The 288358-nt window shown below is 43.5% G+C and overlaps 6 protein-coding genes across 10 annotated transcripts in view; 4 read left to right on the top strand and 2 right to left on the bottom strand.

Moving 5' to 3' along the window:
* Nucleotides 1-9506, bottom strand: part of NOTCH4 (notch receptor 4) — a 20355-nt gene extending 10849 nt beyond the window's left edge. For all 4 annotated transcript variants that reach the window (XR_009245505.1, XM_004598759.2, XM_058665069.1 and 1 more), the window contains exons 1-17: nt 9306-9506; nt 8480-8561; nt 8018-8313; nt 7090-7437; nt 6856-6978; nt 6518-6754; nt 6261-6416; nt 5729-5923; nt 4502-4615; nt 3989-4102; nt 3778-3900; nt 2779-2935; nt 1896-2041; nt 1494-1646; nt 1186-1303; nt 854-941; nt 358-511 (exon numbers count right to left, since the gene is read on the bottom strand). Coding sequence is in view for 3 of the 4 variants with exons in the window: in XM_004598759.2 (XP_004598816.2) it covers nt 358-511; nt 854-941; nt 1186-1303; nt 1494-1646; nt 1896-2041; nt 2779-2935; nt 3778-3900; nt 3989-4102; nt 4502-4615; nt 5729-5923; nt 6261-6416; nt 6518-6754; nt 6856-6978; nt 7090-7437; nt 8018-8313; nt 8480-8561; nt 9306-9384 (2683 nt within the window). In the remaining variant the exon portion in view is untranslated. The remainder of the gene's footprint in view (nt 1-357; nt 512-853; nt 942-1185; nt 1304-1493; nt 1647-1895; nt 2042-2778; nt 2936-3777; nt 3901-3988; nt 4103-4501; nt 4616-5728; nt 5924-6260; nt 6417-6517; nt 6755-6855; nt 6979-7089; nt 7438-8017; nt 8314-8479; nt 8562-9305) is intronic.
* Nucleotides 9507-29947: 20441 nt separating this feature from the next.
* LOC101535164 (butyrophilin-like protein 1) lies at nt 29948-51842 on the top strand. The gene is made up of 11 exons (XM_058669845.1): nt 29948-30086; nt 30341-30688; nt 34586-34867; nt 34974-35174; nt 35449-35469; nt 35560-35586; nt 37333-37359; nt 50860-50886; nt 51132-51351; nt 51457-51635; nt 51832-51842. The coding sequence occupies exons 1-11, from the start codon at nt 30002-30004 to the stop codon at nt 51840-51842; spliced, it is 1428 nt and encodes a 475-aa protein (XP_058525828.1). The 5' UTR covers nt 29948-30001.
* Nucleotides 51843-91908: 40066 nt separating this feature from the next.
* Nucleotides 91909-96746, top strand: LOC131480399 (butyrophilin subfamily 2 member A1-like). The gene is made up of 4 exons (XM_058665058.1): nt 91909-92030; nt 92281-92628; nt 96227-96508; nt 96615-96746. Exons 1-3 carry the CDS (start codon nt 91946-91948, stop codon nt 96265-96267), a joined length of 474 nt encoding a protein of 157 aa, XP_058521041.1. The 5' UTR covers nt 91909-91945; the 3' UTR covers nt 96268-96508; nt 96615-96746.
* A 40425-nt stretch (nt 96747-137171) lies between these two features.
* LOC101534920 (butyrophilin-like protein 1) lies at nt 137172-159657 on the top strand. Of its 2 annotated transcripts, XM_058665029.1 has the most exons (10): nt 137172-137449; nt 138969-139139; nt 144571-144918; nt 149309-149590; nt 149700-149900; nt 150162-150182; nt 150273-150299; nt 152004-152030; nt 158311-158337; nt 158679-159657. In XM_058665029.1, exons 2-10 carry the CDS (start codon nt 138989-138991, stop codon nt 159326-159328), a joined length of 1734 nt encoding a protein of 577 aa, XP_058521012.1. In that variant the 5' UTR covers nt 137172-137449; nt 138969-138988; the 3' UTR covers nt 159329-159657. The 2 variants fall into 2 exon arrangements, with proteins under 2 accessions (XP_058521012.1, XP_058521022.1); XM_058665039.1 differs by lacking the exon at nt 138969-139139.
* Nucleotides 159658-164999: 5342 nt separating this feature from the next.
* Nucleotides 165000-179720, top strand: LOC101534433 (butyrophilin-like protein 1). Its single transcript, XM_058665046.1, has 10 exons — nt 165000-165366; nt 166674-166801; nt 168757-169104; nt 170844-171125; nt 171230-171430; nt 172292-172312; nt 172401-172427; nt 173712-173738; nt 178590-178616; nt 178953-179720. Exons 2-10 carry the CDS (start codon nt 166717-166719, stop codon nt 179597-179599), a joined length of 1665 nt encoding a protein of 554 aa, XP_058521029.1. The 5' UTR covers nt 165000-165366; nt 166674-166716; the 3' UTR covers nt 179600-179720.
* A 20120-nt stretch (nt 179721-199840) lies between these two features.
* TSBP1 (testis expressed basic protein 1) lies at nt 199841-255249 on the bottom strand. The gene is made up of 20 exons (XM_058669835.1): nt 255024-255249; nt 253832-253918; nt 252723-252755; nt 251884-251916; nt 250532-250564; nt 250408-250437; nt 250294-250314; nt 247434-247451; nt 246918-246938; nt 226274-226294; nt 225643-225666; nt 222706-222726; nt 221020-221034; nt 218659-218679; nt 217439-217459; nt 213928-213945; nt 212027-212047; nt 210890-210910; nt 210175-210189; nt 199841-201175 (listed from the first exon to the last, which is right to left on the bottom strand). The coding sequence occupies exons 1-20, from the start codon at nt 255034-255036 to the stop codon at nt 199971-199973; spliced, it is 1692 nt and encodes a 563-aa protein (XP_058525818.1). The 5' UTR covers nt 255037-255249; the 3' UTR covers nt 199841-199970.
* Between the last annotated feature and the right edge of the window lie 33109 nt (nt 255250-288358).

Genomic DNA, 288358 nt, shown 5'->3' with positions numbered 1-288358 from the left:
AATCTGTGGTTGGACTATTCTGTCTCTTTCTGTAACTTTGCCTTTCAAATAACTAAAAAAAAAAAAAAAAACCTCATTTGCAAAAAGTGAGGTAGAGTGCATAGCTGTGATGATCATGACTCAACTGGGTTGTTTCACAGTGAGTCCCTGGCGGTTGTGTAGACCGGAGCCTGCTCACTGGCTGGTTGGGGTTGCTGACCTTGTGTTCAGCATGTGACAGTGGCTCAGCCGTGCCAGGCTTCCTTGGGTGCTGAACCGTGGAATCAGTAACTGTGACTGGTCAGTGTGGTTTTTGCCTCTCAGCTGGTGGACACCTTTTGTCCTCCTCTGCCCCCTAGTTGTCTCTTGGGCTGGTACCTTGGCTCAGCGCAGCCTTCTGGCAGGGGGTCAGTGGCAGGTTGCAGAGAGGCCCAGTCCATCCCTGGAGGCACAGGCAGTGAAAGGAGGGCCCAGCCTGGAGGCAGTGGGAGTTGAGTGGACATGGCTTCTGGGCACAGAGATCCACCAGTGTCTGGGGGTTGGGAGGGAACACAAGGCAGGATAGTACATCAGATCTGAGAGCCCGGAGGTGGTCCCCTGCCAACTACGCCTCCTCCTGTCCTAACTCCTGCAGCTCTCTCCCAAATGGCCTGGGGTTAGGTGACCCTCTCTGGTTTCCTTTGATACTCCCAGCTCAGAGCAGTCCCTGGAGTTAGATGTTTTCAGTCCTTCCCTCTCCATGCAAACCTCATCCTGCACCCCTGCTCAGAGATCCCTACACCTTTCTCTCCCAAGCTTCCCAATGCCCATGTTCTATTCCCCAAACCGCGCTGACTGGAGCTCTCCCCACTCTCCCCGTCCCTTCTCAGCTCACCTGGCAGCTGCCTCCCGTGTAGCCAGGTGGGCAGAGGCAGCGGGGACCCTGAGGGCTGTCTTGGCAGGTTGCCCGGTTACTACAGGGACTGGACAAGACAGGGACAGGGTGCAGTAGGAAGAAGGTCTGGGGATCACGCAGGAGGGAGTATGATGCGTTGGGAACCAGCCACTGTGGAGATGGCCAAGTGGGGTGAAGGGGCAGCAGGAGTAAAGGGGTGGACCTGGAGGTAGCCTGGAGTCCAAGGGGAGAGGGAGAGGAGGGATGGGGAGACTGAGGGGTGGGGGTTGAGACCCCCTTCCTTCATCCTGGGGTCTCTGTGCTCTGCTCACCTATCTGCACAGCTGGGGCGAGTCCTTCCCTCACAGTGTGGGCCCTGGAAGCCCAGTGCGCAGATGCAGAAGGAGGTGTCTGGCATGCTCACACAGGAGCCTCCATTGAGGCATGGTGCTGGAGAGAGGTGATGGTTGTGTTGTTTGCCTGTGACCTCACACTGCACACAGGACACTCACCCCCATCCCTCACCAGAGAGCAACAGCTCACACCATCCAATTAGTTCGTTAAGAAGATGGCTCTAGCACACCCTGCCCAGTTCCTCCATCCCATGGGACACAGAGCCCCGGGACACAGTGACACTTACCTGACACACAGTGGTCTGTGTTGGTTTGGCACTGAGGTCCCGTGTGGCTTGGAGGGCAGGTGCAGGAGTAGCCCCCAGGGCTGGGGCTACAGGCACCACCGTTAAGACAGGGTTCTGAGTGACAAGCTGTTACCTCCTCACTACAGGTGGGCCCTGAGAAAAACAGGTGGGTCTTTCCCTCTTCCTTTCCACCCTACCATTCTCCCATACCAAATTTCTTCTATTCCTCCCTCCCTCACAGATGTACCACCACCACCCTGCATGTCACCTGTGCCCCCCTGCAGCCCATGCCCAGTTCTCTTTGGTAGAGACCTAGAACCTTTGGACACATGCCTTGCCTTTGACTGGGTCGGGGGGAGGGGTGACTGGCTCATAGTGTCTGTGGCTTAGGGAGGGCCTCACCTGTGTAGCCTGCGGGGCAGGTGCAGTTATAGCCGGAGGACTGGGGGTGGCAGGTGCCCCCGTGGGCACAGGGTGCAGAGACACAGCCTGCCAGCTCCACCTCACACTCAGGCCCTGTCCAGCCCACGTCACATACACACGAGGATCTGGTCATAGAAAGAGAAAGGGTTTCTCCTCTTAAGTGAATCCTCGCTTTTTACTAAGGGTTGGACACCTTTGCCCTCGACGTTTGCTGGCCACAGCCTTCAGTGACATTGCTGTCAGCATCACGTTTTCCTCTTCACAACCTCCTCCTGCTCACTTTCTCTTGTGTGTGTATGTATATGCACACACATTTATGTGTATATGTTTATATGCATGCATGTATATGGTTTTGTTTATACATGCACATGCATGTATGTGTACATGTATGTCAGTGTGGGTATATATGTATGTGCATGCATTGTTCATCCACATGCAGGCATATGTATGCATATATGTAAATATGCTTGTGTATATGTACGTGTATGCATATGTGTGTGTGCATCCTCTAATTTGCTGCTTATGTGCTTACCGTTTGCCACTGGAGTGGAAGCTCCCTGTGGCCTGCCTCCTGTCTCTGTTGCTCTGTGCCTGGAACAGTGTCCACGCCAAGCAGAGCTCAGTGGCACTGAGTGAACGATGAGCTGGCCCTGGCACTTGGAGCTCTTCTCTCTGCTCCGTTTCCCCCATGAAGTCTGAGCTCCTCCTTGAACACGGCCTGGCTGAGTCTCCACCCCAGCATGTCCTGAAAGCTTGGCTGTTTCCTTCCTGTTCTTACTGCTTGTTTCCCTAGACCCGCCCTGCCCCACCTGAGTTGAGGAGGGCTGAGGGGAAGGGACTGAGAGGGAGAAGGGGGCGTCACCTCTCACAGCGCCCATGGTGGCAGGTGCAGTTGTCAGCAGGGGCACAGCCGGGGCTCCCATCTGGGCAGAGGCAGTGGGCCTTGTCTTCCTGATCCCGGCAGCTCTTCTCGGGCTGACACAGGTTGGGGGCACACAGGGGAGCCTCACAGAGCTGGCCTGGGGTAGGGAGGCGGGTCAGAGAGGAAGCAGAACCCTCCATGTCCTCCTCTTCAGCATGACTCGTGCACTTCCCATGAACCCGCTCTCTAGTGGCTCCCTGCTGCCTCCTGGACAGCATCTAACTTCCTCAGAGTGTCACCCTGGAGTCACTGTGGCAAGGCCCTTGACAATGGTTCGCTTTCTCTCTTAACCCCATTGCACCCGAGCTCTGCCTCTCTTGCAGTCCCTTCAGTGGGCTATGTTTTCCTCCCCTCCATGCCTTTGACCACAGGGTTATCTCCGACTAAAACCTGCTGCCTCGCTTCTGTCTTGATAAACTCCTGATCAGTTTTCAACATGGCTTAACCATTACCTCCTTCATGAAGCCTTCCTGTCTCTTTAGCCTGGGTTGTTTGGGTCTCAGGGCTCGGATAGAATCTGATACATTCCCCTCTCAGGACACCTGTCTGAGCCCACAATCAACAGGGAAAGTGCTGGTCTCTGTATTTGATTTAAAGCCGCTGAGGACAGCAGTTCTGTTGTTGAACTTTGCGTCTGGTGCAGCCAGCGCCTCACAGCTGCTTGCTAGGTGAGCAGGTGCATGGCTGCCCTTTAAGCCCATCCACTGTCCCTGAGCCCTCCTCAGACCATTCAGGTTTGGTCCACTGTGGGCCTAACAGTGACCCATGCCCTTGTCCCCATGGCTGCATGGTTGTGTGGTTTTTGTATTGAATTAACTTTAAAGGATAGCATTGGCATTCTGTTCTCATGTCCTGACACCCCCTAAGGACTTGTGCTCTACCCCTAATGGACTCCAGTATCCTTCAAGGCCTTTCTGCTGCACCCTTCCTCATGCTGACCTGTGAAGCCAGTGGGGCAGAGGCAGAAGAAGGCTCCTGGGAGATCAACACAGCTGGCTCCGGGGGGGCAGGGCCCACTCAGGCACTCGTCCACCTCCGTCTCACAACGCGGCCCCTCAAAGCCTGGGGCACAGCAGTGGGAGACTCAGTGACCTGCACAGATATCTGCCCTACCCCGTTCCCCACATCCAGCATCTGAATCCCAGCATACCTGGGAGACACTTGCAGTGGAAAGCTCCGGGCTGGTCCTGGCACTGCCCACCATTGGCACAGGGAGAGCTTCTACACTCATCCATGTCCTCCTCACAGCGGGTGCCTGTGAATCCTGGGGGGCAGGGAGTGGGTGGGGAGAGAAGGATGAGGTATATACAGGTGAACCTGTAGGGCTTCCCAGAGGAGACACTTAGGGCAGGTGAGCATGGGGTGACAGGAGGGAGATATGGAAAAGGTAGCTGCGTGATGTGGGGCAAGCTCCCCAGCCTTTCTGGGCTCCAGCCTTCTTGTTAAAGGGGAATAGTAATGGAACCCATCTTGGGGTACCAGTGGAAGAACCCAATCATGTTAGGCCTGGGAAGGACACTTGGCAGGACAGGGATGAGGTGGATGGGGGGACAGAAACAACGACTCCCAGGCCAGACTACAGAAAGCCTGACTCAAGGGGCCTAAGGCCATTGCTGGGCTGAATTGGGAGGTCTGGAGCCCTGGGTCAGGTGTGGCAGCTCACCGGGCAGGCAGACGCACAGAAAGCCGTTAAGCAGGTCGTGGCAGTCAGCATGGTTCAGGCAAGGAGCTGAGGCACATTCATCAATCTCCACCTCGCACAGCCGCCCCTCTAGGCCTGAGGCCAGATGTTGGAGAGGAGAGGCTCAGCCGGGTGGGCCCTGCCTCAGCTGCTCCCTCGGCCCATGACACCAGTGTTCTAGAACTAAACCTGCCCAATGGGCCACTGTCATCTGCTTGGGGGCCCAACTCCATGACCCTGGGTTCCTGTTCTCCTCTGGCCTGTACTTTGCCTCCTTCAGGGATGAAAGGTCAGGAAGTAGGGGACTTGCTGGGGACAGGGAGGAGGGCTGGGGAAGGTGCCTCTGGGGACAGTGCTATGTGCACAGAGCCAGGCTCTCCTTGGAGGACACCCAGGGTACACAGGAGCCAGGTGGACAGGGGATAGGGAGTGAGTCCCTCCTGCTCCTTCCTGGTCAGGTCTTCTAGGCTGGAGGGTCCACAGTGGGGGTACTGGAAGGACACGGGGAAGGTGTGTGGCTCCTGTATTTGCTCTGTTGCTTTGGCCTCACTGGCTCTCCTAGACTTCACCCTGAATCAAGGGAGTTTGCCCTGAAGGTCTTTGCTATCTACAACATTGTGCCTTGGGTTTCTGGACAGTTCTACTCTTCTGGTCTTGTCTGTGGGTGGCCTGAGCCGTCATCCTTGGGTGTTGCTTCACTCCTAGAGGCCAGGCAGCCAAGAGGTTCTAACTATGAGTCCCCAGCCTGGATCTTGGCAATGCCACCTGCTAGCTGGGTGATGTTGGACAGGTCATTTCATTTCTCTGTGCAATGGGTGTAGTGACAAGATAGACTCATAGCTTGTTGAAAAGAGAAGGCATGGAAGAGTTTCACACTGTACTTGGTGCAAAGCAAGCTAGTCTGGTTCTGTGATGCCTGAGCAGAGGAATTTTAACTGCCCTTCCACCTGCCACGGGCTGCGCACTCCATGATGAAATGAAAGGAAAGACAGCCCCCTAGAGTCGAGTGAGCCATGTGCAACCTCACTTCCATCTGTGCTAGCCTTCCTAGGGGTTCAGGGTGTCTCCGTGTTTTCATCTGGGCGTGAGGGAGCAGAAACTGACCCCTACTGGCTCAAGGCTGTTCTTGCTGTGAGGAGCAATGTCCCTTGGGCTCATGTCAATATCCTGCCTTCCTCCCTGCCCACCGAGACCCCATCCTGCTGGCACCTGGTGGGCAGAGGCAGTGGAAGGTGGCAAGTAGGTCCAAGCAGGTGCTGCCTGGCTGGCAGGGCTGGGACAGGCACTCGTTGTGATCGGCCTCGCAGCGGGAGCCGGTGTAGCCAGGTGGACAGAGGCAGTGGAAGGAGCCAGGGGTATTGAGGCAGGAGCCACCGTGTTCACAGGGACTGGGGCCTTGCTGTGCTGGGAGGAGAGAAGAGCTGGGAGTCAAGAGGTGGGGCTGGAGGATGCAGAGGCCAGGCTGTGGGAAGGGGGTCAGGGTGGAGGCATGAGCCTGGGTGCCGGGAGATAAGACAGCCCTGGGGCAGGAACTTGTATCTCTAAGTTGGGGTAAGACAAAAGGGGGTACGTCTGAGAGAGCCAGGTGGGGTTGAGGCACCCAAACCAGATAGATCCTAGGAAAAATGAGGGACTCAGTTCTTAATTTGAAAACCAGTGTGCTCTCGTCTAATTTCAACGCAGAGGTTCCCTTAAACTGGGCCAGGACCTCAGGGTGTGGTGCGGTACGGGGACACCTCACCCATCTGACATTCATCCAGGTCCTGGTGGCAGGTTGGCCCTGAGTAGCCAGGTTGACAGAGGCAGAGCGTGGAGCCTGTCAGGGGGTTGGTGCTGCACTGGGCTTCGCTGTGGCATGGCTGGCTCAGACACCTGTCTTCCAGGTGGCACAGGAGGCCTGCAGGGGTAGGGCTGGTGAGGCTCTCGGAGGCCACCTAGTGGAAGCCCTCAGTGCTCCCCTCGGAACCTTCCTGCCTGCTGGCTCCACTGTCCCCACACCTGTGCGTCCAGGCGGGCAGAGGCAGGAGAAGGAGCCCACACGGTCAACGCAGGTGGAGCCTGGGGCACAAGTGGCCGCAGCACAGTCGTCCAGGTTTTCTTCGCAGTTGGCGCTCCCCCAGCCACTCACACACACGCAGTGGAAGCCGCCTGCTGAGTTCTGGCAGGTGCCCCCGTTTCTGCAGCGTATGGGGGCTTGTGTTTCACACTCATCCACGTCTGTTGAGCAGTCCCAGCCTGTGGGGGGCAGGAGGATGGGCAGGGGACCAGGGCCAGACCAGGGAGCTCGTGAGGTCATGGGCTGACCCTCTGTACCCCTGGTGACTTAAACAACTTACCTGTCCAGGTTTCCGGGCAGAGGCAGGTGTAGGTGCCTACCCCGTCTTGGCAGGTTCCCCCATTCTGACACTGGTGCCCAACACAGTCATCTGGGTTCACCTCACACTCCGTGCCTGTGAAACCTGGCAGGGTCAAGGGGTCAGCTTGTGGGGGAGAAGAGGAGGGCGAGGCCAAGAGAGACCACCCTCCCTGCTCAGAGAGATGAGCTGTGAGAAAACCCTGAGAGCACATACCTGGTGGGCAGAGGCACAGGTGAAAGGTGGAGTCTGCCCCCGGCAGCAGCTGGCAGGTACCACCATTCAGACAGCCCCTGTGGGGGCAGGGTCCCGCCCAAAACTCGCAGCGTGGACCCCCTCGTCCTGCGGGGCAGAGGCACTGGAACGAGCCCAGGGTGTTGTGGCAGGAGGCGCCTTTGGGGCAGGGGCTGGGGTCGCGGAAACACTCGTTGATGTCATGCTCACAGGTGTGGCCCTCAAAGCCCGGTGGGCAGCGGCACTGGATCTGGGGGTACGTGGCCAGACACACACCTCCATTGACACAGGGGTTGGCAGAGCAGAAGTCTCGAAGCTGGCATTGCTCACCTGAGGCAGAGGGCGGAAGGAGCTCTCTCCAGCTTGGGTTCTAGCCCATCTAAGGTTACAGCTCTCTCTGGACTATTTCTATTTTTGCACTTCTTTTTGTTCTGTTCTAGCTTCCCTTGCCTCAGTTTCCCCATGCCCTGGGAGGATATATCAGGAACAAACATAAACCCCAAATAGTACTTGTACCTAATGGTGGAGTACTGCCAATGGGCCCTGCCTGGGAAAACTGGGAACAAGGGGTTCCTTCAGTGGTCGCCTCCTTGGGGCAGTGGGTGCCACTCAGCGTCTGAAGGCTTGGGCTGGCACCTTGCACTGCCACAGCTGACTCTGATCCTCAGGTGCATCATTATGGCTCCCTGACACTGATGTCCTGATCTTTAGGTGAGTGTAACCACCTGGATAGCACTAAGGAAACTCACTTCACAGCCGTGGGCACCGTGGTAAGGACAGCAGAGTTGAGTCTCACGGCCTTTGTCCTCAGAGGTGCCAACATCCCAGGCTCCGGTTTTGCCTCTGCTACCTCACAGCTTAGCCCACTGCTCCGGCCTTCCTCCTCCTCACTGCCCCTGACAGCACTTACCTGTCCAGCCAGGCAGGCAGGAACATCGTGGGTGGCCGGAGGCCTGCATGTGGCAGCTGCCCCTTTCAGAACAGAAGGAGGGAGGACAGGGGTCTTCGAGCTGGGACTGGCACTTCTCGCCACTGAAGCCAGGGGGACAGATGCAGGAGAAGCCGGGGGCCGACAGAGAGGGAGGACTGGGGGAGCCTGGCGTGGCAGGCAGCAGGGCTTGGCAGCTGCCCCCATTCTGGCAGAGCTGGGTGTCCTGGCAGGGGTCAGGAAACTGGCATGTCTCCCCCAGGAAGCCTGGAGCACACCTGGGCAGGGGTGAGAGGGGAGAGCTCACTCCACCTGTCCCTCTCCTCCTCCCTCCCAGGCCTTCATGTGTTGCCACCTCTCACCCATTCCTCTTTCTTTCCCACCTGCGCCTCCCCCACCCTGCCTCCTCCTTTTCCTCCAGTCTCTCTCATAAGGTGCACTCACTGGCAGGTCGCTTTTTCCTGAGACAGGCTCAGGCAGGTGCCTCCGTTGGCACAGGGGTCTGGGAAACTCCCGCACAGCAGCCCTAGGGGTGGACAGGGAGAGAAGATGGAGTGAGGTGCTGCCTCTGGGTTCCTCTCCAAGCTGTCCCAGGGAGGCCTGCCCAGAGCAGCCTTCACACCTGCCCTGACTAGGGGTCCTTCACGCTCCTGTGTCCTGTGCCCACGTGTTCCCCATGCCTCAGCCCTGGATGGCTCAGGCCTCAGTTACTAAACCCCACCCCGCTCCCCTTCCTGTTTGTTCTCTGGCCACCTCAGGCTCCTCCCTCGGAAGCGGGACAACAGAGAGCAGGAGGGGGGTGGAGAGGGAGGTGAATGGCTGGGACGTGGAAGGGATTTCCTCCCGGAAGGGCCTAACACAGAGCCATCTGGGGGGTGGGGACAACTGGGCTGGGAAAGGGCTGGGCCCTTGACCTTCCGTGTCTCCATCTCTAACTCCCCACTCATCTCCCTCCCTAGGAGGTGGTCAGAGTATTGCCCCCTTCCCACCATAAGGCTGCAAGATCCTGCTGCCTCTTGTCTCCAGGGCTGACTGGGGTGTGCACCCCTCCCTGCCCCCGTGAGCAGTCCCCATGCCTGGCTCCAGGCCAAAGCCGCTGTGCACTTCCAGTGCCAGGGTCGCCTCTCCCTGCAAGCTGTTTCTATGGGAAGGCTGAGAAGTTCCTTCAGGCAGGGCCCTGGGGGGCCTGGGGTTACAGCCCTTTCCCCCACCCTCCCTGACAGTCTCCACAGGGAGCTGGGTCCCTCTGCACTCCCACCCCCTGCCTCACCTCTGGTCATGACAGTTGGGAAACCCAGCAGTAGCAGCAGTAGCGGCAGCAGCAGCAGTAGCAGAGGAGGTGGCTGCATTCCAGGGCCTGTGCCTCCAGCCCAGTCTGGACCCTCTTCGGGCAGGGACCCTCAGAGCCCTCACCGAGCCAGGGCCACCTCCTCTGCTCCCACTGGCCCTTCCTCCTCCTGCTTGGCCTGCTGCAAACCTCAGTCTGAGCTGTTTCCTGAGTCGCACAATGTCCTGGACACCCTAGTGATGGTGGAGGGGGGGCGAGTGGAGGGACATTGGGGGGGTGAGGGAGGGGCCTTTGTGTCCCTGACAACCCCTGGGGAAGTGGAGGTGGGGGGAGTTGGGCTGTGTGGCTGGAGGGCAGGCAATAGCAAGGGGCCCCCTGGGGGGCAGTTCCAGCTTTTCTCATTGTGGATGTGGGTTCTCTTTTTCTAGAAATGGGAGTGGCAAGGTGGCTGTCCCTGTGCCTGAGGCGCAGGGCCTGGCACGGAGGAGTGGGTTCGTCTTCTCAGGGGACAATGCTTCTCAGAGGAGCTGAGAGTTGTCCTGGTTGGAACTGCTCTCCCTGGGAGGTTGGGGGAGGTCCCTGGGGACTTTTGGTCCTTAGGGTGATCCTTGCAGAGGTTGCTTTTTATCCCTCTGTGGAATGGTTTGGGGGAAGTCTTGGCTGTCCTTTGGAAGGGAACATATGAAACTGAATACACTCTGCTGTAAATATCGCAGTCTGGATTATCTGCAGCAAACACTGCATTTAGGAAGCTTTTGCACCCCCATCTTTGCTTTCCTCCACTGCAGAGGTCTGTGGGAGGCAGTCAGGGCATGATATCCAAGGGACCGGTGTTGTAACGCAGTGGGTCAGGCAGCTGCCTGTGACGCGTGAGGGCTGATTTGATTTCTGACTGTTCCACTTTTTTTTTTTTTTTGAAGATTTTATTATTATTATTGGAAAGCCGGATATACAGAGAGGAGGAGAGACAGAGAGGAAGATCTTCCATCCGATGATTCACTCCCCAAGTGAGCCGCAACGGGCCGGTGTGTGCCGATCCGATGCCGGGAACCAGGAACCTCCTCCAGGTCTCCCACGCGGGTGCAGGGTCCCAAAGCTCTGGGCCGTCCTCAACTGCTTTCCCAGGCCACAAGCAGGGAGCTGGATGGGAAGTGGAGCAGCTGGGATTAGAACCGGCGCCCATATGGGATCCTGGGGCGTTCAAGGCGAGGACTTTAGCCGCTAGGCCACGCCGCCGGGCCCGACTGTTCCACTTTTGATCCAGCTCCCTGCTAACGCACCTGGGGGAGCAGCAGACGATGGCCCAAGTTCCTGGATCCATGTGGGAGTCCCAAAAGAGGCTCCTGGCTCCTGTCTTTACCTGACCCAGCTTAGCTGTTGTGGACATCTGGGGCAGTGTACCAGCAGAAGAAAGGTCTTTCTCTTTCTCTGTGTATCTCTCTCTGCCTCTGTAAATAAACATAAGAACTTTCAAAATACAAAACTCAAGTAAATAAAATCCCAAACGGGAATTCCTGGTCCAGAAAAGGCCATTCTGTCTTGTTGAGTTAGCTGACTGAATTGGGGTCAGCCATTCACCGAGTTCCTCCAGTGGTTCAGAGGACTGAGGGCCTGGGGTGGCAGGAAGTATCAGCAGGAGCCGTGTGTCCCCCAGTGTGCAGGTGCTCACAGCTGCCGCCCCGGCGCCTGAGCACCGCCCTGTGAGAATGTGTTCCACCAGCACACAGCGGTCCCTTCAGCACAGGTCTATCAGGGAGAATTTCCTAAGAAAGAATGCTTCCTTGTTGTTTTTTTCCCCCTGATGTGGCACATCAAAAATCAGAAAGCTCAGACTGAAATAATACTATAATCAAATCTAGGATCCTGCGTTATTTTTAGCTGTCAAATCTTTGGTTTAATATGGATACAATTCTTTAGATTTACCTTGCCTATTATTATTATTATTTAAAGTTTCATTTACTTTTATTGAAAAGGAACATTTACAGAGAGAAGGAGAGACAGAGAGAAAGATCTTAGGTTGGCTGGCTCACTCCTCAAATGGCCACAATGTCTAGAACTGCTCCGATCCAAAGCTAGGAGTCAAGAGCCTCCTCTAGGTCTCCCACACGGGTGCAGGGTTCCCAGGCTTTGGGCTGTCTTTGACTGCTTTCCCAGGCCACAAACAGGGAACTAGATAGGAAGTGGAGCAGCCAGGACACGAACTGGTGCCCATGTGGGATCCCGGCACATGCAAGATGAGGATTTAGCCACTGAGCCATTGCAGTAGGCCCACCTTCTATTATTTTGACATTTAACATATAATTTGATATATTTGAAAGGGAGAGAGCTTCCATCTGCTGGTTCACTCCCCAAATGGTTGCAATGACGGGGCTGAGACAGGCCAAAGCCTGGAACCTGGAGCTCAGGCGGGTAGCAGTGACTCAAGCACTTGGACCATCTTTCACTGCTTTTCCAGCCACATCAGTGGAGAGTTGGATTGGACCGGAGTGGCTGGGACTCGAATCACCATGGCAGGCAGCAGTTTAACCTGTTGCTCCACAATGATGGCCTTAATATAATCACCCCACTTTTTAAAAAAGAGTTATTTTTATTACAAAGTCAGATATACAGAGAGGAGGAAAGACAGAGAGGAAGATCTTTCGTCCATTGATTCACTCCCCAAGTGACTGTAACGGCCAGTGCTTTGGGCCAGTGCTTTGGGCCCAAGGCTTTGGGTCATCTTTGACTGTTTTCTCAGGCCACAAGCAGGGAGCTGGATGGGAAGTGGAGCTGCCTGCATTAGAACTGGTGCCCACATGGGATCCTGGCGTGTTCAAGGTGAGGACATTAACCACTATGTTATTGCGCCATGCCCCCTCTTTTTTCTTTTTAAAAAATATATTTGAAAGGCAAAGTTACAGAGAAAAAAAAAGAGATAGACAGACAAAAAAATCTTCCGTTTGCTGGTTTACTCCCCAAATAACAGCAATGATCAGAGCAGAGCTGATTCAAAGTCAGATTTCTTCTGGGTCCCCCCAGGGGCTCAGGGACTCAAGCAATTGAACCATCTTCTGCTGCTTTCCCAGACCTTAAGAAGGGACCTTCTGGATTGAAAATGAAATAGCCAAGAGTAGAACTGGCACCATATGAAAGTTAGCCTGTTGTGCCATAGTGCCAGTCCTATTCACGTTTCTTATATGAGCTTTCTGCCTGTGCTTTTGTCCTGTTGTCCTGTTGGTGTCATTGTCTCTTTCCTGTCACCTTCATTAGCTGAGGAGGTGTCTGTGGGTACCAAAAAATGAGGAAGAGAAAGGCTGGTGTGAAGTCCCTTCTTTTGGGCTCTCTGGTTTGCTAACTGAAGGAGTTGGTGTCGTTGAGTAGTGAACGGAAATTCAGGGGAAGCCCTGGGATTCTGGAACAACCAAGAAGTCTGGGTGGAAAGGACTGAAGGTGTCACTTCAGTCCTGCTGCTGACTCTCGCAGTTTGTGGAAGAGGAGGCCAGGCACCCAGGCTGGAGCTTGGAATATACAAGCAATGGCAGCAGTGACAGAGAAGTGGTCAGGTAGAGGGGGAGTCTGGAGTGTGATGGGGTGGCATTAAGGACAATGTCAAGAAGGTGTGTAGTCCACTCCAGTCTGATCTTGCCTTAGGCAGGGCTCTGTGTTCCTACTTAGATGTGCAGAGCTATACACTCTCCCTGAGCCAAAAGATGCTGATACTATGTCCAGATGCACACAGGGGACATGACAGCTTGCTCATCCACAACAGCAGAGGATGTTGAGTGCCTCATCAGAGGAAGGGAACAGAACAGATTGGACAATTCTCCTGACCAAGCTTTGCAGTAGGTGTCTAGGTCTGTAGACGCACTAAGGTGGACTTTGTCAACCAACAGAATTTGGAAAGATTCTTTCATTCTTGGTGCAATGAAGCTGACAATGTCTCAGAATTATCAAAACCACTGCCATTTCCACATCGATGTGGCTGGGCGCAGTTGGCCTGGGGGGGTGAGGGCTTGAAGGGGGCTAGGGGAATAGAACTGACAGGAACCTGAGGGTTCATATCCAGGTAGGCAGAGAACCTGGGGATTTCCCCCATGGGCTTGGTCATGGGCAAAGTTGGGGGAGGAGATGGGAGAGCCCAGGTTACCATGCTGGCCAGTTATGCTGGTGGATCAGACCTGGGAGCCTTAAACAGGCCTGGCTCTTGGATGTGTGGAGGGGTAAGGTCCCAGGACAGCATGCGTACCAGGGGCTTGGCACCCTGGTGAGCAGGCAGAGCTTCAGATTAGCACACTACCCACTGGGCTTCAGAAAGCTGGGCTGGAGAACCCATGCACTCCTGGGTGCTGGGACTGTGGTTTGATTAGGGCAAGGGACAGGGGGATATGGGGGAGGGAGGACTGCTGAGGCAGTATGTTGCAGGTGAGGAATAACTTCTGAGGGACTCCCAATGACAAGGCCACTGTATTTGCAAGTAAGCAAAGTGTCTGAGATCAGGTAGTTTGGAGGGGAGAGATTGGAGGACCTTTATGGGTCAGACCGATGCACCAGCCCATGTGGGAGACTGAGCTGGGCTAATTAGCACGGAACACCACTGACCACCACAATCAGCCCACACAAAAGCTAGGGCTGGGGCCTGCATGGCAGGGCTAGATCACATTACCCCCACCAGTGAGTGTTGGAATAGCGCACAGGTAACACTAGGCTGGGCCATGACACTAACCAGCGTGCAAGAGAACCAGGTCGGGGGTAGATTGTGTGGGGGATTTGTGGGCCCAACCCTGTAGGACTGCAATTCCCATTGATAGCTTAAGAGCTGAGGGTAGTGATGGGCTGAGCTAAGCATGGCCACGGAACCCTCTGATGCTCACGTGTGCTGGGGTTGGGATGAGGTTGGGAAGGTTCAGGCTGCAGCATCTGCAGGTGTATCTGAGAATAGGGTGTGAGATGGGGCAGGCTGCAACTCCACCAGCTCATATGAAGACTGGGATGGAGGAGGCAGGCTATGTTGGGTCTGGGAGTGGGCCTGGTTGGGGAACTTGGGAAACTCATCTGGTAGGTTGTAGTTCTCATTGGTGAGCATGTGGTTCAGGCCTGTGTGTTGGTCAGGCTGGGCAAGATAGCTCCACCCATTGGCAAGTGTGTAGGTTGGTTCTGGAGGGGGGCAGACCAGGCAGGGCCAAGCCAACCTGAGCCCACAGCAGGTGCCGAGGCCAGGCTGGAATGCAGGTCATGCTGGGTTAGGCTATAATACCTACCAGTTTGCATGAGCCAGGGATGGAAGCAGACTGAGCAGAGCCAGGTTGCAGTACCACTAGTAAGAGTTGGACTTGGGGTGGACTGGGACAGGTCAGGCAGCAGTATCTGATGGCAAAGGACAAGACAGGGGATGGGCTATGCCAAGTTGGGTCAGAGCAACCACTGGCATGTGCAATATCTGTGGCTGGGAGCAGGCCCGGTTGGGGCGCTAAGGGGACACTCTGGTTGGGTTGTGGTTCCCACTAGTGAGAACAAGAGCAGGAATGGAAGCAGTGAACTGGGCTGTTCATGACTGCAGTGTCCTTGGCATGGGTGTGGACTGGGGCTGGGGTGTACCCCATGGCTCATGACAGCCAGGGTGGGTGTAGGATGGGCTGGCTAGATCTTTGCCCTTGCTGAATCACATGAGAGCTGTGTCTGGGTGTGGACCAGATGTGGTATCCAACCATAAGCACCGGATTGGGTATAGGCCAGTTGAGTAAGGCCATTGTCCCTGCCAGGACAGGAGGTGGACTAAACGAGGCTGGGCCAAGGACCCACAGGTGTGCATAAGATCTGTCACTGGGAGGTGACCTGACAGAGGAGATTGGAGAACTCTGTCAGCATGCAGTCCCTGCAGTGAACACAGGAACCAAGGCTGGGATCAGCCCAGACCAGGCCAGGTTACAGATCCATTGGTGTACATGTGGGTCAGTTCTGGGGGTGAGTCAGGCTGGACCAGTCATAGCACCCACTGGCAGATGTAAGAACCAGGATGGAGTGCAGGACAAGCTAGGCTGGGCCGAAACACCAGTCAGTTCACATAAGGGCTGGTACTGGAGGTTGGCTGGGCTGGGCTAGGCTGGGCTAGGCTGTAGCATCCACCAGCCTGAGCTGGGTGTAGACTGGGCTTGGCTAGCTTATAGCACCTGCTGGAAAATACCAAGGTGAGACAGGCCATGCCAGGTTGGGCAGCAGTACCCACTAGCATATATGAGACCTGGGGAGAGGGGTGCAAACCCATTAGGAGGGCTGCAGGGGGCGCTCCTGATGAGCTACTGCTGCCACTGGCGAGCGTGAAAGCTGGGATGAACGGCAGACTAGGCGGGGCAGGGCTGCAACACCTGTTTGGCTCCATGTGAACTGGGTTAGAGGGAGAGCCAGACTTAGCTAACCCCGACTGTGTCCACTGGTGCATGAATAAGCCAGAGTGGGTGCAGGCTGATTGGGCTTTGCTGCAGCATCAGCTGGCAAGTGCTGGGACTGGGTGGGGGTGGGGAAATCCTGTCAAGTTAGACTGCAGAACAGCCTAGAGAGTTCAAGATCCGAGAGTGCAGGATCCTATTGGGAGTGGGCCCAATAGGGAAACTGTGGGGATTTCTCTGACAGGTTGCAACTCCCATTAGTGAGCATGAGAACCAGGGCTTTGGGTGGGCCTGGCTAGATAGGAGGTGGCACCTACTGGCACATAGCGGGGTCAGTTGAATTGAGCGAGACTTTAATGCTCATTAACATGTATGAAAGCTGAATGGTATGTGGGACAGACTGGATCAGTCTGTTGCATGTACTGGCAAGCACAGCAAGCAGGGCTGGGGGTGAACCGAGTGCGGATTATTGAGGGTCGCCCTGATGAGGCTGCATCTCCGGTTGGTGTATGTGAGGGCTGAGTGTATGGAGTGTAGGGTAATGCTGGGCTGCAGTACCCATTGGTTTGTGTGGGAGACAGGGTTAGAGACAGAACTGACCCAGCAATTGCAACTACCAGAGTATTTGTAGGCTGATATGGGTGACTGAAAGAACTGGACCCCATACTGGCAAGCACACACAAGAATCAGGTCTGGGATCACCTTAGACGAGGTTTCTTTGGGGATTCCCCTCAACTGAACCGCTGGACTCAAAACTCCAACCATCGGATGAATTGTAGGATCTGTGGTCTGACTATGGAGTCCATGTGTCAGAGCTGGGCCTCCTCAGTAGCTTAGATGGAGCAGTGGATGGCATATCCAGGTGCACATGGAGGATATGGGAGTACATTGGCACCTGCAGAGGACATCTGGTGCCATAACAGAGGAAGGGAGGCAGAACAAATTGGTCAACTATCCCAGCCAAGAATTGGCAGTAAATATCTGGGTGAATGAAAACTCTAAGGTGGACAACGCAGTCAGTGGACTTTGAATGGATTTCACTGTCCTTTGAGTGGTGAGATTTACAGTACTTCAGAATTATCAAATAATTGAAGCCACTTGAACTGGACCCTTGGAGAAGGCCCCACATCAGGGACCTTGGGACCACAATCAGGTGACCCCACATCAGGGACCACATCAGGTGGTTGTTTCCCATCACCTGGTACTGGGACGGTTGGAAATCTGGGTGTGGTTCCTCCCCTTATCTCTCGCTCCCCCAGATACAGAAAGAAGAAAGAAAATGTGGAAACAATGATATCACCAAATTCCCCCTAACCCTTGACCCTTCTCACCCTAATCAACTATGTAAACATCAGCAAAAATAAAATAAAAAAATTCTAGTAACACTCTTGGGACATTCTTCCCCACATCACGGTCTCTAAAGCATCGTCAAAGGACTGTCCCCTTCCTCGGGTGCTGACACAGCTTGACAGCAAGGAGTGGCCCCTCCCCATTTCCCTCAGAGGACACACACAGGAGAAAAAAGAACAGAACTGAAACATTTGTCTCTTCCATCTTCCCCCAGACCTCACTCTTCCCACCCTAATCATGGGCGTGCATCCCTCTCAACTATGTAAACAATATTAAAAATAAACTAAAAATTTAAAAAATCAATAGGGTGGCATAGCACCCTAATCCTCAGCCTGCAGTGTCAAATCCTGTGCAGGTTCATGTCGTGCTGCTCCACTTTCAATCTTTTTTTTTAAGATTTATTTATTTTTATTGCAAAGTCAGATATACAAAGAGGAGGAGAGACAGAGAGGAAGATTTTCCATTTGTTGATTCACTCCCCAAGTGACCATAACGGCCGGTGCTGTGCTGATCCGAAGCCAGGAGCCAGGAGCCAGGAACTTCCTCCGGGTCTCCCACATGGGTGCAGGGTCCCAAGGCTTTGGGCTGACCTTGACTGCTTTCCCAGGCCACAAGCAGGGAGCTGGATGGGAAGTGGAGCTGCCGGGATTAGAACCGGCGCCCATATGGGATTCCAGCACGTTCAAGGAAAGGACTTTAGCTGCCAGGCTACCATGCCAGGCCCTGCTCCACTTTTAATCTTGTTCCCAGTTTGTGGCCTGGGAAAGCAGTGGAGGATGGTCCCAAGCTTTGGGACCCTGCACTTGTATGGGAGACCCAGAGGAAGTTCCTGGCTCCTAGTTCTGGTTTGGCTTAGCTCTGATTGTTGCGGCCAGAGCTGGGGAGAGGACCTCTCTCCGTGTCTCCTTTTCTCTGTAAACTCTGCCTTTCAAATAAAACTAAGTAAGTCTTTAAAAAAAAAAATCGATGCTTTCCTCAGCTTGTTTCTTCCTCCCGTTGGCTGATGGGTGGGTTCTGATGAGGGTGGTGCCATCCGCCTTGCGGTGAGCTGCCTGGGACGTGAGTTTTGTTTAGTGTCAAGGGGCTCTTTCTTTATAACATCCCATCAAATAGGGGTTTGCTTTGCCTACCTGACTTTTCTTTCACTGCCTGTCTTCCGAGAGGATGAACTTGTCAGTCACACAAGGTGAATCTGGGGCAGCTGTGACCTTAGAAGGACTGAGCTTCGGTCTGTTCCTGGTCATGTGGCCACACAGAGTAAGAACAGCTCACGGTAGACACTGAAGTAAGCCTGTGCGGGCCCTCCTGAGAAGCCCAACTTGCTTGTAAGTAGAAGTTCAGGAGTCGGGCAGCCCTGTGTCCTCCCAGGTCCCTCTCTGCTGGTCACTCCTGGTCACCCCAGCTCCTTACCCACGGAGCCTCAACACCCGGACCTGTCCTGTTCTTTCTCTTCTGTCAGGTGATCTCATCTGCTCTCAAAGCTCCCCAAATTTATTTATTTATTAAGATTTATTTTCTTGGGCCTGGTGCGGTAGCCTAGTGGCTAAAGTCCTCATCTCATAAGCACCAGGATCCCATATGGGCACCGGTTTTAATTCCATAATTTTTTTTAATGTAACATTATTTTTTTAAGATTTATTTTTATTGGAAAGGGAGATTTACAGAGAGAGAAGGAGAGACAAAGAGATCTTCTATCTGTTAGTTTACTCCCTAAATGGCCCCAGACCAGAGCTGAGCTGGCACAGTGGCAAAGCAGCTGTGGCATTGGTATCCCATATGGGCGCTGGTTCTGTGTCCTGGCTGCTCCACTTCCCATCCTGATCTCTGCTTGTGGCCTGGAAAAGCGGTGGAGGATGACCTAAAGCCTTGGGACCCTGCACCCAGCTTGGCCCGGCTCCAGCCATTGCAGCTATAGGTATGTGAGTGAACCTCAGAAGGAAGGTCTCTCTCTCTCTCTCTCTCTCTCTCTCTCTCTCTCTCTCTCTCCCCTTCTCTCTGTAACTTTGACTTTCAAAATAAATTAAAAATCAATCATTTTAAAGATTTACTTATTTTTATCATAAAGTCAGATATACACAGAGGAGGAGAGACAGAGAGGAAGATCTTCCGTCCGATGATTCACTCCCCAAGTGGCCACAACGGCTGGTGCTGAGCTGATCTGAAGTCAGGAACCAGGTCTCCCACGCGGATGCAGGGTCCCAAGGCTTTGGGCCGTCCTCAACTGCTTTCCCAGGTCACAAGCAGGGAGCTGGATGGGAAGTGAAGCAGTCAGAATATGAACCGGTGCTCATATGGGATCCTGGCAGATGCAAGGCGAGGACTTTAGCCACTACGCTATCGCTCTGGGACCTATACTGTAGTTTTGATGATCTGTGGTTACTTTAAAATTACTGAATGCAAATGAAATGGTCATTTTGTCTACGGCCATACCACCTTGAACACGCCCGATCTTGTCTGAAATGGTCATTTTTCTGTTTAGTTGTTTATAGCCATTATCGGTATTTCCATTAACCTTTTTTTTTTCTTTTAAAAAAAGAAACAGCGTACACAATGGGGACAAGAAAAAGGCTTACAGCGTACACAATGGGGACAAGAAAAAGGCTTACTGTTGGAGCACCTTGCGGGCTTGGGGAGTCACCTTCTGTTTAATCCCTAGCAGATAGGGAGAGAACAGTTTTACTTGGTTTTAGGCTTGACCATGCCCCCCGAGTGCAAAGCAGGACTTCAGCTGACCTGCAAGCCTTCATTTAAAATACCTCTAGAGGGGGAGATCCCACCTCCGCTCACAGTGAGATGTGACACCCACAGGAGTTTGGTTCCGTATGGACTCTGTTTGGAGTCTCAGGTGCTCCATTTCTGATCCAGCTCCCTGCTAATGTGTCTGGGAAAGCAGCAGAGGATGCTTCAAGTACTTGGGTCGTTGTCGCCTACCTGGGAGACTGGGAAGAAGCTCCAGACTTTGGCCTGGCCCAGCCTCTCCTGTGCGATCTGGGGAGCCAACCAGTGGATGGAAGATTTCTCTCTGTAATTCTGTCTTCCAAACAAACGAACAAATTTAATATAATTTCTGTCCTTTAGCAACATAGGTACAGCGCGTGCTGCTGAGAAATAGGATAGTACCAGGGTTTCAGATGTGAGACAGACAGTAGCAGCCAACATAGCGGCAAAGTTGAATGAAGTGATTGCAGGGACAGCAGGTGGGCTTCTCAGAAAGGACCCGAGAGTCCACTTGCTCCTAGATGGGGATCTCCACAAATGTAGGGTGCAGGTTTTCCCCGCTGCCCTTTCCCCTCTGGGACACTACAGCACGGAGGGCCTCCTGGGCGTGGACTCCCTCTCAGAACTTCATCATGTCCCCATGGCCAAGGGCAGATGAGATCCCCCTGAGTTGCCCCAGGGAAAGGGCTGGTACCCACCCCAGAGGGTCATCCAACCTACAGGAAAGATGCTCCTATCCCACACCATAGTCCTGGCTTTGATTTTCTGCGCCAGCTCCCGACTCCAGCATCCTGTTTATGCACACCGGGGAGGGAGTGATGATGGCTCACGTGTTTGGGTCCCTGCCACCCACGTGAGACACCTGGACTGAGTTCCAAGCTCCCAGCTCCAGGCTGGCCCCTCCCAGGCCAAGTGGGCATTTGGGGAATGAACTGGTGGTCAGGTGTGTTCCCTCCATCTCCTTCTCTCTTTAACTCTCAAAAATGAAAGAGGGGTCCAGCGCGATGGCTCAGTGGCTAAATGCTTACCTTGCAAGCTCCTGGATCCCATATGGGAGCTAGTTTGTGTGCCTGCTGCTCCACTTCCCATTCAGCTCCCTGCTTGTGGCCTGGGAACGCAGTTGAGGGTGGCTCAAAGCCCTGGGTTCCGGCACCTGCATGGGAGACATGGATGAAGCTCGGGCTCCTGACTTTGGATCAGCTCAGCTCTGGCCATTGAGGGTATATGAGGAGTGAACCAGCAGGTGGATCTTTCTGTCTCTCCCCTCTGTTAATCTGATCTGCCTTTCCAATAAAAATAAATAAGCCTTAGAAACCCCCCCCCAAAAAAACAATATCCTCTGTTACTTTGCCTTTTAAGTAAAAATAAATAAATCTTAAAAAACAAAAAGGAAAGAGGACACCGATCGAGGTGGTATAATAGGCCGGCTGCCACCTGTGATGCTGGAGCCCCCTACGGGGACCAGTTCATGTCCCAGCTGCTCCACTTTGGATCCTGCCAACAGCCTGGGAATGCAGTGGAACATGGCCCAAGTCCTGGGGCTCCTGCCACCTCCCTGGGAAATCTGGATGAAGCTGCAGAATGCTGGCTTTGGCCTGACCCAGCCTGGCTGGGTCTTCAGCGGTACGGAGCACACTGGAATGTCCCACACAGTAGGCAGGTGTCCCCAGTCACTGTCAGCAACAGACTGCCTATTTCCATATGGGGAATGAGTCAGAGGATGGGAGATTTCTATCTCTTCCCCTTTCTCTGTGACACTGACTTGCAAATATAAATAAAATGAATCTTAAAAGACAAAAGGAAGGAAGGAAGGAAGAAGAAAAAGAATTATAATTATTTTTAACTCTGGAGAAAAATAATTTTTTTTTTGTGTGTGTGTACACAGCCTTGGGAAAGCCATTGCTTTGGAGTGTGGCACTGGGTTCACGTCCTGCCTTCACCACCACATACCCACGTGTGCTGTAATCAGCCCGGCCCAAACCCTCCTCTGTGCAGACCAGCTGCTGTGGAGGAACCTGTGAGAACTGCACAAGACACGTACCAGCACATGGCGCCTAAAAAATGCCGGGGAAGCACAGCCTTCACACGGCTGGGCTGGGCTTTGTTCTTCCCTCCTAGGGGGTGACTGCTGCAGGCCCACCTGCATCTCCCCGCTCCTGAGCAGCTTTCCTGGGGTGTGGTGAGTTGGCCTGGCTGCCTTTTCTGGCTTGTGGAGTCACTGTGCAGCCCCCTTCTCTACATCCTTGCCCCTCTTTCTCTTGGTCCCTGACCTCTCCCCAACAGGCAACCACCCTGGTCAGCAGGAGCTTGTCACATGGGCTGACCCGGGACTGTCCTCCTGGGTGTGACTGCTCTTGGCTTCAGCATCTGCCTGGAGGATGCAGTTTGGGTCCTGGGGCTTTGGCACAGTGGCCTGAGGCTGCCCCAAGGGCGCTGGTCCCCATGAGAGTCACTGACCACTGATAGCCTCACTTCCTGGCCTCTGTCACCTGAGGCTTGTTCCAGGAGTGACCTCAGGCCTCCTGAGAAAGCTCAGAGCTGTCTGCTGGAAATGTCTGGGTTAGTTCTATCCAACACCCACACGCATGCCAGGGTCCGGCCGCCCTTCCTTAAAGCATTTCCTCCAAACGACTGTGGTGCTCTGAGGTCCCGCTGTGCGGATCCCAGTGTGCTGGGAAGGAAAAGCTGCACAGGGCGTTCCTAGGGAGATGTCAGGGAAATTTTTTTTTAAAGATTTGCTTATTCTGGAGTAAGAACCATTGCCCTCCACCTATGGGCACCGGTATGGGTCCCGGCTACTCCACTTCCCTTCCTGCTCTCTGCTTGTGGTCTGGGAAAGCAGTGGAGGATGGCCCAAAGCTTTCTGACCCTGAACCTACGAGGGAGACCTTGAAGAAATTCTTGCCTTCAGCTCTGCCTAGATCTGGCAGTTATGGTCATGTGGGGGAGTGAATCATTGGGGGGATGGAAGACCTTTTTCTCTGTCTCTTCTCTCCATAAATCTGCCTATCCAATGTAAATAAATAAATAGATCTAAAAAGGATATACCAAGAAAAACTTGCAAATTAGTGATTAGTGGTTTTTCATCTCTAAGATCTGCATTAGCTCAGTGTTATTTGCTCAGTCCACCTGAGCCCCTCCAGGTCGGTAGTTTCCCCTTTATAGACCCCGCTGTTCTGTGGGGGAATTGAGAGGTCTTAGGGCATGAGCCACCCTCTTTATCGCTAGCAAAAAAGGACTTCCGAATCTCCATCAGTGCGTGGTCTATATATTTTTCCACTCCCTGAGTTTGGAAGCCTGTGGGCGGGGCCTTTCCTGTCAGGTTCCCAGTGTTCACGCCTACTTTCCAAGGTTTCTGGAAGAGGGTGCTCTGACTCCTCCCTCAGTGTCTTCCTTTGGGGGAGTGTTCGGCCTGCTCTGTGCTGGCCACAAGAGGGCAGCAGAGCCCTAGGTAAACCTGACCACCTTGGGGTGGCCTTCGGGTAGGCCCCTTCTAGGTCTTCTCTGATACCTGCAGCTGTGGAGATTTCTAGAGCTGAGGCTTGGAGCAAAGATCTCCGCATTCCTTTGGACACGCAATCGTTTAAATGTTAAAAAGTTTATGCAAAAGCAGAATGAAAAAGGTACGTTGTGTTGTGCTGTGCAACTTTTTTTTAAAACCCAGAACTGTGTTTTCAGGAACTTCTGGAAGCATCCTCCCATGTTCTTTGCTTCCCCCTCGCGCTCCGCAGATTCCTGGAGCACCCCAGAGCCGCTGCTCCAACATAACGGCCTCACTGGGCACTCAAGGGAACTTTGGGGCAGGCGTGGCTCCTGTCGGGGTTTGACCTGGGCATGTTTCGTCCTGTTGCTAACCCTGTCTCAGCCATGAGGTGAGAACAGCAGAAGCACCTGACTGTGGAGTGAAGCAGGAAAGATGCCACACTCAGATTAACAGAAGCCCAGGATGTGTTGGTGGCCCACAACTCTGCCTGGGAGAGGTGCAGGGCTGCACCCCCATGCCATCAGGATCATCTCCTGGGTAGGACTGGGTCCTCAGGATTCTGCTGCCTCAGGCCTTTCCCCCACACTCTCTCTGCTTCTCCCCCTTTCTCTGGGGAAAGGTCAACTTACCAAGAATTGTTTTTACCTATCAGGACCTGGAGCTGTGTGTGTGTGTGTGTGTGTGTGTGTGTGTGTGTGTGTGTGTGACTGTGTGAGAGTGGATTCCTCTGTGGTCACCTACTGGACTGCCCATCTGGGCAGGATAGGTGCTGGCCTTCTGGGACTCAGCCACTGGCAGGTGGTGCCTGGGGAGTGTGTGTTTTCTGGGGCTCTCCACCCAGGTATGTCGAGACTATTTTTCTTCTTCTCCTCCCTGCCTTCCTCTTTTTCCTTCCTTTACACTCTTTATTTTCTCATTTCTCTTTTTGTCTGCTTTCTTTTCTTTCTAAAATTATTTTACTTATTTATTAGGCTAATACAATTTATTAAATTTTCTCTACGAATATCTTTTCCTGTCAGACCTAATTTTTTCCTGTGTTTTAGGACACTTCCATAACTTGTGAGAAATGCATACTCTGAAATTAGATTACAACCCCAGGCAAAGGATGACAGAACGTATCTGGGCGAATGGAGACTCCGGCCAACTATGTCAGCAAATGGACATTGATAGGGGTCCCTCATCCCGGGATTGGCAAGATTGACAATATTCCAGAACTATCAAAGCAAGCTGGGAAGAACCCTTGAAGTATGTGCTGCATTGCAACCCTGGCTTGATATTTGGTGGGCATTCTCAATCCCTGGGTACTGGAGCAGTCAGGAGGCTGGATATGGCTTCTCCCTTTGTCCCCCTCTCAACCTCTGCCCCTTAAAGCAAGAAAAACAGAAATATGGAAACAATGATCACATCCACTTTTCCCTAACCCTTGATCCATCCCACTCTGATCGGCTGTTAACATGATCTAAAAAAAAAATCTAAAATAAAAGGAAATTAGATTACAACATTTTTGCACCAAAGTCAGCTCATCTTCTGATTCTATTTCCACGAATGTTCTGACGCCCCTTGTGCATCTCAGGGGCTGGAGGAGAGTGAGACCTCCTCACCTCCTCTGGACTCAGGCTTGGCAGTGGGTGGGGGTCCATTCAGAGCAAGGCTGGGCAGCAGGGGTCCTAGGCCAGAAGGACTGTGTGGCTGACCTCTGGGTGGGGCTGGACAGACCCTGGTCCTTGGAAGGGAGTGGGGCAGAAGATTGATTCTGAGCCTGGGTTGTATCGTTATAGTGATGGCAGCCTGGCCTGGGAGGGCTCTTCCCCATGAGGTGCAGACTGACAGGCCCAGAAGGAGGAATTGTCCCCTGGGGCTCTGCTCAGTAGGTCAGGCCACAGCTCTGCCCACCAGCCAGGTTCATGACAGATGGAAGGAAAAATGTTATAAAATAGAAAAAATAATACCACCATGTGTTTGTGTACGTGTGCTTACACTTGAGTATGTGTCTTTTTTAAAAAAGATTTATTTATTTATTTTTATTGGAAAGGCGGATATACATAGAGGAGGAGAGACAGAGAGGAAGATCTTCCATTCTTTGATTCACTCCCCAAGTGATTGAACAACTGGAGCTGAGCTGATCTGAAGCCAGGAGTCAGGAGCCTCCTCCAGGTCTCCCATGTGGGTGCAGGGTCCAATCCTTTGGGCCGTCCTCAACTCCTTTCCCAGGCCACAGCAGGAAGTTGGATGGGAAGTGGGGCTGCTGGTATTAGAACCGGTGCCCATATGGGATCCCTGCGAGTGCTCCGTGAGCTGCTAGGCCATTGTGCCCGGCCTGAGCATGTGCCTTTTATTTTTTTTTTTGTTTCCAGAAAGTGAGCAACCAGAAAACAGTTTTTTTTAAAGATTTATTTATTTTTACTGGACAGATTTACAGAGAGGAGAAACAGAGAGAAAGATCTCCCATCAGCTGGTTCACTCTACAAATGGTTGCAATGGCCAGAGCTGAGGAGACCAAAGCCAGGAGCCAAGAATTTCCTCCAGGTCTCCAGTGCAGGTTTTCTCATGCTTTCTCAAGCTGGGAGCTGGAACAGAATTGGGACAGCTGGGACTTAGATAAGTGCCTTTGTTGTGCCGGATTTGAAATCCCCAGAAAATCAAGTCTGAAGTCAGTGCTAAGGCATAAAGGTGTTTTATTCAGGTAGTCTAGGTCTCCCAGTCACCTCCCCCAGTCCAGCAGGGCTGGAGGGGTGGGCGGCGCTGCAGCCCAGGCTGCTGCAGGATCAGCAGGGAGGACAAAAGAGAAAGAGAGAGAGTGATAGCCCCTAGGTTGAACAGCCCAGGGTTCTTATACATTTTAGGCTATTAATTATACAGTCATGATTTAGCAGGCTTCTATTGGTGGGTTTGAGGCAAGCAACTTCCGAAAGGTACAAATTGATGAGCTATAGGGTAGTGGGTCTTATCAAACACCGGGTACCTCCTTCCTGAGGAGTGGTCTGCCTATGTGACCTGCCAGGTGTCCTGCCGGGTGTCACGTAGACTGTCAGGCCTGGAGTTCACACAGCCCCCAGCCAAGCAAGTAAGGCAGAATCACAAAAGCAGAAAACACCTAGGTTCTTCACCTTGATGGGAATGAAGGTGTCTCGGGCTGCAGCTTAATCCAGTATGTCACAGCAGCAGCCCCAACTGTCATATTTTAAAATAGTAACACATTTAATATACTTTGTGTTGTCTGTCATTTTATGGCTGAAACTCTTATTCAAAATTAAGTTGAAAGTACTAGAATGAACTAAACTTTAATACCCATTGACATGTATGAGAGCAGAAGGGTTGTGGGACAGACTGGACTAGTCTGCCACACACTACTGGCAAACCAGGGTAGGAGGCGAGCCTGGTGGGGGTTATTGTGGGTTGCTCTGACTAGGCTGTAGCTCCCACTGGTTTATGTGAGGGCCAAGTATGTGCTGGGCAGAATCAGGCTGGACTGCAACACCCAATGGTTCCAGTGGAAGTCAGGGCTGAAAACAGAACCAACCCAGCAATTGCAACCACCAGCTGATCATGGTGATGGACTGTGCTGGGTCCTGTGCTTGCTAGAACATACAAGAATCTGGTCTGGGAATACCTCAAAGTTTCTTTGGGAATCTCCCCAATCGGACTGCTGGACTCAGAACCCTAGCCAAGAAAAGACAGAAGAAAGAACAAGTCAATCAACCACCTCAGTTATATGTTGGCAGCGAAATACTGGGCAAATGGAGACTCTATGATGGACTGTGTCAATCAGTGGATTCCTCAATGACCTCATCGTGCTTGGAGTGGCAAGATTGGCAGGGATTCATAACTGGTGAACTACCGAAACCACTTGAGCAAGAACCTCAGAGCATGTCCCATATCCGGGACTTGGGGTGGGTGGGAAACTGGGTGGGGCTTCTCCCTCAATATCCCCCTTTACCCTAGATACATGAAGGAAACAATATGGACATAATAGTCTTACCCACTTCTTTATAGCCCTTGAACCTTTTTACCGCAATTAACTATGTAAAGATTGTCAAAAATCTAATTAAATAAAAAAAAAAAGAAAGTACTAGAACTACTAAGAGGTATGACCTGCCTGCTAACACAGAAGTACAATGTTAATGCTAAAACTATTAGGATCATTTATATTTGAGGGAGAAAGCCTTGGTGGCTCAAAAACACAGTCATGTTACAGCTGCTGGGCCAGGGTCCTGGGGAACTGGGAGGGGGGATTGCTTCTTACTGCTCTCCTGCCCCAGTTCACAGGGCCCTGTGGGTGTTTCTTGAATAAATTGCTCTGGGCTGGACACTCCCTCCTCTGCAGGGCAAACGTCTGGGATGCAGGGGAGAGAAGCTTCCAGGTAAAGTTTCAAGTGGAGGCCCTGGGAATCTGTGTCCCTTTGGCAGCTCTGCCTCACTTTGAGTCGTTTGGAACGTTTGGAACAGGCTGAACTGGGCTGGGAGGGAGAGCTGGGGAAGCTGGAGGGTGCAGTGTCCCTGCAGCTCTACCTTCCTGTTTCCTCTGGGAAGTTCCTAGATCTGGATTAGATCCTGACAGCTAATCCACACAGAGTAAAATTTAACTATTTCTTTAGCATTTCTAGGCCTTGGGAAATGCCCCTGATGGGCAGGGCAGGTGGTGACTGAGAGGAGGGGCTGAGGAGTGGCTGGAGCTGTGGGGGCTGTGCTGCTGCCACTCCCCGGGCAGCTATAGGACTGTCTTTGTTCATGCTGAGAACAGGGAGCAAGGTCCACAAGGTGGGTACTTCCTGCTAGGGCAGCTTTCACTTTAGATGGTGGCAGGAGCCAGAGAGGCTGGTGCTTGTGGCTGGGAGGGCATGGTGGTCCTGGGGTCAGGGATCTGCAGGGGCTGCTGCAGCTGTGCCCACTCTGCTGTTCTGGTCTCCTGGGAGCCCAATGTCTCCCGGGAGTAGCTGCCCTGGGCCCAGAAGTGGACCTGGCAGAGGACTCAGTGGCTCTGAGGGCAGCCCAGGGCAGGTGCAAGCATGGAGGGTTGGACTGCTGGGGTCTCTGTCTGAATTTGTTGTTTAGAGACCCTGCAGGAAGTCACAGCTGTTCATACTGGGGACAAAGAGGAGCAGGTAAGCTGGCTTGAGGACACCTGTTGGGGAAGAAAGGGAAAGGGAAAGGAGGAAGGCAGGGGGCAACAGGCTGGGAGGAAGCTGAGAATGTGGAGAGGCAGAGGGTGGCAGGAGGGGGTGGCTGGATAATTCTCATTCCATGAAGACCAGGACAGCGTTGCTGATCATAGTGCCTTGTTTCATTACTTTTAATTGTATTTCTCAGTTATGAGGACAAGGTCAGGTTCTAACCTCTTGTAGTGACTGTACTGATGCAAAGTCATGCAGCTCTCACTGCATTGTGTGTGAGGCTGCTACCTCCTCTTTAGCAGATGGAGGAACTAAGTCCTGGAATGCCAAGGAGTGTAGCTGAAGTGACAACACTGAGTGGTTGAACTGTAGGGAACTCAGCAGAGGAGCCCTTGAATCTGTCCTCCGAGGACCAAGGCTGCCCTCTCTCCCTTTCTCCTACAAACAGTAGGTGGCATCTTGTTCTGACCAAGGCTCCTGTCCTTGTCTCTGTGGCCTCACCACAGGGTCCTTAGATGCTCATGGAGAAATCTCCCTGTGTAGAGTGAGGATTCTCCTGTCAGTGGGAACTGCCTGGGCACCTGTTCAATGCAGGACATATCCTGAGGAAATGAGGAAGGAGCCCGGATGGGATTCCATTTGAAGTGACATCAAAAGCCTACAAATCAGGTTGCTTGTGCACTTGTGATGGGCACACCGGCTCCATGAGGATGGGGACTATCTCTGATGCTCCTCTGTTGTCAAGGTCCTGTGGGCCCCACATGGCTGGCATGAGGATCCTGTAAGGGGATGTTTTTTTTTTTTTTTAACATATATTTTTATTGCATTTCCTTTTTTTTTAAAAACTAATTACATTGCATTATGTGATACATTTTTTTTTTTTTTTTGCACTGGGATTCCCCCCGCCCCTCCCAAAACCCTCCCCCCACGGTGGATTGCTCCACCTTGTTGCATTTCCATAGTTCAGATTCAGTTGACATTCTTTCATTGGAGGTATTTACCAAGCATAAAGTCCAGCATCTTATTGTCCTGGTAAGTTCAGTGGTTTCCCAGTGAGGTCATCTCTGGTCTGAAGGTAGAGCTGGCAGAGTATCATTCCAATCAATTAAAAGTCCCAACATAATATTTCCAACCATTTACAACATTATGGCATTAACTGATATGGTATTGATTAACCAATATGTTAATAGGAAAATGCAGGTTCTCAACCTCAACCTGTGACTTTTTCATAGACATTTCAATTTTGGTTTACATTCAACTGTATTCTATACACCTTAAAATGGCTTAGATTGCTATTCAGCTGTCTTATGCCTATTTTAATTTTAGTCTTTAGCAGTTTATAGCATTGAAGCATGATTTCGCTGAACCTGGCTGTTTTTCGGGTGGTCTAACTCTATAATTCTAACAGGATATATGTCAACAGTTTAGGTGAGCATGTTTAGGAGGGGTGTGCAGAGAAATCTTCCATACCCCAGTTAGGAGTAACTAATCTTTGTGTCCCACCCAGTGAGGTATAAGTGCATCGTAAGGGGATGTTTTAATCTGTGTGAGCTGACAGGGTGACCCTGGCCCTAAGTCCCCATCTAGGAGCTTCCCTCTGCTGGACCTGCCTCCTTCCTGTCCAGAGTTCCTCCTTGCCTGTCCTCTGATGACATGGAATGTGGCAGCCTCGCCTCTCTGCTCTGCAGTCTCCCCTCCCTGCTTCTCCTGGTGCAGCTGCCCAGGTGGGGCTCTGCAGGTGAGTGTGTTCCCATCTCTCCTCCTGGTCTCCCTGGGGTGGGAGGAGCCCCTGGTGCTGTCTGCCAGGATGGGGTGAGGTGTGTGGCTCAAGTCTGGGAAGAGGAAGATGCTCCCCAACCCTGATTGTCCCTTCTCATTTAAGAAGAGTCACTGACCATCAGGGGAGCATGAGGGATGTATTCAAGTGTCCAAGGATCTTTATGGGCTTGTCCTGTGTGTTCCCTGTTCTCAGTCCTGTGTCTGTGTCCACAGATGTGTTCCAGGTGATTGGCCCCAATGACCCCATAGTGGCGGTGTTGGGTGGTGATGCCATTCTGCCCTGCTCCCTGTGGCCGGTCATGAATGTAGAGGACATGGAGCTGCGGTGGTTCCGTTCTAAGTTCTTGGAAGCAGCACTCGTCTATCAGAACGGCCAGGAGCTTGACGAGGAGCAGCTGCCCCAGTATGCAGGGCGGACCTCGCTGGTGAGGGATTTCCTCTCTCAGGGTGAGGCTGCTGTGCACATCCAGAACATACAGGTTTCAGACAATGGCAAGTACACTTGCCTCTTCAGACAAGGAAGACAATATGATGAGGCCATTTTAGACCTTCAGGTGGCAGGTTGGTAATTGATCTGTATTCTAAAAGCTTTGGAAATACTGCATTTGGGAGGAAACTCATGTAATTCAGTGTTTCATTTCACATATGAGGGAAAGGCAGCTCATTCATTCATCAATCCACTTTTTTTTAAAAAAGATTTATTTATTTCAATTACAAAGTTAGATATACAGAGAAGAGAGACAGAGAGAAAGATCTTCCATCTGATGATTCACTCCCCAAGTGAGCCGCAACGGGCCAATGCGCGCCGATCCGAAGCTGGGTACCAGGAACCTCTTCCGGGTCTCCTACATGGGTACAGGGTCCCAAATCTTTGGGCTGTCCTCGACTGCTTTTCCAGGCCACAAGCAGGGAGCTGGATGGAGAGTAGAGCTGCCGGGATTAGAACCGGCACCCATATGGGAGGACTTTAGCCGCTAGGCCACTGCGCCGGGCCCCATCCACTTTTTCAATATAAACCTTGTATGAGAAAAGCCTAAGTTGTTTGGGTAACAGAGACCCTGTGGAGTGTATGATCCAGAGGGTGAGACAGAAACAAGGAAAATAAACAAGTAGTTTGATGATGTTAGAAGGTAAAAGGGGCTAAAGATAAAATAAAAGAGGGTCCAGAGCAACAAGTGGAGGGAATCCTGCCTGCTGTAGGCAGTAGAGCGAGGGCAGTTTGTGGGTTCAGATGAGCCCTCAGTGTTGGTCTCAGCATGGCCCAAAGGAAGTGACGATACCCTAATCGGATATTTGGGTTGGGGGAGCAGAACAAGCTTCAAAGTATGGAGGCATTCAGTGTGAAACCTTTGGTACAGGAGATATCTGGCGTGCTCTGGGCATACAGGGAGGCCAGTGTGTTGTGTGGGTAGACGTAATGGCGGAGGATGGCAATGTGACAATGTGTAGTGATGATACCACAACAAAGAGCTAGATATTCCTGGAGTAGCAGTGCCCACTGACCAGGAAAAAAGATCATTTGGCATAGGCACTTGTGTTGACACACAAGTAGTGCAGTCAAAATCCCTGGATCCTCTATGGATTGAATGTGAGAAGGCAGGCAATTATAATAAACATGACCATAGCCCTCCATTTAATCCAAAAAGTCTTTAGGACTGGGTGTGTGGGTCCTGTGGAACAGATTGTGGAGTCAGAGAGAGAGGCAGAGGGAAGGGGTTTTGAGTGGGAGGCAGATGTCAATCGACTGCAGGCTGTGTGTGCTGTGCTGGGAGTGTGGATGAAGAACAGGGAAATTTGAATAAAGTAGTGGTGGGAGGATTCTCTGATGGGTGTGAGGATGTGGAATGGAAAGTGAGTGAGGGGGGCATGGAGGACAGTCTGGGGTGGAGAGGACCAGTGTGTGACCTCAGGCAGCAGCATGGGCTGGGAGAGCAGGGTCAGCCATGGGGGATGTTTAGTATCCTGACCTACTTCATGAGTTCATTTGGACACAGATTTCAGAGGTGGAGCTGGGGCCTGCAGGGACTGTCAAGGTTTGCCTTGGCTGCTTGTTGTTAGTGGTGGGAACATTGGTCATTATGTGTCAAGGATGCTTCCTATGATAATACTGTGTAAGGAACAGCCAGGAAATCTCAGTGGTATATTACAGAATTCAATATAGGCACCAAGGGATTTAAACTAACCTGAGTTGGGTTTGGCTAAATTCATTTGTGTAGCTCACACATTGTTGGTCTGGTTGTGGAAGTGATATCAAAACCATGGTTGTTTCCAAGAAATATCCTGCCAGCCAAGGTACTAGAGGAAGACAACACTTTGCTGAGAATCAAACGTGAACACATTGCACAGTACAGGAACTCCATCAAGGCTTGTGAAGACAGAAAGAAAGCTTTCTTTTTTGTGTGTAGACAAGCAGGTACAATATGCATTCCATACATTAATACAAGTTTTATCTGGCTTTCTCCAGCTGGTCCTTTGATTGACACAATGGCACCCAAGGACAATTTGGACGTGAGAGGGAAGAAGTAGATATGTTCAGGGAATAGAGAGACCCTGGAGTTTACCAGCCCGTCCATCAAGGGCCCAACTCTGTTTATTCTCTTGTGACCTTGGTCTTCTTCTCCTTGTCTGCCTCATTTGGGCCTGGAGGGCCCTGGGCTGCAGTCTGTCAGTGTCCAGGTCCAGCCAGCACTCTGTGATCACTCTGTGATCTTCTCTACGTATGTGTCCTTGGTGGGTGGTGGTGTGGACCTCTGCATGGTCCAGGATGGAACAACCTGACAGCCATTGTGCAGATGCTCAGCTGCCTCTCCCTCTACACCAGGTCTCTCTGGATTTGGCCCTTTACCTCCTGTGGGTGAATGTGCTGGGTCCCTGGTTCATGGCTGGCAGAGATACCCTAGCATTAACAATCAACGAAACCCTGCAGTGCCAACAGGAACTGTGGCAGATGAAGGGATTGCAGCTATTGATGTGGGCAGAGGCTGCTGGGCCCTTGGTGGGTTTCATCAGGCTACCTTGCCTCTGTTTCTGAAGCAATGAGGGCCTCATGCAATGGTCCAGAGTAGTCAGAAGTATTGATATTGAATAAATGGCTTAGAATGTGCTCATCAGGAGGAAGCTGGATTGGAAGCAGAGGGAAGTTGAACCCAGCACTCAGATATGGATGTGACCATCCCCAGCATTACCTGCTGCACCAAACAACCTCATACAGAGTTTTAAAAAAAGTTTTTTAAAAGAGTTTTTCAACTTATCATCCCATTAAAGACTTGAGTCTCCTATTTCACTTGTAATTCACTTGAAATTTACCTGGTAATTGTAATGGATAATTGCTTTTACATGAAGGAAATCTCAACTACTTCCATTCTATATTAGAGGGTGGTTTTTCAATTTAGTGAGGCTCTGATGCTTAGACAGAAAGAGGGAGAGGGGAGCTGAATCCTTTGATGGCGCCATTTCAGCATGCTGTATTCTGATAGTGAAAGACATTCCTGGGTCATTTAGCCATCGAAAGGCCTGTCTAGTTTGCTAAATGATACCTTCATATTTCATACAAGGAGAGTTACTTACAGTCCCAGTAATCTAAAGTGAATAGTTACAATAGGGAGACTGAAATCTTACTCTAATTGCTGTTTGTCCTATCCATCAGCTGAAGAGGTCACTGGGCGACCATAGACTGGGTATGCTCACATTTCTGTTGGTCAGATGCCTGTTGGCTCTCCTAGGGCATCTCCAACCAGAGCGCCTGGGTGACCAGTGACATCCCAACAGTCTTGTCCTCCAGGGCCTACCCCAGGCACTTTGTTCTTGTGGAAATGACTGAGAGCAAACCAATAACACAAGAACATTTCTAGCCTCTGCTTAAGCCACATTATCTAGTTTTTCATTGGCCAAACTGAGTGACATGATGAATTTCTGAGTGTTAATGAGTTGCAAAGCATATAGTGAAGCACTAGCTCAGCATAAAGAAGGATAATGTTTAAGAGGCACTTTATAATCAGTTGATCTCTAAGATGTCAAAACTGAATTCAGTGCTCAAGATTGAGTTTCAAAAGTTTGTAAGGCAATCTGGTTGAGATAACACACAGATACATGGATATAAGGAAGGGAGCTGGGGAGACAGAGTGTTGATTGGTGTAGTTTTGCAAGCAATTTCCAAGAGGCAGTGTGTGTAGAAGCAGATGCTCAGCAGAGAGTGTGGGGTGAGCAGAGTAGAGAATCAAGGAAGAGTCCTGGGACTGAATACCTTCTGTTATCTAGGATCCTGAGTCATAAATGCCCCCTCAGCCTGTGCTTCCTAAAGGTCCCAGGGCTCTTGGCTTCCTTCAGGGCATGCCCTTCCCATGGGGTCTCCAGAGTGCAATATGCATGGCTCCCCCTGAAGGTGGGCAGCACTAGAACCTTGATGAAACCATGGGTTCCCTATGGTTCTCCAAGACCTCCACAGCTCCCCTCTTGCAGGCCTGGGCTCTGCCCCACAAGTGCACATTGAAGGACCAGAGAAGGACGGAGTTCGTGTGGTGTGCAAGGCCTCAGGGTGGTTCCCGAAGCCCCAGGTGCAGTGGAGAGACGTCCGTGGAGAGAAGTTACTGGAGTTCTCTGAGGTGCACACCCAAGACGCAGCAGGGCTGTTCAGCGTGGCGACTGCTGTGGTGGTGAGAGACAGCTCTGCAGGGGACGTGACCTGCTCCATCCTCAATCCCATCCTGGGCCAGGAGAAGGTCATGGCCATTCCGATCCCAGGTCAGTGCTGTCTGTCCTTCCCAGGAGGGTTGGAGAGGGTGGAGTCCCTGTTGTGCTGCTGGTGGGGCTTGGGTTCTCCCCTCACTGTCTCTTCCACTGGGCACAGAGCCCTTCTTCCCTCAGGGCTCTCCCTGGAAGGCAGCTTTTGCTGTGAACCTGACTGTGCTAGGACTCCTACTTGTTGGAGCTGGCTGGGTCACCAAGAGAGAGCATTCTGCAAAGGTGTGGGAAAGGCAGAGACGGAAGGATCTGTGCCGGGCTAAGAAGGAAGACCAGCAGGCAAAGGAGGAGGCACTGAAGTCCGGAGGTAGGGAGGAAGAATTCAGAAGGGCAGGGGCGGCAGTTGGTGCATAGAGGGGACAGCCTGACATGACTGGAGTCCATGAGTGCAGCTCTCAGAGGACATCCAGCCCAGAGCAGGTGGTTGTGGAGACTCAGAGCACAGCGAGGGGTGTGGAGGTGTGTTGGGTCTGGAATCAGAGCTGTGGATAGCACAGAGCAGAGGACTTTCCTGTGGGGATTCAGCACATGGTCTTTCCTCTTCCTGGTGTGGAGTTCACAGTGTTTCCACTCTCTTTCAGATGAGCTCCAGGCAGAACTTGGTAAGCTCTGCTCTCCCTCCTGAGTTCTGTGTTTGCTGGAGAGAATCCTGTGGCTCTCAGCTCACCTGTTCCCTGTGTGGTGCTTTTCAGGTTGGAGGAAGGCAGCATTCCAGGCTGGTGAGTGACTCTGCAGATGTTCTGTGGTTTCCTGTCCCAGCCCTGTCCGGTTGTCCCCTCTCCTTGTTTCTGTCCTGGCACAGAGATATGGACCCCTTCCTGGGGGCAGTAGGGGCAGTGGTGGGTGGCTAATCCTGGATCAGTGTGCTGTTTCCCATCTCTCTTTAAGCCCAGGGTGCAAACCTAGGCCAAGGATTTTGTCCTGCCACCTGGGTTTTATTCCAACTTTGATCTCTCCCTCACATGAGTATTGTTACTGTCTTATCCTGCAATGCACCATGTCCCGTCCAGCAGGACAGTCAATGGGGTCGCAGTCACCTAGGAGAGAATGAAGGGACAAGAGACACGAAGAATGGACAGCAAGACAGTAGGTCTGATCAAACTGTCAGTTTATTGATTTCAACTGAGGGTTTTTATATTATTCGGTAACTAAGGCTCAGGGAAGGAGAAACTGGGACGCAGGCCATGGTCTCAAGACCGATTGTTCTTGAGCAGCCACCATATCAACAATAGTAACCAACATATCAACAATAGCATAGGTAATCAGTAACAAGATGTAGGTAAGTACAGCATCAATCACATTCTGAAACAGTTGCTAGGAACAATTGAAGCAAGCGTGTGATTAGTTTCATAACTTCTTTCCCAAGCATCTAGCCAACCGGGGGTTTTCCACTGTCCCATAGGTCTATATTCAAAATGGCTTCAGTGTGGCTATAGTGCACGGCTCCTGACAGCACCAAGCTCGTGTCTGCATCAGGAAGGCAAGAACAGATGTTCTAGGTTTTATGGGAGGTGGGATATGAGTAAATGGCACACTGGGCTTGGGAATGTGACCTGCTTCCTTCTCAACATACCAGCAGGGGGAGGCGATTTGTCCTGTTCTGACAGGTGCAGGTGCAGGTGCAGGTGTGAATGGATAGGCAGAGGACTGGCTGCTGACCAGGTGCAGCGGGTTATGGGAGGAAAGGATACTTTGTGAGAGTAGTGGTGCTTCTCTCTCTCTGTCTCTCTCTCTTTTCATATTTATGTTTATAAAAGTTAAGATTTACTTCACATTTTTGAAAGTTATACTTGGGGATGTGAAGTTCAGAGACAGATGTCTTCCATCTATTAGTTCATTTCCCAGATGGCCACAATAGCCAGGTCTGGTTGATACTAAAGCCAGGGACCAGGAGCTTCTTCCTGATCTCCTATGTGGTTGCAGGGACCCAAGCACCTTGGACTTCCTTTTCTGCCTTCCAAGGTGAAGCAGCAGGGGTCTGGATCAGAAGTGGCTCTGCTGAGATTTGAATTTGCACCCATATTGGAATGCCGTGCTGTAGTTGATGGCTTAGCCTGATATATCACACTGGAAGCACATGTTCTCTGTGTTTTAATTTTTCCAAATTTTACTTTCTGGAAATGATACATAATAACTAATTGTCATACATACAGAGTCAATTATAATTTTTCACCAAATATTTGGTGATACACTGTTTTATCTGAAAAGCAACACAGAGGGACACATGACACAGGAGTCTGTGTCCTGAGGCTCTGGGCAGTGAGTTGATAGTTAAACGTCACATAGCAGTGTGTCAGAGCAGACTTCCTGATCTGTGCCCAGGAACCTCCCACAGTCCTGTCTGACACCGCAGGAGGCCTCTCCTCTGCAGCCTCCCTCCTCCTGCTGTCTCTCCCCTCAGCACAGAGGGCAGGTGGGGGCTGAGCAGGTGGTGGCTGTGATCTCACAGGTGTGTTTCTTTTCAGCCTGGAGGAAGGCGCATCTGTATGCTGGTAAGTGAGCTGAGGGTTCCGCTGCCTCGTCTCCCTCTTCCCTGCCCCTCCTCTGTGTGTGGACTTCCCCCAGCATGGGAGGGACATCCCTGCTCTCTCTGTCCCTGTTGTGGCCTCCAAGCAGGGACTCCTCCTCGGGAGCACAGCTCTAGTTTCATTCTGGGCTCTCCCTCTACTGAAGGTCACTGTTAGGGACACCCTCTACAGGACCTTGTTCAGCTGGTATTTCTCACTGGGGTGGTGACCATGGGGAGAGAGTAGCAGGGTGACAGCTATTCAGATCAAGAATTGCAGGTCTCTGAAGATGCTGGAAACCACACCCAGCTGTTTTGATCTCAGATCTCACTAAGAGGGTTGTTAGTTCTATGACCTTCTTATCCCCAAATACCTACACTGTAAGTACCACATTTGTTTTCCCATGTCTTCCTGGTCCTCTGGGATGCTGCTCTCTTTGTTTTGTGCTCTGACCACTGTCCAAGCTGCGTGTCTTCCTCTACACATCCTTGGTTGCTGAGGAATGAGTTACTCTGAGTACATGTTCTTAATCCTGGAAACCGTCCAGGATATTTGTGGATGGATTTCTGAGTTGGTGTGTATGAAACATCTGAAATTATTGCATCATTCTGAGTATTGCTACATAGGGAGACAGGGAGTGTGAGAATGAGAGGCAAGGAAGAGAAAGACGAGAGAGATTCCATGGCTAGTTTTCTCCCCATCTACCATCAACAGCCAGTGCGTGGCCAGATCAAAGGTGCTAGTTGGGCACTCCTTCAGGTCTCCCATGTGATGTCAGCATCTCCCCTGTTCAGTGCTGCCTCTCAAGAGTGTCTTTAGTTGAAAGAAGTAGGAGACAGTTGTTGGAGTTGGAAATTGAACCAAACATTTCAATGGCAGTAGTGAGTGTCTTAATCATTAGGCTGAGTAGTGGACCCTGTGAAAGAAAATAATGTTTGTTTGAGAGGAAGAGAAAGTGAGAAGGGACACACAGTCTTATTTATTTAATGTTCCATTCCTTGAATGTTTGCAGTGGCCAGGGTAGTTTCTGGACTGTGCTGGGATCAAATCCACGAACGTGCAACTCATTCTTGGTCTCCAATATGGGTGTCAGGGATCCATTCGGCTGATCTCTAACTTGAGCTTCCCATGGTGTTCACTGACAAAAAGGGAGGTGGAGTTGGATCTGGTCATCAAACCCAAGCACTCAGATTTGGAATGTGGTCTGTTACCCAGTGACTTTATTGTGAGCTATGAAGGCAAGTACCTGTCCCTAATAGGTGCTTTTTAAAAAAAACAAGAGCAAAATTTTAGCGTATGATTTTTTGCATCACTTTGTCATACTTTTGGAGAATTCTGTTTGTCTAAGGATTCATGCGTTTCTTCAGTTTTGTTTATGGGTAATATAGGAAATTGGAAAAAGATAAAGCTAGAAGACTTAAATTAGTTACTTGTGAAAGAGTAGTAAAAAAAAAACAAAACACTCCGGAGGAACAGGTTCTGTGGGGAGGCGAGGAGGAGATGAGTTAGCCAGCAAAGAAGCACCTGGGAGTGATGCTATGCAGAGGTTCTGGGTGGTTCAGAGGGACTGATGTGGGCTGAGGGTCACAGCCATGGTTTTATAATCTAGGAAGGGAACAGAGGTCTCAGGGAGTAGGTTGGGAATATGATTGTCTCCATGACATCTCCTTGACAAAATTGGTAAAAACCTGAAATTAATATAAAAGTAATTTTTTTTTTGGAACAGAGGGAGAGTGGTATATTCAGAAACACTCTGAAATTTTATTTATTGGACAGAGGGAAGTGCTTTATTCCCTGTTTGACTCCTTCAATTTTTGTGATTTTGAGTGGGGGACAAAGCCAGGATTGAAACTCAGTCTAGGTGCCCGGCGCCGTGGCCTAGTGGCTAAAATCCTTGCCTTGAAAGCATCGGGATCCCACATGGGTGCTGATTCTAATCCCTGCAGTCCCCCTTCCCATCCAGCTCCCTGCTTGTGGCCTGGGAAAGCAGTCGAGGACGGCCCAAAGCCTTGGAAACCTGCACCCGCATGGTAGGCCTTGAGGAAGTTCCTGGCTCCTGGCTTCAGATCGGCACAGCACCGGCTGTTGTGGTCACTTGGGGAGTGAATCATCGGGCAGAAGATCATCTTCTCTGTTTCTCCTCTTCTTTATTTATATCTGACTTTGCAATAAAAAAATCTTAAAAAAAAAAAAGGAATGCATTCTAGGCATCCTATGTGAATGGCAGAAATCCAATTACGTGAACCATCATTGCTGCCTCCCAGGATCTTTAACAGAAGGAAGTTAGAGTCAGAGCTGACACTGGGAACTGAACCAGGTACCATTAGGTGGATGTAAGTATCTCAGTAGCTGGAGTAAATGCCAGCTCCTAAATCTGATCTTAAAAAGCAAGTTTGAAGTAAATACACAATTACATTTTTCTTGATAGTAAGACCATGTCTGCCTATCAGGAGCAGTCAGGGAAGGGACTTGGGCAGGGGGACAATGAACAGGGTCATCCAGAAGATCCTGCACCAGGCGCTGACCTGTCCTCCCTGGACCTGTGTGACAGGCCCTTCCTTGCTCCGGTGTTTTTGTTCATGATCAGGGACACAGACTATGAGCAACAGAGAGGCTGGGGCTGAGTCAGGGCTCCTCTGAGGGGCAGGAAACCTGGACACCAGGTGAATGCGAAGCTCGCCTTATAGTCTCAGTCTCCAGGACCTATATTATTTACAAAGGCTGATAATGTTTCCGTCTGTCTGTCTCTTTCTGTTTCACTATATGCTGTTCACTGCAGAGTTTATCTTTTAACATCCATATTCATTCAGGGTCTTGTACCCATTGCAAGAACAGACAGCATCATTATGTTAAAAACAAGATTTTCCTGTGGTGAGTTCATAGTTGGACAAATCTGTGATCTCTACTTTTGACATTGAAACAATTCCTAACTTACATTTGTCTTGTGAAAATGAAGTGAATTGTACATTGATCTTTAAAAAATATTTTAGCATTATTTTTGTTTGAAAAGCAGAGTTACAGATGGACAAAGACACCACACACACACACACACACACACACACACAGAATGGGAGAGAGAGATATCTTTCATCTGCTGGTTCGTTCCCCAAATGACTGTAACAGCTGGAGCTGAGCCAATCTGAAGCCAGGAGCTTCTTTGGGCTCTCTGTCATGATGCAGGAGCCCAAGGATTTTAGTCACTCCCTGCTGCCTTCAGAGGCAGGGTGCTGGATGGGAAGTGAACCTGCAGGGACTCAAATTTATACCCATATAGGATGATCATGCTACAGCTGGAGGATTAGTTGTTAAGCCACAGTGCCAGCACCTGTACACTGATATTTATTAAGTAGTACTAGACATGTTTTTTATTCTCACAGATTAATCCTGGTTCTATTTTCTCCTCATTTTCTTCTCTTTCCTCTTTCTCTTCCTTATTGTTATATGTGACAGGGCACAGAAATTTATCTTATTTGACAATTAATGTATTGATTTAAAAAAATGGAACATTTTTCTTTTCCTTTGCTCTTTTTAAAAAATTTTCATTTTTCCATGATACAGTTCCCTAGGCTCAGGGATTTCCCATTCACCCTCCCCCCCACTGTTTTCCCCTATATTATTACAATTGTATAGTCCTGAAGCAACAGTCACAAGTCCAGCACTCTGCTATTTCAGTGTCTCACGACATTGTAGGTATAGACAATGGTAGAGAGTACAGTATCCTACTGTCAAGATAGATTTGACAATTTCATTGGGAATCCATCTTTTATTTGAGGAGTAGAGATGCATACTGCACTGTAGGTTAACTTCTCGGTATGCTTGTGTCTACTATACAGTTCTTCTAGATGAATACATGTATATATATGTTTACCTATACATCTATTGGTTTTTATATTGCATAAAGGTTGGCACATATCAGAGAAAAATGCAATATTTCTCCATTTTAGGATTGGCTTATTTCACTAAACATTAGCATTCTTTAGTTGAGAACATTTTGTTGCAAATGATTGAATGTTATTCTTTTTAATGGCTGTGTAGTATCCCATTGAGTAGATGTATCAGTGTTTTTATCCACTCCTCTTTTGATGGGCATCTGGGTTGTTTCCATGGCTTTGCTATTGTAGATTGTGCTGCTGTAAATAAAGGATTACAGATCCCTTTCTCATATGCAGATTTCATTTCCTCTGGATATATTCCCAGAAGTGGCATAGCTGCATCACGTGATAGATCAATTTTCATTTTTCTTAGCACTCTCCATGCTGACTTCCATAGTGACTGTACCAGCTATGTTCCCATCAACAGTGAGGTAGGATACCTTTCTCTTCACATTCACAGCAGCAGCACTGGCAGGTGTTGCATGTAGATTTCTGAATGTAGGCCATTCTCACTGGGGTTAGGTGAAATCTCAAGGTCATTTTTATTTGTATTTTCCTGATACCTAGGGAGCCTGAGCATTGTACCAAATATAAACCATTTGAATTTATTCTTTTTGTTTAAAGATTGATTTATTTTTTGTTGGAAAGTCAGCTATACAGAGAGTAGGAGAGATAGAGAAGAAGATCTTCCAACTGCTGAGTCACTCCCCAAGTGGCCACAATGGCTGGAGCTAAACTGACCTGCGGCCAGGAACCAGGAGATCTTCTGAATCTCCCATGTAGGTGCAGGTTCCCAAGGCTTTTGGCCGTCCTTGACTGCTTTCCCAGGCTACAAGCAGGGAGCTGAATGGGAAGTGGGGCTACTGGGAAATGACCTGGTGCCCATTTGGGATCCCGGCAGGTGCAAGATGAGGACTTTAGTCACTAGGCTACCACACCGGGTGTGTAGTTGTTCTTTTGAAAAATGCCTGCTAATTTCCCTTGCCCATTTCTTCATAGGGTTGCTTGTTTTGCTGTCATTGAGTTTCTGAAGTTCCTTTCATGTAAATCCTAGATATTAGTCCCATATCAGTTGTGTAGTATGCAGAGGTTTTCTCTCATTCTGTTGGTTGCTTCTTCACTTTATTGATTATTTCCTTTGCTGTGCAGAAGCTTCTTAGTTTGAGGTAGACCCAACTGTTTATTTTGGTTTTGAGTACCTATGATTTGGTTACTTTTCTGAGGAGTTGTTACAAATGTTTATATGTTGCTGAGTGTTTCCTGTCATAACTCCAATAGTTTGATGGTTTCTCAGTGCAGATTGAGGTCCTTGATCCATTTAGAGATGATTTTTATATAAGGTGACACATGGGAGTCTTGCGTCTTACTTTTGTAGGCTGCTATCCAACTGTCCCAACAGCACTTGGTGAAGAGACCAATCTTTTTTTCCCCTGGATTATGTTCAGTTCTCTTGTTGAAGATTAGCTTACTGCGTATATGTAGGCGCAGCTCTGGGATTTTGATTCTGTTCTTCTGTTCTGTTTGGTACTGGTGCCAGATGGTTTTGATGACCATTGCCTTTATGTTACTATATCTTGAGGTCTGGAATTGTGATTCTTCTCACTTTATTTTTCTTCTTCAGGATAGCTTTGGCTGTTTGTGTTCTCTTGTGTTTCCAGATGAATTTTTGTCATCTTTTCCAGCTCTGAAAATAATGTTGAGATTTTGATTGGGATTGCATTGAATCACTAAGTTACTTTTTGTAACATGTTAACTTGGTAACATGATGTTGATCCTGCCTATCAAGGAACATGGTAAATTTCTCCATCTTTTAAAGTTTTCTTCTATTTCATTTTTCAATATTTCACAATTTTCATCATAGAGGCCTTTCATGTTTTTTTTTTGTTAGGTTAATTCCAATGTATTTAAGTTTCCTTTCTGCTATTTTTTTTTAAGATTTATTTATTTATTTTTGGAAGTCAGATATACAGAAAGAAGATTTTCCATTCACTGAAGTTCCATTCACAAGTTGCTTCAATGGCTGGAGTTGAGCTGATCCTTAGTCAGGAGCCAGGAGCTTCTTCTGGGTCTCCCGCATGGGTTCCAGGGTCCCAAGGCTTTGGATGATGTTTTACTGCTCTCCCAGACCACAAGTAGGGAGTTGGATGGGAAAGGGATCAGCCTGAATTAGAACTGGTGCCCATATGGGATCACAGCATTTGCAATCAGGCTACCACGCAGGCCTCTCTCTGCTGTTTTATAGGAGACTCTACTTACAAGTTCTTTCTCTGTCATGGAGTTATTTGTGTATACTAAGGCAATTGATTTATGTTCATTGATTTTGTATCCTTGTACCTTGCCAAACTATTTATGATTTCCAATAGTCTCTCAATTGAGTCTTTTGGTCCTCTTGTGTATAGAATCATGTCATCTGTGAGCAGATAGCTTTAATTCCTCAGTTCCAATTTGTGTTCCTTTAGTTTCTTTTTGCCTATTAGCTCTAGCCAGGATTTCCAATACTATGTTTAATAGCAATGGTGAAAGTGAAAGTGGACATCCTTGTCTAGTTGTAGCTCTTAGTGGAAAAGCTTCCTTTCTTTCCCCATTCAGTGTGATATTTTTTGGATATTGCACTGATTCTGTTCTAGAATGTTCCTTCTATACCTATTTTGCATGGGGTTTTTAGTATGGAGGAGTGTTATATTTTATCACAAGCCTTTTTTGTATCTTTTTAGATGATCCCATGATTCTTATTCTTTAATTTGCTGATGTGGTATATCACATTGATTGATTTGCATATGTTAAACCATCCCTGCATACCAGTGATAAATCCCACCTGGTCTGAGTGAGTGATCTGTCTGATGTACTGTTGGATTCTGTTGTATTTTATTGAGGATTTTGGCATTTATGTTCATCAGAGTTATTGGACTGTAATTCTCTTTCTCTGTTGTGTCTCTATCTGGTTTTGGTGTTAAGGTAATACTGGCTTCATAGAAAGACTTTGGAAGGACTGCCTCCCTTTCTATTGTTTGGAGTAACTTGTGGAGAATTGGTGTTGGTTCTTTGTGAAACATTTGGTAGAATTCAGTAACGAAGCCATCTGTTCTTGGGATTTTCTTTATTGGTAGGGATTTAATTGTGAATTCAATCTTGGTCCTTGTTATATGTCTATTTAGATTATTAATTGCTTCATCATTCAATTCTTTTAAAAAATTTTGCTTCTTTTTATTGTTATCATTTTATGATACAGTTTCATAGGCCCTGGGATATCCTTTATACCCTCCCCAATTCCCTCTCCCCTCACTAAGTTCCCCTAAATCCTTACTATTGTATAGTTCTTCATACACAGCCATATGTCCATCATTGCAGGCATGAGCAATGGCAGAGAGTCCAGTATCCTACTGTCAAAATATAGTAAACAGTTTCATTGGGAGTTCATCTTTGGAAGTAGAGATGCATACTGCATTGTATCCTCACATCTGGATATGATAGTCTCCATTTTACAGTTACTATACATCCCCTTAAATGAAAAGCCACAATACAAAATCAACAACAGGAAAAAAATAGAAATTTACAATGCCATGTAGTTAAATAGCATGCTGCCAGATATAATAGTCTCCATTATACAGTTACTCTACATCCCCTTAAATGACAAAGCACAAAAGAAAATCAACAGTAGAAAGAAAAAAAGGAAATTAACACCATGAAGTTAAATAACATGCTACTGAGTGACTAATGTTGCTAAAGAAATGAAAAAGAAAATCAAGAACCTTCTTGAAGAAAATGATGCTATTGTATGATCTATTAGTTATTGAAGAATTTAATGAGAAGAAAGTGTTTTGAAGAGATGAAGCTAACAAAAAAGTCAAAATCCATGAGATACAGTTTCTGCTGATCTTTGCTGGTGAAATGTGTCTCCTGTGGGCAATAAATAGATGGGTTTCATTTTTTTTTAAAGATTTTATTGTTATTGGAAAGCTGGATATACAGAGAGGAGGAGAGACAGAGAGAAAGATCTTCCATCCGATGTTTCACTCCCCAAGTGAGCCGCAACGGGCCGGTACGCGCCAATCCGATGCCGGGACCAGGAACTTCTTCCGGGTCTCCCACGCGGGTGCAGGGTCCCAAAGCTTTGGGCTGTCCTCGACTGCTTTCCCAGGCCACAAGCAGGGAGCTGGATGGGAAGTGGAGCTACCGGGATTAGAACCGGCTCCCATATGGGATCCTGGGGCTTTCAAGGCGAGGACTTTAGCCTCTAGGCCATGGTGCCGCCGGGCCCAGATGGGTTTCATTTTTAAATCCAGTCTACTAATGTATAATGTTTGCTGAGTTTAATGCATTTACATTCAGGTTAATATGAATGGTGGTAATTTGTTCCTGTCATTTTAGCAATGGGTTGTTCATTGATTTAGTCTTCTGTTGTTATTTTCTTGGGATGACTTTGCATTTGTCTTTGGTTTTGTTGGGTGCTTTTCCTTTTCTCTGTCAAGAGAACATCTTGAAATCATCTCTAAGGTGTATTACCTACAGGTCTACAAGTTGATTTTTTATGTTCAATCAGTGCCCTGGATTTGGGAAACACAGCTGTCCTGAATAATTGCTTTGTCCGCAGCACTGGTTTTGTAGGCAGCACTGAGCTTGTCGCCCCCTGCTGGCCGATAAGTCTGAGTACCTCCTGGGGTTATTTTGGGTGGAGTTGGTGGTGTGCCTTGTCGGGCTGTTTTTTCTGTGGAGCCGTGCAGTGCTGTAAGATGGTGGTGATTTTGTTCCCAGGCCATTTCTTGGGCAGCTCAGCTGTCCTCCCTTCAGTGTAACAGTGTCTGGTCCTGTGATGCTGTTATCTGAGAGCTGCTGAAGTAGCGCATGTGTAGTTTGCCACTCCTCTTCTTGCAGTTTATCAATGTTTGGAGCACTTGCCTCAGTGTCCAAGATGGTGCCCACGGGGGCACCAGCAAAGATCAGGGGCTGTTGGCAGTCAGCTCCAGGGACCACACAGACCCTACAGGCTGCAAGGCTGTTGCTGTGGGCTCAGCTCAGTGCAATTAGCTAGTAACAAACCCACTCTGGACCTTCACTTGGGGTCCTTCACTTGCTGCCCTGCTGCCCGAGATGGTGCCAGGCGGGACGCTGCTGGAGAAATGCTGCTGCTGGTTTTCAGCTCAGGGACCACACCGACCCCGCAGGGAGCGAAGCTGGTGCTACCCTCCCCCCTTGGATTAGTTCCCTGTGATCAGCCAGAAACAAGCCTCCTCTGTGCCTCTCCATCAACTCTGCGTTCCACTTCTCCACGCAAGGTGGCGCCCTGAGTCTCTTATTCTCTCCGCCTGTGGCTGATCCCAGTCACCCAGCTTGATTGTCAGGTCCCAGACTGCACTGGTCTTCCTAGCTCCCCACGTGGACCCAGGCTATCACCTGGCAGTCACAACATCTGTGTGGAGGCCACTGCTGGATGGCTGGCTGGTGCTGGAAATGGATCACCAGAGCCTGGATCACCAGAGCCTGGTTTGCCGGGGTCTGAATTGCTGCTCACTGACTGCTGATGGGTTTTTGGTCCACTACAACACTGCTGTCCCGTTGTCGCAGCTTCCCTGTGTCCAGGGGGTGTACAGGTACCCCCTGCTTACTGCCTGAGCCCTATTTTTCCCTGTAATCTACTTATTGTACTTAACTAAAGATTCTCTGTCTTACCAAATTTGTGTCTATCCTATGCTGCGATCTTGCTGTCTTCATGTTTGCCTTGGATTTTGCCTTTTTGTCAGTAGGACATCTTTAAGTAACACTTATAGGACAGTTCTGGTAGAGGTAAAATGTTTAATATTTTTATTAAAATCCAAAGCCAGGAGGCAGGAGCCTCCTCCAGGTCTCCCACATGGGTGCAGGGTCCCAATGCTTTGGGCTATCCTCGACTGCTTTCCCAGACCACAAGCAGGGATTTAGATGGAAAGCAGAGCCGCTGGGATTAAAACCAGCACCCATATGGGATCCTGGCATGTTCAAGGCGAGGACTTTAGCCACTAGGCCATGGTGCCAGGCCACAAGCTCACTTTTAAGCTGTGTTGTTCATAGATGTGTAGTGAACTTACTGGTCCTGCTCAGTTTGCCGTCACTCATACCACCCCTTCCAGTGAGTTTCAGTCCCAGGCTCTCATGATGTGCTTCCACCATTGTCTCTCTAGCCCTGGCTCCTGGCTCATCACTCTCCACCCATTGTGATCCCATGCTGCTGTTGGTTTCAGCAGTACCTGTGATTACGGAGACATCCCCTGTCCTGGATCACAGGGTTGTCAGTGTCGCCATTGCACAGACTTTTCCTTCCTTCTTATTGTTAGAACATGCAGGTGATTAGGTCTATGGGGCAAGCTGGACCTATTTTAGATGGAACCCATGGCATGCCGAGTTGGAATTGTTTTCCCAGTGGGACCAGTGGGACTCATTGAGGCAGAAGTGAGTTCTCTTCTGGCTTAGCACATGCACATTTCATTGCTGTTCCTTCCACTCACCACAGGCTTGGCCTCAGAACACAGAATGGCACCTGATGTGTCTTTGGTGGGGGTGTGAGCCATGAAATCCACCCTGTTCCTGCACCTGACTTCTTGGGCTCTGCCGCTCTGCTTTTGCTCACAGTCAGATGAAACATATCAGCGGGACAGGCAGTTCTATGGCTGTTTCCACCTCCTGAGTTCCTGGTGAAAATTTGCTATGAAGGCCCGGCGGCGTGGCCTAGCGGCTAAAGTCCTCGCCTTGAACACCCCAGGATCCCATATGGGTGCCGGTTCTAATCCCAGCAGCTCCACTTCCCATCCAGCTCCCTGCTTGTGGCCTGGGAAAGCAGTCGAGGACGGCCCAAAGCTTTGGGACCCTGCACCCACGTGGGAGACCTGGAAGAGGTTCCTGGTTCCCGGCTTCGGATCGGCGCAGCACCGGCCGTTGTGGCTCACTTGGGGAGTGAATCATCGGACGGACGATCTTCCTCTCTGTCTCTCCTCCTCTCTGTATATCTGACTTTGTAATAAAATAAAATAAATCTTTTAAAAAAATTTGCTCTGAAAATTAAATGAAATGTATTATGATGTTTATCAAACACTAATTCACATTTTGTGCTTTTAAAAGGTAAATCCTGATTCTATTTCATGCTCCTTTTCTTTCTTCTCTTCCTCTTATTTTAGTCAGATGTGACAGTCATGGCACAGAATTTCCCATTCAGCTGATAATGAATGCAAATGAAACATTTATTTTTCTTCCAGAGATCACATGACCCAGGCCCCACATTACATGTGATTTTGTTCCAATCAAGCAAATGAACGATCATAAAAATCTTAATTTCTCTGAATAAATGTATATGAGTGTTTGTACAATTTATAATCTTACCCATGGCTTGTCCAGCAGAAAGACAAGTTTACTTTTTACTCCAAAGCTCTAATCTTGTTGCTGTGCTTACCTCACAGCCTGCCTTCCCCTGGGCTGGGCAGATAATACTGTCTCACTGTAGACTCCTTAGTCTTTGAGTGTGAGTGGAGCCTTTGGCTTGTTCAGTAGCTGCCCTTCTCCTCTCTAAGGAGGAGCCTGGGGGGAAGAGATGCAGTGGCTTTGGGAAGTATGGGAGAGTCTTCCTGTGTTCTCCTTTTATCCTTCAGTTGCTCATGCTGGAGATTGGGGCTTAGCTGGTTTTTAAGCAGCTATCCTGTTGTCATCTGGATAAGGGGAAGGACAGTTCTGGTCATTTATGGTCACCGTTGGTGACTATGCTCCGTGACTTTGGAGTTTATGGTGTGGATGACTTGGCTTTGAGTGTGAAATTGATGCTCTTGCCCCACATCCGGGACTTGGGGTGGGTGGGAAACTGGGTGGGGCTTCTTCGTCAATATCCCCCTTTACCTCAGATACATGATGGGAACAATATGGACATAATACTATTACCCACTTCCCTATACCCCCTGAACCTTTTTTTTTTTTTTTTAACCGTAATTAACTATGTAAAGAATGTCAACAAAAATACAATTAAAAAAAAAAAAAAAGAAATTGATGCTCTATGTTGAGTTTTTCTTTCTCTCTCTCAGACCTTCCCTTGCCCACTGATTCCCTGGACAACTCTCAAACCCTCTGTCTTCGGCCACAGTGTATGGGAACTTTTGTGTCCTCATTTTGTCTTGTGTTCTCTCCAGACACCTTCTCCTGGTCGCTCTCCTTCTACATGTTGTGTAACATCCAACTGCATATGCTTGTAGAGGGTTTCCATTTGCTGCCACAAAAAATGAGCTTGGTCTTGGTGGCTTAATCCAACACACATTTGTTGACTGAAGCTCTGTAGGTTAGAGGTTTGAACAGGTCTCAGTGGGATAACTGCATGCAGGTCTCCACTCCTTTCTGGTGTCTCCTGCCTCTTCCAGCCTCTAGAGGTGACTTGCTTGGCTTGACTCAAAGCCCCAGTATTATGTGTGCAAACCCAGCATTGCTTACATCTTCCTGACCCCGTTTCTATCACAGTTTAGCTTTCTCAGCAACAGAGACCGATAACGATTTCAGGATTCATTTGATTAGATTTGGCACATAGGATAATCCTGTAAACTCTCAAAACATCAAGTTCTTTTTTTAAAGTGTATTGTTTTATTTATTTTTTGGCATTTTTTTTTATTGCATTTCATTTTATTACATCGTTTCATAGGCTCTGATGTTCCCTAATGCCCTCCCCGCACCCTCCCCCCATGGTGGATTGCTCCACCTTATTGCAGTATTACAGTTCAAATCCAGTCTTGTTTCTTTCATTGCAAGCATGTGACATGCAGAGAGTCCAGTATCTTATTGTCCAGCTCAATTCAGCAGTTTCTTGGGGAGACCAACTCTGGTCTGAAGGCATAGCTGGCAGAATATCATTCTGACCAATTAAAAGTCACAACATAACATCAACAACAGTTTTCCACTTTTTGGGGTTAATTGACATTGTATTGAGTGATTGATATGTTAGAAAATGCAGGTTCTTAACCACATCCTGTGATTACTTCATTAACATTTCAATTATGGTTTGTATACAACTGGCATCTATCTACCTTTAAATGGCTATAGGATACCATTTAGCTATCTCATGTCTATTTTCATTTTAGTATTTAGCAGTTTATTGTGTTGAAGCATAATTTTTACTGAACTTGGCAGATTTTAAGATAGTCTAAACTGGCTTATAGCTTTAACAAGGCATATGACACCAGTTGAGGCACAGAACACCATAATGTGTTAGAAGCAACCTGGAAGTTCAGCTTAAACAGTGCTCTGCAAGTGAATGAAGGGCTTGGAATTTTAATATCCCCAATTTATTCAAGGGAAATCTAGCTTTCAGGATGTTTTTGTGGCTAGGAAATTGGTTAGCACCTGTTGATAGTGAAATTTCTATAATGGCTTTCATGTTGAGGTGAGAGTTCAGTTTCTCAATTCTGGATGTTAGCTTTATGTTTGGCCTTTACAGGAAGGCTGCTGCATGCTGTGTGTGAGTGTGTGTGTATGTGTGAGTGTGTAAAAAGCTTTTCATGAAGTGAATGTATCCGAGCACCTTTCTCCTTCACTCCTCACATCATTGTTTGAGAGGAGCAGGTGCTGATCTGACATGTACAGTCTGTGCAGACCATGATATAAATGTCTCTTATAGATTGGCGGAAAGAAGAGTTCCAGGCCTGTGAGTTCCTTCATGTTTTTCCTGGGTGCTCCTCCTGTGGTGCCCATGGCCCTGGCTTCTCCTTCAGTTGTCTGTGGTGATGTGGATGCTGGCAGCATCAGCAGTGGTGGGATGGAGAGTATGTGGAAGAAAGCTTGGTCTGCTTCTTAGGTCTCTGGTACACATCTGACTCTCAGAGCATTGTGGTTCCTCCTCCTGGTTTTGGGGCTGGGAATGCCTTGCCTGATTGAGAATTCTCTCTGCAGGGTCTGTCACTCTGGATCCAGGCTCTGCCAATGACAACCTTCTTGTTTCTCCTGAAAGGACCTCTGTGACCTGGAGGGACAAAAAGTTTGGTGATTTGAAGCACTCCAGTGTGTTGGGCCTTAAGGGCATCACATCAGGAAGATGTTACTGGGAGGTGGAGATCAAGGATGACATGAGAAGCCTGTGGGCTCTGGGGGTTTATCAGAAGCATGACACACAGTCAGTCGGTATTAGCGGACCACCACAGAAGAGATTTTGGGTTTTGGAGCGTGGTCACTTTGGATATTATGCCTATTCTGATGAATTAAGCTCTCTGTTCCTTAGACAGGATCCCTGCAGGGTTGGGGTCTTCCTGGACTACAGTGAGGGTGATATCTCCTTCTATAACATGGCAGATGGGTCCCACATGTTCTCCTTCCCCCCAGCTTTGTTCTCTGGACCCCTCTACCCATACTTCTGCCTTAATTCAGGAGATGTGACCCTGAGCATCTGCTCTCCGTTGGGTGGGTCTGAGGGGCTCCCTGGGGCCCTGAGCAATTCTCCTTCTTTGGAGGAGACTGTGAGGCCCCGAGGGGAGCATCTCAGCTCAGGCTCTGGTGCTGAGGGTGCTCCCCCAGGGGCTGAGTCTCCATTACTTCCCTGTCCCCCATCGGGTCCTTTCTGTTCTGACTCCTCAGTGTGACCCTCCTGGGGCTTCAGGCTTCCTGTGACTAAAGACCTTCAGATGAATCCCTGATGGTCCTGGGACTTTGTGCTCCTGTGGCTGTGAGGGTTGGTGTGTCAGACAGAGGAAGATGAATGTTGACTCTTGTTTGAACTGGTTTAGGATAGGCCATCTTACAATATGAAACACTTATTTTTGGTATGAAAAGTAGTCCACATATTTAATAGGTTTAAGATTTACTTTGGATATGAAGGGAGCTGAGATATTAATTTTTTCTTAAGATTTATTTTTATTGCAAAGTCAGATATACAGAGGAAGGGAGACAGAAAGGAAAATCTGCTGATTTACTCCCCAAGTGGCTGCAATGGTTGGAGCTGAGGCCATTCTAAGCCTGGAGCCAGGAGCCTCTTCCTGGTTTCCCACACGGGTACAGGGTCCCAAGGTTTTGGGCTGTCCTTGAGTGATTTCCCAGACCACAAGCAGAGTGATGGATGGGAAGCTAGATGGGAAGCAGGGCTGCCTGGATTAGAACCGGCTGCTTTTCTACTCCTTAGTATATTCCTATGACCCATGAGCACATGTTGGTGTGTTAATTCAGGGATCTAAGGATGAAGGTTTGGATTCCTCCTTTGTGTCAACAGTGTAACTGAGGGAAGAAGAGAACTGTTATCAGAATAGGCAGTGAATAGTGCTCAGATGAAAAGGAAGGGAGTTTTCAATCGCAAGTTCTAGTGCTGAAAGTTTGATCATGATGATGGTCAAAGGCATCACCTCCTAGTACTTCCAAATCCCACTGTTACAATGACAGGATCACCATAGCCAACCCAAAGCAGCAGGAGTGTGAAGGACTTTGATTTCTTAAGCATGGAGATGTGATTGCTTCATGACATGAAGAGCTCTGATCAGAAGAGGGCACGTGGTTCAGGGTTTGGATCCTGATTCCACTTGTGATTCTAGCTTCCTGCAAATTCACAACGTGGAAGTGTTTCAGCTGAGATGTGAATCCATGGAATTTGTTCTATTGATGATGAAGCATGAAGAGGATTAACAGCAAGAAGGCAATTTTGTCATAGTGTTGCTGGAATAGTAAATCTTAGACATTCCAGATACTCAGGAGCAGAACATTTTACTTCGGGATTATATATACATAAAACATCATATAAATTTTCTGTAGAATAAAAAAAGTACTTTGGGATTATATATACATAAAACATCATATAAATTTTCTGTAGAATAAAAAAAGTACTTTATCTTAGGTCTTTTCAGGAGGTCTGCTTGTCTATATCACATTGTCAGATCTGGTCTTGAATATACAGTGATCATTACTGACCAGTGGCCACTTGTATCAAGCTTAGCATGAGACCTTGTTTTCCTAATTGATGAAATTCCACACATCATATCATATTATTAGGTTCATTTCCCCAAGCCATATTTCCTTGTTCAGGCTGATATCCCAGTGAGGTTGAGAACATTTTTCACATTCTTGGTGGACCTTGATTTCTTTCTTAATTTCTAGCAGTTCCCACTCAGACTGATGCCTGTTAAAGTGTGGAATCCGGTCACATAATGGTGTCACTTTGGCTCATGCCTGCACACGTTTGTTAACCTGCTGTTTATGCTTCTGTATAAAATGTTTTGCTTGCTTCCTGCTTTTTGGGCCAAAGTCTAAGTTTCAACACACCCTGTCAGTGCCCTTGTGTCGAGGAACAGATATTGTATGTTTTTCCACATCCTGGTTCCCTTGGCTGCTTAACTACCCTGATTCCCATGTCTCCGAACTCACCTATTCTATAAAGACCCTTGTAAACCGCTTCCTGGGTCACTTTCTGAAGGAGAGCACAGCTGACCTTTGCCAGTTTGTGTGTTTACCTGCCTCCTCAATAAATGTTGCTGCTTTGCAGAGTTGTCTGAGCTGTATTTCCTGGGAAAAGACTCAGGCTGGATGCAATTAAAGCACAATGGCTTAAATTGGTTCCTGTTTCCCATGTGCGAGACCTGGACTGAGTTCCCAGTCCCAGTCTTCAGCCTTGTTCAGGTGCTGCTGTTGCATTATGCACGTGGAGAGTGAACCAGTGGGTGAGAGAGCTCTGTCTTCATACCAAATAAAAAGTGAAAAATGATCTCTGAAGTATTGTCATTCTGGCTGAAGATGAGAAGGTATGATTGGGAGTGGGAGAATAAATCATAGTATTGATTCTGACCTTGTGAGCAGTTAGAGTGAGTGGCTGCCATAGTTTCAAAATTTGTGCTTCCAAAGGCAGACATTCAGTCCCCCAAATGTTCGCATTAATGTACAATGGTGGTTGAAAGTTAATCAAAGCATTGTGTTGTAAGTGAGGCCATTGTGAAGTGTCTTCATACAGGCAGACTGTGAGTGTGTGCTGCGGCTAAGCCCAAACAACGCCCCATGATTGAGTCTTGGCAGATTCACGAGGAGAGTGGGACATGGGAGCTGCTCCTGCGGAACAGAGTGGGCCCTTGTGAACGTGCTGTTTGAAAATCCAAAGCCATGAACCAGAATTGGCCTCTTGTCCCTGTGAAGTCATTCATTTCATTATTTTTATTAAAATTTATTTTTTATGTCTTTACATAGTTGATTAGGGTTAAGGGCTAGAAAGTGGGCAAGACCAGTTTTCTCTTTTTTCTTTTTTAAATTTTTAAATTTTTATTTTTTATTATATTTTTGACAATCTTTACATAGTTAATTGCGGTAAAAAGGTTCAAGGGCTATAGGGAAGTGGGTAAGATCATTATTTCCATATTGTTTCCTTCATGTGTCTGAGGTAAAGGGGGATATTGAGGAAGAAGCCCCACCCAGTTTCCCACCACCTCAAGTCCCGGATGTGGGGCATGCTCCTAGGTTCTTGCTCAAGTGGTTTTGATAGTTCACCAGTTATGAATCACTGCCAGTCTTGCCACTCCAAGCATGATGAGGTCGTTGAAGAATCCACTGATTGACATAGTCCATCATAGAGTCTCCATTTGCCCCGTGTTTCGCTGCCAACATATAGCTGAGGTGGTTGATTGACTTGTTCTTTCTTCTGTCTTTTCTTGGCTAGGGTTCTGAGTCTGCCATTTCGATTGGGGAGATCCCCAAAGAAACTCTGAGGTATTCCCAGGCCAGATTCTTGTATGTTCTAGCAAGCACAGGGCCCGGCACAGTCCATCACCATGATCAGCTGGTGGTTGCAATTGCTGGGTTGGTTCTGTTTTCAGCCCCGACTTGCACTGGAACCAATGGGTGTTGCAGTCCAGCCTGGTTCTGCCCAGCACATACTTGGCTCTCACATAAACCAGTGGGAGCTGCAGCCTACCCTGGTTTGCCAGTATGTGTGGCAGACTAGTCCAGTCTGTCCCACGTCCCATTTGGCTTTCGTACATGTCAATGGGTATTAAAGCTTAGTTCCATCTAACCAGCTCAACTATCCAGCCCTCACGGATGTTGTTGAGTGCCTCTCTGTCTAGCCACCCCAGCTCCCGTCCTAGTTTTCATGCTCTCCCACGGGATAGTAACCCAAGAGGGAGGAGCCCACTATTTCCCTCCCATGCACTCTGAGGTAGTTCTGTGGTTTGACTTGACACAATTAGCCCCCAGTGCCAGCTTCTGCCAGCTGATGCTGCGGCTAAGCCCAAACAATGCTCACCCACTCTAATTTATGCTTATACCAGTAGGAATAATCTGCCCAGCCTGGCTTTTCCCTGATCTAGTCCACATGAGGCGCACAGGTGTTGTAGCCCTGCTTAGTCTGGTCTGTCCCCATTCCAACTCACGCTCTCCAGTGGGAGTAGCTGTCCGGCGAGGGGACCAGCTCCTTAATCCCCTGCCGGCTCTGCCCCTCCCTTCCTGGATCTCATGCGTGCTGGTTGGGTGCTGCAGTCACATCCAGTACAGGCAACCTCACCCTGGCATTCCATATTGTGCACTGGTTTTTGTCGCAACCGAACCTGGCTCGACCCACACTCTGTTCTGGTGTTTGGATTTGCCAGTGGATGACGTAAACTGATTCAGCCTGGTCTGCCCCTGACCCATGCCAAATGTATGCCAGTGGGAAACTTTCCATGGCCTATTCTGGGCTGTTTCTTATGCTTCTTGCACTTACCTGCAGGGACTGTGTCCTGCCAGAGGAGTTGCCCAGGCTCCTTCGTCAGAACCCCTCCCCGTGCCAGATTTTGCGCATGCCAGTGGGTCCATGAGCCAGCCCTGGTCAGTTCACCTCCTGTTCTAGCAGGAACAGTGGCTTTTCCTGCTGGCTTTCAACCCATTCTGGTTCTTGTTGTTGGATGTTTCAGCCCAGCCATGGCTCATCCATACCCACATATGGCTCACATATGATATGGCTCAGTAGGAGTTGAGACCTAGCCTAGTCCATCCCACATCTACCCTGGTCCTCCAGGACACCAGACGGTGTTGGGGTCTGGCCTGGCTTGGTGCATCCAGTCCCAGTCCGCACTTGTGCCAAGGGAGACTACGACTGTTTCTGGGTTAGAACGCAGCCCCCATTCCAGCACACATGCTCCTTGGTGGGAACCTCAACCCAACCAGAGTGTCCCCTTAGCTCCCCAACCAGGCCTGCTCCCAGCCATAGATCACGTGCATGCCAGTGGTTGCTCTGACTCAGCTTTGGCTCAGTCCCTCACTTGTCCTGGCCTCTGCCTTAGACATTGTGGGTTAGCGTCCTTGACTCATGTAGACCAGTAGGTGCAAGAGCCTAGCTCGGCATGACCTGTGCTCCATGCTGGTTTCTAGTTCCACTTGTAGGTTAAGGTTTGCTCAGTCCTGCCCAGTACATCCTGTTCCATTACCAATTTACACATTAGCCAACTGTTGGAGCTACTTTGCTCAGCTTGTCCGACCCCCAGGTCTGGACCAAATATTCACCAGCAGGAGCTATGACTTGCCAGGGGAGTTTCCCAAGTTCTTCCACTTGATCCCCTCCCAGACCCAGTTCTCATACATGCGAATGGGTTTTAGGCCAGTGCCCGGCATAGTCTGGCCTTCTATTTGGCTGTGTATGAGCTGGTGAACTTTGCAGCCTGGCCCACCCCATACCCTATTCAGGATGCACATTTGAGTGCTGCTGCTTTGACCAGTCCAGACTGTTGCAGGTCCCTTTGCCTGTGATTGATGGCAGACTCCTTGGTCACACCTCGCTTAGTCCATCAGTACCCAAACTCTTGAGCTAACCAGTGGGGCTAGACCTTCTACAGGGTGTGGCCCACACATCCCCCACAGAATCTGCCCCCAGATATGGTTCTTGAGTGCTGGTTAATGTTATGGCCCTGCCTAATGTGACCCGTCTCCTGACCCATCATCATGTCAGGTAATAGGATACCCTGCTGGACAAGCCCCAACCCTTAGCTTTTGCATGAACTGGTGTTCGGTGCTCAGCATTGTTCAGTGATTACAAGTTCTTCAAAGGAAGAGTTACTGCCATTGGGAATCTTTAGGATTGAATCACATCCCAGAAGCACAGTGGGATCAACCTGGAGCTACCTAAGCAGCGATTCAAAGAGCCAAAGCCCCAGAGCTCCCCGACTGGGCGGCCAGCAGGCAGAGCCTGGAGCACTGGCTGCCTGAGGACAGCTCACCACGTGCACATGGTGGCTGGAGTCCGGATCTGAGCAAGACACCCCATCCTGAGGCCCACCAGCAGCCAGGAAGCTGCTGGAAGTTTAAACCCACAGGCCCAAGGTTGCGCCCCTCCCTAATCCCATTCACTGCCCAATGACGGCGGGGTGGTGGGTGGGCCCCGGACCAGTTTTTTCACATTCTTATTTTTCCTTTCTCTTTCTTGGGAAAGGGGAGAGATGAGGAAAAGCCACACCCATCCTCCCAACCATCCCTTGGTTCCCAGTTTGGTGCCTGCTCCAAGGGCATTGATCAAGTGCTTTTGAGAGTTCAACAGTTCTGTATTGCTGCTGAGCTCGCCACTCCAAGCAGGATGAAGTCTCTCCAGAATCCACTAGCTGACATAGTCTACCTTGGAGTCTCAGTTTGCCTACATTTTCACTGCCAGCACTTGGATGGAGTAGTTGATCAATTTGTTCTGACCTCTGTTTTTTTACCAGGTGTCTTCTGTAGGTTCTAATGTATTGCTATATCTTCCATGTGCAACAGGCCATGTTGTGCACTGTTTCATCTAAGCTGCTGAGGAGGTCCAGCTCTGACACAAACACTCCACAGTTAGACCATGGACTGTAGTTTTCCTCCTGATTAAAGCTCTGAATCCAGAGGTTTAGTTGGGGGATCCCCAAAGAAACCTCATCTGAGGTGATCCCATGTTGTGGGCTAAGGAGTTAATAAGCACCCGTTAAGATGAGCAGTAACAAGAAATGGGCTTGCGCCTAAAAGCACCTGGTGTAATCAGACTCATTGGCATCCTATTGTTTGGTTAAAAGGCTTGGGAGAAAGAGTATAAAAGGAGTAATAAAGGGAGGCTTCAGACAGACTTCTACCATCGCTGGTCTCCTGTTGGTGCTTCATCCCCAGACCCTCTCCATGTTCATGTTACTGGCTCTGCTGGCCGGAGCAATCCCAGACCTGACTCTGTGCTTGCCAATATTGGGTCCGGCACAGTCTGTCACCCCAATCAGCTTACAAGCACAGTGGTGATTGCAATTGGTGGGTTAGTTTTCTCTCTTGCCCACTCCTCTATGTAAACCCAATGGGTGTTATAGCCCAGCACGGTCCTGCATACCACACACTTGACCATGTAAACTAGTGGGAGCTGAAGCCTAGTTGGGGTGACACTTAATAACCTCTACCAGGCAGCCCCTGCTCTGGTTCCTGTGCTTGCCAATATGTACTGCAGACCAGTCCAGTCTGTCCCACATCCCATTCAGCTCTCATGTATGTCAATGGACATTGAAGCCTAGTTCCACCAACCAGCCTCACCATCCAGCATACCTGCCAGAGGTTGCTGTTCTGTATAGCCATGCCTGTCCCAGTCCTGGTTCTCATTCTCTCCAGTTGGAGTGGCAACCCAAAAGGGATGTGCCCACTATTTTCCTACTGGGCCCCTCTTGCTCCTGGGTCTTGCACTCTCCAGGTGGTTCTGCAGTTCAACTTGACAGCATCAACATTTGCCAGCTGATGCTTTGGCAAAGCCTAGCCAATCCACATCAATTTTGCTTGTTCATGGACCATTAGGAACAGTCAGCCTAGCCTGACTTTCCCCTGATTCAGCTCACATGAATGAGACCAACAGGTGTTGTAGTCCTGCTCAGCCTGGTCTGCCCTCAATTCCAGCTCTCATGCTTAATAGTTGAAGTAGTGGTTCAACATGGGAGCCCCACACAGTGCCTGTAGCGCGCCCCTGGCCAGCAGGGAATAAAACGCAGACACCGAAGTTCTTCTCTGATCACACTTTATTGGAGCGCTGCTTGGTTGAGGGTAAGATGGCGGTGAGGGGCGCCGGGAGAGCAAAGCGGATGGCTTATATACATCTCTATGAAAGGCGTGTCTGTGGCTCAGTGACCGGTCGTGATAGGACAGCGAATGCTTACTTGTCAGATTGGGATAGGTCGCTGCTGTTGCCGGGCAAACTAGGGCAGGAAGCTACGTCAGGGCAGAGTTGTTTACTCTGTGCCTGTCGCCATCTTGTAATGGCGGCTGACTGCGCTCTGCAATTCCCCCTTTTATTTTTTCTATGACACAGTAAAGGTATGGCTCAGTGACTGTGCCTGTCTTAGGTCATCCGACCTCTCGTCAGGTCCTTACCCGTCATGGGAAGCTTAGGCAGATGACAAGGCCTAACTCCTGTCTTAGGTTGGTACCTGACTGGGTCAGAGGTTGCCCGTCTTTGACTACCAGCCCTGGCTACTGCATAGGTGAGAACCAGAATTGAGGGACTTGAGACTACTGATCCCTATCGGGTGCAATGGCTCAAAAGCCTCCGAGTGCAAGGGCATCAGGTAGGGTCTCATCATTCTCCTCTGAGCAAACTGATCCAGACCTGGGGGGAAGCGCCTGCCTCCATAGCTGCCAAGGCTCGAACGATGGCGACCTTGTCCCGCCTGACACTTCGCCGAATCCTACAGACCAAGAACAGAGCCAAGACTATGCCTCCAAGGCAAAATATTGCAAACATTCCTACTCCAACCCATTCTTTAAAATAGGAAAAGGTATTCCAAATCCAATCGGTAAAATCTTGAAGGGTCACCACCTCGGCTCGGGTGGCATTCAGGCTTACAATTTTTTCCCAAGCGGACAGTGTATAAATTATCAAACAGAACATTCCAAGTCCCATACAAATAAACCAAAAAGTTTCTCCATAAATTAGCTGCAAGTTGGAAACTGAGAGTTCCTCAGATAACATGTCCACCTGTTCTTAGATCAAGTTCACTCATAAGTTCATAATTAGCAAGCCAGTCCAAACATGTTGGTTAAACTGCTCCTGTGTCTGAAGAACCACAGAGGGCTGCGTAGTCATAGTCGCCAATACAGCAGTCACTAGGGCCACAAAGGCCATGGCGTCAGTAGCGGCAGCTGTAGCTATTGCTGTCACAGTGGCAGCGGTAACCCCGAAGTCGTGCTCTGGTCACAGGAGGACTGACAGGTCTTCTTTAACCGCCATTGGTCTGGAAAAATAGGTGGGCACGCACATCACTACAGCCAGCGGGTGCTCGGTTGTATTCCAATTTTCTGAAAAAGAGCAATCTGTTCCACAAGTTAAGTGAATCCCTACCTAACCAGCATTGTTAACAAGAAAGATAAAACTCCATGGTGCTTTTATTACCATGATCAAAAACCAAGCGGGACATTCTGAAGGCTTTTAAACTGGAAATAAACTATGGCAGCGGGGTAAGATCAGCAATTGAGCTATCCTGTCCCCAGGGGAAGAGGCCGTTGGTTATTGGCTCTCTTTACGTCTTCTCCCAAGTGTTCCCACTGTGGCACGTTAAGGAGGCCCTCTTCTAAGGTGGTCAGAGAGATTTTCACCAGGCCTTGCCACACAGGGGAGCTGTTTTCTTCACACCTTTGTGTCATCCACACCTACTGCATGGACCCCAGCATCTCCCCTTTTTATATTATTGAGTAGAAGGATGCACAGTTCTCTGCGAGTGGCTCGAATCATGGAGCTCAAACGTCAGAAGATGACTGGTTTTGTAGCAACATGAGTTTGCCATGGTTGTTCAGATGGTTTACAAGTATAAATAGAGGAAAATACAAAATGGATTATGATTAAGATCTTACCAAGATGACAAGGGAATATCTCAGTCATGTACATCTGCTTTTTCAAATAATATTTCTGTAACAAAAACTTCAAAAATCAAATAAAAGTATAGCATTTCCTAACCGGTAAACACAAACAAAACAGCAAACACACACACACACACACACACACACACACCTTTTTACATACTATAGAGGACCATAAATAAAATTTCAACCAATTTTGACAAAAGACGTACAGAAAGACAGACATAGGTGGCCACCACACTCACTCAATTTTAAAAATCTAATGGGCCATAAGGATGTCTTATATGGACCCTGACTCAAGAAGTCATATTATATCCAACCCTCTTGAGTCCCAGATGAGTACTCAAAACAAGCAAATTTGGATGATGAGATACCTGTTTATTGGCAGAGGTCAGTGTAGATCCTGTGAGCCAGGAAGCCAGGACTGGCAGTGGGGCCGTGTTAATCATCACGGTGGCCTCCCCAGACTACCGAACCAGGCTCTAAAACACAGGATGGCCACTATCCTCTGACTGAGGCCTCCAAAATGTTATAACGTGCATGAGAGATCATGTCAGATAAATTTAAGATTTATTAAGGAGTCTTTCCAAACCAAGCTTGGTGATAGCAATACTCATTAATATTTAGTAAATAAAAACTCTACAACGATAATTCAGTCTGAATAGAAACCGTGCAAGAAAAATTTGGTCATTACTGAAGATCCTAATTCAATTATTCTAGCAATATAAATTAGCTTAAAAGATATGCAGTTAACAACCTGGACATATTTACAAAACTATGAAAATTTGCCTTTTTTTTTTTTGCTTTTTGGCCTTCTTTACATTGTTGTGAAGCATTCCCTGTCCTAGAACTTTTGGAAATACAGAAATTTGAATTAAACTTCTGTGAAAAAATTTTTTCTGTAATAGTATTTTGATATGATAAAATTTTGCTCTACTTGGCATCTGACAGCATCTTTAATACAATCCAAAAGCCTACTCAGTTATTGCATCTATGAAATGAAATTTCTGAATTATTTAGATGCCAAGGCTTATAATATCTAGTTAAAATAAGATCTCTTTATATAACACAATATAAATTAGGTTTAATTATTGGCATTAAGTGATCACTTAAGTACCTATAAAATAAATACGCAACTTTTATCAATATTAAGCAATATGAACATACTATAAGGCAGAAAATATAAATATCACCTTGATACCTCAATATAGGATCTTCTCATATTCTGAGACACCTCAGCAAAGTCAGGTCTGGAATTCGCTGGAGCTAACTAGAAAAATTTAATCATTAGGTAGATAAAAATATTTAAGAGAAGATGTTATAATACCATGTGATTTTAAAACTTTGTTGCTATAACAGATGATCAGATTCCATGCATCAAGGATGAATATTCTAGAAAATGCTGCAAACAGTGTGTAGAGAATATGATTAATTATATTGAATATAAATCATACAGGATGTATTCCTTGCACAACCTTCATGGCTATCCTATCCCTTCTTCAACAAACTTTATCCTGTCAATATTTTGTTCTCTCCAGTGCTGCAATCTAACATAGCCATTCTCCTATAGGACAGAATATTTTACAAGCCATGCCCTTTTTCTTTTATCCAAGAACTTTCCTCTACAACCCTTTTCATCAAGAACACATTGATAAAAGTACATGGTGCATCTCATACCTGGAAAAATTTTAACAGTGAATTAGATGTTACTTTTATACCAGTTCATATTGGGGTAAATGTTACACTTTTAAAGCAATGCCTCAAATAATACCTTGAGAGTTATATTTGTAAAATTTGAAAATTCAAGATAAAAATTTAACAGAGTTAAAAAAAAGGTGTTAATTTTGCATAGATATTGTTTATGAAGTACAAGAGGTTAAGTATTCTTCTATGGGCCCAATTTAGTTTAATCTCCTATACCCGCAAGGGCTAATAGTGCTATTTGTCTTATTTCATCCTTGGATATTAAATAAGTAAGCTGTTTAAAGCTATGAGGGAAAATTATTATTTACATCCTTACCAAAAAAGCTGTTTATTGCTACGAAATCTTTTTATAATTAAAATGGAGAACAAAGCACAATAAGAAGTAATAACTTTTTATTCATGGAAGAAGATGTAGCCACTCTAAAGGCCCTTGTTGTCACAAGCATCCAGTTGGGGTATGAACAATAGGTAATATAATTCATTGCCAAGGAAGATACCAACTTTTAATTATCAGTATCAGGTTTTAAGTCTGTTACTCTTCTATAGGCATAGCTTGGATTGGATGTTGGTGCTTTGCAAACCTCTGATTGTTCAGGCACCGGGATTAGCCCCGCCAGGAGTTTCCTGACCACAGGCGCTGGCCATCACAATCAATTTTAGATTTACATTTACATACTTTTGCCCAATGTATGGCTCTGTGACATTTAGGACACATTTTAGGGCAGTGATCCTTAGCAATATCATTGCCATATTTTCTAGCTAAAAGAGATGCTTGGCATTGCTTTTGAAGGTATTTGAGTTTATCAGAATTAAAACATTTAGTATTCATTCGCTTTTGGATAGCAAAGGTTTCAAGCCCTGCCAGGTGGGCAGAATGTTTCAAAGTCCTTATGTTGTGGCAGGCCTTTAGATAACCCATAACTTGTTTACCAGATTTTTGGGTATTTTCTTTCTTACAATCTTTCCACATATGTCCCAATTTGCCACAATTATAACATTTATACCTATTTTGCTTTAACTCAGTGCTTAAAGTAGCAGCCATCAATTTAGTTTTGTATACTTTAGAGCTGATATTCATACATGTCTTCTTATTTTGGGGACCTGGGACTGTGCCTGCCTCCCATTTCCCTGCTTCTGACCCTGTGCAGGCTGATTACTCAATTTACGTTGACTTCGAGGCAATAGAACTGTCCCATTCTTGTGGAATTTAGACTGACAAGCCTTTTGCCAATGAAATCCCTTCTCACACCGCGGACAGACGGTGCGAGGAGTATTTAAATTGGGTTTAGAAGTGTCCACACAAATTTTTTCCTGTCTGAAATTTTGAGACAAATTTTCAGTGGGACAGCTGTGGCTGAAATGTCCTACTTCACCACAGCAATAACAATTGTTTCTTTTTTTATTGCCTTGATTACCTCTTATGTTCTTTAAAATCTGAGTAGCAGTTTGACCTTGAAGAGCTGCAGCAATAGTTAACCCTTGCATGTAAGATAGAGTTACCTCAGCACAAGCTCGAACATAGTCTGACAAGCCTCCTGTCCTTCTCACTGGCTGAATTAAGATTTGGCAAGTTGGAGTAGCATTTTCAAAAGCTAGCTGTTTAACTATGAGATCTGTAGCTGTATTGTTAATTACTGTCCGGCTCACTGCTGCGGTGAGTCGAGCTACAAAATCTTCAAAAGGCTCCTCAGGCTTCTGCTTAACATTTACAAAACCCGAGGACTTCTGATCTGGAGACGGCAGGCGTTTCCATGCTCCCAATGCCAGGGAGGAGATAAGCTGTAATGTCTCCTTAGGCAGATTAAGTTGTTCTGAAACACCAAGATGAGTACCCTGTCCTAGAAGCATGTCTGCAGTCCAGTGAGGATGCTGATTTTGAGCATTAGTTCTGGCCTGGGCATGAGCCGCATCCGCGACTATAGATTTAAAATCTAAGTATTGTCCAATGGAAAGACAGGCTCGAGCTATTTCAAACCAATCGGCTGGGGTATTAGCCTGTTGAGTTATTCTTCCCAGCAGGGTGAGCGTGTAGCTGGCATTTGCTCCATATGTCTTAGATGCTTCCACCAAATCTTTCAACTGTTTATAGGTAATAGGTTCATGATATCTGTCCCCATTTTCCGGATTCTGATAAACCGGAAATGCAGAGTAGAGGCGACTTAGCGCCTTCCGGGGAATGAAGTGCCATCCTCCACCAGCTGGGTACGGAGGAGGTCGGTATTCTTTCTCCCCAGGAGACGCGGAGGCCTCATGTACACTATGATCCTTTTCTTCTAATACTGATAACTCATCGTCAGACGAGTCCTCTTGTGTAGCTACCTCTAAATTTCTAAACTCATCTACTTTTAAATTTCTAAACTTATCTAACATTGGATACAGCGGCTGTTTATTATTCTTTTCTTTAACTTCTTCTTTTTATTCTTTTCTTTATCTCCCAGGGGTCCCTCAGATTGTCCCTCGTGCCCAGAATAGGGAGAGGGTCTGGGGATGAAATCAACTATGCCCCTATAACATTTGTGTTTATTATTCTTTTCTTTATCTTCTTCTTTTAAGCATGCTTCCTTTTTTCTTTTAGGCCTATTCCCCCTCTCATCAATTGATTCTGCTTCCGAGAGGCTCTTCCCCCTCTCATCAATTGATTCTGCTTCCGAGAGGCTCTCTTGAAACTTAATGAGCTGCTCTCGACCCTGTCTAACATGCTCCATGTTCCGTCCTTCTTTTAAGCAGGATCGGACCAACTTCCAAAGTGGGAGGGATCCGGGTCCTAGCCTTCCTTCCTCTTTTGCCTTTTCCAAGTCTTTGCCTAGTTTGTCCCAACAGCTCAAGGTCAGATCTCCGGAGACTGCGAACCACGGCGCAGCTGCGTCGTAATCATTTATTATCTTCTGCACTGACCTTGCTGAAATTTTTAAACCTCGCTGTTTAAGGAGTCCCAATATGGGGTCAGCGAACTCGCTGCTGGCTGATATTCGGCCTTGATTATTACCCATTTTCTTAGATCTCGTGAAAGGCCGCTTTATCTACAGCGGAGTTACTTTCACTTTGTCCGGGTTCGCAGCAACAAAGACACTCACGACCAGGCTGATGGAGGCGCAGGAAAAAACAACACAGCAGTCCCACTATTACCGTACCAAAACAATGAGAGCAACAAGAACAGGGTTTATCATACCTGAGAGGCTACCTACCGGTAGTCCGCTCTGTGTGTAGAGTTCTGAACTTCAACCCCTCACTGGTGTCCGCTGGATTCGAAGTTTCCCGGGTTTCGGCACCAGCTGTAGCGCGCCCCTGGCCAGCAGGGAATAAAACGCAGACACCGAAGTTCTTCTCTGATCACACTTTATTGGAGCGCTGCTTGGTTGAGGGTAAGATGGCGGTGAGGGGCGCCGGGAGAGCAAAGCGGATGGCTTATATACATCTCTATGAAAGGCGTGTCTGTGGCTCAGTGACCGGTCGTGATAGGACAGCGAATGCTTACTTGTCAGATTGGGATAGGTCGCTGCTGTTGCCGGGCAAACTAGGGCAGGAAGCTACGTCAGGGCAGAGTTGTTTACTCTGTGCCTGTCGCCATCTTGTAATGGCGGCTGACTGTGCTCTGCAAGTGCCCTTTCTGTTTTTGTTCCCTACCCATTGATTCTCACGTGTGCTGGTTGAGTGCTGCTGCCCATTCTGGCATGGCCTGCCTCACCTCAGCATTTGCCAGTGGCTGCTGTATTCTGACTGGGCCTGATGCCTCCCCAAATTCCAGCTCACACTGGTGGGAACTATAGCCTGTCCTAGCCCAGCCCAGGCAGCCCCCAGTCCTGGCCCTAATGTAAAGCTGGCTGGTATTACAGTCCAACTGGCCTGACCAATATTGTCATTCTGGTTCTTGGATTTGCCAGTGGGTGATTTGAACTGGCTTTGCCTGGCTAGCTCCAGATCTGATCCAAATGTATGCTGGTGGGTTACCATTCCCTGGCCTGGTCTGGGCTGCTCCCTTTGTTGGTTCTTTCACCTACCTGCATGTACTGTGTCCAGATAGAGGAGTTGCCAAGCTCCTCCATCAGAACCTCTACCAGTGGCAAATCTCACGCACACTGGTGGTTCCTTGGGCCAACCCTACTTAGTCTACCTTCCATTCGAGCATGAATAGTGGCCTTTCCTGATCGGCCCTTATGCTTTCCTGGTTTTTAGTGTTGGGTGCTATATCCCAGCCAAGCCTGGTCCACACCCAGACACAGCTCACGTATGGCTCAGTAAGGACTGAGACCTATCTGGGCCCATCCTACATCCGTCCTGAATCTCATGAGCCCCAGTGGGTGCTGGATTCTATCCCAGTCTGGCACACACCAGACCCAGTTGAGGGAGACTGCAGCCATGTCCAGACTAGACCGCAGCTCCCATCTGGCCCTTGTGCTCACCAGTGGAAACCATAACCCAGCCAGAGCATTCCCTTAGCTCCCCAACCAGGCCTGTTCCTAGCCACAGATCTTGCATGTGCCAGTGGTTGCTCTGACCCAGCATGGGATAACCCCTCACCCATCTTGGCCTTTGCCTTAGATGCTGTAGGCTGCCCTGCCCCCAGTCCCAACTCTGGCTGGTGGGTGCTGCAACCTCGACCTACTCAATCTGCTCCCATCCCTGGCTCTTGCAAACTGGCAACAGTGATAGCCTAGCCCAGAATGTTCTACACTCCCTCCTGCTTTCTGCACTTGCCAGTGGGCTAAGATCTGTTTGGCCATGCCTGGTCTGCCACCTTCCAAAACCAGCCCGCATACTTGCCAACAGATGAAGCTTCCAAGCCCATCCTGCCCAATTCATAGGCCTGGAACATGTGCTCCAAGCAGAAGCTATGACCTAACAGGGGAGTTACCCAGGTTCCCCCAATTGGCTCACTCTCAGACCCAGATCTCATACATGCCAGTGGGTGCCAGGCCCCTACCTGGCATGGCCTGCTTCCTCTGTCCCAGCCTTTGTATGAGCTGGTAGATGATGCAATCCAGCCTGCCCTACACCCTGGCAGGGGTGCACTTGCAGGTGCTGTGGTCTGGACCTTCTAGCCTTTTCCCAGCCTAGGTACCTGTGAATGTTGGCAGACTCCATGGTTGTGCTTAGTTCAGCCCCTACCTCCCCAACTCTTAAGCTACCCAGTGGGACTTGTATTTCCACAGGGTTACACCCACATATCCCCTACAGAGTCTACCCCTGGACCTGGTTTTCCTGTATGCTGGTTGTTGTCATGGCCCAGCATAATGTGACACATCCACTGTTCTGACACTCATTCTTTTGTACTGGGATCTAGCCCTGCCAGACAGGCCCTCAGCCCTAGCTTTCATATGGCCTGTGTGTGGTGGTCATCATTGTTCCATGCTAACAAGTCCAGCTCAGAACTCATTATGGGCTGAAGTATCGGTCTGACCTATAAAGGTCTTCTGATCTTTCCTGTTCAAGCCATCAGGTCTCAACCTCCTCGTGTACCTGCAAGAACACTGGGGGTTGTTGTTTGGAGTTCTTCTGGAGTCATTCCTCACCTTCATTTACGGTGCTTTTTTCCAGGGATGTCTCTCAGAAGTAATTTCTCACCTGGGCATGAATTTACAGGTCATTGTTCTCCCTCGCCTGTGCGATTCCCCAATTTCCCTGCAAATGCTGAAGCACAAATTCCTGGAGCACGCTGCCTGGGCAGTCCTAGGGTTGCACCCAGTGCCGTTGGTACCTGTGCCACCCAGCCTAGAGCCAGCACTGCCACTACCATCTGGGTGGGAGCAAAAAAACCCCCTTAGCTGGACCAGTGAGGCTGCTTGTGGCTCTTGTGGAGCATGTGGGGTCTAGGTGCCCCCAGACTGGCCCAGCCCAGAGCCAGCCCTGCTGCCGCCAACTGGACAAAAGGATGCATTTTATTCTTGGGTTCAACATTTGGTTAATACAATGGTTTTGAGTATTTTACCTTTGCCTGTCTTACATATGTCTGCATTAATCATTTTCTTTCTGTCTCCTTACTTATGCGATGTTGCACGTAAGTTGTTAAAGATTGAGTTTATATTACACTCCTTTAAAATGCATGTATTTATTTGTTCTCATTGTCCTTTTTCAATTTAAAATGGAGTGATAAATCGAGAGAGAGAGGGAGAGATTTCAGTCTGCTAGGTCATTCCTCAATGACTGCAGCGTGTGGGGCTAGGTCAGAGCTGGAGCCAGCAGTGATTTACTCCATTTTGGCCTCCCATTGGATGGCAGGGAGCTGAGCACTTGAGCCATCATGTGTTGTCTATCATTTGTACCTGCTTGAAGCTGGTTCAGAACAGAGTAGCCAGTTACTGAGCCAGACACTGGTAAAGATTGGTGTTGTCCCAGTGGTGGCTTAATCTGATAGACATAATATAACTCCTCTGTATTAGTTAGTTTTTTTTCCTCTTTTAATAACTAGCACATTTTCCTTGTACAATTTTCCCTGCTGAATTGACTGAAGTGGTTTCTGTCTTCCGACTAGACTCTGACTGATGCAATCCTCTAAGCTATAGTGTAGCCAAGAGGTGGCTTTGAGCTGCCCACACTGCGTGGGAAAGGACAACCAAGCCATTTACACATTTACTAAAATGTCTCACCCAACAATAATGCTATACAATACTCTTCAGGGTCCTTGCTTGGGTTTTAAGTATTCTCTCCATGTTTATGTATTAGCTGTCATACTATGCAGCATTCCCTTTTATCTATCTTGGTAACACTATATTACTTATGGACTATTGTGGACGTTCCTGATATAATGTAGAGGGAAGGCATGCAGATGATGTGATTTTTTAAACCTCAAACAGAGTTATCCCTTCAGCTAAGAGCACCGACTGCCTCAATATCTCCCCAAACAAGGATTAAAGCATCATTATTGTAGTACTCTGTCAGATGGTTGTAAGTTACATTTCTTCAATGGGTTTATTCTGGGAGTTATATTGGTCGTGTGCAAAGTGTTTTCAGAGCATTCCAAAGCCCAATGTTTTATCATCCCATAAGATGTTAACCACATTTCCCCTCTTACTCAGTGTATTTATTTTCAACTGTCTTTCCTGATGAGGAATGACTATCCTATACTGTCAAATGTACTCTGGGACAGTTCTACAGCATCAGTGACTCATGATGTATTTTCGTCTTTGTGAGGGAGTCCATTGTGACTTTATGAAAATTAAACCAAATTTTCTTACATTTAATAAGTACATGTGATGAGCCAGTGGTTGGGTGTGGCAGGTAAAGCTGCTGCCTGTGGCACCATGTTTGGGTGCCAGTTTGAGTCCTGGATGCTCCTCCAGCTCTCTGCTTATGACCTGGGAAAGCAGTGGAAGATGGCCCAAGTGCTAGGGCCTTTGTACCCATGTGGGAGTCCTGGAGGAAGCTCCTGGCTCCTGCTTTGGACTGGCCTAGCTCTGGCTGTTGCGGGTGTTTAAACAGCGAATGGAAGATTCTCTCTCTCTCTCTCTCTCTCTCTCTCTCTCGTCTCTCTGCAACTCTGCCTTTAAAAAACAAACATTTAAAAAACAAAATAAAATGAATAGATGAGGAAGAGGGAAATGAGTGTGTGAGGAGCGTGATGATGGAGGCAGGATGATAGAAATAGGAGGTTGAATAGAAACAGGAGAAACTGTGTCAAGAGAGGGACAAAGGGAGGCACTGAGGGGACATGGATGTGGGGGAGCATTGAGGGAGGCAGAGTGAAGGGACACTCGGGAGACTGGGGAAGGACAACACCCAATGGAGGTGAGCAGAGCTGGAAGTTCTTTCCACTGGATAGAGACCTCAGTGTGCAAAGGGATTCCCTGAAGGGTGAACATCAGGCAAGAGTTTTCACAGAACTTGTTCCAGGTAATGAATTTTACTATTCTCCTGTCTTCCATCCCTTCTTAAAAATTTACCTTGTATGGCAGGTTTCACAAGATTAACTTAAAGCATGCCCATTCTTTTTGTTGCTGTTTTAATATATTGCTTTACTTAAATGAAAGGCAGAGATTCAGAGAGAGAGAGAGAGAGAGAGAGAGACAGAGAGACAGAGATTGATTCAGAGAAAGAGAAAGAGAGAGATCTTCTGTCATAGCATGTCCCAATTCACTTATTTTTTTTAAGGTTTATTTATTTTTATTTTGGAAAGGCAGATTTATACAGAGAAGGAAATACAGAGAGAAAGATATTCCATCTGCTGGTTCACTCCCCTAGCAGCCACAATGGCTGGAGCTGAGCCAATCTGTAGCCAGGTGCCAGAAGCCAGGAGCCAGGAGCCAGGGACTTTTTTCAGGTCTCCCACACAGGTGCAGGGTCCCAAGATTTGAGCCATCCTCAATTGCTTTCCCAGACTAGAGGCAGGGAGATGGATGGGAAGTAGAGTGATTGTGATTAGAACCAGTGCTCATGTGTGATCCTGGTGCATGCAAGGTGGGAAACTTACCCACTAGACTACTGTGCTGGGTCCCCTGATTCACCTCTTCTTAAAAAAATTCTTTTATTTTAATAATCTTTACATATTTTATTAGGACACAAAAGTTCAAGGCCTACAGGAAAGCGAGTAAGACCATTGTTTTCACATTAATATTATTTTTCCTGTATCTAGGGTAAGGGGAGAGATAAAGGGAGAAACCCCACCCAGCTTCTACTCATCCCAGGCCCCGATATGAGGCATGTTCCATAAGTTCTGCTAGAGCAGTTTTGATAGTTCAACAGTTCGAATTGCTGCCAATCTCGCCATTCCAAGCACGAGGAAATCTCTTCAGAATCCACTGGCTGACATAATCTCTTCATGGTTGGGGTTCTGAGATCAGCAGTTCGGCTGGAGGGATCCCCAAAGAGATTTCATCTGGAGTGAGCCCATGTTGGGGTCTGTCCAGTGGGTGTGGAGGACATGAAGGTGTGAAGAGAACTGTTCCATTGCAGGCAAGGCCAGAAGGAATTTCCCACTGTGTGGCAGGGCCTGCGAATGTCTCTGCAACCACCTGCTTTTGCATGAACACTGGACCAACCCCCACAGGTTTCTGTAAATCTATTGAGGCATTATTTGCCATGGAGTTGGTTTTTACTAACCATGTGAGCTTGGAAGTTGATGTTACTGCTAGTGCCTTGCAAAAGGGCCTTTTACTTTGAATTGACAAAGGTTTTGTATTTGTTTGAAAGATATTTGAGTGAGGGGATTGTGGACAAGATGGCCGACTGCAGAAGGCTGAAGTCACTGAGGGGTGGAAAGAAGGGGATGGGATTCAGCAGAGGAGAGGGCAGGAAGAGGAGAATCATGGGGAAGTCTATGAGAAATGCCCGGGTGTAGGCAGGACTGAGGCAGGCGGCACACAACTGTGAAACAGACACGAAAGGCTGTGAACTGCAATTGCAACCCGAGAGGGTAAAGACGGGCTCCACGCAGGGCAACCAGAGACTGGAGAAAAATTTGGTGAGTCTCTGACACTGGGAAAACCCCAAGGGCTCCTGCCCACAGCAGGGGGAGAAAGGCAAGAGCACCCTTGGGGTAAAACACAGGCGAAGGGAGGCTGAACTAAGCAGGGTGCTGCATGCGCGGAGCTGGGCGACCCTCCTGGAGGAGGGACTGCCATTGAGGAGAGGGCACCCAGAGTGAAACAAAGGAGCTGGGAGAATCTAGGGACGAGATTGAAACCCTCCAGCAGCCGAATGATCTCACACTACTCTGTAGGCCACAGGAACAACATGAAAGGGAGACCCAATATCTCCTGGGAGAGAGGTTTCCCTGGCTCCCGGATTGCAGGAGTGAGGAACAGGGGGAGTGAGTGGTCTCTGGCACTGCACTCCACCGGCTGGAGGGATGGGGCACACAACCCATGGCAGGCTGAAGTTACAAAACCTCCTCAGATCCTCCTAGATTTGGGAAGGTATTAGAACATAGGGAGAGCAGTAACTCCTGGCAACCACAAGGTGGCAGCAGCGGACAAGTAGTTAGAGAGATAGAGAGAGAGAGAGAGAGAGAAATATTTCTAGGACCTGGTGCAGTGGCCTAGCGGCTAAAGTCTTTGCCTTGAGCGCTCCACGATCATGTGTGGACGCCGGTTCTGGTGCCGTCAGCCCCGTTTGCCATTCAGTTCCCTGCTTGTGGCCTGGGAAGGCAGTCTAAGACGACCCAAGCCTTTGGGACCCTGCATCCCTGTGGGAGACCTGGAGGAAGTTCCTTTGGATCAGCGCAACACTGACTGTTGCATTCCCTTGGAGAATGAACCAGCAGAAGAAGATCTTCCTCAATGTCTCTCCTGCTCTTTGTTTATCTGACTCTTCAATTAAAAATACAATAAATATTTTTTTTTTTTAAAAAGAAAGATTTTCTCTGACTCTTTCCTCTTAAAAAAAGAAAGAGGGCCCGGAGGTGTGGCTTAGTGGCGAAAGTCCTGGCCTTGAACGCACTGGGATCCCATATGGGCTCCAGTTCTAATCCCAGCAGCTCCACTTCCCATCCAGCTCCCTGCTTGTGGCCTGGGAAAGCAGTAGAGAACATCCCAAAGCTTTGGGACCCTGTACCCGTGTGGGAGACCCAGAAGAGGTTCCTGGTTCCCCGGCTTCGGATCAGCGCAGCCCTGGCTGTTGCGGCTCACTTGGGGAGTGAATCATCAGACGGAAGATCTTCCTCTTTGTCTCGTCTCCTCTTTGTATATCTGACTTTGCAATAAAATAAATAAATCTTAAAAAAGAAAAAAAGAAATACATTTTCCCATGCTACAACTGACACCTAAATTTGAAAAAATAATCAATCAATAAATAAAAATAAAAATAAAAAACTCTCACGTACACCGACTAAGAGGGTCACAGCATGAGTAACTCTACTCTAGCAACTCCCTGGTCATTGATTAGCCACAAGTGACCCTGAAAACCCCAAGAACGCATCAGAGACCAATACCACAAGGGAACAGTACAACACACAGGCATGGGGAGAGGCAACAGGAAAAGCATTGACTCAGATGAAGGAGTCAGTGCTTCCCCCCAAAATGACAAAAGACCAGGACAATCTCAGAGATGCAAGATGAAGAGATAGATAAACTACCAGACAGGGAATAAAAAAAAATTATGAAACTATTCCAAGACAATGAAGAACAATGGGAGGAGCTTAAGAAATTCAAAAATTACATCATCACAGAAATAAAATAAGTTCAAAATGAAATCCTTGGCTTACAACACAAAGTTCAAAGCCTGACCCAAAGAATGAATGAATGCTGCAGAAGACAAAAATTCAGAAAAGAAGACAACCAAAATGAAAGCACACAATTCATTAAGCAGCTGGAAGAAAACCTGAACAGAGCCAAGAAAACTATACAAGAAATGACCGATGTCATCAGAAAGTTGAATATCAGAATTATAGGTCTTCTGGAAGGAGTGGAAAGAGAGACAGGATTGCACTAGGCACTCAATGAAATTATACAGGAGAACTTCCAAAATACTGGCATCATAAGACCAACCCAAATCCAGAAAGGAAAGACAGAGAACTCCAGGCAGATATTATTACCAGAAAAGCCCTGAGGGTTCTTTCCTCAGCTTAGTATAGCAATAGAAAGGCGGGAATCTGTTGCAGACAGAAAAGAGCAGGAAAGGGAGAGGGAAGGGGAAAGCACCTCTGGAGAGAGAGCCAGGAGGTGGGGTGCCTCTAAAAGGTGAGAAAAAGAGACATCAAAGGTTTGAGGAAGGGTCTTGGTATTTTAAGCATTCCCTGACCCTTGCTTCTTGGGTGGGAACCTAAGATGTTCCCCATTGGTGGTCTCTTAATCAGTGAAGAAATGGGTGGGCAATGCTGGTCCCGCCCACTGAAAGTGTGGCCAAGACCTCAGCACGCCTGGATGGTCTCACATGTGACCCAGAGGTCCTCACCCAGACATGTTGTTCTCAAGCTCTGCTCCAATGAGTACAAGGAAAGAATACAAGCACAAAGAAAATACAAGATTACATTTAGAGAAAAAGCAATCTGAATCACTGCTGACTTCTCAGAAGACACCCTCCAAGCAAGGAGAGAATGGAGGAAATCTTTTTTTTTTAATATTTAGTTTCATCTCTTCAAAACACTTTATTAATTTTTATATTATTTTTTATTGATTACATTGGATTATGTGACACTGTCTCATAGGTTCTGGGATTCCCCCAACCCCTCCCCATACCCTTCCCCCCCATGGTGGATTCCTCCACCTTGTTGCAGTATTACAGTTCAAATTCAATTAAGATTCTTCCATTGCAAGCATAGAGTCCAGCATCTTATTGTCCAGATAAATTCAGTCGTTTCTTGGGGAGACCATCTCTGGCCTGAAAGCAGAGTTGGCAGAATATCATCCTGATCAATTAAAAGCCACAACATAACATCAACATCAATTTACAACATTATGGAATTAATTGACATGGTATTGAGTAACCAATATGTTAAAAAATGTAAGTTCTTAACCACATCTTGTGACTACTTCATTGACATTTCAATTTTAGTTTCTACATAGAACTGGCTTCTATACACTTTAAAATGGCTACAGGGTACTATTCAGCTGTGTCGTGATTATTTTCATTTTAGCATTCAGCAGCTTATAGTGTTGAAGCTTAATTTTGCTGAACTTGGCAGATTTCGGGATAGTCTAAACTGGCTTATAACTCTAACAAAGCATATGTCAACAGTTTAGGTGGACCGTTTTAGGAGGGTGTGTGGAGAAATCTTTAATACCCCAGTGAGGAGTAACTAATCTTTGTGTCCCACCCAGTGAGTCATAAGTGCATCCCCGGTGACCGTTTCCTGTCTGTTTCTAAGCTTTCATTTTTGTTCTCTATCTATTCTAGTTTTTTTGTTTATTTGTTTATTTGTTTTGAGGGGTTTCTGGAGCGATCCTGATGGTCATTAAGAGAGAGGGTGGGGACCCAAAGTCGGAACCAGGCAAGGACCAGAGAAAGCTCCTCTCCCTAGTCCCGAAGGAAGCTTACTGTGCTGATGACCTTGGATCCTGCAAAGAAGGGTTTGGGCTTCTTCCATCCCATGTGGTAGATCCAAATGGGGGTGGATGACCTCAGAGTTCTTGGCCTCTGAAGGCATTCCAGTTCCCCATGGTCTCCTTGGCAGTTGGGATGTAGTCCTTGGTGCCTATACTGATAGTCCTTGGTGAGGATCCGGGAGTCCCCAGGGTTGGGATATAAGCCTCCTCCTGTCCACCTGCTCCACCCTGGGGTCCTCCCCTTCTTTGTGCATATGGCCTCCTGTTAAGAGGTTGTCAGGATTGCTCTTGTTTACACCTGTATATCTTGGTAGTTTTACTCTTGTCTAATGCTGATTTGAGTCTGTTATCCATAAGTTATCTGTTATGTTCCTGATAGGTTATATGTCACGTGAGAATGGAAGAAATCTTTCAGACCCTGCAACAAAACAAATGTCAACCAAGCATAATGTACCCAGCGAAGATCTCAATTTTATTCAAGAATGAAGTTAAATACTTCCATAGCAAAGACAAAGTAGAAGAATATGCCAAGACCAAACCAGTTCTAAAAATTCTCCTAAGAAAAGTGCTAAAGCCAGAAAGGATGCAAATCACAATCAAAGATGGCAAATTAAAGATGAGACAAAAAAATTTGTGGAAGCCAAGGAAAACTCGAATACAACATACCAAAACTTGTGGGACACTGCCAAGGCAGTGCTACATGATAAGTTCATTGCGATTGGTGCTTATGTCAAGGATAAAGAAAGACACCAAATGAATGAAGTAAGCATACACTGCAGAAATTGGAAAAGGAGCAGCAATAGCAAAGAAGAAATCATCAAAATAAGGGAAGAGATAAACCAAATAGGGATGGAAAAAAACCCACAAATTGAATGATTCAAACAGTTGGTTCTTTGAGAATATAAGCAAAATAGACACTCCACTGGCACGACTGATAAAGAAAAAGTAGGAGAAAGCAAGACTTAACAGCATCAAAGATAAAAAAGGCAACATAACAACAGATACTGCAGCCAAAAAGAGAATAATTAGAAATTACTACAAACAACTGAACTCCAACAAATCAGAAGACCTCCAGGAAATGGAAAGATTCCTGGACTCCCACCACCTACCAAAACATATTCACAAGGCAACAGAACACCCCAATAAACCTATAATTGAGGCAGAGATTGAATCAATGATTAAAGTTCTCCCAACAAAGAAAAGCCCAGGCCCAGTTGGTTTCACTGCTGAGTTCTACAAAGCATTCCAAGCAGAGCTGACCCCAATCCTCTACTGACTCTTCAAAACAATAGAAAAGGAAGCAAGCCTTCTGAACTCATTCCATGAAGCCAACATCACCTTAACCCAAAAACGGATAGAGAATTAAGAGAAGGAAAATTACAGACCCAGTTCCCTGATGAGCATAGATGCTAAGGCCCTCAACAAAATCCTAGCCAATAGAATTCAAAAATACATCAGACAGATCATTCATCTGGATTAAGGAGGATTCATCAAGGCAGGCAGGGATGGTTCAACATTCATAAATCCATAAATATAATACACCATATCCAAAACTCAAGAACAAAAATCATGATAGTCTCAATAGACACAGAAAAAGCTTTCAACAAAACCCAAAATCACTTCATGCTAAAAATGTTAAATAAGGTAGTCATAGAAGGAACAATCCAGAACATAATCAAAGCAATATATGAAAAACCCAATGCCAGCATCACACTGAATGGAGAAAAATTGGAAGTCTTCCTGCTGAGATCTGGAACAAAACAAGGATGTCCACTATCACCTCTGCTGTTCAACACAGCCCTGGAAGTGCTCACAAAAGCTATGAGACAAGAAGAAGAAATCAAAGGAATTCAAAAGGGAAATGAAGTCAAGCTTTCACTATTCACAGACGACATGATCCTATACATAGAGGAACCAAGAGACTCAATAAAGAGACTGCTAGAATGTACATGAGAGTTTTGTAGAGTGGCAGGGTACAAAATAAATGAACAAAAATCAACAGCCATAGTGTGTGCAAACGGCCCCAAGATGGAACAAGAACTAACCAGCATGGTACTGTTCAAAATTGCAGAGAAGAAAATGAAATATCTGGGAATAAACCTAACTGAAAATGTAGAAGACCTCCATGAAGAAAACTACAAAAACTACAAACAAACAAACAAATAAACAACAACAAAAAAAAAGAAATAGAAGACTTCAAAAAGTGGAGAAATAAACCATGTTTCTGGATAGGTAAAAATCAATATCATCAAAATGTCATATTAGCAAAAGCAATATATACATTCAATGTGATCCCAATCAAATTCCCCTAAACATTCTTCATAGAGCTGGAAAAAATGATACAAGGGTTCTTCTGGAAACACACACACACACCACGAATAACCAGAACCATCCTGAATGATAGGAATCTAGCGGGGGATCACAATCACAGACCTTTGGACATGGTATAGGGTGGTGGTTATTAGAACAGCCTGATATTGGCACAGAGAGGAAGATCATTGGAGTAAAATAGAAGCTGCAGAGGGGAACCCATACAGGTACAGCTAAATAATCTTTGACAAGAAAACTGATGACAATCCAGGGAAAATGGAAAGTCTCTTCAATAAATGCTGCTGGGACAATTGGTTGATAGCCGGTAGAAATAAGAAACTAGACCCACACCTTTCATCCTATACAAAGATCAAACTAAATGGATAAAAGACCTAAATCTCTTTCCACCACCTGCGCAGGTACATGGGGTGCGAGGCTCTCGGGCAGCTTTCCAATTTGCCGGGGTCCTGGTCTGATGGCCTCCTTTTGGGGCGGGAAGGTTGTCCTAGGACCCTGAGAAGCGGATTGGGAATGCCTCTGAGCCGCCATGCCAGGGGCTGGAGTGGGGGAGGAGCTAGCACGATCCAGGCGGGGGCCCAAGCAGCTTGGCCCCGGGCCGCCATGCGGCCCGGGTGCGAGGGTCCCTGCCACGATTCCAGCCTAACGCAGCCAAGCTTTCCACCACCTGCGCAGGTACATGGGGTGCGAGGCTCTCGGGCGGCCAGTGCGCCATTTGGCGCCAGGCTTCGCCTGCTGGCCACCCGGCCAGGAAGTTCTGGAATTTGCTTTCTCTGATGCTGCATGAGATGCTCCGTGCTGAACCCACAGTACTGTGAGAATATGTATTAGTCCTTAAGCTTTTCAAAGGCATTTAATCTTCCTCTGAAGAACCTATAGTCACTTTATAGTGCCGATCGCCAACATCAGCTCACTTAAAAGGCAAAATTCCGGGCTTGTCCAGCAGGATGCCCCATTACCTGATAGGATGAGGGATCAGCAGAGGGGTCACAGAAGGCATTACTATGACACTGACTGGCATTCAAGATCTATACTCGGGGCTAGAATGTGTGAGGCATGCGTGGACCAATCCCCTGACACTCTGACCCCATTGGACGGTTTAGAAGGGCCGGTGGAGTCTATGCAGGAGGCATGACAGTCTATAGGACGCTCTGGGCTGACCAGAGCAACCTCTGGCATAGTTAACAGTGGCTGGCAACAGGCCTGGTTGGAGAGCGTGGTGGAGGCCTTGGCTGCGTGGAGCCTACCACTAAGGGGCACAGGAACTGGAGGGAGGCTGAGTTCTGGTCGGGTCACAGTTGTAATCCCTTGGCACAAATAGCAATTCGGCTTTGACGCACCATGCCGGATTAGACCACAGCACAGTTTGGTGCTCCGGAGGACCAGGATAGACGTTGGACGGGCTCGGCTAGGCCTCAACCCCATCTGAGCCATATATGAGATACGCGTGGGTATGGACGAGCCGTGGCTGGGCTGAAACTCTCAACAGCAGGAACCAGAATGGATTGAAGAGCGGAGCTGGCCGAAGGACCTGCTGGAATGCGTGAAACCCGACACCATGAAGGAGTCGGAGGGAGGAACCTGAACAGTTCCTCTGACAGGACACTGACTCTACAAATAAACGCAAGAAGCATGGAGGTAAATAACCCAGAAGAGGCTTTGGAATGTGACCCACTGGAATACACTTGGCTCGGGTTGGGGCAGACCAGGCTGAGTCGGTTTACGTCATCCACTGGCAAGCCCAAGTGCTGAAACTGTGTGGGGGCCTGGCCGGGTTTGGTTGCGATAAAAAAAAAAAAAAAAGTGCAAAACACAAAATGCCAAGGTGAAATGGCCTGTGCTAGTAGGGAATGCAACACCAGACCAGCACTCCTCCCACTGGTTTAGGAGAGGGACGAGAGTGTGAAGGGCAGAACCGGGGAGAGATGCGATACTCATTGGTTCCAATAGAGGTCGGGGCTCAGAAGAGAACCAACCCAGGGGTTAAAACCATCAGCTGATCGGAGTGATGGACGGTGGCGGGCACTGTGCTTACTAGTAGTACATGTAGGAGCCTGGACTGGGAATGCCTCAAAGTTTTTTTTAGGGGGATTCCCCTGAACAAAATGGAGGAATCAAAGCATTAATCAAAAAAAGATGGAAAATGGAGTAGATGAATCAACCACCTCAGCTTTATGCTTGCAGCGAAAAACTGGACAAGGGGAAACCCTAAGACGGACTATGTCAATCAGTGGACTCTGCACCAGCCTCATCATACCTGGACTGTTGCTGACGATATGTTGGAGCTTCTAATTGATCAAGGTGACGCTCTGCTGGCTCTGGCTACAAACCTGAGAGGGCCTCCCTAAGAGGCCGTTGAACTTGAACTGGACAAGTGGGATGCTGGACTCTGTATGGTGTAAACTTTTAATTAGGGAATCTCAACGAAACTTGAGCTGTGGTTATGCATCAAGGTGAAGGAATTCATGATGGGGGAAGGGTTTGGGGTGAAGGGGGGGGAATCCCAGTACCTATGAAATTGTGTCATGTAATGCAATGTAATTAATGAATAAATGAATATTAAAGAAAAAAAAATATAGAAACTGAAAGACCCCCGAAGGGTACTTTCCTTCTGGGGAGGCCCCTCCCAAGGAACAGCGAGACCACTTGAGCGGATGCAAACAGCAAGAGGTTTATTCAGATACACAGGTACCTGGGGCGACAAAGTCTCTTGGAAGACTTGCGCGCCCTAGGTTGGGGTCTAGGGGTTTTTATAGGGTCCTGGAGCAAAAAGCGCGGTTACAGAAGTGAGAAGCATAGTTACAGGATCCTGATTGGTGGATTTACATGCGGCCAGGGTCATGGTGAAGGCAACTTTATTTTAATACCGGGAATTTCCAACAATGACTGAATTAGCCTTGAGTTGGTTCCCTATCTTTGATAACAGCTGAGTTGGCGCTGAGTTAGCTCTCTTTCCTAATATTTCTGCCTTATTTGGGGGCCAGATGTTTGACCACAGATATGAGGCAAGCTTGTCCTGTCCTTGTCCGCTTCCTTCCTAGAGATCCTGCTATTCTTAGTTCTAAGCCTTGCAAAATGGCGTTTCCGCTGCTAAAGCTCATGGTTTTTGGTGAGGGTCTTTCAGAAACTACAAAAAAAAAAAAAAAAAGACCTAAATCTACATCCAGAAACCTTCAAACTTTTGGAAGAAAATGTTGGAAGATTTGCAAGATTTAGGTGTAGGCTATGACTTTCTAAAAAAAAAAAAATAACCAAAAGCAATAGCAACCAAGAGCAAAACAAACAAATGGGACTACATCAAACTAAGAAGCTTTTGTACAGCAAAAGAAACAATCAACAAAGTAAAAAAGCAACCCACAGAATGGGAGAGGATCTTTGCATACTACACTGGAGACAAGGGGTTAATATACATATTAATATAGAATATATAAAAATCTCCAGAACAACCAAAACACCAAAGTAAACCAGTCAAGAAATGGGCACAGGAAGTGGGCAGATACTTTACAAAGGAACAAATCCAAATGGCAAACAAACACATGAAAAAATGCTCAAGCTCCTTGGTAATAAGGGAAATCCAAATAAAAACATCACTGAGGTCCCATCTAACGTCAGTAAGAATGACTCATATGGAAAAACACCACCAACATTTGTTGGTGAGCACATGGGATAAAGGGAACCCTACTCTACTGCTGATGAGATGCAGGCTGGTGCAGCCTCTATGGAAATCAGTATGGAGAACACTCAAGCAACTGAAAATCTGCATATCATATGACCCAGCAATAGCACTTCTAGGAATATATCCCAAACACCTGTTACACGAGAAACTAACATGCACCCCTGTGTTCATAGTAGCACAATCAATAATTGCAAAAACTTGGAAGCAATTGAAATGCCCATCACAAGAAGATTGGATAAGGCAACTGTGGTTCATCTACTCTATGGAATACTACTCAGCTACTGGAAAAAATGAAATGAATTTCTTTGTGGCCAAATGGGCCCAAAGGAGAGTATTATGCTAAAGGAAATGAGCCAATCCCAAAAGGTTCAGATATCACATGTTTGCCTTAATATAAGATAAAATGATATCAAATATAATAATAGTACCTGTAAATAGTAATACTGTTATACCCTTAAACTGTCTGTACTACATGCAATAAATATTGTGATATAACCTATGAATCAATAATCAATGAGGGATTGATTGCACATGATAACACCATTAAAATTTGCCTTTTAACACTTAAGTTTTAAAATTAGCCTCAAGGAGACTTTAATACTCCTGCTGATAAACACTTTTCTGCATTCTAGGAGGGGACCTTACAAACTCCCGTGTAGATAATATAGCTAAATCCTGACCTTCAAGGAGATCACAGGAATTTGAGTGCCCTTATAGGCCAAGAAGTCTGAGGTCAGCCAGTTGCTATATGATCTCCCACATGGGATTGAAGTAGCCCAGAACCCTCCTCATAGGGTCTGGTGGCACTGAAACAACAGCCAGGAGCCCCACGTGGTCCTCAGAGATAGAAGAATTGTAAATTTCCTCCTGGACTCAGGAGAGCAGCTTTCTCTGGTCCTTACTTAGTCCCAGCTTTGGCTCCCCATCCTCTCTTGCACTGAATATGAAGGTCACTAAGGAGCTCCAAAATTAGCTCATATAGACAGAGCAAGACTAACATAGAGAGATTTTCGGGCTCGGCAGCGTGATCTAGTGGCTAAGGTCCTTGCCTTGATCCCATATGGCTGCTGGTTCTAATCCCGGCAGCTCCACTTCCTCTCTCTATCTCTCCTCCTCTCAGTATATCTGACTTTGTAATAAAAATAAAATAAAATCTAAAAAAAAAAACATAGATTTGTACAGACAGGAGAAAGTCAGCTGGCCTATAATTGCTCAGCCTGTACCTTACTGGTCAGCTCCTGACTTGGCTTTTCCTAGAACTCACTAGGTAGGATGCAGAATTCAGTTATTCCTCATTTGCTAAGGTATTGGAGATTTCTCTGAGCACCCGCCTAAGACTGTTCTACTCTTCGATTGTTAATATGTGGCTTGTTAGAGTTGTAAGTCTGCTTTGATTATCCTAAAGTGCATGAAGTTCTGTAAAATCTCGCTTGAATACTATATACTGATCAATATAATAAAAAAAAAAAAAGAAGAAAAACAGCTGAGCCTCTCCAGAGGCTGACAGAGTAGTGGACAGCATATCCAGGTGCACATGGATGATATGACAGTCCATTGGAACCTGCAGAGGATACCTAGTACCACAACAGAGGATGGAGGACAGAACAAATCAACCATCTACCCCAGCCATGTGTTGGCAGTGAAAATCTGGGCAAACAGAGACTCTAAAGTGAACTATGTCAGCCAGTGGATTCTGGAGAGATTTCATCGTGCTTGGAATGGAGAGATGGTCAGCAATTCAGAACTGTTGAACTCTCAAGAGCACTTGAGCAGCAATTTCGGAGCATGTCCCACATCAGGGACCCTGGGATGGGTGGGAGATTGGGTGGGACTTTTCCCTTTATCTCTTCCCTTAACCTGGACACAGAAAAAAAAACAGTATTACTGTGGAGACAATGGTCTTACCCACTTTCCTGTAGCCCTTGACCCTTTGTGCCCTAATCAACTATGCAAAGATTATCAAAATAAAATAATGATTAAGAAAAAGTATAACACATTGTGTTCTTTATCAATGATGCCTTCTGTGTGATGCTCTGTTACAGCAGCACTAAGTGGGTTAGACAGGAGAGACATCTGGGAACTCCTCTTTGTCCTGTTCTTAACAGCCAATCACTGTCAAGGCATTAACTTGGCTTCTGAGATAAGCCCCCAGTGGCCCGTTTGGCTCCCACCTGGAACACGCCAGCTGCAGGTGTGAGCAGTGGCCCCAGACAGGAGTCAGGAGCTCTGGCCCTTCCTCAGGGTCTCCTGGGATCTCTAATTGCCTTCCTGCTTGTTTCCCTGCTTCCATCCTTCTGAGTCATCTTCTCAGACGTCTGGACCCGTGGCACTGGAATGGCAGCACTGTTGCTGTTTCTTGAGGTGTGAACTGTGGTCACAGGCACGTTTTTGGGAAGACGGTCAGATGCCTGGCTTCCCTTCTGTGGGAGGGGAAGTTGAGCTGGGATACGGGTATATGGGCATGCATTCATCATGCTCTTTGTCCACTTCTGCAAATGCTTAAAATATTATTATGAGTACTTTCAAAGAAAAAGCACAGGGCCTGGCGAAGTGACCTAGTGGCTGAAGTCCTTGCCTTGAATGCACCAGGATCCCATATGCGCATTGGTTCTAATCCCGGCAGCCCTGCTTCCCATTCAACTCCTTGATTGTGGCCTGGAAAAGCAGTCTAGGATGGCTCAAACCTGTGAGATCCTGCACACTTGCGTGGGAAACCCGGAGAATGTTCCTGGTTCCTTGCTTTGAATCGGCACAGCCCCGGCTGCTGTGGTCACTTGGGGAATGAGTCATCGGACGAGAGATCTTTCTCTTTCTGTCCTCCTGACATTTTTCTTTATTGCTAAGTATATCTGACTTTGCAATAAAAATAAAAATTAAAACACAAAAATCTTTTGCCATGAAGCTAAAGCAAAACAAATCCACACAATGATAGAAATCTGATCAAGTCACACTTCTGCTTATTATTATTTTTTTTTAATATGTTACTGAATAGTCAGAGAGATACAGAGATAGAGCGATCTGGTTCACTCCCCAAATGACCATAATGGCTGGAGCTGAGCCGATCCAAGCTAGTAGACTGGATTTGGGGAAGTGGGAGATGAGAAACCGACTGTGGTGCTCTGAGGTCCCGCTGTGCGGATCCCAGTGTGCCGGGAAGGAGAAGCTGCACAGGGCGTTCCTAGGGAGATGTCAGGGAGTTTTTTTTTTTTTTTTTTTTTAAGATTTGCTTACTCTGGAGTAAGAGCAGTTGGCCTCCACCTATGGGCACCGGTTTATGTCCCGTCTACTCCACTTCCCTTCCTGCTCCCTGCTTGTGGCCTGGGAAAGCAGTGGAGGATGGCCCAAAGCTTTCTGACCCTGAACCTACAGGACAGACCTGGAAGAAATTCCTGGTTTCACTGTTCCTGCTTGGACAGGAGGTGAACCGAGAAGAACTGGCTCAAAAAACCCCCTGGTATGTGCATAAGTTGGCAATGGGAGAGGCTCAGAGGGAAGTGCCTGGGCAACTCCTCTGGCAAGATACAGACCCTCCAGGTTCGTGCAAGAAGCACGATAGGAAACAGCCCAGAAGAGGCCATGGAAAGTTTCCCACGGGCATACATTTGGCACGGGACAGGGGCAGACCAGGCTAAATCAGTGCATGTTGTCCACTGGCAAATCCAAACACCGAAACAGAGTGTGGGTTGGGCTGGATTTGGTTGCGACAAAACCAGCGTACAATGTGGAATGTCAGGGCGAGGTTACCGGTACTGGATTTGACTGCAGCGCCCAACCAGCACACGTGAGAACCAGGAGGGGCAGAGCCGGCATGGGAATTTAGGGGCTGGTCCCCTCACCGGACTGCTACTCCCACAGGAGAGCGTGGGCTGGTCTGGGGACAGACCACACTGAGCAGGGCTACAACACCTGTGCGCCGCATGGGTACAAGACCAGGGAAATGCCAGGCTGAGCAAATTATCCCCTGCTGGGGCAAGCCTAAATTAGAATGGATGAGGGGTGTAGGGACTTGGTTGCAGCACCAGCTGGCAGAAGCTGGCTCTGGGGACTAATTCTGTTAAGTCAAATCACGGAAACACCCGATAAGTGCATAAACCGGGATGGTGAGTGACCCAGGAGGGAAACCATGGGTTCCCCCTTTCTGGGTCACTGCTCCCGTGGGAGGACATGATAACTTGGAAGGGTGCTGGGGTGGCTAGACAGAGAGGAACACAACAACATCTGTGGGGGCAGGATGGTTGAGTTGGTTAGTTAGAACTAAGTTTTAAAACCCAGGGACAATGGGCCCGGCGGCGTGGTCTAGCGGCTAAAGTCCTCGCCTTGAAAGCCCCGGGATCCCATATGGGCGCCGGTTCTAATCCCGGCAGCTCCACTTCCCATCCAGCTCCCTGCTTGTGGCCTGGGAAAGCAGTCGAGGACGGCCCAATGGGACACTGCACCCGCGTGGGAGACCCGGAAGAGGTTCCAGGTTCCCGGCTTCGGGCTGGCGCGCATCGGCCCGTTGCGGCTCACTTGGGGAGTGAATCATCGGACGGAAGATCTTCCTCTCTGTCTCTCCTCCTCTGTGTATATCTGGCTGTAATAAAATGAATAAATCTTAAAAAAAAAAAAAAAAAAACCCAGGGACAAATACAAGAGCTAAATGGGATGTGGGACAGACTGGACTAATCTGCTATACACACAGGCAAACCAGGATGGGGGCAGGCCTAGTGGGGGTTATTGTGGGTCGCCCCAACTAGGCTGCAGCCCCTACTGGTTGATACAAGGGCCGAGTACGTGCTAGGCAAAACCAACCTAGTCTGCAACACCCACTGGTTCCAGAGCAACTCCAGTCCGAAAACAAAATCAGCCCAGGAATTGCACCTACAAACTGATTGTGGCGATGACCAGCTGGACTCAGAACGCTAGCCAAGATAAGACGGAGAACGGAACGGGTCAATCAACCATCCCGGATATATGTTGGCAGCGAAAACTGGGCGAATGAAGACTCTATGATGGACAGTGTCAATCAGTGAACTCTACAACGACCTCATCGAGCTGGGAGAGGCGAGACTGGCAGTGATTCATAACTAGAGAAATATTAAAACCACTAGGGGTTGATCGCAGCTAAATAGTCTCCCCAAGAAGCTGTTCAATCCATCTGGACAATGAACAGCTAGACTATATGCTTGGCATCTGTTTGCAGGGGAAGAATCTTGATTGAATTTGAACTGTAACGATGCAACGGGGTGGGGGGTCCACCGTGGGGGAGGGGCATGGGGAGGGGTGGGGGGAACCCCAGAGCCTATGAAAATGTCACAAAACGCAAAAAAAAAAAAAAAAAAAAAGCATGATGAAAAAAAAAATAATAAATTCCTGGCTTCAGCTCAGCTCAGCTCTGGCACTTGTGGTCATTTGGGGAAGTGAATCAGTGGGTAGAAGACCTTTTTCTCTCTTTCCTTCTCTGCATAAATCTGCCTATCCAATATAAATACAAATATGAATGTAAATATAAATATAAATATAAATACAAAGCGTATAGCAACAAAAGCTTGCAAATTGGCGATTTGTGATTTTTCATCTCTAAGATCTGCATTAGCTCAGTATTCCAACTGAGCGCCTCCTGGTCGGTGGTTTCCCCTTTACACACCCTGCTGTTCTGTGGTTGGGAATTGAGAGGTCTTAGGGCATGAGCCACCCTCTTTACCGCCAGCAATAAAGGATCTCCGAATCTCCATCAGTGCGTGGTCTATGTATTTTTCCACTCCCTGAGTTTGGAAGCCTATGGGCGGGGCCTTTCCTGTCTGGTTCCCAGTGTTCCCGCCCACTTTCCCAAGGTTTCTGGAAGAGGGCGCTCTGACCCCTCCCTCAGCGTCTTCCTGCTGGGGAGTGTTCGGCCTGCCCTGTGCTGGCCACAAGAGGGCAGCAGAGCCCTAGGTAAAGCTGACCACCCCGGGACAGCCTTCTGGTAGACCCTCCTGGTGTTCTCTGATACCTGCAGCTTTGGAGATTTCTAGAGCTGAGGCTTGGAGCAAAGATCTCCGCATTCCTTTGGATACGCAGTCGCTGAAGTGTTAAGAAATTTATGCAAAAGCAGAATGAAAAAGGCACATTGTGTTGTGTTGTGTAACCTTTTTTTTTTCTTCCAGAAATTTGTTTTCAGGACCTTCTGGAAGAACCCTCCCATGTTCTTTGCTGACCCCTCGCGCTTCTCAGATTCCTGTTGCACCCCAGGGCCGCTGCTCCAACATGACGGCCTCACTGGGCACTCAGGGGAACTTTGGGGCAGGCGTGGCTCCTGTCGGGGTTTGACCTGGGCATGTTTTGTCCTGTTGCTAACCCTGTCTCAGCCATGAGGTGAGAACAACCAGAAGCACCTGACTGTGGAGTGAATCAGGAAAGATGTCTGTCTCACTCAGAGGAACAGAAGCTCAGGATGTGCTGGTGGTCACTGAGCAGTCGTCGCCCTGGGGCAAAGCCCACAGCTCTGCCTGGGAGAGGAGCAGGGATGCAACCTGCATTGGCAGGATCATCTCCTGGCCTTGGCCTTCCCGACTCTGCTGTCCGGGGCACTTCCCCCATTCTCTCTTTCTGCAACAGCCTTCCCCTCCTTTCTCATGGGAGAGACCAAAATTGGACTCCACATGACTTGTCAAGAATTATTCTGACTTACCAGGACCTGGGATGTATGTGTGACTCTCTGTAGTAGATTCTTCCTGGGCTGCCCATCTGGGCAGTATAGGCGCTGGCCTTCTGGGACTCAGTCACTGGCAGGTGGTGCCAGGGGAGTGTGTAGCTTCTGGGGCTCTCCACCCAGGTATGTGAGGACTATTTTTCTCATTACAATCATTGCCTTTCTCTTTTTCTTACCTTTATACTCTTTTTTTTCTCATTGGTTCTTTCTGTCCGCTTTCTCACCTTTCAAAGTTTTTTATATTTACCTATTTATTAGTCTAATAAAATGCATTAAAATTTCTCTTTGAATATCTTTTTCTATCGGAACTAAGTTTTTTCTGTGTATTAGGACACTGCTATAACTTGTGAGAAATGCATTCTATGAAATTAGATTACAACATTTTTGCATCAAAGTCAACTCATCTTCTGATTCTATTCCCATGAATATCCTGACGCCCCTTGTGCATCTCAAGGGCTGGAGGAGAGTGAGACCTCCTCACCTCCTCTGGACTCAGACCTGGCAGTGGGTGGGGGTCCATTCAGAGCAAGGCTAGGCAGCAGGGGTCCTAGGCCAGGAGGACTGTGTGGCTGAGTTCTGGGTGGGGCTGGACAGACCCTGGTCCTTGGAAGGGAGTGGGGCTGAAGGCTGATTCTGAGCCTGGGTTGTATCGTTATAGTGATGGCAGCCTGGCCTGGGAGGGCTCTTCCCCATGAGGTGCAGACTGACAGGCCCAGGAGGAGAACTGTCCCCCGAGGCTCTGCTCAGAGGGCTAACAGGTCACAGCTTTGCCCATCAGCCAAGTTCATGACAGACAGAAGGAAAAACTTTTAAATAGAAAAAAAACCACCATTCTCTGTGTGTTTGTTCACACGTGAGCATGTCTTTTATTTTTTGTTTGTTCCCAGAAAATGAGCAACTGAAAAATAGTTTTTTATAAGAGTGATTGAATTTTATTGGAAAGACAGGTGTACAGAGAAAAGGAGAGACAGGGAGAAAGATCTTGCATGAGCTGATTCACTCTACAAATGGTTGCAATGGCCAGAGCTGATCTGATGTAAAGCCAGGAGCCAGGAGCTTCCTCCGGGTCTCCAGAGGGGTCTGTCTGCTGCTTTCTCAGGTGCATTGGCAGGGAGCTGGAACAAAATTGGAGCAGCTGGGACCTCAATAAGTGCCCTTATGGGATGAAGGTGTCTCGGGCTGCAGCTTAATCCAGTATGTCACAGCAGCAGCCCCAATGGTCGTATTTTAACATAGTAACACATTCAATATACTTTGTGTTGTCTGTCATTTCATGGCTGAGACTCTTACTCAAAACTAAGTTGAGAGTACTAGAAATACTCAGAGGTGTGACCTGCCTGCTAACACAGAAATACAATGTTAATGCTGAAACTATTAGGATCATTTATATTTGAGGGTGAAAGCCTTGGTGGCTCAGTGCACACGGTCATGTTACAGCTGCTGGGCCAGGGTCCTGGGGAACTGGGAGGGGGGTTGCTCCTTACTGCCCTCGTTCTGCAGTTCACAGGGCTCTGTGGGTGTGTCTTTTTTGTTTAAGATTTATTTTTATGATAAAGTCAGATATACAGAGAGGAGAAACAGAGAGGAAGATCTTCAGTCCGATGATTCACTCCCCAAGTGACCGCAACGGCTCGATCCGAAGCTGGGAACCTGGAACCTCTTCCGGGTCTCCCACGCGGATGCAGGGTCCCAAAGCTTTGGGCCGTCCTCGACTGTTTTCCCAGGCCACAATCAGGGAGCTGGATGGGAAGTGGAGCTGCCAGGATTAGAACTGGAGCCCATATGGCATCCCAGTGGGTTCAAGGTGAGGACTTTAGCCGCTAGGCCATGCTGCCGGGCCCTCTGTGGATGTTTCTTACAGAAACTGTTCTGGGCTGGACACTCCCTCCTCTCCCTGATAAGCAGGGCAAAGGGCTGGGCTGCAGGGTGAGAGAAGCTTCCAGGCAGTGTATCAAGTGTAGGCCCTGAAAGTCTGTGTCCCTTTGCCAGCTCTTTCTTACTTTGGCCTGTTTGGAACTGGGGCTGGGCTGGGCTTGGAGGGAGAGCTGGGGACACTGGAGGATGCCGTCTCCCTGCAGCTCTACCTTCCTGTTTCCTCTGGGCAGTTCCTGGATCTGCACATGGCAGGGCTCAAGTTCTACTCTGTCTGCTTACAGTGTGCAAGAAGGTGGCAGGAAGCTAATGAGTGTAGCTTAGATCCTGACAGCTAATACACACTGAGTAAAATGTAGCTGCTTCTTTAGCATTTCTAGGCCTTGGGAAATGCCCCTGATGGGCAGTGCAGGTGGTGACTGAGAGGAATGGCTGAGGAGTGGCTGGAGCTGTGGGGGCTGTGCTGCTGCCACTCCCCGGGCAGTTATAGGGCTTTCCATGTCACTGTTATGGCGAGAGTAGGGAGCAGGGTCCACAGGGCAGGCACTCCCTGCCCAGGCTGCTGGGTCAGCTTTTGCTTTCAATGGTGCCAGGGGCCAGAGAGGCTGGTACTTTTGGCTGGGAGGTATGGTAGTCCTGGGGTCAGGGCTCTGCAGAGGCTGCTGTAGCTGTGCCCACTCTGCTGTGCTGGTCTCCTGGGAGCCCAATGTCTCCTGGGAGTAGGTGCCCTGGGCCCAGAAGTGGATCTGGCAGAGGACTCAGTGGCTCTGAGGGCAGTCCATGGCAGGTGGAGGCTTGAAGGTTTGGACTGCTGGGGCTTCTGTCTGAATTTGCTGTTTAGAGACTCTGCAGGGAAGTCACAGCTGTTCACACTGAGGACAAAGAGGAGCAGGTAAGCTGGCTTGAGGACACCTGTGGGGGAGGAGGAAGGTAGGGGGCAGCTGGCTGGGAGGCTCTGAGAATGTGGAAAGGCAATGTGACAGGAGAGGGCGGCTGGATAAGTCTCCCTTTAGGAAGACCCAGCAAAACTTTGTTTATCATAGTGCCTTATGTCATTACTTTTAATCATATTTCTCAAGTATGTACTAGGACTAACGTCTCATACTGACTATACAGATACAAAGTCATATAACTCTCACTGCATTGTGGGTGAGGCTCCTATCTGTTCTTTGACAGAAAAGGAAACAGAGTCCAGGAATGTCAAACACCGTGCCAGAATGACAACACTGAGAGTGGTTGAGCTGTAGGGAGCCCAGCAGAGGAGCCCTTGAATCTGTCCTCCAAGGACCAAGGCTGCCCTCTCTTCCTTCCTTCTACAAACAGTGGGTGGCATCTTGTTCTGACCAAGGCTCCTGTCCTTGTCTCTGTGGCCTCACCACAGGGTCCTTAGATGCTCATGGAGAAATCTCCCTGTGTAGAGTGAGGATTCTCCTGTCAGTGGGAACTGCCTGGGCACCTGTTCAATGCAGGACATATCCTGAGGAAATGAGGAAGGAGCCCGGATGGGATTCCATTTGAAGTGACATCAAAAGCCTACAAATCAGGTTGCTTGCACTTGTGATGGGCACACAGGCTCAATGAGGATGGGGACTATCTTTGATGCTCTCCTGTTGTCAGGGTCCTGTGGGCCCCACATGACTGGCATGAGGATCCTGCAGGGGATGCTGTCATCTGTGCGGGCTGACAGGGTGACCCTGGCCCTGCTGTCCCCATCTAGGAGCTTCCCTCTGCTGGACCTCCCTCCTTCCCGCCCAGAGTTCCTTCTTGCCTGTCCTCTGATGACATGGAATGTGGCAGCCTTGCCTCTCTGCTCTGCAGTCTCCCCTCCCTGCTTCTCCTGGTGCAGCTGCCCAGGTGCGGCTTTGCAGGTGAGTGTGTTCCCATTCTTCTTGTGGTCTCCCTAGGGTGGGAGGAGCCCTTGGTGCTGTCTGCCAGGATGGGGTGAGGTGTGTGGCTCAAATTTGGGTACAGGATGGTGCTCCCCAACCCTGATTGTCCCTTCTCATTGAAGAGTCACTGACCATCAAGGGAGCGTGAGGGATGTTGACAAGTGTCCATGGATCTTTATTGGTTCAGCTTGCATCTCCCATGTTCTCAGTCCTGTGTCTGTGTCCACAGATGTGTTCCAGGTGATTGGCCCCACTGACCCCATAGTGGCGGTGTTGGGTGGTGATGCCATTCTGCCCTGCTCCCTGTGGCCACCCATGAATGTAGAGGACATGGAGCTGCGGTGGTTCCGTTCAACATTCGCAGAAGCAGTGCTCATCTGTCAGAACCGTCAGGAGCTTGACGAGGAGCAGCTGCCCCAGTATGCAGGGCGGACCTCCCTGGTGAGGGATTTCCTCTCTCAGGGTGAGGCTGCTGTGCACATCCAGAACATACAGGTTTCAGACAATGGCAAGTACACTTGCCTCTTCAGACAAGGAATATTATCTGATGAAGCCATTTTAGACCTTCAGGTGGCAGGTTGGTTACTTGATTTGTATTCTAGAAGCCTTGGGAATACTGGATTTGGGAGGAAACTCATGTAATTCAGTATCTCATTTCACATGTGCGGAAAAGGCAGCTCATTCATTCATCCATCCACTTGTTCAATATAAACCTTGTATGTGAAGTCCTAAGTTGTGCCATGCCTTGTTTTGGATACCAGAGATGATACCTGTGGAGTTGATCATCCAGAAGTTGAGACAGAAACAAGGAAAATAAATGAGTAGTTTGTTGATGTTAGAAGGTAATAGGTGCTAAAGATAAAATAAAAGAGGGCCAGGAGCAGCAAGTGGAGGGAATCTGACTATGGGCAGTGGAGGGAGGGTTCAGATCCTATGGATTCAGATGAGGCCTCAGTGTTGATCTCAGCATGGCTCAAAGGAAGTGTCTATCTCCCTAATGGATATTTGGTGTAGAGGGGCAGAACAAGCTTCAAAGTAGGGAGGTATGCAGTGTGAAACCTTTGGTATAGGAGATGTCTTGCGTGCTCTGGGCTTACAGGAGGCCATTGTGTAGGGTGAGTAGAAGTCATGATGGTGTTGGAAATGTGACAATGTGTCGTGATAATATTGCAATGAAGAGCTAGATATTCCTGGAGTAGAAGTGCCTACTGACTAGGATAAAAGATCAGTTGCCATAGGCACTTGTACTGACACACGAGTACTGCAGTGAAAATCCCAGGATCCTCTACGGATTGAATGTGAGAAGGCAGAGACATGTATCTCACTGTGTCCACAGACATCCACAGTGATAAAAGAGTCCTTGTGACAGTGTGTGTGTGGGTCCTGTGGAGCAAACTGTGGGGTCTGAGCAGGAGGCAGAGGGAAGGGGTTTTGAGTGGGAGGCAAATGTCAGATGGCTGCAGGCTGTGTGCTCTGCTGGGAGTGTGGATGAAGAGCAGGGAAATTTGAATAGAGCAGTGGTGGGAGGATTCTCTTTGAAGGCTGTGATGAAGTAGAATTGAAAGTGAGTGAGGGGCGTGGAGGGCAGTCTGGGGTGGAGAGGACCAGTGTGTGACCTCAGGCAGCAGCATGGGCTGGGAGAGCAGGGTCAGCCATGGGGGATGTTTACTAGCCTGACCTAATTCATGAGTTCATTGCAGACAGAGTTCAGGGGAGGTAGGGCCTGCAGGTACTGCAGGGTTTGCCTTGACTGCTTGTTCTTAGTGGTGGGAATATTGGCAATTATGTGTCAAGGAAGCTTCCTATGATAATACTGTGTAAGAAACAGCCAGAAAATATCAGTGACATATTGCAGAATTCAATATAGGCACCAAGGGATTTAAACAACCTGAGTTGGGCTTGTCTAATCTCATTTGTGTAGCTCATAGATTGCTGGTCTGGTTGTGGATGTGATATCAAAACTATGGTGGTTTCCAAGAAATCCTGCCAGCAAAGGTACTAGAGGAAGACGACACTTTGCTGAGAATCAAACCTGAACACATTGCACAGTACAGGAACTCCATCAAAGCTTATGAAGACAGAAAGAAAACTTTCTTTTTTTGTAGACAAGCAGGTACAATATGCATTCCATACCTTTATACAAGTTTTATTTGGCTTTCTCCAGCTTGGTCTTTGTTTGACACAATGCCACCCAGGGGCAAATTGGGCCTGAGTGGGAATATGTTCAGGGAACAGAGAGACCCTGGAGTTTACCAGCCCATCATGCTGGTACTCTGTTTGCTGTCTTGTGACCTTGGTCTTCCTCTCCTTGTCTGCCTCTGGAGGGCCCTGAACTGTAGTCTGTAGTCTGTAGTCTGTAGTCTGTCAGTGTACAGGGCCAGCCAGCAATCTGTGATCTCACAAGGACCAGTGACCTTCTCTGCATATGTGTCCATGACGGGTGGTGGTGTGGACCTCTGCATGGTCCAGGGTGAAACACACTGACAGCCATTGTGCAGATGCTCAGCTGCCTCTCCCTCTACACCAGGTCTCTCTGGATTTGGCCATTACCACCTGTGGGTGAATGTGCTGGGTCCCTGGGTCATGGCTGGCAGAGATACCCTAGCACTAACGAACAATGAAAACATGCAGTGCCAACAGAAAGTGTGGCATATGAAGTGATTGCAGCTACTGACGTGGGCACAGGCTGCTGGGCCCTTGGTGGTTTTTGTCAGGCTAACTCGCTCCTGTTTCTGGAGCAATGAGGGCCTAATGCAGGGGTCTAAAGCAGTCACAAGATTGGGTATTGAATAAATGGCTTAGAATGTTCTCATCTGGAGGAGGCTCGTTTGGAAGCAAGGGGAATTTGAACCCAGCACTCATATAGGGATGTGACCATCCCCAGCAGCAACAAACAACCTCATACACAATTTCATAAATAAACAATGATTATTCCTCCAATAACAAGACTCCAAGCACTAAATATCACATGTAATTCACTCAAAATTTACCTGGTAATTGTAATGGCTAATTACTTTTACCTAGAGAAAATCTCAAGTTCTTACATTCTGCACTAAAAAGTGGTTTTACAATTAGTGAGACCCTGATGCTTGTACAAAAACGGGGGGAGGGGAGCTGTCTCCTTTAATGGTGTCATTTCAGCTTGTTATCTCCTGGTCAGTGAAAGACATTCCTGGGTCATTTAGCCATCAAAAGGCCTGTCTAGTTTGTTAAATGATACCTTCATATTCCATACAAGGAGAGGTAATTACAGTTCCCATTAATCTACAGAGAACAGTTGCAGAAAAAAGAGGACAGGGGAATTTTTCATCTTATTTACCAAAGGAAGAATGAAATCTTACTCTAATTGCTGTTTGTCCTATCCATCAGCTGAAGAGGTCACTATGTGGTCCTGGACTTGAGTATGCTCATATTTTTGTTGGTCAGATGACTATTGGCTCTCCTAGAGCATCCTCAACCAGAGTGCCTGGGTGACCAGTGATATCCCAACAGTCTTGTCCTCCAGGGCACTTTGTTCTTGTGGAAATGGCTGAGAGTAAACCAATAATATAAGAGCATTCCCAGCCTCTGCTTAAGCCACATTAGAGTTCTGCATTGGCCAAATTGAGTCACATGATGAATTTCTTGTGTGTTAATGAATTACAAAGAGCATACGGCGGAGCACTAGCTCAGCATAAAGAAGGATAAGGTTTAAGAGGCACTTCATAATCAGTTCATCTGTAAGATGTCAAAATTGTGAATTCAGTGCTCAAGATTGAGTTTCAAAAGTTTGTAAAGCAATCTGGTTGAGATAACACCCAGATACATGGATATAAGGAAGGGAGCTGGGGAGACAGGGTTGTTGATTGGTGTGGTTTTGCAAGCAATTTCCAAGAGGCAGTGTGTGTAGAAGCAGATGCTCAGCACAGAGTGTGGGGTGAGCAGAGTAGAGAATCAAGGAAGAGTCCTGGGACCGAATACCTTCTGTTATCTAGGACCCTGAGTCATAAATGCCCCCTCAGCCTGTGCTTCCTAAAGGTCCCAGGGCTCTTGGCCTCCTTCAGGTCATGCCTGTTCCATGGGGTCCCCAGAATGTAACATGCATGGCTCCCCCTGAAGTTGGGTAACACTGGAACCATGATGAAACTGTGGGTCCCACATTGTTCCCCAAGGTTTCCACAGCTCCCCTCTTGCAGGCCTGGGCTCTGCCCCACAAGTGCACATTGAAGGGCCATAGAAGGATGGAGTTTGTGTGGTGTGCAAGGCCTCAGGGTGGTTTCCGAAGTCCCAGGTGCAGTGGAGAGACGTCCATGGAGAGAAGTTCCTGGAGTTCTCTGAGACCCACACCCAAGACGCAGCAGGGCTGTTCAGCGTGGCGACTGCTGTGGTGGTGAGAGACAGCTCTGCAGGGGACGTGACCTGTTCCATCCTCAGTCCCATCCTGGGTCAGGAGAAGGTCTTGACCATTCCTATCCCAGGTCAGTGCTGTCTGTCCTTCCCAGGAGGGTTGGAGAGGGTGGAGTCCCTGGTGTGCTGCTGGGTGGGTCTGGAGGTACACGCCTGACTCTCTCCCCCTGGGCACAGAGCCCTTCTTCCCTCAGGCCTCTCCTTGGAAGGCAGCTTTCGCTGTGAGCCTGACTGTGTTGGGGCTGCTACTTGTTGGAGCTGGCTGGGTCACCAAGAGAGAGCATTCTGCAAAGGTGTGGGAAAGGCAGAGACAGAAGGATATATACCGAGCTAAGAAGGAGGAGCAGCAGGCAAAGGAGGAGGTGCTGAAGGTCAGAGGTAAGGAGGAAGGTTTCAGAAGGGCAGGGGCAGCAGTTGGTGCATGGAGGGGACAGCCTGACATGACTGGAGTCCTGGGTGCAGCTCTCAGAGGACATCCAGGACCCCAGCCCAGAGCAGGTGGTTGTGGAGACTCAGAGCACAGCTGCAGGTGGGGTGGGGGGAGATGTGGAGGTGTGGTGGGTCTGGAGTCAGAGCTGTGTATAGGACAAAAAGGTGGGTTTTCATGTGTGGTCTCCGCACATGGTCTCTTCTCTTCCTGGTGTGGAGTTCATGGTGTTTTCACTCTCTTTCAGATGAGCTCCAGGCAGAACTCGGTAAGCTCTGCTCTCCCTCGTGAGCTCTGTGTTTGTTGGAGAGAATCCTGTGGCTCTCAGCTCACCTGTTCCCTGTGTGGTGCTTTTCAGGTCGGAGGAAGGCAGCATTCCGGGCTGGTGAGTGACTTTGCAGATGTCCTGGGGTTTCCTGTCTCATCTGTTCCCCGCTGTCCCCTCTCCTTGTTTCTGTCCAGGCCTAGATCTTTGGACCCTTTCCCTAGGGGCAGCAGGGGCATTGGTTGGTGGTTCAACCTGGATCAGTGTGTTTTTTTTTCCATCTGTGTAGCTGTTTCCCATCTCTGCTTTAAGCCCAGGGGTAAAACTAGGCCAAGGATTTTGTCCTGCCACCTGGGTTTAATTCCAACTCTGACTTGTCTCTAACTTGAGTATCGTTAGTGGCTTAGCCTGTAAGGCACCAAGCTTTGGTCTGCATTAGGAAGCCAAAAGCAGATGCTATAGGTTTCATGGGAGGTGAGATATGAGTAAATGGCACATTGGGCTTGGCAGTGTTACCTGTTTTCCAACATACCAACAGGGGGAGGCATTTCTGTGTTGTTCCTCACAGGTGTAGGTGAGAATGGTTGGGGAGAGGAATTGGCTGCTGATCAAGTGGAGCGAATGATGGGAGGAGCTGAATGTTTCTGAGAGTAGTGATGCTTCTCTCTCTCCATATGGATGTATCTAAATTTGTTTAAGATTCACTTAATATTTTTGAAAGTTACAAAGAGGTGGGGGTTTGAAATTAACAGAGACAGATGTCTTCCATCTGCTAGTTCATTTCTCAGATGACCGCAATAGCCAATTATGGTTGATGCTAAAGCTAGGGACCAGTAGTTCTCTTGGTCTCCTAAGTAGTTTCAGGGGCCTAAGCACTTTGGACTTCCTTTTCTGCCTTCCAAGGTGAAATAGCAGGGATCTGGATTAGAAGTGGTACTGTTATGATTTGAATTTGCATCCATATTGGAATGCCGTGTTGTAGGTAATGGTTTAGCCTGATATATCACACTGTAAGCCCCACATTCTTCCTTTGTGTTTTAATTTAATCAATTTTTACTTTCTGGAAATAATATGTAATAACTAATTGTCATACATATAGTGTCAATTATAATTTTTACTAAAATTTTGGTGATGTGCTTTTTATCTGATAAGCAACTCTGAAGGACATGTAACACAGGAGTCTCTGTGTCCTGAGGGTCAGGCAGTAATTTTATAGTAAATGTTACACAGCAGTGGGTCAGAGAAGGCTTCCTGATCTGTGGCCCAGGAACTTCCCACAGTCCTCTGCTGTCTGATACTGCAGGAGGCCCCTCCTCTGCAGCCTCCCTCCTCTGCTGTCTCTCCCCTCAGCACAGAGGGCAGGTGGGGGCTGAGCAGGTGGGGGCTGTGGTCTCACAGGTGTGTTTCCTTTCAGCCTGGAGGAAGGCGCAGCTGTATGCTGGTAAGTGAGCTGATGGTTCCTCTGTCTCCCCTCTCCCTGCCCTGCCATGCCCCTCTTTGTGTGGACTTCCCCCTGCATGGGAGGAGCACCCCTGCTCTCCCTGTCCCTGTTGTGGTCTCCATGGGAGGGCAGAAGGTACTCCTCCTCGGGAGCACAGCTCTGCTTCCATTCTGGGCTCTCCCTCTCCTGAAGGTCACTATTAGGTTTAGTAACACCCTCTGGCGCCTTTGTTCAGCTGACTCTTCTCTTTGGGATGGTGACCACAGGGAGAGAGTAGCAGGGTGACAGCTGTTCAGATCAAGAATTGCTGGTCTTAGAAGATGCTGGAAACCACACCCACCAACTGGGTCCTCAGGTCCAATTAAGAGGGTTGTTAGTTTTATGACCTTCTTATACCCAAATCCCTAAGCTGTAAGTACCACGTTTTTTTTCTGTCTTTCTTGTCCTCTGGGATGCTTTTCTGTGTTTTGTGTTTTGACTGCTGTGTAAGCTGTGTGCCTTCCACTACACATCTTTGGTTGCTGAAGAATGAGGTACTCTGAGTAAATGTTCTTAATCCTGGAAACCCTTCAGGATGTTTGTGGGTGATTCCTGAGTTGGTGTCTATAAAACGTCTGAAATTATCGTACCATTTGAGTATTCTTAGTGGATTCTTAGAGAGAGAGAGAGAGAGAAAGAGAGAAAGAGAATGTTTAGGTGAGAAAGAGAGACAGGAGAGATGCCATCTGCTAGTTCTCTCCCTATCTACCATCAATAGCTGAAGTCGGGCCAGATCAAAGCTCATAGCTGGGAGCTCAGTTCAGGTCTCCCATCTGATTTCAGCATCCCAACCTCTCAGTGCTGCCTCTCTGAGTCTCTTAAGTCAAAAGAAGTTGGAGTCAGTAGTTGGAGTTGGGAATTGAACCCAGTACTTCAGTGGCAGTAGTCAGTGTCTTAACCATTAGGCTGAATATTGGCCCTTATTAAAAAATAATGCTTCTTTTGGGAGGGAGAGAAAGTGAGAAGGGACACACACTCTTATTTATTTTCCCATTCCTTGAGTGTCTGCAGTGGCCAGGATCGTTTCAGGGCTGTGCTGGGATCAAAGTCATGAATGTGCAACTCATTCTTGGTCTCCAATATGGGATTAAGGAATTCATTTACCTGATCTGTCACCTGCTGCCTTCTATGGTGTTTACTGACAGAAAGATATAATTGAGAGGTGGTGTCGGATCTGGTCATCAAATCCAAGCTCTCAGATTCGGAATGTGGCCTGTTACCCAAGTGACTTTATTGTGAGCTTTGAGGCCAAGTACCTGTCCACAAGTACGTGCCTTAAAAAAAAAAATGTGAGTTTTTCCACATCTCTTTGTCCCACTTTAGGAGAATTCTGTTTGTGTAAGGATTCATGCCCTTGCTCAGTTTTTGTTTAGGGGTAATATTACCCCTAAACAAAGAAGACTGGAAAAAGAGAAAGCTAGAAGATTGAAATTGCTTACCAGAGAAAGAGTAGTTAAAAGAAAAACCCCAGAGGAACAGGTGCTGTGGGGAGGCAAGGAGGAGACATGCAGCAAAGAAGCACCTGGGAGTGATGCTGTGCAGAGGTTCTGGGTGGTTCAGAGGGACCAGTGTGGGCTGAGGGTCACAGCCATGGTGTTAGAATCTAGGAAGGGAACAGAGGTCTCAGGGTTTATGTTGGGAATATATTGACTCCATGACATTTTGTGAAAAAAATTTGTTAAAACCTGATTTAAAATAGAAATAAGTTTCTTTGGAGGAGAAAGAGCACAGAAGTTCTTTCATCTCCTGACTGACTCCCTCATTCATTGTGAGTGTGGGCCAGGGGACAGAGCTGTGTTTGGAACTCATTCTAGATCTCCATGTGAGTGGCAGGAATCCAATTAAATGAACCATCTCTGCTGCCTCCCAGGATCTTAACAGAGGGAAGTTAGTCAGAGGTTGATGCTGGGAATTGAACAAGGCACCATGAGGTGGATGTGGGTACCTCAGTGGCTAGACTAAGTGCCAGCTGCTAAACCTTTCATTTTAAGGGCAATTTGAAGTAAACACTCAGTTACATTTTTTTGACAGTGAGGCCATTTTAATTGTCCAGGAAGAGTCAGGGAAGGAAAATGGGCAAGGGTAGGCTTAGCAGTGGGAAGTTCTCCAGAAGACCTTCTCCAGGGTGATGGTGCAGGATCTGTCAATTGTGGACCCATGTGACAGGCCCTTCCCTGTTCTGGTGTCTTTGTTCATGGTCAGGGACACAGAGCATGAGCAACAGAGAGATTGGGGCTGAGAGTCACAACTCCTCTAAGGGACAGGAGACCTGGGCATCAGGTGTACAGGGAACCTGCATTACAGCCTCAGTCTCCAGCAACTGTAGTTTGTCTCTCTCTCCCCATCCACCCCCATTCTCTCTCTCTATACCCCAAACTGCAGTTTGTCTTTTTTATTTTTTTAAAGATTTATTGGAAACTCATATATATCTATATCTATATCGATATCGATATAGATATATATATAAGAGGAGAGACAGAGAGAAAAATTTTCTATCCGTTAATTCACCCCCCCTCCCTTAGTGGCTACAAAGGCCAGAGATGAGCCGATCTGAAACGAGGAGCCATGAGTCTTTCCAGGTCTCCCACACAGGTGCAGGGACAATGCTTTGGGCCATCCTTGACTGTTTTCTCAGGCCACAAGGAGAAAGCTGGATGGAGGGTGGAGTCACTGAGACATAAGCCGGTGCCCATATGGGATCCTGGCGCATGTAAGGTGAGGACTTTAGCTGCTAGGCTACTGTGCCAAGTCCCAAAAATTGCATTTTACAATTGTTTATATTTGAAAGGCAGAGTTCAGAAGGAGGACACACTCACAAACACACACAAATAGAGAGGAAAGGGGAGGGAGAGAGATCTTTCATTTGCTGGTTCATTCCCCAAATGACTATAACACTTGGATCTGAGACAATCTGAACCAGAAGCCAGGAACTTCTTTGGGTTTTTCCCCATGGATACAGGGGCTCAAAGACTTGAGCCATTCCCTGTTGCCTTCCCAGGCCATAAGTAGGGAGCTGGATGGGAAGTGAACAAGCAGGAACACAAATTTGCACCCATATGAGATGATCATGCTGCAGATGAAAGATCAGCTGCTAAGCCATGGTGCCAGCACCTCTACATTGATGTTTATTAAGTAGTACTGGACATGTTTTTTTTTACTCTCATGGACTTAATCCTGTTTCTGTTTTCCCCTCGTTTTCCTTCTCTTTCTTCTTGTTATATGTGACAGGGCACAAGATATTTACAGTTTTTTTAACAACTAATATTTTGATTTAAAATATGGAACCATTTACTTTCCTTTGCTTTTTTTAAATTTTCATTTTTTCATGATACAGTTCCATAGGCTCAGGGATTTCCCCTTTCAGCTTTCCCAGCAACACTGGTTCAACCATTCCAGGGTTCATTTGATTAGACTTGGCACACCAAATAATCCAGTGAAGTCTCCAAACATCAAGTTCTTAACCTTTATTTTACCTTCAAAGTTCCCTTTCCCTGTTACATCATGGGTTCTAGGATTTGTAGATATATAGCACTGGGAGCCAGCCTCTGTATTTTACTTAGCCTGTGGCACCCGCAATGTATTAGAAGCAACCTAAAAGTTCAGCTTAAAGAGTACTCTGCAAGTGAATCAAGGGGATTGGAATTTTGATATCCCCAATTTATTCAAGGAAAATTTAGCTTTCAGAATGGTGTTGTGGCTAGGAAATTGGTTAGCACCTGTTAGTGAAATTTCTGTAATGGCTTTTCTGTTGAGGTCAGAGTCCAGTTTCTCAATCCTGGATGTTATCTTTTTTTTTTTTTTGTGAAGATTTGTTTTTATTGCAAAGTCTGATATATACAAAGAGGAGGAGAGATAGAGAAAAATATTTTCTGTCCGATGATTCACTCCCCAAGTGACTGCAACGACTGGTGCTGCACCGATCTGAAGCCAGGAACCTAGACCCTCTTCCGGGTCTCCCAGGTGGGTGAAGGGTCCTAAGGGTTTGGGCTGTTCTCAACTGCTTTCCCAGGCCACAAGTAGGGAGCTGGATGGGAAGTGGGGCTTCCAGGATTAGAATTGGCACCCATATGGGATTCCGGTGCATTTAAAGCAAGGACTTTAGTCACTAGGCCATGACGCTGGGCCCCCTGGATGTTATCTTTATGTTTGTCCTTTGCAGGAAGGCTTCAGCAGGGTGTGTGTGTGTGTGTGTATAAGAAGCTCTTCATCAACTGAATATATCCCAGCACATTTCTCCTTCTTTCCCCACATCACTGTTTGAGAGGAGCAGGTGCTTATCTGACATGTACAGTCTGTGCCAACCATGATGTAACTGTGTATTCTCTTATAGATTGGTGGAAAGAAGAATTCCAGGCCTGTGAGTTCTTCATGTTTTCCTGGGTGCTCCTTCTGTGGTGCCATGGGCATGACTTTTCCTTCAGTTTTCTGTGGTGATGTAGATGTTGGCACCATCAACAGTGGTGGGATGGAGAGTATATGGAAGAAAGCTGAGTCTGCTGCTCTGGTCTTTGGGACACATCTGACTCTCAAAGCATTGTGGTTCCTCCTGCTTGGAGGTCATGGGCTTGAGACCTAGGGCCCTTAGCTCAGGGGTATTACCTCTTCCCCATGCAGCTGGGGGCTCTGGGGATAGTTGTATGTCCTGGATATTGGACACAGGGAAGCCAGGGCTGATTGAGAATTCTCTCTGCAGGGCCTGTCACTCTGGATCCAGGCTCTGCTGATTCCATCCTTGCCATCTCTCCTGAAAGGACCAGTGTGACCTGCAAGGACAAAAATTTGGGTTATTCGAGGGGTCCAGTGTGTTGGGACTTGAGGGCATCACATCAGGAAGGTGTTACTGAGAGGTGGAGATCAGGGATGATATAAGAAATCACTGGGCTCTGGGGTCCGTTTTCAGAAGGATGTGTTTTTAAGAGAATCACCAGAGAAGGGATTTTGGGTTTTGGAGCATAAAAATGATGGATATTATGCCCCTTCTGATGAGTTAATTTGTGAATCCCTCATGCAGGATATTCGCAGGGTTGGGATCTTTCTGGACTATAGTCAGGGTGTTGTCTCCTTCTACAACATGACAAATTGGTGCCACATATTCTCCTTCCCCTCAGCTTTGTTCTCTGGACCCCTCTTCCCATTCTTCATGCTTAATTCAGGAGATGTGACCCTCAGTGTCTGTTCCCCAATGGGTGTTTCTGAGAGACTCTCTGGGGCTGTGAGCAATTCTCCTTCTTTGGAGGAGACTGGGAAGCCCTCAGGGGAGGGGCTGAGCTCAGGCCCTGGTGCTGAGTGTGCTCTCCCAGGGGCTGTGTCTCCATTACTTCCCTACTGTCCTGACACCTCCATGTGACCCTGCTGGAGCTGCAGACTCCCTGTGACAAAAGGTCCCCAGAGAAGCCCCTCATGGGGCCAGGACTTTCTTCTCCTGTGGCTGTGAGTGTTGGTGTGTCGTGCCCTTTGTCCAGAGAGAGGAAGTACGTTGACTCTCATTTGAACTGTTTTAGAATAGGCCATATTGTAGTATGAAATATTTGATTTTGATCTTAAAATTGCTTTTTGGGTTTAAAACTCTCTTTGAATATGAATGGGGCTGACATCTGAGTTTTTTTTTTCACAAGAAAAGGAGTTTAAATATTCAGGCTGAGTCTGATCAGAGGGAATAAGAGAATGATAGGGTTACCACGTCTATTCTGGACGCATTTGCCTCACTGGATGACAAAAGTTTGCCATCCAAATATTGCCATGGAAATGCATGACTGATAGATTGTAATGTAAATGAAATCTAATGGTCCACTTTGTTTACCTCCCTTGCTGGAATGGAAGAAACATGGCTGCTTTTCCATTCCTCAATATATTCCTATGACACATGAATACATTGTGGTGTGTTAATTCAGGGAATCTGAGGATGAGTGTTTGGATTCCCCCTTTGTGTCAACAGTGTAACTGAGGGAAGAAGAGAACTGGTATCAGAATAGGCAGTGAATAGTGCTCAGATGAAAAGGAAGGGAATTTTCAATCGCAAGTTCAAGTGCTAAAAGTTTGATCATGATGATGGTCAAAGGCATCACCTCCTAGTACTTCCAAATCCCACTGTTACAATGACAGGAACACCATAGCCAACCCAAAGCAGCAGGAGTGTGAAGAACTCTGATTTCATAAGCATGGAGATGTGATTGCTTCATGACATGAAGAGCTCTGAGCAGGAGAGGACACGTGGTTCAGGGTTTGGGTCCTGGCTCCACTTGTGCTTCTAGTTTTCCTGCGAATCCACATTGTGGCAGTGATGCAGCTGAGATGTGAATCCGTGGAATTTGTTCTGATGATGAAGCATGAAGCTGATGAACAAGAAGAAGGCAATTTTAGCATAGTGTTACTGGAAGAGTAAAAGACACTCCAAATACTCAGGAGGGGAACATTTTATTGGGGTTTATATATACATAAAAAATCATATAAATTTTCTGTAGAATAAAAAAAGTACTTTATCTTAGGTCTTTTCAGGAGGTTTGTTTGTGTATATCATACTGTCAGATCTGGTCTTGGATATATGGTCATTATTACTGACCAGTGGCCATTTGTATCAATCTTAGCATGAGACTTTGTTTTCCTTATTGATGAAGTTCCACACATCATATCATGTTTTCAGGTTCATTTCCCTCAGCCGTATTTCCTTGCTCAGGCTGGTATCCCAGCGAGTTTGAGAACATTTTTCACATTCTTGGAGGACCTTTATTTATTTTTCTTACTTAGCAGTTCCCACTTGCCGGAGACCAGTTCTGGCTGACTTGAGAGCTTGAAAAGGATGCATGGATCAGTGAGATGATAAGAAAAAGAGATTATACGGAGAGTGAGAGGAGGCACGGACCACTATGTCATGATGCTCATATTGGACAACTCATTAAAGTTACCTTCTTTATTTATACATAAAAAAATCATTACAAGCTTTTGCACAACATCCAGTTGTTTCACTTTACTTCATTATAAAGGAATGATTACAAAATTGATCCTAAAAACATTATTATTATTTTACTTTAGAGAAAATATTTTCAGCAAGCTATTACTCATTCAAACCTGCGGTGACTGGCTAAAGCCAGGAACTGCAAGTGGTTTACTTATATTCAAAATCAGCTTTCACTGAACACAAACTAACTAATATTGCTTAATATATCGAGAGTACAGAGTTAAAAGCTCATAAATGAAAGGAATTTATAAAAGCATATAACATACAACTCCTCTGGCAGGACACAGACACTACAGGTAAGTGCAAGAAGCATGAAAGGAAAGAGCCCAGAATATGCCATGGAAAGTTTCTCACTGGCATACATTTGGCATGGGTCAGCGGCAGACCAGGCTGAATCAATTCATGTCATCCACTGGCAAATCCGAACACCAGAACAGAGTGTGGGTTGAGCCAGGCTCGGTCGTGACAAAACCAGTGCACAATATGGAATGCCAAGGTGAGGTTGCCTGTGCCAGATGTGACCGCAGCACCCAACCAGCACGCATGAGAACCAGGAAGGGAGGGGGTAAAGCGGGCAGGGGATTAAGGAGGGGGGTCCCCTTGCCTGACAGCTACTCCCATTGGAGAGCGTGGGCTGGGATGGGGGGCAGACCAGACTAAGCAGGGCTCCAACACCTGTGGGCCTCATGTGGACTAGATCAGGAAAAAGCCAGGCTGCGCTGATTGATTCTACTGGTCCAAACAAAACTAGGGTAGGTGGGGATTGTTTGGGCTTAGCCACAGCATCAACTGGCAGAAGCTGGCACTGGGGGCTAATTCTGTCAAGTCAAGCCACAGAACCACCTGGAGAGTGCATAATTGGGGAGTGGGAGTGACCTGGAAGCGAAATAGTGAGCTCCTCCCTCTTGGGTTACCGACCCCATGGAAGGGCATGAAAACTAGGATGAGGGCAGTGGTGGCTAGACAGAGAGACACCCAACAACATCCATGAGGGCTGGAGTGTTGAGTTGGTTAGATGGAACTAGGCGTTAATACCCATTGACATGTATGAGAGCAGAAGGGGATGTGGGACAGACTGCACTAGTCTGTCACACACACTAGCAAACCAGGGTAGGGGGTGGTCCTGGTGGGGGTTATTGTGGGTCACTCTGACTAGGCTGCAGCCCACACTGGTTTGTGTGAGGGCTGAGTATGTGCTGGGTAGAACCAGACTGGACTGCAACACCCATTGGGTCCAGTGGAAGTTGGGACTGAAAACAGAGCCAACCCAGCAATTGCAACCACCAGCTGATTGGGTTTGGACTGTGCTGGGCCCTGTGCTTGCTAGTACGTACAAGAATCTGGTCTGGGAACACCTCTGACAAAGTTTCTTTGGGGATCCCCCCAATAGAACTGCTGGACTCAGAACCCTAACCATAAAAAGACAGAGGACAGAACAAGTCAATCAATCACCTCAGCTATATATTGTCAGTGAAAAACTGGGCAAATGGAGACTCTAAGATGGACTATGCCAATCAGTGTATTCTTCAATGACCTCATCGTGCTTGGAGTGGTGAGACTTGCAGCGATTCAGAACTGTTGAACTATCAAAACCACTTGAGCAAGACCCTTGGAGCATGTCCCACATCAGGGACCTGCGGTGGGCAGGGGACTGGTTGGGGCTTCTCCCTTAAAATCCCCCTTTACCTCAGATATATGAAGGAAACAATATGGAACTAATTGTCTTACCCATTTTCCTGTAGCGCTTGAACTCTTTCACCTTAATTATGTAAAGACTGTAAAAAATAAATGAGTAAATGAATAAATCTTAAAGAAAGCATGTAACATAGATTCTTTATTAAATCTTATAATTGATCAGGCTTTAATTACCACCTCCTTTACCTAATACTGATTCAATTGCTTTTGTTTTTTTTTTAAAGGGCAGTTAAAGGGATCAGTGCAACTCAGCCAATCTACAAAACTAGGGCCTTTACGAGAAACTTCTTTTTATCTTTATAAACTGTTTTCTTTCCTTAAATATGAGTGCCAATATAAGGTTGAGATTTTAAGCCATTTTGGGGGGTTCACATTTGTCTCCCTTTAGAAGATGCTCCATATACTTTCTGCTTTCCATGGTGATAAACCAAAATGCGTCATATCATGTGTTGTAACAGTTTGAGGTGCATGGTAAACAAACTCTGTACCTCCATGAGTGCCATCTGTTCCAAGATATTATCAAGCCATTTCTTGAGCAAGACATTACTTATATATTAGGGCAAGCTTCAGGTCAAAGGTGAGCACATAACAGGATATTTGGGGACATTGTGGGTTCAATTATACTATTGTATGCTTTTAACTGTGTGTCATTACCTTATGTCACTAAAGATGTTTTTATCATAGCATGATTGATCAGTTTGAGGTGTTATACCAGTTACAGGAATCATTTCACATTTGCAGAAAAACAACAACACCCTCAGGAAAATTCTATGAAACATCAGAGAGGTGATTGAGTGTCCATACAATGGGCTGAGGCAGCAAAGAGGTGACCAGAGACATTCTGCCAGACCTTGCCTCGCTGCCAGAAACTCCTCATAGCCTTGCTAATTGAGGAGCAGTGTTCATCACAGACCCATGCCATCTGACCCAACTGCATGGCTTTCCACACCCACTCCAACTGATTCCTGTTAAAGTGTGGAATCAGTCACACAATGGAGTCATTTTGGCTTTGGCCTACACACATTTGATAACCAGTTGTTTATGGTTCTGTAAAAAATGTTTTGCTTATTTCCTGTGCTTTTGGGCAAAAGCACAATTTGCAATGCACCCTGCTAGTGCCCTCAGTTCCAGGAAGTGGTTTTGTATGTTCTTCCACTTCCTGGTTCCCTTGCCTGCCTGATTACCCTGGTTCCCTTGCCTCCTAACTCACGCATTGTATAAAGACCCTTGTAACCTGCATCCTGGGTCACTTTCTGAAGGAAAGGAAGCTGACCCTAGCTAGTTGGTGTGTTTACCTGCCTCCTCAATAAACTTTGCTGCTCTGCAGAATTGTCTGGGATGTACTTTTTGGGGAGAGACTCTGGTTGGATGCAACTAAAGCATGATGGCTTAGATTGTTGGGATCCTTTAGAAGAGGAGAATCAAGATGGCGGAATAGGGTAAGGACACATTTATGTGGATGGAAAAACATTTAATCAGGATGAAGCAGAGAGGACATATTTCAGGAAATAGAAAGGGACAGAACAATAGTAGAGGGGTACCTGGAGACTGACAGACACAGGAAAGCAGTGGACACAATGGTGTGGTGTTGCAGTGACTGATACTCCAGTACAACGATCCAAACTCCAACAGCATCCGGAACTCCACCAGCAACCAGGTGGGAAGGGACTTTCACTGGGAGCTCGGGTGGTGAACCCAGACAAACAACTGTCCATTCTGCTGGTCCATTCGATTTGACCAGGAGCAGAGACAGAGCAGCAGATCTCAGACGGGCAGTGCGAGAACAGAGTGGATTTCATAGCCCAGTCAGTTCCTTAGAGCTGAATTGGGCACCATTTTGCATAAGGAGGAAAGGGCAAGGGAAGGGTGTTGAGCTGGGAGTGAGCTCGTTTCTGTCTGAGTGAACTGCAGGTTATAGTGAAGATCATTCTGGGCTAGGCTATCACACCTGCCGGTTTGCAAGAGCTATGGATGGGAGCAGATTGAGTAGGTCCAGGTTGCAGCACCCACCAGAGAGAGTTGAGACTTGGGGCAGGCCAGGTCAAGCCAGACTATAGTATCCAAAGCAAAGACCAAGACAAGTGGGGAGCTATGTCAAGCTGGGTGAGAGCAACAACTGGCACTTACATGATCCGTGGCTAGCAACAGGCCTGGTGGAGGAGTTAAGGAGGATGCCCTGGCTGGGGTGTGGTTCCCATTGGTGGGCACAAAGGCCAGAATGGGGGCTGCAGTCTAGTCTGGCTATGACTGCAGTCTCCCTTGGCATGGGTATTGACTGGGTCTGTTGTGTGCCAGACTGGGCTAGACTTCAGGACCCACTGGAACTTGTGAGAGGTTAAGTGTAGGATGGTCCAGTTAGATCTCAGTCCCTACTGAACCATGTAGTAGCTGTTTCTGTGTATGGACCAGGCTTGGCTGGGATGTAGAACCCAACAGCAAAAACAGGAAACAGTAAGGACCCATTAGGAAAGGCCACTATTCCTGCTCAAATGGAAGGTGGATTAAGTAGGACTGGCCCATGGACGCACCCATGTGCATGAGTACTGCCATTAGGAGAGGTTCTAATGGAGGATTTTGGCAACTCCTCTGTTGGGACATAGTCCCTGCAGGTGAGCGCAAGTACTATGATAATGAGCATCCCAGAGCAGGCCAGTTACGGTAACCACCGGCATATATTTGGTTCAGATCTGGGGCAAACCAGGCTAACCAGTTCATATCACCTGCTGCAAATCCAAGAACCAGAATGTTGTATGTGTCAGTCCGGTCAGGCCATAATACAAGCCAATGTACACTAGGGTTGGTACTAGGGACTACCTGGGCTGGGCTAGGCTAAGATGTAACCCTCACCATGTAAGCTGGAATTTGAGGAGGTACCAGTCCTGGCCAGGCTACAGAACCCACTGGCAAATCCCAAGGTGAGGTGGACCATGCCAAAATGGGCAGCAGCACTCAACCAGCACATGTAAGACCCGGGGGTAGGAAACAAATACAGTAGGAGGGATTCGTGAGGCTCCCCTGATGGACCACTACTCTAACAGGTAAGCATGACAGCTGGGATTTGGAGAAGACCAGACCAGGTAGCTCTACAACACCAGTTGGCCTCATGTGAGCCTATAGGTACGTGCATAGGCAAAGTCCGTGTGGATTGGTCGGGCTGGGTTGCAACACCCATTAGTTTGCATAGAGGGAAAAGCTGGAGCGAGAACTAACCCAGCAGTTACAACCACCAGTGTATGTGTGTAAGTTGATTGGGGCAACAGACTGTGCTGGACCCTGTATTGGGCAAGCACACACAAGAATCAGGTCTGGGATCACCTCAGATGAGGTTTCTTTGGGGATCCCCCAACGGAACCGCTGGACTCAAAATTTCAAATGAGGAAAATTGCAAGGTCCATGGTCTAACCATGGAGTGAGGAGCCGGGCTTCCTCAGTGGCTCAGACAGAGCAGTGGACAGCATATCAAGGTGTACACTGAGGATATGGTAGTACATTGGAGACTGCATAGGACGCCTGGTACCATAACAGAGGACAGAACAAATTGATTAACTACCCCAGCCAAGTGTTGGCAATACAAACCTAGGCAAATGGAGATTCAAAGGTGGACTATATCAGCCAATAGAATCTGGAGAGATTTCATCGGGCTTGGAAAGGTGAGATTGGTAGCCAATCAGAACAGTTGAATTATCAAAGCCACTTTAACAGTGCCCTCGGAGCATACCCCACATCAGGGACCTGGGATGGTTGGGAGACTGGGTGCAACTTTTCTCGTATCTCTCCCGTTCCCCCAGATACAGGAAGGAAAAATGAGAAATGTAGAAAATAATGGTCTTACCCACTTTCCTCTAGCCCTTTAACCTTTTTGTACTAATCAACCATATAAAGACACAAAATAAACAAAGGAAAAAGAATGAAATACGTGAGGCAGAGTGACTTCACAGGGACAAGAGGCCTATTTGACTCATAGTTCTGGAGACCCAAACAACACATTCACTAGGGCCCACTTTGTTCCATGGCAGCAGCTCCCATGTCCCACTCTCATCATGAATCTGCCAAGACTCATCCATGAGGATACATGCTAACAGTCTGTATGAAGCCACTTCACAAAGACTTCACTTCTAAATCAATGCTTTGATTAACTTTCAACCAACATGTACATTAATGTGAAAATCTGGGGGACTGAATTATTGCGTAAGTTTGGGAGCACAAATTTTGAAACTATGGCAGCCACTCTAACTGCTCACAAGGCCAGAATCTATGTCTTCTTTGTCTACTTCCCAATCACATTTTCTCACCTTCATCCAGAATGACAACACTTCAGACATCATTTTTCACTTTTTATTTGGTATGAAGACAGAGCTCTTTCACCCACTGGTTCATTCTCCACATGCATAAAATAACAGCTGCTTGTGCTGTGTATGCCAAGGGGGTGTGCACGCTCCCATGTGCTGAGGTATCAAACCCTGCCCTGTGCCCAGTTTGCTTTCACTGACTAAAATGCTACAGGAGGTCCCGGTGACCTGAGCTGAGTTAAACTCAGTTAAACAGTATCAAGCTAATGAGGTTCTCTTTACAGAGCTTTTTACTTTAACTTGAAGGAAATATGATTAGGGCATCTCAACACTAAAGAGGATTTTGGCTTGGGCTAGTTCAGTCTTGTGCCAAACTTCCAGTGGAATTGAAATTCACATAATCAGAGTGTTCTTTGCAGAGGTAATTCTGATAGAGGAAATCCTTCTCTTGGCTCTGTTTAACTCTCTTAAAATTTCCTGTCTCAGTTACATTACTTGATTAAAACTATTAAAATGGAAAAAAAAAGCCAGCTGCTGAACAAGGCTGAACACTGGGACTAGGGACTCAGACCAGGTCTCACAAATGAGAGAGAGGAACCCAACAATTTTAAAAATACATTTTATTATTATTGTTATTATTTTATAATACAGTTTCATATTCCCTTATCCCCTCCCCAGTTCCCTCCCCCCACTAGTTCCTCTATATCATAACTAACATATAGTTCTTCATACACAGTCATATGTCCATCATTGCAGGCCTGGACAATGGCAGAGAGTCCAGAATCCTATTGTCAAGATATACTAAACAGTTTCATAATAAATTCATCTTTGTCTGGAAGTAGAAATGCATACCATACTAAATCCTCACATCTGAATGTTAGTCTCCATTTCACAGCTACTGTACATCTCCTTAAATGAAAAGTCATGATTCAAAATCAACAATAGAAATTTAAAATGCCATGAAGTTAAATGACATGTTACTAGATGTGACAGTCTCCATTACACAACTACTGTACATCCCCTTAAATGAAAAGTCATGATACAAAATCAACATCAGAAAAAAAATAGAAATTTACAATGCCTGAAGTGAAATGACATGTTACTAGATATGACAGTCTCCATTACACAGCTACTATGCATCCCCTTAAATGAAGAGCCACACACACACACAAAAAAAACAGCATCCGGGAGAAAAAAAAAATTAACAACATCAAGAAGTTAAACAACATGCTATTAAATGACTAATGTGTAGCCGAAGAAATGAAAATCAAGAACCTTCTTGAAGAAAATGATGCCACTGCATGATCTGAGTCATTGAATGATTCAATCAGTAGAAAGTGTTTTGAAGAGATGAAACCAACAGAAAACAACAAAATCCATGTGATATAGTTTCCGCTGATTTTTGTTGGTGAAGTGTGTCTCCTCCAGACATTAAGTAGATGGGTTTTGTTTTTTAATCCAGTGTACTAATCTATGATGTTCGATTAAGCTTAAGCCATTTACATTCAGAGTTAAATATACATGGGTAGTACTTTGGTCCTGTCATTTTAGGAATGGGTTGTTCATTGGTTTAGTCTTCTGTTGTCATTTCACTGGGATGTTCTTCCCATTTGCCTTTGGTTTTGGTAGGTGCTATTCCTCTTCTCTGCCAAGAGAACATCTTGAAGTATCATTTGTAGGGCAGGTTTGGAAGAGGCAAATTCTTTTAGCTTTTCTTTACTGTGGAAGAATTTTATTTCATTTTCAAAGACAAAAGAAAGCTTTGTTGGGTATGTTATCCTAGGCCGACAATTTTTCTTTTAGAATCTGGAATATATCACTCCATTCTCTTCTTGCCTGTAGAGTTTCCTGTGAGAGATCTCCTGTGAGCTTAATTGACATTCCTTTATATGTCAGTTGATTTTTTTCACGTGCACATATAAGGATGTTTTCCTTACGTTCAATTGAAGAGAGCTTGATGATCATATGTCGTGGTGAAGATCGCTTTTGGTCAAGCCTGTTGGGAGTTCTGTGCCCCTCCTGGAACTTGTTTCCCAATTCTTCCTCTAGATTAGGGAAATTTTCCTTTATTATTTCATTAAATACATTTGCAAACTCAGCTTCTCTTTCTGCACCTTCTGGGACTCCCATAACTCTTATATTTGGCTTCTTAATAGTGTCTTTCAATCCTTGAATACTTTTTTTGGCCTGATCCAGCTCTGCTTCCAGCTTTTTGTATGCTTCCCCCTGGTGACAGGAAATATCTTCCAATTCTGAGATTCTTTCTTCTGTTTGCTTCATTCTGTTTTGGAGACTCTCCACTGTACTCTTAATTTGCTCTACTGTGTTCTTAATTTCTGATATACCAGCCTTGATTTGCTTTATTGCTTCCTTAAATTCTTTGAACTCTTGCATGAGCTTCTCATTGTTGATCAGAATCTTTAAAATGAGTCTTATGGATTCTGTGTGCCCTATTTTCTCGATGTCTTCCTCAGTGAACTCTGAGATTGGCATAGGGATTTGCTCCCTTGCAGGGGAGTCTTCGGTAATATTCATTGTGCCTTTGTCTCTTCTTTTCTCTTGGTCATTGCACTTCTGATTAGCAGAGTCTTCTCCTTGATGCAGGTTTCTAAGCTGTATCACCCACAGGTCTACAGTGCGATTTTACTTATTGCCGTTGGTACACAACTTTTCTTGCAGCCACTTGTGCCACAATCTCCAGCGAGTTCCAGGTCTGGGTTCTTTTTTTTTAATTTTTTTAAATATATATTTTTATTATATTATTTATGTATCTGAGGTGAAGGGGGATATTGAGGGAGAATCCCCACCCAGTCTCCCACCCGCCCAAGGTCCTAGATGTGGGGCATGCTGAGATACTTGCTCAAGTGGTCTTAATAGTCTTCCAGTTATGTGTCGCTGCCAGTCACATCCCTCCCAGCTCAATTAGGTCATTGTAGAAGCCACTGATTGTCACAGTCCATCATGGAGTCTTCATTTGCCCAGTATTTCGCTGCCCAACGTTTAGCTGAGGTGGTTGATTGACCTGTTCTGCCCTCCGTCCTCTCCTAGCCAGGGCTCTGAGTCCAGCAGTTCGATTGGGGAGATCACCAAAGAGACTTAGAGGTATTCCTAGATCAGATTCCCGCATGTTCCAGCAAAAACCGGGTCCGGCACAGTCCATCACCACTATCAGTTGGTGGTTGCAATCGCTGGGCTGGCTCCGTTCTCAGTCCCGACTTGCACTGGAACTAAGAGTGTTGCAGTCCAGCCTGGTTCTGCCCAGCACGCACTCGACTCTTTTATCAACCAGTGGGGTCTGCAGCCCAGTCGGGGCGACCCACAATAACTGCCACCAGGCCCGCTCCTCACCCTGGCCTGCCAGTATACATAGCAGACTAGTCCAGTCTGTCCCGCTTCCCATATGGCTCCAGTACCTGTCAATGGGCATTGAAGCTTAATTCCCTCCAACCAACTCAACTATCCAGCCCTCATGGATGTTGCTGAGTGCCTCTTCTTCTAGCCACCCCAGCCACCATCCTAGTTTTCATGGCCTCTCGCGGGAGTAGTGACCCAAGAGGGGGAACCCCCCACTTCCCTCTTGGGTCTCTCTCAGCCCGGATTTATGATCTCTTTGGGTGGTTCTGTGGTTTGACTTGACAGAATTAGCTCCCAGTGCCAGCTTCTGCCAGCTGACTGGGGTTAAACCCAAACAACGTTCACCCACTCCAATTTATGCTAGAACTGGCAGGAATAATCAGCCCAACCTGGCTTTTCCCTGATCTAGTCCACATGCGGCGCTCAGGTGCTGCAGCCCTGCCCAGACTGGTCTGTCCCCATCCCATCCCACACTATCCAGTGAGAGTAGCTGTCCGGCAAGGGGACCAGCCCCTCCATCCCCCCGCTGCTCTGCCCTCTCCCTTCCTGGTTCTCACACGTGTTGGTTGGGTGCTGCATTCTAATCCAGTACAGGTAATCTCACCCTGGAATTCTATATCATGCTCTAGTTTTAGTCGCGACCAAACCTGGCCCAACCCACACTCTCCTCCGGTGCCCAGGTTTGCCAGTGGATGACATGAACTGATTCAGCCTGGTCCGCCCCTGACCCATGCCAAATGTATGCCAGTGGGAAACTTTCCATGGCCCATTCGGGGCTGTTTCCTATCATACTTCTTGCACTTATTGTGCACATATCAGGGGGTCCATGAGCCAGCCCTTCTCAGTTCACCTTCTGTCCTAGCAGGAACAGTGGCTTTTCATGGCTGGCTTTCACCCCACTCTGGTTCTTGCTGTTGGATGACTCAGCCCATCCATGGCTCGTCCATCCCCATGTATAGCTCACACATGGCTCAGTAGGGGATTGAGACCTAGCCAAGTCAGTCCCACATCCACCCTGGTTCCCAGGACACCAGATGGTGCTGGGGTCTGGCCCAGCCTGGTGCATCCAATCCCAGCCATACTAGTGTCATGGGAGACTACGACTGTTTCCTAGTTAGAACGCAGCCCCCATTCCAGCACCCGTGTCCCTTGGTGGGAATCTCAACCCAGCTAGGGTGTCCCCCCCACTGACCAACTTGGCCTGCTCCTAGCTGCAGATCATGCACCCAACAGTGGCTGTTCTGACTCAGCTTGTCTCAGGACCTCTCCTGTGTTGGCCTCTACCAGAGACACCATGGCCCAGCATCCCCGATTAAAGTAGACCTGCAGGTGCAAGCGCAAAGTTACCTGTCCCTATCACTGGCAGTCGCCAGGAATTCATGTTTCACCTATACTAAAGTTGGCCTAATTCATGAGTGTCCCTGAGCAGCTGTTACAAATAATAAAAGCCCCAGAGCTCGCCGCTGGGCGGCCAGCAAGCAGAGCCTGGCACCAATTGGTGCACTGGCTGCCGGAAGCCAGGGACTCGTCCACCGCCTTGCGGGGTGGTTTTGGCTCAAACCCTTAGCCGGATCCGCCTTAGCCGAGGTGCCTCCCCGCAGCTGCCACCCTGCGAAGTGGGTCAGTCCGTCCCCGGCCCCAAGCATGGAATCTGCCCTAACTCGTCCTGCCTTCATGGTGGCAGGACTGAGCTGGATTAGTCCAGCTCCCAAATTGCCCTCATGGTTTGCGAATGTGCGGGGGTCCGCTTACCGGAGGGATCGTTGCTCCATGGGCGTGGAGAAGACTAAAGGCCCAGGTCTGGATTCTTATATGAGATTTCCACTGTGGTCTCCAGAGCCCCAGCTCCTGGCTCACCAATCTCCACCTCCTGTGATACCATGCTGAGGCTGCACCTTTGTCTCTGCAGCCTTTGTCCCTTTTCCGGTTGGAGCAGGTCCCAGGATTAGAGAGACACCAGGTGTCCTATATAGCTACGTTGTTGGTGGCACTGATTTTGCTGGAACCTGTTGGACATTAGGTCTGGGTGTCATACGGACCTATTTTTGACCCGTACGATGCCACAGTCGGTATTATTTTCCTGCAGGACCAGTGCAATTCACGAACCTCAGCCATCATTTCATGCCCCAGCTGCTCCACTTCTGATCCTGCCAATGGCCTGGGAAGGCACTGGAATATGGCCCAACTCATTAGGCCCTTGCCACCTGCCTGGGAAACCTGGATGAAGCTCCAGAATGTTGGCTTTGGCCTGACCCAGCCTGGCTGCTGTGTGGCCATATGAGGAATGAGTCAGAGGATGGGAGATTTCTATCTCCTCCCCTTTCTCTGTGACACTGACTTGCAAATATAAATAAAATAAATCTTAAAAGACAAAGGGAAGGGGCTTGGCAGCGTGGCCTAGTGACTAAGGTCCTTGCCTTAATCCCATATGGCCGCTGGTTCTAATCCCGGCAGCTCCACTTCCTCTCTATCTCTCCTCCTCTCAGTGTATCTGACTTTGTAATAAAAATAAAATAAATCTTTAAAAAAAAGACAAAGGGAAGGAAGGAAGAAGAAAAAGGATTACAATTATTTTTTTTTATTATTATTATTATTTTTTTTTCTTTATTGTTTAACTTCAGTAATTACGTTGTATTATGTGACACAGTTACATAGATACTTGGGTTCTCCCCACCCCTCCCCAAACCCTCCCACCATGGTGGATTCCTCCACCTTGTTGCATAACCACAGCTCAAGTTCAGTTGAGATTTCCCCATTGCAAGCATATACCAAACATACAGTCCAGCATCTTATTGTCCCGTCAAGTTCAACGGCTTCTTAGGTATACCCTCTCTGGTCTGAAGACAGAGCCAGCAGAGTATCATCCCAGTCAATTGAAAGCTCCAACATACCATCAGCAAAAATTTACATCATTATGGAATTGATTGACATAGTAGTGAGTAACCAATATGTTAAAAGTAAATGCGAGTTCCCAGCCACCTTCTGTGACCACCTCACCTATACTTCAATTTTAGTTTATACACAACATATAACATTCAAAACATAACATGTTATACATAACATCATATCAAAGGATTACAATTATTCTTAGCGCTGGAGAGAAATATATATTTTAACAAGTGGCATGGTGGGACTTTCTGGTGGAGAAGCATACACAATAGTTGAAAAGCTGTGGCTTTGTATGTGGCACTGAGTTCATGTCCTGCCTTCACTACTACAAACCCATGTGTGCTGTTGATTAGTTTTGCCCAAACCCCTCTACGTAGAGACCACCTGCTGTGGAGGATCCTGTGTGAATTGCACAAGACAAACATTAGCGCCTGGCACCAAATAAATACCAAGGAAGCACAGCCTTCACATGGCTGGGCTTTGTCTTTTCTTTCCTAGGAGGGTGACTATGGACCCTGTTATGTCTCTCCAGTCCTGAGCAACTTTCCTGGATTATGGCAGATCAGCCTGACTACCTTTTATGGCCCCACGGGGTCACTGTGTAGCTCCCTTCTGTCTACATGCCCAATTCTTTCTTGGTCCTTGTCAACTTCCTGACAGGTGACCACCCTGGTCAGCAGGAACTTGTCATGTCTGCTGACCTGGGACTGTCTTCCTGGGTGTGACTAATCTTGGTTTCAGCAATTGCCTGGAGGATGTAGGTGAGGGTCTGGGCTTTGGGACAGTGGCCTGAAGTGGACCCTGAGGGCACTGGTCCCTGTGAGAGCTGCTGACCTCTGGTCACTGACAGCCACAGTCCCCTGGCCTCTGGCACCTGAGGCTTGTCCCCAGGTTGACCTCAGGCCTCCTGAGAAAGCTCAGAGCTGCCTTCTGGAAAATGTCTGATTTCTTTTCAATATTCACACTCATGCCAGGGCTTTGTCTCCTTTCTCTAAAGCACTTCCTCTAAAGCTCTCACCCTTGTAAATGTATATTTTTTGCTGCCCTGAAGCTTCCTTCCAGAGCCAGTGCCAGGGACTTGTGCTGTGGCCCAGCTGGCTAATCTTCTACCTCCAAATGTTGGCATCCATTATGGGCACCGGTTTATGTCCCAGCTGCTCCACTTCCCATCCAGCTTTCTGCTTGTGGTTCGGGAAAGCAGTGGAGGATGGCCTAAAGGCTTGGAACCCTGCACTTGTGTAGGAGACCCAGAAGAATCTCCTGGCTTCAGATTGGCTCAGATTCAGTTGTTGTGATTTTTGGAGTGAACTAGCAGATAGAAATTTTTTTTTCTGTCTTTCCTTCTCTCTGTAAATCTGTCTTTCAAATGAAAGTAAATAAATCTTTTTTTAAAATTATTTTTTAATAATCTTACTTAGTTGATTAGGGTACAAAGGGTCAAGGGCTACAGGGTGAAAGTGGGTTATACCATTGTTTCTACACTAATATTATCATTTTCCCTGTATCTGGGGTTAGGGGAGTAACAAAGGGAAAAGCCCTACCCAGCCTCCCTCCCATCCCAGATCCCCAATGGGAGGTGCGCTCCGAGGGTCCTGCTCAAACAGTTTTGATAGTTCATCAGTTCTGGATTGCTGCCAATCTTGCCATTCCAATTGCAATGAAATCTATTCAGAGTCCACTGGCTGACAGTCTCTTCATAGTTGGGGTTCTAAGATCAGCAGTTCAGTTGGAAAGGATCTCCAAAGAAACTTCGTCTGAGTTGATCCCAGACCTGATTCTTGCGTGAGTTTGCTAGTACAGACTCCAACACCGTCTGTCAGCTTATGCACATGCTGGTCATTGCGATTGCTGGGTCCATTCTGTTTCCAACCCTGTCTTCCTCGTGAAGCAATGAGTGTTGTAGTCCAGCTTGATCCTACCCACTTCATACTTGGTCTTCACGCAAACCGTTGGAGCTGCAGCCTAGTTGGGACGACCCCATTACCCCCACCAGTTCTGCCCCCTACCCTGGTTCCCATGCTTGCCAGTATGTGCTGCAGACTTGTTCAGTCTGTCCCACATCCCATTTAGCTCTGGCACATGTCAATGAGTATTGAAGTCTAGTTCAACCCAACCAACCTACTATCCAGCCCACAAACATACTGGCAGGTGCCTTTCTGTCTAGCCACCCCTGCCCCTGTCCTGGTTTCTGTGCTGTCCAGTGAGAATGGTAACCCCAAGGGAGGTGCCCACTGTTTCCCTTCTAGGCCACACCCACTCCCAGATTATGCACTCTCCAGGTGGTTCTGGCATTTGACTTGACAGAATTAGCTCCCAGTGCCAGCCTCTGCTAGCTAATGCTGCGGGCTAAGCCCAACCAACCCTCACCCACTCTAATTGCTACTTGCAGCAGTCGGAACAGTCAGCCCACTGTGTCCCTTCCCTTATCTAGCTCACATGAGGCCCACAGGTGTTATAGCCCTGCCTATTCTGATCTGCCCCCATCCCAACTCACGCTTTCCAATGGAAGTAGTTGTTCAGCAGGGGAGCCCACATTTCCCTATCGGTTTTGCCTCCTCCCCCTGATTATCACATGTGCTGTTTGGGCACTGCAACCACATCTGGTACGGCTCATCTCACCTTGGCATTCCATATTGTGCACTGGTATGTGTTGCAACCAAACCTGGCTCAACCCACACTCTGCTCTGGTGCTCAGATTCACCAGCGGGTGATGTGAACAGGTTCAGCCTGGTCTGCCCCCAACCCATGCCATGTGTATGCCAGTGGGATAATTTCCATAGCGTGTTCTGGGCTGTTTCCTATTGTGCTTCTTGCGCTTCCATGCAGGGACTGTGTCCTGCCAGAGGAGTTGTGCAGGCTCCTCCATCAGAAACTCTCCCAGTGCCAGATTTCGCACATACCAGGGGGTCCATGAGCCAACCCTACTCAGTTCACCTCCTGTCCTAGCAGGAACAGTGGCTTTTCCTGACTGGCCTTCACCCCAATCTGCTTTCTACTGTTGGATGTTTCAGCCCAGCCACGGCTCTTCCATACCCACATACAGCTCACACATGGTTCAGTAAGGGCAGAGACCTAGCCTAGTCTGTCACGCATTTCCCCTGGTCCGCCAGAGCACCAGATAGTGTTGGAGTCTGACCTGACTTGGTGCTTCCAGTCCCAGTGCACACTTGTGCCAGGTGAGATTACAATCGTATCCTGATCAGAACGCAGCCCCAATTCCAGCCCATGCGCTCATTGGTGGGAACCTCAACCCCGTTAGGGTGTCCCCTTGGCTCCCCAACTGGGCCTATTCCCAACCTTAGATCATGTGCATGCCAGTGGTTGCTCTGACTCAGCTTGGCAGAGCCCCTCACTTGTCCTGGCCCCTTAGATGCTGTGGCTTAGTGTCCCTGTCTCACGCAGATCAGTAGGTGCAAGGACCTACTTGGCATGACCTGTGCTCCAACCTGATTTCTGTTGTTTCTTGTGAGTTAAGGTTTTGTCGGCACTGCCCATTCTGCTCTCTTCCAGTGGCAGCCTGGTACACCCCACATCCTGTTTTAGAATGCACATTCAGGTGCTGCTGCCTTGACCTTCCCTGACTGTTGTGGGTTCCTTTACCTATGAGTGATGGCAGGTGGCATGGTCACACCTAGCTTAGTCCATCACAACCCCAGCTTGCGAGCTAACCAGTGGGACTTGTATTTCTCAGGGTTGGGCCCACACAACCCCACAGAGTCTACCTCCAGACCAAGTTCTCTCATGAGCTGGATAGTGTCTTGATACTGCCAAATGTGACCACTCCACCACTCCACCACCCAGTCGGGTAATGGTACCTAACCCTGCCAAAGAGGCTCCCATCCATAGCTTTCGTGTGGGCTGGTGTGTGGTGATCAGTGATGTTCTATGCTAACAGCCCATCTCTGGATTCCTAATTGGGCTGGTGAATCTGTCTAACCCAAATTATCTATTGAATACTTACCTTGAAACCACCAGGTCTCATTCCCCACGCATGCCTGAAACATTCATGACCCTGTCACTGGGAATCACCCAAAATTCACTTCTCATTTACACTAAAACTCGCCTTAGTCTTGGGTGTCCCCAGGCAGCAACTGCATATCTTAAAAACCCCAGAGTTCGCTGCTGGGAGGCCAGCAGGCAAAGCATGGCACCACGTAGTGTACTGGCATCCCAAGGCCTAGGACTTATTTACTGCCTTCTGGCAGTGTTTTTGGTGTGAGTCCCCAGTATTGGGTCTGACCCAGCAGGGGCACCCCCCCACAGCTGCCACACTGCAGGGAGCTGCAGTTGCCCCCAACCCCAAGGCCTGAACTCCTCCCAAACCCACCCAGCCTCAAGATCTTAGTGGCAGGGCGGAGCTAGGAATTTTAACTCAGTTCCCAAGTTCCCCCATGGTGAACTTACCCTGAGGGAAGAGCTCTCTTGGGTCCTGGGGAAGCCAAGGACTCATTCACTGCCTTCCAGCAGTGTCTTTGGTGTGAGTCCCCAGCATTGGGTCCAACTCAGCAGGGGCACCCCCCCACAGCTGCCACACTGCAGGGAGCTGCAGTTGCCCCTAACCCCAAGGCCTGAACCCCTCCCAAACTTGCCCAGCTGCAAGATCTTCTAAAGTAAATAATTCTTAAAAACAAAAACAAACAAACAACAAAAAAACAGAGCCCATTCTTGTGATGTGTGGTCATCCTCTGCCTTCCATCCCTTTGGTTGGTGGGCTCTGAATCCTGACTTAAAGGCGCAGTTGCCCTGTCGTGTCCACACTGGTCAGCTTTCCACCATACATACTCAGTTCCTGATGGCCCTTCTCTCTCATTTTCTCTGGGTTCCAAGTCACCAAGGTGTGGTTCAATGGCTGCTTTTCCCCATCTTAGGGCCTCTGTGTCCTGCCCAGCTCTGGGTGCTGGGAGATTCTATAAGCCTTTAATTCAGTGTCTCTTACCCAGGGCTTTCCTCTCCAAACTTCCCAGTCTGGGAGCATGTAGCTGCCCTGGCCAGAACTGTGTGTTCTTTGTCTGCTCCCAGTGGGGCCTCAGGGGCAGCAGAAGCTCCCCAGGGTAGACAAACACGACCAGACCTCTGCCTCTTGACCCTTGGATCTACCTCTTCCATCAGTGGCCAGATGCCTAACAGGGAGAAGCACGTGGAAACCCAAACTCTTCCCACTCCAGCTGTCTCTGTCTCCCTTTCAAACCCTGACCCAGACACCATCCTGTTGCCTGGGCCGTATGTGGCCCGGGTGTGTGCCCCCAGTGAACGTGCTGGAGACCGAGTTCCTGCTGTAACCATGTTGGCACAGGAGGCTTCTGGGGAGAGTTAGTTCACAGCTGCACTGATATCTTCTGGAAGGACTGTGTGAGAAAGTGCATCTCTTGTGCCTTCTGTTCTTGAGCCACAATGGCCAGGTACCATCTAGGAAGCTGAGAGTAGGCCTGGCCAGACCCAGAGCCTGTCCATGCCTTCATCTTGAATTCCCTGATCACCAGAATTGATCATGGGCTGGTGTGTGGTGATCAGTAATGTTCTATGCTAACAGCCCATCTCTTGATTCCTAATTGGGCTGGTTCAGTAAGGGCTGAGACCTAGCCTAGTCTGTCACACATTTCCCCTGGTCCGCTGGAGCACCAGATAGTGTTGGAGTCTGGCCCGGCTTGGTGCTTCCAGTCCCAGTCCACATTGTTCTGGGACTGGCGCAATGGACCAATTTACTAATCCTCCAGCTCCAAGTGCTGGCATCTCATATGGGCACCAGTTCATGTCCTGAGTGCTCCACTTCTCATCCAGCTCTCTGCTTGTGGCCAGGGAAAGCAGAGGGTGATCAAAGTCTTTGGCACCCCCATGCATCCATGTAGGAGACCCAGAAGAAGCTCCTAGCTCCTGGTTTTGGATTGGATCAGCTCCAATCATTGTGGCAATTTGAGGAGTGAACCAGTGGATGGAAGATCTTTGTCTCTTCTCTCCATAAATCTGACCTGATTTTCCAATAATAACAAACTTAAAAAATTGTGTTCTTTGTCAACGGTCCATTCTGTGTGATACTCTGTTACAGCAGCACTAAGTGGGCTAGACAGGACAGACACCTGGGAACTCCTCTTTGTCCTGTTCTTAACAGCCAATCACTGTCAAGGCATTACCTTGACTTCTGAGATAAGCCCCCAGTGGCCTGTTTGGCCCCCACCTGGAACACGCCAGCTGCAGGTGTGAGCAGTGGACCCAGACAGGAGTTCCTGGCTTCAGATTATCTCAGCTCTGGTAGTTGTAGTCATTTGAGGGAATGAATCAGTGGGCTGAAGATCTTTTTCTGTCTCTCCTCTGAAAATCTGCCTATCCAATATAACCAAGCAAGCAAACAAACAAGTAGTATACCAACAAAAGCTTGCAAATTAATGATTAGTGATTTTTCTTTTCTAAAATTTGCATTAGCTCAATGTTAACTCAGTCCACCTGAGCCCCTCCTGGTCGGTAGTTTCCCCCTTATACACCCTGCTGTTCTGTAGTTGGGCACTGAGAGGTCTTAGGGGATGAGCCACCCTCTTCACCGCCAGCAATAAAGGACTTCCGATTCTCAATCAGTGTGTGTGCTTTTTCCTCTCCCCTCTGAGTGCGTTTGGAAGCCTGTGAGCAGGACCTTTCCTGCTTTTTCAGCGTTCCTGCCCACTTTTCTTGGGGGGATATAAAACTTCTTTCTCTGTCTCTCCTTCTCTCCATAAATCTGCCTATCCAGTGTAAATACAAAAACAAATATCTATAAAAAGGGTATAGCAAGAAAAGCTTGCAAATTAGTGATTAGTGATTTTTCATCTCTAAGATCTGTATTAGCTCAGTGTATTTACTCAGTCCACCTGAGCCCCTCCTGGTCGGTGGTTTCCCCTTTACACACCCTGCTGTTCTGTAATTGGGAATTGAGAGGTCTTAGGGCATGAGCCACCCTCCTCACCGCTAGCAATAAAGGATCTCTGAATTTCCATCAGTGCGTGGTCTATGTTTTTCCACTTCCTGAGCTTGGAAGCCTGCGGGCGGGGCCTTTCCTGTCTGGCTTGCAGTGTTCCCGCCCACTTTTCCAAGGTTTCTGGAAGAGGGTGCTCTGACCCCTCCCTCAGCGTCTTCCTTTGGGGGAGTGTTCGGCCTGCCCTGTGCTGGCCACAAGAGGGCAGCAGAGCCCTAGGTAAACCTGACCACCTTGGGGTGGCTTCCTCACTTGCAACTTCGGAGATTTATAGAGGTAGAGGTTTGGAGCAAGAAATCTCCAGACATATTTGAACACACAGTTGTTTAAATCATAAAAAGTTCATGCAAAAGCAGAATTAAAAAGGAAGCTTGCATTGTGCTGTGAAACCTATGAGTATTTTTTTCCAGAAATATGTTTCCAGGAACTTCTGGAAGAACCGTACCATGTCTTTGAAGCCCCCCTCATGATCCTCAGATCTCTCAAGCACCCTATGGCCGCTGCTCCAACATGGCCTCACTGGACACTCAGGGGAACTTTGGGGCAGGTGTAGCTTCAGTGGGGGTTTGACCTGGGCATGTTTCCTCCTGTTCCTAACCCTGTCTCAGCCATGAGGTGAGAACAGTCTGACAGTGGAGTGAAGCAGGGAGGATGTTTGCCTCACTTAGATTAACAGAAGCGCAAGATGTACTGGTAGTCATTGAACAGATCTTCACCCTGGGGCAAAGTCCACTGCTCTGCCTGGGAGAGGAACAAGGGTGACCCCAGCACAATTAGTATCATCTCCTGGGCCCTCCAGACTCTGCTGTCCCAGGCATCTCCCCCATTCTCTGTCCCCTGTCCCAGGTGTCTCCCAATTTTCTCTGCTGGCCCAGGTTTCTCCCCCATTCTCTGTTTCCTGTCCCATATGTCTCCTGAATTCTCTGCTGGCCCAGGTGTTTCCCCCATTCTCTCTATGCTCTCCTAGGCTTCCCCCATTTTTCTTGTGAGAGGCCAAAGTCAGAGCCCACCATGACTTGCCAAGAATCGTTTTGACCTACCAGGACCCGGGGATGTGTGGGGGGTGTGTGTGTGTGTGAGTGGATTCCTCTGTGGTCACCTACTGGGGTGCCCATTCGGGCAGGACAGGCGCTGGCCCTCTGGGACTCAGTCACTGGCAGGTGGTGCCTGGGAAGTGTGTGTCTGCAGGGCTCTCCATTCCAGGTATGCCATGACTATTTTTCTCCTTCTCCTCCCTGCCTTTATCTTTTTCCTTCTTTTACACTATTTTCTCATTTCCTCTTTCTGTCTGCTTTCTTTTCTTTCTAATTTTTATTTTTTTGCTTATTTATTAGTCTAATAAAATTTATTAAATTTTATTAAATTTTTTCTATGAATACCTTTTTCTATCTGACCTCATTTTCCCCCCTGTGTATTAGGACACTTCCAAAACATGTGAGAAAAGCATACTATGAAATTAGATTACGGGGAGAATGAAGATGGCGGAATAGGGTAAGGACACATTTATACAGACGGAAAAACATTTAACCAGGATGAAGTAGAGAGGACATATTTCAGGAAATAGGAAAGGACAGAACAACAGCAGAGGGGTACCTGGAGACTGACAGACACAGGAAAGCAGCAGTGTGGTGTTGCAGAGACTAATAATCCAGCATGGTGATCTGAACTCCACAACAGCCGGAACTCCACCAGCAACCAGGTGGGAAGGGACTTTCCCTGGGAACTCGGGTGGTGAACCCAAAGAAAGAACTATCCGTTCTGCTGGTCCTTGGTGAGTCATAGCTCCCACTGGTGAACATGTGGTCCAGACCTGGGGTTTCGGACAAGCTGAGCAAAGTAGCTCCAACAGTTGGTCAATGTGTAACTGGTAATGGAACGAGATGTATTGGGTAGGACTGAGCAAACCTTAGCCTTCAAGTGAAACTAGAAACCAGGATGGAGCACAGGTAATGTCAAGCTAGGCTATTGCACCTACTGGTCTACGTGAGTCAAGGACGCTAAACCACAGTGTCTAAGGCAGAGGCCAGGACAAGTGAGGGACTGAGCCAAGCTGAGTCAGAGAAACCACTGGCATGCTTTGATTCATAGCTGGGAACAGGCCTGGTTGGGGAGCTAAGGGGACACTCTAACTGGGTTAGGCTCCCACCAAGGGGCACACGAGCGTGGTTGAGGGCTGCGTTCTAACCCGGAAACAGTCGTAGTCTCCCTTGGCACAAGTGTGGACTGGGACTGGATGCACCAGGTCAAGCCAGACCCAACACAGTCTGGTGTCCTGGAGGGAGAGGGTAGATGTGGGAAGGACTAAGCTAGGTCTCAACCCCTACTGAGCCATATGTGAGCCATATGTGGGTATGGAAGAGCCGTGGCTGGGCTGAAACATCCAACAGTAGAAAGCAGATTGGGGTGAAGGCCAGTCAGGAAAAGCCACTGTTCCTGCTAGGACAGGAGGTGAACTGAGTAGGGCTGGCTCATGGACCCCGTGATATGTGCAAAATCTGGCATTGGGAGGGGTTCTGATGGAGGAGCCTGCACAACTCCTCTGGCAGGACACAGTCCCTGCAGGTAGCTACAAGAAGCATGATAGGAAACAGCCCAGAATAGGCCATGGAAAGTTTCCCACTGGCATACATTTGGCATGGGTCAGGGGCAGACCAGGCTGAATCAGTTCATGTCATTCTCTGGCAAATCTGAACACCAGAACAGAGTGTGGGTTGAGCCAGGCTTGGGCATGACAAAAACCAGTGCACAATATGGAATGCCAGGGTGAGGTTGCCTGTACTGGATGTGACTGCAGCACCCAACCAGCACGCATGAGATCCAGGAAGGGAGGGGGCAAAGCCGGCAGGGGGATTAAGGAGGTGGTCCCCTTGCTGAACAGCTACTCCCACTGGAGAGCATGGGCTGGGATGGGGACAAACCAGACTAAGCAGGGCTACAACACCTGAGCGCCTCATGTGGACTAGATCAGGGAAAAGCCAGGCTGGGTGGATTATTCCCACTGATGCAAGCATAAATTAGAGTGGGAGAGGGTTGTCTGGGCTTAATCACAGCATCAACTGGCAGAAGCTGTCACTGGGGGCTAATTCTGTCAAGTCAAACCACGGAACCACCTGGAGAGTGCATAAACCGGGATTGAGAGAGACCTGGGAGGGAAATAGTGGGCTCCTCCCTCTTGGGTTACTCCTCCTGTGGGAGGGCTGGAAAACTAGGATAGGGGCTAGGGTGGCTAGACGGAGGCACTCAACAACATCCGTGAGGGCTGGATAGTTGAGCTGGGTAGATGGAACTAAGCTTCAATACCCATTGATATGTACGAGAGCCAAATGTGATGTGGGACAGACTGGACTAGTCTGCTACATATGCTGGCAAACCATGGTAGGGGGCAGGCCTGGTTGGGGTTATTGTGGGTTGCTCTGACTAGGCTGCAGCTAACACTGGTTTATGTGAGGGCCGAGTATGTGCTGGGCAGAAACAAGCTGGACTGCAACACTCATTGGTTCCAGTGGAAGTCGGGACTGAAAACAGAACCAACCCAGCAATTGCAACCACCAGCTGATTGGGGCGATGGACTGTGCTGGGCCTTGTGCTTGCTAGTACGTACAAGAATCTGGTCTGGGAATACCTCAAAGTTTCTTTTCGGATCCCCCCAATCAAAATGGCGGACTCAGAACCGTAGCCAAGAAAAGACAGAGGACAGAACAAGTCAACCAACCACCTCAGCTCTATGTTGGCAGCGAAATACTGGGCAAATGGAGACTCTAAGTTGGACTATGTTAATCAGTGGATTCTTCAACGACCTCATCGTGCTTTGAGTGGCGAGACTGGCAGCGATTCAGAACTGGTGAACTGTCAAAACCACTTGAACAAGGATCTCAGAGCATGCCCCACATCTGGGACTTGCGGTGGGTAGGAAACTGGGTGGGGCTTCTCCCTCAATATCCCCCTTTACCTCAGATATATGAAGGAAGCAATATGGAAATAACAGTCTTACACACCTCCCTGTAGCCCTTGAACCTTTTTACCGTAATTGGCTGTGTAAAGATTGTCAAAAATATAATTAAAAAATTGTTCTATAAAAAAATAATATTTTCTACCTATGGAGTTCACAAACCTGGCACTTACTTGAAAGGCAGGCCAAAAGACCTGCTCCAATTGACCCAAGCCCCACCAGAATCCAACCACCAGAACTCACAAACTTAGTACCCACTTGGTAGGCAGGCCTCAGGAGCCTGGAATAGGTGACTCAAGTCCCACTGGATCACCTGTCCCTGGGGCTCACAAACCCAGCCCCCACCATGCAGGTGGACCCCTGGATCTGCACTAAGCTACCCGAGCCCTGCCAGATCCCCTACCCCCAGGGCTCATGAATCTAATACCTGCTGACCTCAGGCTGGCATGGCTTGCCTCACCTCAGTATCTACAATCTGTTCTAACCTGCCCCTTGTTCTAGTTCCTGCTGGTGGGTGCTACAGCCTAGCCCAGCTAAGCCTGATCGCTATCCTGACACTAATGTGAACTGGCTGATGTAGCCCGATCTGGCTGATCTTGCACCCTGTCGTACCTCCCACATCTGTCAGTGGGTGTTATGAACTGGCACAGCCTAGTCTGTCCTGATCTACATGTATGCTTGGCATTGTCTGGGCTGCTTCTTGCCTCGATTCTTGCGCTCACCTGCAGGACTGCATCCCAGTGAACGAGTTTCCCAAACTCCTTCTAGTGGCAGATCTCATGCACACCAGTGAGTCGTTGGCCCAGGTTGACTTTGTCTACCTCCTGTCCTGGCAAGAAGATTAGTTTAGGGCAAGAGCGTTTTCTTATTCTCCGCTGCACCATAAACTAGAAGCTTCCATGTCACTTGGTAAATTGTCAGAGTTGCCTACCAGTTAAGGAATATCGTGTTTCCAAAATTTCAAAGTTTACAAGAAGTTTTTGTTTGTATGAGAGACCCTATGCAACAACCTGAAAGATATAGCTCAAAGTCCACACAGCAATGGAAACATAAAAGTTTCACTGAGACACAAGGTTTTTGAATTTTTTTGTTGGATTGATTTCCCACTTTTTCACTGTTAATACTTCACTACTAGGCTTGGGTAATTGCTGCTTCTTGATCAGTAGGTGCAAGTAGCATAATCTCATCAATGGGTTGGGTGAAGTGATATCTTAATGCAGGGAAAGATCCTTATTAAGATATCTTAATGCAGAGATCCCTGAGAGTTTAAATATGACACATTTTCAGAGACATATTTCTGAAATAGGACAGTGAAGGTATGCTGCTGGTTTTACCACCTAAAAGGACACTTCATTTGGTGGATTTTGTAACAGAGATATACAAAGAGAAATTAGTTCCCTGGATCAGTAAGTTCACCTAAGGAATTAGGAAATGTGTTGCTTATTTCCAACAAGAAACCCCATCTATCACAGCAGCTACAGGTGGCATCAAAGTGATTCCCCAGCATCATCTGTCTTGAGCACAGATCAGTAGTCCTTGGTGGTAGCAGTCATTTTCCAATCTGTCTAGAGACTAGGCATTGCTTTTGATTTATATTTTCTTTCACGGAGTCAGTCTTTGAGGCTTTCAACCAATCTTTCCCACAGCATGTCAGGAAGCATGCAGATGGACCCTGCCAATTGCTGATGAAGTTCTTGACAGACAAATTCTTGTTCTCCTAACAAAATACTCAATACAGGTGATACATAAGGAAGAGAGGATTATTTGGCTCATGAGTCTGGTGGTCAGAAGGTTCAAACCACATCATAATTGTCCCCATGCAAAGGCCACTTCTAGCTGTAATTTAGCATGGTAGAGAAGCAGAATGAGAACTGGGAGTATACAGCAGGTGCCATAATTGGGTGTGGCCTTACTTTGTAATACACTCTCTTAGGAAGTCTTCATCACTTTTGTTTATTTTTCAAATTTTTTTTCAGTATTTACTTAGCTTATTTGAAAGGGAGAGGAGATAAAGATGAGAGGAAAAGGTAGGATAAAGGGAGGGAGGGGAAGAGGGAGGAAAGAATAGACAGAAAGTCTTTAATATGCATGCTAATATTCAAAAGGAAGATAGTGGAATAGGGTGAGGATAAGTTAAAAGAGAAGCATATTAATGAAGGAAAAGAAGAGAACACACAATTCCTAAGTAATAGGAATAGAAAGGCAGCTGTCACACTGCAAACACATTTTGCTGGTCACACCAGCAAAATAACAATTTGACATCTCACAGACATGTCCAAAATAGGTTCAGTTTGCTCCCTGACCTAGCTTATAGCAAGTTCTATAAAGAAGAGAAAAATAATCCATGAGCTGACCACGTGAGTCATAGCAGAGTACCAAAAAGAACTGGCAGCGCTGTGAACCACACAGTTAAAACAGTTGGTGTTTCTCCCATTCTGGATAACACTGAATGTGTCAGTAGATGGGTGAAAGACTGAGCAGACAATGACGTGGTCCTGACATGAGATTACTTGAAGTGAAGAAGAGCAGCCTGGGTGTGTTGGCTGGAGAGGCTGGGACAGAAGTGAAGCACAGGAGACTGAGACTGAAACTCACTGGAAAGAATGGCACAAATGTCACAAATGGTGAACCATGTACTGAACAGAATAGCGAAGTTGATCAGTAGACCTGTGGACATCACAGTTTAAAGAGAAAATTAGCCTGAGAAGAAAATTCACTAATTTGAAATGTAATGACCAATGACAAAATAAAGGAACAGTTACCACAAATAAGATTACTGTTGCCTCCTCCACAAATAATCAAAAGACTATTTCAGCCTCAGAAGTAGATAATGAAGACAATGTGAAATGATGGATACAGCATATTTTAAAAAGATCTAATTTTTTAAATTGGAAAGTCAGATTTATAGAGACAAGGAGAGAAGACAGAAAGATCTTCTGTCTGCTGATTCACTTCCCTAGTGGCTGCAATGGCCAGAGCTGAGATGATCCAAAGCTAAGAGCCAGGAGCTTCATCTGTGTCACCCATGTAGGTTCAGGGTCCTAAGACTTGGGCTGTCCTCTACTGCTTTTCTAGGCCATAAATAGGAGTTGGATGGGAAGTGGTGTAGCTGGAACACGAACCAGCACCCATATGGGATCCAGGTACCTTTAAGGTGGACTTTAGCCACTATACTACAGCATTTGGTGCTGGATAAAGCATTTAAAAAATCATATAAAACTATTTTTAAAAAGGAGACAGATAGAGGAGTCAAGGAATTTAAGGTTTATGTCACATAGGAGATAGCATTGAAACAAAATCAACCTGAATTATTAAAAATTAAGAACAGAATAGAGCAAATTAAAAATACAAAAGGATATCTGGGTCAGGCACGATAGCATAGTGGTTAAGGTCCTTGCCTTGAATGCGCCAGGATCCCATATGGTCACCGGTTCTAATTCTGGTGGCTCCACTTCCCATCCAGCTCCCTGCTTGTGGACTGGGAAAGCAATTGAGGATGGCCCAAAGCTTTGGGACCCTGCACCTGTGTGGGAAACCTGGAAGAGTTCCTGGCTTCGGATTGGCTCAGCTCCAGCTTTTGCGGCCACTTGGGGAGTGAACCATTGCATAGAAATCTTCCTCTCTGTCTCTCCTCCCCTCTGCATATCTGACTTTCCAAATAAAAATAAATAAATCTTAAAAAAATCAAAGGGATATTTCAATAACAGAATGAGTGAGGCAGAAGAAAGAATTCAGAACTAGAAGATCCCATTTGTGAAAATGCCCAAGCCTGAGGAACAGAGTAAAGCTAAGAAAACCTTCGAAGAAATAATCCACACCATCAAGAGGCCAAGCATATGAATGATAGGAGTTCCTGAAAGTGTGGAAAGAGAAGCTGGATTGAAGGATATATTCAATAAAATAATAAATGGAACTTCCTTTACATGGAAAAAGAAAGTGGAAACCAAATACAGGAATGGCATTAAACCCTGAATAAACTAGACTAGATGTGATCCTTACCATGGCACATCATAATCAAGCCTCTTTGTTTGATAACTAAAATGCACTTAAACATATACACAGGAAATGTCAGATAACTTATAGAGTAACCCAATCAGACTCACATTTTATTTCTCAGAGGAAACCCTACAAGAGAATGAAGTGACATATTCCAGTCACAGAAAAAAAAAAACTGTCAATCTAGAATAACATACCCAGCAAAGCTTTCATTTGTATTTGAAAATGAAATACAGAACTTCCAAAACAAACTAAAACTGGAAGACTTGGCCTCTACCAGACCAGTCCTACAAATGTTGCTTAAAGGTGTGCTACAGGTAGAAAAAAAGAATGACAACTACCAGTTTGAAAGACAAAAAATGGAGATCATCTCAATAAAATCACAGAAGAAATCTAAATCAAGTAGTCTAAAACCTAGCAAAGGTAATCAGAAATTCCAAGTGAAAGGATGAAAAAGGATATTCCTGGCAAAGGGAAAGGAAAAACGTGCTGGTGTAGCCATTTTAATATCAGATAATATAGAATTCAACGTGAAAAGCATTAAAGGAGATGAAAAAGTACACCATATAATGATTGGGGGTTCCATTCAGCAAGATGAAATAATGAAAATGGATGTATACATACCAAATGTCAGGTCAGCCAGCTACATAAAACAAATATTAACTGATTTAGAGGGAGATATAGGCTCCAATACAATAATATTGGGGAAACTTACATCCCACTAATCTTAAGAGAAAGATCGAAGAGGTAGAAACTCACCAAGGAAGCAATAGTGCCCACTCAGACTGTAGAACAAAGGGATTTAAATGTTATCTATAGAACCTTTCATTTTACAGACACAGAATACATTTTTTTCCATCTGCACACAGAACCTTCTCCAGGACTGATCATATTAAAGCCCATACAACAAGCTTCAGAAAATGTAAAAAATTGCAATCATCACATGCTTCTTCTTAGGCCACGATGGAGTGAAACTGGTGACCAGCAAGTCAAAATACTCCAGAGAATATGCAAATATTTGGAACCTGAACACCATTCTGCTGAATAAACAAGGGGTTATAGAAGAAATGAAGGAGAAAATAAAAATAATTTTGAAATAAATGAAAGGACCAACATAACATGTAAGAGGTTGTGGGACACAGCCACAGCAGTGCTGAGAGGAAAGTTCATTGCAATCAAGGTCTGCATCAAGAAGCTACAAGGACACCAGGTAAATGAACTAACTACATACCAAAAGGAGCTAGAGAAACAACAGCAAAATAATCCCAAGATTAGCAGAAAAAGGAAATAATTCAAATAAGGGAGGAGATGAACCAAATAGAGAGCAAAGAACAATGCAAAAGATCAATGAATAAAAGAGCTGGTTCTTAGAGAAAGTCAATAAAACACCCCACTAGCCTTACTAATCAAAAAGAAAGGAAAAGATACAAATCAATAAATCAGGACATGTAACAATGGATGTATCAGACATACATAGAATGGCCTGGGACTATTACAAGTAACTATACACCAACAAGTCAGAAGACCTAGAAGAAATGGAATGATTTGTGGGCACAACCCATTTACCAAAACTTAACAATGAGATAATTAAAAACCCAAATGTACACATAACCAGGATGGAGGCTGATTCAGCAATTAAATCCTTCCCAACAAAAAAACACAGGATTGAAAGCTTCACTCTGAATCCTACCAATTTGGCCATTTGTGGAGTGGACCAGCAGATGGAAAATCTCCCTGTCTCTCTGTAAATCTGCCTTTCTAATAAAAATAAATAAATCTTAAAAATGAGAAAAACAAATGAAAGGAATTCAAATTGGAATGAGGAAGTCAAATTATCCATTTATTCACAGTATGATTCTATATATAGAGGAACCAAAAGATTCAACAAAGAGACTATTGGAACTCAGAAGAGTTTGGCATGATGGCAAAGTGCAAAATCAATGAATATAAATCAATTTCCTTAGTATGTACAAGTAGCTCCATGGCTGAGAAAGTACTGGTCTGAACAGTTCCTTTGAAAATAGTGGAGGAGAATCTCAAATATCTTGGAATTAATCTAATCAAGTATGTCAATGACTTCTATGATGAAAATCACAAAATATTAAAGAAGAAATAAGACTTTAAAAGATGGAGAAATTTACCATGTTGCTGGATTTGTAGAATAAGCATCATCATGATGTCTATACTACTCCAAGTAATGTATAGATTCAATGCAATCCCAATCAAAATGCCAACAACATTCTTCTCAGAACTGGAAAAAATGATATAAAAATTCACTTGGAAACACAAGAGAACACAAATAGCCAAAGCTATCCTGAAAAATAAAAATAAAGTGAGAAGAATCACAATTCCAGATCTCAAAACATAATGCAGGGCAGTGGTTGTCCAAACTGGAACTGATAGAAAACCAGAGCAAAGGATCAGTGGAATAAACAGAACACAATAAGTGAACCCACACATGTATGACCAATCAATCTTCAACCAAAGAACTGAACATAAACATAGGGAAAAAATTATTGGTCTCTTCAACAAATGCTTTTGGAACATTTGTATATCTGCTTTTAGAAGTAAGAAATAACACCCCACACTTCACCTTATAAACATCAGCTCTAAAAGGATCAAGGACTAAATCTGTACCCAGAAATAATCAAACTATTAGATAAAAACACAGGGAACACTCTAAAAGATGTAGGAGTAGACAAACACATTTTAGAAAAGTCACCAAAAGCACAGGCAGTCAATGCCAAAACAAACAAATGGGACTACATCAAACTAAGAAGCTTCATCACAGCAAAGGAAGTGATCAAAAAAGTGAAGAAGCAACCAACAGAATGGGAGAAAATCTTTGCACACTATCTGATGTATAGGGAAATAATATCTATGATTATAAAACATTTCTAGATATTTTCTGCAATAGAAGATACCCAATGAAGTATTCATCTTAACAATGTAAAAAGAATCAATCTTTGCAAGACTGCACCTTTTAGAAAAGCTGTTGGACAGGTGTTGTTGTCTAGTGACTGGGGCCCCTGCATCCCCTGGTGTCAGCAAGAGCTCCAAGATCCTCCGTTCAGATTCAGTTTCCTGTGCATGCATCTGGGAGGCAGTAAAGGTGGTCCAAAGACTTGAGTCTGCTGCACAGAGACTAGGACAGAATTCCTGGTTCTTGGCTTCCTCAAGGCTGGGGAGTGAAGCAGCATCTCTCTCTCTCTCTAAATCCGCCTTATGTAGAAGCAAACAAATCAATCTATATTAATAAAAATATTTTCATTATTGATCACATCTTAAAATCCTGATAGGCTTAATATAATTTGCATTAAGCATTTTTTGTCTTAGGTGTATATCTGAAGTTGTTTTGAAAAGACTTTGGGGCCCGGTGGCATGGCCTAGCGGCTAAAGTCCTCGCCTTGAACGCCCCAGGATCCCATATGGGCGCTGGTTCTAATCCCGGCGGCTCCACTTCCCATCTAGCTCCCTGCTTGTGGCCTGGGAAAGCAGTTGAGGATGGCCCAAAGCTTTGGGACCTGCACCCGCGGGGGAGACCCGGAAGAGGTTCCTGGTTCCCGGCATCGGATCGGTGCGCAGCACCGACACTATTCATCGGCGGCTCACTTGGGGAGTGAAACATCGGATGGAAGATCTTCCTCTCTGTCTCTCCTCCTCTCTGTATATCCGGCTTTCCAATAATAATAAAATCTTAAAAAAAAAGAGACTTTGAAGCAGCTAAATGATAAGAAGCCTAAGAAGTTTTAACAGAAAGTAAGGTATTAACCCTACATTTATTATAGTTTCAGCAAGAAATCGTTGGTGGCTCAGAAAACAAACTCATGTTACAGCTCCTGGGCTGGGATCCTGGGGTGCTGGGAGGGAGGAATGCTGCTTGCTGCCCTTCTGCCCCAGACTATAGGGCCCTGTGGGTGTGTCTTACAAAAACTGTAACCTGGGCTGGGCACTTCCTGATAAGCAGGGCCAAGGGTTGGGCTGCAGAGTGAGAGAAGCTTTCAGACAATGTATCAAGTGGAGGCCCTGAGAGTCTGTGTCCCTCTGGCAGCTCTTTTTCACTTTGTTTAGAACTGGGGCTGGACTGGGCTTGGAGGGGGATCTGGAGAAACTGGAGGTTGCAGTCTCCCTGCAGCTCTACCTTCTGCTTACAGGTGTGATAAGAAGGTGGCATGAATCTAATGTGTGTAGTTTAGATATGGACAGTTAATAAACACTAAATAAAATTTAGTTTCTCCTCCTCCTCCTCCTATGCCTACTCTTACTTCTCCTTCTCTTTAGAAGTCTCCAACATCTCAGGGTCTTCAGATGTTTCCCTAATGTACAATGGAGGTGGTAACTGAGAGGAGGGGCTGAGGGGCAGCTGGAGCTGTGGGAGCCTGTGATACCACTACTCCCAGGGCAGATGTGACACTATTCATGCCATTGCTCACACTGAGAACAGGGAACAAAGTCCACAGGGCAGGCACTGCTTTCCCAGGCTGCTGGGGCAGCTTTCACTTTAGATAGTGGTGCTGGTGGCTGGGAGGTTGTCGTGGGCTCAGGGCCCAGGATCTGCAGAGGCTGCTGCAGCTGTACCCACTCTGCTTCTCTGGTCTCTTGGGAACCCACTGTCTCCTGGGGGTTGGATCCTGGACCCTGCAGTGGACCTGGAAGAGGATCTAGTGTTCTGGGGGCAGCTCAAGGCAGATGTCACCTTGGAGGGTGGATTTGTCAGCTGCTAGGGATCCTGCAGGAAGTAACAGCCGTTCGTGCTGAGACAAACAGGAGCAGGTAAGACTGCTTGAGAACATGTGTGGGGGAGAAGGAAGAAAGCAGGGAGCAGCTGGCTGGGAAGACTCAAGACAACCTTAGTGTGCAGTGTGTTCTTATTCATCTTTTGTACTTCTAAAATAAGCATTAGGAGTAGGATCTTTCCTTCCTTCCTTCCTTCCTTCCTTCCTTCCTTCCTTCCTTCCTTCCTTCCTTCCTTCCTTCCTTCCTTCCTTCCTTCCTTCCTTCCTTCCATCTCTCCTTCCTTACTTGTTTCCATGCAAGTTTTATTTACTTTAACAATGTAGTTATAGGGTCTGGTGCAGCAGCCTAATGGCTGAAGTCCTCACCTTGCACATGCTGGGATTCCATATGGGCACAGGTTTGAATCCTGGCGGCCCTGCTTTCCATCCAGCTCCATGGTTGTGGCCTGAGAAAGCAGTTGAGGATGGCCCAAAGCCTTGGGATACTGCTCCCATATGGGAGACCTGGAAGAGGTTCCTGGCTCCTGGCTTCAGGTCAGTGCAACACCGGCTGTTGCGGTTGCTTGGGCAGTGAGTCAATGAATGGAAGATATTCCTTTCTGTTTCTCCTGCTTTCTATATATCTTACTTTACAATAAAATTAAACAAATTTTAAAAAAGGCATAATTATAGAGAAAGTGAGACATCATACATCTGCTGTTTTTTCTCTGCTACGGCTGGGGTTGTGACAGACTGAAACCAGAAGCCTGTAGTTTTCTCCAGGTTTCCTGCATGGGTTTCAGGAATTTAAGCACTTGGGCAAAGCTCTGCTTCTTTTTCAGTCACACTATTAGGGAGTTGGATTTAAAGTGGAGCATGTGGGATTCAAACTGGCATCCATATGGGAGGGATGCTGGTGCTGCAGGGGGCAGCTAGACCAACTACATTGACAGCACTGACTCTCAGGTTCTAATTGCGTGATTGTAGCTATCCTAATACAAAGTCATGTAACTCTCACTGCATTGTGGGAGACCCTGCTACCTCCTCTTTAGCAGATAGAGGAACTGACTCCTGGAATGCCAAGGACCATTGCTGAAGTGGTGACACTGAGAGTGATTGAGCTGCAGGAAGTCCACCCCAGGTTCCCTTGAGCCTGTCCTTCAAGAACCAAGGCAGCCCTCATACCCTTTCTCCTACAAACAGTGGGTGGGATCTTGTTCTGACAAAGGCTCGTGTTTCTATCTCTGTGGCCTCATCCAGGGTCCTTAGATGCTCGGACAGAAATCTCCCCACGTAGAGCATGAAGATTCACCTGTCAGTGTGACTTGTCTGGGCTCCTGCTTAAGGGGCATGTCCTTAGCCAGTGGAGAAAGATGCTTGGTTGGGATTCCATTTGAGGTGTCATCACAGCCCATAAGCCAGACAGGCTCCAGGATACCTGTGTTGGGTACACAGGCTCTATAAGGATGGGAACTGTCTCTGATGTTCTACTGTCAGGGTCCTGTGGGCCCCACGTGGTTGGTGAGAGGATGCTGATGTCTGTGAGGGCTGACTCTGGTCTTGCTGTCACCACGTAGGAGCTGGACCTCTGTACTGGATGCCCTTCTGCTCCTGTCCAATGACCCAGCTGTATCCTCCCCGTCTGTCTTCCCGGTCTGAGGACATGGAGCACAGCTACTGCCCATCTCTGCTCTGCAGTCTCCCCTTCCTGCTTCTCCTTGTGCAGCTGCCCAGGTGGGGCTCTGCAGGTGAGTGTATTCTTGTCTCTTCTCTTGGTTTCCCTGGGCGGGAGGAGCCCCTGGTGCTCTTTGCCACGATGGAGTGAGCTGTGGGGGATCAGTTGTGAAAATAAGATGCTTTTCCCCAATTCTGATTGTAGTTACACATTTAAGATGAGTCACTGACTGTCAGGGGGTTTCAGGGATATTGACAAATAACCAATTATTTGTAGGGGTGTTAAAAGTGAAGAATGTAATATTTGAAAACCACATTTTCTTAATTTCTGCTTTCCCTCCTGTGCTCAGCAGTCACTGTTCCCTCCCCACCCCTTCATAAGGAGTTCCTTTTCCTGTGGGACTTTCCTTCTAACAGGGACAGTGACCAGTTCTCAGGATTGTGTCTGTGAGGGGAGATGAGTGATAGGATATGAGGCAGGACAGAGATAGGAGGTGGGCGTGGGTAGCAGCTGAGTTCAGACTGGTGGGCAGTGTAGATAGTGAGAGGGGAACAGTGAGTGGAGGAGGGGGTGAGTTGTGAGCATGTCCAGGAAATAGTTCCATAGGAGCAGCCTATACAAAACTGTAGTTTTCTCGTATGTGAGGAATAGTAGTGGCCAGTGGATCTGAGTGAAAGAAGCAGGGCTGTGGTTAGAGTTGCAGTGGTACAGCTGTTGGACCTTTAGGACAGTGGATGAGGATCTGAGGGGCCAGGTGAGGGTTCTGTGGTCATTGGGAGTGTGGGTTTGCTCATGTGTTGAATGGACCACCAACTGGAGTGGAGAGTGAGCAATGCACCTGATCTGTGGGTATCTTCTGGTAAGACATGTTTGCCAGGCCAGGGTGGAACCGCATGAGGCTGAGGAGTTGTTCTGGGCTCATGGCATCTTGTGCTGCAGAAGGGTCCTCCTATGACCCAGTTACCAGACTCAAGGGGCCAATCTGAGGACATAGAGAATTGGGCTGCACTTCTTTAACCATTTTGATTTATACTCCTATGACCAATGACTGGTTTACAACAGAAAGGGTTTTGGAGCCTGTTTTAGGTGCTCCTTGAATTTAGTGGAGCAGAAAAATACAGACAGAAATGGTAAACTCAGCTGTAGAGAGGGGGAGTTGGGCAGTCCCCTGTTTGTGACTGAAGGATCCGGGAATTCCAAGGAGTTCCTGGGTACACTCTGTGGTCAGTGTTTAGGCTTACCTCGTACAGGCCAGATAGAGCTGTGGATTGCCAAGTGTGGCTCCTGGATTAACAGTGTCAGCTTCCAGGGGGATCCTTAGAAATTTTACAAATTTCTGTGCCCACCTCAGATAATTGAATCAGGAGCTCTATGTTGAAGCCTGTGATCTGCTTTTTATTTTCCCAAATTGAGTGTAAATAAATAAATAAAATGTAATATATAACACACTATTAAGTTTTATTTATATTTTGCTCAAGTTAAGATTTTTTTTGGATGATGTTTATGTAGTTGAGAAAGAATGGACGCCCATGTAGACTACTGATTAGAGTGGGAGGGGCTGAAGAATGGGGGAAGGTAGATGAGACAATTGTTTCCAATTTCCTTTTTTTTTTTCCTTCCTGTATCTGGATGAAGGGAATAGAAAAGGGGAGAGGGCTGCTCCAACCAGCCTAATTACATCAGTACCTGGGGATAGGGTATGGCCACTCTATGTCATCCCAGGGTCCCTGATGCTCATCATGTTCCGAGGATACTGCTTATGCGGTTTTGATATTTCTGTGGTATTACTGACTTTGCTGTTCCAAAGTTGAGAAAATCCTTTCAAGTTCCACTGGCTAACATAGTCCACCTTAGAGTATCCATTTGGCCAGATATTTGTTGTCAAGGCTTGGCCAGGATAGTTGTCCAATGTGTTCTGTCCTCCACAGTATTAGATATTTTCTGCAGGACTCAATGATTTGTCATGTTTCCCAGGTGCATAAGGCAGTGGTGTCTACTGAACCAGCTTCAGCAACCTAGGAGACTCAATGCTGCCACATGCACTCCACGGTCAGACCAAAGATCCTGTGATTTTCCACATGGTTGGAGTTTTGAGTCCAGTGGTCCAACAGGGAGGGGAACCAAAGAAATCTCCCAGCCATGATCCCAGAGCTGGCTGCTGTGTGTGCTTGCCAGTGTGGGATTTGGCTGAGTTTGTCACCCATATCAGTCTACACACACTGGTGGTTGCAGTAGCCCAATCAGTTCTGTCTCCAGGCTCCTCTCTTATGCAAACCAACAAATGCTATGGCCTGATCTAACCCTGTCCGCCACATAATTGGTTCTCATATATAACAGCAGAAGCTGCAGCCTAGTTGGAGTGACCCCCAAAACCCCCACCAGGTCACACCCAGCCTCAGTTTGTGCACATGCCAATATGTGCAGCAAACTGCGCTTGTCAGACATATTGCATTTGGTTCTTATAATACCAATGGATGCCGCAGCCTAATTCAGCCTGACTGATCCCACTATCCAGCCCTCACTTATGCTGGTGAGTGCTACCACATGCCCTGCCAGGCCTACTTGCAGCCCTGGTTCTCAGGCTCACTGGTGGGAACTGAAACCCATGAGAGGTGGGCCCACAATTTTCCTACTAGGCCCACTCCCAGCTTCAGATTTTGCACTTTCCAGGTGGTTCTGCATTCTAATCTGACAGGACTTGCCCATCATCCCAGCACTTTCCAGCTGCTACTGCAACAAAGTCGGTCCAGCCTGTACTAACTCTGGCTGTTGCATGCACCTGTGCATTTGATCACATCCCAACCTGGCTCTCACTGTAACCCAACTCACATGCAGACCAATAATTGTTCTAGCCCTTCTCAGCCTAGTCTACCCCATGTCCCAACTCTAATGGTCACCAGTGGGAGCAGCATCCTAGCAGGGGAGCCCCAGTCCCCTTACTGGTCTTGCTCCCCAACCACCCAGGGTCTTGTGTATACTGGTGGGTGCTGCGGTCCAGTCTTGCATGCTCTGCCTCACCTTGGCATTCACTAGCAGATGCTGTATCCTGTCTCAGCTCTGCTTCTCTCCTAGTTACATCTTATGTTAGAGGGTGCTGTAGTTCAGTCGACGCTAGACTGCCCCCAGTCCCAGCCCTAAAGTAAACTGGCAGGTGTTGTGGCCCAACCAGCCTGTCTTGCACCCCATTTTAGTTCTCATGTCTCCCAGTGGTTGCTATAAACTTGCCCAACCTCACCTACCCCAAGATCTGACTCACAGATATGCTGTTTGGTACTGTAACCTGGCTTGGTCTGGGCTGCTCCCAGCCTCGGTTCTTATGCTCACCTGCAGGGACTACTAATTGATGAAGAAGTTCCCTAATCTCCTCTATCAAGCCATCTCCCAGTGGCAGATCTCGTGCATTTTGATGTATTGTTTGCTCAGCCTGTCTTGGCCTACCTCCTGTCCTGGCAAGTATTGTGGCCTTGACTGATAGTCCCATACCTGTTATGGCTCTTAGTGTTGGCTGCTACAGCCCAGTCCTGCCTGGCCCATCCCCAAACAGCTTTTACAAGGTTAGGCAGTTACCAAGACCTTGCCCCATCTGTCCTACACTCACCCTTGCTCTTGCAAGCACCTGCAGGTGTGTGAGCTTAGCCCAGTCTGGAACTCCCCAGGCTTAGTCCATACCCATGTTGAGGAATGTTGCAGCCATATCTAGACTGTTTCTTGCCCCCATTGCAGCTCTCACACTCACCAGTGGGAAACGCAAACCAACCGGAGTGTCCCCTTAGCTCCCTGACCAGGCCTGTTCCCAGCCACAGATCTTGTGCATGCTGGTGCTTGCTCTGACCCAGTCTGGCATAGCTCATACCCTAGTCCAGCCTTTGCTTCTGGATGCTGCAGCCTGGTCTAGCCCACCAACCCTGAGTGCCAGCTTTTGCTGGTGGATGCTACACACTAGCCCTACCCATCTGCCCCCATCCCGACTTTCATGCAAACTGGTAGGTATGATAGTCTAGCCCAGTATGGCCCATATCCCATCCTGGTTTCTGCACATGCTAGTGTGCTATTGTTTGGCCCAACTCTCTCCAGTCTCCCCCTACCCCCAAGGCAGTCCCTAATTCATGTGCTTCCTAATGGGAGCTACATTCCAGCAGGGAAGTTTCCCATGCCCACCCACCAGGCTCACTCCATGACCCAGATCTCATTTGTGTCAGTGTATGGTAGGCCCTTAACCAGCAGAGTCCACAACCCAGTCTCAGCTTTTGTGTATGTTTGTGGATGTTGTTGTTGAAGTCTGGACCAGCCTGACCTGTTCCAAACCCAAGTATCCAAGAGGGTCAGTGAGTTCCATGTTTATACAGAGTTTAGTTTGTCACCACTTCCAGCTTTTGGCAAAGCAGCAGATACTGTAGTCCCACAGGGATGAGTCCACATATTCCCCTCAGAATATTCCCCCAGACCTAGTTCTCTTGCATTCTGGCTAGTGTCAGGTCCAGCCTAATGTGATCTATCCCCTGTTCTGACACTCACTGGTGGGTACTGTGATCCAACACTGCCAGGTAGGCCTTCTAGTATTAGCTTTTGTGTGCGCTGGTGGGCAGTGGTAGATGCTAATTGGCCCAGCTCTGGTCTCCCATGTGGGTGGGTGCATTGGTCAGACCCAGCATGATCCTTCACTTTCCTTCCTTGAAACCTCTGTGTCTCAGTCCCCCTCTGCTCACCCCAAAGTACAGTGGCTTTGTTGGTAGAAGTCCCCCAGAAATTATTTCTCACCAGCCACAAACTCCTGTGGTCTCCTCGCACCCGCACAGTCCATATTCTCTTTCATAATCAATCTATAGCCCCAGAACCTGTGAGCACATGGTTTTCCCAGCCTGGTCTTCTGACAGAATGATGAGCTGGCCTGAATGCTCTGCCTGCACACTGGGACCCACTGGAGACTTCAGATCAAGTCCTCTAGCACATGTACTGGTCTGGACCCATCTAGGACTCAAGCATGTTAACGAGTCCCCAAGCCTGGTCCACCAGCACACCATACCAGCATGCCAGCCTGGGGCCCTAACACCTTTCCCACTCCTCCACCTGCCTAGGACACATGCATGTGAGGGAGTTCCCATGCCTGCTCTGTTCTGCTGGCCCAAGCATGAGTCTACATGCCTCTCCGATGCCACCCAGGCACCACACAAAGAAGGTGTTTAGGCTCCGGTCTCATGATCTGGGTTTTATAAGCTGTACTTTAATCCCTGTGTGCACTCAGTGTTGAGACCCACTGGGGTAGAGGCTTGTTTTCACGAGACAGCCAGGGCCAGAAGCTCAGTTCACAAGGGCATCTGTGACATCATTTCTGGGTCACATTATTGTGGTATGAGATTCCATCCAGATGTGGAGTTGTCACTGCTCAGTCCTCATTCTTGAGGTCCCACCTATTCCCAATCTGCATTTCCTCCATCTTGATAGTCTGTGTGTCTGTTCTCGGGTGCTGTCTCTAAGCGTTCTTAGTCCTGTGTCTGTGTCCACAGATGAGTTCCTGGTAGCTGGTCCCAGTGACCCCATAGTGGCCGAGTTGGGTGGTGATGCCACTCTGCCCTGCTTCCTGTATCCAGCTATGAATGCAGAAGACATGAAGCTGCAGTGGTTCCGTTACAAGTTCTCAGAAGCAGTGCTCGTCTATCAGAACGGCCAGGAGCAGAATGAGAGGCAGATGCCCCAATATGCAGGACGGACCTCGCTGGTGAAAGATTTCCTTTCCCTGGGACAGGCTGCTGTGCGCATCAGGAACATCCAGGTTTCAGACAATGGGAAATACACCTGCTTCTTCCAGAAGGGAGATTACTATGAAGAGGCTATTCTGGAACTGAAGGTGGCAGGTTGGTGTCTTGATCTGTATTCTAGATGCAGACCTTGAGAATATTGAATTTGGGAGGAAACTTGTGAAATTTAGTGTTTCATTTTATATGTGAGGGAAAGGAAGCTCATTCACTCAATCTTTTTTTTCAATATTAATCTTTTTCAGGAAGCTTTTACTTATTTGCAAGGCAAACTTACGGAGAGGATGAGTGAAAAAGGAAAGAGAGAGAGAGAGAGAGAGAGAGAGAGAGAGAGAGAGAGACAGAGAGAGAGAGAGAAAATGCATCAACTGTTTCGCAGCCCAAATGACTGAAATTCCATTACTGCAATACAGTGGAGGCAGGAGGTAGAAGCTTCTTTCAGGTCTCCGAGATGGGTGCAGGTGTCCAAGTCCTGGACCAACTTCCACTGCTTTCCTAGATTCATTAGCAACAAGCTGAATTAGGAATGGTAGAGCTGGGAGTTGAACAAGTACACATATGGGATGCCAGCATTTCAGGCAGAGGCTTAATCTCTGTGCCACAGTATCAGCCCCATCAATATTAATTTTGTCTGTGAAGTCCTAGGTGTGTGCTATGCCTTGTTCTGGGCACCAAAGATCATCAGCCAAGCAAAGCAAAGCATAGTTCCTTGGCCTTAGAGTCTATATTCCAGAAGTTGAGATAGAAAAAGCAAAATAAATAAGTAGCTGGATGATGTCTGAAGATGATTAAAGCTGCATGATTGCTTGAGTGGTTTTGTTAGTTCTGAGACGCTATTAGTTTCACTGCTTCAAGATTGAAAAAAATCCTTCCAAAGTCTATTGACTGACAGAGTTCACCCATGTGTTCCACTCTCTCAGACATTTTCTGCCAAAATTTAGCCAGAATTGTCAAATCTGTTATGCTCTCCATCTTTTTACATTGAACTCAACATCCTCTGCAGGCCCAAATGAGCTGGGCATCATGCTTCCCTTAGGTACCTTGGCATGCCATCCGCTGCATAGGTGTCAACAATCAAGGAAGCCTCGTCACAATACATGAATTCTTCTTCTTTTTTAAAAAGGATGATTTATAGAGACAAGGGAGACAGAGAGAAAGATCTGTCTGTTGATTGACTTGCGCAAGTGTTCACAACATCCTGAGCTGAGCCACTCTGAAGCCAGGAGCCAGGAGCCAGGAGCCAGGAGCCAGGAATTCCTTCCAGGTCTCTCATGACATGGGTTCAGGGTCCCAAGGCTTTGGGGCATCCTCTACTGCTTTCCCAGGACATAAGCAGGGAGCTGGATGGGAAGTGGAGCGTCCAGAACTCAAATTGATGCCCATATGAGATCACAGATATGCAAGGCAGGGATTTAGCCACTGGGCTATCGTGCTGGGCCCATAATACGTACATTCCAAGTCAGACTACAAATTCTATGATTCTCCCTGTGGCTGGAGTTTTGAATCCAGTGGTCTAGTTGTGGAGTCTCTCAAGAAACCTTACCTGAGATGATCCAGACCTTTTGAATGTGCCAGTTAGTACAACCTCCAGTTCACTCCATCATCCATATGAGCTTATGCACACTGATGATTGTGGTTGCCTAATCAGTTCTGTCCCCAGATCCATGTTGCATGCAAATCTTTGGGTGCTGTGGCCAGTTCAACATGCACAGACCTGGCCCTTATGCCAATCAGTTGAAAAGCTAGACCTGCCCCAAGCCACAGTTCCTTTACATGTGCAGCACACTGGTCTGGTTCATGCCACATCCCAATCAAGGTCTTGTATACACCTATCGATGTTGCAGCTTAGCTTGGCCCACTCGACCCCATGACCCAGCCCACATGATGGGCCACTGATGGGTGCTACTGCCTTGTAGAGCCTGGCCTGCTTCCAGCCTTTGCTCTTGTGCACACCAGTGGGAGCTTCAGCTCAGCAGAGGAGTGCCCATAGTTTTCCCACTAGGCCCACTTACTGCCACTTGCACTTTCTAGGGGGTACTGTGGTCCAGTCTGACATTATCTGCACCCTGTCCTTGGACTTGCTAGTAAATGCTATGGCAAAGCCTATCAGTTTGCCATTCTCCTGGCCCTTGCATGTACCAGCAGATGTAGTAGCCTGGCATAGTGTGGTCCTCCCCCAAACCCAGCTCACATGCATGTCAACCATTGTTTCAGCCCTGCCCTGCCTGGCCCACTCCAAGACCTGGCTGTCATGTGGATCAGTGGGTTCTGGAACCTAGCTCAGCCTGTCCCATACCCACTGTCGCTCTTGCAAGTGTCAACGGGTTCTGGAGCCTATCCCTGTCTTACACACCCCCAGATCTAGCACACACACATGCCAAGGAATGCTTCAGCCATATCCAGCCCAGTTTACTGCCCCAATTCTAGCTCTCATGCTCACCAGTGGGAACTGCAACTCAGCAGGGGAGGGGGATCCCCTTAACTCCCCTAGAAACCTACTTCCAACCACAGATCTTGTGCATCCCAGTGGTTGCTCTCACCCTACCTGGCATGGTCTATGTGCCCCTGTCCCCCCGTCTTGGCCTTTGCTCCAGCCTGGATGGGCCTAGCCCAGCTCTCACTGGTGGGTGCTTCAGTCCAACCTGTCCTCAATCCCTGGTTTTTATCGAAACCGGTAGGTGTGATAGCATAGCCTAGTATGGCCCACATCCCATCCTGGCTGTTGTACATGCCAGTGTGCTACAGGTTGGCCCAGCCTTTCTTGATCAGCCCCCCACCCCCAAGGCAGCCCACACACCAGTTGACAAGTGGAGCAGTCTTGCTTGGTCTGACCCACACCCAGACCTGACTCAAACTCAGCAGCGGGAGCTACAGCCCAATAGGAGAGTTCCACAAGTTTCCCCACCAGACCTACTTTCAAACCCAGGTCTCACATGCCAGTGGGTCCCAGGCCCCTACTTGGCGTAGTCTGCCTCTCAGTCTTGGCCTGTGTGTGCTGGTGGATGTTGTGTTCCAGCTTGTCCTACACCCAATTCTTGTGTGTGTCTGTGGGTACTGTAGCAGCCCAGTCTGTTCCCAACTGCAGTTCCTATAAGTGTTAGTGAGTTCTGTGGTCATGCCTAGATTGGCCCATCATCACCCCCAGCGCTTGAGCAAGCTAGCTGGTATTACAGTCCTACAGGGGTGAGTTCACAAATCTCTCACAGAAATGGGCCCCTAACCTAGTTCTCTCACATGTTGGTTAGTGTCATAGTCTAGACTAACATGCCTCACTCCCGACCTTGACACTCACTAGTGAGTGCTGTGGTCAATCCTTACCAGGCAGTTTCCAGCCCTAGTTTTCCTGTGCACCTGTAGGTGGTGCTTGCTACCAACAAGCCCAGATCAGGTTTCCCACAAGGATGGGTACAGTTGTTTGGCCCTGAAACTTCCCTGGTTTCCCTCCTCCAAACCATCCAGTCTCAGCTCCCTTACTTACCTGCAATTGCAGTAGTCCGGAGTATGGAGGTCTCCCAGAAACCAACCATCACCTGTAATGTCATCCCTGAATAGTCTTTCCTCCAATACATCCTCATACCCACTTCCCTGAGCAATTCACAGCCTCACTTGTTCACAAGAGTGCAGTTTGCTAAGCCTGTTCTTCTGGTGGTGTGGCGTGCTGGCCTGCATTGTACCTATGCATGTTCATATGCAGGTGTCCAGACCCTGTCTACAGGTGTTCTGGTGTCCGCTGGCATGCCAGCATCTGCTCCACACATATCTTTTAAAAAATATATAATAGACCACTATGCTGACATACTGCTATAAAAAAATGAAGTCGGCATGAACCAGGCTCAGAATACCGGCTAGCTAACAGCTGATTTTCTCCTAGCAGTGTAACACTTATCTAGGTACAAGGCAATCTAGGCAGTTGTCTAGAGTTGGGGTCCAGGGCTTTTCAAATCTCTGCTTGTCACATTAATCTCTTACTGGCCCCCAAAAATTACATGACCAACTCCAGAGTCAGAATGTGAGGAAACTACAGAGTATTTGGTAGAGTCATCACAAATGAGTCAACATTATGAATTCAGTTCTGAAATGTTTAGTTTCAAGCATTTGTAATGAAAACTGGTTGAGATAGCTTGTAGAGATGTACACAAGGCAAGGTGACTGAGGAGGTGGTATAGTTTTGGGAATGATTCATTTACAAAGAAGCAGTGGGTTAGAATTAGATTCCCGGGAATATGTATGAAATGAAGACTAAAGGTTCATGCATGGAGTCTGAGGATCAAACATCTTCCGTTGTTTCTGACCTTGGTTTTCACTTGCATAATAAGAGAAAAGCCCCCTCCCCTATGAGCCTCCTAAGGGGACCCCAAGGTCATGCCCTTCCCACTGGATCCCCAAATTGAATATGAGTGGTTCCCCTTGAAGTTGGGTAGCAATTAGATTCTGTTAAGGATTTGGGACAAAGTGGGTCTCCAAGGTCCTCCTAGCTCCCCTCTTGCAGGTTTAGGATCTGCCCCACAAGTGCACATTGAAGAGCCAGAGAAGGATGGAGTTCGTGTGGTGTGCAAGGCCTCAGGGTGGTTTCCGAAGCCCCAGGTGCAGTGGAGAGATGTCCACGGTGAGAAGTTACTGGAGTTCTCTGAGACCCACACCCAAGATGCAGCAGGGCTGTTCAGCGTGGAGTCTGCCGTGGTGGTGAGAGACAGCTCTGCAAGGGACGTGACCTGCTCTATCCTCAGTCCCATCCTGGGTCAGGAGAAGGTCATGACCATTCCCATCCCAGGTCAGTGCTGTCTGTTCTTCCCAGGAGGCTTGGAGGAGGTGGTGTTCGGGGGTGAGGTTGGGGAGGTGCTCTGGAGTGCACTCTTGACTGGGTCTCCCCCTGGGCACAGAGCCCTTCTTCCCTCAGGTCTCTCCCTGGAAGGCAGCTTTCACTGTGAGCCTGACTGTGTTGGGGCTGCTACTGATTGGGGCTGGCTGTGTCACCAAGAGAGAGCACTCTGCAAAGATCCAGGAGAGTCAGGAACACAAGCGTATTTGCTGGATTAAAGATGCAGAGCAACATGAAAAGGAGAAGGCACTGAAGGCCATAGGTAGGCAGGACTGGGCCAGGCAAGGTGGGGGCAGAAGCTGGTGCTGAGAAGAAAACTGACATGACTGGAGTGCATGGGGGCAGCTTTCCACAGAAGGTGGCTGTGGAGGTCCAGAAAACATAGCTGGGGGTGTGAAGTTCTGGAGGTCTGGAGTCAGAGCTGTGTCTAGGACACAGAAGAGGGCTTTCCCATGAGGTCTGCAGGCAATGTGTGCGCTCCTCTTTCTGGAGTAGAGTTCATGGTGTTGCCATTCTCTTTCAGATGAGCTCCAGGCAGAACTCGGTAAGCTCTGCTCTCCCTCGTGAGCTCTGTGTTTGCTGAAGAGAATCCTGTGGCTCTCAGCTCACCTGTTCCCTGTGTGGTGCTTTTCAGGTCGGAGGAAGGCAGCATTCCAGGCTGGTGAGTGACCCTGCAGATGTCCTGTGGTTTCCTGTCCCTCCTGTGCCCAGCTGTTCCCTCTCCTTGTTTCTGTCCTGGCACAGACATATGGAGGTCTGGAGGCAGCAGGGCAGTGGTGGGTGACTAATCCTACTCTGTTTTTTCCCATCTGGGCAACTTTTTGTCTATGCTTTTTAAAAAAGATTTATTTGTTTTTATTGGAAAGTCAGATATAACGAGAAGAGAAGAGACAGAAAAATATTCTGTCCGCTGATTCACTGCCCAAGTGGCTGTAATGGTCAGAGCTGAGCCAATCCACAGCAGGATCCCGGAGCTTCTTCTGGGTGTCCCACGCAGGTTCAGGGTTCCAAGGTTTTGGGGCATCTTCAATTGCTTTTCCAGGCCAGAAGCAGTGAGTTGGATGGGAAGCAGGATGGCTGGTGCATGAGCTGTGCCCATATGGGATCCTAGTGCATGCAAGGTGAGGACTTTAGCTGCTAGGCTACCGTGCTAGGCCCTGTTTCTTGTCTATCCTTTAAGCCCAGGTTGCAATGATGGGCCAGAAGGTTGGCCTGCATCCTGGATTTCATTCCAACCCTGACCTGCCCCCACATGGTTGCTAGTGTTAATCCTACAATACACTGAGCTGTTGGTATGTACCAAGAAGCTAAAGAAGATGCTCTAGGTTTTATGAGAGATGACATTGGAGTCAGTGGATCTTTGAGCTTGAGAATGTGACCTGTTTGCTTCTCAAATCACTACCTGCATTAGGGGTAGTGTATGTGTGTATGGGTGCATTTTTTACCTATTCCTCACCAGTGCCGGTGAGAATGAATGGGAAGAGAACTATGCTGCTGACCAGGTGTGGGAACGGCTGTTAGGAGATAAATGTTTCTGAGAGTAGTGTTACTTTTCTCTATACATTTATATATCTATATTTTAAATTTTTGCTGTTTCTTTTTGAAAGGCAGAGTTACAGAGAGGTCAAGATGCATATAGAGAGATGTTTTCTATCTAGGACCAAGAGCTTCTTCCTGGTCTCCTTCATTGTTACAAAGGCTCAAGCATGTGGGCCTTACTTTGCTGCTTTCCAAGCTGCATTATCAGGGAACTGGAATGGAAGCAAAACAAATGGAATTGAATTTGCACTGATACAGGATGGCGAAAATGTAGGTGTCAGCTATGCCACATTGCAAACCACTCACTTATTTTGTCTTCCTGAGCCACAGGTGATGAAGCTTGTATAACAGATGCAGTGGTACCCGTCCCACTACTGTGTGATGTTTGGCAACCAACTGACCTGTGCCTCAGAACTTCTTTTTTCAGTATTTCCCTTTCTGAAAATACTGTATGATAACTAATTGTTCTAAATATGGAGTCACTTATACTTTTCATTAAATATTGTGCGATATACAGTTTTTTTTTCCTAATCATGACAAATCAAACTATGGGACATATGACATAGGAGTTTCTGTGAGTTTTGAGGTACAGTTTGGTGATTTGGCAGCCAAACAGCATACAGCAATGGAACACGGTGCAACTCTACCTGTCATACAGGCTTCCTGATCTGTGGCCCAGGAACCTCCCACAGTCCTCTGCTGTTTGACACTGGAGGAGGCCACTGCTCTGCAGCCTCCCTCCTCCTGCTGTCTCTCCCCTCAGCACAGAGGCAGGTGGGGGCTGAGCAGGTGGGGACTGTGGTCTCACAGGTGTGTTTCCTTTCAGCTGGGAGGAAGGCGCATCTGTATGCTGGTAAGTGAGCTGACGGTTCCTCTGCCTCCCCTCCCCCAAACCCTGCTGTGCTCTGCCTCTCCTCTGTCTATGGACTTCCCCCACATGGGAGGGGTGTCCTTGCTCTCCATGTCCCATATGCTCCTTTCCACCCACGTTGGCCACAACAAGGACTCCTCCTTGGGAGTCCAGCTGCTTCCACTCTGGGCTTTCCCTCTACTCATATCACTGTTAGGGCTAGGGACACCCTCTGGGAGTCCGTGTTCAACTTACCCTTCTCATCCTGCTGGTGACCCCAGGGGGAGATTAGCAGGGCAATAGCCGCCCAGATCAAGAATTGCTAGTGCTTAGAAGAGACTGGAAACTACTCCCACCTGCTTAGACTTCATTAATTCTGTGACCTTATCCCAAAACCTGCCCTTTTTGGTTCAGCTTTGTTATCCTTTTTCTTCCTGGTCCTCTGGGATGTTAGTTTTTTCTGTGCCTTGTATTCTGACCACTTTCCAAGCTGGGTGTCTTTCTTTACACATCCTTGTTTGCTGAGGAATCCGTTACTCTGAATAGCTGTAAATCTGGGAAACTGAGCATTCAGGATATTTGTGGATGCATTTCTGAGTGGTGTCTATGAAATATTTGAAATTATTGCACTGTTTTGTGTATTATGATTATTTCATTGGGAGAAAGAGAGTGAGGAAGAGAGGAAGAGAAAGACAAGAGAGACCCTTTGCTAGTTTTTTCTCCAACTGTCATTAATAGCCTATGCAGGGCTAGATCAAAGCCTATAGCTGGCTACTAAGTTCAGGTCTCCCATGTGATGTGAGCATCCCAACTGCTCGGTGCTGCCTGTCAGAGTCTCCATACTCAATAGAAGTTGGAGTGAGTAGATGGAGTTGGAAGTTTACCTGATACGTCAACTGGACGTTGTGTGTTTTAATCATTGGCTGAATACTTTCTCCTGTTTTGAATTTTACAATATTTATTTGAGAGACAGAGAGAGAGAGAGAGAGAGAGAGAGAGAGAGAGAGAGAGAGAGAGAGAGAACAGACACTTAGACACTTTTTGTTGCTGCTTTCCATAAATGCCTATGATGTTCAGGGTTATTTCAGGGACCAAATTCAGGAGGCAGGAATTCATTCTTAGTCTTCCACATGGGCAGTAGCAGGAATTCAGCTTTGATCCATCATCTTCCTGCTGTTTTCCAGCATGTTCAGGAGAAAGAAAGTATTGGGAGCTGGATATGGGCATCAAATCCAAGCACTCAGATGTGAACTGTGGGCAACTTAACCAGTGGCTTTAGTGTGAGCTGTGAGGCCAACTGACTGCTCTGAGTAGGTGTTTGTCTTTCTTTTTCTTTTCCTTTTCTTTCTTTCTTTCTTTCTTTCTTTCTTTCTTTCTTTCTTTCTTTCTTTCTTTCTTTCTTTCTTTCTCTCTCTTCCTCTCATCCTTCATTTCATTACACATCCTCTTTTCCTCTTTTCTGCTGAGTTTATGTCTCTTATAATTTAATACACATATTCAGGGTCTTGTGCCTAGTGTTTTTAAGAACAAACCCCATTATTATGGTAAATTGAGAGTTTCTTGTGATGATCTCTAGTTATGACACTGAAACAATTTGTAACATGTTTCTTGTGAAAATTAAATGAATTGTGCACTGAATTTTAAAGATTTATTATTTTTATTCAAAAGGAAAAATTACAGGGAGTGAAGGAGATACATGCATGCATACACAGAAACACACATGCACAAGGAGAGAAAGAGAGAGCCTTCTGCCAGCTGATTTACTTTTGAATCAGCTGAAATGACTGCAGCTAAGCCAATCCAAAGCCATGAGCTAGGAGCTTCTTCTGGGATTCTCACATTAGTGCAGAGGCCCAAGGAATTAAGCCATCCTCCTGTTTTTTCCTAGGCATCGAGCAGAGTTGAATGGAAAGAAGGAGGGAGGGTCTGCAACAGGATGTGATTTGTATATATATGCATGCAAGGGAGGTCGATTAGTGAGCAATGTGTTTTGCAAGTAGACTACTAATAATTGAACAGTGTACACATGAAAGAAATGGAAAACACCTCTGATCTGTTACCACAGCTTGAGCATCAGAGAGTTCCTATACTTTTGTTTTCCTGTTTCAAATGTTTCAGGGCCTTTTTCCTGAATTCTCAGTGCTGTGTCACAAAATTATAGCTGGTTACGGTTTTATATGGTGAGATTTCCTGTTTTTCTGCAAATTATTGTCTTTCTAAAAATCTTCCTTTTTTGTTTTGTTAAGTGAAGTATTTGAATGGCATCTGATTGTTCTTTTCATGATGTTCATTTACTTATCATCACATGATGCAACCTCCAATAAAAAACAAAAGAAGACAATAAAGGCAGTTCCCTCAGAAGATAATGAATGAATGATACTTTGAATGAGTATTGGGGATCCATTCCCTGTAGGGCATCATCAGTTTCCCACCACCAATCCTTCGTAAGACCCTTTCAACTAGGTGTTAAAATTTCAGATTTTATTTGCTCAGTGTCTAGAGTTATATTATCTCATTTGTTCTGTAAGTATACAACATACAGCATAGATAGAGCTGTTATATCTAGCAGAAGTAACACCGAAATGGGAAACATTCAATCACAGGCTGAAGCTTCTTATTGCTTGCTCTACCAACCAGGTTGGAACCTGTTCAAATACTGTTGACCCGTTTTTTGAGATCGTCATTAATCTTTCCTGTGGAGTCCAAAAGTGATGCGATTATTTTGCCACTGTTGTACAAAATCATGAGTTTGGACACACATCTGTAATGCCAGTTTGGCAACTGTTACAATAGCTATAATAGCAGTAAGCCCAGCCCATGAGTTAAAATGACGAGTCCAATGAAGTGTTTAGTCCAGTACAATATATATTTTTAAATATTTGTTTATTTTACTGGAAAGACAGATCAAAGTTACAGAGACAAAGAGAAACAGAGAGAAAGATTTTCCATCTGCTGGTTCAAACCTCAAATGGCACTGATGGGCTGAAGCTGAATCAATCTGAAGCCAAAAGTAAAGAGCTCTTACTTGTATGCAGAATCTGAAGGCATTTGGTTATCCTCCTCTGCTTTACCAGGCCATAAGCAGGGAGCCAGATGGGAAGTTGAGCAGCTGAGACATAAACTGGTGCCCATAAAGTATCCTGGCACTTGAATGTTGAGGATTTAACCATTGAGTCATTGTACTAAGCTCTAGTCAGGTACAACTATTTAGAAACTACATTCAATAGGAGCCTTTCTGTTGGGGAGTGTTGCCATTCTTGGGTAAGGTTAATGGGCAACCAAATATTTTGTTGAGCACATAGCACAAGGATACTATGATTTTGACAGGAAACATCCATACTGTTATTAATATAGGTATAAAGTCTATAATAGTAGTAGTCAATACTATTGATAGTGAAACTAAAACTTAACATTCCAATAGCCAACATATAAATGAGGTTGAAACAAGCTTGAACATAAAAAGTACTATTATAAAAATGTCATAACTGCTGTAGCTATGAATATTACCAAGAAGTTTGCTGTTTAATACAGTCCTGGTCATGAAGTATCTGTTAATTTCCATAATTGAATTTGCTTGGAATAAAGGACATAGTCATGGAACAGGCAGGAGGAGGGTAAAAAGGGAACAAATCTCCATCATACCAGGTCATTTGCCATTGCATTTCATGATAGGATTATTCCAGGAGCAAGAAATTAAGTGATTATATAGAATGTGATTATAACCCTTACTACAGTTGTGTGAAAATTTACGATGGGATCCCCAATCAAAATCAGAACAGTTATGAGAAAACAATTAATTTTCCTTCTACAGCTCTACAGTGGCTCCAATGGACAGGTTGATATTCCCAGTGTTCATATAAGATAGTAGTACATAAAAAGAGATGAGGCTTTCCTATATTAGCGTAATTTCCATCAGTTACATTGAAGGATAAAGCTTGGTTGATAACAAAAAACATTTTGGTCTTTTTCAAAGGTGTTAAAATATGAAACCAAGTTTGTGTTACCAGAAGTAAACATGGGAAGTCAGCACTCAAAACACAGGGGAAGACTATGAAATCCTAAAGAGTTATTGAAACATTTACCTTCTTCCCCTGGAAACACTGGCACCTCTGATCTCCAAGATACAGGAAAATGTTCAGTCATTAATCCGAGTAAAGGTTCCTTATCTGCCCATTCAACTACTTACAACGATGGAGGGTGAGGTTGAGGGAACTGCTGAACTTCCGAGGCTGGATAAATCATAGAGGAACCCATAGTTTCTCAGAGGATCTATCAGGAAGTTGTGTGGAGACAAGCACATAACTTTTGCCACATGTTATTAGTGTTCCAGGATACAAGTCATTTGGTTGTCTCATCCAGATAGGGTTTATAAGGCCTTATTAGAGAATATGGATTTAGAAAAATGTTTGTCAGCAAAATTTGAGGCAAAGTTTGAAAACTGTCAAAAGTGCTAAAGTGCCTCTGTTGAACAGCCAGTTTTAAAATCTTTTATTAATTGACTTTTAGGGTGCAATGTGTACGTTCAATAATAGTTTGGCCTTGAGAGTTGTAAGGAATACTTGTAATATGTACTGTGGACCACTTGAGAAAGAATATTTGGAAATTATTATTAGTATATGCAGGTCTGTTGTCTGTCTTAATAGTAGAGGGAATTTCCATGATAGAAAAGCAGGTGAGAAGGAATGATTTAACAGCTCAAGTAGATTCAGAATTCACAGACTGTGCCCAGAGGAATTTAGAAAGGTAGGAGGTAATGCTTATGAGGAGATAATCAGGCTACCTGGTCTGTTATATGTGGCCAGCCATTATTACAGAAAAAAAAGTTAGCCATCACTTTTGTAAGGTCTGGAGATCCTTAGAATCCTTCAGAGTCTTAGGGAGTAGAGGAGAAATGAATAAATAACTCTGAGCCACAAGACTATGAGAAATAGCATCAAGAAAAACCTATCAAATAACAGCTTTAGGAAACATTTATCCAAAGCTGATGCCTGCTGTAAGTTTGAGACAAGAGCACAGGTTTGTAATTAAACTAAATTGTATGATAGAGAGAGCAATGAGAATATAACACGAATAACTTTTGGATTAGTGAAATCGAGCACAGTTGCCTCAGTGATTTAAAATATTTTAAAAACAGCCTATTAGAGATTTAAGTAACATGAACCAAAGAGATTTTTGAGTTGATTTAGTGATCTTAGTTTAGATCAGAACAAAAATAGTTTTAGCAACAGTTTAAGATCTTTAGATGCTTTTAAAATTGCAATCAATTGATTAGAATTACTTCCTGTTTTTAGTAACATGAATTTACAAAGTTTTTTCAGATGATTTACAATTATAGGTAGAGTAGAATATAAAACTGCCTGAACTGGGCAAGTAAAGCTCTCTCACTGGACAACCCTTAGACTCTGAGCATGAGTAGAGCCTTTGCTTTGGTCAGTAGCTGCCTTTCTCCATCCAAGGAGGAGCATGGAGGTGGAATACATGCAGTGGCCTTGGGAGGCGTGGGAGATGCTTTCTGTGCTCTCCTTTTGTTCTTCAGGTGCTTATGCTGGGGAGGTGGGGCTGGTCCTTAAGCAGCTATGGTGTTGTCAGCTGAATAAGGGCAGAGATGTCCTGTGTCATCATTTAGAGGCACCATTGACAACTATACACCATGACATTGGAGCTCATGGTCTGGGTGACTTGGTTTTGAATGGAAATTGTTGTACTCTTTTGGGTTTTCTTCTTCTCTTAGACCTTCCTTTGCCACTGTTTCTCTGGACAGCTCTGAGACCCTCCATCTCCCTCCATAGTATGAGGGAGCTTTTGGTTCCCCATTTTCTCATGTGCATGTTGTAAAGATACTTTGTACCCATGTGTTAGAAGCAAAATGTAAGTTCAGCTTAGTACACTGCAAAGGGAATGGAGGGGCTTGGAATATTGATTTCCCTGATTTTCTCTTAAGTATAAATCTAGCTTTCAGGATGGTTTTGTGTCTAGAAAATTGATTAGCACTAGTTGATAGTGAAATCTGGGTAATGGCTTTTTTGTTGTTGAGGTCAGAGTTCAGTTTCTTAGTCCTGGGATATTAGCTTCATGTTTGGCTTTTGTAGGAAGGTTGTTGCATTGTGTGTGTGTGTGTGTGTGTGTGTGTGTGTGTGTGTGTGTGTTTGAAAGAAGCTCTGAATCATCTGAATGTGTACTAGTACATTTCCCCTTCATTCTCCCATCACTGTTTCAGGAGAACAGCTGCCATAATGTATATAGTCTTGTGCAAACCATGATATAAATGTGTGTTCTCTTACAGATTGGCAGAAGGAAGAGTTCCAGGCCTGTGAGTGACTTTGTGTTCTTTCTGGGTGCTCCTCTTGTTGTTCCTACAGTACTTACCTCTCCTTCAGTTCCCTGTGATGATGGAAATTCTGGCACCATCAGCAGTGGTGGGGTGGGATCTATAAGGAACGAAGTTGGGTGTGCTCCTCAGGTCTCTGTGACATATTTGACTCTCAGAGCATTGTGGTTCCTCCTGCTGTTTGGAGGTCATGGGCTTGAGTTCAAGGGCCCTTAGCTCACTGGCCTCGTCCCTTCCCCATGCAAGTAGGGGCACTAGGGTTGGGTGGGCATCCTGGTTATGGGGAAAGATGGGCCTTACTTGGTTGAGAATTCTCTCTGCAGGGCCTGTCACTCTGGATCCAGACTCTGCTGATACCAACCTTGCCATCTCTCCTGAAAGGACCAGTGTGACCTGTAAGGGCAGAAGATTGGGTTATTGGAAGTACTCCAGTGTGTTGGGCCTTGAGGGCATCACGTCAGGAAGATGTTACTGGGAGGTGGAGGTCAAGGCCGCAATGATAAAAAAATGGGGTCTTGGGGTCTGTGGGGAGAAGGTGACAAGGACAGGCTCATATATACCATCCCCAGATAAGGGGTTCTGGGTTGTGAAATTTTTTTATAATATTTGTCATGCATGTCCTGACAAATTAAACCCTGTAGTTCTTAGGCAGGATCCCCACAGGGTTGGGATCTTCTTGGACTACAGTGAAGGGGACATCTCCTTCTATAATATGACAGATGGGTCCCACATTTTCTCCTTCCCCCCAGCTTCATTCTCTGGACCTCTGTACCCATACTTTATGCTTAAGTCACAAGATGTGTCCCTGAGCATCTGCTCCCCAGTGGGTGTGTCTGAGGGGCTCCCTGTGGTCCTGAGTGATTCCCCTTTGGAGGAAACGGTGAGACCCCCAGGGGAAGGGTTCAGTTTGGGCCCTGGTGCTGAGGGTGCTCCCCCAGGGGCTGAGTCTCCATTACTTTCCTACCCTTCATAAGGCCCCTCCCTGACCTGACTCCTCAGTGTGACCCTCTTGGGGTTGCAGACTCCCTGTGAGAGAAGGCCCTCAGAGGAGTCCCTGATGCCTCTGGGACTTTCTTTTCCTGTGGCTATGAGGACTGGTGGTTCTTGCCCTATGTCCATACAGAGGATGTTGAATGCTGATGGTTTTTTGAACTGGTTTAGGATAGGTCATATTATAGTATGAAATAATTGTTTTTGTCATTAAAATTTTTCATTGGTTTTAAATTAACTTTGAATATGAATAAATTCTATTTGGATTTGAGATACCTTGTACAACAAATTGGGTTTAAATATCCAATTTATTCTGAGAACACGGTTAAATATAAACCAAAATTGAAATGTCTATGAAGAAGTCACAGGTTGTGGTTGAGAACCTGCATTTTCCTTTTAACATATTGGGTAATCAATATCATGTCATTTAACACCATAACATTGTAAATTGTTGCTGATGTTATGTTGGGGCTTTTAATTGATTGGGATGATACTCTGCCAGCTCTACCTTCAGACCAGAGATGGTCTCTCCAAGAAACGGTTGAACTTATCTGGACAATAAGATGCTGGACTTTATGCTTGGTAAATACTTCCAATGAAAGAATCCCAACTGAATTTGAACTGTGGTAATGCAACATGGTGGAGGAATCCACCGTGGGGGGAGGTTTTGGGGAGGGGCGGGGGGGGGAATCCCAGTGCATATAAAGATGTGTCACATAATGCAATGTAATTAATAAAATAAAGGAAATTTAAAAAAAGAAAAGAAAAAAGCAAAAAGTCATAGGAGTTTTTGAAAGTGTGGAAAGAAAAACTGAGTTAAAGAATATATTCAATGAAATAATAAATGGAACTTCCTTGAAATCGAGAAAGAAAGTGGAAACCAAATATAGGAAAGACATAGAACCCTGACTAAATTAGATCCTTGCCATCACACATCATAATCAATCCTTTTTGATTGATCATAACTAAAAGGTACTTAAATATACACACAAGAAATTCCAGTAACTTATAAAGTAGCCCAATTAGACTCACAGTTGACCTCTCAGATGAAACTTTACAGGCTAGAAGAGAATGGAGTGACATATTCCAGATACTGAAAACAACAAAAACAAAAACAAAAATTCTATCAGTGTAGAATAACATATCTACAAAAACTTTCATTTATATTTAAAAAGGAAATACAAAATCTCCCAAACTAAAATTGGAAGACTTGGTCTCTACCAGACCATACCTGCAAATATTGCTTAGAGATGTGCTACCAGCAGAAAAAAATAATTGCATGTACCAAGTCCAAAGGTAAAAAGACAGGAGATCATCTCAATAAAACCAGAAAAGAAACCTAAATGAAATTGTGAGAAACCCAGTGCTAAAATAACAAGAACAAATCACTACTTTTCAGTATGAACCTGGAACGCAAATGGTTTAAGCTCAGCAATCAATAGACATAGATTGACAGATAAATAAAAAACAGAACCCATCTCTCTGTTGTTTACAAGGAACACATCTTACTAGTGAAATTAAGAAGAAACTGAAAGCGAAAGGATAAAAACAGATATTCCTTGCTAAGGGAAAGGATAAAAAGGTTTGTGTAGCCATGCTAGTATCAGATCATGTAGAATTCAAAATGAAAAGCATTAAAAGAGGTGAAGAAGTATACCACATAATAATAGGGGGTTCCATTCAGCAAGAAGAAATAATAATAATGGATGTATATACACGAAATGCCAGGTCAGCCAGCTACATGAAACAAATATTAACTGATTTGTAGGGAGATATAGACTCTAATATAACAATAGTGAGCAATCTTATACCCCACTAACTTCAATGAACAGATCAAGCAAGTAGAAACACAGCAAGGAAGCCTAAGAGCTCACCCAGACAATAGAACAAAGGGACTTACTTGACAACTACAGAACTTTTCATTCTATAGACACAGAATACACTTTTTTTTTGCATCAATACACAGAATCCTCTCCAGAACTGATCATGTTACATCTCTTACACAGACACACACACAAAAACCCCTCAGAAAATTAAAAAAAAAATGAAATCATCTCATGCATCTTCTTAGGTTACCACATAGTGAAACTGATGACCAGCAAGTAAAAATACTCCAGAAAATATGTAAATACTTGGAAACTAAGCACCATTTCACTGAATCAAAAATGGTTATAGAAGAAATCAAGGGGGAAATAAAAAAATTCTTGAGATGCTTGAAAGAATCACCATAACATATCAGAATATCAGAACTTGTGGGACACAGTCAAGGCAATGTTAAGAGAAAAGTTCGGGCCCGGCGGCATGGCCTAGCGGCTAAAGTCCTCGCCTTGAACTCCCTGGGATCCCATATGGGCGCCGGTTCTAATCCCAGCAGCTCCACTTCCCATCTAGCTCCCTGCTTGTGGCCTGGGAAAGCAGTCGAGGATGGTCCAAAGCCTTGGCTACCTGCACCCATGTGGGAGATCTGGAAGAGGCTGCTGGTTCCTGGCTTCAGATCAGCGCGCATCGGTCCGTTGCGGCTCACTTGGGGACTGAATCATTGGACGGAAGATCTTCCTCTCTGTCTCTCCTCTTCTCTGTATATCTGACTTTGTAATAAAAGAAATAAATCTTAAAAAAAAAAAGAGAGAGAAAAGTTCACTGCAATCAATATCTGCATTAGGAAGTCACAATGACACCAGCTAAATGATCTAACTGTACATCTAAAGGAGCTAGGGAAACAACAGCAAAATAATCCCAAGATTAGCAGAAAAAGGAAATAATCAAAATAAGGAAGAAGATAAACCAAACAGAGACCAAAAGAACAATGCAAAAGATCAGTGAATCAAAAGCTGGTTTTTCAAGAACATCAATAAAAATTGGCATTAGCCCAACTTAAAAAAAAACAACAACAAAAAAAACAGGGAGAAGACACAAATCAATAAAATCAGGAAACACAACAGTGGTTAACTTATTCATAGAATGGTCTGGGACTATTATAAGCAACTATACTCCAACAAATCAGAAGACTTAAAAGAAATAGAATGATTTGTGGGCACAAACCATTTACCAAAACTTAACAAAGAGGTAACTAAAAACCTAAATGGACCTATAACCAGGATGGAGACTGACTCAGCAATTAAATCCCACCTAACAAAAAAAGTCCAGGAATAGATGAATTCTACCGATTCAGTCATTTGTGGAGTGGACCAACAAATGGTAGATCTCTCTCTCTCTCTCTCTCTCACTCTCGCTGTCTCTTTCTTCTTCTGTTTGTAAACTTGCCCTCCCATGAAAAATAAATACATCTTAAATATAAGAAAAATAAATTGAAGGAATTCAAATGGGACATGAGGTAGTCAAATAATACATTTTTGCACAACAGGATTCTATATATAGAAGAACCAAAAGAGTCAACAATGAGACTATTGGAACTCATAAGAGAGTTTTGCAAGTAGCAAGGTGCAAAATCAATAAACATAATTGATTACCTTAATATGCACAAACATCTCCATGGCTTAGAAAATATTTGTTTGAACAGTTCCTTTGAAAATAATAGAGGAGGATCTTAATTACCTTGGAATTAACCTAATCAAATATGTCAATGACTTCTATGATGAGAATCAAAAAACATTTAAAAAAATGAAATAAGGCATTAAAAGATGGGGAAGTTTACCATGTTCCTGGATGTGTAGAATCAACATCATCACGATGTCCATATTACTCCAAGTAATTATAGATTCAATACAATCCCAATCAAAATGCCAATAACATTCTTCTCAGAGTTGGAAAATTGGCATAAAAATTCACCTGGAAATACAAAGAAACACAAATAGCCAAAGCTATCCTGAAAAATAAAAATAAAGTGAGAAGAATCACAACTGTAGACCCCAAGACATAATACAGGGTAGTGGTTGTCCAATCTCAAACCGGTAGAAAACCAGAGCAAAAGATCAATGGAACAGAACAGAACACAAGAAATGAGCCCACACATGTACAGCCAGTCAGCCAATCCTCAATAAGAGAACTGAACATAATCAGGGAAAAAAGATTGGTTTATTCAACAAATGATTTTGGGACTTTTAGATGTCTGCTTGCAGATGTAAGAAATAACACTACACCTTTCACATTATATATATATAAAACATCAGCTCTAAATGGATAAAGGATTAAACCTGTACCAGAAACCACCTAATTATTAGAGGAATATATAGGAAATACTCTAAAAGATGTAGGAATAGGCAAAGACTTTAGAAAAGTCACCAAAGGCAGAGTCAGTCAATGCCAAACAAATCAATGAGACTATATCAAACTAAGAAGCTTCTGTACAGCAAAGGAAACAAGCAACAAAATGAAGAAGCATCCATTAGAACGGGAGGAAATCTTACATACTAAACAATGGATAGGAGAATAACATCCATGATTATAAAACATTTCTAGATATTTTTCTGTAATACAAGATGTCCCAATGAAGTATTCTTAACAATGTAAAAGGAATGAATCTTTGCATTCCTTTTTGCAAGATTGCACCTTTTAGAAAAGTTTTTGGCCAGATGTTGTTGTCTAGTACCTTGGGGCCTTGCAACCCCTGGTGTCAGTAAGAGCTCCAGAACCTCCATTCCAATCCAGCTTCCTGTGAATGCATCCTGGGAGGCAGCAATGGAAGTTCAAAGACTTGAGTCTCTGTTGCACATGGGAGACTAGGACAGAGTTCCTGGCTCTTGGCTTCATCCAGGCTGGGGAGTGAAGCAGCAGTTGAAAGATCTCTTTCTGTAACTCTGCCTTATGAAGAAATAAGCAAATGAATCTATATTAGTAAAAATGGTTAATAACTTCTATTATTGATCACATTTTAAAATCATAGTAGGTTTAATACAATTTTCATTAAACTTTCTTTGTCTTAGGTGTGTAATTGAAGTTGTTTTAAAAACACTTGAAGCAGATAAATGATAAGCATGATAAGAAGTTTTAAAAGGAAGTTAAGGTAGTAATCCAAGGTATACTGTAGTTTGAGCAAGAAATCATTGGTGGCTCAGTGAACAAAGTAATGTTACAGCTGCTGGGCTGGGGTCTTGGGGGGCTGGAAGGGGAGGATTGCTGCTTGCTGCCCTCCTGCCCAGCTCTTAGGGCCCTTCGTGTGTCTTACAGAAACTATGACCTGGGCTGGGCACTGCCTCTGTTCCCTGATAAGCAGAGCGAAGGGTTGGTCTGTAGCGTGAGAGGAGCTTCCAGGCAATATATCAAGTGGAGACCCTAGAATCCATGTCCCTTTTGCTAGCTCTTTCTCACTTTGTGTTGTTTGGAACTAGGGCAGGGCTGGGCTGGGAGGGAGAGCTGGGGAATCTAGAGGCTGCAGTCTCCCTGCAACTCTACCTTTCAATACAGGTGTGATAAGAAGGTAGCAGGAATCTAATGCATGTAGTTTAAATCCTAACAGTTAATACACATTGAATAAGATTTAGCTACTGCTGCTGCTACTTTGTTTCTTTAAAAGTCTCCAACATTTCAGAAACTTGGAAGTTTCCCTGATGTACAGTGGAGGTGGTGACTGAGAGGAGGGTCTGAAGGCCTGCTTGAGCTGTGCAAGCCTGTGCTGCCACCACACCCAGGAAAGCTGTTGGTTGGGTGATCCATGTAACTGCTTATGCTTAGAGCAGGGGACAAAGTCCACAGGGCAGGCATTTCCTGCTCAGGTTGCTGGGATAGCTTTCACTTTAGATAGTGGCAGAACCAAGAGAGGGGCTGGCGTTCGTGGCTGGGAGGGCTCAGTGGACCTCGGGGCAAAGGCTCTGCAGAGGCTGCTGCAGCTGTGCCCACTCTGCTGCAATGGTCTTCTAGGAGCCCATGGTATCCTCAGAGTAGGAGCCCTGAGCCCAGCAGTTGACCTGGAAGTGGACTCAGTGACTCTGAGGGCAGGTGGCACCTTGGAGAGTAGATATCCTGGCTTCTGGGGTCTCTGTGGCTCTGAAGTTTCTGGATGTGATGCGTTTAGAGATCCTGCAGGAAGTTACAGCCGTTCACATTGGAGACAAACAGGAGCAGGTAAGCTGGTTTGAGGACACCTGTGAGGGAGGAAGAGGAGAGAGGGAGCAGCTGCCTGGGAAGAGCCTGAGAATGTTGAGAGGAACAGGGTGGCAAGAGAGGGCGGCTGGAACAAGTCTCACTTATCCAGGAAGTAGATAAGACCCAGGAAGACCCAGGACAACCTTAGTATGCCATGTGTCCTTATTCATTTCTTTCAATTCTATTTCTTACCATCTAGGACTACATTTCTCCTTTCTTCCTTCCATTGTTCATTCATTTGTTCCTACCTGCTTTCCTTCCTTCATATTTTTTCTTTCTTTCCCTCTTTCTAATTTCCCTATTTTAAAAAGTTTCATTTATTTACTTTAAAGCACAGCTAGAGAGAAAATGAGATATATGTATCTGCTTGTTTACTCCCCAAATGGCTGCAATCACCAGGACTAGATCAGGTTGAAACCGGAAGCCTGGAGTTTTTTCCTGGGTTTCCTGCATGGCTTTCAGTTTCCTGAGCACTTGGGCCAAGTTCTGCTGTTTTTTCAATCATGTTACTAGGTAACTGGATCTAAACTGGAGTGTCTGGGAATGGAACCAGTATCCATATGCAATGTGGCAGCATAACCAGTTATACCACAGCACTGGCCCTTACATTCTGTTCTAATTTTATGTTGTAACTGTTTTAATACAAAGTCATGTCACTCTAACTGCACTGTGGGTGAGGCTGCTACCTCTTGTTTGGCCAATAAGAAAATAAGCAAGAAATGTCAAGGACTGTGCCTGAAGTGGCGACATCATGGCTGAGCTACATGGAGCCCAGTAGAGGAGCCCTTGAACCTGTCCTTCCAGGACCAAAGCTGCCCTCTTCCTCTTTCTCCTACAAGCAGTGGATGGGATCTTTTTCTGACCATGGCTCACGTCCTTGTCTCTGTGGCCTCACTCCAGGGTCCTTAAATGCTCATGGAGAAATCATCCTGCATAGACAGTGGGGATTCACCTGTCATTGGGTAATTATTTGGGTACCTGTTGAATGTGGGGTCTGTTCTGGGTCCATGCAGGAAGGGGCTGGACTGGGATTCCAAGTAATTTGACATCACAGGCAAAAAGCCAGACAGGCTGCTGGGTGCCTGTGATGAGCACATGGGTTCTGTGAGGATTGGGTTTGTATCTGAGGCGCTCCTATCTCCAGGGCCCCCTGGATTCCATGAGGTTGGCTTGAAGATCCTGTAGGGGATACCGTCATCTGTCAAGGATGATGGGGTGACCCTCACCCTTCTGTTACCACCTAACTGACCATCTGTGCTGAACCTGCTTCCTGCTTCTGTCTGCAGGTCCAGCTGTCTCCTCCCCTTCCCATCTCCTAGCTCTGAGGATATGGAACATGGCTACCGCCCCACTCTGCTATGCAGTCTCCCCTCACTGCTTTTCCTTGTGCAGCTGTCCACATGGGGCTCTGCAGGTAAGTGTGTCCCCGTCTATCCTCCCTGGGGTTGGAGGAGGACCTGATGCTCTCTTGTAGGATGGGATAAGGTGTGGAGGCCCAGGTCTGAAAGAGGATGGTGCTCCCAAACCCTGAGGCTTGTTACATGTTTAAGGCTAGTCAATAAACATCAAGGAGTTTGAGGGATCTTGACAAGTGCCCAAGGATTTTTCTGATATGTGTTTAAAAAGTAAGCATCAAAAGCTTAAAGACCACATTTTCCTAATTGCTGGTTTCCTTCCTGTCCAGGTATGCTCAGCAGTCACTGTTCCCCCCAGCCATGTCATTGTGTCCACTCTGTGCCAGTGCTGTCTGGGAGCCCCTCAGTAGAGCTGTGCTCTTCCCTCTGGGACTTTCCTTCTAGCAGGGACAGTGAGCAGCTCTTAGGCCTGTGTTTGTGAAAGGAAACGAGTATGGGAAAACAAGGTAGAACAGGGAACCTGCAGGCAGGGGTGCAGGAGGTGTATGAGGGTAGCAGCCGCATTTAGTGAGACAGACAGTGCAGACAGAGAGCGGATCAGGATGTGGGGTAGGGGTTAGCTGTGAGGATATGTATGAAAGATGGTTCCACAGAGGCAGCCTATGAGAGGCTGCAGTGTGCCTGGGTATGAGCAGCAGAGCATACTGGTTCTGGGGAGGAGAAGCAGGAGCTATGATCAGGACAATACGGGGTGCAGCTGCTGGGCCTGGGGACACTGGAGAACAGAAGTGCTCTTGGCAGAGTAGGGATGCAGATCTCAAATGTTGTACTGGAGAGAGAGCCATGTGCCTGGTCTTCTGCCTTCACTTGGTGAGAGACGAGGTTGGCTGGGCCAGGGTGGAGCAGCGCAGTGCTGAGGGGGCCCCTGGCATATGTATCTTGGCACATGGTAACTTGTCTTGCAGCAGGGTGCTCCCTTGACTCTGTCACGAGGCTCAGATGCCAAGGGTGAGGACGTAGAGATAATGACTGACCTCCTTTCCTCCCTTTTTTCTTTAAAGTTTATCTTATTTGAAAAGGCAGAATTTGAGAGAGAGAGAGAGAGAGAGAGAGAGAGAATGAGAGATGTTTTTCATTTGTTGTTCTATTCCCCATATAGCCACAATGCTTGGAGCTGGGCTGGTCTAAAGCCAGAAGCATTTTCTGGGCCTCCCACACGGGTGCAGGGCACATGCACTCAGGCTATCCTCTGCTACTTTCCCTGGCACATTATCAGGGAACTGAATAGAAGCAGAGAAGCAGGAACACGAACAGGTTCCAATATGAGATACTGGTGTTCCAGTTGGCTGCCTTATTAGCTATACTCAGTGCTGGCCCCAAGGGCAGGATTACTGTAGAAATATCCTTGGAGTTTGTTTTAGATTAACTTCAAACTTAGTGGGTAAGATTAATATGTGTAGAAGCAATACACTTAGATGTGGGAGTGGACATTTCTAAGGGTGTGGCTGAAAGATTTAGGAGTTCTGAAGAAGCCTCAGATGTGTGCTGTGGTCAGTGTCCAGGATGTCCTCACACACACCAAGTCAGAGCTGTGGCTCTCCAAGTGTGGTTTCTAGAGCAACAGTGTCAGCTACCGGGGGGTGCTTAGAAATTTCTGTACTCATTCCAGACACGTGCACCATGAGGATAGGGTCTGGGATTTGAGTTTTACAGTCTGACTTTTGATTCTGGTGTATGCTCAGGAGTGAGACCCATGGGGGTAGAGTTTTCTTCTCATGGGACAGCCTGGGGCCAGTAGCCAGGCAATTGAGGTGATCCATGATGTCATTTCTGGGCCATGTACTCATGGTCTGAGATCCTATCTAGATGCAGAGTCATCACTGCTCAATCCTCATCCTTGGGGTCCCACCTTCAGCACTTGTTCCCAGTCTGTCTGTTCCCCCTCCTGATGGTCTGTGTGTCTGTCCTTGGTCTATGTCTCTCAGTGTTCTCTGCCCTGTGTTTGCGTCCACAGATGAATTCCTGGTAACTGGTCCAACCGACCCGATAGTGGCAGTGTTGGGTGGTGATGCCACTCTGCCCTGCTCCCTGTCACCAGCCATGAATGCAGAGGACATGGAGCTGCGGTGGTTCCGTTCCAAGTTCTCGGAAGCAGTGCTCGTCTATCAGAACGGCCAGGAGCAGAATGAGGAGCTGATGCCCCAGTATGCAGGGCGGACCTCACTGGTGAGGGATTTCCTTTCCCTGGGGCAGGCTGCTGTGCGCATCAGGAACATCCAGGTTTCAGACAATGGGAAGTACACCTGCTTTTTCCAGAAGGGAGATTACTATGAAGAAGACATTTTAGAACTGAAGGTGGCAGGTTGGTATCTTGGTCTGTATTCTGGACACAGACCTTGGGTAGATTGGTTTTGGCAGGAAACTCATGCAATTTAACGTTTCACTTTGTATGTGAGAAAGAGCCAGTTCATTTACTGATTTATATTTGAAATACCAATCTTAAAAAGTAAATATCATTTGTTTTTCAAAGGCAGGCAAAGAGAGAGAGAGAGAGAGGGAGGGAGGGAGAGAGAGAGAGAGAGAGAGAGAAAGAGAGAGAGAGAGAAAGAGAAAGAGAGATCTTCTCCCCACCCGTTCATTCATTAGACTGCAATGCAGTGGAAATAGGAGGTAGAAGATTTTTACAGGTCTCCTGTGTAGGTGCAGGGCTCCAAGTCCTGCGTCATTTTCCACAGCTTTCCCTGACTCACTAACAGCATGCTGGATAGGGAATGAGGCAGAAACAGGGACAGAAGCTCAGCCAACCACGTCAATATTAATCCCATATGTATAGCTCCTTGTGTGTGCCATGCCTTGCTCTAGGCACCAAGGTCAGTAAAGAAAAGGTCCTTGCCCTTGGAGTGTATATTCCAGAGACTGAGCTAGAAAAAGCAAGATTAATAAATAAACAGATGATATTAGGAGGGGACAAGTGCACCAGGAGTTGGGGATCAGGATATGGGGTGGGGAGTGAAGGTAACTGTGCGGTTACACAGCGTTGCATGTGTGGCTTTATGGATGATTTGAGCATGGCTGAAAAGATGTAGGTATAGTGTCTTATATGTTTCTGGAGGCACAGTATTTACTACAGGGAGGTACCCAGAGTGAAACCCTTGGCATGGGAGTGTGTGTGAGATTTACTCTTGGCACACCAGGAGGCCATTGGAGGAGGTGGAGATGGCAAGAATGACTATATTGCAATCAAGACATAGTCTGTCCTGGAGTAACACTGTTCACCGTGAACAGGAAAGATCATTCAGCCTAAACACTTGTGCAGGCACCTGAGTACTGCAGTGAGATTCCAAGAGTCCCCTCTAGATTGTACATAAGAAGGCAGTGGGCCTGCACAGGCTGCTGACCATGGCCAATCATAATTAATCAAGCAGTCCTTCGGACAGGATGTGTCTGTCCTAAGGGCAAAGACCTTGGGGCTTGGAGTATTGCAGAGAAATCAGGTCAAAATGTGGAAGATACCAGAGTAATGCTGAGGCAAAGCCAATGGCCCCAACATTTTTCAAACCTCTGGTTGTCACATTAATCTCTTACTGTCCAAATAAATCACATGACCAACACCAGAGTCAGAGTGTGAGGAATTTGGTAGAGGACAAGCTCTATCACAAATGAGTCAACGTTGTGTATTTGTTTCTGAAATGTTTAGTTCTAAGAGTCTTTAAGGAAACCTGGTTGAGGTAGTTCATAGTGATGTACATATGAGGCAAAGAAGTTGAGGAGGTATACAACTTTGAAAGTGATTTATTTAAAAGAGAAGCTTTGGGATAGAAGTAGATGCTTTTGAGGTGTGTGAGATGAAGACTAGAAATTGAGGATGCAGTCCTGGGAAGAAACATCTACTGTTGTCTCTGACCCTCAGTAATAAAAGTACCATAGCGCATGCCTCCCAGGGGTCCCAGGGCTCTTGGTCTCCTTCAGGGCATGACCTTTCCATGGCGTCCCCAGAATGCAACACAAGTGGCTCCTTCTGAAAGTGGGCAACACTAGAACCTTGCTGAGACCATGTGCCCCACATGGGTCTCCAAGACCTCCACAGCTCCTCTCTTGCAGGCCTGGGCTCTGCCCCACAAGTGCACATTGAAGGACCAGAGAAGGATGGAGTTCGTGTGGTTTGCAAGGTTTCAGGCTGGTTCCCAAAGCCACAGGTGCAGTGGAGAGACGTCCGCGGAGAGAAGTTCCTGGAGTTCTTTGAGGTCCACACCCAAGATGCAGCAGGGCTGTTCAGCGTGGAGGCTGCTGTGGTGGTGAGAGACCGCTCTGCAGGGGATGTGACCTGTTCCATCCTCAATCCCATCCTGGGCCAGGAGAAGGTCATGGCCATCCCAATCCCAGGTCAGTGCTGTCTGTCCTTCCAAGCAGGGTTGGAGAGGGTGGTGTCCCTGGTGTGCTGGGTGGGCCTGGGGTGCACCCCTGACTGGCTCTCCTGCTGGGCACAGAGCCCTTCTTTCCTCAGGCCTCTCCTTGGAAGGCAGCTTTTGCTGTGAGCCTGACTGTGCTGGTGCTGCTACTGGGTGTGGCTGGCTTTGTCACCAAGAGAGAACACTTTGCAAAGGTGTGGGAGAGGCAGAGACAGAAGGATCTGAAACGGGCTAAGGAGGAAGACCAGCAGGCAAAGGAGGAGGCTCTGAAGTCCAAAGGTAGGCAGGGCAGGGCCAGGCAGAGTGGGGGCAGGAGCTGTGCTGAGAGGGACAACCTTGAATGACCTGTGTCTATGAGTGCAGCTCCAGGGGGCATCCAGGACATCAGGCAAAGAGCAGGTGCTGTGCAGGAACAGAAAAGATGGGGTAAAAGGGGAAGAAGTATGGAGGTGTGGGTGGGTCTGGAGTCAGAACTTTTGTAGAACACAGAGAATGTTTGGAATTACATGCAGAACAGAGAAAGGGAAAGGGTAGGCATTCATAGACAAACTGGATTTATTATTAAAGAGAAAAACAAATCTATGGAGGGTGGCTGGCAGAAGTCTAATGGCTACAGTGTCAAATGTAAAGGTCCCTGAGGAGATTGCTCTTGGCCATTCAAATTGCTGCAGAGCAGGACCTGTGCTTTGGCCCGATCTGAGAAACTGGTTCTTTTTTATTTTCTTTTGAAAATTTATTTACCTTGAAGATTTAAAAATATTATTTGGAAATACACACACACATATATATATATAAACTTATATAAGTATATTTATATAATCATATATGAGAGAGAGAGAGAGAGAGAGAGAAATATTCCATTTAAGTGTATTTTTCTTTCTTCAAATGGGCATAATACCTGTGGCTAGGAAAGGCCAAAGGTAAGAGCTTTTAATTTTATCCAAGCAAGGCCCATATGGTTGCTTTCCCACAGTGACTAGCGGGAAACTGCTTCTGATGAAACAACATGTACTTGAATGGCATTGAGATGGGATGGCCGATGTTGTAGGCAGGAGTCAAAAAACTGCTCCCCCACCAGAGAGGGCACATTTTCTCTCTTCTTCCTGGAGTTGAGTTCATGATGTTTCCACTCTCTTTCAGATGAGCTCCAGGCAGAATTCGGTAAGCTCTGCTCTCCCTCCTGACTCTGTGTCCCTTGGAGAGGACACTGTGGCTCTCAGTTCACTTGTTTCCTGTGTGTGCTTTTCAGATAGGAGGAAGGCAGCGTACCAGGCTGGTGAGTGACTTTCGAGATGTGCTGAGGTTTCCTGTCCCTCCTGAGCCCAGCTGTATCCCCTCCTTGTTTCTGTCTAGACACAGGCCCTTCTCTGCTGACTGCAGTGTTTGGTGGTGGGAGGTAGAGACCTGCTCACAGTGCTTTTTCTCATCTGTGCAACTGTTTTCTGTCTATGCTTTAGGACAAGGGTGTGAAATGTACCAAGAAGAACATACTGCATCCTGGGTTTTACTCCAATTGTGTCCCATTTTCCTTATGAGTGTTGTTAATGTTTGGCCTTCAATGCATTGATCCGTTGGCTTGCACCAGGAAGCCAAAAGCAGATGCTCTAGATTTCATGAGAGGTGGGATAGAGATGAATGGTTCATTGATTCTTGGGAGTGTGAGCTCCCATCTGCTTCCCAAAATGCCACCGGGGAGCCATTTCTCTGCTGTTTCTCGCAGGTACATTTGAGAATGGATAGGGAGAGGACTGGGCTGCTGACCAGGTATGGGGATGTGAAGGGAGATGAATATTTCTGTGAGTACTGATGCTTCTCTCCAGAAATATTGTATAAGGATGGTGGGTCTTCTCATTCTGGTTTCATTCTTATTTTTAAGGATTTATTTTATTTGTTTGAATGAATTATAGAGAGTGAAAGTCAAAGGGATGTCTTCCGCCTTCTGTTCACTCCACAAAAGGCTGCGACCAGGAGCTTCTTCCTGGTTTACTACCTTTGTGCAATGGCCCAAGCACTTGGACTTCCCTCTTCTGGTTTTCAATGTGCATCAGGTGGGGTCTGGATCAGAAGCAGAACTACTTGGTTTTGAATTGTACTTTATGTTGGATGATGGCACTGCAGGTGTTAGCTTAATGTGCTATACTACGGAGTCAGTCCCTTATTCTCCTTTTGTATTCAAATCTGTTTCTTGGAAACACTATTTGATAACTAATTGTCACAAAGTCAGTTATGCTTTTCATTAATTTTTAAGGTCATATACACTTCATTTTTTTTCTTATAAGCATCACTGAGGAGTAAATGACATAGGAAGTTGTGGGTTCTGAGGCCCAGGACAGGGAGTTGATAGTCACATGTCACAAAGCAAGGGTAAGGGGTGCAAGTGCACCTGTAGTCAGACTTCCTGATCTCTGCCCAGGGAATTTTCCATAGTTCTGCTGTCTGACACCGCAGTAGGCCTCTCCTGTGTAGCCTCCCTCCTCCTGCTGTCTCTCTCCTCAGCACAGAGGGCAGGCAGGGGCTGAGCAGGTGGTGGCTGTGATCTCACAGGTGTGTTTTCTTTCAGCCTGGAGGAAGGCGCAGCTGTATGCTGGTAAGTGAACTGACATTTCCTCTGCCACCTGTCCTCTCCTGCCCTGCCTTGCCCTTCATCTGTCTTTGGACTTCCCCTGGCATGAGAGAGGGGTGCCCCGTCTCCCTGTCCCTGTTGTGGCCTCCATGGGAGGACAGCAGGGACGTGTCCTTGGGAGCACAGCTCTTCCTGCATTCTGGGATCTCCGTCTACTGCAGGTCACTGTTGTTTAGTGACACCCTCTGAAAGTCCTTGTTTAGTTGATCTTTCACTGGTGTCGTGATTACAGTGAGAGAGCAACAGGATGACAGCTCTCCAGATCAGGAATTGCTGGTCTCTAGAAGATGCTGGAAGCCACACCCGCCTGTTATACCTCAGATGTCACTAAGAGGGTTGTTAATTCTAGACCCTCTTATCCCCAGATCGCTATGCTGCAAGTAGCAGTTTTGCTTTCCTGTCTCTTCTTGGTCCTCTTGGATGCTGCTCTTTTTGTTTCATGCTCTGACCTCTGTTCAAGCTGTGTGTCTTCCTCTACACATCTTTGGTTGCTGAGGAATGAGTTACTCTGAGTAAATGTTCTAAATATGGAATCAGACAGTCCGGGCTGTTTGTGGATAGATTTCTGTGTTGGTACCTATGAAATATCTGAAATTATGTGCAGCATCCTGAGATTCTGGATGGATTATTTGATAGGCAGGGAGTGGCTGAATGAGGGCAGGGAGAGAGAGAGAGAGCGAGCCAGCACATTTGCTAGTTCTCTCCCCATCTTCTGTCAATAGCAGTGCTGGGCAAGATCAAACCCAGTAGCTGGCCACTCTGTCCAGCATTCCTATGTGATGTCAGTTTTCCAACCCCTCATTTCTGCTTCTCAGGGTCTGCATACTCAAATGAAGTTGAAGTCAGTATTTGGAATTGAACCACTAGGCTGAAAATACTTGCTTCTCGTTTTTTTCCCATTGTTGAAATTATTATTATTATATAATACAGTGTCATAGCTCCTTGGTTTTCCCTTACCCCCTCCCCAAATATCCTCCATCCTGAGTTCCCCTATATTATTACAATAACATCATTCTTCATAAATAGTTGTTAAGTCCATCATTGCAAGCATGGACAATGGCAGAGAGTCCCACATTCCATTGTCAAGATATATTCAGCAGTTTCATTGGGAGTCCATCTTTGATCTGGGAATAGAGACAAATACTGCAATCTATCCTCACATCTGGGTTTGATAGCTCCATTACGTAGTTACTACTCCTACCCTAAAATGAAAAGCCACGAAGTAAAATTAACAACAGGAAGAAAAATAGAAATTTATAAAACCATGAAGTTAAGTAATATGCTACTTGTTATGATAGTCTCCATTACACAGTTACTGTACATCCCCTTATATGAAAAGCCACAAAACAAAATCAGCAACAGGAAGAAAAAAGCAGATTTACAATGCCATGAAGCTAAATAATATGCTACTGAACAACTAATGTGTCACTGAAGAAATGAAAATAAAGAACATTCTTGAATAAAATGATGTCACTATATGACATGAGTCAGTGAAGATGAGAAATAGGAGAAAAAACTGTTTTAAAGAAATGAAAATGAAAACAAAATCATCAAAATTCATAAGGTATGATAGGATGATCTTTGTTGGTGAAATGTTTCTCCTGTAGGCAACAAATAGATGTTTTTATGTTTAGTCTACTAATCTATGATTCCTGATTGATGAGCTTAAGCCATTTACATTCAGCGTTAATATGAATGGGTAGTTAATTTGGTCATTTTAGCAATGGGTTGTTCATTGATTTAGTCGTCTGTTGTTATTTTACTGGGATGTTCTTTGCATTTACCTTTGGTTTTGGTGAATGCTATTCCTGTTCTCTGTCATGACAACATCTTTAAGTATCCTTTGTAGGGCAGGTTTGGAAGAGGCATATTCTTTCAGCTTTTCTTGACTGTGGAAGAGTTTTATTTCATTTTCAAAGACAAAGGAAAGCTTTGTTGGATATGTTATCTTGGGCCAACAATTTTTTCTTTTAGAATCTGGAATATGTCACTCCATTCTCTTCTGCTCTGTAGAGTTTCTTGTGAGAGGTCTCCTGTGAGGTTAATTACCATTCCTCTGTTTGAAAACTGATTTATTTTCGTGTGCACATTTAAGGTTCTTTTCCTTATGTTCAATTGAAGAGAGCTTGATTATCATGTGTTGTGGTGAAGATCACTTTTGGTCAGCCCTGTTGGGAGTTCTGTGCCCTTCCTTGATGTTGTTTCTCAATTCTTTCTCCAGATTTATAATATTTTCCTTTAATATTTCATTAAATACCTTTTTCAAACCAAGCTTCTGTTTTTGCACATTCTACGACTCCTATAACTTTTATATTTGGCCTTTTAATAATGCTTTTCAATTCTTGAATAAAAATTTTTTGTTTTTAGCTTGATCCAGCTCTGCTTCCAGCTTTTTGTTTGTTTCCCCTGGTGACAGGAAATATCTTCTAATTCTGAGATTCTTTCTTTTGCTTCATTCAATTACCGAGACTTTCCACTGAATTTTTAATTTGCTCCATTAAAAATTCCAATAATTTGGCTTGATTTTGTTTCAATGTTTTTATTTCCTGTGTGACAAACACCTTAAATTTCTTGAACTCCTGTATGTACTTCACATTGTTGATAAGAAGCTTTATAATGAATTTTCTGAATTCTGTGTTCCCCATTTTCACAATGTCTTCCTCAGTTAACTATGAGGTTGGCAAAGGATTTTGCTCTGTTGCAGGGGAGTCTTCAGTAATATTCATTGTGCCTCTGTCTCTTCTTTTGCTCTTGGTCCTTGTACTTCTGGTTTGCAGGTTTTTCTAATTAGGGCAGGTTTCTAGGATCTGTCACTCACAGGTCTACAATTCAATTTAGTTATTTCAGTTGGTATCCAGATCTTTGTTTGCAGTCACTTCTGCCACTCCCTCCAATGAGTGGTCACCAGTGCAATGCACTGAGCTTAGTGAGTTTGCTTCCAACTCAGTGCACACACAGCTCATTGTTGTCCCTGCAGTCTCAAAGCCTTTGCCACACTGTACAAAAGGGTGCCTGATGTGCCACTCATGGAGCTCTTGATCTACTGGCCATTAGTTCTGAGGGCTACCTGGACTCATGTTGGGTGGAACTTATAGGATGTCACATTGTTGCAAATCACTGAGCCAGAAATGAATGTGTTTCCACTTTATTGCATACACAGTTCTGCTCCATAGCCTTCGCCTCTTTACACACCATTATGCCCAGATCAACTCTGTTGGGTGTCTGGACTGTTAAATCCATGTTGTTTCTGCACTACCAGTTTGGGATTGGCTGCTTTGTTTCTGTTCTTGGTCAAATCAAACAAACCAGCAGGACAGGCAGTTTCTTGCCTGGATTTACTTGCTGATTCCCAATGAACTCCTACCTGGTTGCTGGTGCAGTTCACTGGTGTAGTACAGATTGCTGCTGGGTATGTTACTGGGATACCTGGTCACTGCAACACCATTGTTGTTACTGCTGCTTTCCCATGTCTGCCAGTCTCCAGGTGCCACTCTGCCTTCCGTCAGTCCTTTACTATTTTCTAGAATGTCCCCTCTCTGCTTCAACCATGCTAATGTTTGTCTATAAAAGGTGTCCTTTCCATATTCTGTTATCTTTTAAGTATCTGAATTGGGGGGGTGGTGAGAGAGAAATTGAGAGAGAGAATGAAAACACACTCTCATTTGTTTTTCCACTCTGTAATTGCCGTATTATCCAATTATCCAGGATTGTTCAGTGCTATTCTGGGGCGAAATACAAGAGCCAGGAACTTGTTTTTAAACTCCCACATGGGTGGCAGGGATATAACTATGTGATTCATCTTCTGCTGCCTCCCAGAGTGTGCAGGCAGGAAGAAAGCATTGGGAGCTGAAGCTGGAGCTGGATTTGGGTATCAGGCCCAAGCACTCACATGTGGATTGTGGAGAACCTAATCAGTAGCTTTACTGGTGCTTTTTTTTTTTTTTTTTTTAAGAAAAACAAGAACAAAAATGTGATGTGGTATTTTTCACACCAATTTCTCCTACTTCAGTAGAATTTCTTGTGTGCCTAAAGTTCATTCTTTTTTAGGGGTAATATATATCATAACAGGTCTCACTGGGATAAATGCATGCGAGTCCATATTTCTTTCTGGGTCTGGTTTCTTTCAGCCTTTAGCCTGGTGTGGTTCAGGGCCCCAGTGCTCTGTCTTTATAGCCAGCAATGTTTGCAGTTTACAGATCTTGTTTTTATCATACATTGAGCACACGGAGATTGAGAACCATTTCTGGGTTCATCTGATTAGAATAAGCACCATTGGATAATGCAGTGAACTCTTCTAAATTAAAGTTCTGAACCTTTATCCCACCAGCAAAGCTCTTGTCCCTATCATAGTTTCAGGTTCTTGGGATCCAAACACTGACAGCTCTGGGAGTCGGACTCTGTCTTCCACCTAGTCAATAGTGTTCCCTCCATCATGGGTTAGAAGCAGCCTGAAGTTTAGTCAGTACTCAGTATATAAATGAAATTGAATAATATACATTATTGAAATTTTGATATCCCCAATTTACTCTCAGATAAATCTAGGTTTCGGGATGATTTTGTGGCTAGGAAATTAACACAGGTTGATAGTAAAACGTGGGTAATGGCTTTTGTTTTTTGATCTCAGGGTCCAATTTCTCATTTCTATGATGTTAGCTTTATGTTTGCTGTTTGCAGGAAGGATTCTGCTCTGCTTTGCGTGTATGTGTGTGTGTACAAACATTTCCCATCACTTGCACATCACTGTCTCAGTTAAGCAGGTGCTGAGTAACTGTGTGCAGTCTGTAGAGCCTGATATAAATATGTGTTCTCTTGTAGATTGGCGGAAGGAAGAGTTCCAGGCTTGTGAGTGACTTAATGGTCATCTTGGGTGTTCCTCCTGTGTTCCCATGGCTCTGTCCTCTCCTTCAGTTCTTTGTGGTGATGTAGATGCTGGTACCATTAACAGTGGTGGGGTGTGGTGACAGGGAACAAACATGAGTGTTCTCAGGTCTTTGTGACACATTTGACTCTTAGAGCATTGTGGTTCCTCCTCCTGTTAGGAGGCCATTGGCTTGAATCTCAAGGCCCTTGGTTCAGGGCCTTGCCCCTCACCCATGCAGCTGGGTCCTTTGGAGTTGGTTTAGCACCTTGTTTATTAGGTAAGAAAAGACTTTGCCTGATTGGGAATTCTTTCTGCAGGGTCTGTCACTCTGGATCCAGACACTGCCCATGCTGACCTTGCCATCTCTGCTAAAGGAACCAGTGTGACCTGGAGGGCTTCCTGTGTGAACCCAGATGTCCGCTGCAGTGTGTTGGGTTTTAAGAGCATCACATCAGGAAGATGTTACTGGGAGATAGAGATCAGGGATGAAATGGGTAGCGAGTGGACTCTGGGGGTCTGTAGGGAGAATGTGATAAGGGCAGGGCCATATAAAGAATCCCCAGAGAAGGGGTTCTGGGTTATAGGGAGATTTATAGATAAATACTTTGCCTTCACCATGGAAAACACAGCTCTATCCCCTAGGCAGAATCCCTGCAGAGTGGGAGTCTTCCTGGACTATGATAGACGGGACATCTCCTTCTATAATATGATTGATGGGTCCCACATGTTCTCATTCTCCCCAGCATCCTTCTCTGAACCCCTCTTTCCATATTTCAGTATAAAGTCAGGAGCTGTAACCCTGAGCTCCCCAGTGGGTGGGTCTGACAGGCGCCCTGTGACGCTGAGTGGTTCTCCTTCTTTGGAAGAGGCTGGGAAGCCCCCAGGAGCGGGACTCAACCCTGGCTCTGGTACTGTGGGTGCTCTCCCAGGGGCTGAGTCTCCATTACTTCCCTGCCCCCCATAGGGCCCCTCCCTCCCTTATTCCTCATATGACCTTTCTGGTGCAGCTGACTCGTTGTGACTAAAGCCTCTGTGGATTGTCCTGGATGTCCCAGTAGCCTTTAAAATAAATAATCACATCTGTTTTTTTAAAAATGTAGTTATTTATTTGAGGGTGGTGGAGAGAGAGAATGAAAGAATAGCTTTAGAATATCTTCCATCTGCTGTCTTGCTTCCCAAATGGCTGCAAAGGCTGGGATGGAGCTGAACCAAATTAGAAGTCAAAAGATTCTCCCTCCTTTCTCTTGTAGGAAAGGCAAAGGTCCTTTATATTTGCTTCAGATTATTGTATTTTCCTCATTTTTCCAATTTGTTCTCCATAAATATTCCTTCCCTAGCTTCCTCTCATTTTTAAATATTCAACATCAATTTGTGTTTGGAGTTCGTGTTGAATAAATGGACATTCCTCACCAGCCTGTCTCCAGTGTTTCATGTGGCCAAAGAACATCATTGCCTTACCTTCAGTGACCTTTGAGTCTGCTGGCAGTTTGACAAATGGACTTAACTGATATTGACAGAACCTTTCATGCTTGAGAGGACATACTTTTCATTCGTATGTGAAACTTTCTTCAGAATTGATCTTATTACAGGCCACAAAAAAGCCTTAGCAAATTAAAAAAAAGAAAATTATACCATGCATCTTTTGAAACCATCATGGAGTAAAACTGGAGACTAACAAGTTATAATATGCCAAAATATGCAAATACTTGTAGCTTGAGTAATGTGATGTTGAATGAACAGTGGTTTGTAAAATAAATCAAAGCTGATATTAAAATTGGTTGAAATGAAGGAAGGCAGCAACATAACATATTAAAACATATGGGGGGCCCAGCAAAATAGCCTAGTGTCTAAAGTCCTCACCTCGGTATCGCTTATGGCTGCTGCTTCTAATCTTAGCAGCCCTGCTTCCTATTCAGCTCCCTGCTTGTGGCTTGGGAAAGCAGTAGAGGATGACGCAAATCCTTGGGACCCTGCACCCATGTGGAAAACCTGGAAGAAGTTTCTGGCTTCAGATTGCGCAGCTCAGGCGATTGAGGCACGTGTGGAGTGAATCAATAGACAGAAGATCTTCTCTGTCTCTCCTCCTCTCTATATATGTGACTTTCCAATTAAAAATAAACCTTTAAAAAACATATGAGACTAATTGATCGAGGTGACGCTCTGCTGGCTCTGCCTACAAACCTGAGAGGGCCTCCCTAAGAGGCCGTTGAACTTGAACTGGACAAGTGGGATGCTGGACTCTGTATGGTGTAAACTTTTAATTAGGGAATCTCAACGGAACTTGAGCTGTGGTTATGCATCAAGGTGAAGGAATTCATGATGGGGGAAGGGTTTGGGGTGAAGAGGGGGGAATCCCAGTACCTATGAAATTGTGTCATGTAATGCAATGTAATTAATGAATAAATGAATATTAAAGAAATAAAAAAAAACATATGAGAGATAATCAACTCAGTGTTAATTGGAAAGTTCATCTCAATCAATGCTTATGTCAAGAGATTAGAACAGCACCAAGTAAATGAGCTGACCATACTGTTGAAGGAGCTACAAAAACAACAGCAAAGCAATCCCAAGACTAGTGGGGAAAAAGAAATAACCAAAAACCGAAATAGAGAACAAAAGAACAATACATAAGGTCAAAGAACCAAAGAGCTGGATCTTTCAGAAAATCAACAAAATAGATTTCCCAGTAGCCTATCTAATCAAAAAAAGGAAGAAGTTACAAATCAATAACATCAGAGACAAAACATGAACTAAATAACAGATATCACAAGCATACATAGGTTATTAGGAACTACTACAAGCAACTATATGACAATAAATCTGAAGACGTGGGCCTGGCAGTGTGGTCTAGCGGCTAAAGTCCTCGCCTTGAAAGCCCCGGGATCCCATATGGGCGCCGGTTCTAATCCCGGCAGCTCCACTTCCCATCCAGCTCCCTGCTTGTGGCCTGGGAAAGCAGTCGAGGACGGCCCAAAGCGTTGGGACCCTGCACCCGTGTGGGAGACGTAGAAGAGGTTCCTGGTTCCCGGCATCGGATCGGCGCAGCACCAGCCATTGCACTCACTTGGGGAGTGAGTCATCAGACAGAAGATCTTCCTCTCTCTGTCTCTCTTCCTCTCTGTATATCTGAATTTGCAATAAAAATGAATAAATCTTTTAAAAAATCTGAAGACCTAGGAGAAATGGACAGATTTTTGGACATACATAATCTGCCAAAATTGAATCACGAAGCAATTAATAATCTAAATAGACCTATTATAAGGAATAAAATTGAATCAGTAATTAAATCCCTCTCAACCAGGAAAAGCCCTAGACCAGATGACTTCACTGCAGAATTGTACCGATTGCTTCAAGAAGAACTTACTCCAATCTCCCACAGCTGTTCTAAACAATACCAAGAGTGGCAATCCTTCAAAACTCGTTTTATGAAGCCAATATCACCTTAATACAAAGCCAGAAAGAAATGAAGCAGAAAAAGAGAGCTATTAACAAATAGCCTTATTGAACATAGACATTAAGATGTTCAACAAAATACTAGCCAACAGGATCCAACAGTATATCAGACAGACCATTCACTCAGACCAGGTGGGATAGATCCCTGGCTTGCAAGGATGGTTTAACATTCACAAAATAATAAATGTGATACATCATATCAACAAATTGAAAAATAAAAACCATATGAGAAACTATTTAATTGCAATAATCTTGGAGAAATCAGTGAGGAGAGGGTTTTTTAGGGGGAGGGTAAACACCAGAGCCTAAGGAACCACACTGTAATAATAATAATACAGTAAAAATCCCATGTGATCATCTTAATAAATACAGAGAATGCATTTGATAAAATCCAACACCACTCATGCTAAAAAGCTTAAGTAACAGGCATAGAAGGAACATTATATAACATAATTAGAGGTGTGTATAAATAACCTGATACCAGCATCATACTAAACAAGGAAAGACTGGAAGCTTTTTCTCTAAAAACTGGAACTAAACAAGTATGTCCACTTTCACCACTGCTATTCAATATGTTATTGGAAATCCTTGCCAGAGCTATTAGACAAGAAAATCAAATTACAGGAATTCAAATCAGGAATCAGGAATTTAAATCATCTCTGTTTTCACATGACATGATTCTCTACACAGGAGAATCAAAAGGTTCAATCAAGAGACTATTGAAACTTACAAGAGAATTTGGCAAGGTATCAGGACTCAAAATTAATAACAAATTGATGGCACTATTATACACAAAAACTGCATTCCTGAGAAAGAAATTATAAATACAGCGCTCTTTAAAATAGCACTGAGGATTCTTAAACAACTTGGAATTAACTTAATCGAAGATGTGGAAGACCTCTGTAATGAAAGTTATAAAATATTTAAAAAAAAAAGAAGAAATGGAAGCAGACATTAAAACATGGAAAGGCTCACCGTGTTACTGGATCAGCAGGATCATCAAAATTTCCATATTACCAAAATAATACACAGATTTATTCCAACCCTAATGAAAATCCTGACATTCCTCCTGGAAATAGAAAAAGATGGTATAAAAGTTTATCTGGAAGCAGACGAGACCATGAATAGCAAACACTATCCCAATGAATAAAAATTAAGCTGGAGGAATCACATTTCCAGAACTTAAGACATATTACAGGACAGTGATCATCAAAATAGTCCAACACTGGTACAGAAACAGAGAAGACGATCAATGAGGCAGAATAGAAACCCTAGCAGGGAGCCCACACATGCAAAGTCAACTAAATTTGACAACAGAACTGAACATAATTCGGGGAAAAGCCCATTCTCTTGAAAAAATGCTGTTGGGACATTTGGATAGCAGCCTGAAGAGGTAAAAAGTAAGATATCCACCCATCAATTTACACAAAAATTACCACTAAATGGATCAAAGATCTAATTCTTCACCCAGAAAACTTCAAAGTATTAGAGAAAAACATGGAAAGCACTCTCCAAGACACAGAAATGAGAAAAGACTTTTTAGAAAAGTCAGCAAAAGCACAATCAAAACCAAAGACATATTAAAGGTGTCTGCACATGTTTCATTACTGTTTTACTTTGAGTTTCTGTAATTTGTGACACTAACTATAAAAAATATTCCTGCCAGCCACTTGATTTCTAGCTTTTGAGAAATATCTGTTTGGATCTTTGGACCTTTTAAAAATATTTCTTCATCGAGGGCCTGGTGCAGTGGCATAGTGGCTAAAGTCTTCTCCTTGAACATGCCAGGATCCCATATGGGTGCCAGTTCTAATCCTGGCATCCCCACTTCCTATGCAGTTCCCTGCTTGTGGCCTGAGAAAGCAGTTGAGGATGGCCCAAAGCCTTGAGACCTTGCACCCATATGGGAGACATAGAAGAACTCCTGGCTCCTGGCTTTAGATTGGCTTAGCTCAGGCCATTGCGGTCACTTGGGGAGTGAATTAATGGGTGAAAGATTTTCCTCTCAGTCTTTCCTCTTCTCTCTATTTATCTGACTTTGCAATAAAAATAAATAAATTAAAAAAATATTTCTTCATTTGAAATGTTGGGCCATGGGGAGAGGGAGAGATAGATAGATAGATAGATAGATAGATGATAGATAGATATCCAAATGGCAAACAAAAGCCAAAACAAAGCTGAGTCTGGAACTCCATTTAGTTCTCCCATGTGGGTGGAAGAGGGCCAATTACTTGAACCATTTTTCATCTTTCCAAGGTGAATTGACAGGAATGGGATTGAAAGTAGAGCAGATTGGGCCCGGCGGCATGGCCTAACGGCTGAAGTCCTCACCTTGAATGCCCCGGGATCCCATATGGGCACTAGGTCTAATTCTGGCAGCTCCACTTCCCATCCAGCTCCCTGTTTGTGGCCTGGGAAAGCAGTCGAGGATGGCCCAATGCGTTGGGACCCTGCTCCCGTGTGGGAGACCTGGAAGAGGTTCCTGGTTCCCGGCTTCTGATCAGCGCGCACCGGCCCGTTGCGGCTCACTTGGGGAGTGAATCATCGGATGGAAGATCTTCCTCTCTGTCTCTCCTCCTCTCTGTATATCTGACATTGTAATAAAAATAAATAAATCTTTAAAAAAAAAAAGAAAGTAGAGCAGATTGAACTTGAACCAACATTCATATGCTAACAGAATTAACTATGATTTTACCCACTCACACATAATGCTGGCCTCTGATACATCTTTCAATTGAGTTATTTCCATCTTTTGAATTGAGTTCCTTGTACTTATATATATATTTTAGTATAACCTCATCAGATATATGGTTTGACAATACTCCTTCCCAATCCAGGAACTGTTTCATTTACTGTGCAGAAGATTCTTAGTTTTATGTAAAGCACTTGTTTACTTTGCTTTTTCTTTTGTTATTTGTGCTTTGCCCATATCTTAAATATTATTATAATTATTGTCCAGAGTCCAGACCAATGTTTTAGAGATTTTTCTCCATTTTCTTCTAGCAGCTTTGCAGTTTCTGTGCTTTTGATTAAGTCTTTTAAAATACATTTAAATGAGAGAATCAAGATGGCAGAATAGGGGAAGGACATGTTTAAACAGAGAAACATTAGTCAATGTGAAGCAGAGAGGGTATATTCCAGAAAACAGGAAAGATCAGAACAACAGCAGAAGGTTACCTGGAGACTGACAGACACAGGAAAGCAGTGGACACAGCAGTGTGGTGTTGCAGTGACTGATATTCCAGTGACATTCAGCAAGCCATGATCTAAATTCCACTGGCAGCTGGAACTCCACTAGCAACAAGGTGGAAGGAACATTTACCAGGAGCTCAGGTGGTGAGCCCAGACAAAGAATTGCCCATCCTACTGGTCTGTTTGATTTGACCAGGAGCAGAGAGTGAGCGGCAGATCCCAGAAGGGCAGTGGGAGAACAGAGTGGATTTCACAGTGCAGTCTGCCCCCTAGAGCCTGATTGCGTGCCATTTTGTATGGTGTGGAAAAACTTTAAGACTGCAGGGACAACAGTGAGCTGCGCATGTGCTGAGCTGGGAGTGAAGTCACTGAGCTCAGTGCATTGCACTAGACGTTGAGAAAAATGGGAGATACAGAATTCAGAAAATTCATTATAAAGCTTCTTATCAACAACGAGAAGCTTGTAAAGTAGGAGTTTGAGGAATTTAAGGAATATGTAACACAGCAAATAGCAGCAATGAATCAAATAAAAACTGATGTATCTGAAATGAAGAATACAGTGAAGCAAATTAAAAGTACAGTGGAGAGCCTCCAAAATAGAATAAACAGAAGAATCTCAAAATTAGAAGATATTTCCTGTCACCAGGAGGAAACAAACAAAAAGCTGGAAGCAGAGCTGGATCAGGCCAAAAAAATGTATTCAAGAATTGAAAGACACTATTATGAGGCCTAATAAGAGTTATGGGAGGATGATATTCTACCAGCTCTAACTTCGGACCAGAAATGGTCTTCCCAAGAAACTTCAACCCATCTGGACAATAAGTAGCTGGACTCTATGCTTGGTAGATGTTTGCAAGGATAGAATCTTGATTGAATTTGAACTGTAATACTGCATCAAGGTGGAGGAATCCACCAGGGGGGAGGGGAGGGGGAGGGGGAGGGGTGGAGGGTTCCCAGAGCCTATGAAACTGTCACATAATGCAAAATAATTAATTAAAAAAACAGAGTTATGGGAGTCCCAGAAGGTGCAGAAAGAGAAACTGGTTTTACAAATATATTTCATGAAATAATAAAGGAAAATTTCCCTAATCTAGAGAAAAAATTGGGAAACAAGATTTAGGAGGGGCACAGAACTCCCAATAGGGCTGGCCAAAAGTGATCTTCACCAAGACACATGATAATCAAGCTCTCTTCAATTGAACATAAGGAATAGATACTTAAATGTGCACGTGAAAATAAATCAGTTTACATACAGAGGAATGGTAATTAAACTCACAGGAGATCTCTCACAGGAAACTCTACAGGCTAGAAGAGAATGGAGTGACATATTCCAGATTCTAAAAGAAAAAAAATTGTCGGCCCAAGATAACATATCCAACAAAGCTTTCCTTTGTCTTTGAAAATGAAATAAAACTCTTCCACAGTCAAGAAAAGCTGAAAGAATATGCCTCTTCCAAACCTGCCCTACAAAGGATACTTAAAGATGTTGTCATGACAGAGGAACAGCACTCACCAAAACCACAGGTAAATACAAAGAACATCCCAGTAAAATAACAACAGATGACTAAATCAATGAACAACTCATTGCTTAAAATGCCAGGAGCAAATTACCACACATTTATATCAATGCTGAATGCAAATGGCTTAAACTCATCAAACAAGCATCATAGATTAGTAGACTGGATTAAGAAAAAAAAAATCTATTTGTTGCTTCCAGAAGACATATCTCACCAACAAAGATCAGCAGAAACTATATCTCATGGATTTTGAATTTTTTGTTAGTTTCCTCTCTTCAAAACACTTTTTTCTCATTAAGTTCTTCAGTGACTCATAGATCATGCAGTAGCATCATTTTCTTCAAGAATGTTCTTTATTTTCTTTTCATTTCTTCAGTGACACATTAGTGATTCAGTAGCATGCTATTTAATTTCATTGTGTTAATTTCTTTTTTCTTCCTGTTGATGATTTTGTTCTGTGTCTATTCATATAAGGGGATGTATTTTAACTGTATAATGGAGACTGTCATATCTAGTAGCATGCTATTTAACTTCATGGCATTGTAAGTTTCTATTTTTCCTCCTATTAAAAAATAAAAATGTATTTAACCAATTTTATTTATTTTATAAAGTGGACAATTTTTGTATGTTTCACAATATAGGGTTAGGAGGAGAATGACATATCCCATTCTACCTACCCCCTTCTCGTTTCCATGCCCTACTTACTGTCCTCAGTTTTTTCTCTCTCTTTCCTTTCTTCCATCCTCCACTCTTTTAATAACAAAACATGTTTTCAGTTCACTTTCTAATCACATACTTCACACTGCATTAGGTAAAGAGTTCAGTAAACAGAAGTCAGAAAAAAGAAAAAAAAACTACTGTTCCTCAAGGGTGTAGGTAAAGGCGATTAATAATATTCAAATTTGAAAATGTCAGCATTGCTCATATTTTATACACAGTATATATAAGAGTACATATGTATTGAGTACATATATATATACATACATACATACACATATATATATTTACATAGTATTCTTAGTTTCCACTGATCAGAGAGAACAGAACATACTTGTTATTTGAGAAATAGTTTATTTCACTAAACTTAATGGTTTTCACTTGCATTCATTTTATTGTAGAAGGTTGTATTTCATTCAGTATTATGGCTAAGTAGCTTTCCATAATGTGTATATGCCACATTTTCTTTATCCAATCATTATGCGGGCAGTTGTGTGTTTCCATATCCTAGCTGTGAATTATTTGGTTGTACAAATAACTCTCTGATACGTATATTTCATTCTGCTTGGGTAAATTTTCAGGAATGGATGCCTGGGTAATATGGCAAATCTATTTTCACGTCTCTGTGGAATTCCATATTGTCTTTCATAATGTTTGTACTAATTTACATTTCTACAAATAATGGATTTGTTTACCGTTATCCCACAATCTGGCCAGATTGATTGTTTTAGGTTGTTTGCTTGTTTGTTTTCAGATTATACCTAATCTTGTGGGGTAAGCTGAAATCTCATTGTGGTTTTTATTTGCATTTCTTGATGGTCATTCGTGTGTGTGTGTGTGTGTGTGTGTGTGTGTGTGTGTGTGTGTTGGTCATTTGTATTAAGTCTTTAAGCCATTTTGAATTGATTTTTGCATATGATGTTGGGTAATTTGAATTTTTTTATATACATGTGGATATCCGGTTGTGTTAGTGTCATTAATTGGAGACTGTGTCTTCCTTATTGTATATTCTTGGTCTCTTTTTTGACTATGAATTTAACATAAATGTGTGGATTTATTTCTATGCTCTCTCTTCTGTCTGATTTATCTACGTGTCTGTTTTTATGTCAATAACGTAGTAGTTTGATAGCTGTGTTTTCTCATATATTTCAAGGTCACATAGTGTGGTAACTCCAGATTTGTTCTTTTGCTTGATTGTTTTGGCTGCTCAGAGATTTTGTGGGTCCATACAAATTCTAAGTAGTTGTTTCTCTTTCATTAAAACATGACATTGAAGTTTTGATGTCAATTGTATTGAATCTGTAAATTGTTTTTGACAGTGTGGACATTTTCATAGTGTTAATTCTTCTAAACCACACATATGACATTTTTAAAATTTACTTTTGTATTTTATAATTTATTTCATTGATGTTTTATTTAAATGTGTTTTTAAATTTTAATTGTTGTATAGTAAGGTGAAACCCTAGGATTCTTCAAAGAGTTCATGAAAAATGAAATTAAATGATACATTTATTTTGGTTTAAAACATTGAAATCCAAATGCAGTCTTAAAATCATACACATTTTCTGTAAATTTTCTGAAAACATTTTGTATTTATGGGATGCTTTGGTATTTCAGTACATGTATGCATTGTGTAATGATAAACTCAGTATAACCGCTGCATTTATTTTATCATATTTATTGTTTCTCCATATTGAGTACATCAAAATTCTCTTTATGATAGCTATTTTGAAATTGCAATTATTTGTAGCCAGTTATACTTCTACTATTCTATAGAACATTAAAAGATATTTCTACTACTGACTTTGTAATTGTTCACTTCCTTTTTCCTTGATCACCACTTCATTGCCAGGATCTGGCAATCATTATTTTGCTGGATACTACTGTGAGGCCAATTTTTGGCTTCTGCACATGAGAACATGCAGTATTTGTCAGTGTGAGTCTGAATTATCATGTAATAAAGTATCCTAAATTCAAGCCATGTTACCACAGGGCTCCATTACTTTTAATGGCTATATTTTCACGTAAATTTTGTCGAAAGCTTTTTAGTACCCAGGCTGGGCACTGCCAGAAGGTCTGGGCTGTTGTCCTTCAGATCCAGGGAACAAACAGATCCCGCAGGGTGCGAAGCTGGTGCTCTTCTCCCCGTGGGATCGGACGGGTGTGGAAACATGCTCAATCCAGCGTTTGATCCCTGTGCTGTTAGCTCCAACCCACCAGCACCAGTCTGCCCCGCAAAGTCCACAGCTCCTTTTGCATTCGTTGCTGGGCCAAAGTATTTGACAGAATTGGCCAGTCCCTGACTGCCTTCACCTCCTGAGCTCTCCAGGTGATCCCAAGCAGTCACCTGACTGCCACAAAGGCTGACCTGTGGCCACAGCTGGAAACCTGGTTGTTGCTGGCATTTGGTTCACAGCTCACTGGTGGCTGGTGGGTTTTCTCTTCCCTGTAAGATCGCCCTGCCATTGTCGCCTCTTCTCTGTATCTAGGGGGTCTCCAGGTACCTCCATATTGACTGCCTAACCCCTATCTTTTTCTGCAATCTGCTCTCTGTTCTTTCCCCTGTCTAGTGATTCTCTGTCATCTCGAACATGCTATTCCCTTTGCAGCTGTCTTGATTCTTTATAACTTACTCTTTCTTTAAAAACCTATTTAATGCTCACCTTGGGGTCTCTCTCTGAAAGAAAGGAGAGTTTACCCTAGCTGGTTGGTCTGTTCATTTGCCTCTTCAATAAACTGCTGTTTATCAGCTTGTATCTAATGCAATAAGATAATGTGATGTAATGAATGAACCAACAATCAATGTGAGTCGGACTTCTTATGATCTATATCAAAGAATTGTAAAACCTAATATACTTTTAAGACCCTAAGCTACTTGGAAACGGTGGTGGGAGAGCAGAGAAATCTTCCATCTCCTTAGAATGTGTGAGGAAGACATGAAGTATAACCTATGGGGAACATAACAGTAACTCATAGACAACAGGCTCAAAGCATTATTAGACAATACTAAAACTACAAAGATATATAGGGGGACCCAAGAACGATCCTGACAATCTCTTAACAGGAGGTCATACACACAGAGCAGTGGGGAGCCCCTGGAATGGAGCAGGTGAACAGGAGGAGGTTTGTATCCCAACTCTGGGGACTCTTGAATCCTCACCAAGGACTATCAGTACGAGCACCGAGGACTACATCCCAACAGACAAGGAGACCATGGGGAATTGGAGTGCCTTCGGAGGCCAAGAACTCTGAGGTCATCCAGCCCCGTTTGGACCTACCACATGGGATGGAAAAAACCCAAATCCTTCCTTGCAGGATCCAAGGTCATCGGAACAACAGCCAGGAGCCCAGAGTGGTCTGCAGAAACACAACAGTAAGCTTCCTTTGGGACTAGGGAGAGGAGCCTTTTCTGGTCCTTAGTTCCAACTTTGGATCCCCACCCTCTCTTGCAATGACCATCAGAGTCCCCCTGCCCCCCGTCAAAAAAAAATTAGAATAGATAGACAGAGAAATACAAGGAAAGCATAGAACCAGACAGGAAACAGTCAGCATGGATCCACATATACCATACTAGGTAGGACACAAAGATTAGTTATTCCTCACTGGGGAATTGAAGACTTCTCTACACACCCCTACTTAAACTGTTCTGCACCTCAACTGTTGACAAATGCCTTGTTATATTTATAAGCCAGTTTAGACTATCCTAAAGTCTGCCAAGTTCAGCAAAATTATGTTTCAACACTATAAACTGCTAAATACTAAAATGAAAATAAACATGAGACAGCTGAATACACCCAATAGCCACTTTAAGGTGTATAGCAGCCAGTTCTGTGTATAAACAAAAAATGAAATGTCAATGAAGTAGTCACAGCATGTGGTTAAGAACATACATGGTTTTAACATATTGATTATTCAATACTGTGTCAATTAATTCCATAATGTTGTAAATTGTTGATGTTGTGTTGGGGCTTTCAATTGATCGGGATGATATTCTGCCAGCTCTACCTTTAGACCAGAGATGGTCTCCCCAAGAAACTGTTCAATTCATCTGGACAATAAGATGCTGGACTCTATGCTTGGTATATGTTTGCAAAGAAAGAATCTGGACTTAATCTGATCTGTAATACTACAACAAGGTGGAGGAATCCACCATGGGGGGAGGGCCCGGGGAGGGGATGGGGGAATCCCAGAACCTATGAAACTGTGTCACATAATGTAACATAATAATAATAAAAAAACCCTGCTGTTTAGTAGAGTGTCTGGGCTGCACTTCTTGGGCAGAGAGGCTCATGTTGGCTGCAACAGTGATTCTTCTCCCCAGTTGTAGGCAACTGCCTAGGTTATACTGTACCTAGGTAAGTATTACACTGCTGGGAGAAAAGCAGCCAAATCTGTGCTAACTATATCAGTGTGCAGGCATTCTTGGCCTGGTTCATGCCAGATATGTGTTAACTATATTGGTGTGCTAGTGAAGTTACCTTTTCTATTCTTTCTAAAAATTATGCATGGAACATTACATGCTGCCATAGAAGGCACTGGGGGATGCTGGGCCAGAAAATCCTATCCCAGACCCCAGGCATACTAAGTACTATCATACAGCAGTGGAGTGGGTAGGAGGTGGCTGCAGATTGCCCAGGGAAGGGGGATCTGGGGATTTGATGAAGTGTGGGTCACTGAGGGCATGTTTGATGGGTGGGGACTGACCTCTGGGGGCTCCTAAAAACTGGGCCACTGCACCTGCTTGTAGTAAAGGAGCTGATATGATGTGATTCACAGGGGAGAAGTTAGAGGGCATGTTTGGGTCATACCAAGGCATCTGCCCATGTAGGAGACCTGGGCTGGGCCAAGCAGCATTGCTTGCTGCCCAGCAATTCATATAAAAGCCTGGACTGGGGGACATGCCTGGCAGGGCTAGTCTTCAGTACCCACCCATAAGTATAGGGGCGTTGGCTAGCCACATTAGGCTGGGACATAGTGTTTACCAGAACGTGAGAACTGAATCTGCAGATAGTTTTTTTTTTAAGGATGATCTTCTCCTCCTCATCCTTCTCCTCCTTCATCTTTTTTGAAAGGCAGATTTATACAGAAGGAGCAACAGGGAGAAATATCTTTTATTCACTGTTTCACTCCCCAATGATTGCAATGGTCAGGGCTGAACTGATCTGAAGCCAGAAGCCAGGAGCATTTTTTTGTGTCTCCAATGAGGATGCAGGGTTTCAAGGTTTTGATGCCATCCTCTATTGCTTTCCCAGGTCACAAGCAGGGATCTGAATGGGAAGTGGAGCAGCTGGGACATGAACCAGGGCTTACATATCTCCATGCGTAGGAGGGCCAGGATTAGTCAGTTTAAATATTGCCCTGAGCACTGGGGGTAGATTCTATAGGGGACTTACGGGGTCACCTCTTTGGGACTAAAGGACCTCCTGGTTTATGCAAGAAGTAGAGGTGGTGATAGGCCGAACCAAGATGGACCTTGGAAGTCACCAACACTCATGGGAAATGGGGTTGCGAGGAGGCTGGTCTGGGCCAGGCGGCAGAATTTGGCAGCACATGCAAAAGCTAGCTCTGAGTGTGGACCATACCAAACAGAGCTGTGGCACCCAGCAGCAAGTGTGAGAATGGGGCTTTGAGTAGGCATGGTAGAGGAGCTTGGAGAACTCCCCTGCTAGACCACAGGGAGCAAGGGAACCCTTGCTGGGAGCAGGTCAGGCCATGCCAGGCTGTAGCACCCATCAGTATGCGTGTTTCTAGAGTCTGGGGGCTGGCTAGGCTGTGCCAGGTCAAAGCACCCTCTGAGAAGACAGGGTATGAGCCATGCCAAACTGGGCTAGGCTGCAACACCCACCAGTTAGAACTGAGACATACCAGGCTGAACTGAGGCACCCACAAACATGTATAAGACCTAGGGCTGGGAATAGGCCTGGTAGGAAAACTTTGGGATGCTCCTGCTAGGCTCAAGTTGTAACCTGTGAACACAGAACTGGGGCTGTAGATGGAACGGGATGTGCAAGCCTGTAGCACCTATTGGCATGCATATGAGTTAAGCCTGGTGGCAAGTTAGATTGGGCTAAGCTCCATCATCTGCGAAAGCCACAATGCACATGAACTAGTCTGGGCCAGGCTGGAGCTCCCGCTGGTTTGCATGAGAGCTGGTCTTAGAGGTGGGCCAGGTTGGACTAGACTGTAACACTCTCTGGCATGAGCCAGAATGGGTGAAGTCTAGTCAGATTAGACCATAGTACCTGCTGGTGAGTGCCAGGGGTGGGGGTGTCATGTGCACTCCAGAATCTGTTATCACATGCGAGATCTGGGACTGGCAGCAAGCCTGGTAAGGGAACTTGGGGAGCTCCCCTGCTAGGCCACAGGTCTTACTGGTAAACACAAGAGTCAAATATGGAAGCAGGTCATGACAGGCAAACCTGCAGCACCCATTAACATGTGTGTGTGCTAGATTTAGGAGCAGGCCAGTACTGGTACAAGTAAGAGCCAGGAAAGGGTATAGGCAAGGTCAGGTTCACAAGAGGGCATGAACTGGAGCTGGGGGGTGGATCAGGTTAGGCTTCGCTACCATACCACTGATGTGAGAGAGCCAGAATGGGCGGGTAGCCAGGCTAGGCTTCAAAACAAATTGGCAAGGGCCAGGACTGTGTGCAAGTCATTTCAGGCTGGACCTCGGTATCCCCTGGCTAGCACAGGACCTGGGGCTAGAAACAGGCTTGGTGGAGGAATTACGGGCAATTCTCTGCTAGGTTACTGATGAACATGAGTGCCAGGGCTGAGGTTGGACCAGGCTAGGCAAGACACCTATCAGCATATCTGTGACTGGGTCTTGGGGTGGAGCATGCTGAGTTAAGCCACATTACCCATGGATTTGTACCAGAGCTGGAGGGAACGCAAGACAGGCCACACTAACTTGCAGCACATACAAACATGTTCAAAATCTAGGGCTGAGTACAGGTCTAGTGGGATTACTGGGGTGCAGACACAACAAGACATGGCACTCACAGGTGTGAGGACTGGGCCTGTGGTGGGCTCAGTTGGGCTAGGTTGCAGAACCTATTAGTTTGCACTAGAGAAATGGATGAGGAAGAGTTGACCAGGAGCTCCATCCACTGGTATGTGCATTGGCTTGGCGCCCAATGTGAGTGACTCGAGGAAGGTAGTTCTTTTCTTTCTCTTTGCGGCGTGGATAGGACTTCACCCAGGGTGCTGCAGACCCCCTGACAGAAGGTCAGGTTAGGAAGGGTGAATAGTCAGAACTTTTCTTGAGAAGTTTTATACCCTCTGTTGCTATAGAGTAAAAATGGGACAGAGTGCATCCAGCGACAGAAGCCTGTACGCTGATATTATTAAGCATACTTTACAAAAGAGAGGGGTTAAGGTTAGCAAAAAACAGCGTTCTGGATTCTTACAGTTTATACGGACAATTAGCCCCTGGTTCCCGGAGGAGGGAACTCTAGATTTACAAACATGGAATTATCAGGAGATTAAGGTATTTACTTCTGACTCCTCCCTTATGGGAGGCGGTCAGGACCCCTTTGTTACTTACAGGATTTCCCAACCAGTTGACTATCAAGGGCATGCAGATGCTTTACCTATTTGTTTTTCGTCCCCAGGTGTCCTCCCTACTCCTGGCTGTGTTGCTTTAACTCATCGCTTTGTCATCGCAGATTCCCCTAACTCTAATCCTTATCAACTTCAAAAACCCTCAAGTCACTTGCCACCCTGGGAACAGACACGACTGCTCTGGATTCTTAGTTTTGCTTCTGTTACAGATTCTTCGAGACCTAAAGGTGCCAAAGCTCACCCTTCTGTTTTTGCCCCTTCATATATTGCAGCTTGTCAACCCCCTGCTGGCCTTCCTCATGCCTGGGACCATATTGATCCCTACACAGGCTACCCAACCTGGTATAAGTGTGTGTTTCCTGACAAAACCATTTCTTTTCAGGTACCTAATGATACCAACCTCATATATGAATGGTCCACCTCTACTTCTCATAATAATCTCCTTCCATATTTAAATTTGCTGACAAAGCATTTTAATTGGTCTAACGACCTTCTTCCACCTTCCACATTCATTAATCACTGGTATAGCCCTGGATGGATAGCTCCTATTTTTTTTACTCCTTCCTTCTAACCATTCTGTTCCTCATCCTCATCTATACAAATTATTTGCAGCAACAGATTCCATCATTTTTCGACGCCCCTTTAAAGCACCAGTTTCCAAAAATGTACGTGCTTGCCTTCCCTCCCCTTTCCTTATCCTCACAGAGGGACCCTTAGGTTCCCTCTCCATTACCCACAATGGCTCTGTATACATTGTAATTTGTACTAAGTGTGTTGTTACTAATTGTCTTAATTCTTCCCTGAGGCCCGGCACCTTTGTTATTTTGGGAAAACCCTCATATGTAATGATACCTGTAAACTTGACTGAACCGTGGTATGATGATGCCGCTCTTTATGCATTGGAATCAATTTCTACCGCTTTATCCCATCCTAAACGCTTTGTGGTTTCCTTATTTTTAGGTCTCACAGCCTTTATTACCCTTATTGGATCTCTTGCAGCTTCAGCGACTGCCTTGACACAACAAGTTTATACAGCTCATCATGTTAATACTCTGTCTCGTAACGATAGCCTTGCCTTATTTACCCAGGAAAGTATTGATAAAAATTTAGAAGCTAAAATAAATGCATTAGAAGAGGCAGTGATCTATATTGGCAATGAAATTCTGTGTCACTCCTCTCCCTTATAATGACTCACACGTCTCTTGGAATGATGTTAAAACTCATCTCCAAGGTGTATGGAATAGCACTTCTACTACTCTTAGCATCCAGGAATTGCATGGCCAGATTTCTGCCATCTCTCACTCTCAACTTCAGGCCATTTCCACGAGAGGCATTGCCAATCAATTTTTACAATCTCTTTCATCTTTTATTTCTGATAAGACATTTTCTTCATTCTTTACTAATTTGGGAATCACGCTAATTGTTCTCCTTTTTGTGTTGTTTCTTGGCCCAGTCATCTTCCGACGTTTGAGCTCCATGATTCAAGCCACTCGCAGAGAACTGCGCATCCTTCAACTTAATATTAATAAGAAAGGGGGAAATGATGGGGTCCATGCAGGAGGTGTGAATAACACGAAGGTGTGAAGAGAACAGCTCCCTGACTGGCAGGGCCCGGGGAGCTTCCAGCTGCTTGGCAGGGCTCAGTGGATTCATCTCTGACCACCTTGACGCAGTTTTCACCCCCCTTCTCATGGGCACTCAACCACCCCACTAAGAATTTTGTAATCTATTGAGGCATTGTCTGCCCCTGTGAGATGGCTTTTACAACCAATGTGAGCTTAAGAGTTAATGTTACTGAGGATGTCCTGGTGAGTGGGCCTTTAACTACACACAGGAGTATAATTAAGTCTGTGCTGTTTATCCATTGCCAGAAAATCTGGCCCAGATATTTATCATGCTTTCTAGGAAATGGCTTGATAAGAGGGACCCTAAAAGTTACCCTGTTACTGTGACCCTAAAGGTCATTCTGCATGACAAAGAATATAGTTACTGTGACCCTAAAGGCCATCCTGCTATGACGAAGAATATAGCTACTGTAACCCTGAAGGCTATCTTGCTAAGGCAAAAAATATAGTTACTGTGGTCTTAAAAGGTTAGCCTGTCCTTGCAATTCTTTAGAATATAGAAAATGTAGTTGTTTTAGTTGTTTCCATAAATTTTTAGCTAGAGGAAATACAGGATGATTTTACTAATATCATAAAGATATATTTTTGATTATTGTTTGATCACTTATGAAGTTGTAGAGCCTGCAGTTGTAGAGGAATGTAATGTTTATAACTTTTTGTCTTAGATCTTCATGTTTTTTCTCTCTTGGTGTATTTCTCCCATTTAGTGATAGCTAAGTCGTAGAATAAGAATTGTATTAGGAGTGTATTACTGCATAAGATGTGTTGTCTACTGCATAAGATGTGTTGGTTGCAACGTTGGAATGGATAATGCCTTGTCTAATACTGAAACAATTTGTAGAATTGTCTTTGGAAACACTCACTCATCCATTGTAGTGTTGAAACTTAAATAGAGTAACTTAGCTCATTGCTAACTGCAATTCTTTCCGCAGTTTTTACCCTTGCTTTACTTGTTTGGTTAACAAACTGTGTGAGCTTACAGACCTCTGGCAAACTAATGTCAATAACCCCGATCCCCATAGACCAAGGCCCCAGTCCTTTTAACTCATACGTAATTCAAGGTAGGGTTCTGGTTGACAAGATGGCGCCTAGGTTATAGCCCAGATCTGAGGAGAGCAGATGAAGACTGGCAAGCCAAGATAAGCAAGGAATGTGGAATCCTTCCTCAATCATTTCCCAATAAGTTGTAAATTGTGCCCCTCTGAAGCTATGTCAATATGCCCCTAAGAAAAAACTTTGTACTGCTTCTGTATAAATAAAGCAGACAGCTTTCTCGCTTTGTCCACTACGATCAAGGAATCCTGGTGGTCCGTCTTCTTTCTTTCTCTCTTCATGCCTCATCCATGCACCCTTCCCGAGCTCCGAACCTCGGCTGGAGCTGGACTCTGGCATTGGCTGGCACAGGTTATGGACTGAACTTGACCCTACATTAGCTGGTTTGCATGAATCAAGCCTGAGGTCACCCCATGCAAAGTTTCTTGGGGACTCCAATTACACCACTGGACTCAAACCCTGGTTACAGGGAAAATCGCATGATATGTGGTCTGATCCTGGAGTGTGTGTACTGGGACTGAGCCTCAGTCATTGACGCCTGTGCAATGAACAGCATGTCCAGAAGCACATGCGGAACATGACAGCCAGCTCACTCTGGCCAGCAGAGGATGTTAAGTACCTCATCAGAGGATGAAAAAAGAACAGTTTGGACAACTCTCCTGGCCAAACTTTGCAACATGTTCCTGGGTGTGTAGGTGTACTAAGGTGTACTTGGTCGGCCAATATTATCTTGGTAAGGTTTTCCCAACCATGGTGCAACAAAACTGACAATATCTCAGAAATAACAAAACAACTCAAGTTACACCCTCAGAACACTATTTCCCTTTGGGGGTCCCTAATGCATCATCAAATGACTGTCCCCATCCCCAAGTGCTGAATAGTTTGACAGCAAGGAGTAGCTCTTTTTATCCCCAACATAAGAGAAAAAATAAGATAGAACTGAAATGCATGTCCCACTCACTTCCTTCATACCTAGACCCTCACCACTCCAATCAGAGGTCCACATGTGAATACATCCTTTTCAGTTATGTAAACAATAACATAAAAGAGGAAAGTGATGCTTCTTTGAAAATAATAGCTCATACTTAGCTTCCCTGTTTATTTTCTCTCCCATGACTTATTGCAAATATCGTTTAATGTATATGGTGAATGATGTTTATTTTATTCAACCTATTTTGCACAATTATTTACATTTCTACTACTGCAGTCATTTATTTTCCTTTTCAGATACTGCAGCAGGTTTCCAACTGTCCTCAAAATTAGACAAATCCCTAGTCTATGTTTTAATCCTCAACCCCTAAATACATTGCTTTACAAAATGAAACGCCAGCATGCCTCTCATAATTCTGATGCATCAGAAAAATTACCTGTTGCTACTTGAGCATGGCATGACAGCCTTTCATCCCTTTTTGCCTTTGTTCTTTCTTCTCTCTTTAACATTACATCCTAGCTGTCTTTTGAGACACACCATATATCACTTCTCCCTTCTTGATGAAGCTGTCATTTTGCTTTACAATTTGAAGATGTTGCTGAACTCTTATTGTCAATGTAATTACTATTTTGGACACTTAGATTTTACTTTTGAAATTGTGGCATACCCATTTATCACTGTCCGAGTATATATTAGAAGGGTGACACTTTTTTCTTTTTCTGTATTTTACCTCTTACTGCTAGAAGCGGAGCTTGTAACATAAGGATGTTGTTTGGCAGGTCAGGCTGTTATGGAGAGGGAACACTCAACAAAGGAATGATTGTATGTTAATCAAAATGCTTTATTTAGGAGGTAGCTAGTAATCTTGAGCAAATAATATATGCATCAAGTTATGAGAAAAGCATTTGGAAGCGAGGTTTGTTGATGAAAGGTTTAAAAATTGTGAAGCTTTTGAAGAGAAATTTTGTAAGAGATCTTATAATTATAGTCACTTTGGACAATGGCTTGTATCTGGAGAACAGGGTTCATAATGATCAATTATATGATGGACTTTTCTTCAGTTTACTTTTATTCTTCCATCTGTTACACTTTTCTCAACTTGCCTCTGTTCTTTATTGAGTATTTTACTGATTGTTTTTCCTTTAATTTGGTTTTTCCTTTACCACTTTCCTTGCTTTAGTATCTTTTCTTTCATCTTGATTCTTTTCTGCATCTTCTTTATTTTGCCTTTATACCCTTTATCAGCAGAGCTCTTATTTTCTTGGGCGTCTTGTCCTTCTCCTAATTTTTCTCACTTGTCTTTTTTTGAACTTCTTGTCCTGATACATTTTTCTCACTTGTCTGTTTTTGAACTTCCTGTCCTGACAGTTTTCTCCAGCTTTTCTTTTTGTGGACTTCCTGTCCTGGTATGTCTTCCTCACTTTGTATCTCACTTCTTAGCTCACTTTTCTTTTTGTAGACTTCCTGTCCTGGTACTTCTTCCTCACTTCGTATCTCACTTCTTAGCTCACTTTTCTTTGTTTTGACTTCCTGTCCTGGTACATCTTCCTCACTTCCTATCTCACTTTTTAGCTCACTTTTCTTTTTGTGGACTTCCTGTCCTGGTACGTCTTCCTCACTTCCTATCTCACTTCTTAGCTCACTTTTCTTTTTGTGGACTTCCTGTCCTGGTATGTCTTCCTCACTTCCTATCTCACTTCTTAGCTCACTTTTCTTTTTGTGGACTTCCTGTCCTGGTATGTCTTCCTCACTTCCTATCTCACTTCTTAGCTCACTTTTCTTTGTTTTGACTTCCTGTCCTGGTATGTCTTCCTCACTTCGTATCACACTTCTTAGCTCACTTTTCTTTGTTTTGACTTCCTGTCCTGGTATGTCTTCCTCACTTCGTATCACACTTCTTAGCTCACTTTTCTTTGTTTTGACTTCCTGTCCTGGTACGTCTTCCTCACTTCCTACCACACTTTTTATTTCACGTTTCTTTGTTTGGACTACCTGTCCTGGCATGTCTTCTTCATTTCCTATCTTACTTCTTAGCTCACTTTTCTTTTTTGGGACTATCTGTCCTGGTATGTCTTCCTCACTTCTTATCACACTTCTTATTTCACTTTTCTTTTTTTGGATTTCCTGTCCTACTGATGCTTCATTTCTGCTCATTTTCTTCAGAGCTTCAAGTGTTTCTGGTATTCTGGAATCAATCTTCTTTATTTGGGATTCTTGTCTTTTTATTATTTCAGCATTGCTGTCTACCTTGGCCTCTCTTCCTTTCTCCTGTTTTTCCAATTCAGTGCCTTTTGTTGTTCTTTTTAACTCTTTTTTTTCTATTGGCAGCACAGATTCAGTGGAATCTGTGGCTATTTCTTTTTTTGGTGCTTTCTTGCTTTCTTGTAGGCTCTGTTGAGAACTTGCAGTTCCTCCACACTTTAGAATTTGTGCTTTGGACTCTGACTTCTTTGCACATTCTCCATCCACATAACCTGGAAGTATAACTGGGCATACAACAAAGTGCATGATATAAATATCAAATATATTTTCTATTCTTATTCCCCCCGCCAATATTGATTCCTTTAAAAAAAATTAAACTGGCAAACAGGAGGTACTTTGAGATATTCTTGGAAATATAAAGTTGTGGAAACTATGTATAAAATTATAGAAGTATTGATAAACTTCAAGACTATTGTTAATAAACTGGGTGGGTAATGAAAGAAAAAGTAAATTGTATTGTAAATGAACTGATATTTGCACACCAGTTTATGAGTAATAAGTTAAGAACTAAAAAAGAATGTTTTCAGAAAAGAAATAAAATGTGTTTTAAGAAAAGTTTGTGGAAAGAAGCAATAATTACTTTAAAAAAATAGAAAAAGGAAACTCAAATACCCTTTCCATATTAAATAAGCACATATCTCCTTTCGTAATAATTGAAGGTGTTGGCAAATGATTCCATATACCAGGCACTGTTCAGAGCATTTTTTTATACTAAATCATTTAACCTTCACAACCATCAGAGTAGGTACTATTATTACTATTATTACTCTCACTTTATAGGGGAAGACAATGATGCACAAGAAAGGAATATGAAGAAGATTGTGAAATTAGTAGGTGATGGAGCTGGGATCTGAACCTCTATAGTGAGATTTCATAGTTCAGTTGTTGCTATCATTTTAGACTGTCCTTTGCAGTAATTGCTAGTTTATACTCTAACCACTTCTGGTACTTTTATTCATGTACAAGTATCAATTTCCATGTGAAGTAATAAACTTGACTTTGTTAGTTTTTGTAAAATATAATATATTATATTATTATTTATTTTGTTGTTCTACTCTTTTTTTGGTAATTGGCTTCTTTGAATAAGGTAAAGAAAACATATTTTAAATTTTATTTGTCTGAGAGGCAAAGAGATTGCAATAAATGTAAATAGAATGTGAGAGAGTACGCTTTCACCTGTTGGTTTAGTCTCCGAATACCCACAATGACATGTGCAGGGCTAGGCTGCATCCTAGAGTCAAGAATCCTGAATTGGGGATTAAACCCAAGAAATCCTGCTGTAGAATGAAACCTCTATATATTGGAGTAAGTGCCCATTCATAAAGAGATGGCTAAGCTACCAAGAAAAATTGTATGGGATCTTGGTGTTAAACTGAGGGATAATTTTGCTTTTAAAATCTATGTATTATTGAAGCTTACAAAAAAGAATGTCAAATTTAAAAGCTGAATAAACATATCTGGGCTTACAATTTTTGCTAACCGAACTTGATTGAATACATAAGTGAATGTTGTGAAGCCCACATACCTTATTTAGTCAGCTATGTTATCTTGTAGAGGTATTGAAAAATTCTAGACAAATGATGAAAGAAACATTGGATAACAACTGGATACAGCTGTCCAAGTCCTGGCTGCACATCTAACTTGCTGAGCGACACTGAACATATCTTACCTTATTGTTTAAAACTTGAGGACAAAGCTAGACTACAGTACACAGAAGTGCTATGAGGATTTAAATATGATATTATTTAAACAAGCACTTAGTACACTTCAGAATAAATTCTTGTACTTTAGGTTTTGATTCTTGAAAACTTGACATAAACACTACTTCCAAATTTTATTAGTTGCAAAATGTGGCACACATGTGCTATGAAAAAAGGTAATTATACATTGAAAGGACAATTGCAGTTTAGTGTTTTCTGTTTTTAAACTTTTGGGACAAAATAAAAATATTTTGTGTCCCCTCTAGACTCTTCATTAAAATATAGGCACTGACATATTTAAAGAAAAACTCATTTCTGATTTTCTAATGAAAATCAGTGGTAAAATTTTTTGGGTAATACTTATATGCTCTGAGCATTGAAAGTTAGTGATCTTTGTCATTTTACCAATGAACAAGGTTTTACTTTGTTTGGTGTTATGCTATTATGTAAAACTGTATAGAATATACTTTCCCAAGAATACTTCTAATTTGAAGTGTCCTGTGGGATATGCCAAAAACTTGATCTTTCTTAATATATGAAATATTAATCATTTCTGCCAACTCTTGAGAGTAATTGCTATCTGTAGAACTTCATGAACTATTTTTAAATAATTTAAATTTATCTTCCACACTGTACATGTTTTGTTAATCAAAATGAAATATTTTTGGATTCAGTGAAGCATTCAATGTGTTTTCTATCTAAATCTTCTCTAACTTCATAGAATTTGATTTTTTCCCCTTTTTTCCCATTACACTGAGAAATATATAATCATTTCTAATAGTATCTTATAGCTTGGATTAATCATATTTTTTAGGATTTATTTTTCAAAGTGAGTTCCAGTTTTATTTCAAGTCCACATTGCAGAAGTCACAAATTTTGTTCTATCACATTCTAAATTCTTTTTCAGTTTATTTTCTCAGATCTTAAATAGTAAATTTTTTTTCAGCTCAACTCAAAATTGTCCCTAAATTTACAGTGTAAATTTTAATAGTGAAAAGATTTGAAAATTCACTTATTTAAGGCAGTAGCCCATACAACAAAATTCCATCACATTAAAAAGATTTTAAATTGTATGTTTTGTCAAGGCTAAAGTTAAAGAAATAGCTATCACATTAACAATTCTAATTTTATATCTAATTTGAAAAACGGGGTATGAAATTTATTGAGAAGCTAATCATAGGCTCTTAGTGTAATGGTTAACATGAAGAACAGAATTAGATCTATACTGTGAAAGACCTGTTAGGGGCAGATTGAAGAAATATCTGAAAAGGAGTTCAAAAGAATGGTCACAAGATTGTTGAAAAACACAGAGAAGCAACGAATGAGCTAAAGACATTGGTACATGACAGAGATGAAAAATCCTAAAAGAAGAAACAAATGTCGAAGAAAAATGAAACTGAAATAGTGGAAATGAGGAAATCCATATTTCAAGCAAAAATATAGTGGAAAGTCTTAAGAACACTCACTGAAGGAGAAGAAAGAATATCTGAGTTAGAAAAATATTTGGCAAAAACTTAGACCAGAAAATTAAAGAAAACATCAGTAAAATAAAAAATAACGCTTGAGTTCTATGGGATACCATAAGATAATTATATATACATGTTTCTTAGGTGATATGGCCTTTAAGTACAGGGCTCCAAATAGACATGATCAGAAAATAAAATGGTGCTACAGATGTGCTACACAGAAATAATAGAGAAAGATAGCATCATGAAAACATGTAACGTCAGAGCATTTTCTAGTGTAAGTACAGGCACAGGGGCCTGGCGGCGTGGCCTAGCTGTTGAGAAGTTACTAACGTTGGGCCCAGAGAGGTAGCCTAGCGGCTAAAGTCCTCGCCTTGAACGCCTCAGGATCCCATATGGGCGCCGGTTCTAATCCCGGCAGCTCCACTTTCCATCCAGTTCCCTGCTTGTGGCCTGGGAAAGCAGTTGAGGACGGCCCGAAGCTTTGGGACCCTGCACCCGCGTGGGAGACCTGGAAGAGGTTCCTGGTTCCCGGCTTCGGATCGGCACAGCACCGGCCGTTGCGGCTCACTTGGGGAGTGAATCATTGGAGGGAAGATCTTCCTCTCTGTCTCTCCTCCTCTCTGTGTATCTGACTTTGTAATAAAAATAAATAAATCTAAAAAAAAAGTACAGGTACAAGGGAAATATAAAGCAAACCATACAGTATCTATGGATAAATGGCAGGGTCAAGTCCTTCCTTAGAGATAATCAGCTAGAAAGCAAATGGCATATACTCTGATTAAAAGACACAGGCTACTGGCCCAGGACCCATTTATTTTCTTCTTTGAAAAGGCATTTGATAAAGTCTAACAACATTAAACGAGACCTAAACAAGACAGGTATAGAAGCAACATTCTATAACACAACCAAAGAAATATATAAAAACAATGCCACCATTATCCAAAGGAAATGAAATGTGCCTATGAGAAAGTGACCTGTAATCCTTTATTACAGCAGCACAATCTATAACAGTGAAGACATGGAAATAACCCAAATTCCCATGAAAAGATAAATGGTATATCTGGTATATCTCCTCTATGGAATACTGCTCAGCCATTAAAAAGAGTGAAATTCTAACACTTGCAACAAAATGGGTCCAATTTTAAACCATTATGCTCAATGAAATAAGCTAATCCCAAAGGGCAAATATTATATGTTCTCTCTAATATGTTAAACTTCATGTAAAATACAAGATCTATAGATGTATAGATAAATGTGTATGTATATACAGTCATCTAGAGGAACTTATAATACAAAATATAATATCAATATGTGAAGATACAATGTAGTTTTTATATCTGGGCTGGGACTACTTGGAGTCACTTTGATTCTGTGTGCTCCTCAAGAACAGTGGGCATCTTCAGGGATCTGTGGGGGTCCTTTTGCCCCCACCCAGCTAGCAGTGCTAGTGGTGGCTCCAGGCTGGGCGCCCTGTGCAACAACAGCACTGGGCAAAGCCGTAGCGCCACCTGGTGGTGATACGTTCTAGGGACTTGGGTGTGTAGGCTTACATGGCATACAGGTTATGGTACACCTGAGGCTTAGCAGGACCTCTGGGTTCATGTCCAGGAGAGGAATGACTACTGTGGGACATCAATGGACAAGTCCACTGTACTTTCAGGTAAGTAAGGGTGCTGAGTCTGAGTGGTTTAAGAGGAGAACGGGAAGACCTTTAAAGGTCAGTCTGAAGCACCAGCACATGTAGAAGACCTGAGCTGTGATAGTTAGCATCGACCATCCCCGAGCACCACTCACTGGCACACACTAAAACCAACGCTGGGGCCTACCAGACAGGACAAGATCACAGCAACCACCAGTGAGACTTGGATCAGGGGAAGGGTGAAGTTAGGATGGGCCAAGGTAACAAGCATGAAAGAATTGGCTCTTGCAGCTGAATTTGTGGGGATACGTGGGCTCACCCCTGGCACACTCAAGAACTGTGTATGGGAACAGACTTGGCTGGGAAACTAAGGGGCTACTCCAGCTGGGTTGTTGATCTCACTGGTGAACATTAGAGCCAGATTGAGGGTAGCAGGCTGTGCTGGACATGGCTACAGCCTCCCTTGGCGTGGGTGTGGATTGGGACTGGGGAGTGACAGATTGGATTACACTCCAACACTCACTGGTACTCATGAGCACTAGGGTGGGTGTAGAATGGGGTGGAGTAGGTCCTGCTGAACCACGTGAAAGCTGTGTCTGGACACAGACCAGGTGTGGCTGGGCTGCAACACTCAACAGTAAGAACCAGAATGGGTGTGGGCTGGTTGAGCAAGGTCACTGTTCCTGCCAGGACAAGAGGTGGACAAAACCAACCTGGGCCAAGGACCCACTGGTGCACGAGAGATCTGCCACTGGGAGATCCATCAGAGGAACCTTGGAAACTCCTTTGTAGAGATGTAGTCCATGCAGGTGAGCACAAGAACCAAGTCAAGTAGCAGCCTTGATCATGCCAGGTTACAATATCTGCCAGCCTACATGTGACTCAGGTCTGGGGACAGATCAGACTTGATCTGTTCAAAACATCCATTGCCAGATCTAAGAACCAGGACAAGGTGCAGGAGGAGCCAGGTCAGGCTGCAATGCCAGCCAGTTCACACTGGGAATGCTGAGGTGAGGCAAGTCATGCCATCATGGGGTCTGTGGGATCCAGGTTTGTGAGCCACAGGCATAAGGGATCTGGCAGGGTCAGGTCACATGATCTAGTCCTGGGGTCCACCTGCTCAGCAGGTGCCAGGTTCTTGAGCCCTGGCGGTGGGGAATCCAGCAAGGGTTGAGTTGCCTGACCAGGATCCTGTGGCCTACCTGTGAGTGGTGCTGGTTTCATTAGCTATTGGGGTGGAGGATCCAGTAGGACTTGGGTCACCTGGCCCAGATCCTGGGGCCTGCCTGCGAGATGGGTGATGGGTTTGTGAGCCCCAGGGTGGGGGGATTCAGTGAAGCTTGGGGCACCTTGCCTTGTCCCATTGGCCCACCTGAGCAGTGGATGCTGGGTTTGTGATTCTCAGATACAGGGAGTCTGGTGGGGCTCAGGTCATCTGGCTTCAGTTCTGAGGCTCATAAGCGAGGTGGGTACCAGGTTCATGAGCCCTGACTGTGGGGATTCTGGTGGGGTTCAGTTTGCCTGGCCTGGGGCCTGTTTGTGAGGTGGGTGCTGGGTTTGTGAGCCCTGGAGGATGGGGATCCAGCAGGGCTTGGGTCACCTGGCCTGGGTCTTGTGGCCCGCCTGCAAAGTGGGTGATGGGTTCCTGATCCCCAGGGTGGTGTTTCTGGTGGGGCTCAGATCTCCCTTGAACTGCCTGCAAGTGAAAAAGGTAGAACAGTGGATGCAGACTCTGACACATGTGGAGACTATGGCAGCCCATTAGGGGTTGCCAGAGGAAGGAGAACTGAACAACAAGGACAGTAAAAATCTGGGTGAATGGAGTCTTGATGTCGACTACGTCAGCCAATGGACATTGGGAGAGCTGCCTCACCCTTGGATCAGCAAAATCCACAGCATTTCAGAACTATCCAAACCACTTGGTCAGAACATACATGACATCGAGATGCTGGATTGATAGTTGGTGGTGGCTCCCCATTCCTCTGTACTGGGACATTTGGGAGGCTGGGTGTGGCATCATCCACCTTTAACTCTCCCCACACCCCAGAGACAAGAAGAAATAAAGAATTTGGGAGCAGTGATTTCATCCATTTATCCCTATCCCTCAATTCTTCCTGCCCTGGTCAACCATGTAATAATCATTATAAAAAAATGCTAAAACTGGTGCTATGACATAGCAGGCTAATTCTTTACCTGAAGTGCTGGCTTCACATATGGGTGCTGATTCAAGTCCCAGCTGCTGCTAATGGTTTAGGAGGAGGAGGATTTCTCAAGTCCGTGGGCCCCTGTACCCATGTGGGAGACCCAGAAAAGTTCCTGGCTCCTGGCTCCAGATCAGCTCACTCCATTTGGGGAGTGAATTAGAGGATGAACACTCTCTCTCTCTCTCTCTCTCTCTGTAACTTTGACTTTCAATTTAAATAAATAAATTTTTATAAAAGAAAATTTGTTTGTATATACATGATGGAATAGTACTCAAAAATAAAAAGAATAAAATTCTATCTTTTGTAACAAAATGAATGCAACCAGAAACCATCACACTTACTAAACTATGCCAGTCCCTGAAAGCCAAATACTCATTTTCCTTGATCTGTGGTTACTAATATATAGAGTAGAAAGCAGTGTAATCTATATGACATTTTGAGATATGAACAGGCATTCTTGAAAGCATGAAATACAAATGGCTGATAGACCACATGAAAGGATGCCCAGGTTCATTAGCCATCAGGAAAATGCAAATAACCAGGGTTGCAAATAACCAGGGTGTTTCACTTCACCCTGGTTAGAATGGCTATGATCCCCAAACTAAAACCTAACAAATGCTAGCAAGAATGTGGAAATTGAAGATTTCACAATGCGTTGTTGATGGGAATATAAACTAGTAGAGCTTTCATGGAAGACTCCTTGTCTACACTCCTACACTTACTACACGTTAGATGCTTTATTTAATAGAGTATTAAGCCTGTGATTATAAAATAAATGGGAAGGATATTATTGTAAAAATAAAAAAAACAGGGAGGAAATAAGGATGGGAAATATCATGATCCAAAAATTGTATATATGAAATATATTTCCTTTAAATTAAAACAAAAAATTCACACACACACACAACAACAACAACAAAGAATTCTCTTCTTGGAAGATGTGGACTCTAATCTGTTCCTGGGGCCTTTGTATTTGTTAGAATTATTTTGAGTCAAGTTGATGCATAAAGTTAACTGTTATAGATAATTTCTCTTAGATCACAGTCTTACCACCTTGTTTATGAGGGAGGTGTTTGAAGGATACAGGATCATATTTATTACTAAGCATTTATAAATTGTTTCTTATACTCAGAATTTAAAAAACAGATTGTCACCTTTCAGCTTATTCTCTCTCTTTTTTCTTACCTAACTCACTCTCTTCTAGGATGTCTTGAGAATGAAAAAGAACCTAAAACATTACATATGAGGATATTTTGTGTTTGTTGATGTTTTATAATGCTTGAAGTTAGTTACATTAATTTGAACACTTATTTGCTTCTTATGGTTATATATTTATAGGATTAAAAATCATTTTCTGTTTTGTTGTACATGGTTTCCTTGAGCAGCTGAGTCAAGCATTAAACAATAACAACATAAAGGAATCTGAATTTAGATAACAGCTCAAAAGCCAATCTTTTGTTAAATAGCAGGTCTCTCTCTTTTTTTTTAAATTTTTCTTTTGTATGTTTTAATTATCTGGTTTCTCTAGTAGATATGTGTTCTGTCTAGAAACATTTGATTAGTGAATACATTTTCATGATCAATCATTAAAAGGGCAAGTCTGAGAAGAATATTTTCTTTAGTGACCTGGGTCTAAATCCTGATGCTGCAACTTTTTAACTTTGTGCAAAGTATTTCCTGTTCTGTGAAAGAGACAGTAGCAGCTAGCAGGCAGAGCAATGGCAGTAATGAGAGCTACTGTTTGTGAGAGTGTACAGTGCATAGCAGATGCTAACATCTGTCACTCCTCAAAGGCAAGGTGTTCAGAAGGCATCAAAATAGGTGAAATTTTGTTCTTAAATGAATATTTAATACCCAAAATTATTCAGGTGACCTTCACTTATAACTAATTTTTTTAATTCCCAGCAATGAATTAATGATATTCAGAAACCAATCTTTCTTTTATTATACTTTGCTGTGATCAGTGATGATTTTTTCTGAAACCAGAATATATCCAGGGATTATGGTATTCTTTAGTGTGAACTTCACTTTTTGTGCAGCAATCCTTCCCAAAAATAGCTTAAAAAACTACTTGCAGATTATAGATAGAAGATATATTACAATGACCTATAAAGAACAGACTATTTTAGGAGTAGAAGCAGCAAGGCTGGTGGGTGGGGGCAACTATAAGCAATGTAAATGACCAGAGATGCGGATAAATAAGAAACTTACCCACGGGAGACAGTGCTAAAAATAAAACACCAAGGCAAGATCAGTGGAGATTTTCCAATTTAAGGAGAACTTGCTCCCCCATAATACTTTTCTAAGTGAACGCAGAAACAGGATCTGATGAGCGCATAATATTTTCTGCTTCACATTCCTGTCTCTACTCACCAAAGCTCAGCATTCCATTCCACAGAGAGAATTATATTCGGATATCATTTAGTTTAGTGTCAGTATTTGAATTCTTGTAATCCAATTCCAACAATATTATAATATTTGTTGTAATATTAATTCCAACAAAATTCAGTACTATATGCTGTTTTTAAAATTTCTTGGTTCTTTCACAAGTGAGTTCTTTATTCCACTACCATGATTAATTTAAAAACATGTTTGTCATTTATCAGTTTAATTTTGTCTATATACCTATTTTTACATCAACTTTGGATTTTCTTTAGAGTAATAGTCATCATTTACTAGATCATAGCACAGATTGGGTGGCTAAAAACATAGACCATCAGTGATTTTGATAGTAAATAAGCCAATGCAAGATGATTAAATTTTCTCACAAAAGTAAACAAGAAGATATCAAAATTGAAAATTGAGGGCACCAATTATTTAAGAAACAGTTCATACTCTGAAGTGAAGAACTTTCCGTGCAAGAAAATTTCAGAACAAAAATACAAAGGTCTTAGATGCAGAGACTGGTAAGAAAGGCTGAACTTACTGATTTTCCCAGATCTGGTCACTGAAGGAAACAAAGACAAACACATCAGAAGATGTTCAGGTTCCTCTTCCCAATCCTGAGCCAGTGCTTTGAAAGACTATGTCTTTTACAACTAAATTCAATGCTCTAAGACTACAAGCCCTTCATTTTCCTTTCTCTTTCTCTTGACTGTCTAGTTTGTTACAGTTTAGAACTTGTGATAACTTACTTTAAATCACACTTCTCATTAATCTTTAGCAATTTTTCTATGGTTTCAAGATTATTGGATGCCTTATGGTTTGTTTTGAATATATCAATGCCTCAGATAGATGCTACTTGATACATTTAATACAAAAACCCCATAAGGTTGTGAGAAAGATAATACCAAATTTATTTTTTTTTAAATGAAAATTTTAAGTTACTTATGTAAAGTCTAACGTAGGGCTGGCAAAGTATAGCCCATGGATCAAATCTAGCTTGATGTTTGTTTTTGTTTTATGAGGTAGGGATGGATTTTCTATTTTTAAATGGTTTAACAAACCATAAGTAATATTTAATGACATACTGAAATATATGAATTTCAAGAAGTCTACAAAAAGTATTTTATTGGAATTAACGCGTGGTCATTCTTACACGTATTGCTAATCAGCACTATTGTACTACAACGAATTTGAATAGTTGGGGCAGTCGTTATGGCTAGTAAAACTAAAAACATTTGTTATCTATCCTTTTATGGTAAAAGTTCGTACTTCTTTGTTCCTACCCCTCATGCCTTAGACGAAACTAAAGTGCTTGAACTAGACAAGAAGCTTAGGAAGTGGGCACTATGGTACCATGGATTAAGCAGCTGCTGGGGTACTTGCAACCCATATCAGCACATTGATTCTCTACACTGGGCTCTTCTGCTGCATTTTCTCCTAACCCACCTGGGATGATAGAGGATGGCCCAAGTACTTGGGTTCTTGCCACTAGGCTGGGAGACCTGGATGGAGTTTCTGACTCCCGACTTTGGCCTGGGCCAGTCCGGGTTGTTTTGTACACTGGGGGAGTGAATCAGCATATGGACCATGTCATTGATACTCTCCCTTCTCTCCCTGGGTTTTCTCTCCTTCAGCCTTTAAAACAATTAGACAAATCTTGAAAAAAAAATAAACTTACCAGTGGGTATTTGAGCTATTCCTGAAAAAACAAGAAGATGGGTTAATTGTTGAATTTTCAGATAAGTAATACAATTTTCTCCCCATTTTCATTTCTGCAGTTGTTATTGAATATTAAGATCTAGTAGAAAATGGTGTATGGTGGTATGACAGTCCTTTGGTGTGATGTACGAATTTTGTACTTGTTCTGACTTTCTAAATCTCCCTGTGTTCCAGTGATCGTCATCTCTCTACACTTTCTGCTTTCATCCTTGCCTCATAGTTCTCAACAGACCAGCCAAAGGATCCATTTAAAACATGCAGAGCCTTGTATTTGGGTTCCACCAATGAATGCTTATGTTTTCTGAGACTAAATGGGTCATTACACTGGCTTGCATGGAAGGCCTAAAAAATCTATTTACTCATAGCTCTCTGAAAGCTTCTCTTTGTGTGTTATCTGTACACCATTTCGTGTAGTTTGTGGATAACTAATGGCATGCAGTATTATCAGCATTTTTGTAGTAGTATTCAGTAGCAATTAATATCATATTTATAAGTTATGTGCTGGGAGTGACTATACTCTTATTATAATAAGCAAAAAAGATTATTCTCAACTCCTGAGTTGTTTAGAAAAGAGTTGAATGGCTAGTTTTGTGTGGGAGGTAGAGGGAATATGGAAGCTGATGCAAGATGGGCAGATTTACCAGAAAATCACACTAGATTCCACTTAGTATCTTAGCCAGAATCTTTCTAAATTAAATACTGCATAATAGAATAGACAAAGGTTTTATTATCTGATACAAGCTCTTTGCCACTGACAAAATCAAATATGCAGGAACTTCAGAGTCTTTCCAACAAAACATATCAAATCAATCCTGCCTGGAAGCGTTGTTTTGGAATACTATTTAACCTTATCTCTCTTGCTAATATAGTAGGTGTTGGTGAGATTATCATTTCACAATAAAAGTAATATCTATGGGAGATGGCTATGAGGAGGAAATAACATACAAATGTTTTTAAAAAATTATTAATTTTAAAAAGTGTTTTTCTGAAAAATTCCCTGAAAAATTCTAAATTGGATAGCATGCTGAAATAGACTCTTGACACACAGTAAGAGGACTGAATTAGCTGTTGGCATGTTCTAGCTGAGATTTTATTAAATTTCTGCCTTTTTTGACTGATAATCTTTCTCTAGCCCCATGTTGCAATTTAACTAGTGACTTAATTTATTTTTTATAAAATATTTAAACTGTCACCAATACGTGTTTTTTCTTCTCTCAGTTATTTTTCTTAGTAGAGTTGTGCTCTATGGTGACTTGTAGTTAAATTAATTCAATATTATAGTAATGTGGAAGAAGGTAAATGAGAAGTTGTTTTCTTGGAAACAGAAAACACGCTGAATAGAGAAAATACAAATTGCAATCTTTTAAAGATTGAATAAATTACGAAAATCACATAGTTGGTGTTTCAGCTAGAATTTATACTTAGAGATCCATTTGATTACTCTTGTAACTATCAAAATTTATTACTTTTGTATCATTTTATGTATTAGCATCATTAATGCAGTTTTATCACATATTCAGCATTCCTTAAAACATCTCTGTAGAAATGGAATTATAAGTTTAAACAAATTTGCTTTCCAAAAAATTATATTATAAATAAAATATGATTGTGTAAATTTCACCAGAGCATTCCCAGCACTGGTTATGTTTGAAATTCCCTTTGTTAAATGAAAAATGTTGCCTAAAGTTCTTAAATTTTCCTTCACTCTTTATTTCATTATTATTTTGTGTGACTCATTGGATTTCTTAATTTGTTAGTACTAAAGAGGCAAGGGGGCATGAGAAGTACATATGGAAAAAATCTTAGAACAAAATTTTGTAAAAGACACTGGAGTTAAGAAATATATGAATAATAACTTACCAATAGGTATTGGTGTAACTGGTAGGACAACATGAAACAAAAATACATTAGCAGAGTTTTTGGATCAAGGATATTGCTTTTTTCCTCGTTCTTTCCAGGAGTTAACAAAGAAATGTTTGGAGGACAGCAATACTCCCATATATGAAAACACATATACATATATATGGTAAACACATGATATACACACATACATAATCATATATATGTATATGTTTTTATATTTATAAAGCATAATAGCATATATATGTATAACAGAATAAGAGGAGTTATTCTCTTATACATATGTTTTAAAAACTTATTAATTTTATTAATTTTGTGGCAAAGAAAGAATTCTATCTGATGTTATTGACTAACTATATATAATATTTCAATTTGACAAAGACAGAAGGCAACGGACACATACTTAGATCATTCTTGCTTTTAGTCAGATAGGAGGGCTTGAGTACTACTCAGAAAGTTTAGACAAGCATCAATTTAAATGCTAATTGCAATTATTTATCTTTCTTCTACTGTACTTAACCACCCTGTGTGAATCTTTTAAAAGAAAGCAAAATGCTTCTTTGTTTACCTTATCTCTTAGTGAAATGTTTATCTTTTTCATTGAGTAGCCCAATAAATTGATGAATAAGAGAGGGGTATTTTTAAATATAAGCATTAAATGGAATTTGGGTCAGAGTTAAGAAAATTTTCTCCATATTTTGGGGCCTTAACTGTACCACGTTTAGGAAAAGAAAAGTGACTTACTGATAGGAACTGCTACATGTGCTAAAATTCAAATACAAAGTATTAAACAGTTGACAGTGATAACAGTATTGACAATCGTAATAGAATTTTCTAATAAAAGTTTTTCCATACAGGAATTTCTGGGATAAAAAGGAAAAGCAACTCCAAGCCTTTTAGATGACCTCCTGTAGTCTCTGTTTTCTGGTAAAATAATTTTCAAAGGGTTAAAGAAAGGTGAGGTATTTTTCTCTTATCTTTCATTTTAGCTTAGAAATTGAAATACTACGGAGCAGGAAAACCTCATTTCCTTTAAATTCTACTTCCATTTTTTAGCTACTCTATTTCCTCATTGTTTACTCTTGAGTTTTTCCAGTTTTCTCTGTACTTTCACTTTATATTTACTTGAAATGTGGAATTCTTCCCACCCTATCCCTTTCCTTTCTGCTTGTGTTCCCCATCTGTGCCTCTCCTTCCTTTATTACCTATTCTTTGCCTAACTCATATTTAATAGAATTCTGGCAATTGGAAGAGGGCATGAAAAAATAGAAATACCAACATTTTCCTTAAAATGGAAGCAGCTATGTTTAGTGAATGTATAATGTAAATACCAAACAGAAAAAAATATTTCCTGCAATTGCAATGATCAAGAAAGTGAGATTTCAGAACGTAGTTCTCATGAATAATCTTCAATAATATACTCTTAAGTACCACTTCTTTTTCAGATGTAAAAACTCTGTTTTAGAAGTGGGAGAGATGAAAAATGTTTTTTCCTAGTCTCAATTTCACTGGATGTGCAACGTATAAGGAAAAGTTAAATTCATGTGTGAACCCTGGAGGGGCAATATCTTATTTTATCTTGGTTCTTGCTGTATCCCCCTGTTTGGCACATGGCAGACTTTCAATACATACTAATTTTTCTGAATGAGCAAATTCTTGATTAGCTTATCTTTGTCAATTTAACTGCATTTGGTTCATCTCCTTTCAAAAACTATTCTACCCAAATCATTTATACACTATATTAACAAAGAGAGTAGCTAATTTTCATGTGACGTTTTATACAAAATTTTCTAAGGGGAGTAAGTTCTAGTGTTTTACAGAACAATGAGATGGCTATAGTTAACAATATATTACACATTTATAAAGAGCTAGAAGAGAGGAATTTGTAGGTTTTCAATGCAAAGAAATTATATTTATGGAGATGCAAATACTAATTATCCTGGTTTGTCACTATACATTATATACATGCCTTAACATACTGTATCCTGCAAACATATACAGTTATGAGTCGTTAAGTAGTCTGAGTTACATTATGTTCAAAAGTAACTGTGATTTCAGATCACATTTAGCTGGCTCTTAATTTGCCCTCAGAGGGTTTTTTATTTTCTAAGATGTTCATTAGCAACTTGAGAAGAAGCAGTTGAGTGTAAAACAAAAAGAGATAAGAAAATTTGAACATGAAAGCTTTAAAAATGCTTGGAGAAGGATATAATAAGAACAAGAACCAACCCCAGAACTCATAGGAGAGCTTAATTCACTCTTGTGTTACTATGAAAAAGAAATTAAGCAGATGAATGAGATATTTTGGAAATATGGAGACATTATTTCTCAAACTCTTTCTGCTAAGGTTTTAAAAACAAGGCTTTGAGAAATAAACTTTCACATCAACCAGGGGCCAGCTCTATGACATAGCAGATAAAACTGCCACTTGTGATTCTGGCATCCTGTACGGACACTAACTCCTATTCTAGTTCTGACCCAGTTTCCTTCTAATGGCCTGGCAAAGGCAGCAAAAATGGTGCAAGTTACTTGGGCCCCTGGCCCCTATGTGAGAGACGTAAACGAAAATCCTTGCTCCTGGCTTTGGCTTGATAAAGTCTAGCTGTTGGGATTTTTGGGGGAAACAAACCAGAGGATGGACGATCTTTGTCTCTGTCCCTCCTTCGCTTTCTGGTTTTCAAACAAACAAACAAACAAACAAACAAACAAACAAATAATTTTTTAAAGAACAAGTGTATTGGGATAACAAATATCTTCAGAATATTTTGTTTAAACTCCTTGTAATTTGGATACCTTTTTGGAAAGAAAGGAGTGAATCATTCTCATCCTGATTTCTTTCTGCTAATTTTAAATTTCTGAGATTGCTTTAAACTGTCAATGTCTTATTACCTTTTCTTCTTAGGCTGCCCTTTCCTTTCACTTCTTTGGAATGCTTTTCTTGATTTATCACGATGATTGCACTAACATTTTGTTAACAACTTTGTCTTTAAGTTAACTATGGTAACAGTTCTCTTTTTCATCCATTTGCTTAAATATCTTATGAACATGACCAGATTTCTTACCATTTGGCTGGCAGAGCTGCTGTTTTAAAGTCAGACAGGTAGACAGTGCTTATATTTTGTGACCCTGGACAAGTTACCTAGACTCACAATTTCTTTCCTTTTATAATAGGAATAGAAATGCTTATCTAGTGTTACGTGCATAGGTAAAACCCTGAGCGCAGTGCCTGGTACATTGCTGGTACTGGATAAATATTTATTATCATAGTAGCACATCATATACAAGCTTTAATTAGAGTCTCTAAATGGATATTAATCACTGAAAATGGAACAATTCACCAGAAATAGGAATAAGAAAAACAGAAACTAAAAGATGAAAGTTTAATCACTGAAAAATTAGTAAACCATAGAATCAGAAATACAATTTTAAGTCACAAGAGGGTACAAAAAAACCTCTAAATAGGTTGCATAAGGAATAAATATTAATATTGAAGTTGAAAGAGGAGACTTACTTGAAGGCTGCCCAGGTCTTGCTTTAATAAAAGCAAATAAACAAACTAATTAGTATGATTGCTGAAACATAAATAGGTTTTCACTAATGTCACTTCCAGCATAAAGATCTCATATTGAATAGTAGTGAAAAAAGAAGGGTAAAGAGAGAGCCCTTTGTCTGGGGGATATTATTCAATGACAGATCCACAACTAGTGAGGGGCCAACCCTTTCTCTTTAAAGTACTGTCAAAAATTGGAAGCATCCTGGATACTGAGAAACTTTCTTGCTTTCTTACAAGGAAGTTCTGTCTTCACAAGAACTGGCTCACAGAAATTTAAGGGGTATAAGCTATAAAGTTATACTTTGCTAAGCATTTTTACTGGTAGAAAATATAGTAAACTCATTGTGTCAGTGAGGGACACTGTATTTTGTGTCTTAACCTTGTAAAAATCAGTGCTAAAATTATTTCCTTTAAAGGGATGCACGTTTAGATTCTTAAGTCAAATAAACTTATGGTTTTGTTTAAGGGCCCAGTACGAACTGAAATAATGGTCTGTTCCCTCTCTAAGTCCCTCTGACCCTTGTATTCCTTGCTTTCTCTCTACTTCCCTTACTTACCTGTCTTCCTTCACCTTTCTCAGGTTGTAGAGCTTTATGGCTGTTTTCCATTGCCTTATATATCCAAAATGACTGCAATGCCAGGGCTAGGCCAGGCAGAATCCAGAAGACTGGAATTTCATCCAGATCTCCCACATGGTGCCAGGCATTTAAGTGCTTGTAGAATCGTCAGCAGCTTTCTCAAACACAATATCATGGAGCAGGATCAGAAGTGGGAAGTTGGGTTTTGAACCCATGCTCATATGGGACGCTAGCACCATGCATGGGCATTACAACCAACTGCACCATAACTTTCTTTCAAGTTATATTTCCTTAAGGCGAATTTTTCAATTTTTGAAAGGCAGATACACAGACACAAAAACATACCAAGCACAGCGGGACAGACAGGAGGCACTTTAGTACATAGCTGATGTGTAAGCAGAGAAGCCAGGATTTGATATGGAATTTGAACATCCCTAGTTATGTCTTAAACGCTGTACCATTTTCCTTACAGTCAGTATTTTATTAAATCAGCTGGTAATGAGGAAACAACAATGACATAAGAAACTTGAATTAATTTGAGAGAAGTGCAATAAAGGGGACCAAAGAAAACCAAAGTCGAGACACGGAAGTAATACTTACTCAGGGGTGCTAGAGGGAGACCTAAACAAATACAGATACAAAAAGCAACTTAGATATTGGCAGAGATTTGTTTGAAAGAACAAGATTCCTTCTAGGGATATGTATGTGTGTAATGTAGAAGCTTGGTTGTTACACCAGATCGCTGTTCAAATCATGGTTCTATGAGCATGCATTCTTTGCTGGGTGCTTCATCTCAGTTTCTAATTCCTTACAAAAGGGGTTAATGGAGCTACTTCAGGATTAAATGAAACAATGTAATTAAGGCATCTATATAGTTCTTATAGGAGATAACAAGAAAACACATATTTTAAAGTCATTAAGTGTAAACTTCCTTCATAGGAAAGATTGGATGACCAAAGGCAAAGGAAACTGGAAGTCATGAATTTCAGGTTGCAGCACATGGAGCTGGATCTTAGAGAACACAGCAAGAAGAACAGGAAATAACAGACAAAATTCAACTTGCCATGGGGCATTGGAGGAGGGTCAGCTGAAAAACACACATACCTTACCAACTCTTTTTTTTTCTATTGTTTTTTTCCCCTTGACTTAGAGAATTTGCTCTTAGTGGGTTGTTATTATAGTAGACTTTGCTGTAGGTGTGTATTTACGTTTAATGTGACTCAGTAGTGTGTGAACTTCCTAACTAACCATTGATAACCTCTTTGAATTTTGGTAACAGGAGATAAGTGGGTAATGTAATAGGCACCTCAAACTTGGCATTCCTAACCCTGCCAGAAGAAAGAGATTCTAAGAGCCCCACAAAGACTTAATTACGGCAAGAGGAATTTTAAATGGAGAAAAATTTACCTCCTTTTTCTTTTTGTTCATTAAAAAATATTTTAAACTTTTTGTTGGAAAGGCATAGTTAGAGAGAAAGAACGAGAAACAGAGAAAAGATCTTTCATCTACTGATTTACTCCCCAAATGGCCCTCCATGGCTAGAGCTAAGTCAATCTGAAGCCAGGATGCTGGAGCTGCAGACCTTCCCATGTGGGAGCAGGGACCCAAAGAAATGTACAGCCTTTCACTGCTTTTCCAGGTACGTCATCAGGGAACTGGATCAGAAGTGGAACAGCCAGGCTTGAACTGATGCATATTTGAGATGTCAACACTGTAGGTGGAGGTTTACTCTATCATGCCATGGTGTTGGTTCTATTTTTTATTCAGTTTTAATCTTTTCCCTGAGGAATTTTAATATTGATTTAATAATAGCAAGAGGTCAAGATGTACATCAAGCAAAGTTCTGTGCAAGAAAATTAAACGAGCACAGATTTATTGATTACCTGAGGATATAACTTGAACATCAAATAAGCAATGTCTTTGAAATCTCCGTTGTTTCTTATCTTACTTATTTTTCACCAGTTGATAAAAGTTCTTAGTAATGAGAGGATACATGAAAAAGTTTGTGGACAGTGGAAATAAAATATAACTACAGGGCCCGGCGGCGTGGCCTAGCGACTAAAGTCCTCGCCTTGAACGCCCCCCCCCCCCCTGGATCCCATATGGGCGCCGGTTCTAATCCCAGCAGCTCCACTTTCCATCCAGCTCCCTGCTTGTGGCCTGGGAAAGCAGTTGAGGACGGCCCAGAGCACTGGGACCCTGCACCCGTGTGGGAGACCCGGAAGAGGTTCCTGGATCCTGGCTTCGGATCGGCATAGCATCAGCCATTGCGGCTCACTTGGGGAGTGAATTATCAGAGGGAAAATCTTCCTCTTTGTCTCTCCTCCTCTCTGTATATCTGACTTTGCAATAAAAATAAATAAATCTTTAAAAAATTAAAAAAATTAAAAAAATATATAACACAAAAATTGAAATTCACTTATGACTTTTCCATATATACTTTAACTGAACTCTTTGAAGAAACCTTTTGTAGTTGCATGCATGAAAGCTTTTCAGATGAAAATTTGAAATTTCTAGAAAACTATTATTCAATTGGTAGATTTCTAGATAGTGGGAAAGAAGAATGGCTAGACAAATGCACAATTAAAGTTCTTGTATTAAAGCATGGATAATAATATCTTCGTTAGACTTTGGCTTGTTCATTTCCTGTGTAGTTATGGAGCTGGAAACAAAAATGTTATTTAGATAAATCTGGGTTTTTTTCTTACCTATAGATAGTCCATGACTGAAACTCTTTAGCATTATGCAGAATCTACATTAATAATTTTTGTGTGAATCAGTGAAAGTTCAGGAGGCTTATTAATAACCTAGTGGGATTCTAGGCTAAGGGAAAAAAGTGGACAAGAAAGTTTGAGTTTTAAGCTACTGTATCCTAACAAGGGTGGATATATTTCAGATTTAGATCTTTAAATGCTGCTAGAAACAATTGATTTCCACAAGGTAGGGGACAGTGAAACTTACAAGTGGCTGCCACAGCTGAAAAGCAAAAAGAAAAATTAGTGTAGAACTTGCCAAATAGGAATTTATCTTCTTTTTACTTTTCTGAGAGGGCACATCAGAAATATCAATGGCATGGTCGTTCTCAGTGGAGGGGCATAGAACATCTGCTACCACACCTTGGGCAATCCAGATCCTATCCAGTGTGAGGGGGCTGCAGGAAAGAGATGACTTGTTTTTTCTTGTTTTGCAGTGACTGCTAAAACTGCTTGAAATCTTTTGGGATTGGCTCATTTCCCTTAGCATTATGGTTTCCAGTTTGACCCATTTGGCCACAAAGAACTGCAATTTGTTTTTTTTTTAATAGCTGAGTAGTATTCCATGGAGTAGATGAACCATAAATGTTAGATACCACATGTTTGCATTAATTTAGGAGGATATGATGTTATGTAAAACATGTTATTTTATGTATGTTATGTTATATGTTGTGTATAAACTAAAACTGAATTGTCAGTGAGGTGATCACAGAAGGTGGTTAAGAAAAAGCATTTGTTTACAACATATTGGTTACTCAATACTATATCTATTAATTAAACAACGAAGTTAATTGTTGCTGAGGGTATGCTGGAGCCTTTAATTGATCGGGATGATACCCTGATGGTTCTGCCCTCGGACCAGACAGGGGCTCCCCAAGAAGCTGAGGAACTTGACTGGACTATAAGATGTTGGACTCTATGTTTAGTTTATGCTTGCAAAGAGGGAATCTCAACTGAACTTGAGCCGCGGTTATGCAACAAGGTGGAGGAATCCACCATGGGGGGAGGGTGCGGAGAGGGGTGGGGAGAATCCCAGTACCTATGAAACTGTATCACATAATACAATGTAATCAATGAATAAAAAAAAAACTGCTTGAAATCTTGCATTGGATTAGCAATGTCTTTAAATTGAGCTGCCTTCCTTTTTATTCTTCAAATAGCTGTTATCTTCTGCTGGCTTTCAATTATTGAGACAAATATTGTTCCTCTCTTGTTGATAGATAATTACAATATTAGATAGCTTCCTTTGATTGCAATATTTTGTGTTGATAGACAGGGTTTGTGTTTGACTTTTTCTTTTTAAAGAGAATGGATTTTACATGTTCCATTGGTACAGTTTCAAGAAGGCAATCCTAATTCCCTGACTCTCCTTGTCCACCTGCCTCTTTTCCCTTTAGTCAACAGCAGTTACATTGTATGAGACAGATAGTGGGTTATGAAAAGGAGTTGGAGGAACATGAGTTTTCATATCACAAGGAAGAAATAAGAGGAGGAAAAGGATCCTTGTAGGAGGCCAAAGACAGCTATCATATAAAAATAGGCATGGGGGACCCGGCGTCATGACCTAGCGGCTAAAGTCCTCGCCTTGAAAGCCCCGGGATCCCATATGGGCGCCAGTTCTAATCCCGGCAGCTCCACTTCCCATCCAGCTCCCTGCTTGTGGCCTGGGAAAGCAGTCGAGGGCGGCCCAAAGCTTTGGGACCCTGCACCCGCGTGGGAGACCCGGAAGAGGTTCCTGGTCCCGGCTTCGGATTGGCGCATACCGGCCCTTTGCGGCTCACTTGGGGAGTGAAACATCGGATGGAAGATCTTCCTCTCTGTCTCTCCTCCTCTCTGTATATCCGGCTTTCCAATAATAATAAAATCTTAAAAAAAAATAGGCATGGGAACTTACTGTTCATTTCTGAAGCTTCAGCTGTTGAAAAAACAAAAAGGAAGAAAAAAGGGAAAAAAGCAGCATATTTAGAACAAAGATAAATCAGTTCCCCCATCAGAGGCTTAGATGAGTAACTTCTGGAAGGATTCAGAGATTTCTAAAGCCTTTCAGTACAGTCAGTGTTTGGCCTTAAGTAGCCCATCTTTGTGTTATACAGTCTCCATCCTGCTTCCACTGATCTGGGACAGGAGAGCGGCTATCAAGTGGCTTCCAGAGCATGATGAAATCTGAAACATGTACTTTCATTTTTTTCATTTTCTTTAATCTTTCTTTCCTACCTAACCTTTTAATTAATTTGAAGTTTCCTTCTTATTCCTCTTTGAAAGCTGCTAATTTTTGTTACTGTTCTTTAATGTTAGCACATTTAAAATATTTTAATTTATTTTATTTAAAGTGAACAGTTATCACACATTTCATAATATAAATTTAGGGGTGTAATGGTACCTCCCACCCTCCGTGCTGAACAGGTTCCCCACCTGCTTGTCTTTCTTTTTCCTTTTCTTTTCTTTTCTTTTCTTTTCTTTTCCTTTTCTTTCTTTCTTTCTTTCTTTCTTTCTTTCTTTCTTTCTTTCTTTCTTTCTTTCTTTCTTTCTTTTTACATTTTTACAATGGCATATTTTCAGTTCATTTCACAATCATACACTTAATACTCCATTCAGTAAAGAGTTTGATAAATATAAAATTTTTAAAAAGACAACCTGTTCCTTAAAGTATAGACAAATCTACAAATGTCAATAATTCTCATATAGATATCATTTTTTGAGCTCTGTGTATTAGTTACCACAGATCAATGATAATATGAGATTTGTCTTTTGGTAATTATTTTATTTAACTAAAAACTATGGTTTCCTATTACACCTGTTTTGTTGCAAAAGACAGGATTTCATTTTTTATGGCCAAGTAATATTCCATGGTCTATATATACCACATTTTATTCATCCAGTCATCCATTAGTGGACATTAGGGTTGATCCTATATCCTAGCTGTTTTGAATTGAGTTACAATAAACATGGGTGTGCAAATAAGTTTCTCACATGCTGATTTCATTTTGTTTGGGTAAATCCTCAGGAGAGGGATGGCTGGGTGATATGGTAGATCTATTTTCAAATCTCTGAGAAATCTCCAAACTGTTTTCAGTAATGCTTTTGCACTTTATGCAAGTCATGTGTAAATTTAGGGAAAAAATAGCAATAAAAGTAGCACAATAAATTTAATTTATGCTTTATTATATTTTAAAGTATTTACACATAGATGAGATGGAGTCAAGTGAGGAGAATGTCAGAGTAAGAATTTTCTGTACCCATAAAAGTTTTCTGGCATATAGGCTACTAAGGAACTTTGTGTCAATTGGGATTCATCCTTTGCTCCAGTGAGATCCTCTGAAGTAGGGTGCCTCGATTTTCCTTCTATAGGAATTTTGAGAATTTCCAAGGCTGTATGTCTTGCAATAATTATGAGTATTTAAAAATGCAGCCTTAATCCAAGGTAATGGTGAATAAATGATGTATTTTTTTAAAGATTTATTCATTTTATTACAGCCATATATACAGAGAGGAGGAGAGACAGAGAGGAAGATCTTCCGTCCGATGATTCACTCCCCAAGTGACTGCAACGGCTGGTGCTGTGCTGATCCGAAGCCAGGAACCTGGAACCTCTTCCAGGTCTCCCACGTGGGTGCAGGGTCCCAATGCATTGGGCCGTCCTCAACTGCTTTCCCAGGCCACAAGCAGGGAGCTGGATGGGAAGTGGAGCTGCCGGGATTAGAACTGGCGCCCATATGGGATCCTGGGGGTGGAGGGGCGTTCAAGGCGAGGACTTTAGCTGCTAGGCCACGCCGCCGGGCCCTAAATGATGTATTTTAATGCATATATGATAACTATATTTAGAACTAACATCTAAGACAGGTAACTTCTAGCTTCAGTTAATCATGGTATGATTGTGTGGGAAGTTGTGGGCCCTGCCAATTTTTTGTTTGTAATTCCAAGATATCTTGGATGCTTGGATACTCCATGCATCAGGGATAGACCATCTTTCCCTATATTATTTATTATTTCATGCCTTAGTAAATTAAGATCTTAGCCTGTTTAATTTTTATTGTCTTTCTTTTCACTGACATTTTGTTTAAAAAAATTTACAACTTTAGAAACTTCATGACAGCTGAATAGTTGTGGCCAATATTTGCCTGGCATATTTCAAATCCTAGGGGTTGCACAGCCATCTTTATATGCTTGCAAGAAGGACACAAAATCCAACAATGCAACTATGATCTTAATACCCTAGCTCAAGCAGTTCCCTGCAAAGTTGAGGACAGGTGGTTTGCTGTGGCAGGCTGACTTGTCCATGAACACTTTAGAAGTGGGATCACTTACCCCAGGGGAACTAGGAGCTCATCTTTCCTAACCCCCTATATATCCTTAGGGAACTATGATTCAGTCATATACCACCATTAGAATTCAGGCTATCTATAGTATGTCTTGCCCTAATCCTGCCAGTACCCAGGAGATGTTCCTGTTGGACTTTGTGTTACTGGGACCCCAGTCTCAGTGGAATGAGGTTTGGTATTCCTGTGACCCCAACCCCAACGTGGAGGCCTCTACTTGGAAGCTATGCAATCTTTTTGGGATTGAAATGAATGCCCATATTCCCAACTGATGTTATTAAATACAGTGGTACAGTGGAAAGAGATATGGGAACACTACTGCAAATAAGGTCAAAGTATTATACCTAACCAAACACTTGGACACATATGTTCAGGAAAAATCCTTTTACCCAAAAGCCACTCTTTACAAGTTATAGAGACAACTGATCTTCCAGATGCACACATAATGTAGGAAAATAAGAAATATGATAAGATGAAGTAATACAAAAGGGAGGAAATAGATTTAAAGGACTTACCATTACTGGATCCAGTATATTGAACTAAAAAAATTTTTAAAAAGTTATTAGAGCTACTGATATATAAAAAAATTTACATCATCATTGACTTTTTTCCTTCAGAGAAGATTTGAGAAGATGATTTGCACAGGAATGACTAAACCTTGATATATTTTACTGCATTTTTTTCTATATGATTATCTCCACATAAGAACTAGATCTTCTAGGAATCTGTACTCATGTTGTAGTTGTATGGCTATCTACTTCATTATAACCTTTCATTGCAAGTTTGGCAGGAGAAATCCTTAACTGTATTCTTTTACTCGCTTCCCACTATGCTTTTTTCATATCACTCCTGTTTCATTCCTTCTGTCATTATTTTTCTTCTTGCTCATTTCTTATAGCCTTCCGATTCTCTTGGTTGCATCATTGCCTTAGGAAACTTTTCTAATCACTAATACTCTAAAATGTTATGCCGCCTACTGTGAGTTGTAAGGCAATGCTATTTTCATTTTCATTTTCTGAAATATGATTGGTTGCTCTGAGTTTGAGGAATATGAATGTATCTTTAATCTTGAAATAATTAGTTGAAGTCAAAATCCTTTCTATGTAGTAGGAAGCCACTAGAAATGAGTTGACAGAGGCTACTTACCAATGGGTCCTGGAGTTTGCACTATAAAGAGATTAAAATCACCATGTTAGCATGGTTATTCATTTAATGAATATTTTCATATTAATTTGATTCTATAGTTAAGGTTTTGGGAGATAGATTAGAAGGGAAGTGAGGCTAGTTGAGAGATTATGAAGAACAAATCCACCTGTGTTAATTATAGAGCAAAAGGGATTTTTAGTGTTCATTAAAATCTGTCAGCCTTAGATGAGGACTTTTGTGTTATCAAAAATGTCAATGTCGGGCCCGGCGGCGTGGTCTAGCGGCTAAAGTCCTCGCCTTGAAAGCCCCGGGATCCCATATGGGCGCCGGTTCTAATCCCGGCAGCTCCACTTCCCATCCAGCTCCCTGCTTGTGGCCTGGGAAAGCAATTGAGGACGGCCCAATGCATTGGGACACTGCACCCACATGGGAGACCTGGAAGAGGTTCCAGGTTCCCGGCTTCGGATCGGCGCGCATCGGCCCGTTGCGGCTCACTTGGGGAGTGGATCATCGGATGGAAGATCTTCCTCTCTGTCTCTCCTCCTCTGTGTATATCTGGCTGTAATAAAAATGAATAAATCTTTAAAAAAAAAAAAATGTCAATGTCAACTTACGTGATATTGAAAAAAAGCAAAAATCATGTACTTACCCTTCATTTTTAGTAGCAATAAATGATCTTGCATTCTCAATGGATGATATTTGTACTAACATTTTTGTAACTAATTAGTATATTTTGGAGGTATATGTAGAGTAGGAAGACAAGGATTCAGCTCTATTTCTTACAATTTCTAGCTTTATTGGAGATCCACAAATTGTGACTGCTGATTTAATTAACTTTGTAATCTGTGAACATGGGATTAACAAAACCTTGTTTTCAAATAGGGTCTGTTAGGTTGATTTTTCTAGCTCTGATCCTCTGGCAATCTGACAAAGGTAGAATGCCTATTATATTTCTTGACCACATTGTTTATGCAAGAGTGAATCTGGATTTGTAAACTGAATCTGAACTGGGATATCTACAGATACCTATTTAGAAGACATTGCTTGGGTCAGCATTGTAATGCAGCAGGTTGAGCTGCCACTCCCATGTTGGAATGCTAGTTCTAGTCCTGGCTTCCCACGCTCCTGGTCCAGCTTCTAGCTAATGTGACTGGGAAGGATAGCTCAGCTGCTGGGGGTTATGCCACCCATGAGGGAGATGTGGATGAGGTCTGGACTTCTGGCGTGAACAAATGAATGGAAGATTTCTCTCTCTCTCTCTCTCCTTCCCTTTCTCTATCCCTCCTTCTCTCCTCCCTCCTTCTGTCTCTCTGTCCTCTGCCATTCTATAACTATGACTTTAAAACACATAATATAAACAGTAAAAATAAGCAAGGATTCTTCATGCTATCCTACATGTATTTAGCCATGCATTTTAGCCAAGGTCCTTATGGAATTAATAAGATAAAATGTAGTGCTTCTTGTAGGAAATTCTGGCTCCTGGGGCCACTTTGGGGCATCTAAGTCAGGGAAGTGCCCACTCTTAGTTAATGGGAGACCAAAGTTGGCTGTGTATTCTACTGTGAGGACAATTCACACAGGTGGGGGAAGATTGATTCTGTCTGATGGAAAGCTGTGTTTCCTGCCTTAGATCTGGAGTGGGACTGGGTGTGTTTATATGCTTAGTCAAATCTAAAATGTGGGCATTTCAGTGTCTCTTTCGCATAGCCTCTCACTTCATCACTCTCAAGATGGGAAATATTCCATATGTGATCTACAATCCCCAAATCTTTAATTCTATTAGAAAATGGTTTTATGTGTCACATAATGCAATGTAATTAATGAATTTAAAATAAAATAAAAAAAAAGAAAATGGTTTTATAAGGTGGTTTTCATGTTATGTATATTCTGAGTTGTGAGTAGTGGAAAAACTAAGCATGCAGGTATTTTTTAAAGTGCATTGATAATTATTTTGTTTGTATCTGTAAATATGTGGCTTTTCTCCTGAATAGAACTCTCAGGACACCTGCCTCTCAGCATAAGCCACTAAATTCTTGGATAGATGATAATCTGAAATTTCATTTTATATATTCATATTCATTTTTCTATATTTTCTTTACCTGTCTTTATCTCTCCTAATTTGTGACTTCTTATATCATTTTCCTTTGTTTTCTCAATTTTATATTCATTTACTCTTTATTGGTCTGACTGCAAATTCATTCAAACTTCTTCCAATTTTCTGTCTGCTTTTGTATATCTCCTTCTATTTTTCCTATTTTTACCTTGCACCTTCATTCTATCTTTCACTTTGTTGTTTCTGAATTTCTTTCCCATAAGTCTTTGCCCCTTAATTTCCCACGGTAGATGTTCATTTTGTTCACTATTAATAAAAACACCTCAAACATGGTGATGGAGAGGAAAAAAAGGCTAATAAACAGGAGTCCAAATTGTGTTATTAACTAGTTCTTCCTCTTATTTTCTTTAAAAATGTCATTTGAACCTCAGATTTCATATCTCTAAAATATATCTGTTATTTTTGTCTTATCACCATCATCACTATCATCATTGAAATATTTATAGACCCAACAAAATAGTGCACATGAATGCTAGACAAAATGCAAGACTCACTGAAATAATGTGACAGCTATAGGGCGTATTCTATCACATCAATATGCAGAAAGGAAGGAAGTACAAATAATATTTTTTTGGTTTGATAATTTCATAAGTTCTTACTTTGATAAATTATAATTTGGTATGTGAAATAAGCCTATAACTGCTTATATGAAGACACATCTTGGTTTGAAAACATGCAGTTGTAAACAATTATACCTTGAAACATAACTGCTATTTACAATATTTTCATGCAAAATAAAGTAGTTAAAATTAGTAAAAATAAAACCTAATGAATCTGTATTGAACCTTTCAGAGTAACAGAACATGAAAAGAAACTTAATATTTACATTATTTTTTAAAAAGAAAATAAATCTAATAAGTAAAAAGTTATTTGCATGGAAAACAAGATGCTTAGGTACTATATTTTAAATCTTTAATACACACTGGCTCTAAATAGCTAGGTTCTTTCTATAAATGGGAATAGCTCAGGAACAACCACCCCTGGAAGTTAAATTATTCATTTTGTATTTCAGCTGTACAGTTTTTATGGCAGAACTTGGATGAGTCCAATTCAGAGGAGCTGTGGGTGGGATGGAATCGCTAGGTTCTTGAGCCTATTGGCATAAATCGCTGAGGTGAAGATTGATGTTCTAAGACAGTAAAGAGCAAAATGGCAATTTAATTGAAATTTAGATGACTTACCAATGGTTTTTTGAGTTAGCTCTAGGGGAAGAAAAAGAGATAAATGAAAAGCAGTATGTATTGAAGGCTCTGGAGAACAAAATTCTTAATCATATGGTTTCCCTCCTAAAAATCTGTACCAATAAAGCAGAGACTAACTGTAGTTGGGTGGTTGACTTTCTTGGTGGGATACTATGGCAAGCTAATATATAGAATAGCATTCCAATTTGTTTAGTGCATCCATTTGTTTAGTGTAGCAAAGGTTCCAATGACAGTTGAACACTTTTGCCCATTTAAACACTGGAATATCAGAAAATCCTTTTCCACCTAAAGTTTATTACTTTCTCTCATTTAACTTCTTCCCAACTCACTCTGTTTTTACAAATCCTTTGTGTGATTGGGAACCATGTCCAAGGGTTTATCTCATAGTTTGTGTCAGTAGAAAAATGGATTCTCTTAGAATCATTGACTTACCTGAAGTGTCATGTGAAAGAAAACCAAAACACTAAGAAAATGTGAACTCCAAACAACCCTTGAAATCCCAACACAGAAGTCACAGAAAGATTCTTTAAAAATATTGTAGAAAAGTAAAGTGCCCCAGGGTGGGAAATCAGACAGCACACTTACTGATTGGTCCTCCAGCTCCAGCTGAGAGAGAGAGAGAGAGAGAGAGAGAGAGAGAGAATTCAATATATTTCACTATCTTGAAGAAAATATCCATTCCCAGCACTCATTCTAGAGGCAGCCTTATAATAGAAAATTTGGGAAGATTAAAGTTTGCTTGCATGAGAATTCTCAAGCAGGTTCCCTTTGTACAGCATAGGGGCCCTATAAGAATTGAGGCCTCTCTCCACATTTAGTGATGCTTAAAATCCTTCTGAGGACTGGAATAGACTTATTCTATAGTAATTTATATTGGCTCTATTTTCTTTCTTGTGTTTTTCTCATTTCCTTTCAGAATATAGTATATCCTTTTCCCTTGCTGATAGGTCATTATGACAGGTTTTAAGATTAAGTATTTATTTATTTATTTATTTTACATTTGTCTAAGGTTTGTGTTTTCTTGATTTTTTTTCTTTGCATGACCAGTTTGGAAACTGTAGTAGGACTGCTAACATAGACAAGAGGGATGGTATCAGAAATCAGAGATTAGTTCCTAAAACCTTCTATGCCAGTAGTAAAGTTTTTAGAAAGGAGAAACAAGCTTGGTGCTTACGGACAGGTGCTGTGAATTGCACTGAAATACAAAACACAAGGAAAGTCAGTGTGGTATGACATTAACAAATTTCCTACCAACAGTATTCTCTCTACAAAGTAAATCACACAGAAGGAAAACAGCTATTGCAGGATTAAAAATAATTTTATCATGGAAGCCATCATACCCATCTGATCAAATCTTTCACTATCCATCTTAAGTGAGGAATTTAAACAATTTAAAAACCAGAATAAAATTTAATAATTTAAAGTATGAATTATTTGTTCTTTCCTTGTTTTAAACTCAGTGATAATTTTGTCTGATATCTTGGGCATCTCAAGTTGTCAGCATAATTGAATTCAATTAAGAAACATTAGCAGAAAATTCTGCAATATAAAAGTGGAAACAAGTAGGTGTATAATGTGGCTCCAAGGCCATCCAAGGCCAACGAACATCTGAAACAGGAACATTAGAAACATTAGAATCGGAAACACAAGAGAAACTCACTGATAGGTCCAATAGTTCCACCTAGAAAATGAGAAAACAAAGCATTGATTAGAATGGTTCTTTGGTATGAGTATATATATTTTGTATATTTTTTCCTTTGGAACACATAAAAAACCAAAAGGAAAATTTCCATGTTACTAGAGAAACAAATTTATATTTAATTTCTCACTTAAGGGATCCCCAATTACTCCTGGAATCTTATAACTGGAACTGCTGAATGCAATGGTCAAGTTCCCTTCCCTAGTGAATGGGGAAAGAATCCTGTCTGTGTATCAATGAGTTACAATCTAACAAGGCATATGTCAGCAGTTGAGGTGCAGAACAGTTTTAGGAGGGGTGTACAGAGAAATGCTCAATACCTTAGTGAGGAGTAACTAATCTTTGTGTCCTACCTAGTAAGGCATATGTGAGTCCAAGCTGATAGTTTCCTGTCTGGTTCTGAGCTTTCCTTATTGGTCTCTACCTAATTTTTTTTGATGTGTGTGTGTGTGGGGGCTTTGGAGTGACCCTGATGGTCATTGCAAGAGAGGGTGGGGATCCAATGTTGGCCCTGAGGACCAGAGGAAGCTCCTCTCCCTAGTCCCGAAGGAAGTTTACTGTTCTTCTGTTTCTTAGGTCCACTCAGGGTCCCCAGCTATTGTTCTGATGACATTAGATCCTGTGAGGAAGGATCTGGGCATCTTCCATCCCATGTGGGAGACCTGAAAGGGAGTGGATGAACTCAGAGTTCTTGGCCTCCGAAGGCACTCCATTTCCCTGTGGTCTCCTTGGCAGTTGGGATGTAGTCCTTGGTGCTTGTACTGATAGTCCTTGGTGAGCAACTGGGAGTCTCCAGAGTTGGGATATAAGCCACCTCTTGTACGCCTGCTCCACTCTGGGATCCCCCACCCCAGCTCTGTGCATATGACCTCTTGGGCTGTAATATTTTGGTACATGAAGTAATAGAAACTAATAATTGTATTTTCAAAATATTCATTGGTAGGGTTAGTGGGTTGATGGATTGAAGCAATAGACCCACATGCCTGGCATTAACAGCCTCTCTCCCTCTCTCTCTCTCTCTCACATACGCCCACACATTCACTTCTTCACACTTTGTAAAGTGCAATTTTTGATGATGTACTGTCAGTGTTTGCTACTGAAGTTTGAATTTTGAGTGTTTTAATCACATTTCATATATGTTAGTACTCATAGATGAGTAGACACAGGTACGATTTATGAGTCCCAACCTTCAAATCATTCTGTTCTTCTGAGTTAGCCTGGTTATGAAAGCTCATGCTGTTAATTTTCTCAGAAATGATATATAGAAGTGGGTTTAGAAATGAATTAAGCACTAGTTTCATCTTTCTTGTTGATTTTAATGTTACTTTTGCAGGGAGATTCTGTAGAGATGGAAGTTTCTGGAACCAGATGCACTCAGTTTTTAAATTTTCTTTCTTAATGGATTGAGATCTTATTTTGTCTTAAAATTAAGCACATACACAGATCACCTAGAGATTTTGATGAACTGCAGAGTTGGATTCAGTAGGTCAGGCTGACTCACTTCAAGAGCCTGACCCTTACTTTTTATTTCCTCCTAGTGTTTTTTCCAGGGATGTTTTTAGTATTTTTAGTATTTTTGGAAATATTTTTAATATTTTCTAAAATTCTGTCTGCATGAACACTTCTTTCAGATTTGTTATTTTTCACAGCAGGGCACAGATTTTACAACCATCAGTGACAACTTGGAGACGGTCAGTCAGTGAGCTGGACTCATTACATTCTACTGAAATGGTGTTGTTGCTCTTAAGGAAAATAAATACTACTGATCCTTTCTTCTAAGGTTTCCTGAGATTTCAAGCAGCAGATCCTTCCGACCCTTCTCTTAACCACTTTTGTTTTTCACATTTTTGCCTTTGCTGCAAATTCTCATGATCTAGTACTTTCTCACAGGAACATCAAAGTTCCCTAAGGTAAAAAATAGATAATGTACATCTATTAAGCCATCATTCTATATCCACTATATGAACTACTATTATGTGTTATTTAATAAGTTTTAAAAAGTCTAAGGAAGTAAAAATGTTAACTGATATTATTTGATCATTACACATTGAATGTATATAAAGAATTATCATGATGTACTCCATCAAAAATGTATAATAAAAAGGAATAGAGAATGATTAATGGAGAAGTTGACCATCTGCACAGAAGGAAATAAAATCAAGAATATTTAAGAATGTAAGTGTCTTACATTCTGGAACAATGTAGCAAAGAAAGGCACAGAGGAGTTAGATACAGGGCAATACACTTACTGATGGGTCCTACAGCACCAGCTGAAATAGAAACACGAAAAGTTAACACTTGGTGTGATTCAGGAATGTCCATTCTTAGGGAGTTTCAGAGAAAGCATTTAATGCATAGTGTATTTTCATGGAAAGACAACAAAAGGTTAAGTCTTCATTTTCCTATTTTTTCTTAGAAGACTGATAAGGTCACATGCCTTGCAGTTACTCTTCTGGTTCTAAGTTTTGCTATCCTTTTCATAAACTATCTACCCCCAAGATTTTTTTTAATAAATTTAAAACAATGCCTTATTAACAAACCTTCTACTTTGTGAAAGCAATGAGTTAGTTAAGGGATTTTGGAATCTGTTTCAAGATCCTCATACTGATAAAGGAAGAAAATTAAAGCAGCCACTTTTTAATTTTCCTTCATTTTCATATATCTTCTCATCTCCTTCCTTAATGCTTCAACAGTGGGCGGCACTATGTAGAATAATCAGAGAGAAGAACTAAGCTGTAAATACTGGAAACTTACACAAGGGTTCTTGAGTTCTTCCATGTTTTGCATGACCTATGATGAAAATAGACAAATATTGTCTTACAATTTAGATGTGAGAAGCCAGGAGATTTAGGTAAACCTCTTCTCTCCTCCCCAGTTGTGATGTACAAATACTTATAAGATTAAAGACCTCAGTTCCCGTTTTGCCCTTTTCTAAATTCTATGACATTGGAGAGGCCACTGAATCGTCTGAACAGGGGTTTCCTCATCTTTAACATGGAACTATATTTTTTGGTCACACTGTAAAGTAATACTGACAAATTAGCAGTAATAACTGATGGAAACACTGAAAAATTCCTTTAGAAATGTTCTAGAAAAGTATTCACTTTGTAGCTTTCAGGCAGGCAAATAAAAAAAAACAATTATAAGGCAGGGATTCTAGAAATATTATGATTAAATATTTTATGATTAAAGATAATCTCTGTGGATAGTCTACATAATGCAAACATCACAGTTAGTCCCATCAGAGTATCAGATTTTCCATGCCAGACCGAGATCCTGGAGATCACAAACTTACCTGGTTTCAGGGGTCCAGAAGATCTCAGAGTTATGAATCTGCCTGTTTTAAGGGACAGTGGGAATGTTGGCCATTTGAAAAGTGCTGGCCCTACAAGCATTTAAATTCAAAATATAAAATAATGCTATCCTATCCAAGCAAAATATATCTGCAGGTGACATTGGTACGGCAGTGACCAACTTCGTAACTCTATGTATTTTGAGAGAGGAAGGGATCTAAGTGAGCACCGTATGTACCGTAAAATACCACAGTGCAGTGTGACATGAGCACCGTAGGGGCTGTGGCCTGAGTGGACAGGCTAAATGAATTCTCATGATTCTAACAATAGGTGTGGATTAGATCACATTTAATCAAACTATGATTAATACATTTATTCAACAATGGAAAGTTATGATACTTTTTTAGAGATATTTGTGGTATAATTAATTCAGTCTTTGAACAAAAAAACCATTTTAGTAGTAATAATTGTGATCATATTTTGTAACCAAAAATATAATATTCAATATGAAACTTGTTTCCCCAAAATGGAGTTCAGTGAGAAGAGACTATCCAATAAGGGGTATTTGTTTTTGATCTATTTCCTCACTCTTCTGCCTTATCTTTAAAGCTTCTCTTCATTTACATTGACCATAAATTTAAATGATTTCCAGATTTATTTGAACTGTGCCACCTAATTTTTTTCTCCTTTTCTATTAATTTTTTCCAGCTTCCTCATTTATTTATTTTTATTCTTCTATCTGTTTGGCTTGTTTTTAACTGACTGTTGAGACTCTTCAATTAGGTAACCACTTTAAATTGTGTATATAGCTTATGTTTAAGCAACTGCTAAGTAGGAAAGTAGACATTTGGCTCTACAGTTTGCATACTTAGCTGCTAGGAAATAGTCATTTGTATTTTCAAAATGCTTTGATCAACAAGTAAACTTATTTTGAAAGTGATAGATCTTATTATACTACTCTCAATTCATGGAGAAATAATATGTAGCTCAGATAAGAGATGAGGAATATGTTTTTTTTCCAAGCCCATAGCCAAAATAAGCAATATAATCACTTTACTTGGCAGGAGTCTGTTGGGAAAGGCATAGTATCAATAGGATCCATTTGGAATGGAAGGAAACCTGGCTATTCCATATCTTAAGGAAAAAGAGTAGGAAAAGAGAAAATTTGAAGATATAAAAGAAAAATGTTATGATTGCTAAATACACAAAATTGGGTTGGAAGTATGTGGTTAAAGACATGAGTAGAAGAATTTCTGTTTGCAGAAAGAATTTCTCAGACTCACAGAGGGAGAAAAATGACAAGGTTGGGGAAGGTGTAGGTCGGGTGAGTAATGAAGAATAGAATCATGAACAGGAAACAGATCAGACAAACAGAGCTCTTCTGCCTCCTGGAAAAGCCCAACAGTTCCAGATTTTGAAACAAGAAACTTACTTGCAGATCCTTGGGGTAAAGCTAAAAAAAAAAAAATAAACAAAAAAATTCAAATTAGTCTAGATTTAATAATTTAAATAATCTCTTCATTTCCAAATTGTTTGCAGAAACTGTATACTCAATGTATTAGACCCTACACTCTCCAGGAGGCACATGAATTTTCTACATTTACAGTTAAATCCATCTTTTTCCCTTTCTATACTATATAGGATTGAATGCTTCCAGGAGTGTCCATGCTTACTAGGTTTCCAGTATTCTGATTTCATTCATCTTTTTTCCCTTTTCTCTTTCATTTCTTTCTCCTTTCTTTCAGGAATCGTTCCAGTTTTGAGAGTCTCCTCTCCATACTAGCTTCAAGAACCAAAGAAAGAAAATATATAGACAGAGAGAAAAGGGCTGTGCCTGGTATGCCAAAAAAAAAAAAAAAAAGAAAGTGGAAAAGTGGGTATTTCTTGACCCCAGTCTTCCTGACTCTAAGTTCAGTGAACTTTGTTCAATTCTCACTACATTTTCTCTTCTTTTGGGGACAGTCTTTAAAAAGTGATTTATTTCTTGAATAGTGAATTCCTTCTTACCCCTCCCCAATTCTTTCCTTTTTGTTCCTTTTAGATTTTTTTTTCAAAATGACCTACACTCTAGAGCAAGATTGTGGAAGCTTTAGTACTACTGTTTACAACAGTAATAATAAGTGTATGACTACTGTAGTAGGACCTTTCCACTCAACTATGCTCAGTGGACAGAGGTTACTTACATTGGCTGTTAAACAGCTCGGTGAAATTTGATACTACCCACCCCCCTTCTTGGGGATAGTGTTTAATGCCCCAAATGACAGATTTAATATGTTTCAACTCATTTTAATAATTCAGCGAGTTTAAATTATAAATTGAAGCCTGTGTTGTTGGACCGCTCAGCCTGAACTTACAAAATGCAGGATACATTTTATTAAGGAAAACAAACACACTGACATGGCCTGTCTAGGAAGAGACAACCAAAGAGGACAGTCGCTGGATACCAAGAGTTCATGTTGGACACACAAGTGTGAATTTTGGCGCTTACTCTGAGCTGTGCTGACTGGGCACACCCACACACTCCTAAATTCCCTAGGTCAGGCACTTGAAAACATCTGAGTTGATCTTGAATTGAAGAGGAACATCACACACAAGGCCTCAGACTCCTCTCCCCTACAGAGCACCCAGTCCTCTGTGGCAGCTACAGGTGACTTGGTCATGTTTTATGTATGCATCTCTTTTTCTTTTTTTTTTTTTAAGATTTATTTTATTTTCATTGGAAAGTCAGATATACAGAGAGGAGAGACAGAGCAAGATGTGCTGTTTGATAATTCACTCTCCATGTGGCCGCAACGGCAGAATCTGAGCCGATCCAAAGCCCAGAGGCCTCTTTTGGGTCTTTCACGCAGGTGCAGGGTCCCAAGGCTTTGGGCTGTCCTTGACTGCCTTCCCAGGCCACAAACAGGGAGCTTGATTGGAAGCAGTGCTGCTGGGATTAGAACCAGTGCCCATATGGGACTTTTACTCTTCTCCAAGATTCTCAAGGGGTTGCCACCCTTTTACCAGTCAGATGTCAATTCAAATATCTCCCCAAAGAAATTTTTTTCCAATCTCCTGGCTTAAGATCCCTGTTTCAAGGTCTCACTCTATCATATTATCCTAATTTATTTCTCCATAGAATTTATTTGAGCATGACATAAATTATCATAATTGTTTGCTTCCAGATTTTTTTTCTGTTTTACCTCAGTAGGATCTATGCTGTTTATGAAATAGGCACCATGCCTGTCTTACTTACAGCATCTAGAAGAATGTTCGACACTTAGCAGACCTCAATATGTTTGTTGAACAAATAACTGAATTTGTTAGTACTTTTTTCCCTGCTTGCAACTTTTCTATCTGTTCTTTCCATATCATTTGGAAGAATCATCTGTTCTTATGATATGTGAAAACATTTGTAATTACTGTAATTCAACTAGAAAATCTTAATTGTAAAAAATTATAAGACAATCAAATTCAATTATTTAATTTTATAGAAGAAGAAACTAAGAACCATGTCTGGTCTAAGTACAAAGAAAGTCAGATCCAGACCAGGGAATACTGTTACCTGACTACTAGTTAACTTTTTCTGTTGCCACAAAACTGCCCTCAACCTTAGTTTTTGTGTGTGCTTGAATGTACCTTGGTTTATTGCAGTTGGGCCCATGTCCTGCTAGGCTCTGCACACATGCATGGGTGTTGTGACTTAGTTCAGCTTGTCCCATTCCTGGACAGGCCACATATATGCTGACAGGTGATGTTTTCTTGTGCAACTTGGTCCATCTCCAATCCTGGCACTCCTGCTTACCAGCTGGAGCTGTAGCCCAGCAGAGGGTTATGTCTACCAGGCATATCCTTGGATAATGTGCTTGCCAGGAAGTAATTCAGCCTAGCCTGACAAGACTTGCATCCAGTCTCAGCTCTAGCCAGAGAATGTTATGGATAAAGTTGGGCTGACCAGCACCTGTCCTGGCTCTTGCATGTGCCAGCAGGTACAGCAGCCCAACCCAGCCTGGCTTTCCCCCAGACACAGCTCACTTGAAGGCAGAAGGGTGCTGCAGTCTAGCCCAGTCTAACCAGCCCCAACCCTATTACTGCTTTCTTTATAACCCTCTTTCTTCCTTGATATTTTGTTAAAGACGCCTTTATTACCAGTTGTAACCACCTTGATCCTTTATTCTTTGCCAATCAGTAGGATTTTCATCTTTCTTGCTTTTTTTTTTTTTAAGTAAAATGCTCCATAATGGAAAGGGAAGACAAGAATAGTAGCTTAGCTTGGTTTGGAAATGTTCCCCAGCTCTGTAAACATCAAAAAAAATTTAAAAATAGAAGCTTATTCTTTTTTTAAATATAAATGCAAAGAAGTTTGTGTGATTGTCTACATGCTTCTTTTGGGTTTAGAGTTTCTAGAGGAATAGATCCCTGAGCATCAGTAGCAGCTCTAAGAGAGATTATGCCCTTCTTCCACTGCCACCAGCCTGTCCTGGGCTGCCTGCAAGGGGTGCTGCCCTTTCCTGCAATTAAAGCATTCTAATTCTCAGGTGACAGCAGCTTTGCTTCTCACACTACTTGTATTATCTCTATTCTCATCTCCTTGTTTTCTCTTGATTTCTTGCTTTCATCCTTCTTTGCTCTGTGTTCTAAGAAAAGTTTAGAAGTTGCTCCATTTCTTGCCAATGTCCCATTTAAACTTATCTTCTGTACCTTTAACTGATTGTCACGAGGTGTCCAGTTATGTCAAACGAAGAAATTAAAGCAATGTGAAACTCAAGGTTCTGCTGTACCTCAGTGGAAGAATTCTGGGCATTTTAGGAAAATGTTATAATAAAATGAGACTAAATATCAGCAAAATTGGAGAAAATTAAGGAAACTTACCAATATTTGATTGTGACAGTGCTAAGACAAAATGAAATAAAACATGAGTAAATTCTGTATTCCCAAGGAGTACTTAAATAACATAGGCTCTGTTAGAAAAAAAGGTTGTGAAAAAGGACAGAACAAGCCATATTCCATTTTCTATTACCTGTTGCAATATAATATGATGAACATTTAAATATCTGCACATTGATTAGTTTTGAGCTTTTAAACTTCAGGCTTTAAAAAATTTTGTAAATATCACTTTTGTGATAGGAGAGGACTATAAGATTTATAAAACCTGTCTAGTAATTTCATTGAGTAAGAAAGTACAAATATTCTGAAGGATTTCCATTTTTTCAGCCTCTGGAAAAATTACTGTCTCCATGTCTTTTTTCATTATGATTCTGCTACATTTTTCTTTCTTTGATTTTCTTCCTCTTTTCTTTTTAAATTTTTCTCTTCATTTACAAAATTCTTTGTTAAGCCAAACTTTTGCTTCATAACTGTGTCCACAAGAAATTTTCACTTTCCTAAAATCGCTTGTGTGAAGTTGCTGAACAGCAAGAGTAAAACCATAAGGTCCTTAAATATTAGAAGACAAAGAATTAAAGCTGAGAAAGAAGCTTGCTGTCAGGATGGATATTTCACTGTCTCCTAGTATTACTTGGAAATGTAGAGCTGAATTAGGGGCCAGGATTGTGGCAATGCAGGTTAATCACCCCCTGCAATTCTGGCATCCACTAAAGGAGTGGTGGATCTAGGTCTGACTGTTTTACTTTCCATCCAGCGTACTGCTAATGTGCCCAGGAAAGCAGAGGAAGATGACCCAAGTGCTTAGGCTCCTGCTACCCATCTAGGATCATGGATGGAGATGAGGCTCCTGGCTTTGACCTCGCCCGGCTCTGGCCATTGCAGCCATCTGGGGTGTGAACCAGTGGGTAGAAGATCACTTTATCTCTGTCTCTTTCTGAAACTCTTCTTCCAAATAAATACATCTTTTCTTTTGTAAGTAAAACAGAGTTTGAAAACTAAAAAGAGAACTCTTCAAGAGCAATGTGTCAAGAGGAAATTCTTAATAGTTAAAAATAAATTTTATTATTCATGCAAGTATCTTATTGAAGGTGAGATTTTTTGTTGTTTGTTTTTTCCTTTTGTTTGAGAGAGAGAAAGAGAGTGAGAGAAACAATAGTGTTATTAATGCTGGTTCACTTTCAAATGCCCACACTGGTAGAGGCTATCTATGCATGAAACATAGCTAGGATGCAGGAGTTCAATCCAGTTCTCCCACTAAGGTGGCAATAACTCAATTGCTTGAGGTACCACTTCTGCCTCTCTATTGGACACAAGAATTTTTACTGCTAGGAGCCTGGTTTTTGTAAGAAAAATATTTTATGAAGATTTATTTATTTATTTGAAAGAGCGAGAGAGAGAGAGAGAGAGAGAGAGACCGAGAGAGGTCTTTTGTTTGCTAGTTCACTCCACAGATGACTACAGTAGCCACAGTGTGAATGGAAGGGGCCTAAATGCCTGGTCTGCTTGTCCTAGGCCATCGGCAGGGAGCTGGATCAAAAATGAAGCAACCAGTACTCAAATTGGGATATCCGTGTCACAGGTGGTAGCTTTTCCCTCTATGCCACAATGCTGGCTCCAGGGGCATTTTTTTAAATACCTAATCATCAGCAGAAATTCAGGCATAAGTCCATATGCATTAAAAAAAAAAACAACTTAGGGCTAGCCTGCATTTAAAAGTCTAAGGTTCACAAAAGCAACATCTATGAAAGAAACATCATCCCTACATGTTCAGGATAATACCGGAACTAATCTATTTATATGAGGCTAGCATTGGAACTTGAGTCTTCAGTAATGGTAGATTCAGTAAAGACTAAATTCATATGTGTAACTTGAATTTGAATATCTCTTGTAGGAAATAATAAGTGTAGAATCTTACAAAACTATGTAAAAACTCTGTACAATGATAATTATTGAATAATACAGGACTTATGAGCAACTGAAACATGATAGCCGATTAACTCATAATACATAAAAGTTAAAAAAGTATTTGAGGAAAGCTATTGCTGCCAATGACCTGGAAAAAACAGCAAGAGATGGTGGGTCTCTGACAACCGTATTGGAGACCTGGATGAAGGTCTTGGCTCCCAGCTTTGGCCTGGCCCAACCCTGTCATTGAAGCGATCTCAAGAATGAACCAGCAGATGGAAAATTTCTTTCCTCTTTGTGACTTTCAACTAAAATAGTATTTAAAAAAACAACAACAACCAAAAAACAGCTGAAAATGAGAGAACAAATTTACTTGGAGAAAGAATAAATGTACGGAAAATAAATCGGAGGAAAGTGATTAAGGACTGAACATAGAGAAACTAGTAGATGATGTGATAGAAACTGTATTGGTTCTCATCAGGCTTGTCTACTTTAATCAAAGGATTCTTAGCCACCTGTATAATATACAGAGCCATTTCCCTTTTAACATTTTAGTGTCCTAGCCCCCTGGAACCTGCGAGAGTGCGGGGATCCCTTATGGGAACAATTCTGTCCCAGCTACTCCATTACCCATTCAGCTCTCTGCTTGTGGCCTGGGAAAACAGGATGGGCCAAAGCCTTGGGAGCTGCCCTCATGTGGGAGAACTGGAAGAAGCTCCTGGCTCCAGGTTTAGGATCAGCTCAGCTCTGGCTGTTGTGGCCACTTGGGGAGTTCATCAATGGACAGATCTTTCTTTCTGTCTCTCCTTCTCTCTGTGTACCTGACTTTGGAAAAATAAGTAAATAAGTCTTAAAAAAAATAAAAGGTCATATCATTTCCAATTTTTGCATTTAATGGTGAAGCCAGAGGCACTCCTGCCAGTCAGATATCAAGAAGGAAGCTGTGGTTATGCTGATGTTAACATTGTGCCAGAGATTTTAGGCAGAACAACAAAAAGAAAGAAGTGATTGTAATAAAAAAATGGACAATGAGACTAAAGTCAATTTTTATAGATGATATTTTCTTGTACAGAATCCAAGAGAATTTAAAAAATTACTCAAATCTTAAGCATAGATTTGTCTATGCTTAAGATTTGATTTTTTGTCTACATACAAAATCTAATCTCAGAAATGTAGTGTATAACATATCAACAACAGTTATTTGTAAAATCCAAAACCAGAAAAAAAGCATGCCATTTAAAAGAGAAACTAAATAAGTAAGTGCATAGGGACTAATCTATGAAATTTCAGAAAATAATTATAAGGTTCTTGTGCTAGAGTAAAAGATTAGTTAAAGCATTTCAACATAATAACAAAGAAAATATGCGAATTTCTTAATAAATGCTATCATAAAGCTTTGATAATGCAAGAAAATCAGTGGAAACAGAGCACTTTTGTCTTCTACTGAAAGGAAAACCCAAGGAAAAACAAATAGTAAAATAAAGGTGACATTAGAGATGGATTGGAAAATAATGTACCAACCATTGGGACAATGATTTTCCAGAGAAGAAAAAAATTAAATCTTTCATTATTTTCAAAATAACCTCACCAAAACAAAAGTAAGCAAAAAACCTGTTTGAATTAAAACCATATCAATGGAAAGAGAAACTATAACTATTGAGAGTACAATATTTTTATGTAATCTGGATAAAAAAACACAAACTTGGAAAGAAAACCAAAAAATGAAAAATTTTTATTATAACAAGCTGTATGAGGAAGTAGAGTGAATTTGTTGCTTCTAAAATCAAGTCACTTTGATAGTTTAAAACCTGGATACAAAATTATAGTAGATATTAAGTATTTAATAAAAGCAAAAATCAGCTTTTGTAAAAATTTGTAATTCCTACATATAAATAATGTTCACATAATTTGTTTAAGATATAGTAGCTAGAAAATATGGATGCACATTTTTTTTACTATTCCAAGTGGCAGTGGTACAAAATTATGACACAATTTGCTTTTTATTAATGTAGATAAATGGAAAACTTTTATATATTTTAGTGTATCTCACATATAATTATCATGGAGTTCAATTAAATAATAGCTAGTAATAGCAAAAATAGCTATGAACTATATAAATGTTTATAAACAGTGGGATTCACTAATCCTACTTCAGAATAGATGACCTGAGTAAACTATTTTTCATGTGTTTGAGCATAATTTTAGTGATTTTACTTGTCATGACTGAATTGGAATCATTGAGAATACATCAGCTGAAACATGATAGAAAAATACTGTAAATTTTCAGAAACTGGGAAATCGTTAAAAATTACATTACATTGCCTGTTTCTGTGTTTAAGTATTACATTATTTTTTTGAAAATGTGAGCTATAATGATATGGTCACAATTAAACTACTTTAGGGTAAAACAGTTTTTTAAAGATTTATTTATTTTTATTATAAAGTCAGATATACAGAAAGGAGAAGACAGAGAGGAAGATCTTCCATCCAATGATTAACTCCCCAAGCTGCTGCAGCTGAGCCATTCCAAAGCCAGGAGTCTGGTGCCTCTTCCAGTTCTCCCACTTGGGTGCAGGGTCCCAAGGCTTTGGGCCGTCTGCATCTGCTTTCCCAGGCCACCAGCAGGTAGCTGGATGGGAAGCAGGGCTGCTGGGATTAGAACTGGCACCCATATGGGATCCTGGCATGTTCAAGAACCTTAGCTACTAGGTTACTACACCGGGCCCAAGGAAAAATTTTAAACAGCATAAATAATAATGTTATATGCATTGAAATAAATGGATAGTATAAAAATAAATATAAATTTACTTAAAAGATTTTTGGGGGATATTTAAAATTAAAATTCCATAGAAATTGAAGTGAAAGATGTTTATTTTTGTGCAGAAATATTCTAAAATCCATGCATATGTTTGGGTCCCATTTTCTAAAACATTTGTTTTAGGAAAGAAAGGAAGGAGATGGGTATGAGAAGGTGGACAGAAAATACTTCAGCTTAATTTGAAACTGAAGAAATAAGACTGTTTTAGCAATTGTCACATTTGGATTGTGGATACAAATGTGCTAATTTTTTGTAATTGATTTTGTTGTACATATTATCTTAAAAACTTCATTGAAGGTTTGGCATTGTGCCACAACTGGCTGAGCCACAGCCTGCAGCACCAACGTCCCACATGAACACTGGCTTGAGTCATAAATGCTGCACTTGGAATCTGGCTCCTTTCCATGCACTTGGGAAAGCAGTGGAAGATGGTCCAGGTGCTTGGGTCCCTGTGCACCGGTGGGAGCCCTGAATGAAGTTTAGGGATCGTGGGTATTTGATGCTAAACCAGTGGATAGCAAACCAGAGGCTTCTCTCTCTGTCTTTTCTCCTTCTGTAACTTTACCTTTCAAATAAATAAAGCACTTATCTTTCTTTGAAAGAAAAAAATGAATTTTTAAATTTAGTTGAAAGAAAATAGCAAATATTCAAAGAGTTTGTAGAAAAAAATGAATTAAAAGCTGACTTAATTTTGCTGCAGAACGTTTCTTTTCTTTTTTTTTTTTTTTAAAGATTTATTTATTTTATTACAGGGTCAGATATACAGAGAGGAGGAGAGACAGAGAGGAAGATCTTCCGTCCGATGATTCACTCCCCAAAGTGAGCCGCAATGGCCGGTGCTGTGCCGATCTGAAGCCGGGAACCTGGAACCTCTTCCAGGTCTCTCACATGGGTGCAGGGTCCCAAAGCATTGGGCTGTCCTCGACTGCTTTCCCAGGCCACAAGCAGGGAACTGGATGGGAAGTGGAGTTGCCGGGATTAGAACCGGTGCCCATATGGGATCCTGGGGCTTTCAAGGCGAGGACTTTAGCCTCCAGGCCATGCTGCCGGGCCCTGCAGAATGTTTCTAAATCCAAAGGACTTGTACATAGGATGGATTTTAAATAAATTTTGAAGATACTTTGTACAACTGGAGATTAAAAAAAATAGAATTGGAACTCGGGATAAAAGTAAAACACAAGCTGTATTTCTCAAATTAAGGCCTGTCAAGTTCCAGACCCTCCTATAAGCCATTTTCCTGCCATTTTTGTCTTCCCTAAAGAATTGAGGGTGTTGGGAATTTGACCAAGCAGTCTTCTTCATCATTCGCTGAGGAGAAATGCATCTCTTTTGAAGAGTTTGTCTTTCTCATAAGACATAAGGAAGTCAGAAGAAGCCAAATCAGAGTTGTAAAGTGGATGCTTAATGGTTTCTCCCAGAAACTTTCACAAAGTTGCCCAAGTTTGATGAAAGAAAAAACTGGGTAAGAGCATTGCTGTGGTGGAGAAGCACTGTCTGATGAAGCTTCCCAGGGGTTTTTCTGCTGAAACATTGGAAAATGTTTTCCAAACTCCCTCATAATAAGTAAATGTTATTCTTAAAATGAGCATTCTCTAAAAGCAAGCTTGGCCTTGGCTCCTGACCAGTCCACTTTTGCTTTGATTGGGCCATTTCTACCTCTTGGAAGTCTTTACATTGATAATACTTTGTCTTTAGGATCATACTGGGAAAGCCACGTTTCATCTACTGTTACAATTCTTTTCTTCTTCCTCTTTTTTATTTTAAAGAGTTAACATATAAAGAGCAAGGAGTAGAGGGAGAGAGATGTTCCCCCTTTGGTTCATTCCACAGATAACTGCAGTGCTTGGGACTGAGCCAGACTGAATCTGGAGCCAAGAGATTCAGCCTGGTGTCCCATGTGGATGACACAAATATCGGGCCATTTTTTTGCTGCTTTTCTCAGGCCATTATCAGGGGTTTGGATCAGAAGTGGAGCAGTCAGGATGTGAACCAGCACCCATATGAGATGCCAGCAAAGCAGATGGCTGCTTTGAGTCCCTTGCCACAATGTCAGCCTCATCCTACTACAGTTCTTTAAATACTTCAGTATTTCAATTCTACCAGCCAGTGAAAGCTCTTTTACTTATCTAAAGATAATCTGGGTGTAAACTTGTTAGCACCCATTGACTAGAAAGCTTCCTCCACTTTAATTATCAGGCAGAATTGTGTAAATTGAACCGGTTGAGATGTCTATGGTTCTTTTTTTTTTGTTTGTTTGTTTCTAGTCTTGTTAGTCCTCTTCAATTAGCATATATACAAAATTAATTTTTACCAGGTAAATTGATATATGTGGTCTACCACTGCAGGCTTAATTTTCAATTTCATCTATTATCTTCCTGAAGTGAGTCAATAATTTGTAATCCACTCATTTTGGGGGACACTATTTCTATAAAGTTTTGTAAAGCAGCAATGGTGTCCCCATCCCTCCATCAAGTTTCACTATAAATTGAATGCTTGTTATTGGTTTAATTTTTGCAGAATTCATGCTGCTCTGAAAGAGGCTTTTTCAAAACTTGTATCTTTTCTTTCTTAGTGCCTCAAAGTTGGATACTATTCACACATGTTACAAAAGGTTTGCTTTGAGTTTATTTTGATGCAAAATATCTTGTAATCCATGCACAAATTTTTCCTAACACATATTCCCCATTAACAGTTTGAAATTTTCCTATGCAAAATCAGTAATCCTGAAAGAAGCCATAAAGAACTTACCCACTGAGTTATTTGATGGTGCTGAAAGAAAAAAATACACAGAAAAAGGGTTAATAATCAGAATTAGGACCCCATTTGTTTTGTAAAGCTTCAACCAATGTTATCTCCTCATCAGGAGTTGAAACACAGACCTAGAAATTGTTGAAGACCTTGTTATTGGAACTGGAAGCCACACTAACCAGTTATCTTTTATTCTTCAAATCTCTAAAAGGATCTGATATTTAGCAGACAATATGATATTCTTATAAAATTTCATGAGTTGACATTCTTTCCCTGCCCTCATCTATTTCTCCCTTATCATTCTGTTTCTTTTCCCTTCTTTTGTCTCACTCAAAATTTCCTCTATACTTTTCCCTTCTTCTTGGTAACTTTTGAGCTTTCTGAATTGAAACGCCATTCTAGACCAGTAGTATGTACTACTTGCATGAATTGGTGAAATTGGTCTTTCCTCAAAGACCTCAAAAAAGGAAGGTGTTAATAATGAAAGTAAGTTATTAATAAACGAAGAATACTTACTGTAATACCCTTTTGAATCTGAAATAGAAACAAAGCAAATTCATCATGGATTTTCTGATTCGGTGGTTTTGATATCATCAAAGAGGATTTCCCAGTCAATACTCTCAAATATTCATACCAACAAGAAGCTATGGCATGGGCTCGGCAGCGTGGCCTAGTGGCTAAGGTCCTCGCCTTGATCCCATATGGCTGCTGGTTTTAATCCCGGCAGCTCCACTTCCTCTCTGTCTCTCCTCCTCTCAGTATATCTGACTTTGTAATAAAAATAAAATAAATCTTAAAAAAAAAAAAGAAGCTATGGCATAACCTCCTAAGGTCTTAACTCATTATAGTTTAAATTTGCATCCCATTTGGCTCCTGATTAAGAGAAGACCTCCAATAATACTGTCAAATGACCTTGATAAAATAGTAAACTCTGTACTATTGCTTATACCTACAATGTCACGAAACACATAACAAACAGAATGCTGGAATCCAGACTACACAGCAGAAGGCTTATATTATTGTAAAACACAGAGGACAAGGGGAGAGATAGCGGGGAGGCAAAGGAGGGAAAGCAAGGGAGTTCTATAACTAAAAAACTGTATAGTGGAAAGTAAAAATTGAAGAAGGTTAAAAATATAAAATTTGCATTTCCCTTATGATTGGTACTTTTGAACAGATTTTCAGACACTTGTTTGTTATTTACATGTCTCTTTTTGGAAAAAAAATGTTTATTTAGAGCTTTCTCCCATTTGTAAATTAGATTATTTTCTTGCTATTGAATTATATGAATTTCTTTATGCTTTGGATATTAGTCTTTCATTGGACATATGGCTTATAAAGCAAAATACTCCAATTTGTTGCCTACATGAGATACATCTCACCAACAAAGATCAGCAGAAACTATGTCTCATGGATTCTGATATTTTTAGCTTCATTTCTTCAAAACATGTTTTATTTCTCATTAAATTCTTCACTGACTCATAAATCATACAATAGCATTGCTTTCTTCAAAAAGGTTCTTGATTTTCTTTTTCATTTCTTCAGCAACACATTAGTCATGTAGTAGCATGTTATTTAACTTTATGGCGCTGTAAATTTCTACTTTTTCTTCCTGATGGTGATTTTGTTTTGTGACTTTTTATTTAAGGGAATGTATGGTTATTTGTGTAATGAAGACTATCATATCCTGTGGCATGCTGTTTGACCTCATGTAATTGTGAAATTCTGTTTTTCTTCTTGTTCATTTTATTTTGTGGCTATTCACTTGGAAAGCTTTATAGTAACTGTGCAGTGGAGACGGACATCTCCAGATGTGAGGGTATGGTGCAGTGTATCACTACTTCCAGATCGAGGATGGATTCCCAGTGAAACTGTTGGACGTGTCATGGCAATGGGATGCTGGGCTCTTTGCCATTGTCCATGCTTGTAATAATGGAATTATGACTGTCTAAGAGGAACTATGCTGTTGCAATGATATGGGAGAACTCAGGGCGGGGGAGAATTAGGGTAGTTATTGAGAAATCCCGGGGCCTATGGGCCTGTATCATAAAATGATAATAATATGATAATAATATAAAAGGCCAACTTAAAAAAAGGTAGGCAAATCATCTGAACATTTCTCTAAAGAAGATATGCAAAAGCTATTAATTACATGAGAAACTTTTGGAATATTTGTTTTAATTTCTTCTTTGACCTTGTGGTTGTTTTAGAGGCTACTATTTAGTTTACATATACTTATGGATTTTCTAGCTTGTTTTTAATGTTCACTTTTGAATGTCTTGCTAGACAGGTATATTGGTGATGAATTTCACCAGGTTTTGAGTGGTTGGGGAAGTATTTTTCTCACTTATGTGAAGGACAAGTTTTGGTGCAATTGGTTGGCAACTCTTTTCTTTCAGGATGTTGAGTGTATAATCTCACTGTGTCCTGTGACTCGTCTAAACATTTGCTTGAAAATATAAGCTGTTTCCTTGGGTACAACCACTCTCAAGATCATATTCCCAGTTAGGTGCAGTCTGTCAAATTTGCATTCCTTCTCTTCATCCTGCAAATCCAGACCAGAGAAAGTTTTGTTTCCTCAGGACACTTGTTCATGGGGATACACTCATTGATCCACCCTGGACAGTCACATGAAATGCTGAGACAGAACATGAGTCACAGAATATTTGGAGTGTTTGTCGGCCAACCTGTGGGGTACAGTCCAGCAGAATTCCTTATGGAGTCTGAGGGGTGAGGTGAGTTCTCAACCTCCCTCTGCCATTCAACCATGATAATTGCTTCACTACTCTGGAAGAGGTGAAGAAAAAATTTGCCTACTAGGAAATATTCCACAGTATTGGAGTGGATGAGCATTAACTATGCTGTTACTTTGCATCGACACTCCTCGAGAGGTACAAGGCGGCCTGTCTTGGCACTGAATTGTGTCATCATAGGGAAAGGTGATGTGGAAAGAATGAAGCTCTTCCTCTTACCTTCTTTAGTGTAACTATTTAAAAATTGTGTGGTATAACTTTTTACTGAAATTTCTCCACTGAATTCCTGGGTAGCCACAAAGATATTCTTATTCATGGGTAGTTGTCTAAATCTATATTTACATAGGATAATGGTAGAAATCGCTCATCCCACCATCTTGCTGAAACTGCTCACATCTTACTTTTGTTAACTGACTAGGAGGTAGAAAGAAGAGGAACTGGAAACCATTGGGGGGAAAGGTGTCTCACAGTGTGAACAGAAGCAGTTCTGAATATTTCAGAATATTCTATGAGCTATTTTCATTCCTTATCTTTTCACCTTGATATGTTTATGCTCTATTTTGTTGTAGCAGGAAGAAAAAAGTGACTTTCCTTTAGTCTTCATAAACCTTAAGTATACCTACCTCGGTCACCATATGAGATGTCTAAAGGGTTAAAGAAAACAAAAATAAGATAATTAATTTCTTTTAAAGAAACTTACATATTAATTTTAGCAGTAAAATATCTCATTTATTTACCACTTTCTGTTGAATATGAATGCTTGAAATCTAAAAAAGAAGATGGAAATATATAATGAGATGCTAACTTTATATATACATATATATACACACATTATTTTTGTGTTAGATGATTTTTTTTTACCTTTTGCTCTTTTAGATCTCTTAGAGAAATAATCTGGAAAAGAAAAAAAAACAAAATTTACTTACAGTCTATAAAAAATACCATTAATAAAATATTAATAAAATATTTGCTACTTTTTCCAGATACTCTCATTTTTCAGATGGGGCTTTATTTTGGAGAATAAGCAGTTCCTTTGTTCGTTTCATTACTTACGACATAAACAGTTAAATAATGGCCAAGTTAGCTTCCCTTTTCATTCCTCAACTCTTGAGAATTTATACACTTATGGTATGTGTTTAAGTATATCCACATCCACAACTTTAGGACTTCATAATTCTAGTTTCGTCAGTATGCTTAGTGACACCAAATTTAGTAGCTGCTGAGAAAAATTAATGAGTTTTGAAGAGTTTAGGAGTTAGACCCTATGGGGGTACAGGGTCATCTACTGAAAGTTCTGGTGAATGGATATTGAGAGAGAATAGTGAATTCTGAGGCTTTAGGGACAAGGATAGTTATGATACATTGAAATCAGTGGTATTTGTGTTTCTGCAAAAAGGTAACAGTGCCTTGGATTTTCCTTACATTGAGACACTTTCTTAAAATGGGTTTTCAAATGTGCTTTAATATTAATCTTTATTCACATGAAACCACATCTTCCAATCTGAGAGATGTCATTAACCATTTAATATTAGTAAATGTTAAAATTCTATAACATGTAATGAGCCAAATTTTTGTCCAAAATAGAGGTACTATGTTAGAATAATATTAGTAACAAATTCAGTAATAAAATCTGGACTTAACATCTAACTCCTTCCTTAGTAAGTATTCTTAGATAAGTTTCAGACCTTATTAGCATTATTTTTAACTTCTAAAATGTAAGTAATAATTTTTTCTGTAATAATGTATGGTTTTCAAATGTCTTTTAATATGTATGATTCCATTCCATGTTTAATTCACCAATCTGTGAATTATCCATCTTCTCCTCATTTAAACATCTAAAAAAACTGCTCTTAACCTTTCTAATGTCTTAAAGGTAAGTAAGAGCTGGAAATGAACTATTTCATGACCCTAGAAGGGGAAATATTTTCCTTTTCTAGAAAAAATGCATAGCTCTATTTTATATATTTGTGCATATCTGTATTATATGCAAGGAAACCTTAGAAGTTCATGGTAAATTTGCATTATCTCTTAAATCCATGCTTGATGAACCATTCAAAGTCTTGTTACATAGTCATGGAAGATTGGAGGGAGTTAAATATATCGCAAGAGCGAATACATGCAAACAAATAATTATGCTCAAAGAGAAATGAATCTATTTTTTCTCCAAAGAACACATTTCCGTTTAATTCTCTAGTAGTTCCTAACCTATTTACCTCTGTCATCCTCAGAGTCCAGAAGGCCAGCGCCTAAGGAAAAAATGAAAGAGAAGTCCATGTTTGCTTCTTGCTTATGAGTGGGGATTTATTCCAGACCAAAAATTGATATAAACCCAAATGTTCAGTGAAGAATATTGTGAATTCTTTTACTTTACAGAAACTAGGGATTGTGGTTGGTAACAGGAGCAGATGATAATAAGTGATCGCCACAAGTGTCATTATATTTGGCTACATGATGATCAGAAGGACCTTCAAAGCTGCTCTTACTTCTTGGTATTTGAACATCTAGCTCTTGATTTCACTCTCCTACCATTGGCAGAGTACCTTTCTTAGTATACAGGTGTTTTTCCAACACTTATGGAATTCTGCTTTGCTTCTTTACGTCTTGAACATCTCAAGAATAATCATCTCAGTTGTACTTACGTTATTCCTAAATAGTTTAAACTAAGCTATCCAGCCACCTTACTAAGGTCCTTTTCACTCTGAGACTTAAATCTTGTGCACAGCGCCCTCTGCTGCTGCTGTGCCCGAGGCTCCCATTTCTCTGCCTTGGTAGCGCTCTTGCAGCTCTCATTCCAGGAAGCATCTCAGCGCAGCTTTAGAATCAGGCATGTTTCCCACTGCTGGGCAGTGTTCAGCACTAATTCACACGGACAAAAACACTTTGACGTTCAGTGCTGCTCAGAAGTCTTTGGCAGATTTCTGCTAACTTAGAAGTTCAGTTCATAGAATGAAAACTATGGAAAATGGTGGAAATACAACGATGAGCAAGACAGATTTACTTTGTGCCGTGTGAACATTGCTTATATGCTTTATGTATTAATGTAAGTACTTACTCTGCTCTGAACTGTATCTGGAGATATGAGTTTCTGTGGAAGAAATATGCAAAAAATGGTTTTATTGGTTACCCGTAAGAATTGTTCTCCCCCAAACCCAATTTTCTTCACTGTAAACTGTGTTTCTTTGCTTCTAAGGTGGTCTTTCTGATATAATACATTATTAGTTCTCACTTCTTTTCAGGGCCTTAGCCAGCTGTAGTCTATCTTTTTATACTACTTAATCTCTGTTACAGAATATTACTGATTGAAAGGGAATGGCAAAACATGTAGAAAAATCTTAGGAAGATGAACTTTATGACATGGAAAAGGTCTTTGCTTTTATAAACCTTATCTGTTTCATTGGCAAGTACTATTCTATTTGTCTCATCTTACTATTTCTTTATGCTAAATCACTAAAAGTTCCAACTCTCTATGATATTAGATATCAGTGAGTACTATCATCTTTCATTTTATTTTTTATGTGAGTAATATTTCTTGAAGCATAGTTTTCTTTTAAAATGTTTTTGTTACTCTTGTTTAACACTCTGAGTTAGAGACATAAATTCTCAGAGGGTGGCCAACTGCCTACATGCAGATGGACCATACACTTGGCAGTGACCCAGTCTTTCAGCAGGTCGGGCTAAGGTCTTGGGATGTTTGGAAGAGTGGAGAAATTTGCAAAATGGGAGGCATGCGTGGGATTGAGGGAACTTTTTGAGGGCATTTCTGTCTTGGTAGGCTTTGTGTCTTGGGGCCAGGTGGTTGAAAGCAATGCAGAGGGTCTGTGGAGAACAGTATAAGGCAGAGGTTAGACTGGTTCTTTGGAATGCAGCAGCAAGTCCCTGATGGGGATTCTCGATTACTCCAGGACAGTAAAGCTGAGGCTTGTGTCCTTGCTCCATCAATCTAGAATCTGTGTACAGATGATGGAAGTGAAACACTGGTTTTTGGCTGCTTCCTGCTGATAAAGGCTGATGACTGATGGTGTAAGCTTTGAGAATTTCGAAGTGCAAGGGAAACCACTACTATTTCTTGATCCTTGATCCAGAGATAAACTCTGACTGACTCTAAGTACTCCTCCCTCTGACTTTCACAGGGAATTGACATTTTGATACTGTATTACTTACCATTTTGCTTGCGTCGTGTCCATCTTGCTAACAAAATAGCCAGAACGGCAAGTGCCAGTAGAGTCAAGACGACAGCCAACGTTATTTCTGAAACAAAAACTAACCTGTAGGCCTTCTTATTTGGGCCAGCTCATCATCAGAGGCAACTTCTGGTCACTTCCTGCTGTCCACTAGATTGTCCTCTCTTTCTCCTTGCTGCTACTTTGGCACCTGAATTCCTTTGTCTCTCATTTCACTATCCTCACTTTCCTGCGTGTACTAATTTCTTATCTTTTGTGTTAGTTTCTTTGGTTACATATTTCAAGGAATTCAGAGGCTGTTCCCCGTAGTTTAGAGCAGAAAATCCGACAGATTTTTCTTTAATTGAATCCTTTACTTCAAGACAAAAAGTTAGAGGGAATCAGTGGTTTTCAAAACAATCCACAAGTGTGTGAGGTAGAATAAATCATGCTGGAACTGTTCAACTTTTGTTTGTGTGTGATTTATTTGCATTCAGTTGACATTTGAGAAAATCTTGTAGTCATAGGAAAGGGAAAAATTAACTAATTAGACAACTTTCCATGATTTTGAGGAACAGAGGATATTAAAGTTTTTGGAGAAGAGGCAAGATGAGGGGAAGAAATAGGAATAAGGGGAAAAAAGGATGAACTAACATTTAAACTATTTTATACAATGAAAAATTTGAATATAAAATCCTGAAAGGCTAATGACAGAGTGTTACACCAAGACTAAAACTACTTCAAATTTTCTCTTAGAGAAAAAAGTGGTAAAATCAGAATAAACCTCTAGAGAGTAGTATTTCCTTGAATAGTTTCTCAAATATTCTATCCTTAGGGTGGTTAGATGCTGACCCACCTCAGCTATGAGTAAATAAGAAGAAACAACTATTTTTCAGATTTGAAAGAGATCATAGAATGGACACTACTAAGAGGTGAATTAATGGGCTCATGAATTTTCTTAGTTTTTTTTTTTCTTTGATCAATTCAAACTTAAGAAACCATGGGAAACAAACTAGTGCTATCACTTTGGAGCTGAGTTGGCTGTAATTTATTTCTCACAAACTCACAAAGGAATCAATGAAAGAGAAAGAAGTGGCATTGGGAAGGAGGGTAAAGGAGTTGTGTTAAAATTCAAACAGAAGCTTCCTGGATAACAGGATCCAGGAATCCTCAGAGAGGGAGCTGATCCTTACCCAAAGCTGACATTCTCCAGGAACTGTCTTCAGCAGGTTCCTGGTCATCTGGATTTCTTTGTCAGAGGCAGATCAAGATTACACGAACAGCTCAAACTCACAATTTCTGAAGAGTAGAAACTTGAATGTCAGGTAGGCCCTTATAGAAACAGGTATGGAAAGTTACTAAAGAATTTATATCTCAAGATATCAGATCAAAGAAAACTATGCTACTGTGGTCTATGAAGGTTCTGGAATCTGTGTCATAACAAAGACTTAGAACTTCAGAAAGTTACCAGGAAAGAAAGGAATGACCAAGAGGCTAGGAATATTTAAGAAGATGTTGTTAAGACCTTACACTTTTGTAGAATTCTAGAAGGAGATTATTGTACCTGGATTTTAGTTTCTAGTTTTCCACAGAATCTAAAATCAGAGATTATACCTTATTCATCTTTTTAGCAATAGAAGTAAAGGAAATCCCACAGAATAGACACTAAGAAGTGTTTGATGATTAAAAATGAGCAATTTTTCAACAATTCCAAGTTGTTGGTGTTAGATAACAAGAAGTCAAGGAAATAACAAGAAGTCAGGAAACCTGCAGTAGTAGTAAGATTGAGAAGGTGTACAGGATTTCACAAGCCACTGTGAAGAGCAAGGAGAAATATAATTCATTTTAGAGTGCTACTAACCACAAATCTCTGTAGTCACTACTTTACAAATACAAATCCATTTAATCCCTAATAACATTTACAATGGAATACTTCAAGATGGGAACTTCTGACTCACAGGAACTCACTGCATTCATAAACTCATATTTTGCTTTGATTTTGAAGGCATATATCCAGGGTAGTATTTTAAGGTTAAAGGATTAGCTAATGGAAGAGAAATGTGATGACCTTTGGTTTTAAGATGCTTAATTTCCTAGGTCTGTGGACGTCCCAGACCTTTTAAATATCCATTTTTTCCACATCTGCTTAAAGAATAAAAAAAGTAGGAGAGGTGTTCAGAGGGAAAGGGTGTACTTCATCTTATTATCTAAGTCCAGTAATCTGGTTTCTTTAGTTCAGTCCTTTAGTTTTGAAGTCACTTTTTTTTTTTTTTAGAAAGAGAGAGATTGATCTTTCATCTAATAGTTCATCCCTGGGCCTGGCATGTTAGCCTACTGGTTAAATCCTCGGCTTGCATCCATATGGGCACTGGTTCTTGTCCCGGCTGCTTTGCTTCCCATCCAGCTCCTTGTTTGTGACCTGGGAAGGTGTGGGAGACCCAGGGGGAACTCGTGGCTCCTGGCTTTGGATCAGCTCAGACTTGGCTGATGCAGCCACTTGGGGAGTGAGCCAGTGGATGGAAGATCCTTTTCTGTGTATCTCCGTCTCTCTGTATATCTGCCTTTCCAGTAAAACTAAAACTAAAATACAAACAAAAAAAATCACTCAAATGCTCACAATATCCAGGACTGAACAGACTGGTGCTAGGATCCTAGAACTCTGACTGTATCCCCTGGGTGACAAGGGCTTAACTACTTCAGTTATCATTTGCTGCCTCCCAGAATGCAAAAGTAAAAGTTGTATCAGAAGTAGAGCAAATGGGGGCCTTGCGTGTTATCCTGGAGGCAAAAGTCTTCAACTTGCACTTGCCAGGATTCCCATGTAAGCACTGGTTCATGTCCCAGGGGACACAGATTTTAAAGACAAAAGAAAACTTTGCTGGGTCAGTTATTCTGGGCTAAGATGTTTTTTCCTTTTAAAATCAGGAATATGTCACTCCATTCTATTCTGGCCTGTAGAGTTTCCTCTGAGAGGTCAGCTATGAGTCTGATTGGGATTCTTCTATATGCTAATTGATCTTTTTCATGTGCATGTTTAAGGATTTTTTTTGCCTGTGTTCAACTGAAGAGAGCTTGATTATGCTCCGTTGTTGTAAAGATGCGTTTTGGTCAATGCTATTGGGAGTTTTCTGCCTTCCTGCATTTTGTTTCCCAATTCTTTTTCCAAATTATGGAGGTTTTCCTTTATTATTTCATTGAATACATTTTTGAAAGATTTATCTACTTTATTGTAAAGGCAGATCCACAGAGAGAAGTAGGTACAGAGAGAAAGATCTTCTGTCTGCTGGTTCACTCCCCAAGCAGCTGCAATTGCCAGAGCTAAGCTGATCTAAATCCAGGAGCCAGGAACCAACAGCCAGGAGCCAAGGACTTCCTTCTGGTCTCTCATGTGGATGCAGGGTACCATGGCCTTGGGACATCTTCTGCCGTTTTCCCAATCCACAAGCAGGGAGTGGATGGGAGGTGGAGCAAATAGGACACAAACCAGCACCCATCTGGTATTTTGGGACATGGAAGTCCAGGACGTAGTCTAGGCTATTGCATCATGTGCTCATTGAACACATTTTAAATCCATCTTCTCTTTCTCTGCCTTCTGGTTTCCCATAATTCTTATATTAAGCCTTTAAATAGTGTACTTTAATTTTTGAATACTTTTCTTAGCTTGATTCAGTTCCTCTTTTAGCTTTTTGAATATTTTCCCATCCAAAAAATGTGAGAAATGTTTTCCAGTTCTGAGATTATTTCTTCTGCTGTACTCATTCTATTATTGATGTTTTCCACTGAATTTTTAATTGATCTTTTGTGTTCATTTCTAATAATTCAGCTTGATTTTGTTTCAGTGTTGCTATTTACTGTGTGATAAATTCCTTAAATTTCTTGATCTCCTGTATGTGCTTCTCCTTGTTTAAAACTTTATAGCAAGTTTTAAAAATTCTTTAACCACCACTTCCTTGATGTCTTTAGTTAGCTCTAAGACTGATAAAAGCTTTTGCTCCTTTGTGGGGAGGCATCAGTGACATTCATATGCTTCTGTTTCTTCTTTTATTCTTGGTTATTGCTATTCTGGTTAACAGATTTCTCTTGTTAGGGTGGTTTCTAAGCTGTGTTGCTCACGGGTCTTTCACTGATCGCATTCAGTGCCCAGTTCTGCATTTTCAGTCGCTTGTGCCACTTCCTTCAGTCCTGGGCCCTTGTACCAGGATTCCAGCATGGTCTCCATAGCTTCAGCTCCTGGCTCACTGCTCTTCACGCCTTGTGATCCTGCACTGTGTCTGCACCATTGCTTGCACAGCCTTTCTCCCACCACTGGTTTAAGCTGTGCCTGGGATTAGGGAGACACCAGCTCTCCTAAATCACTGGGTTGTCAGCAGTTCTGGTTTTACAGGGACCTGATGGCCGTTAGGAAGGTGAAATCCTGTAGGATGCCAAGTAGGTACTGTTTTTCCTGTGGGACCAGTGCAGTGTGTTGAGTTGCAAGTGAGTTCTTGCCTGGCTCAGTACCTGTGCAATTTGCAGTTGTTCTTTTAGCTGCACAGCCTTTTACTCAGTATACAAAATGAAGCCTGATGTAGCAGTGATGTTGGTCTGGGCCTGCTGTCTGTTAGGTCTGGGGACTACCTTGACCTATCTTGGGTGGAACATGTAGGATGCCATTGGTTCTGTTTTCCCTGTGTGACTAGTACAATGCATTGAGCCAGACGTGGGTTCTTTTCCCATTTAGTGCATGTGAAGCTCACCATTGTTTCTTCTTCTCCCCCATCCCCAGCCTTTTCCTCAGTACACAACAGGGTACCTAAAGTGGCACTAGTGGGGGTCTGGGCCTGCTGGCCATTAGGTCGGGGGGATGCACAGACCTTTCTTTCATGGGATCTGTAGTATGTCAAATTAGTATTGTGTTCGTGTGTGACTTGTGTAATGCCTCTAGTCAGAAATGAGCTTGCTCAATCTTAGTGTGTGTGAATCTCACGGCTGTACCTCTAGCCCCACAGCCTTTTTCTTCATATATAAAATGGAATCTGATGTGGGACTGGTGGGGGTCTGAGTCATGAAATCCACCTTGTTTCTGCATCCACCTGCTTAGGTTCTGTCACTTTGTTTCTGCTCATGGTCAAATCAAGCAAGCCAACAGGACGAGCGGTTCTGTGCCTGGTTTCACCTCCTGAGCTCCCAGTGAACTCCACCTCCCATTTGGCTGCTGGTAGAGCTCCCCAATCACTGATTGTCACTGGGGTATCTGCTCACTGCAACACTGCTCCACTGTCTGTGCTGAGTCCCAGTGTCCCTGAGTCTCCAGGTGTCCCTCTGCCATTGGTCAGTCCTTTCCTACTTCCCAGGATTGTGGCCTCTCTGCTTTACCCTGGCTAATGACTCTCCATTTGTTTAAATGTGTCCTTACCCTATTCCACTATTTTATTTCTCTGTAGAGGGAATTTTTAAAGAAACAAAAGTAAAGAAGCATATGATATACAAATTAATCAGAGAGGTGGTTGGTATTTCTAAGAAGGCACTTACAGAACTCAGTGGAATATTCAACATGATGAAAGAAAGAATTGGCAATCAAAAATTCTTTACTCTGCAAAGCTGGCCTTCAATAATGAAGGAGAGATAATGACTTTCCCAGATGCATCTTTCGAGAATATTATATGACTTTGTTTTCTGATTTGCTGATGTAGTGTATTACATTTATTGATTTGAGAATGTTAGGCTAGTCATGCAGGCCAGCCATAATCCACCTGGTCCATGTGAATGATCTGTCTTATGTATTGTTGGATCTTGTTGACTAGTAGTTGTTTAGGATTTTTGCGACTGTGCTCATCAGTGATATCAGTCTATAATTCCCTTTTTCTGTTTTATCTTTGTCTGGTATTAAGGTGATTTTGGCTTCATAGAAGGTTTGGAAAGATTGCCTGTTTCTGTTGTTTTGAATAGCCTGTAGAGGATTGAGGTAAATTCTTCTTGAAATATTTGGCAGAATTCTTTAGTGAAACCGTCTGGTCCAGGGCTTTTCTTGCCTGGGAGGGATTTAATTACTGATTTGATTTCAGTGCTTGTTATATGTCTATTTAGATTATTAATTGCCTCCAGATTGAATTTTGGTATATTGCGGGTGTCCCAAAATCTATTTCTTCTAGGTTTTCTTATTTGTTGGCATATTGTTGCTTGTAGTAGTTTCTAATAATTCTATGGATGTCCAAGTTGTCTGTTGCTACATTTCCTTTTTGGTCTTTCTTTCCATTTGGTTTATTTTGGTTATTTATTTTTTCCAGCTAATCTTGGTATTGCTCTACTATTATTTTTCTAGCTCCTTCAAATGTATGATTAGTACACTTGATGTTACTTGATGTTTTCCTGATTTCTTTACATAAACGTTGATTGAGATGCACTTTCCTGTTAACACTGCCTTGATCATGTTCTATAAGTTCCGGTATGTTTTGTGGGTGTCTTCAGTCATTGCCAGAATTTTAAAAAAACACCTTTGATTTTTTTCTATAACACATTGTTTTTTTAGTAGTATATTATTCAGTCTTCAGGTATTTGTATATCTTCTGGGGGTATTTTGACTTATTGGTCTCCAATTTCACTTCATCATGGCCTGAGAAGATGCATGGCATAATTTTGAATTAAAAAAATTTTTTTGAGGGGGGGACTCGCAAGATGGCCGACATAGGAGGAAGACTGTGAGAGAGCTCACAGACAGAGAGGGCTAGAACGCGACAAAAGCATAAGTGGAGCAGCATAGAACTACAGGGAGAAGAACGTGAAGTTCCCTGGACAGTGTGGAGCCAAAAAAATCCACACAACTCGGAAGAGCAACCAGGGAAAAACAAAGCAAAGGACAGGGGAGACGACTTTCTGCTCCTGACCTGCTGAGTCACCTCTGAGTGCAGACACTGAAAGCCGCAAACCGATCCGCAAACCGACCAGCAGACCGACCCGCAGACGCAGTGATCGTGAGGACTGGCGGTGATTGGGACCCGCTGGCATCTGCTCACCCTGGTCACCAGGACTCGCCAGGACCTGCCCCGCTGCGGACACCAGGACCCTGAATTACCGGGACCCGCCGGCATCTGCCCACCCTGGTAGCCAAGCCCCGGGACCTGCACCAGCCGCAGCCTCCAGGCTCCATCGCGACCCGCCGCAACAAGCAACGGACGCAGCAGTTGGGAAACGCACCGGCGGCCAGGATTCCCACCAGAGGAAGAGGCAGACTGCAAGATCCTGAGGTTTGAGTGAGTTGGGTGGGGACAGTGGTGGGTTGGAGGCTTCGGGAGTTGGCCCCCCAGGGGCACGCACAGAGCCTGAACACAATTGGTGCTCGTCTCCCCGCCCTTCCCCTTCCCCCCAGACTACAGCGTCTAGAGACACAGGGTGAGTGCCTTGAAACTGCCAAAACTGTGTCTGGGAGAAAGGCAAAAGGCACACTGGATACTCCCCCGTGCCTTTGCGGTCTGGAACTCAGCTGGGCGGTGCTATCCCACAGGAACCCAAGCACGCCTCTGGGCTGGGCAGTTCCCTGCTAGCGCCGGGGCGGTCGGTCCCCTGCAAGCGCTGGGGTGGGCGGGCCTGCGCAGGAGGCGCTTCCAGACAGCACCTGGAACACCCCACGCCCTATAGTCCCTTGCTCCGAGCCCTGTGATCCAGCACACAGGGGGCGCGCACAGAGAGTGCCTTCACTCCCCCACGCCCTGTGGTAGCATACCTGTAGGGGACGAGCTGAGAGTGCGCTTTGAATCCTCTGGGCCCTGGAAGTGGCGCCCTGAGGTCCAGTGTTCTGGAGACGCACCAAAAGTGCCTTGAAAATTCCCACACCCTGCTACTCCACGCCTGCAGACTCCGATCTCTACAGGATAGTGCTTGGAGACCCCTCAGCACACTGGTGCCTAGGTCTCTCAAAAAAGAAACACTAACACAATGGGAAGAAATACCAGAAAAGGTAATGATCCAGATGAGAGTGCCAACACCCTACCAATAAAGGATCGAAAGCCAATGTCTATTTCGGAGATGCGAGATGAAGACATAGAAGATCTACCAGACAAGGAATTCAAAAAAATAATGTTAAAATATGTCAGAGACAATGAGAAGAATTGGGAGGACTTCAAGGAATTCAAGAACCACATAGCCTCAGAAATACAACAAATGAAAAGTAAAATCCTTGACTTGGAGCACAAAATTGAGAGCCTAACCAACAGAACAAATACAGCAGAAGAGAGGATCTCTGAAACGGAAGACACACAAAACGAACACACCCAGTTCATGAAACAGCTGGAGACAAGTCTGAACAAAGCCAATAAGACCATACAAGAAATGAAAGACAACCTCAGAAAATCAAATATTAGGATTATTGGCCTTCCTGAAGGAGCGGAAAAAGAATCAGGAATGCAAATGGTGCTCGACGAAATTATACAGGAGAACTTTCAAAACACTGGGAACATGAATCCAGCACAAATCCAGGACGGTCAGAGGACTCCCAGCAGATATGACCCAAAGCGATCTTCACCCAGACATATGGTGCTCAAGTTCCACTCCAACGAAGACAAAGAAAGAATCCTGAGACAAGTACGGAGCAGAGAAAAGATCACATACCGGGGAAAACCAATCAGGATCACTGCTGACTTTTCTGAAGAGACCTTACAAGCAAGAAGAGAATGGACAAAGATCTTCCAAATCCTGAATCAGAACAACTGTCAACCAAGAATATTGTACCCAGCAAAGATCTCATTCGTATTTGAGAATGAAATCAAATACTTCCACAGCAAAGAGAAATTAGAAGAATATGCCAGCACAAAACCAGCTCTACAAAATCTCCTTAGAAATGCACTAAATCCAGAAAAAAAGGAGGTGAATCATAAGCAAAGATGGCAAACAGGAAGATCTCCCCACTAAAGTCCACACAAGGAAGGGTAATAACACAGATATCAACACCCACAAAAACAGGTATGGCAGGGCATAATCACAACCTCTCAATTTTAACTCTTAACACAAATGGCCTGAACTCACCAATCAAAAGGCATAGATTAACAGAATGGATTATCAAACAGCACCCAACTATCTGTTGCCTACAAGAGACACATCTAACCAGAAGAGATTCGAAGAAGCTGAAAGTGAAAGGTTGGAAACAGATATTTCATGCCAATGGACGAGAAAAAAAGGCTGGGGTAGCTGTCTTAATTTCAGATGATGTGGTCTTCAATCTGACACACATCAAAAAGGACAGGGAAGGACATTATATATTGGTGAAGGGACTGATCCATCAGGAAGTAATTACCATTGTGAACATATATGCACCAAATTCAAACGCACCTAGCTACATGAAGCAATTACTCACGGACTTAAGGGGAGACATAGATGTGCACACAATAATAGTGGGCGATCTTAACACCCCACTAACAACTATAGACAGATCAACAAAACAAAAACTCAACAAAGAAACAACAGAACTCATACAAACATTAGAACAACTGGACTTGGTTGACATTTATAGAATTTTTTACCCTAAGGCCACAGATTATACATTTTTTTCAGCAGTGCATGGCACCTTCTCCAGGATCGACCACATGATAGGACACAAAGCAAATCTAAATAACTTCAAAAAGATAGGAATCATACCATGTACCCTCTCAGACCACCACGGAATGAAGCTGGAAATCAGCAATTCAAAATGCCCCAGGAAATACAGAAACTCTTGGAGGCTGAATAATATGCTACTAAACGAACAATGGGTCAGGGAAGAAATTAAAGATGAGATCAAAAAATTTATGGAAACCAATGAAAACTCTGACACAACATTCCAAAATTTGTGGGACACTGCCAAAGCAGTGCTACGGGGTAAACTCATCGCAATTGGAGCTCATGTCAAGGCCCAAGAGAGACGCCAAATACAGGAACTAAACACACACCTCCAGGAATTGGAAAAACAACAGCAGAAGAGCCCCACACACAATAGGAAACAAGAAATCATCAAAACAAGGGAGGAAATCAACCAGATAGAAATAAAAAAAACCATACACAAAATCAATGAATCAAAAAGCTGGTTTTTTGAGAAGATAAACAAGATAGACACCCCACTGGCCCGACTGACAAAGAAAAAACGAGAGAAGGCAAGAATTAACAGCATCAAAGATGAAAAAGGCAACATAACAACAGACACCACATCCATTAAGGCCATAATTAGAAATTACTACAAAGCACTGTACTCCAACAAATCAGAAGATCACCAAGAAATGGAAAAGTTCTTAGACTTCTACCACTTGCCAAAACTTAGCCCAGAGGCAACAAACGACCTGAACAAACCCATAACTGAAGTAGAGATTGAATCAGTGATTAAAGACCTCCCAACAAAGAAAAGCCCAGGCCCAGACGGCTTCACTCCAGAATTCTACAAAACATTCCGAACAGAGCTGACCCCAATCCTCTACAAACTCTTCAAAACAATAGAAAAAGAGGCAACCCTTCCAAACTCATTCTATGAAGCCAACATTACCTTAATCCCAAAACCGGACAGAGATCCTACAGAGAAAGAAAACTACAGACCTATCTCTTTGATGAACATTGATGCTAAGATTCTCAACAAAATCCTAGCCAACAGAATTCAAAAACACATCAGACAGATCATTCATCCAGATCAAGTAGGATTCATCCCTGGAATGCAGGGATGGTTCAACATTCGAAAATCTATAAATGTGATACACCACATCCAAAAACTGAAAAACAAGAATCACATGATAGTATCAATAGATGCAGAAAAAGCTTTCGACAAAATCCAACATCACTTCCTACTAAAAACCCTAATCAAGGTAGGCATAGATGGAAAAATCCACAACATAATTAAAGCCATATATGAAAAACCCAACGCCAGCATCATACTGAATGGAGAAAAGCTGGAACCCTTCCCACTGAGATCTGGAACAAGACAGGGATGTCCACTTTCTCCACTACTATTCAACATAGTCCTAGAGGTACTCGCTGAGGCCATAAGACAAGAAAAAGAAATCAGAGGAATCCAAATGGGAAACGAAGAAGTTAAACTCTCACTATACGCAGATGATATGATTCTTTATGTAGAAGAGCCAAGAGACTCAATACAGAGACTGCTAGAACTTGTACGAGAGTTTGGTAGAGTGGCAGGGTACAAAATTAATGAACAAAAATGAACAGCCATAGTGTATGTGAACAGCCCCAAGTTGGAAAAAGACTTAACCAGCAAGATACCATTCAAAATAACAGAGAAAAGTATGAAATATCTGGGAATAAATCTAACCAAAAATGTAGAAGACTTATTTGAAGAAAACTACAAACCACTTAAAAAAGAAATTGAACAAGACCTCAAAAGATGGAGTAACATCCGATGCTCCTGGATAGGTAAAATCAATATCATTAAAATGTCTATACTGCCAAAAGCAATATATACATTCAACGCAATCCCAATCAAATTGCCCAAAACATTCTTCATGGAACTGGAAACAATGATCCAAAGGTTCATCTGGAAGCACAAAAAACCACGGATAGCTAGAACTATCCTGAAGAACAGGAAGTTAGCAGGGGGAATCACAGTTCCGGACCTCTGGACATACTATAGGGCAGTGGTTATCAAAACAGCGTGGTACTGGCACAAAGATAGAGAGGAAGATCAATGGAGCAGAATAGAAACGCCAGAAGGAAACCCACACAGATACAGCCAAATAATCTTTGACAAAAAGACAAACGACAATCCAGGCAAATGGGAAGGTCTGTTCAATAAATGCTGTTGGGACAACTGGTTGATAGCCTGCAGAAACAAAAAAATAGATCCACATCTCTCACCATACACTAAGATCAGATCTAAATGGATAACAGATCTAAACTTACATCCAGAAACCCTCAAACTTTCGGAAGAAAATGTTGGAAACACACTGGAACACTTAGGGGTAGGCCCTCACTTCCTAAAAAAGACTCCAAATGCAGTAGAAATCAAGACCAAAATAAACAATTGGGACCTCATCAAACTAAGAAGCTTCTGTACAGCTAGAGAAACAATCAACAAAGTAAAAAGGCAACCCACAGAGTGGGAGAAGATCTTCGCACACGACATAGGTGATAGAGGACTGATCTCCAGAATATACAAAGAGCTGCAAAACAACCAAAATGTCAAAACAAACAAGCCACTCAAGAAATGGGCACGGGAAATGGGCAAACACTTCACAAAGGAACAAACCCAAATGGCAAATAAACATATGAAAAAATGCTCAAGTTCCCTGGCAATAAGGGAAATCCAAATTAAAACATCAATGAGATACCACCTAACGCCAGTAAGACTGGCCCACATGAATAAAAGCACCAACGACACTTGTTGGCGAGGTTGCGGGGAAAAGGGAACCCTTCTCCACTGCTGGTGGGGCTGCAGGCTGGTACAGCCTCTATGGAAATCAGTATGGAGAATATTCAAACAACTCAAATTCAACATACCGTATGATCCAGCAATAGCACTCCTAGGAATATATCCAGAACACTTGTTCTATGAGAAACCAACATGCACTCCTATGTTCATAGCAGCACAATCAGTAATTGCAAAAACATGGAAACAACCAAAATGCCCATCAACAGAGGATTGGATAAGAAAGCTATGGTTCATCTACTCCATGGAATACTACTCAGCTATTAAAAAAAACAAAATGCAGTTCTTTGTGGCCAAATGGGCCAAACTGGAAACCATCATGCTAAGGGAAATGAGCCAATCCCAAAAGGCTAAATACCACATGTTTGCCTTGATTTAAGATGATATGATGTTATGTATAACATGTTATGTTTTGAATGTTATATGTTGTGTATAAACTAAAATTGAAGTATAGGTGAGGTGGTCACAGAAGGTGGCTGGGAACTCGCATTTACTTTTACCATATTGGTTACTCATTACTATGTCAATTAATTCCATAATGATGTAAATTTTTGCTGATGGTATGTTGGAGCTTTCAATTGACTGGGATGATACTCTGCTGGCTCTTCTTCAGACCAGAAAGGGTATACCTAAGAAGCCGTTGAACTTGACAGGACAATAAGATACTGGACTCTATGTTTGGTATACGCTTGCAATGGGGAAATCTCAACTGAACTTGAGCTGTGGTTATGCAACAAGGTGGAGGAATCCACCATGGTGGGAGGGTTTGGGGAGGGGTGGGGAGAACCCAAGTATCTATGTAACTGTCTCACATAATACAATGTAATTACTGAAGTTAAATAATAAATAATTAAAAAAAATAAATAAAAAAAAAATTTTTTTTGAGGCTTGTTTTGTGGCCCGTAACATGGCCAATCATTGAAAAAGTTTCATGTACTGATGAAAAAAAGTTTGTTCTTCATAAAATGAAAGGTTCTGTAGACATCTATTAAGTTGTGTATTAAGTTAGTGTCCTTGATGATTTTCTGTCTCATCAATCTGTCCATTAATGTTAATAGGGTGTTAACGTCTCCCACTATTTTTATATTGGAATCTATTTCTCCCTATAAGTTCCTTAATATTGGTATCACCTATTTGAGTACCTTAGCATTTTGTGCATATACATATATACATTTATTATGGTGATGTCTTCTTGCTGCATAGATTCTTTTATCATTATGTGGTACCTTCTTCATCTCTTTTAATGTTATTCACATCAAAGTTTATATTATCTGATATAAGACTGGCTACACCAGCTTGTTTTTCCTTTTCATTAGCTTGGAATATCCATTTTCGTCCTTTTACTTTCAGTTTCCACATATCTTTGGTGGGGAGATGTTTCTCTTGTAGGCAAAAGGTAGATGGATTTTGTTGTGTGACCCAGTCTGCTAATGTATGCATTTGTTTGAATAATTTAAGACATTTACATTTAGGGGTAATATTTTTAGGTAGTGAATTGGGCCTGTCACTTTGGCAATAGGTTGTTTATTGATTTAGTCTTCTGTCATTTTATTGGGATGTTTTCCACATTTACCTTTTGTTTTAGGAGGTGCTATTCTTTTTCTCTGTCAATATGACATCTTTATGTATCATTTCTAGGAAAGTTGGGAAGAGGTGAATCCTTTGAGCTTTTCTTTATTCTGGAAGAATTTTCTTTCATTTTAAAGACAAAGGAAAATTTTGTTGGGTAAGTTATTCTGGGCTAATATTTTTTTTTCTTCTTTTAGAATTTGGAATATGTCATTCTGTTCTCTTCTGTCTTGTAGAATTTCTTCTGAGAGGTCAGGTATGAGTATGATTGAGGTTCCTCTATATGCTAATTGATTTTTCATGTGCATATTTAAGGATGTTTTGCCTGTGTTAAAGCTTGATTATGCTGTGTTGCAGTGAAGATCACTTTTGATCAACTCTGTTGAGATTTCCATTCCCCTCCTGTACCTGATATAGATTAAAAAAAAAAAACTGGATCTCCAGTTAGACTCGTGACTTATTTCTCATAAGATCATTTACTGGTTAAAAGAATATGAAGACAAAGACCTCAAGTCCTAAAAGAAAGAAATCGCCGATCCAAAATGCTATACCCAACAAAAGTGTCATTTATAGATGGCGGTGAAATAAAGGTCTTGAAAAGTAAGTAAAAATTAAAAGAAATTGACACCACTAGTCCAGATTGCAAATGATGTTTAAGGATGTTCTACCAACAAAAATCAAGATTGATACACAACATAATAAAAGAATGTGAAGATAGGAAACCTACAATTAAAAGTGCAAAGGAAATTGAAAACAATGTATGTATTTATTGAAAAATAATAAAATCAAGTTTGCACTTATCAATAGTAAACTTGAATATAAATTACAAGAATTCTCCAATTAAAAAATGAAGACTAATTGAATGCATTAAAAAATAAAACCCATCTGTTTGCTTCCTACAAGAAACATAACTCACCAAAAAAGGTACACAAAAAGTGGAAGGATGACAAGATGCTTCAAACTGACAGGAATGAAAAATGAGCAGGTGTATAACTGTCCTCATATTTGAAAACAAAAGACTTTACACCAAAACTGTTAAAAGAAATGAATAAAGGTTTTTTATAATGATTAAGGGATCAGTTTAACAAAAAGATGAGACTACAGTACATGTATGTGCACCCAGTGCCTGCTATTTGGGAGGCATAAACTCCAGTAGTATAATGGGGGACTTCATCATTCTACTTTCATCAGTAGACATATCAACTAAACAGAAATAAACATAGAAATAATGGACGAATCTACACAACAGATTAAATGGATCTGATTTATTTCTACAGGATATTTTATTTCATGTGTGTGCAACACATTCTTTTCATCAATGCATGGAACTTACTCTAGGATAGTCTGTATGCTACATTATAAAGCAAACTTCAGCAAAAAGCAAATAAGTGAACAAAACCCAAACAAAACTCAACCAACCAACCAAACAAAAAACTCAGAGAGAAACAAACAGAAAACCATAGTCATATCATGTATCTTTTCTTTTCTTTTTTTTAAAAGATTTATTTATTTTATTACAAAGTCAGATATACAGAGAGGAGGAGAGACAGAGAGGAAGATCTTCCTGCCGATGATTCACTCCCCAAGTGAATGCAACGTCTGGAGCTGAGCCAATCTGAAGCCAGGAGTCAGGGCTCTTCCTCCAGGTCTCCCACACTGGTGCAGGGTCCCAAGGATTTGGGCTGTCCTCAACTGCTTGCCCAGGCCACAATCAGGAGTTGGATGGGAAGCGGGACCGCCGGGATTAGAACTGGCGCCCATATGGGATCCTGGCAAGTTCAAGGCGAGGACTTTAACCACTATGCTATTGCACAGGGCCGAATGTATCTTTTCTTATCACCAGGTTATGAAGCTGGGAATACTGGAAATCAGCAATTTAAGAAATTCTAGAAAATATACTGAGACTGAATAGTATACTACTACTGGATGAACAACATGTCTAAGGAAAAAACATCCTGGAAACAAAGATGAGAGACAATGTATCAAAACTTACATGGTACAGAACAAGAAGCAGTTAGTGCTTACATGAAGAAATTAGATATCAAATAAATCATCTATTAATGCTTCTCAAAGGCCTAGAAAAACAACAAAAAGCTGAACCCAAAGCTGCAAAAAGAAATTATTAAAATTAGGGAATAAATACAAGAAATTGAAGCAAGAATAATGCATACAATCTGAAGAGTTGGGATTTTTTTAAAAAAAGCAAAATTAATATGCCATTGTCCCAACAACAGCAACGATAACAAAAGGATGGAGAAGACACAATGAGAAATGAATATTGACATCATTTCATCTTAAATTAAATGAAAAATAGTACCTGTAAAATGTAATATTATCTCAACCTTATGTGTTTAGGAACTTGTATTTTTTTTTTAACATATTGGTTACTCAATACTCTGTCCAATAATTCCATAACGTTATAAATTGTTGTTGATGTTATGTTGGGGCTTTTATTTGATTGGGATGACACTCTACCGGCTCTACCTTCAGACCAGAGATGGTCTCCCCAAGAAGCCATTGAACTTATCTGGACAATAAGATGCTGGACTCTATGCTTGGTATATGCTTGCAATGAAAGAATCTCAACTGAACTTGAACTGTGGCAGTGCAGCAAGGTGGAGGAATCCTCTATTGGGGGGGGAGGTTTAGGTGAAGGGTGGGGGGGAATCCCAGTACCTATAAAACTGTGTCACATAATGCAATGTAATAAAAAAAGAAATGAATAAACAGATACAACAAAAGTTACAGTTATAAAAAATCATTAAAAACTGATTGAAACAGCCACGTGCCAATCAATTGGAAAATTTGGAAGAAATGGGTAGATTCACGAACACATGCACTTTGAGACTGATTCATGAAAACTTGGAAAACCTATTAAAGTAATAATTAATATGGAACTTGAATCATTAATGAAGGCCATCCCAATAATAAAATTTGGAACCAGAGGGCTTCATTGCTGAATTCTATCAAACATTACAAGAAAAACTAATTCCAGTACTTCTCCAACTATTCAAAACAGTTGAAAGAGAGGGAATCCTTACATACTCCTTTTGAAAACAGTATCATCTTAACTCCTAAACCAGAAAAAGATGCAACAAAGAAGGAGAACTATGGATGAATATCCTTAGTGAACACAGAGGCAAAAATTCTCAGCAAGATAATAACTGAGTCCAGCAACAACACAGAAAGATCATTCACAAAGATCCAGTAGGCTGTCGCCCTGTTATGCCTGGATGGGTCAAAATATGCAGAAGAATAAACATGATACATACCAGTAACAAACTGAATATTAAAAACCCATATGAATATAACAATGGATGTACAAAAAGCATTTCATAAAATAGAACATCTTTTTTTGACAAAAAAATTCCCTAAACAAACTGGGTATAGAAAGAGCACTCCAAATTACAATCAAGGAAGTATACGAAAAATCTTCAGCAAGCATTATGTTAAATAGGAATGAGTTTGAAGCATTTCTACTAAGATCCAGAGCCAAATAAAGATGCTTGCTTTTACTTCTGCTACCCATATAATCCTGGAAGTTTTAGCTGGAATCATTAGGCTAGAAAAAGATATCAAAGGGATACAGTTTGGAAAAAAGTTTCTTCTGCATTGCAAAGGACACAATCAACTGAAGAGGAAATGGACAGAGAGGGAGAAATATAGGTGACTTCATGACTTCAAATGTTCAAATTTGCCAAAGTTTCAGAGGAATTAAATTAGGCTTTTACCTCACACAAAATTTAATTTAAAAAATGTTAAAAAATTCCATATAAAATGTGAAACTGCAAGGCTACTAGAAGAAAAATATGGGAAAATCTGACATTCATGTAGGATCTGACTGTATTTTCCTGCATATGCTGTGGAATTGTTCCAATTCCTCCTTTTACATGGATATTAGTCATATTGGATTAGAGACCCATCTACTTTTAATGTAATCTCATCTTAATTATTCACATCTGTAGTCATCTTAGAGACAAATGCAGTCATTTCTGACAAACTTTAGGTTAGAAATTCAACATCTAAGATTGAGGGAATAGTTGAATTCAGTAAAGCAGAGTACACTGAAGGGGAATGTGAAGAATGTAAAATACATAGCCTATTTAAATAACAGTTTTGAGATTTAGAAAAAAAGAATTAGATAAATAAACATATATATGAAAATTTTGCTCCTGTAAATTTAACATAGACAGTGTCTGAAATTTTTAAGGTTCACAAGAAGAAATGGAAAGGCAGAAAGAAATAACTGATGGTTCCCTATATCAAGAACGCCAGGAAAAAATCTGATGTAGAGACTTGATGGTGTTTCCTGCATAGGGAGATGCATGCTTATATTAATAAACTTAGAGGGAGGAGTAATAGGGTCTCGAATTGTTTTATTCATATTTATAAAGATCAGACAGTTCATTTCTGATGTATTTTAATTGTTATTTTTGCTTTGTTAGTTGGAGCACAGTGCTTTATAGAAAATAAGAGGCTTGAATTGAAAGTTTTAATAAATGGAGTATTTTAATGTTGACAGGACAAATCCAAAGAAATGTGGATCTCTAGTAAAGCATGGAAGACAGGGTTAGCCCAGGTTGTGAAAAGTACTACTAGTAATGTATCAATCTGCTCAAATGTATTAATTTTTTTATTAATTATTTTGCATTATGTTACAGTTTCATAGGCTCTGGGAATCCCCCCCCCCCCACAAGCCTCCCTCCTGGTGGCTTCCTCCACCTTGATGCAGTATTACAGTTCAAATTCAATCAAGATTCTTTCCTTGCAAACCAAGTATAAAGTCCAGCTATTTATTGTCCAGATGGGTTGAACAGTCTCTTGGGGAGACCATTTCTGGTCCGTTGTTAGAGCTGGCAGAATATCATCCCATTCATGTTAAGCTGCTAGTATGAACAATGAATAGGGTCACCTATATCTGAGGTTCTACCAAGAAGATGTGCCAGAAGAATACTAAGGGTAGGATTTCATTCACTAGTAAGGGAATAGTCGATATTATTAGCCATTCCTATTTAATTATAAAATGAAGGAATTAAATCAGAAGAGATGGACAGATCAGGAAAACATGAGGCTGACTGAAGCACAGGAGGGGTAAAGTAGCCAAGCCTGCAGGCACAGGCTATTAAACCTGCTTTGTGGATGTGTGCTGCCATCTGGAAACGCAGTGTGAAAAGTTAGGATTAGATCTCATCTTAAGAAACAAAAACAATACACAAATGGCTTAAACATATAAATGTTTATTTCTCACAGAAAAGAAGTCTGGTGTATGGGCAGGGTACTTACAATAAGTTGTTAAAAACTTAAACTTTAAAAAATTTGAGCTATTCCTATCATTCATAAACATACTCTTCAAGTTACAATTATCATGTCACATCTGGCTAACATAAAGAGTAAATAACAAAAGATAATTCACTTTTATGGAAAAATCTTAGAATCATGCAAAATAGTTCAGCGCACAATAGGTCAGCATCTAATCACATGTAGCAAAAAGGAATTGGAAATCTAATCTTTAAACTAAGTGATCATAGGGAAGGAGATGTATTACTTAAAGAACAGGAAAGATGGATTTAAGGCACAATCAGAAATTTGTGTCTTACAGATTCTTCATGACAATGAACCAATAAGGAAAACTTTTAAAATGTATAGCTTGTTTAGAATTGTAATCACTGGGACTCAAAGTCATCATTTTGTGAAGAGATATATTTCTGGATTTCAAAATCACTCTGTTCTCGTTCAGTGAACAATGGTCAAGGAGCCTGAGTCAGAGTCCCAAAGCCTGAAAAAAGGTCTTAAGACACCTTGGAATGTATTCTGGGAAAAGGAGAAAATATGAGATCCATCTGTCATGTTGTAAAATGACACATCTCCAGCTTCATAATCTAGGAATATCCCCACCCTATGGGGGTACTTTCTTAGAGTAATTCGAGTTTCTGAGGAAGTAAGAGCACAGTATTCCTTGTTGTAAAGCCTAATGGCCCAGAAACCATTCTGTGGTGTTATTGAGACTTTACCCTTCCTTGTTACATTGTCCCTACAAATTCCCAGATCACAGGAAACTGTTTTGGCAATGTCCACCTCCCAGAAATATTTCCCATAAGTGATTCCCAGGTGACCCAAGACACAGGGCAGAGAATTGAATCTCTGTGGTATGTCAGGCAGATCTTGATTTTCTTTTTGCCAACTCATATATCTCCTCTCTTGAGACAGTGAGAGTGCAGGATGGGCAGTGTCTGCATCCAGAGTCACAGGTACTGCAAAATAAGGGAGCATAATGTCTCCAGGAAGTATCTCTGCAGCTTTGGGCCAGAGCATCTCAAGGACATGAGATCCTCTGGCCCTAAGTGGATTCTGCTATCTTCTGCCTATCTTTCTGCGAGGTTACACATAAAGAATAGGTCCCTTCTATACCACATGGACTCACCAGCCTGGAACTCTTCTTTCCACTGATCTGTAAGGAAAATAACATGAGAATCCACCATGAGAAAAATACAACTACCTGGTCATCCAGAGTATAATTTTCAGGTTTAGTTAAACATAAAGCTCTTTCATATCCTTGTACTTCATTTTAAAGCCTGCCAACTTATGTCTGGATTGAAAGCAGAGAAGCTTGGAATGAAATCAGCCCTCCAGTATGGGAAACAAGTGTCTCAAGTATCAGCTTTACTATTTGTGCCAGAATACCCACCCTAAAGTGTTAACATCTGCAGTAATATATTATTTTGGTGGGAGGTATGCGTTGAATTTCTTTTCCTTCATAATGTTTTGTACATCGAAGATGTGTGTTCATAACGTCTTTGGTAATAAATTAATTTTCTAATCCATGTCACTTACCAGCATATAATTCTGCTTTCCTGAAGACTGCAAGAGACAAGTATATGAAATCAATTTTTAAAAATTTTCTTCTGTGTCCTGACCCACTACCTATCTGATGTCTTGCTTGTGTTTTCTCTCTCATTTTCTCTTCTATGCCTTTCGTGCTTTCTATTTATTTGTCTCTATCCTTATATTTTAAATATCAAAAATATACTGATGAAATTTATCCAGTAGAACAAATGCATGGAATTAAAGAAATTAAAGTTAGAGGGATGTAGACATGTGAAGCTGGGATCATGATATAAAAGAATAGAGTAAAAAATGTAAGGAAGAGAGATGAGAATGTTGAACTAATGATTTTTGCTGAATCATTTGGCAATTCTCTTTGTAGTTTTTAAATACATATTCATTCTGCTTCCCATATTGGTTTACCTAATTTACACTCCCATCAGCCCTGTGAAAGTTCCCTTTTCTCCATAGCCTCACTAGTATTTATTAATTTTTGTTTCCTTGGTGATAATTATTCTATATCTCATGGTTTTGATTTTCTATATCCAGATGTCTATTGATGCTGAGAAAAATTTTCACGAATTTATTGGTCATTTGTACTTTCTTTTTGTTGAGAACTGTCTGTTCAGCTCTTCTGCCTGTTTCTTGATTGGATTGTTCTTTTTGTTGGTAGTGCTGAATTTTTTCAGTTTCTGACATATTTTCCATATTCATATTAGAAAGGAGATGTATGCTCCACTGGTTTGTTGTGGCACTATTTATAATAACAGGTAAGGAGTCCATCAATTGTCCACCATCAGATGAATGAGTGCACAAAACTGTATGTCTACACGCACACACACACTCAGGGTAATGGAATATTATTCCATCACAAACAAATGAAATACTATAATTTCCATTAAAATAGATGGAACTGGAGGACATTATAATAAATTAAATAATCCAGATACTGAAAGACAACTATACAACTATTGCATATCTTTCACCATATCTGGAAGCTAAACCAACAAAATAACGACAAACATCTCAATATAGTCAGTAAATAGTGACTACCAGGATTTGAGAAAAATACAGGAAATTGTTTTAAAAAATAGGATGAACTGGGTCTGGATCACTGATTTCCACAAATACTAACATGAGGTGTTAGTAATAGTGAAGTTGGTTGTGGCTTATTAAATGTGACAATGTATCATTCTATAATACAATGCTAATAGGGGAAAGTGAGTATGGCATATATGGAAACTGTATGGCTTTATGATTTTTGTTTTAAAATTTAAAAGTATTCTTAAATCAGTAAGATCAAGATCATAAAAAATTAATAAAACATTCCACTCCTAAATTTTGAAACACTTTAAGATTATATTGAGAAAGGGTATTTAATCTTGAAACGGTAATGCCCATAACATTTGTTCACCAGTTAGACAATTTGTTTCATTGCTCCATTCTAATTAATTTATTATAGAAGATAGGGGGTTAATCGACAAGAGACAGTAACATGGAGCTGTGTGAGAGAGAACGATGACTCACTGAACACAAACTGAGCCTACTTGTAGCTGAGAGAAAATATGTTGCCATACATCCTATGATTGCTAAAGGAATCTGATATGGACTAATTCTATTATAGACACAAGAATTATAGTTCTGATAATAATTACTTACCAGACTTATATTGAGCCTTCCTCCTAGCTGAAACAAAGTGCATGAACATGTATTCATTAGATAAAATTTGTTAACATTGCAAAGAATAAATATTTGAAAAATTTGACAAGCCCTATTTATTCCACCAGAGATGAAAAAAACTCTAAATTATTCCAACTGAAAGCTTTTATTAGAAGAATGTTATCTAATGTGCAAAGAAATGAAAGTTAAACACAAATGTGCTTCATAAATCTTTTATAAAATTGAACAAAAATACAAATTTAATTTGGTGCAACAGTTTTGACATTAATAATTTTTCAATTGCCTTGATTGTGTTGAAAAAAATGTGTCTTCTATACATACTGCATTTGAGATTTTTACCATAAAAAGATGTTGTATTTTTATCAAATGGTTTTTCTGAATCCATTGAGAAAATCATGTTTCCTATTCTTCATCTCATTGGTATATGTATTACATTTATTGATTCATGTATGTTGAACCATACCTGCACAGCAGGGATAACCAAGTTAGTCCATATTTGATGTGCTGTTAATTTCATCCAGCAGGTAATTTGCTGAGAAATTTTGCATCTGTGTGCATGAGGAATATTGGTTTATAGTTCATTTTCTTTCTTTCATCCTTTTCTTGCTTTGGGACTAATTTGATGCTAATCTCAAAGGAGTTTGGAAGGATTCCCTTTCAAGTCTGTTGTTTCAAAAGGTTTGAGAAGAATTGAAATTATTCGTTATGAAAGTTTGGTAGAATTCAGCAATAAAGCCATCCTGTCCCAGGTTTTTCTTTTTGGGAGGGTCTTTATCACTGATTCAATTTCCATTTTTAGTTACTCTATTTAGTTTTTCTACATCTCAATTTTCTCTGATGCAATTTTCATAGATTTTATGTGTTCATAAATCTGCATATTTCTTCTAGATTTTTCTAATTAACTGGAATACAGATATTTGTAGAAACTCCTGTTTTTAAAAAAATTTCCATGGTATCAATTATATCTTCAGAATTATATCTTTTCATCTCTTATTTAGTTAAATTGTGTCTTCTCCACATCCATAAAACTTTTTGAATCAGTTGGCTCAAGAGTCACTAGTTTTATTAATTCCTTAAAAAAATCCAGCTCTTTATTTCAGTGACCTTTTCTATCTTTAGATTCAATTTTGTTTATTTCTTTTTTGATTTTTTTATTATTGTTTCATGATACAATTGCATAGGCTCTGGGGTTTCCCGTTCAACTCCCCAAGTTGCCTCCCCACCCCCATTGATTCCCTCTCTAATATTACAATGGGTGGTCCTTCATGAACAGCCATAGTTCATGATGCTATTATTGAAGTGTTTCCCAACATTGTATGCATGGACAATGTGGAATAGTCTAGCATCCTACTGTCAGGATATTTTCAATTGTTTCACTGGGTGTCTATTTGTGGTCTGGATACAGAGAGACATGCTACACTCTGTCTCCACATCTAAACATGCTAATCTTTGCTACATTTCCATTATACATTCTTGTAAATACAGAGCAAGTAAACACAGCACATAACAGGGAGAAAAACAGTAAATTTGTATCAACATGAAGCTAAAGAACATGAAGCAAAAATTCCAATACATTGCTAGAGTGATGACAAATAAAATCAAAAACCTTCTTATAAATCTTGGTGCTACTGCATGAGCCATATGGCGCTGAAGAAACTACAACAAAAACTAGAACATTATTATCCATGAGATGTAGCAAAAACAGTGTAGAAAGGGCCATTTACAATCTCATGTGTTTACAAGCAATCTGACTCTTACGGATGATCAATTAATGAAAGAGAAGAACTGATTGAAAAAGATGCAAATGACTAGGAATCATAAAAAGGCAAAATGCACAACAAAAACAATTAGGTTTGACACCGAAAGAAACTGCGACATCAAACAAGAAGGAACGATTGTTTAAGAACACAAGCAAAATAACCCCTTAGCCATATTAGAACTGAGTGTTATAGGAAACAACCAATTAAAATTGGAGATGCCACTGCTGGTGGGAATGCAAACTGGTACAGCCACAACGGAGGTTGGTAAGGAAAGTATTCAAGCAACTGAAAATTCATTATTCATATGAATCCTCAATTCTATTACTGGGAATATGTCCAAAAGATCTGAGAAATGAAAAGGCAAATTGCACCCCTATATTCATGGCAACACAATCAAAAATCATAAGAGCAAAGAAACAACCTAACTGTCCACTGAAAGATGAATGGATGAGGAGACCTTGGTGTATTTAATCCATAGAATAGTTCACAGCTATGAAAAGAAAGAAATTCCATCTTAACATGAAAAAAAGCTCAACAAGAGACCATAATACTTAGAGAAAAGAGCCAATTCGAAAATAAGGATATCATTCCTGTGAAGATTATAGGATGATAAGGTAGAAAAACTCCTATTATGGAAAGCAAGGTGAAGATAATACCAACTAATGAAACAGGTACACAAACATACATGCATCAGGGGTGGAAAAGCAATACAATATAAAGAATATAAACAGGAAAAAATAAGATTTACATTTAAGAAAAGGAGAAACTATAGTCTTAATAGTTAGAATATAAATTTTTTTATGTTCTGTGTATTTAAGCTTTTATTGTGGAAATTCCCTAACACAGTCTAAGATTATTACCAAAATGAATACTGTACATTCTCATGATCATGGTTGCAATTACGTATGGAACCATCATACAACATGTGGTAGAGACTACTGGGAACACTGATCCTGAAAAGACACCAAGTTCAGGTGCTTCTAGGCCTCTGGTCACATTAACACCCAAGTATCATATCAACACATTACTTTGCTTTATGGATTACACTTCAAGATTCTAGGCATAAAACAAACCAGCATTAATGGGAAAGGAAGGGCATTGCTGAAGAAAGGTGGAAGTGGAAGGATGAAAAATGGAACAAAATGTAAATGGAGTGAAGTTAGTGTGGGAGAATCCCAGTAGTATGAGGGAGACAGTAGCCATTAGGGGGAAGAGTGAATCATGAGAGGCACATTGGGGAAGAAGGAGGAAATGTTTACACACACCCAAAGAACAGTAATTCTGAAGTGTCATGGGAGTAAAGACTGTTAGGGAATAGTTACCATTACGTTGCTGAAGTTCTTCTGAAAAACAAGGTGAAACAGAAGTAAGTCACTTGCCATGGGAAACAAAGTTTAAGAAAATTTCAAGTTATTGACAATGCCAACAGGAATGCAAGAGAAATGGTTGCCAAGGAATATTTACTCTTATATTTCAGATTGTTTCCAAAATTAAGCTAGAAAAGTGACTGTAAATATCACAGAGAACACATGTACAAAATCATTCAATTTATCAAGATTGCAAATGCAAACTTAGAACTGTCAGACATACATTCCAATACAAAAAGGTACATAGTTATTTTGTTTCAAATCATAGTCTACTCTAGATGACGTTTGTGTAGATGGAATGTATTTACTATCATTTTAGAATGGGATGTTTGGGGATTATATTTTCAAATTGTTATTGGTTCCTTTTTGGTGGTATTTGTACTTTTATTTCTTGGTTAGTTAATTACTTCATTCTTTGACTTCAGTACTTCAGAGTCAGCATTAGATTCTCCTCAGAGTGTAGTCACGCTCCAATCAATATACCGATATGCAACTTTTCACTTGAGATGTATCAACTAACTTATATGAAAATAAAAAATCCATGTATTTGACATACATACTTTTAAGAGTATACAGCTTGCTTCCTAATAACCTACCACACCCCCTCCCAATTCTGTTCTTCTTCCTTTCTAATATTGTTTTCAATTTTTGCTGTATGATATACTTTCAATTTATTTTATAATCCCAAGTTTCTAACTCTATATTGAGCATCAGAAGAAAGACCAACTGTTTACAAGGAATTACGTTTGTAGAACCACAAAGAAGAAAAACAATGGATGAAAAAGGTGGAGAAACTGAAGCAAGAGAACACAGTAATGGAGATCTGGCACTTCAATTAGAGAAGGAAACGTCGGCATTCAAGGAAAGAGAGAACTTTGCAAATGAAGTAGAAAGGGATGTCAATGGTTGTACAGGGCATGATTGTCAGAGAATGTTTCCCAAGTCTTTTTTTTTTTGTTTTTTGTAAGATGCCTCTGAAAGATAAGTTAAAATACCTTGCAAAAATGCTAGGTTCCATGTCTTCAAAGGAAGAGCAGTTTTACAATTAATATCACAAAACATACTATAAAATGCTTATAACCAGAAAAAGTTACCACATTTGGAAAGAGCCAAGTGTGTCAGGCAAGATCGGGTTAAATATGCTCTTTCATACTCTACTTCCATGTTCAAAGTCAGCACTACATTGAGCCTCAAAGTTCCCCTCAAACAAAGCAGAATATCTGTGGGCACATTTTTAAAAGACTAGCAGAAAGAGGAATTTACTTAGACATGTTAGTATCTATTCCCTTCTGGATTAGGATTGGATCCGGATCATCTACACAGAAATGGATGCACTAAAAAATCCATGACTGAGAATCTGATCTATAAGAAGTTGTGTAGAAAAGAAATTGAGTAGAAACAACTTTGTTCTTCTGATATACTTCAAGAATGTATCAGGGGCCCCAAAGACTAAAACAAGTAATCCAACTAAGAATGGGCAAAGCATATGAACACGATTTTTTTTTTTAAAGATTTTATTATTATTGGAAAGGCGGATATACAGAGAGGAGGAGAGACAGAGAGGAAGATCTTCCATCCAATGTTTCACTCCCCAAGTGAGCCGCAACAGGCCGGTGGGCACCAATCCTATGCCACGAACCAGGAACCTCTTCCAGGTTTCCCACGCGGGTGCAGGGTCCCAAAACTTTGGGCCATCCTCGACTGCTTTCCCAGGCCCCAAGCAGGGAGCTGGATGGGAAGTGGAGCTTCCGGGATTAGAACCGGCGCCCATATGGAATCCCAGGGCTTTCAAGGCGAGGCCTTTAGCTGCTCTGCCTCGCCGCCGGGCCCATGAACACGATTTTTTAAAGGATGGGATACACATGGCTGAAAGACACTTGCAAAACATGCTCAGGATCACTAAACATCAGAGAAATGCAAAGAAGCAATACAGTGTGGTTTGAGTATGAAAAAATCAAAACCAAGTATAACTTACCGGAATAATTATCATTTTCATGTTGAAGTATTTCTGAAAAATAAAATTATCAGTCATGTAAATGTCAAAATGACACATGGATGTTATCAGAGCATTAAGTATTACGTGTAATGGAAAGTCATGTTGAGAATGAGAAAGGCAATATTTCATATGTGAGATACTAAAAATTGTGTATGGGTGTTCCTTTGAGTCCTGGCTGTTTTCCTTCAGATCTAGGTAGAAGATTAGCATTGAAAAATCTTTTTTGTGTGTCTTGTATTTAAGATTAAATTGATAGAAATCTGTAACAATGCTGTCTTTGATTCCCACCAAATAAATAGTGTAGGTTCTCACTATCAAAATAGAAATTATATATCGAGTCGTTTTCCACCCTATTATAGCTCAAGCTCACACAATGGCTCAAGTTGACACCCGAATCAAAGAACCACCATCAGGAGCATTTTTTTTGAGTCTCTCCCATGGGTGCCAATATTCAAGGACATGAGCCATATATACGGCCTTCCCAAGCCAGAAACAGGGATCTGGAACTAAATCATATCTTGCAAACACAGAGTGGCACCCGTGTGGGATTCCAGTGCACAGTCAGCTTATCTCGCTTGGCCCTCTCAATGGCTCTGATACTTAGGTTTTTTTAAAAGGTTGTTTCTGAGTGGTTTCTGCATATTTTAATACTTTAAGTATGTTTATTTCCTGTATATTGATATGCACATACATATGAATAAAAATAAATCTTTATATTGATTTTTAAAAACTAAATTTTGCTAACTTAACATATGTCCCTTTTTATTTCACTGTGTGTTATGAATCTTCAGAAATTTTTCCCCATGAAGGAAGAATATAGTCTTCCAGAAATGAAATGAGTCATGCATAATTTTTCTGATGGAAAAAAATAACAGGGCTCTTATATGTGAAATCCATTCCAGGTATAAAACTTGCATATTTAATTAAGTCAAAACAAAACATTATATAAACTATACAGTCATCTTTGACAAATTTGAATATTTCTCTTATGCATTAGGAATTACAAAGCTCCGACATGTCCAATATTAATGGACATTTATACTTAGAATACCTGGAAAAATCCTAAAACACCAAAGTTTTCAAGAAATTATTTACATTGAGTGGCAATACAGGCCTATTTAACTAATACACAATATATCATTGAAATCTTAATGGAAGTCACAAACTTTTGAAATATAGATGATACAACTTTTATAGCAAAGAAAGGACATGGCTGGGGAAAATGATAAAGCATAGGAAAAATTAATGTACAGAAAATAATATGGGAAACAAACATAACACACACACACATAAAGGAAGACGACTTGGGAGCAACAAGAGCAGAGTGGATACATGAAGTATAAAAATTTAAGAATGATAGTAAGGGGGAAAAAACTGGAAAGTAAAGACAGCCCTAAATCAGTCATTTCAATTTATTTATTTTTTTAAAGATTTATTTATTTTATTACAAAGTCAGATATACAGAGAGGAGGAGAGACAGAGAGGAAGATCTTCCGTCTGATGATTCACTTCCCAAATGAGCGCAACAGCTGGTGCTGCGCCAATCCGAAGCCAGGAACCAGGAACCTCTTTCAGTTCTGCCATGCAGGTGCAGGGTCCCAAAGCTTTGGGCCGTCCTCGACTGCTTTCCCAGGCCACAAGCATGGAGTTGGATGGGAAGTGGAGCTGCCAGGATCAGAATCAGTGCCCATATGGGATCCCGGGGCATTCAAGGCGAGGACTTTAGCCACTAGGCCACTGTGCCGGGCCCAGTCATCTTAATTTATAATGAGGTAATGGTAGTGAGTAATTACCATCACTTCTCTGAAGTGCATTTGAGGATCAGGTGGAAAATTTCTTGTTATGGAAAGTCGTGTAGAGAATCTCAGGTTATAATACAGGTACATATTCATACACACGAGCATATTAAAAAGAAATATGTGATGGAGAAGCAAATCAGAAGAAAAAAAATTGCTTTGGAACAAAAAGGAAAATTATTGGTCTTGATTGCATTTAAAGTACTTTTTTAAACATGCATTTAAACTTTTATGGTAGGACTTGTCCAATACTCTTTGTGATTGCCACCAAAGGAATACTGTACATTCTCATGATCATGGTTGCAATTATGTATGGAACCATCATACAACATGTGGTAGAGACTACTGGGAACACTGATCCTGAAAAGACACCAAGTTCAGGTGCTTCTAGGCCTCTGGTCACATTAACACCCAAGTATCATATCAACACATTACTTTGTTTTATGGATTGCACTTCAAGATTCTAGGCATAAAACAAACCAGCATTAATGGGAAAGGAAGGGCATTGCTGAAGAAAGGTGGAAGTGGAAGGATGAAAAACGGAACAGAATGTAAATGGAGTGAAGTTAGTGTGGGAGAATCCCAGTAGTATGAGGGAGACAGTAGCCATTAGGGGGAAGAGTGAATCATGAGAGGCACATTGGGGAAGAAGGAGGAAATGTTTACACACACCCAAAGAACAGTAATTCTGAAGTGTCATGGGAGTAAAGACTGTTAGGGAATAGTTACCATTACGTTGCTGAAGTTTTTCTGAAAAACAAGGTGAAACAGAAGTAAGTCACTTGCCATGGGAAACAAAGTTTAAGAAAATTTCAAGTTATTGACAATGCCAACAGGAATGCAAGAGAAATGGTTGCCAGGGAATATTTACTCTTATATTTCAGATTGTTTCCAAAATTAAGCTAGAAAAGTGACTGTAAATATCACAGAGAACACATGTACAAAATCATTCAATTTATCAAGATTGCAAATGCAAACTTAGAACTGTCAGACATACATTCCAATACAAAAAGGTACATAGCTATTTTGTTTTAAATCATAGTCTACTCTAGATGATGTTTGTGTAGATGGAATGTATTTACTATCATTTTAGAATGGGATGTTTGGGGATTATATTTTCAAATTGTTATTGGTTCCTTTTTGGTGGTATTTGTACTTTTATTTCTTGGTTAGTTAATTACTTCATTCTTTGACTTCAGTACTTCAGAGTCAGCATTAGATTCTCTTCAGAGTGTAGTCACGCTCCTATCAATATACCGATATGCAACTTTTCACTTGAGATGTATCAACTAACTTATATAAAAATAAAAAATCCATGTATTTGACATACATACATTTTCATTATTAATTACGTTGCATTATGTGACACAGTTTCATAGGCTCTGGGATTCCCCCAACCCCTCCGCGTACCCTCCCCCCAAGATTCCTCCATCTTCTTGTAGTATTACAGTTCAAATTAAGTCAAGATTCTTTCTTTGCATGCATATACCAAGCATAAAGTCCAGCATCTTATTGTCCAGGTAAACTCAACGGTTTTTTGGCGAGACCATCTTTGCTCTGAAGGTAGAGCTGGCAGAATATCATCAAGATCAATTAAAAGTCCCAACTCCACATCAACCAAAATTTATAACATTATGGAATTAATTGATGTGGTATTAAGTAACTAATATGTTAAAAAATGCAATTGCTTAACCACATCCTGTGAATACTTCATTGACATTTGAAATTTAATTTATACACAGAACCGGCTGCTATACACCTTAAAATGGCTACAAGGTACTATTCAGCTGTCTCATGTTTATTTTCATTTTAGGGTTTAGCAGTTTATAGTATTGAAGTATAATTTTGCTGAAATTTGCAGGTTTTTTAGGATAGTCTAAACTGGCTTATAACACTAACAAGGCATATGTCAACAGTTGAGGTGCAGAACAGTTTTAGGAGGGGTGTGCAGAAAGTCTTCAATAACCTAGTGAGGAGTAACTAATCTTTGTGTCATACATACTTTTAAGTACATAAAGCTTGTTTCCTAACAACCTACCACACCCCCTCCCAATTCTGTTCTTCTTCCCTTTCTAATATTGTTTTCAATTTTTGCTGTATGATATACTTTCAATTTATTTTATAATCCCCAGTTTCTAACTCTATATTGAGCATCAGAAGAAAGACCAACTGTTTACAAGGAATTACGTTTGTAGAACCACAAAGAAGAAAAACAATGGATGAAAAAGGTGGAGAAACTGAAGCAAGAGAACACAGTAATGGAGATCTGGCACTTCAATTAGAGAAGGAAACGTCGGCATTCAAGGAAAGAGAGAACTTTGCAAATGAAGTAGAAAGGAATGTCAATGGTTGTACAGGGCATGATTGTCAGAGAATGTTTCCCAAGTCTTTTTTTTGTTTTGTTTTTTGTAATATGCCTCTGAAAGATAAGTTAAAATACCTTGCAAAAATGCTAGGTTCCATGTCTTCAAAGGAAGAGCAGTTTTACAATTAATATCACAAAACATAGTATAAAATGCTTATAACCAGAAAAAGTTACCACATTTGGAAAGAGCCAAGTGTGTCAGGCAAGATCGGGTTAAATATGCTCTTTCATACTCTACTTCCATGTTCAAAGTCAGCACTACATTGAGCCTCAAAGTTCCCCTCAAACAAAGCAGAATATCTGTGGGCACATTTTTAAAAGACTAGCAGAAAGAGGAATTTACTTAGACATGTTAGTATCTATTCCCTTCTGGATTAGGATTGGATCCGGACCGTCTACACAGAAATGGATGCACTAAAAAATCCATGACTGAGAATCTGATCTATAAGAAGTTGTGTAGGTGAGGGAAAAAAGATGGCCAACCTGGGAGGACGGGCATAGAAAGGGAAGCGCTGAAGGAGAGACAGGGCGCGGCTGGAGAGAGATCTGCGGACTGAAGAACCACAGGAAGGAGTGCCAGAACCTCCCTGGACATCGAGCATCCAAGAAGAAACACATAATTCAGAAGAAATCCAGAGAAGGAATGCAGGAAACACAAAGACCCGGTTAAAACGTGGTGAGTCATCCCGGGATCGGGGCGCATCAGCGGGAAGCCCAGAGGACCCAGGGCAGCTGGAGACAGCAGGACGGGTTGCCTTTTGTGAAGGCCCCCACCAGTAGCAGCGACCCCTCCCCTCCTGGTGGAACTTCCAGCAACCAAAGCTGTGAGACTGCTTGGCATTCTGAGCAACACGGGCCCCTGGAGGCACCTAGCTTGGCGGCTTTGTGGTGCAGGGATGCACAGGAACCCAGAGAGTTGGAGTGCGCCAGAGGTGAAACCCCCCCCCCCGATTTTCGGGCTTTTCGCTCCCTGAGAGAACTATACTGAGACTGTCCCTGCTCAGTGCCCCCTGTCCCCCAGAATTCTCCCAGTCTGAGGCTGTGCGAGAACTGAACGCTCCAACTTGTGTGGGACCTAGGGCGTAGAGCTCCTACAGGTCCCCCAATGGTAAGGTGCAGGAGACTTGCGCAGCTTAACTTTCTCCACTGGAAATCGCTGGGCAGACCACATAGCACAACAACTTCTGGGGTGCGCCAGCATAGCATCTCACTGCTGAAAGCCCGTGGCCCCACAGAGGCGGGCACCAGCGGCGAGCGCCTGTGGTAGGGAGTGCTGCTTCAGTTCCTCTGAGGGATCCCCCTAGGAAAGCTACACCAGAACAACAACAGCATCTGGGGTGCAAGCCAGCACAGCTTCTCACTGCTGAATGCCTGTGGCCCCACAGAGGCAGGCACCAGAGGCGGGAAGTGCAGCTTCATTTCCTCTGAGGAATCCCTCTGGGCAAGCCCCTCAGCACACCAGCATCTGAGTTTCATATTAGGCCAGGGTTGGGCAGCTCCACAACTGCAGGCCCTGAAACAGTGGCTTAGATACACATAGCTAGAGCTTCCGACGGCCTGACACATACTCCCCCACAGGCCTGAGGGGCGCTAGGGGTCTTCCAAATCTGCCCCAAAACTACAGACAAGGAGCCCTGAAGCTACAAAGTGCTGCTACTAAGCCCTACCCCTGAAGACGCACACAGGACGAAAGGTCTAACCAACAGACCTTAGAGAAACCAAGCTACAGAGGGTTATAGACATTCAAGGGTTGATATAGCTATCCCCCCTCACCAAACGTCTCCAGTAGAACTCAAAGAAATTCTCCTTCAAAAGTAAACCTAAAGGAAGCAGCGAACTCACACCTACCCCAAACTGTTGCACAAAGACCAGAAACTGTAGATAAACAAATCAGAGAATACATCCCTGAAATCAACAAGAAACAATAACACAATGAGAAGAAACTTCAGAAAAGGCAATGATCCGGACGAGAGAGCCAGTACCCCACCAAAAAAAGACCAAAAGCCAATATCTATTTCGGAGATACGAGAAGACATGGAAGCTCTACCAGACAAGGAATTCAAAAAAATAATGTTAAAACTGTCAGAGACAATGAGAAGAACTGGGAAGACTTCAAGGAATTCAAGAACCACATACTCACAGAAATACAGCAAGTCAAAAACAAAATCCTTGACTTAGAGCACAAACTTGAGAGCCTAACTAACAGAATAAATACAGCAGAAGAGAGGATCTCTGAAACTGAAGACACACAAATGAACACACTCAGCTCATTAAACAGCTAGAAACAAACCTGAACAAAGCCAATAAGACCATTCAGGAGATGAAAGACAACCTAAGAAAATCTAATATCAGAATTATGGAACTTCCCGAAGGAGCAGAAAGAGAATCAGGAATGCAAACGGTGCTCAACGAAATTATACAGGAAAACTTCCAAAACACTTGGAACATGAACCCAGCCCAAATCCAGGATGGAGAGAGAACTCCCAATAGATATGATCCAAAGAGATCCTCACCCAGACACATGGTGCTCAAGTTCCACTCCAATGAGGACAAGGAAAGAGTCCTGAGACAAGTACGAAGCAGAGAAAAGATCACATATAGGGGAAAACCAATCAGAATCACTGCTGACTTCTCTGAAGAGACCCTACAAGCAAGGAGAGAATGGACAAAGATCTTCCAAATCCTGAAACAGAACAACTGTCAACCAAGATTAATGTACCCAGCAAAGATCTCATTTATATTCAAGAACGAAATCAGATACTTCCATAGCAAAGAGAAACTTGAAGAATATGCCAGCACAAAA

The sequence above is a fragment of the Ochotona princeps genome, chromosome 1 (assembly GCF_030435755.1).
Source record: "Ochotona princeps isolate mOchPri1 chromosome 1, mOchPri1.hap1, whole genome shotgun sequence".
NCBI lineage: Eukaryota > Metazoa > Chordata > Mammalia > Lagomorpha > Ochotonidae > Ochotona > Ochotona princeps.
This window is presented reverse-complemented; position numbering and strand designations above follow the sequence as displayed.

Coding starts and splice junctions, on each gene's coding strand:
- LOC101535164 (XM_058669845.1), top strand. CDS start 30,002: ATGGAATGTGGCAGCCTCGCCTCTCTGCTCTGCAGTCTCCCCTCCCTG. Junction 30,087..30,340: donor GCCCAGGTGGGGCTCTGCAG/GTGAGTGTGTTC, acceptor CTGTGTCCACAG/ATGTGTTCCAGGTGATTGGC. Junction 50,887..51,131: donor GAAAGAAGAGTTCCAGGCCT/GTGAGTTCCTTC, acceptor TTCTCTCTGCAG/GGTCTGTCACTCTGGATCCA.
- LOC131480399 (XM_058665058.1), top strand. CDS start 91,946: ATGGAATGTGGCAGCCTTGCCTCTCTGCTCTGCAGTCTCCCCTCCCTG. Junction 92,031..92,280: donor GCCCAGGTGCGGCTTTGCAG/GTGAGTGTGTTC, acceptor CTGTGTCCACAG/ATGTGTTCCAGGTGATTGGC. Junction 92,629..96,226: donor TTTAGACCTTCAGGTGGCAG/GTTGGTTACTTG, acceptor CCCCTCTTGCAG/GCCTGGGCTCTGCCCCACAA.
- LOC101534920 (XM_058665029.1), top strand. CDS start 138,989: ATGCCCTTCTGCTCCTGTCCAATGACCCAGCTGTATCCTCCCCGTCTG. Junction 144,919..149,308: donor TCTGGAACTGAAGGTGGCAG/GTTGGTGTCTTG, acceptor CCCCTCTTGCAG/GTTTAGGATCTGCCCCACAA. Junction 152,031..158,310: donor GAAGGCGCATCTGTATGCTG/GTAAGTGAGCTG, acceptor GTTCTCTTACAG/ATTGGCAGAAGGAAGAGTTC.
- LOC101534433 (XM_058665046.1), top strand. CDS start 166,717: ATGGAACATGGCTACCGCCCCACTCTGCTATGCAGTCTCCCCTCACTG. Junction 172,313..172,400: donor TGAGCTCCAGGCAGAATTCG/GTAAGCTCTGCT, acceptor TGTGCTTTTCAG/ATAGGAGGAAGGCAGCGTAC. Junction 173,739..178,589: donor GAAGGCGCAGCTGTATGCTG/GTAAGTGAACTG, acceptor GTTCTCTTGTAG/ATTGGCGGAAGGAAGAGTTC.
- TSBP1 (XM_058669835.1), bottom strand. Junction 225,667..226,273: donor GCAAACTCCAGGACCCATTG/GTAAGTAGCCTC, acceptor AAATTTTTTTAG/TTCAATATACTGGATCCAGT. Junction 222,727..225,642: donor ATATACTGGATCCAGTAATG/GTAAGTCCTTTA, acceptor TTTTTTCAACAG/CTGAAGCTTCAGAAATGAAC.